The 288,358-nt window shown below is 40.0% G+C and overlaps 1 protein-coding gene across 1 annotated transcript; it reads right to left on the bottom strand.

The window, feature by feature from the left end:
* Window positions 1–73,703: 73,703 nt before the first annotated feature.
* SI (sucrase-isomaltase) lies at window positions 73,704–218,338 on the bottom strand. Its single transcript, XM_038417278.2, has 71 exons — window positions 218,202–218,338; window positions 215,586–215,703; window positions 211,349–211,422; window positions 206,990–207,110; window positions 205,568–205,677; window positions 203,065–203,216; window positions 195,421–195,592; window positions 191,091–191,190; window positions 190,240–190,352; window positions 188,075–188,200; window positions 186,847–186,978; window positions 185,229–185,348; window positions 183,323–183,436; window positions 179,023–179,107; window positions 177,374–177,491; window positions 176,209–176,380; window positions 174,481–174,597; window positions 173,780–173,934; window positions 173,215–173,299; window positions 171,765–171,821; window positions 170,914–171,038; window positions 169,752–169,840; window positions 163,938–163,987; window positions 160,890–161,060; window positions 159,754–159,903; window positions 157,843–158,049; window positions 156,680–156,834; window positions 152,468–152,636; window positions 150,536–150,632; window positions 150,303–150,415; window positions 150,076–150,201; window positions 148,605–148,733; window positions 148,372–148,479; window positions 146,195–146,257; window positions 144,552–144,686; window positions 142,510–142,594; window positions 141,280–141,418; window positions 127,282–127,415; window positions 126,688–126,722; window positions 126,484–126,600; window positions 123,210–123,358; window positions 120,264–120,345; window positions 120,108–120,164; window positions 118,737–118,861; window positions 118,345–118,433; window positions 115,372–115,421; window positions 112,478–112,648; window positions 111,055–111,213; window positions 108,894–109,100; window positions 105,964–106,115; window positions 101,165–101,333; window positions 99,152–99,248; window positions 98,932–99,044; window positions 98,698–98,823; window positions 96,912–97,040; window positions 96,665–96,775; window positions 96,165–96,227; window positions 93,052–93,186; window positions 91,051–91,135; window positions 90,213–90,351; window positions 89,050–89,183; window positions 87,826–87,860; window positions 87,609–87,725; window positions 86,929–87,077; window positions 86,382–86,466; window positions 86,215–86,271; window positions 84,849–84,973; window positions 84,013–84,101; window positions 83,088–83,137; window positions 80,393–80,566; window positions 73,704–74,358 (listed from the first exon to the last, which is right to left on the bottom strand). The coding sequence occupies exons 2-71, from the start codon at window positions 215,701–215,703 to the stop codon at window positions 74,281–74,283; spliced, it is 8,139 nt and encodes a 2,712-aa protein (XP_038273206.1). The 5' UTR covers window positions 218,202–218,338; the 3' UTR covers window positions 73,704–74,280.
* Window positions 218,339–288,358: the final 70,020 nt, after the last annotated feature.

Genomic DNA, 288,358 nt, shown 5'->3' with positions numbered 1-288,358 from the left:
GGGGGACCTGGGTTGAGAATGGGTCACTGGGGAGCAGGGAGTGGATGGAGGACATCAGACTGATCTTGATCATTCTATTGACAAAGATGGATAACTAGAGCACAGTACAGTTGGCTCTTTGCCAGATTTGAGATATTCATCTTTATGCAATAGGTCATCTGCCTTCACTTTTCTAGTCCCTGAGTAATACGTTACCACAAATTTGAAGCAAGAGAAGAGTGTCCAATGGATCTGGCATTTGTTAAGGCCTCTGGCAGTCAATAGGTTCTCCAGGTTTTTGTGGTTCTTTAGGACTTGGATCAACAATCAAACTCCTAGGAGATGGCATCACTCCTCAAAAGCCACCTTGACAGACAGTAACTCCTTGTCCCAAAAATATAGTTTTATTCTGACATGGTTAGCTTCTGAGAGTGAGGTGGAGTTGGTTGCAGAGGGCTCACATATTGAGATAAATATGCACCAATGGCAAAATTTGAGGCATCAGCTTCAATCATAAGTGGTTTGGTGGAGTCTGGGTGAGTCAGGATCAGTGCTGAGGTGAATGCCTCCGTCATTTGTTCAAAGGCCACTGAGCCTCCATGATCAAGGCAAACCAGTGCCCCTTTTGCAGGAGCACTGATATGTTTTCAACCAGGCTAGAGAATCCTTTAATAAATCACCTGTAGAAGCTGGTGGACCCTGGGAATCACTGCACTGTATATGACATTGGATGTGGCCCAACTGACTATTGCCATCACCTTACATGGGTCCTTGGTGAGTCCCTTGGGTGAGATGATCTATCCTAGGAAATCCACTGTGTCCTTATCAAACTCACATTTCTTGAGCTTTGAGAAGAGGGGGGGTTTTGGTGGAGGCGATGCTGATGATGGAAGTCATGAATTTAGGAGAAAATTAGGATGTTATCCAGGTAAATGACAACAAATTGATCCAGCAAGTCCCTAACAATGTCACTTATGAAATGCTGGAGGCATTATGGAACCCAAACAGCATGACTACATACTTGTACTTAGTACAAAAGGCAGACTTCCATTCGTCATCTCACAGATCCTCACCAGGTTATAAGCTCCGCAGAGGTCCAACTTTGTGAAGATCTTGGCAGAGTGGAATCTTTCAAACAGCTTGTTAATAAGCGGTTTCAGATTGTAATCTTTTTCAGAGTTCCGTAATTCAAACAAAGGCCAACAGGAGCCATCTTTCTCCATCATGAAGAAGATTGGGGCCCCTTCTCAGGATGTAGAGAAGTAAATGAACCCCTTCTGCAGGTTTTCCTTGAGAAGGCTCTGGAATACTTGTAGTTCAGGTTTGGAAATGGAGTAAATGCACCCAAAAGGAAACCTCTGCTGGAGGTCAGTGGAGTAGTAGGGTGTTGGCTTTCTTTTTATTAAATACATCAGCATAGTGTTTATATTTAATAAGAATCCCTGGAGCCACTGGGAATGTTGTAGGGATTGTCAGGGTAACCTTTTGATCCTCCCTCCATGTCTCTGAATTGTTTGGAGGAGCAAACAAGTCTCATAAGGTTGCTGATCACAGATCAGTTCTTGGGAAACAGGAGTGTCTACAAAACAGGAGTCAAAGCTTACTGTTCCTGACCACTAGCGGATGCATGGGTTGTGCATGATGAGCCTGGGGATGCCAATGAATGCAATACATGGAATTTGCCCAAACTGGAAGATTTCTCGGTAACCTCATTGGGTAGTTACCTCTAAAGGAGCCGCCCCTGCAAGGTGGCAAACTGGACTCCCAAGATCTATAGGTTTCCCACTATCTCCATCAGAGAGACTGGAATAGGCTGCTTAAACTGTCAGAGACTGGGACATGGGCGGTTGTGACAAGTGGTTAGAGCAGGAGTCATGATGAGTGGGTTGGAGCAGGAGTCAGTGGCCAGGAATAGGAGCCAAGGGTCAGAGCCAAAGTCAGAGACAAGGATCAGAGTCTGGTTAACAGAGATGAGGCAAAGCTGGCTGTAAGGCAGGAGCAGGGCTGGAACAAGGCTGGGAACGAGCAGGCAGAGGAGCTATTACAGCCATAAGCGAATGCTTTGAGCAGCAGCTGCTGCTGGGCTTAAGAACTGGTGCTCACTCTTTTATATTTCAGACACATCGCATTAATGTAGTGCACTAGTCTAATGTAATATGAATGGCTATTTAAATAACTAATATCTTACATTTATAGAGTGTGATTCTTAATAACGGCTCTAATCTTCCTCAGGCAGGGAATTCCCAGTAATTTTAACTAGTTTCTCTAAATCAGAAATGCCACATTGGGCCTATAATTTTGTAAAATATTTCAGGATTCCATAAATTTCAGCTCAACCCAACCCAAGCAATTCTGTACTATTTAACAAAATTATGGGAACTATCTTGTATTTCATAATCAGACAAATCAGACACCATTGTCAGTGGGAAGTTTGCTTGAATGAGAATTGGGATATTATCAGGAATCCCTGCACTATATAATTGCAGTGTGCTGGTGCCTGTTTTCTCTCATGCATTCATTCAGAAAGTGGAGTAGAGTCTGTTTATTTAATGGTGTTGCTCATTGGAATGCAACTCTTTGCCAGTATTCGGAAATGCTTCACACACAAGAGAAATACAGCCATGCACTACCAGGGTGAAATGTGGTAAGTGCCTTCCAGCAATGGATTAGGACAGGAAGTTCCAAATACTGTGCCAAATGAGAACTGCATAGGGAATGTAGATAGGCAGAATGTAATTATCCAGATTTGTAACTGGACTAAAATCTCTCTACTTGCAAAATCAAGACTGTCACTATATTTTGAAGACCACAAGTGTGTAAGACCTTGGTTTTGTCTCCTCCAAAATCCAACAGCACACTGAAGCATTAATTGACATTAATTTAAATGGAAGAGTAGTACCTACTGAGTGACCTTCCTGTAGCATTCTGAGTCTTTCCTACTGAACTTCCTTTGAAGTAGCTAACATCTGTATAGTGCTTTGAAGATCTAAGCACTATATAAGTGCTAAGTACTGCAAAAGTAGGCCGAATTATGCTTAACTAGTGAAATTTGATAAGATGAAGCCCAATTCGGGACCTGTAAAAATGGTAACTGATGACCTACATTATGTGTGCTAAGAAAAGCAAAAATCACAAAAGCAGTAAGGCTTTTAAAAGATAACTACTTTCAAATTTCAATTTCTGTGTATGTCAATGGCAATTAAACTACCAGTAGGTCAAGAGTTTTCTCTTCATGCAACTGCTTATGGATAGTCAATAAATATCACTGCAGTTTGGGAACGAGCAACAGGGAGGTACAATTTTGCTTTACAAAGAGATAATACTAACTATGTTTATGTTTAAGTTTTCTAAAACTATAATAAAGAAACAATCTGGCAATCTAGCAGTTCAACTTTTTTTACTACACAGTGTTTTGTAAAAAATTTACAATACATATAGTGCGGGATTTGTTGTATGGCCAAAACATCACTAAGTGCCTATGAACTAGACAAATGTACAAAAGTCAGTGAAGTTTCCTTTTCTGTTCTCTCTCTCTCTCTCTCTCTCTGTCTCCCCATCTTCCTGATCCCCGCAAATATATCTTACTCATATAGGAAAAAAAGAAACTGTTTACGCTGGTTTGGTTTCTTATTTTTGGTTTTGTGTGTGTGTGTTACCGAGGTTGATATTTGCTTTGGGTAAAAACTGTGCACTTTGTCAGTTTTGGGAAAAAAATCCCAGCATGGTGTTGTCTAACTTTTATTTCAAAATACGGATATGTTTTTTTTAAAATAGCTATTCTTAGTTATAACACAGTTTCAATACTACTTAACCAATCTATCAAAAGTAAAACATTTTATTATGCTGTTGAGATTACACTTTTTTAATTTTACAATATTGGAAGTAGATTTGCCTATTAAGGAAAAAACAAAAACCTAACTTTCCCTATGACAATCCCATCCTATTCTTTTATGCTCTACTCTGTTTTGCCAGTAATGACCTACATAGGGTATAGCTGTGTAATGACAAATAATGGGGTAAACTTGGCAAGCGGCTTCAAAAACAATATTCCACCCTCAGTTACACTGTGAAATCCAGGTAGTAGAGTTCATCCTCTCCTTTTTTAAAATCTTCTAACATTAAAGCATAAATATGCTTATGAAATATTTAGTACATAGATCATTATTCTGAACAATACATTTTAAGTGAAGTTTCTTACCTTAAAGAGCTGCCTGTCTGTGCTCTCATCTAGAGTTGAATGCATTTTGGTGGAGCCACACTTTCTCTTCTCTCTCATGGTCAGCACAGGAAAGAAGATGCAACCAAGCATTAAAAATGAAAAGAAAAGTCAAGTTGGGAGAAGAGGGGATTAAAAAATGGAGCTATGTGGATAATTCCTTTCTTCTTGACCCACTGATTGAACAGCACCTGTGGAGTTCTAAAGATGCTGATGGTGTTAGGAGAAAGTGTTCAGGCGTAAGGGGCTCATGACATCTTTGAAGTGATAGCTGGGTAGATCATTTGATGGAGGAGAGAATCAGAGGAGGAACAGAGGTGCAGACGCTTTTTATTCTGAGATTCAGAACCTGAGATCTTGGTATCCTCTACCAAGTTGACCAAATCAACTGTACCCAGAAGAGGAGGCATTCTGAATGAGTGAAGGTGACAAAACAAGTCAGCGTATCTGGGGAATGCTTTGAAAGATTAAGGTCATCCTCAGCTTTGCCCTTTCCTGACCTTTGAGTGCTGAAACATACAACCGTAATGTTCTCTAAACCTCAGCTTCTTATAGAACTTGTGTGTGTATATACACACACACACAATTGTAGGCAGGGATGCTAGAACAATTTTTATAGTAGGGGTGCTGAGAGCATCCCCACTATCCCTAGTTCCAGCACCTATGATTGTAGGAGATTTGGGGAAGAATGTCTATGTCTTTACAGGCAGCACATATATTGCTGAAATGATTAAGATCATGTTTTATATTGGGGAACAAGTCAAGTGTTCTTGTCACCGAATATTCAATAATGTAACATTGCTATAAATGTGTGATAAGAGTGAATCAGTCAAGCAAGTTATGTTAATAGCATACATTTCTTTTAAATGATGTAATTATATCCTTTAGGACATTTCACAGGTCTTTGTATGGGTTCATGGCAATAAAGAGAGGGTGTACAAGGAGCCTCCTTTCCCCTTGGATAGCCCACAAAGAAGTCTGTAACAACTGGCATCCTTCTGGTTGCTGTCCTCCCTGAACTGGCATTAAAAGCAGCTGGCTGGCCTGAAGCAGATTGCAGTATCCTAAAGAGCAATGTCTGCCTACGTAGCTGGCCAGTCAAGGAACAACTATACCTCCCTGAGGAATTGTATGTCCCCAAGTTCTCCATGAGGCAGTGCAAATCTGTTTTTTTCTGAAACAAAATGGAACCTTGGATCTGCAAATACGCTACAGAACTTTTAAATGATATTACACTAGCAATGTTAGTATTTATTGTTGAATAGTTTTTTTAAAAGGTGTACATTACTCATTTATTTCCATGAAAAGGAAAACTCTGCCTCAGAATTAGTTCTATTTTACATTCTCTCCTATAGGCAGAGTGAATCAAAGCTGCTTTGCAAAGTTGTTTGCATCACAAACTGAAGACTGTGTGAAAGGTTTCAGAGTAGCAGCCGTGTTAGTCTGTATTCGCAAAAAGAAAAGGAGTACTGGTGGCACCTTAGAGACTAACAAATTTATTAGAGCATAAGCTTTCGTGAGCTACAGCTCACTTCATCGGATGCATCCGATGAAGTGAGCTGTAGCTCACGAAAGCTTATGCTCTAATAAATTTGTTAGTCTCTAAGGTGCCACCAGTACTCCTTTTCTTTTTGACTGTGTGAAAGTAACAGTTTACAAGTATTTACATTTTAAAAATCATTTTAATTAATATTTGCAAATCTGAATGTAGGGGGAAATGTCACCTTTGCAGTGAACCTGGTGCTTTTGCAATGGATAATAGCAAAACTTAAAATATTTGTGATTTAGGCCTGGAAATAGATTTTCATAACAAAATTCAGAGGAAAGTAGAAGCCCAGTAAGAGTCTATTAGGGGATAACTTGCCCTTGTGTGAAGCTTATTCCTAACCTGGCCAGTTAGTGGCTATCTTATGTTTTGAGAAATCACTTACTATTTGTATCCTATCAAGTATAACTCTGGATATTCTGAGTATTCCTTAAATTCTACTAAAATCTTGGCCTCAGTGATATTTTACATAGGTTACTGATTATTGGGTGTGTGGGGTATATGTGTAGTCCTTTCATGAATTTTAAATTTGGTACTTCCTGTTGATTTTAATTTGCTCTTTAAAGTAGCAGCAAAAGACCAAGAATTTGAGGCTACAGACAAAGGCATGGACAGTATATTACCTGGAAATCATCCCTTGAGATCTGCGTTGAAGCATACTGTCAAGACTATGTGGGGAAGTGTACATTAATATTGCCTTATGCTGTAACTTTCCTTTGAGACAACTAGAGAATTTTGGTCTCTAGTTCTATTGAAACTGAAGTAGAAGTCAGTCAATAAAATGAGACAACAGAATTTCTTTGTGTGGGTCAAAACATGAAGAAAAATTATTTTTCCCTAGTTTGAGCAGTATTAAAAATTTCTTCTTGCAATCCTAGAAGATGCTGTAATTTAGTAAGGAGTCAAATCTTATTGTACGAAGGGTGATTATATCTGGCCTGTAAGGAGAGGTTATTTTTTTTCTTATGGGTGCAAATTAAGAATATATCTGACTGGCTAAATTGCACCTTTCAAAGTTAAAATTTAATGGTAACAGTCTTATGTTAAGCAGTAGTTTTGATTTAACAAGAAAGCAGACATGTAATTTCACTTAGTAATTATTAAAATAGATGATAAAAAGTTTTAAAAAAACATGTATGGGGCCTTGAAAAGTTTTTCTTTATTTTTTACTTGAATTATTTTTATGTGATCTCCAAATGCTTTTGATTGTAATGTATTATCACATTTTTATTTGTGTGTGTGTGTGTGTGTGTGTGTGTGTGTGTGATTTTTAACAGACTTCAGCAAAAAACAGTTGTAGCCACTAAGGTAATCAACATTTGTCAGCTTGCAATACTTCCAGATGCAAAAATATTACTCCTACTCCTAGGGGAATTCTGTGCCAAAAATTTAAAATTCTGCACACAATATTTTTAAATTCTGCAAAATTCTGCATATTTTGTCAGAATAACGTAATGCAATCACTCTGGTTTCAATTATTTTCGTAATCTATTTAAATTACAATACAATGGATGGAAGATAAGAGTGGGGAGCATTGGAGAAAATCCCTAGACCCTCTTGTCTAATAGTAATGTAGCTAGGTTTGATGCTTAATTTCTAGTTATTAGTTAACAAATATATGCATTTATATGCTCAATGTTACAACACAGGCAACTGAAGAGCAAGGGAGGGGCTGGGGAATCAAACTCACAATTTATATTGGCTGCTGACCATTTCCAGAAAGATGGGCATATAAGTACTCTTGCAGCTTCCCTTCCCAGTCAGAAGTCATTTTTCTGCAAGGAAGCAAAGAAATCGGTGGGAGTGTGAATTCTGCACATGCGCAGTGACACAGAATGCCCCCAGGAGTAAGTTGCTGTGTGATTTAGAGGGAGTAGACTACTTTTTTAAATAAAAAGTATTTGCTGTGTTGTGACAGCTTTCTAGTGTAACACTTATTTTGCATATTTGCTTTAGAAAGCTTCTGAAAAGGGAAAATGATAGCACACATTTTCACTCTCTCATGTTATATAATTAGCACTGAGGAAAAAATGACAGTTCCCAGTTCAAATTTGCATGTCAAAACTGATAAGTCAATACCTATCCTCTACCTGAGTTCACCAATGTTTTACTTCATAAATCTGGTTGGGATTGCAAGAATATATTCTAAATTAGTTAGGTGTTGCAAAACTGAGCAGAGCAGCACCTAAATATCTTTAAAAATCTGGGTTTTAATCTCTCAGTATCTCAGTTCCCAATCCATTTAAAAGAGCAGGTAACATAAGAACGGCCATACTGAGTCAGACCAAAAGTCCATCTAGCCCAGTATCTTGTCTTCCGACAGTGGCCAATGCCAGATGCCCCAGGGTGAATGAGCAGAAGAGGTAATCATCAAGTAATCCAACCCCTGTCGCCCATTCCCAGATTGTGGCAAACAGAGCTAGGGACACCATCCCTGCCCATCCTGGCTAATGGCCATTGATGGACCTACCTTCCATGAATTTCTCTAGTTCTTTTTTGAACACTGTTATACTCATGGCCTTCCCGACATCCTCTAGCAAAAGTTCCACAAGTAGACTGTGCGCTGTGTGAAGAAATACTTCCTTTGGTTGTTTTAAACCTGCTGCCTATTAATTTCATTTGGTGACCCCTAGCTCATGTGTTATGAGAAGGAGTAAATAAAACTTCCTTATTTACTTTCTCCACACCAGTCATGATTTTATAGATTTCTATCATTTCCCCATTAGTCATCTCTTCTCCAAGCTGAAAAGTCCCAATCTTATTAAAATTCCAATATATCTCTTTTGAGATGGGGCAACCACATCTGCAAAGAGTATTCAAGATGTGGGCATACCATGGATTTATACTGAGACAATATGATATTTTCTGTCTTACTATCTATCCCTTTCCTAATGATTCCCAACATTCTGTTAGCTTTTCGGATTGCACATTGAGTAGATTTTTTCAGAGAACTATCCACAATGACGCCAAGATGTTTTTGAGTGGTAGCAGCTAATTTAGACCCCATCATTTTATATCTATAATTGGAATTATGTTTTCCAATGTGCACTACTTTGCATTTATCAACATTGAATTTCATCTGCATTTAATTGCCCAGGCAGCCAGTTTTGTGAGATCCCTTTGTAACTCTTCACAGTCTGCTTTGGACTTGACTATCTTGAGTAGTTTTGTATCATCTGCAAATTTTGCCACCTCACTGTTTACCCCTTTTTTCAGATCATTTATGAATATGTTGAATAGGGCTAGTCCCAGTACAGACTCATAAGGGGACCAAGCTATTAACCTTTCTCCATTCTGAAAACTGGCCATTTATTCCCACCCTTTGTTTCCTATCTTTTAACCGGTTACCAATCCATGAGAGGACCTCTTATCCCATGACAGCTTGCTTTGCTTAAGAGCCTTTGGTGGGGGACCTTGTCAAAGATTTTCTGAAAATCTATACATTATATCCATTGGCTCACGCTTGTTTATCCCCTCAAAGATTTCTAGTCTATTGGTGAGGTATGATTTCCCTTTACAAAAACTATCCAGACTCTTCCCCAACAAATCGTGTTCATCTGTGTGTCTGATAATTCTGTTCTTTGCTGTAGTTTTAACCAGTTTGCCAGGTTCTGAAGTTAGGCTTACCAGCCTGTAATTGCCAGGATCGCCTCTGGAGCCTTTCTTAAAAATTGGTGTCACATTACATATTCTCTTGTCATCTGGTGCAGAAGCTGATTTAAATCATAGTTTACATACCATAGTTAATATTTCTGCAATATCACATTTCAGTTCCTTCAGAACCCTTGGGTGAATACCAGTTGGTCCTGGTGGTTTATTAGTGTTTAATTTAACAATTTGTTCCAAAAACACCTTTAATGACACCTCAATCTGGGACAGTTCCTCAGATTTATCACCTAAAAAGAATGGCTTTAAAGTTTGGGAATCTTCCTCACATCCTCAGCCATGAAGACCAATGCAAAGAATTCATTTAATTTCTACACAATGACCTTATCTTCCTTGAGTGCTCCTTTAGTATCTCGATCGTCCAGTGGCTCCACTGGTTGTTTAGCAGGCTTCTTGCTTCTGATGTACTTAATTATTTATCTATTTTTGCTGTTACTTTTTGAGTCTTTGGCTAGCTGTTCTTCAAATTCTTTTTTGTCTTTCCTAATTATATTTTATACTTCACTTGCCAGAGTTTTATGTTGCTTTCTATTTTACTCAATAGGATTTAACTTCTACTTTTTAAAGGATGCCTTTTTGCCTCCAACTGCTTCTTTTAGTTTGTTGTTTAGCCACAGTGGCACTTGTTTGGTTCTTTTACTATGTTTTTTGATTTGGGGTATACATTTAAATTGAGCCTCTGTTATGGTGTCTTTAAAAGTTCCCAAGCAACTTGCAAGTCCCAGTAAATGGATTATGTACAGAGAAGGTTGAATGGGGTCACAGGATGTACAATCTTTTGCCAGGTCAGTGAGTAGCAGGGCTGTATTTAATCACAGCTATCTCTCTCATCCTTTCACATGTGGATGTCTGGTTGGTGGCTATGCAGTGCTCCAACCTTTTCCTCTACCCTTTTCCAAAGCACCCCTCCACTCTAGGTCATTATGGTGGCCCCCCATGGATCTGTTATCTGCAGCACATGGAGGTGCAATCTCTTGTGCAGGCTCCCTGCATCTTAGCTCCCAAGCCCTATGAAACTATTGCAAGTCCACTGTATTCAGGGCTTTCCAGGGCTGTGGAAGTTCAGGATTTTGCTTTTATTTTTTCCCAGTGTAATATGTCATTAGTAATTATGTCTGTTCTCACTGACTCTGGAACACCCCGGGACATATGCTTTAATGGTAAATTACTGGTTGGTGTTGTTTGAATTTGTGGGTGCTCACCATGATACCAAACATGTCTCTTAATCTTCCTGATAGGGTTTTTTTTAAAAGCCATTACGCGGGAAAAGAAACCCCATCAGAAATATCCGCTAGATGCTAGTTTTTGCTTTTGTAAAGTAAACCATTAAAAGTTCTGTCATGCCAGTGTTGATAACAATTAGTGCAATTAATATGAACCAAAGTCTTGATAATTTGAACTTCCTCCTGCAGCCTTCTGGTCCACAGATGTCAGAAGTTTGTAATAAACAATGAAATTTACAGAATTTCTAAAGCAGCCTTAGGTAAATGTATGACTTGGACTGCATATTAAATGTTTGGTTCTCCTTTGTACAAAAAGAATAACTTAGAAAGGTTGTGCTGATAAGGTAGATGTTTTCTTTGTGTCCATTGGTTTTCAACCATTTGTAAGACTTGTGATGGAGGTCTCCTAAAGGGCCTTCTTTTCCCATCACTGATATTAAATTTTCTTGATAGTATCAAGATGAGAGTGAAGATTTTTATGTATAACATTTATTTCACTGTTATTCCATCCTTGCTTTTGTCTGTGTCATCTACTTGTTGTGGCTTGTCATAATACTAGAAATATGAGTTCTCTGGGTAAGGGACTGTCCTTTTATTAATACTTGTTTATATAGTACCTTGCACACAGGGGCCTTGATCCTTAATTGGCACCTCTAGGTACTACTACAGTACAAATAATAGTGGTAATTGCTATCCTGTCACTATTCTAACAAGCAGTGTTGAGAATAGCTTTGCACCTGAAACATATTATAAGACAAAGAGAAAAAAAAACCCTTCTTTTGATATAGTCTCTAAAAATGTTTCAAGTAGAGATAGGTTGAATCTGGAGATTTTTCTCTGGATTTAGAATTGATATCCAGTATTAAACGAGGGATTTTGCCACAATCCACTCCCAGAAATCTATTGCAAATATTTTGAACATACATTGGGTATGTAGATAGTCTGTGGATACTCACCATTAATAAGAAACAAATGGGGAGCCATATTCTTTCCATAGTGATATATCATTGCTACATAATAACTGTTTGGGTATAACTGTAATTTACAACTTTTTTTGTTTTTTTAATAAAAAAAATGTTATTTCATTCCCAGTGTCATACTGACCAATACCTTACAATTGTGTTCTGGGGTCTAACATAACACTAAAAGCAGTTTAAATTCCCAGAAATGGTTTCTGGAAGATGTGGTCTGGTGCTGAGTTCCTAATAAAATGACGGACAGCAAACATTGCTCAGCAGCATTTAAGAATTATTTTCCTTGTTGAAGACCTTTTCTAAATTGGGCTGTAATCTCAGTTTAAAAAACTCCAAGTGAAAGCTCAGGGCTACTGTCAGCCAGGAAATTATACACTCTTTAGTTTAAATTAATTAAATAGTTATGTGGAAAAGGGAGTAAGCCATCTGTAATAAGCTAAAATTGTTCACACAGTACTCATAATAAGTTCTTTCCCAGAGGTTTTTATTGCTCTAATATAAAAAATCATTGATTTATGAAGTTCAAAGAAACTTTCAAAATCTTTTTTGTTATATTTTTGAGAGCTGTAACAGGAGAACATGAAGATATTGCTCATAATACTTAGAGCAATGAAACCATGGGAAAATATGCCTAGGGAATAGGCACAATGCTTTTAAAAGGAGGGATTTACTTAAAACCTGAGTCAAAGTGGTCTTTGAGAATGGAAACCACCATAATGAGGTGTCTAGGCTTTCTAGTAAATCACAGGAAAATAAAAATACTAGTATAAACATGGGTACTAAAGTGCTAGATTTTCAGCCCGTATACACACTGTTACACACTTACACACATAAGCAGTTCCAAGGAGAAAACAGGACTGACTTTACCTATGCCAGTAATATGAATATGGGTTATGGTCTAGCTGACGTTTGTTAATCCCTGTTCGTAATGGACTGTGAACACTTCATCTTCCAATATGGGAACTGGATTTTAATAAACAAACTGTTTTTTCCTTACATATGAGACTGGAAGGTTTTCAGAGATTGGACTACAAAGTCTACAGTGCTGGCAGCGATTTTGTAGAAGAGGGCAATGGAAAGAGTGGAACTTGAAGGTTTATTTCAGCACATCCAATTTCAGGACAGAAGATGCCATTTAAATTATAGGGAGAGTTGTGGCTTTTCCATAGCTAGCTCTGTGTAATATTTATGAAAGAGGAAAAGAATCCCAAATGTATTGTTTTGTAAACTAATAGAGAATCTAAATGGGATATCTGGCCTTTCTAGTCAGATTTTCTATTTGGATAACTACTGAAACCAAGCATGCAAGAGGCCTCCTAGGTACAAGGGAGGTGGAATTAGGCAATCCCTAGTGAGATGCTCTGCACTAGCATAAAAAGTGATTTTCGCTTCTTGGCCTCCCTGGTTTCAATATCAATGGTGGAAGTGCACCTGTGCAAAAAGACCCAGTGTTGACAAGCATATGCCTTTGCTGCTTCACTGAGGGAGAGCACATTCCATCTACATAGTCTTTATGCCAAGAGCCTGAAAGGAAAGGGTGGGTTCTCTGATAGCTTTCCTTCAAGGATGAAATACTTTGGGCTTGACTCAATAAATAGGCCTTCTTATTGGACGAGTGAAAAACCCAGCTTCGCTTTCACATTCCAGATTCAGTTTGCAGGTCAGGTAGCCACAAAAACATTCTAAACACATTTGATACAGGAGTCATGGCGAGGCAATTGTGGAATCTCAGGATGCCATTTTATACTAACTTTTCAGAGTTAAACTCCATTTTAAGTGAATCCATGAGACTTCTTTAACATTAAGTCCTTGACCTCCACTTCCAGGTAAAACTTCATGTGTTTAAACTGTCAAAGACCTGAATATTGTCTCTGTTTCCATGTGCTTCTTTGTCTGTTTATGGTGTCAACCTGTTGTTTATAGTCTTATACAGTACTTAGATTGTAAGTTCTTTAGAACAGGGACCATTGTTGTTTCTAAAGTTTCCCAGAATGGGGCCCTGGCCATTAAGCACTACTGCAATGCAAATAACAAAACATAACAGTAACCTTAGCATTTGCAGGCCTTTGTATTCACAAAGGAATATCTTGGAAGGGAGTGGAAATTTGCACCCAATAATCAAGACAAATGTTCTGCTCTGGCCATTCTTGTTTGCTAGAAGGGCTTCCATTTTGCACAGTGGCCTGTGCTTTATTTATTTGCTTGCACTTGCTAGAGATAAAGTGACTGAAACCTATAAGTACCATAAATCTCTTGAACTTTGATTTTATAAAAATTCTCACTGCTCATATCCGTTCTCTCACTATGCTCTGCAGCACAGAAGATCATGGCAACTTCAGCTGGGGAAATAAGCCTTTTTCATAACCTCTGCTTTCCTTTCTCCCTGGGACTCTGTGCTTTTTGCTACATTAAACTCCCTGCCACAAATATTACAAATATTTGATCTCCTTAGTTCTTATTATCCCCTGATCCCAAGCGTTGATTGCCTTAAATTCCAGTCAGTACCTTTTAAGCTCTTAACCATACCTCTGTTAATGTTGTTCTTGGGCAAGAGTTATAATGAAACTAGAATTAGTGTGTTATAAAATGATCTATATAGTACACCTGACACCATGACCTCTATGATGCCTAATAATTCATTTGTATGTAAACAATAACTAAGACACAGATAATTTCCTAGGGATTAATTAATTTTGAGATTTATAAATTAAGTACCAGTATGAAGCAACAAAAGTCCATCTTTCATTTCCCTCTTCAGGGGAAAAAAAAATCCAACTTCCTCCATTTCACAAGCAAAAGCCTGAGTAAAAAGATGAACCTTGCTCAAAGCCTTGGAAGTCAACAAAAAATACTTGAATTCTACTGGACCAACAAAGCAATTCCAGTGGTTGTTACTGCTTGAACATTTTGTCTCTAGTTTTGGAAGTGCAGGCCTAGAAGCAGAAACACCCAGCAGGTAAGAAAGATGCAAACAATATAATTATACGAACATCAATACCTTGAGTTACATCCCAAAGGAATTAGAAGTCAGCGTATTCACAGAGAACAGGCAAAACATACTATTCATGGTTCACATCCCTAAGCAAGCATTCTGTATTAGTGGAAGGTCCTTTGCAGTCTTAAAGGGTGAGCCCATAAGAGCTCATTGGAGTCACAAAAATATCAGAGTAATATTTCTGAAGTGTCTAAAGTACAATTGTACAAATGTACTTGGGTGCCTAGCCCTCAGGCTTAAGTGCCTAAGTCCTGTTTTCAGGTGTGACTACAAACCACCACACCCCTGCTTAGCTTCCACCTAACCCTGCAGGCACCTAAACTCACTTGATGCCTGCGTTTTTGCAGTATAAGGTCCCTAGAAGCCTATGTTTCTGCCTCTTAGTATGTGCACTGCTGCCTCCCTCTAGGCATCCTGATGCCTATTTTCCACCTAATCCCCAGCACGATCCACTGGGCAATAGAGTGATTCTTGCTCTTTCTCTGGCCCCATTGGTGTTAAATTATTCACTTATTTAATTAAAGTGGAACAACTTTAATGGAGAGATTAAGAGAGCCCCACATCAGAATATCCATAGCCCAGTGGCATGCACTGGAGAGGTGGTAGATCCCCTTTCAAGTCCCTTGTCACCAGGCAGAGGAGGGACTTGAATTAGTGGTTTCCTATTTCCAGAGAGTGAGGTGTAACCACTGGACTAGAGGTTAAAAAGGAGTTGGAGGAATATCTCCCTCTTCCATGCTGCCCCACTCCCAGCTGTAGTGGGGGATTAAGTGGCCTGTGAGCACAGTACACCTGCTGCATTGGGCCCCAAACACAAGTTAGACAAAGGAATGTCCATCTTCCCCAGTTCATGGTTTGCAAGCGGAGCAATGTGCTTCCCTGCAGCCTGGATTTAGGTACCTATTTCCAAGAGAAGGCAGGGTTTAGGATGCAGCCCTCTTATTGGCATCTCCCATTGGCTATTTTAGGCAGAATGCTGCCTAGTGTGGGTTTGTGGATCATATTCTTAGGCATTGTATAGAGAGCCTAGCCATCTAACTCAGGTTTTGTGGATCACAGTGGTGTTCTTGTAATTTTTCTAGGTGTTTAAAAGTTAGGCATTGTGACACTCTGTGTCTCAACACTTAAGTCCTTTGTGGATCTAGGCCACAGACTCAAGACTCCATTAAATGAAAAAAGACCTAGATTTGAGTTATCAAAAGGTTGGAGATGATGGCCCAAGGCAGAGTAATACATTGAGAAAAGGTCCTAGAACCAGGTCACTGTTATAAATTGAAAACTAAAATTAAACCATAGTATTAGTTGCTAATTCATTTTCCTAAGCTCTTCTTAATTTTAAAACGTTACCTTTTTACTTGTGTCACATTTTCATCTGCTAGCTCATCATAGATCAGTTGATTTGGTATTTGCTTGTGTAATCCATTTGTAGAACATGCCTGTGCATCTTAATCACCTCCATCAATATTGCCTGTGTACTGATAAAACCAGCACACTCTAATACAGTATTATTGAAAAATTTGGCCCATATTTTCTAAACTTGGCATCTCTTTTCAAGCACCTGCAATATTTATGCACAAATTGTTGTATGAGCAATTTAGACTATTTAGACATCACAGTTCCTGACTGAACTTGCAATTCATGGTCAGATAACTACAGTCCATAATTATTTGTACTTGCAAAACTGAGGTGCAAAAGGTAGGCCTTGTTAAACCCTGGCTGAAAAATCAGGCCATCTCTCATGCCACTTTAACTTATTAGTGCCCGATGATGTGGCCCATGAACTCTTCTAGCGTTTTCATATGGTGCTAGTAAGGGAATGTCTTTGCCCCATGGACTCTATCATATAAGCACTATTATAGTGCAGAGTTTCTGTGTTGTACGTAGATGGTTATACTATAAGGCACTTTTTTTGTGTGTAAACACAATACTCTGGAGTTTTTTCATATGCAACTTTAACTTTTCCTGTTCTCACTGTTATGGTTTGTTCAAGTTTTTTACTACTTTCATTTTCTGAAAACAGACATACTACAATTTCCCCCATGCATTTAACTGGTCTGTTGCATAAAGTCTGGGAAATATTTGCCTGCATCACAGTTTTTAATCCTCCTATTTTGCCTTTAAGCAACCAGACAGCTTAATGTTGAAGAGTTTAAACTTTATAATTCCCATTGATTAGTTTCTTCAGTGCAACTAATAGCCATTCAGTCCCTGCTTCAGTCTTTGTGGTTATAGCTATATCGTTGTAGACAGGTGCCCCACAGGGGTTGTTGTACTCCTACCAGCACCGTACCACTTCCATCTCCTTCTGCTGATATTACAGCCAAGTTCATTCCCAGTGAAAATCAGATAACTTGCTATGTGCATGATATTATCATTCCCTTCTCCACTGCCTACTACAGTAGTTTTCTAATCCCTTGTAAACCTTAGAATATTTTCTTTAAATTACATTTTGGCCAGCTGTTGCATTACTATTTGCCCATTACTTAGTCCAAGAAAAAGAGAAGAACTATTTGTTGATAGCTGAAGGAAGGTGCTGGATTAACATGAATGCAGATGTTTGATTTTTTTAGTGGTGATGAGGTGTGAATTTTTTTCACTGCAGGCAGTAGTTTGAGGGCAAACTTTTTTTAACTTAAGGTTGACAGTGTGAAGAAAGTAATATTTTATTTTCAATACATTTCATATTCAACAACATAAGGAACTCTTGGAATTATTTTGTAGATAAGACGTTCTTGATGCAAAACTTGGGATGTCTGATGAAGAAGACAGCCAGTTTGATAATGGACACACATCAGTCTCGATACCACAAAGACTTTACGTACCATAAGGTGTCTCAGTAACTTCAATGGGACCCATCACAGTGCATGAATTTTTAACATGCGTGTAACTCTTTACAGGACTGGAGCCAAGGTTAGTACCAATGAGCCAGATCACATAGTCCTTATTCCTCCAAGTAGTCCCATTGAAGTCAATGGGTCTGCCCATATCAGTAAAGATTTGAACTACCAGTCCTTTAATATGTGGTTCCTATACATCTATCTAAAAACATCACATTAGTAAAAAAAAGCTCTTACTCTTTTCCTCTCACAATTCTGATTTTCAGGAAGAGACGGGTCCTATTTCTTTATGTGCTTTGTATCACTCAGGCCACAGCTCAGCAATGGTATTATTTATATGCTTAAAATTAGGCACCTGTTTCTTACTCAACTGGGGCCTCATGCTGTTCCTTTCTTGTATATGGAGCCGCCTTATTTTCCATCCCACTGACACATCCATAGTTGATGAGGTCTCCATAAGTAACTGAATCAATTTGAATCCCAATTGATGGGAATAAGCAGGATTGGTGGGGGTGGGGGGGAGGTACCCATAGGGACAATCTGCAAAACACTCTAGCTCTATGTTGCACTGTCAGGCAAGAGAGATTTAGAGGCATGACAAGCAAGGCACAGTAGTGAGGCTGGCAGTTCGAAGCCCACGAAGATCCATAAGACATTACCTCTCCAAGGCGGGGTGCACAGGAGCTCCAGGGATAGTCTTATAGCTGTAATAGTGGCCCATGGTGGGGCAATGTCACTCCATGGTCTGCAGAAAGGCAACCTCCTCCCAGCATGACTTCTTCCTCCCTCCCCCGCCATAGATATCCACAGTGCACGATGCCTGATTCTTTTAGACTGCAGATTGGGGCTAGGCTTTGGCCTGAGACAATGATCATACTTTTAAATATATATATTTTAATAAACTTTGCCCCATGTTCATTACTGTAGTCCCACCCCAGACCATTCCCTTTTCCTTAAGATATTCGCTACTAAATCATGAGCAAATGTGTATTTAGAAAAGTATTTCTGTGTTAAGAGAATGTCAGATACAGATAATTTTCCTTCATCACCCATCTTCTTTTTAAAAAATATTTCCTTATTACTATAATGAAAAACAATAAAATATCTCTGGCAATTTTGAATAACAGTCTATTGTTCAAGCAACTGCAAATGTTGCTATTTTATAGCCACATTTGATACATAACTTTATCAAAACATGTGTACCCCAAGATGAGTTAATTGGAATATTGAAATAGCTTAATTGTTTTGAAGCTTAGCCAACCAGTTACTTGTGATGTTTTCAAACAACCCATATTGCTGATTAGCCACATTTTGTGTTTTGGTTTACCTCTTGAAATCTGACATTGCTGCAGTCTTTCAATGGAAGATATCAGATCATTTGATGCCCGAAGAAAGGAACAAATAAAATAAAACACAGTATATTCTAAAAGCAGGGAAACTGGAGTTAGAGTTTTCAAGTGTCTTGTGTACCCCTTGTGGACATTTGCAGAAGATGAAATCTGATAAGCATAAGCTCATGATAAGGTGAATTCAAAAGGCACCAATGGCTTTTAACATGTAAAGGACATATAACTATATGGTTGTGAGTAGCACTGTGAGGTTTGGGGATGACTCCATTGTATCCTATTGCATAGACATCTCATCACCCCCCATACCCACATAGCTTTTTCTATGACATAGCTAAAAAAACTAATTTTTGAAATATGTATAGAGTTTTAAAAACTGTTAAGTACTGTTTTATGATCCTTTTGTCTGTTCAACCCAATTTTAATAATCAGATTCTCAACAAATAGTTGGAAAGTAAAATATATATTAACTTAATAGAGCTTGTTGAAAGATGACAAACATTTTTATAAACATCTTCAAATACTTTCAAGGAAAAAAATGTATATCCTGATATTGTGCTGTTGTAATTTCTGGGGGAAAGAACTTGGTAGGGTTGTTCTTTCTTTTTACAATGTCAGTTTCAAAATGTATAAATTTTCAAAGTCAAAAATAATGCTGGGGCAGAGATGGCTTGGTAGGAAGCATACAGATGAGATAGGATGTCCCAGTGGTTAAAGAGGATTGAGGTTCAATTCTTTACTTTGTCATAAAATTTCTGCATGACCATGGGCAAGTCACTTAGTGTCTCTGTGCCTCAGATTCTCTTCTGAAAATGGGGATAATAGCATGCTTACCTCCTGGGGTATTTTGTGAGGACAAATACATTAAGGGTTGTGCAGTGTTCAGATACCATAATAATGGTGACAATATAAAATATGTTATTAAAGGTGTAAATTTAAGTTTATTCCATAATTACACAAATAAAGGAGTGTATTCTTTGGTTCTCATGACCACATATGTGGTGCAAATAATATGTCTGGGACCCTGTTCTGACTTCAATTGACAGCAGTTCAACACCCGATATGGTCAAAATGTGTGTACCCACATAACTGTGGACAGAACTAGGCTCATGGGATGTTGGGGGGGGGGAACACGGAGTTCATAATCACATAATTTACTTGGTTTGAAATGACACAAAATTAAACAAAGGACCATCTGTGATGAATATTATAAATGACTTCATCTAAGTGAGGTTGAATCCTGGAAATATGCTCCTTAGCAAAGAGGTAAGCTGATCTTTAAAACAAAATTCTTTGGTTTAAAAGGTAGATCCTGTGTGTGTGTGTGTGTGTGTGTGTGTGTGTGTGTGTGTGTGTGTGTGTATTGAACCACAATTAGTGTTTGGATTGGTTTATCCCATTATTTCACAAGACTTCTGCCATCTGTTAGAACTACAGAACTGGTATATTCCCCCTCCATAGTCCCCTCCAGTCTATGATAATGCAGGAAAAGCAGTAGAAGCCTGGGACCTACAAATATCAGACCTCAATCCTCCGATCCTTTGTCAGACAAACACTGTCCATCTGATTTTTCTCTTGCTCCCCTCCAGTAATGGCAGCAACAAAGTAGCCATTCTGTCAGTGATTACCAAGCCATGACTACATCACTTTTAAGTGAGAGGGAATTTTAGGGCATACCTTGATTGTTAATATTGGGACCTCATTGGAGCAGGAGCCTATATTCTCCTTCACTTCCATCAGGGAAGTCTGCTGTCATAAAATTTTAACTACAGTTATAATTTGAACTGACATTTCTACCTGCTTCTTGAGATGATTGCTCCAGTCATGAAGTGTGACTAGGTAGAGACACAGGCATCTCAAAAACAAAGTCTCAGTGATAAGTAACTAAAATAAAATGTTTTTCTATCCTCTATGTGTGGGATATTTCGTTTTCTCTGAAGAAATGAATGATGTCCTTGACACAGTGTACCTGATTGTATGAAAATGCTAGTAACTTAAACTGAGCAACTGTCAAGCCTAATATAGAGAAGTATTATTAATAATATTGTTAGTTATATTTTGCATGGTGCTTTTCAAAACAGAGGAAAACTTTATCTTTATCTCTGAGCTAATGTTCTAAGGCACTGATCCTGCAAACACACACGTGAGTAACTTAATAAATGTGGGCAGTCCCATTGAATTAATTTTTTCATATGTCAGAGCATGATTGGGATCAAATTTAGGAAGATGGAAGAAAAGGTGTGAAGGTGCAAAGCTTGACATTTTTGTAAAGATGCACAATCTGTGTTTCTTGCAGATTGAATGAATATATCAAATTATCAAAATAACAGTGTAGTAGAGCTCTGAAAAGTGACTCTGTGAGAAAGCACCATGCCATTCCATGCTCATCATCTCTCAAAATTCCATATAAAAATAATTTTAGAATTAAAAAACACTATTTTCTAAATATCAACCCTGATAACTCAAGCTGGGATCAGAAAGTCAAGCTGAGTTCTTTCCTTCTGATTATAATCATCAGTAATAAAGATTCTGTAGGCCAAATTCTGCTCTTATTTACACTTCTGCAGCCTTCAGTGTGTGTTGCTTAGGTATAATTGATTCACTCTAAAATTGTTTTAACGATGCATAAGAAGGAACAGAATCCAGCTCATTCTGTTAATGGCATTGGCCCTGATAGATGACAGGAATGAAGGGTAGTTTTAAAACAAAACAAAAAAACTTATTTTTGTTCCTGAAATCTACAAATATAACTAAATATACAAAGGGAACAGTTCTGTTGAGCACGAAGGAGCCATTTTTTAGGCACACTTTTCACAATGTAACCTCTGTTTAAGGTTGATAAATGATGATAATCTTGAAAAACAGTTGATTATGCAATGTATGTTAGTTGTAATTACAAAGTAAGGTTATTTAACACCTGTGGTTATCAGCTGTTACTAGAAATATTAAAACTTTTTTAATGGATTGTGCATGCAATTAATTTAGGGATGATACTTTGGTATTAGGATTAGAGTGGTACATGGATGTTCCTGTGTTTGAATAGATTGATGTAACATTGACCATTGAAAAAAATTACTAGAAAGACAAATTTTGAGTCAGTTGATATTTTAAACATATATTTATCTAGGTAGACAGTTGACTTTATAGTTAACTTCATTGGACGTCTCAGAAGTTTGTATGACTCTAATATGATCCAGTTCTACAATGACATTTGAACCTAATTATTAACATCATAGTTATCTTTTCAGAATGGGATTAGGTAAGAGTCAAATTTTATTGTTAAAACAATTATTTTCACTAATTTTATAAAACTTTACTATAGTATGTGATCATTCCATTTTAAAAACAAAAATTGGGGGAAAGGGGAAGGTTTGAAATCTTATAACATCTTGCTTTTTAATTTTTCTGTCCCTTATCATTCTATTTTAATGTTTATTTAAGATACTAAAACTTATAAAATTAGACATATATTGATCTGTTTTAAATGTAAGCAACAGGATCCAATTAATTTAATAAAGTTATAATTATGAAATGCTAATAAAATAGAAACTATAATTCATAATAATTCTTAGCTTTATTCGTTATTGTTTCTACATATAGCACTTCATAAATCAGAGGGTGCATACAGCTATTCCCACCATACCAATATGGGATTACATAATATATTGCTTAAGCATAGCATTGTTACATTCTGTTTATTTTTTTGCTGCTTCAGCAAGTAACCTTTGCTTCCCAAGTTAGCTCATCGGCAGAGTTCTAATTCTGTCACAAGTTTAACTAAATGAGATTTATTAGAAAGAGAAAGTATAGATTTTAAAATAAGATTTAATTTCCCAGTGATAGTGTTCAGAAATGAGAGGTTATGCAACTTTATAGTTAACATCCTTTTACATTTCAAAATAAAGTGTGTGAGGACATCTTTGTACCTCTTGCCTGTGAAGCATCTGTTTTCCTCGTCTGTTATGTAAAGGTTTCAGAGTAGCAGCCGTGTTAGTCTGTATTCGCAAAAAGAAAAGGAGTACTTGTGGCACCTTAGAGACTAACAAATTTATTAGAGCATAAGCTTTCGTGAGCTACAGCTCACTTCATCGGATGCATTTGGTGGAAAAAACAGAGGAGAGATTTATATACACACACACAGAGAACATGAAACAATGGGTTTATCATACACACTGTAAGGAGAGTGATCACTTAAGATAAGTCATCACCAACAGCGGGGGGGCGGGGGGGGAAGGAGGAAAACCTTTCATGGTGACAAGCAGGTAGGCTAATTCCAGCAGTTAACAAGAATATCAGAGGAACAGTGGGGGGTGGGGTGGGAGGGAGAAATACCATGGGGAAATAGTTGTACTTTGTGTAATGACTCATCCATTCCCAGTCTCTATTCAAGCCTAAGTTAATTGTATCCAGTTTGGAAATTAATTCCAATTCAGCAGTCTCTCGTTGGAGTCTGTTTTTGAAGCTTTTTTGTTGAAGTATAGCCACTCTTAGGTCTGTGATCGAGCGACCAGAGAGATTGAAGTGTTCTCCAACTGGTTTTTGAATGTTATAATTCTTGACGTCTGATTTGTGTCCATTCATTCTTTTACGTAGAGACTGTCCAGTTTGGCCAATGTACATGGCAGAGGGGCATTGCTGGCACATGATGGCATATATCACATTGGTAGATGCACAGGTGAACGAGCCTCTGATAGTGTGGCTGATGTGATTAGGCCCTATGATGGTATCCCCTGAATAGATATGTGGACAGAGTTGGCAACGGGCTTTGTTGCAAGGATAGGTTCCTGGGTTAGTGGTTCTGTTGTGTGGTGTGTGGTTGCTGGTGAGTATTTGCTTCAGATTGGGGGGCTGTCTGTAAGCAAGGACTGGTCTGTCTCCCAAGATCTGAGAGAGCGATGGCTCGTCCTTCAGGATAGGTTGTAGATCCTTGATGATGCGTTGGAGGGGTTTTAGTTGGGGGCTGAAGGTGATGGCTAGTGGCGTTCTGTTGTTTTCTTTGTTGGGCCTGTCCTGTAGTAGGTGACTTCTGGGTACTCTTCTGGCTCTGTCAATCTGTTTCTTCACTTCAGCAGGTGGGTACTGTAGTTGTAGGAATGCATGATAGAGATCTTGTAGGTGTTTGTCTCTGTCTGAGGGGTTGGAGCAAATGCGGTTATATCGTAGCGCTTGGCTGTAGACAATGGATCGAGTGGTATGATCTGGATGAAAGCTAGAGGCATGTAGGTAGGAATAGCGGTCAGTAGGTTTCCGATATAGGGTGGTGTTTATGTGACCATCGCTTATTAGCACCGTAGTGTCCAGGAAGTGGATCTCTTGTGTGGACTGGTCCAGGCTGAGGTTGATGGTGGGATGGAAATTGTTGAAATCATGGTGGAATTCCTCAAGAGCTTCTTTTCCATGGGTCCAGATGATGAAGATGTCATCAATGTAGCGCAAGTAGAGTTATGTAAAGGTTTCATTTGACGATTCAGATTTTTCCAATACATTCATTTTCTTGGGAGGGAAAAATTCAAGTTCCAATCAAAATAAAGCTCTAGGCATCTTATCCCTCTCTCTCCACGTGGACTCAACTGCAGATGGTTGCACAATTATGTGGAAGTATAAAATGACATACTAGGTGACTCTTCAGTCGGAGACCTCTTTCATTTTAGGGTCAACTTGCACTGCAAAATCTGCACTGCAGTTGAATTGCTGGTATAAATTGTACATACAATTCAACTATAGCCATAGATCTGAGCAGTTGTATCTCTAAGCATCTGAATGTGAGCACAAATCAGACAAATAAAAGCTCAAATTCTTAGCTTTGCACCCATAAGTAACTCTTATGAGCACAAAATTTTAGGCACAAATTGTACCATCTGAAACCATTCCTACTCAAAGATAGAGAGTGTGTCCTGAAGATCAGTGAACTGTATCAGACCAACTGGGAAAGAGACTTTCAGAGTAAAGGGCCATTCATTGAAAATCCTTTGCCTCAGTCTCCTTCTAGTTAAACTGGGAACTATTAGCTTGAGTGTCTCTTCTGATTTCATCTTGGATGGTATTACTCAGAGAGATGTAGTCTACCAGGTAGTTAAGATTCCTGTAAACAGGGTCTAAATGAAATCTCCCCTGACATCTAATGATGAATCTGGGGGAAAAGATTATATTTGAATAGACATTCCGGCTCTGCCTAGGTGATCACTAGACAGTCCTGCTTTGTCAAAGTGATCATTTTTGGCTGTTTTGGGTTAAAATTCACTTCAGTATTGAATGTAGGGGTAATGAAATGTTGTTGTCCTTATTGTATGAGCAAATGGCAGCAGAACTGTCCTTAGCATGCCCTGATTGAGGGAGCCACCCTAACTTTAACCTCACTCGCTAAGTGGTAGGGATACCAAATCCAAATGAAAGTTGGAGAGGGTGGGAACAGGTGTTCCTAGAGGCAGTGTGATACCATTTGACCCTCCCCTTTCCAGTCTTTAAAGACACAGCTGATCAGACTCCATTGAGAGTCCTTGTTTTTGAAATCACTACGAGTAGGTCTAGGAGCTGAGCCTTACAGCTAGTGTGGGGACAATATTGCAATAAAAGACAATGCAGAGACTATAATTGCAGAGCGGTTTCCTAAGTCACTAAGAGCTGGCCTAAGTGGTGGAACCTCAGAACAATGCATGTCAAACGAATCAAGTGATGGCAACAGCAGGATGAGCAGTGGCAAATGGCAGCATAGATTGTTAGCGGCGAACACTGCAAAGGTGACAATGAGAGACAAGATGTAGCAGAGACAGTGGGCAGTGGCAACTGCAGAGCCATTGCTCAGCCTCCCTCCCCCACCAAGGGCTGGGATGCGAACCCACATGAACTCACTCCTGAATTTTGGGACTTTGCCAGCCTCTGATAGCTGTGAATATACAGCAGAGGGAGAGGCAAGTGCCTTTCTAAAAGGGCATTCGTGGGTCGGACTTTCACACTATAAGGTGGGAAACTGAGGCAAAGACCACTGCCTAACATACTATGGTTATGATTAGTTATGGTTTGTGCTTTTGAATCATTGTTGCAATGTTTTTTTCTGAAACTAAAGCTGAGTTCCCTCTTCCTTTTATTAAAACATTTATTTTGTTGTGCACAGACTCCGTGCTTGTGAGTGGGGAAGTTTTGCTTGTTGAGGCACCCAGGGATGATGTTTAGTTTTCCAAATTATTGGATGGGAACTTGAGTCAGTTCTGTTTTGCAATGTTAGGATGAACCCCTAGATACTGAACCAGGCCGTTGTTGCTGCTGACACCACATTACATGGTTACATTACAGGGTTACATTCCAAATCACTTAGGAATGTATCTGTAGAAAGCCAAAACCTGGTATTGTAACAAGAAACAAACTGGAAACCAGCACAGATCTTGGAACAGAATGGTAGCACAATCCCTGTGAGATGCAGTTGAGCAATCACCTTCTACATTCACTGATATTTGAGAATGGTCTTCAGGTGTAGTTACGTGCACAGCTAACCACAATCCATATGTGGAGTGACAGATGACTGTAGCATTGTGGGCTCTGTGAGGGTCACAATCTTATATCCAAGATTGGGGAAGGGGGGGGGAATGTGACCCTGATGACTAAACACCTCATGTTGTCACTTTAAAAAAAAAATCTGGATTCTTATTTCACCTAAGGTAGGCTCCCGTTTTTTTCAGATACCAAAGGGCTTTGTACAACTGAGGATTTTTTAGAGAAGGCTGCTTTTGTGTCCCTAGCTACTAAATATTTTCACATTCAGATAAACCTTTACAAAGTTTGTAGTACTAGTCATGTCAAATGAAATTCACCAAAACCTAGAGGTATGAGAATATAGACTAATGTTCTTGACTAAACTGTTATACCAGCTGACACAAATTCTATTAAAACCTGTAGGTTTGTGTCAGTTTTAAGATGAATGTATGTGTAATTCAGGAATATAATAAATCATATTTTAAATGTCATGTCACTTATTGCTCACCAGGTTGTAGAAACCTCAAGCTACTATAGTTCTAAAATCCTCAAAGTACTGTAATTCAAAAAAGTCAAGAAACAGAGTCAGGAAAAAGTCAAATAGCAAGGGCTGAAATGGATCTACACATTTTCTTGTAGTCAGGAAAAGAAATAGAATTTCTCTGCATATGTTTTTTTTCCTTTATAAAAATGATTCTCTGTTTTCCATGTTAGAAAAGTTGCTTCTAAATTTTGCCAATATATTTACGTAACACTGTATCTCTGTAGTGCCTTCTAAGATACCTTTTCATCTATGATTCTATGATCCTATCTATATTGTGTACAGAAAAGGAGAATCTTATAGTGAAGCCATAAGAATAAAATTATTATATTAGAATTATATACTTTACTATATGTGAAGCATGAGGACAGCAATGCTGCATTGCAGCAAGAGGAATACATGTATTCAAACTGTTCACATCTTACTTTTTACTGGTATAATTTGGGGAATGTTATTTTTGCATTGATAACTTTAGTGCAGAACAGATGATGAACATTATGTTTGAAGACATTAATTCATTATGTTGTGAGTGATTCCTCACTATAGGATTGCCATAATGTGTTTTTTGTTCTGCTGGAGAAAGTTCATTATAAGAGATTTCAATAAAAGAGGGTAATTTTAATCAAACTGATGTTTTTCTTCCATAGCACTATATTATTAATCCATGCTAGTGGATTCATAGTTAAGGCTGTAACTGTGTTTCTGGTACACAAAAGTGTTTGTGACTCTTATACCTCAAGGTCCTGGAGAGCAAGGTGCACAAAAACTGCTTTGTACCTGTAATTATTCGCTAGACGGGACAATTTCATTTTCTTAAAGTTTGAAGTTAACAAAAAAGGAGATTCAAATAAGTCTTTAAAACTGAGAGGCTTTCATGTTAAGAATAGTCCTTTCTTAAAATTTTTTATTTAGATCTCTATCTAAAATAGCTAGGTAAAGAATTCAAAATGTGTGTTATTCTGATGACCTCCATGGGAAATACTGTCTTTGAGAAGACTTATGAAAGTTGAAAGGTACATTTTAGAGAGATTTGCTACAATATGTGAACCTTATAAACTCTGCTAATGTAGTTTTAAAACGTTTTTAAATGACAGTGGTTAATCCTGTAAATGTCTGTGCAGATTTTTTTAAAGCGGTAAAAAAGTTTATAGCCTCCTTTTTAATATGGAAGATACTTTTGAAAAGGCTTGTACTAATACAGTGCTTTCCATTTGTAGATCTCAAAGTGTTTGGCCAATGGCAGCAAGCATGATTGTCCCCAAACTACACATTGGAAAAAGGAGGCACTGAGAGGGAAAGTGACTTGCCCAAGGACACATGGTGAGTCAGTGCCAGAGGAGGAACTAGAACCATTTATCCTAAATATCAACTCCTCACTAGAGTTTAAAGTTTTCAATGGAGATTTCCCTTAGAAATCAGTTATTCCCTTATTGTATTCTCACCAGGACCTATTCCTCAGATCTGTCAACATCTGTCATCTATAAGAGATCCTTTCTCAAAAATTCTAGTTTTGCTATCCTTACTCACTCACTTGTTATCAGCAGGTGGTGGTGGTGGGAGTATCACCCCAACATACTCCCCTCACATCCATGCTCTTTGATTCACTGACTACTCCAGGAGAATCATCACTATGAGAGAAAAGGAGTACTTGTGGCACCTTAGAGACTAACAAATTTATTTGAGCATAAGCTTTCATGAGCTACAGCTCACTTCATCGGATGCATTCCATGAAATCCATCTGATGAAGTGAGCTGTAGCTCACGAAAGCTTATGCTCAAATAAATATGTTAGTCTCTAAGGTGCCACAAGTACTCCTTTTCTTTTTGCGAATACAGACTAACACGGCTGCTACTCTGAAACCTGTCACTATGAGAGAGAATACAAGAGAATACTCATTCTTGTGCTGCCACTGCTTCCCTGTACTCCTTCCTGGGGCAATGGAATGAACGTTACTTGCATTACAACTAGGGCTGTCAATTAATCACAGTTAACTCTTGCCATTAACTCAAAAAAATTAATTGTTCAAATTAAATTAAACAATAGAATACCAACTGAAATTTATTAAATATTTCTACATTTTCAAATATATTGGTTTCTATTACAACACAGAATACAAAGTGTACAGTGGTCACTTTATATTATTATTTTTATTACAAATATTTGCACTGTAAAAACGATAAAGGAAATAGTATTTTTCAATTCATCTTATACAAGTGCAATCTCTTTATCATGAAATTGTAATTTACAAATGTAGATTTTTTGTTATGTAACTGCACTCAGAAAAACAACAAGAATGTACAATTTCAGAGCCTACAAGTCCACTCAGTCCTAATTCTTGTTCAGCCACTCGCTAAGACAAACAAGTTTGTTTACATTGACAGGAGATATTGCTGCCTGCTTCTTATTTACAATGTCCCCTGAAAGTGAGAACAGGCATTCGCATGACACTTTTGTAGCCAGTGTTGCAAGGTATTTACGTGCCATCTATGCTAAACATTTGTATGCCCCTTCATGCTTCGGCCACCATTCCAGAGAACATGCTTCCATGCTGATGATGCTCATTAAAAAAAATATGCGTTAATTAAATTTGTCACTGAAATCTTGGGGAAGAATTGTATGTCTCCTGTTCTGTTTTACACACATTCTGCCATATATTTCATGTTATAGCAGTCTTAGTTGATGACCCAGTACATATTTGTTTTAAAAACACTTTCACAGCAGATTTGACAAAATGCAAAGAAGGTACCAATGTGAGATTTCTAAAAATAGCTATAGCACTTGACCCAAGGTTTAAGAATCTGAAATGCCATCCAAAATATGAGAGAGATGAGGTGTGGAGCATGCTTTCAGAAATCTTAAAAGAGCAACATTCAGATGTGAAAACTACAGAACCCGAACCTCCAAAAAAGAAAATCAACCGTCTGTTTCTGAAGTGGGTTTTTTACCCACAAAAGCTTATGCCCAAATAAATCTGTTAGTCTTTAAGGTGCCACTGGATTCCTTGTTTTTTTGCCTAAAAGCTTTGTGACTTAGCCTGCTATATCATCTCCTGCCATTTCTCTGTGTTGTTCTAAATTATTAAATTGAATTTAGTGGGAAAGTTTATTCCACTCCCCCCCACACACACACAATAGATGGTCACTCTTGAGAACATGTATAGAATGGTTCACTTTGATCATTGAACTCAGTGTCCTTAGCTATAATAAACTATTATGAGGGTGGAGGGGGAAGTGAGGGAAACAGAACCATAGTCTTGCCCCAACATACTTCCTTTATGCCAGTGCAAAAGGTAATGTCCTCAGCAGGAGGTGGTGATAGCCATCTACAAAATAACTTTTGCTGATTTGTGATTGGCAAGGACTGCTCAAATTGAAGAAGTAAGGATGTCTTAGTCTCCTGCTATTGTAAGAACATAAGAATGGCCATACTGGGTCAGACCAAAGGTCCATCTAGCCCAGTATCCTGTCTTCCAACAATGGCCAATGCCAGGTGCCCTAGAGGGAATGAACAGAACTGGTAATCATCAAGTGCTGATGTAGTCACTCATATCATCTGGATATTAAGGGCCATATTCTGCCACTTGTATTCATCTTGAGTGGTTTCTTACTCCAGATATCTAGAATAGCCCCACTTAAACCTTAACAATAAATTTCGTAGAGAGGGAGTTGTGAGTATAAATATTGATTAAAATATATTTCTTTACCATACAGTCCCTCTAATTAAAATATAATAATGACCAGAGGGGGCAGCTATGATTAGAAATTTAAACAAGAATGATTATATGTATCATTGCAATTGTTGTGCTTCTCTGAGAAGTTCCAGAAAGGGCACTGGCAATGACTTCCCCGACCTATGTTAGTCTACTGACAATCACAAGCATTGTGAGACTAGATTCTTGAAAACAAGCAACATGAATGCATTGCTTTTTGATCAGCAAGGATGTGACTATGCTTGGATAGTTTAGAGAATTCCATAATTGTTTTGGGTGACTTGAAACAAAGTAACTGAGTGTGATAGTGAGATGTAAGTAGCCTGAGCATATCTTTTGTATGTATTCCTTGCAGAATTCAAGATATGAAACTAGTAGAACTGTGAGTTGGATATAAAAAATGCCACTAGCTTAAATGATTGAAAGCCTTATTTATACCTAACAAGAGTTAGAATTTTTATTTTAAAATTTGCTTTTCTGGATTGACAGTAAACTGTAATCACACAATAGAGCCACAGTGCAACCCTCCTCAGGTTAGTCTTTGTGAATAGTGTCTAAACAGACATGGACAGAACACATGTAAAGGGTGAGGGAGCCATGGCTATACAATAGTGGACATATTTTCTTTAAATAAGCCACTCCGACGAGGATGGATTAAGGCATGTGGTATCCTTTCCAAGCTAATAAATGTTATGGGGGCTAAAATTCTGAGATTAATGTGCATCAGCAGAATTAGGCAATAACAAGAGACCATATTGGTACATTTATCTAGCTTTTAGAAATTGGTGGTAAGAGCTTTTTGAAAGGTGTATGACAATACTTCCCTGAATCTTTGATAGGTACTAGATAATAGAGGGGCTATTTAGAGTGACAATGTTGGTATAAAGGTGTACAGGGATAATATCTTAGAACTGAGCCTTATTAGAGTTCATGTCCTTAATAGTATCAATCATTTAGTGGGGGCTTCTAGAATGTAAAATTAACCTACTGGAAGATGTCTTTATTGAAACAATTTTCTTGAGTTGAAGAGTCTCTTCAGTATATGCTTTCAATAGAACATTAAATATATGTTCTTTATATTTTTATTATCACACCAAAAAAAAACCTTGTTCAGCAGTTGTATAGTGCATGGAATTATGAGATTTCACTTGTTTTAATTTGAAGGCTGATAGTTTCTCATCTTTCTCCTACTTCCCAAAATGGCCTCTGTGATCTGAACAGAAAGGCATTTTGTAGTTCACATAATACCTGTTTTAAAAACATGTTCCTGAATAAATTAGCATCTTTATTGTTCACTTACTAGAGAATTATTTACATTTTAATCCAGTAAAGCTATTGGACCAGATTCTGTTTCCATTTCAATTACACAGAGTAACTCTGCTGACTTTAATGTGGTTGGATTACATAGGTATAATTGGGAGCAGAGTTTGGTCTACTTTACTATAATTTATATTGATCCCATGATAGTACATGTAGCCTATAAAGGTTCTATACATTTGAATCTAACCAGTACTGAAACTAATGTGATCATCACCATAAATACAGATGAACTTATCTGAAAAGGAGACTTTTCCCTACTTTTTTTTTCTTTCTTTCATGAGTTTTGAGCAGATTTGAACTCATGTCAGTCAAGAAATGCAGAGGTGGAACTTTAACCGACTATTCTTGAAAGCAGTTGATTGAAAAGAGTTTCTGCATGATTCATGAGTCACAAGTAGTTGTAATGGGTTCAGCTAAATTTATGCAAAGGATATGTCCCACAGAGATGTGAAGGCTGCAGAGCTTCTAATTCCCCGAGCCTGGATTTATTCTAAGGTCTCTACCCTGAGGGTTAGAGAGCTGGAAGACAGAGTATGCCTTCCCACGCACTCACTCATCATGTGGAATTCTGCTCTCACATACTAAAAGTTCTCTAGCACACTCTGATATACTCCCATATCAAAGAACAGTAAGTCAGCATGCACTATGGAACTTCTTAATAGTAAGTTAGGAACCATTAGGAAAGGGATAGAAAATAAGACTTAAAATGTCATAATGCTACTGTATAAAACCATGATGCAATCCCTCCCCCAGCCTTTGAATACTGTGTCCAGTTCTGGTCACCCTGTCTCAAAAAGGATATAGTGAAACTGGATAAGGTTTAGAGAAGGGCAACAAAGATGATTAAAGGTATGGAAAGTCTTCCACATGAGGAGAGACTAAAAAGATTAGGGCTATTTAGCTTAGAAAGGAGATGACTAAGGTGGGATATGATAGAGATCTACAAAATTATGAATGATGTGGAAACAAGAATCATCTTGTTTATTCTTTCACACAATACAAAACTCAAGGGACATCCCATGAAGCTAATATGCAACAAGAGGAAGTACTTTTTCACACAATGCACATTTACCTGTGGAACTCCTTGCCATGGGATGTTGTGATGGCCAAAGTATATCTGGTTCAAAAAAGAACTGGATAAGTTCATGGAGGATAGATCTATCAATGGCTATTATCAAGATGGTCAGGGATGCAGCCCCGTGCTTAGGGTGACCCTAAATCTTTGACTACTAGAAGCCAGCAGTGGAAGTCAGGGGTGGATCACTCCATAATTGCCCTATTCTGTATGTTCCCTCTGAAGCTCTGTTATGAGCCACTGTTGGAGACACGATATTGGGCAAGATATTCTGACCAAGTATGACAGCTCCTATGTTCTTTTAGAGATCACACTGGAACACAGACCTAAGGGGCAGAAATAAGACTGGATAGAAAATGGTTATTTCCATCAGTGACCCAATCCTGCTACTGCTACATTGGAAGTTTTGTTATTTGTTCTTGGTTTCAACAAGAGGAAGAGCAGGCCTTTGATCTATTCTTGCTGGATGAACAAGAATGCCAGTTCCTGAATTTTCAGGATCTGATTACTGAGGATGAGTGTCTTAGTTTTATTACGCTAACTTCCATCTTTCTCTGTAACAAAATTTTCCAATAGCATGAGCATATCTTTTAGATTGCTCAGTAGTGCAGTTTGTGCAAATTCATATTCTGCATATGTTTCCTGTGCTTTCTGATGTGCAGCCTTTTAAGCAATATTAAGTAATTACATTCTCTTCAGTTGCATTATATATGACAGCATCGTCCTACTCATCTTTGAGAAGCATGTTGCCCTGTGGAGAAACAGTCCAGACCGCTCTTGAGAGTGCATAAAATAGGCAAGTTTGACTCTCAGACCCCAGCACTTAGACATATTTTCCATGCCAAACTAAGGAAGCATCAATGCATAAGAGCTAGGAATTATTATTTATTATTACTGAAGTGCAACCTTGGATGTCCCTTAAGGCTGTGTCATTTGTGTGAGCACTGAACTAACCTGATATTGTCGTAGTATGAGTACTGAAACTACCTTAAAGAAAGCAACAAGTGGCCTTAAGGTTGCTAGTCTTATGAGCATGATATCGTCATAAGCAGAAATAGTGAAGAATTGTAAAGGGAAGGGAAAATTGGGTCAGGAAGCCAAAACCAAGATTTTTCTTTTTATCTGATGCTGTCAACATTCTGCTTCATGATTTGCTCTCAAAACCAACCATCACTGTCAGAGATGTCATGTTCTTAAGATGTGGTAGAGCTGTTATGGAGTTCAAAATATCTTGTATCTGTTTGTTCATGATGATCTCAGCTTAACTTTGCTATCAAAGGACAACTTTGCTATCAAACGACAGCTTGATGTTTTCTTAAGTGAAAAATGTATTCTAATCTATTTGACCATTTTCAGTAACTTTGCTACTGATTTTTTTAAAAAATGTGTGGACCTTCAGCCCTTCTTCTGATACTTTTTTCCCTGTCGAGCTGACTCTCTTTGGCTCGAGAACTTTGAAGAATGCCATCTCATTTCCACAAAGCCTAGTCTTCTGGAAATGCTTCCAGTTTCATTGTTGTTAGAACTCTTTTTCTACATTAACATTATACAATTTAAGAACATAGGTCTACTCATAGTCAAATCAATTTCTGAGTATCTGGCGGGGGGTGGGGAGGAGATGCTGGAGCATTCACAAATTTTAAAAGTACATTTAAATTATTTATAGGGTTGCATTACTTTCTGAATAATGTGGCACTGTAGATGGATGATTCAAAGCAGTGCAAAGTCTTTAGTAGTCATTTAAGGCGCATTATATGAATCTATCACTCTCTGTATCCACCCACAGACGCTTCTCAAACAGCTGAGGCCAAAATCATTATCATGTAGATAAGAGTGAGCCTCACAAAACAAGTACAACCGTTTTAATTAGTCTAATGTATTTAAATTCTCAGAAGATTTTTTTTAAATGCACTTCCAGCTGTTTTGAGCATAACTGCGTAAAACCCAGAGTGAGGCAGTGGACTGTATTCATCCCAGGGTGAATGGTAAAATACATCCAGACGCACCACCCCAGTGGCCAAAGTCATCACAATTCTCTCTCTATGAAGGGACCCTTAATAAGCCAGCATTACCTAAAACAGTGCTGGCAGGGAAAGGACATGCTTAGGATAGCAAAGGTATGTGCTGATTCAGCAGTCCCTTTTGGCATAAATCCTACATGGCCATAGTTTAAAGGTGGAAAACCCCTAAAACGTGTGGAAAGAGACAAACACTGAGAATATCAGGAGGTGCAGAAAACCAGGCTAGCATAAAGGGAAGTAATTTACAGCTTTTCATAAGCCATCTTTGGTAAATCTTCACCCAACTGGTAGTAAAGACTTGTGAGGATAAAGGTAATTTCACCATGCATTATTGTTTTTTTCCCTTTTATTTTCCATTTGCATTTAGAGATGGGAGAGTATAACCAGGGGAAAATGTGTGTGCATCCAGGAAGGTTAAAAGGTAACTATGAATGGAAATGAAAGTATTTTGTTTCATAAGAAATAAACTAATGTAGATGGCTTCAATTTCATCTCCAAGGATAGGATTAGAGAGGTGAAGTAGTTCAAGTAAAATAAGACCTCAAGCTGTGAGAAAAGGAAGAATTGTTTTCAGTAAAATGTAATGTGAATATTTTTGTAGCATCTTTCTGGGCTATTTCTTGACTCAGAAATTTTGCTTTTTATTAAATTTCTATGCTATCATCATATTTCACATTGAAAATTCAAAAAATGTGGATTTTTGATGCAAGCTGACCTTTAATTGTCTAAAAAAATTATATTTCAAATTTTAAAAATGTTTTTTTAAAATTGTATTTGTTCACTAATAAAAAAAGAAGTCTACAGTCCTAGTCGTTCTATCTCTGATCATAAAAATAGTTTTGGAAAACTAAATCGTATTTGAGAACTTGTTGGCTATCAGCCTGTGTCTGATTCTCTGGGGCTAGGTTCCACATCTATATACAGAATCTTATTTGGCCTTCCAAGCATCTGGTCACCTCATAATCTTAAATGTATTTTTCCTCACAATGTCTCTGTGAGGTAAGGATGTGCTGTTACCCCCATTTTACAGATAGGCAACTGAGGCATAAAGAGACTAAGCCTTAACTAATTTATGATCCTAAGTCTCACTGACTGTTAGTAAGACTTAAGCTTGAAAGTCTATTCAGTATTGGAGCACTGAGAGGAGTACACATACCTTTTAAAACTCTGGCCCTAAAAGTGACTTGCCTAAAGTAATATAAGAAGTCTGTAGAAGAGCAAGGAATTGAATCTGGTTCCCTTAAGTCTAAGCCTAGCACCCTGACCAGTGGACCATCCTTTCTTTATTGAGCCTCAATTATTCCCTCAGTTTTTCTATTGACATCTAGTTCCACTATTCCTTCCTAGTCTTGTGCCATATCAACCTACTTCTCAACTTCAACCTCAGTTGCTCATTTGACGATTCACTGGGGGTAAGGAACTAGGTTTTCAGGAAGGTAACTTCTGACTCTTGAACTAAAGGAAGAAACATGTTTGTTTGCCTAAGGCCTTCTACAGCCATGAGTACAAATATTCCTGGCTGGGTCTGTATAGTGTGCACTTGACATCTCTACTCACACAGGATGAAACCAGACTCGTTAGTTCCACTCACAGAGTGCAAGCAAAAAAGAAAAGGAGTACTTGTGGCACCTTAGAGACTAACAAATTTATTTGAGCATAAGCTTTCGTGAGCTACAGCTCACTTCATCGGATGCATTCAGCAGTACTGCTTAGCTTAGCACATAGGAATCCTGACCCGAAAAAGGCATCATCCTCCAATGTAAAAGTGACTGAAATTATATATTTATCTATGCCACATTCAGTGGTGACATAAACAATTGTGCAACTTAGGATATCATTGGCCAGCTTCGTCCCTGTGCTAGCACAGGGATAGATGGGAATCCACTTCCTGCCCTTGACATGACCATAGCCCTCATCTCCAAAAATCCTCCTTCACTGAGGTTTTCCATGAATGGGGGATATTCCTGTGGCCTTTTTACTTGCTGTAAGTGGCATAGAGGGTCTATAGAGCAGGGATTAATTCCTCCTGGTTACAAAATGATGTAAATGGTAGTGGAGTTTACAGAAATGTGGGAGTGGGGGTAGACCAAATGACTGAATTTACATACTCAGCCAGAAACCTCCTTGAGAACTGCATCTGTTCCTCTAGGCTAAATGTGCCCCTATATATTTATAGGTTTCAGAGTAGCAGCCGTGTTAGTCTGTATTCGCAAAAAGAAAAGGAGTACTTGTGGCACCTTAGAGACTAACAAATTTATTAGAGCATAAGCTTTCGTGAGCTACAGCTCACTTCAACATCCAACATAATCATCAGACAGTAGATGATAGTTAATAGATTGGGTGAAGATTTGTTTTTGAGGATACTGCAAGAATAGATTAAACGATTCAAATAAGTGCACTATTGATCAGTAGTGTAGGAAAGCTAATAATTGTCTGGTGTTTAAAAATAAGATTGGTCTTGCCCATTTCCTTATATACAGGTCCTCACACATTACAGAAACCATCACTAATTTTTCATTCCTTCAGCAATTTTTTCAGTCAAAAGGCTGAGAATGGGGGTAAGGGAGCTTTCACAGAGGCTGCCTCTGCTGTCTATATTGAGACTAAATAGAGGACTTCAGTCTCCTGGGGTATTTCAGCAGGAACATTCAGGTTTTTTTTTTAATTGTTTAAATAGAAAACAAAAATGTGTCCATTACTGAAACGGTATATGACCTTTGAAGGAACCAGATGATGATGGGGGAGGGATAGCTCAGTGGTTTGAGCAATGGCTTGCTAAACCCAGGGTTGTGAGTTCAATCCTTGAGGGGGCCATCTAGGGATCTGGGGCAAAAATTGGGGATTGGTCCTGCTTTGAGCAGGGGGTTGGACTAGATGATCTCCTGAGGTCCCTTCCAACCCTGATATTCTATGATTCTATGATTTTATTTTTAACCAGGGAACTTAAGTATGTAGAATTCTTTCATCTTTATTCATAATTTTGAATTTTTTTGGTCTCATTACTCATACTTGTTACAATATTTGGATGCCATTTTTACAACCCAAATGGGCAACAGGCCACATCCATGGCAATAGGCACCTGAAGTAATGCCATGTGGGTGTTGATTCAGCACTATTGTTTTCTTAATGGAGAGATGACAGACAAATCAATTCATCAGATGAATTTCTTGCAGTGTAGAATGTGCCAAAGTAAATTAAAATTACTACATGGTCCAGATTAGGAGGCACAGTTTGCTACATAGAAGGGCCTTTAAAGAGGACCAGAATATTCTCATTGTAATGTTTGCTTTGAGTGCAGATTACATTCTCCTTCTCCATTCTCATTAAATCTCTATCAAAAGAAGCAGTTTCTGCATTGTAATGTGTTTGTATTTCTTGTAAATCACAGTGCTTAAGCTTTAAGAATCTGACCTTTCCAGAATTCTGTGATTTGACTGGTTGATTATTTCTTCATCTCATCACCAACCATTCTTTCAATGCTGCAAAGAGAAGTAATTAAAAAAGATTTAAATGTCTATCAGTTTTTCAATTATGTAAGTTGGTCTACTGTTTGACTAAAGAAAAATACAGTACTAATCACTGCAGGTGAAATTAAAAGCTCTGTCCCTTTTCGGGACTTTTTTCTACCAGGTGCTCTAAACTAAAACAAAATATGCTAGCATATTATGTACTCATACTGTTCATAAAGGGAGATGTACACCCCAGTCCAGAAAACTAGCACCAGGTCTGTGCACTGTTTGTGGCCATATAATGGACTGCATACACCGGCAACGGAGAGTATCTCCTTACTGAATATTCCATCAAATAAATCAAATGTTTTCCTTCAGTATTTTCAAAACGAGTTTCTGATGGTATAAAAGCTGCTACTTGTCAACATGCAACTTACTCCCCGCTCCAACTTACATATACATCACCTCTAAATTTTGCCCACTGAAACTAAGGGAATTTCAGTTGGTTTAATTCAAGTGATGGGGTCTAAAAGAGACTTCTAGCAGGAAAAGCATCTAACAGAAAAGTGAAAGGTTGTGAAAGTTAAAGTATCTTTACCTTATAGAAAATTGACTGTGGCTTCATGGGTTTTTTTTCACATGCCTCATAGCATTATAGAGACACAGGTTAAATAAATATAAAATTTAGGAATTGTATGAACATTAAGTCATCACAACTTGTGTCTAGTGTCCACTGTGGCTAAAAGGCTATCAACTAGAAAATTAGAGACATTCAATTTCACTGGTGGACTCCAGGTCTATGGGGAAAAGTTCTTGCAAACTGGGGTCCCTCTTTTGGTAACTTCTGTCCCCTTCACAAAGGGAAAAGTGAGAGGATCCAGGAGAGCACACTGAATCGTTGGGGTGAGCTGTGCAAACTCTGCCCTGAGTTATGGACTCTATGAAGAATGCCTTGTGAACCCTGTGCTGGACCTATCTACATTCCTGGGGTGGGGACATGGGCAGCTAGTGTCCCTTTCTGATGTTAAATTTTAATAAAGTTGCAGCCTGTTCCTTAAAATCTATCCTTGCATCTGTCCTCATTCACTTGTGAGTCCTGATCAAGGATGCCGAAGAAAAATAAGAGAATAGCAACAGTGATCAACTGATTGTGTAGCTAGTGATCTTAGAAGTAAAATCACTGTATACTATGTTGTGAATGTTGTAATCTTGCTGAGCCATGACCTAGTCAAACCATTTAAAACCCATTAGCAGATAGCAACCAATATTTCACAGGCATGATTTGTGTAGTGATAACCTTTTCATACTGTCCCTAAAGTTTGGTGCTGCTTCTTTCTCTTGAATTGCACTGATAAACACATACTTGCAATTAACCTTCTGGAAAGTAAGCAAAATTAAACCACTAAGTAACAGTTTATTTGCCTCTGTTTTTGCTTGGACAGACTCCCAATGAAGTCCTTATGGGGCAGATTCCATTACCCTTCCTCACATTAAGTTGAGCCTTCCTCTGGAGTAATACTGCCTATTCAAGAAGTAACACTCATGATGAATAAGAACATAAGACCAAAGGGCCATCTAGCCCAGTATCCTGTCTTCTGACAGTGGCCAATGTCAGAGGGGATGAACAGAACAGATAATCATCAAGTGATCCGTTCCATATTGCCCATTCCCAGCTTCTGGCAAACAGAGCCTAGGGACACCATCCCTGTCCATTCTGGCTAATAGCCATTGATGGACCTATCTTCCATGAATTTCTCTAGTTCTTTTTTGAACCCTGTTATAGTCTTGGCCTTCACAACATCCTCTGACAAAAATTCCAAAGGTTGACTGTGCATTGTGTGAAGAAATACTTCCTTCTGTTTGTGTTAAACCTTCTGTCTATTAATTTCATTTGGGTGACCCCTAACTCGTGTGTTATGAGAAGGAGTAAATAAAACTTCTTTATTTACTTTCTCCACACCAGTCATGATTTTATAGACCTCTATCATATCCTCCCTTAGTTGTCTCTTTTCCATGCTGAAAAGTCCCAATCTTATTAATCTCTCCACATACGGAAGCTGTTCTATACCACTAATAAATATTATTGCCCTTTTCTGAACTTTTTCCATTTCCAATATATCTTTTTGAGATGGGGCAACCACATCTGCACACAGTATTCAAGATGTGGGCAATACCATGGATTTATATAGAGGCAATCTGATATTTTCAGTCTTATTATCTATCCCTTTCTTAATGATTCCCAGCATTCTGTTCACCTTTTTGACTGCTGCTGCACATTGAGTAGATGTTTTCAGCAAACTGTCCACAATGACTCCAAGATCTCTTTCTTGAGTGATAGCAGCTAATTTAGACCCCATCATTTTATCTGTATAGTTGGGATTATATTTTACAATGTGCATTATTTTGCATTTATCAACACTGAATTTCATTTGCCATTTTTTTGACAGTCACCCAGTTTTGAGAGATCTTTTTGTAGCTCTTCACAGTCTGCCTGGGACTTAACTATCTTGAGTAGTTTTGTATCATCTGCAGATATTGCCACCTCACTGTTTACCCCTTTTTCCAGATCATTTATGAATATGTTGAATAGGACTAGTCCCAGTACCGAGTCATGGGGGATACCATTATTAACCTCTCTCTATTCTGAAAACTGGCCATTTATTCCTACCCTTTGTTTCCTATCTTTTAACCAGTTACAAATCCATGAGAGGACTTTCCCTCATATCCCATGACAGCTTAGTTTGCTTAAGAGCCTTTGGTGAGGGACCTTGTCAAAGGCTTTCTGAAAATGTAAGTATACTATATCTACTGGATACCCCTGTTCACGTGCTTGTTGCCCCCCCCCAAAGAATTCTAGTAGATTGATGAGGTATGATTTCCCTTTACAGAAACTATGTTGACTATTCCCCAACAAATTATGTTCATCTATATGTTTGACAATTTTGTCCTTACTATAGTTTCAATCAGTTTGCCCAGAACTAAAGTCAGACTTACTGGCCTGTAATTGCCGGGATCACCTGTGGAGCCCTTTTAAAAATTGGCATTACATTAGCTATCCTCCAGTCCTTTGGTACAGAAGCTGATTTAAATGATAGGTTACAAACTACAGATAGTAGTTCTACAATTTCACATTTGAGTTCCTTCAGAACTCTTGGGTGAATACCATCTTGTCCTGGTGGAATCAGGTCCTGTATCGGTTAGATATCGTTTTTAATTTTCAACTTGAGAACTCAAACACCTGAAAGATGGGATTTTATTCTATCTATGAAGAGAAAAACTCACCTAGGAACAAAGCAAGCGTGGAATATTTCCTCGAAAAGGTGTACGTTTTGGAAGATGGGGTTATGAATCCTTGTGAAAATAGGGTTATATTCTAAATTGTTTTGCAGCAGCTACAATAGGGGCTATTAAGCTCCTGCCTCAATATGACTGATAGCTTCCTGAGATATAGGTTTTATTTTCCTCTTTCATTTACTTGCATGTTTTAAGCAATTTGCTGTTTAACAGGCAACAAAATACCATGTCTCCCCTTGTTGATATAATTTCACTAAATTGTCCATTGTTTTTAAAGGTTCATGTTTTTTACATTTTTCTTTAAATTTAGTTTACAAGGTTACATTTGAAACCTGCCTATGAAATTACCTCTGTACTAAAGTCATTTTCTCAGGAACCAGCAATCTTTGTTTCTTCTTGTCACCTGTAGCCATAGCAAGGAACTCTTCCCATTTAAATGAATAAGAGAAGTCGTCATAAAAGATTTATTTCTGCTGCGCCATTTTTTCTTATTTATTCCTAACATTCTGCCCATTTACCATGAACTTTTTCACATTTCACAAGCCACTAGTCGTCTTTGAAAACAAATTGTGCTATTTACTTCTCTCCTCAGAGGAAACTAATGGTTTACTGGGTGAAATGTCCAGAACAATAAGGAAAAGTGGAGCTGTGTAATCCCCATAGAAGTACACATCTTCTGTAAATAACTCCCTGTTGAAATTATGGGATGTTATAGAATTAGACACAGATTTTTATTCTTGTTATATTTCAGCAGTATCAGAGCCTATCCATGAAAATAATAATTTAACCTGACCATTGCTATATAAATATTTTGTTCTCCTTATGGCAAAAAAGTGCATATTTGCAAATGTATTTTTATTTCATAAAGTATTGCATGTATTTTCCCATCTCATTAACTTGTCTTTGAAGGGACACCATCTCAGTTCTGAACCCCTGGAGCAAGCTGTAACTTCAAAGGAGGGGGCGAAAGAATTGACTGAAACAAAGGCATTCTTAATTCCGCTATGCAAACATGCTTATTTAGCTATTACAAATGGAAAAGAGAATAACAAAAAGGCTAACAGTAGCATACCTTCTATACGTGTGTGTGATAATCCTAGCCCAATAAATGTATGTACTGTCCATGTAACCATTACAGACTGACCATCTAGGGATTTTCAAGGTCCTTTACTCTTGATCCCCAGTTAATTGAAGTGAAAGGGAATCTTCTTAAATGCCTTCTTTAACACCATTGACTACAGTGGAGTTACACATCAATGAATTTGGTTCACACAATCTTATGTTGATCCATTTTATACTTTCAAAAGGATTTTTCAGAGTTGAAAATTGAATATAGGGTCACATTTTAAAAAGGTGTTAAGGCACCTAAAAATGCAGCTAGGTACTTAATCTGATTCAAATTGATGGGAGTTAATTGATCTGATTAAGCACTTTTAAAAATGCCATTAAATACCTAACTGCATCTTTATTCCTTTGAAATTCAGGCCCATAGTGTACATTATGAATACTTAGCATGACTAGTAAGGATTCCTGAATGACATTTTCTTTAATTTAATTTACATTTCTCTATTACGTTTGGCAAATTGTTGACATTCACTGGTATTTTCTTACATTGAGTCTAGCAGCAAGTGAAATGTGGTTACAAATGTTTTGTTTCTTCTACAATGGAACTTCATGGCTTCACTTGCGAACATGATATACTATGGCTCTGATACACAAACTAAGGAGTCCGATCATGCAAACGGTTCCCCCTGGAGAATTGTCAGGATTTTTGGACAATCTGGGCAAAATTCATTTTCTAACTACAAATAGATGTTCTGTGCAGCATAAGATGATATTATGTACTTTTGAGTGAATACAGTTTAAAAGTTGAGATGCCTGAGTTTTGCAGAAAGGCAGCTAGACCAGCTGGATTTTGTGGATGGGATCCTTACAAAAGGGGTATCAGGAATATATTGCAAAAAAAGGATAACCTACTTGGGGGTGGAGTGAGAAATTTCTATCCATTGCAGAGTGCTCTAATAGAGGAGTGGGATGAGGAAAGGGAGATTGGAATGGGGGCATGTGCTAACTGCATGGCCCTGCCAAAGCCTTCCTAAAATGATTATTAAGTAATCTAGACCTTCACAAACAGTTTCTTAATTAACTTTCACTGTGTCTTACCTATATCTATTTGCCATTACTTAGTCCTGTAATATAATGTTAAAAAAAAAGTAAGGGACAAATATCTAGCAAAGTTAAGTATGTTTATGAAATCACTAGTACTCCATGTCTGCAGTTTTCTACACAGCATTATGTCAGATGCTGTATTTGGACAGTTGCTGGTATTTAACAGGGAGTCATGATTTTGGATAGTCGTGAACACGGAGTCTTTTTTCTTAAGTTGTGAACAAATCAATTATTCTAGTTCCTGAAACACTTGAAAAACAGTGAGTGTAGAAAAATATCAGCTTAGATATGCAGGTGTACTGACTTCTAATGTGACATACTTGAAAAGCTGTGGATGCCAGAAAAGCTTCAGTGAGACTACTCACTTCAGTAGGAGTTATAGGATCAGCTCCCTGTTTATTGGTTTTGCAGAGTATATTTGACTCTTAAAATCTTCCAATATACTGTTAGAGACTTGGGATCTTTAACATTTTGTCCTCTGTTCACCTGAATTTAGGATTTACTAACAGCTCCCAGAAATCAGTGTGTGTATGTATGTATATTTACTCTGACATTTAGAAATAACCAGATCCTATCTATCTATCTTTCTATCTGTAGGATCTGGTTATTTCTAAATGTCAGAGTAAATATGCTTCATTCCCCTGTTGTGTTGCCATGTCATCCCATTATTGAATCTATTGCCCACCTGGGCTTTCTAGTGCATATGTCCTACTTATTACATCTAGGAAGTCTTTACCTAACAAACAATCCCTGAAAAATAATTTCCCTTATATTTTCTGCCATTTTATTTCCCTTTCTTTGCTAGTAATGTATTTCTTGTGAGCCACTCTATAGCTTTGGTTGTAATCATTATTCAGATTAATGTGCATTAAAATGTGAATGTTCTAGAGAGATGTCCACTAACGACTTAAACTCTGGTAACCAATTCCTTGTGGGCTTGCATGGAAAAGCTTGCAGTCTCACTGCTGTGTTAGCCATTGTTTGTTAGATTGCAAATGAAAACCACCCTGAAAGCTGCCAGTAGCTGTATCAAATTTATTTTTGTCGAGTTGGTTGTCTTACTTGAAAGGATGAGTCAAGGAGCAGGAAAGATCACTAATGTAAGGTCGAAACAAACACACCATATTTCTGTGCTTATTTGTTTGCTAAAAGTTGTCCATACAAAAAGATTACCCTTTAAGTAGGTTTCTCTCATATTAGAATTCACTAGAAAAAGATGTAGTGTAGGTGTAGCTAACATGACATATCCCAATCTTGTACCAGCCCCTTTGTGTTATCTCAGCATCTGGTTCTATCATATCCCCTCAGAGAGTCAAGGCAGTTGTCAAGGGAAAGGGCCTGGCTGAAGCACTGCTGCTTTTTGCCAGTTCCTTTATGGGGTTGGTACTTGATGTTGCTGGTGCAGACCTGAGGCTGTTCTCAGACAAGGGTTCAAATTGAACCACACAGCTCTATCAGTCAGAAGTGTAGAAAATATAAAACTACCCTGCTCAGGTCCTGCACTGTGCCAAACAGTTTAAAAGGTGGTTATTTATTGTTATAGGTATATCGTCAGGTAACAACACCAGTAAATATACTTATAAAAATATGTATATTTGTTTTAGGTGTGGTATATAGGTACTTGGTGCAGCATTGTTTATCACAAATGTGTTTTTGCTAACAATATTTGAAAATACACTGTTGTAGAGTGATGAGCGGGTATATTATCGTTGCATACAGGTGTATGGTTCAACATGATTATACACGTGTATGCTGAAATACATCAACAGTGTCTTGGTGGTTGGTTGACTGTTTTGGGCATACATGCAAAGTGGATGATTTCATATGATACTGTGAAAAGAAAAGGAGTACTCGTGGCACCTTAGAGACTAACAAATTTATTTGAGCATAAGCTTTCGTGAGCTACAGCTCATTTCATCGGATAAACATCTGCATGTAGCTCACGAAAGCTTACGCTCAAATAAATTTGTTAGTCTCTAAGATGCCACAAGTACTCCTTTTCTTTTTGCGAATACAGACTAACACGGCTGCTACTCTGAAACCTATTATACTGTGATTATCGGAAGTTTAGGCTGTGAAAATGGAACCCCATATCTCAATGGGTACTTGATTTCCACCACCCTGGAAACACACACATTCTTGATTTAATATAAAACAAGTGTCTGGAAGAGAATAATTTCACGGAAAAAGACAGACATTTGCACTTTTGGATACCTGATCTAAGTAAATAGAAAAAATATACAGAAAATCAAGGGTTTTGTTGTATTCCTATTCTCATGCTATTTTATCAGCTTCAACTTCCTCATCTGTTGTGAAGTCAAAACATCATGACATTTTGACAACTGACAGGGATTTTATGATTAAGAAAGACAAAAATTCACATTCAGATGCATCTTTTATTCGCAGCACATTAACTGCACTCAGTATTTCTAGTCAGTCATTGTTTACATCAGAAAATTGTGAATTGCCATCCTGTTTTTTCCCTTTCATGCAGCGTGATTAACATATATCTCTAACTAGCTCTGTGTGTGTGTGTGTGTGTGTGTGTGTATGTGTGTGTGAAAACATCCACATACATCACACACTGCTGCACAGTAAGATCTTGATTTAAACTGACAAAAGACAAGGGATCCCAAGTTAAATCTTTTAGAACAGACCTTTTGTAGCACATATGGTTTTTGAAGACAACTCCCTGTTCTGAGCTCACAATACCTATGTTAAACTAGATGAACTTAAGATGGCGCACCAATTTTACCATGGAATTTCCATGAATTTGTTGATTTAAATCAAACTTTTAACTTTATGGTACCCTATATTTAATTTCTTTATCGATTATATTTTATCAAGTCTTCTCCTGATAAATAATAATAATTCTCCCAGTTTGTTTATAGTTTAATTAATTTTGTCCTTGGCAAAAACAAACAAAAATGTGGGAAAATATAAAATACTATTCTTTCAAATCTTTTTCAATGAAGTAAGGGTTGCTGGCAGTCATTGATGTCTTACAAGGTTCCATTAATACCTATTCCACTTTTCTATCCTTTTTCTTGACTTGCAAACCAAAATGAATTTTAAATAAATTTTAGTTGATTGCAGGCAAAATTGGCATGGACTCTCCAGTGTAAAACCTTATGAAATAAAACTAGAGAGAAAATAGAATAAAACTGTTACTCCAAAGACTTCTCTACTTTGTGCTTCTTACCTACAACTATGAGTGGAACTCATGGGGAGCTATTGGCAGGGACATCTCTGTGGCAGGTTCATGGATCTGCAATATGTTGTCACTGGAAATCCACTGCAGCCCAAACCTGACCACTTTTAGAACATAATGCAAGAAAGTGCAACAAATACTGTGAATAAGATTAACAGAATTTGTTCTAACTTTTAAGTCTTTGTTCAAAATTTTATACTATCTGTAGCAATTCTAGTTCTGCAGCTTCTAGATAAGTTGGTTTGATCATCGCAGAAAGATGTGCAGTATATAACTTTATATTTTCTTGATCTATATAGGTAAACAGTGGCTAAACATTAGTGACCCGTTGCTTATAAATAAAATCAACCGATCATTATTAGAGATCAAAAAGTCCCACATGATGTCCATCCCACTACTAATATAGAATTGTTTTCTATATAATGTTTAGACACATTTGCATAATTTTAGTGATGTCTGGAGCTGGATAGGAAATTTTCTTCAAAATAGTTTTCCATTGGAAAACTCTGTTTCAACAAAACAGAATATTGTTCACAAAATCATATTTTTATAGCTTTGTTTTGGGGAAAAAATTGGATAAATGTTTTGAAAATGTTAGCATCTCATTTTGCCTTTTTCTGATTGAAATGTTTGGTTGGTTGGTTGGTTTGGTTTTTTGGTTGAGGACTATTTTACTAATTGAAATACTGCCTTGACTTCAATCAGCTGAAGGTCATATAGCAGTGCTCCTGGTGTGAGTAAGAGAAACAGCATTTGGTCCCCTGTTAGTTAATTATTAGTGTAATAAATAATACCAGCAGTTATTTATGTACTGCTAAGTAAATTAAATAGAACATATTACACTATTATTCACTATTTAAGATGCCAGGTAAACCATTACAATTGTTTTTTTTTTCTCTTTAAAACTTTAATTGTTGCATTTATCAGTTAGCAAGAGTGTCAGTGTATTATACCATATCCTTATAGGTGAAGAATTCCTTACTTTCTCCTCTTCTTATTATTATTCCTGCTGCTGCACAAATGCCTGACAATGCCCTCACCAACTAAAGATTCAAGTGTCTGTTTAGAGATAAAAACTGTGCTTTTAGTACAGCAAAGGCTGTGTCACTTTCTTCTATTGACAGCCCCTGTTTTTAGGCAGTTCAGAAGAAAAATGCAGGTATGTTTGCCAGAAATTGGAGCTGTATCGATTTCAGAAATGAAGGGTGTTTGGATCAATTTTCTTTTTAATTTGAGGCATTCTAAAGGTAAGAGCCCAGGAAGATCTGGGTTCAGATTTTGCAAAGTTTCCCCAAAGTTTGAGGTGTTGAGATCTGGTGGTTCAGTTCATGCCCATCTGTGCTACAAAGGTAATATCTTTTTTATACTTCATGTGATCCCCTTCTTACCACTGTGCATGGTGTGTGATGTGAAAACAAACTGATACATTGTCAGAAGAAGAACACAAATTTTTAATACAGCAAAAGATCTCAACATGCATAGGTAATTCATTTGTCTTCTTTTTGGAACAGAAGACTTGTCCACATTTGTGCCTACCCTAAACTAGTCCAAACCTATTTGAGTGTATGTGGAAAGCATTTAAAAACAATGCCTAGCTGAAGTTAGTTGGAAAGCTTTCATTATTTTTAACTGCCACCCACATAAATTCAGGTAGATTTTGCATGGTTTATGATAGGCTCTGTAGGATATGAAACACTCTGTTGTGAAAAGATGATGGACAAATTAAGACATTGAAAGCCCTAATATTTCATCATCAGTCCCTTGAATGTGAGAAAAATAATACTTTAACATATAAAACAATTCATAATTGTTTCCTTTCAAATTAGCCTGTTGATGGGAAACATTCAGACTTTTACCATATTATGACTGTGGATAAGGAATAGGTAGTAATATTTTGTGATTATTCCTGCAGGAAACTAAACAGAAGTTCTCAGCAAAAGAAATGAAGTGCATAACAGATGGGCCTGCACAGAGAATTACAAATTGTAATCCCTAATTCTTCCACAGTTTGTATAAATCTATAAAATGTTTAATGCATATCACATATATTGTATGTAATAAAGCAAATTGTTCCTCATATGTTTCTCTTCCAGATGTACAATGGATGCTGAATTGTGTACTCAAAGGCTAAGGTGGAGAGGAAAAAAAAGCCGGAACTGCTTATAGTGAGATGATGTTATATGAGAAATATATCAGAAGAATCTAGAACTAAGTCTTATTCAGGTCTTATTGACTTCAATGAGAGTTGAATTAAGTTATTATGGTGACTAGAGAACATAATATATACAATAGAGATTGAGGAAAACACTCTGTAAACTTTATATCCTTCATCTATGAATAAAATATGCCTTCAACTCAGGAATTCTTTCCTATACACACATGAACTTTTTTATTTCAATCCCCATCTAACTCCTTAGACAAAAACATCAAATCCACTAGGGAGATTTATAATCCATAGATAACACAGGCTGAAAAGAATGTCAGCATTTCAAATAGCAACTTATATTTTGTATGGTTTATAACATAGCAATAAAAATGTATCCGAGCCTTAAATGTTGCATTAAAGGTTTCCACTGAAGTTTGGTGATTGTTTGTTTGTTTAGGATGATAAACCACTGGGACATTTTTGAGTAATAAAATTACAAAAAAATGTAGGGATGCAGATTTTTAAGACTTTTTTAGTGCATGTAGAACACAAAGATGTTTCAAAGTTAAATACAATTTTCTGAGCCTACATCATTGAAAGTTTGAGGAAAGAAAACTTTGGTTGATGGTGTCAAAGAACACTGTCTGACACACAAGGACTCATTTCCCAGTTCTGAGGAAGAGCTCTGTATAAGCTGAAAGCTTGTCTCTCTCTCTCACTAATAGAAGCTGGTGCAATAAAAGATATATTCCCTTGCCCTGCTTATCACACAAAAGGATTCAGTCAGAAATAACTCCTACAAACATATCCCACTGCTATGATAGTAGTGAAAAGAACTTAACTCTTTTGCCATAGATGTGGTAATGTTATGCCTTGCAGAAATTTTCTGCACTGTAAATTACTTTGTATACACAGATTGACGCCACTCAGTTTCAGAAACACTACATAATTAACTGTGAGGAATGATCTCACTCGCTTCTGGGATTGTCTCAACAGCTGCTAAAAACAAGTCAACAGGAGGACCATAAGAATGGCCATACTGGGTCAATCAAAGGGCCATCTAGCTCAGTATCCTGTCTTCCGACAGTGGGCAATGTCGGTGTCCCAGAGGGAATTTACAGAACAGGTAATCATCAAGGAATCCATTCCCTGTTGCCCATTCCCAGCTTTTGGCAAACAGAGGCTAGGGACACCATCCCTGCCCATCCTGGCTAATAGCCATTGATGGACCTATCCTCCATGAATTTATCTAGTTCTTTTTTGAATCCTGTTATAGTCTTGGCCTTCACAACATCCTCTGGCAAAGATTTCCAAAGGTTGACTGTGTGTTGTGTGAAGAAATACTTCCTTTTGTTTGTTTTAAACCTGAAGCCTATTAATTTCATTTGGTGACCCATAGCTCGTGTGTTATGAGGAGTAAAAAACACTTCCTTATTTACTTTCTCCACACCAGTCATGATTATAGACCTCAATCATATCACCCCTTAGCCATCTCTTTTCCAAGCTGAAAAGTCCCAATTTTATTAATCTCTCCTCATACGAAAGCCGTTCCGTACCACTAATAAATTTTGTTGCCCTTTTCTGAACCTTTTCCAATTCCAATATCTTTTTTGAGATAGGGCGACCATATTTGCACACAGTATTCAAGATGTGAGCATATCATGGATTTATATAGAGAGGCACTCTGATATTTTCTGTCTTATTATCTATCCCTTGTTTAATGATTCCCAATATTCTGTTCACTTTTTCAACTACCGCTGCACATTGAGTGGATGTTTTTAGAGAACTATCCACAGTGACTCCAAGATCTCTTTCTTGAGTGGTAACAGCTAATTTAGACCCCATCATTTTATATATATAGTTGGAATTATGTTTTTCAATGTGCACTACTTTGCATTTATCAACATTGAATTTCATCTGCCATTTTGTTGCCCAGTCACCTAGTTTTGAGAGAGCCTTTTGTAGCTCTTTGCAGTCTGCCTGGGACTTAACTATCTTGAGTCATTTTGTATCATCTGCAAATATTGCCACCTCACTGTTTACCCCTTTTTCCAGATCATTTATGAATACGTTGAATAGGGCTAGTCCCAGTACAGTCTCATGAGGGGACAAAGCTATTAATCTTTCTCCATTCTGAAAACTGGCCATTTATTCCTACGCTTTGTTTCCTATCTTTTAACCAGTTACACATCCATGAGAGGACCTCTTATCCCATGACAGTTTGCTTTGATGAAGAGCCTTTCATGGGGGACCTTGTCAAAGACTTTCTGAAAATCTAAATACACTATATCCACTGGATACCCCTTGTCCCCATGGTTGTTGACCCCCTCAAAGAATTCTAGTAGATTGGTGAGGCATGATTTCCCTTTACAGAAACCATGTTGACTATTCCCCAAAAAGTTATGTTCATCTATATGTCTGACAATTTTCTTCTTACTATAGTTTCAACCAGCTTGCCCAGAACTGAAGTCATGCTTACTGACCTGTAATTGCCGGGATCACCTGTGGAGCCCTTTTTAAAAAATTGGCATCACATTAACTATCCTCCAGTCCTTTGGTACAGAAGCTGATTTAAATGTTAGGTTACAAACTACAGATAGTAGTTCTGCAATTTCACATTTGAGTTCCTTCAGAACTTTGGGGTGTATACCATCTGGTCCTGGTGACTTATTACTGTTTAGTTTATCAATTAATCCAAAACCTCCTCTAATGACACCTCAGTCTGGGACAGTTCCTCAGCTTTGTCACAGGTTTGGAAAAATCACTCACATCCTTAATCCTGAATACCTGTGCAAGGAATTCATTTAGTTTCTCCGCAATGGCCTGATCATTCTTGAGTGCTCCTTTAGCATCTCAATTGTCCAGTGGCCCCACTGGTTGTTTAGCAGGCTTCCTGCTTCTGATGTAGTTAAAAGAAAAGTTTTGCTAATACTTTTTGAGTCTTTGGTTAGCTGTTCTTCATATTCTTTTTTGGCCTTTTTAATTATATTTTTACATTTCATTTGCCAGAGTTTATGCTCCTTTCTATTTTCCTCACTAGGATTTAACTTCCACTTTTTAAAGGATGCCTTTTTGCCTCTCACAGCTTCTTTTACTTTGTTATTTAGACACAGTGGCTTTTTTCTCTTCAGTACTCTTCCTATGTTTTTTTAATTTGGGTTATACATTCAAGTTAAGCCTCTATTATGGTGTCTTTAAAAAGTTTCCATGCAGCTTGCAGTGATTTCACTTTTGGCACTGTACCTTTTAATTTCTCCTCCTCATTTTTGTGTAGTTCCCCTTTCTGAAATTTAATGCTACAGTGTTAGGCTGCTGTGGTGTTTTCCCCACCACAAGGGATGTTAAATTTAATTATATTATGGTCACTATTACCAGGTGGTCCAGCTATATTCACCTCTCGGACCTGATCCTGTGCTCCACACAGGACTAACTTAAGAATTGCCCCTCCTCTTGTGGGTTCCAGGACTAGCTGCTCCAAGAAGCAGTCATTTAAGGTGTCAAGAAACTTTATCTCTGCATCCCATCCTGAGGTGACATGTACCCAATCAATATGGGGATAGCTGAAATCTCCCATTATTATTAAGATTTTTTTTTATTTTAATAGCCTCTCTAACCTCCCTGAGCATTTCACAGTCACTATCACCATCATGGTCAGGTGGTCAGTAATATATCCCTACTGCTATATTCTTATTATTCAAGCATGGAATTACTATCCATAGTGATTCTATTGTACAGTTTGGTTCATTTAAGATTTTTGATTCTATACTTTATTTTACATATAGTGCCACTTCCCCACCAGCACAACCTGTTCTGTATTTTTGTACCCTAGTATTACTGTCCCATTGATTATCCTCATTCCACCAAGTTTCTGTGATGCCTATTATATCAATATCCTCAATTAATGTGAGACACTCTAATTCACCCATCTTATTATTTAGATGTCTAGCATTGGTACATAAGCATTTTAAAAACTTGTCACTTTTCATCTGTCTCCCATGATGTAATTGAATGAGACTTTTTTTCCATTTGACTGTTTCTCATCAGATCCTACCTGTATTTTATCTTCCATCTTCTCCTCCTTACTAGGACATAGAGAATCTCCATTAGTAGATCCTCCCCTAAGGGATGTCTCTGTCTGAACCACGTGCACCCGTCGGCTTTCCCCCGCCCTTAATTTAAAAACAGCTCTATGACCTTTCTAATTTTAGGTGCCAGCAATTTGGTTCTATTTTCGTTTAGGTGGAGCCCATCCTTCTTGTATAGGCTCCCCATTTCCCAAAAGTTTCCCCAGTTCCTAATAAATCTAACACCTCTTCCCTACACCATCGTCTCATTAAGACCCTGCAGTTCTGCCAGTCTAACTGGCCCTGCACATGGAAACACAATGCTTTCCTTCCTAGAATTCTGCTGGAGCAACATGTGGAAACTTGAATGGGCATTGTATCTATAGGGTTGATAAACTTTTTATTTACTTTAAAAGAAACCTGTGAGCCATTCTCATCTCTGGAATTCCCAGGATGTCTTATCTTTTCTATGTTTATCTTTATAGCATATCTGGCTTTATTTCTATAGTCTGCATATTATTTACCTCTGATTTGCAATCCATGCTTTCTTTTTCCCCAATTGAATGTCTTCATGAAACCCAGGTGTATTTTATTATTGCAAAGAGGGGGCTATTTTTGATGATTCCACGATGGATTTGTAGATTTTCCATATTTTTAGATGTTCTCATTCCTTTATGATGATTACTTTAAGCAAATATGATAGTAAAACAATTATTTTTCATTTTATAGTCAGCATATAGAATAGTAGTGATTCACAAAAGAGAAAGAGGGGGAAACACTTTACAATAGCTAGTAATAAGAGAGTTGGATTTATTTCTGTTGAAAACTGACTTATCATATTAAGCCCACATAGATCTGTGGATAGCATAATCTAATATTTCTGTAAGTAAATACAAGTCTCAAAGGCTTGTATCTCTTATTGAAATCGTTCTTAAAATCACTGGATATATATTTCAGTTGACGTTGCTGTACAATTGAAGTTTAAGTTTCTAGTTCTAATTTGTTCACCTCTTGGAACTTATTTCTGTCAGGCTTCTATTCATTGCAGATGTGCTATTATCTCTATATCTAAGTCCTAGTTCTGTCACAGAAAATGTCTGAGTCATGTAGGGCACTGTTTTTGATTAGTTCTAACTCATAAGGGTTCATTTTCCCTTTGAGAAAACACAGTCTTTATGGATGTGAGCTCTCCATAATATCAATAAGGATCACCTTCAATTAGAAGATAAGTACCAGTTGCTTTGATGATAGGTATTCCAGGTGCATCACATTCAGTGTTCCATTTCCCCCCTCTCACTTTGAATCTTTTTATTATGGCTTTATGTGCAGTTGAATGTCATTCTGTATATCCAGTATAACAGTATGGAGAAAATGCTCAAAATGACATGGAGGAGAGACTTTAAGCCCACATAGATCTGTGGATCTTTAAACCGTAGAACACTGAGGAAATTAGTAAACTGGTTTAATTACACTTAGGGTGTGTGTGTGTATATATATACACACACACATATACACACACACACACACATATATATATATAAAATCCATCCTTCTGGGATGTGAAAGCTTTAAATGGCCAACCTGAGTTTCTATCTAATCAACCCACCTGTTCAAAAGACAAGTAAACCCACTGCAAGGAGAGAAGAGTACATCACAGTTCTTCCCTCTGCAGAATTATAGTGCTGTTCAAGAAGGTAGGGGGCTGAGGTAAATGGACAAATAATCCTTGAAGGTAATGAGCATGGTATAAAGCAGGCAAACCAAGAACTAGACCTGCTGCTTCTATCTGCCAAATACCTCAAATTTGCATGGATTCTGAAAAAAAACACTGGAGGTTTTCACTCTGGCTTCCTGACCTCTGTGTTCCTGAATAACCATGCTTTCTGGAACTGCACAGATGGGACTATGGAAAAGGTCATTAAGCCTGGAGATGCACTAGCTTTCCCAAGGTGTGGCCATTCTCAGTGCCACTGCTCTGCCCACAGCGGAAGTTCTGCTGACTCTGACATGGGGACAGTACTGCAGAGGAGGCTTATCCCTATTTCTCTTGGAAGGATTCAGATCTGGACATGGATATTCTTGTTCATGTGAAGATCTGTGGTGAATGATCACCTCTGGGATGCCAGCTTTGATTAGGAGAAGGGGAGTGAGGCTTAAAGATGACTTGTTTCTCTTACAAGTCATATCTACAGATAGCCCCTTTATATACTGAATTTGCTCAAAAATCATAGAATCATAGAATCATAGAATATCAGGGTTGGAAGGGACCCCAGAAGGTCATCTAGTCCAACCCCCTGCTCAAAGCAGGACCAAGTCCCAGTTAAATCATCCTAGCCAGGGCTTTGTCAAGCCTGACCTTAAAAACCTCTAAGGAAGGAGATTCTACCACCTCCCTAGGTAACGCATTCCAGTGTTTCACCACCCTCTTAGTGAAAAAGTTTTTCCTAATATCCAATCTAAACCTCCCCCATTGCAACTTGAGACCATTACTCCTCGTTCTGTCATCTGCTACCATTGAGAACAGTCTAGAGCCATCCTCTTTGAAACCCCCTTTCAGGTAGTTGAAAGCAGCTATCAAATCCCCCCTCATTCTTCTCTTCTGCAGACTAAACAATCCCAGCTCCCTCAGCCTCTCCTCATAAGTCATGTGCTCTAGACCCCTAATCATTTTTGTTGCCCTTCGCTGTACTCTTTCCAATTTATCCACATCCTTCTTGTAGTGTGGGGCCCAAAACTGGACACAGTACTCCAGATGAGGCCTCACCAGTGTCGAATAGAGGGGAACGATCACGTCCCTCGATCTGCTCGCTATGCCCCTACTTATACATCCCAAAATGCCATTGGCCTTCTTGGCAACAAGGGCACACTGCTGACTCATATCCAGCTTCTCGTCCACTGTCACCCCTAGGTCCTTTTCCGCAGAACTGCTGCCAAGCCATTCGGTCCCTAGTCTGTAGCGGTGCATTGGATTCTTCCATCCTAAGTGCAGGACCCTGCACTTATCCTTATTGAACCTCATTAGATTTCTTTTGGCCCAATCCTCCAATTTGTCTAGGTCCTTCTGTATCCTATCCCTCCCCTCCAGCGTATCTACCACTCCTCCCAGTTTAGTATCATCCGCAAATTTGCTGAGAGTGCAATCCACACCATCCTCCAGATCATTTATGAAGATATTGAACAAAACGGGCCCCAGGACCGACCCCTGGGGCACTCCACTTGACACCGGCTGCCAACTAGACATGGAGCCATTGATCACTACCCGTTGAGCCCGACAATCTAGCCAGCTTTCTACCCACCTTATAGTGCATTCATCCGGCCCATACTTCCTTAACTTGCTGACAAGAATGCTGTGGGAGACCGTGTCAAAAGCTTTGCTAAAGTCAAGAAACAATACATCCACTGCTTTCCCTTCATCCACAGAACCAGTAATCTCATCATAAAAGGCGATTAGATTAGTCAGGCATGACCTTCCCTTGGTGAATCCATGCTGACTGTTCCTGATCACTTTCCTCTCCTCTAAGTGCTTCAGGATTGATTCTTTGAGGACCTGCTCCATGATTTTTCCAGGGACTGAGGTGAGGCTGACTGGCCTGTAGTTCCCAGGATCCTCCTTCTTCCCTTTTTTAAAGATGGGCACTACATTAGCCTTTTTCCAGTCATCCGGGACTTCCCCCGTTCGCCACGAGTTTTCAAAGATAATGGCCAAGGGCTCTGCAATCACAGCCGCCAATTCTTTCAGCACTCTCGGATGCAATTCGTCCGGCCCCATGGACTTGTGCACGTCCAGCTTTTCTAAATAGTCCCTAACCACCTCTATCTCTACAAATGCTTTTGTTGGTGTTGTTCCTCCATAAATAAGAATTTTCAAAGTTCTAATTCCTGCTGACCTCACTGCCACTGCCTCTATTTTCAAACACTCCTGTTGTGAGCCTGTACTTGTCTCCCACAGGGTTGGATCATAGGGGTGTCATGAGTCTGCTGCACTTTTTGAGAAATGGCACTGAGTTACAATCACTGAAAAGTTCACAGTTCAGTCCTGCAGGGAATCTCTATTGCAAAGCATTGTCCTACCCTGCAGGAAATCTGTATGCCCTGCAGGAATGGACTTTGAAATGGTAATTGCTATGTAATTTTCACTGCATTATTTCAGGTCTTTTAACTCAAAATTTTTTTCAGGAAATAATTGTTCAATCAGCCTCATATAGTGTCGGTGGGTAGCTGGAGAGGCACATGGGTTATTTGTTAGTATTTTTCTTTTTTTTTTTCAGATGGGACCTTATAATCAATGGATCAGTCAAAGTATGTTGTGTATTGTGTATATTGTTACTTAGGGGTGAAATTAACTGCCCACCACTTAAAGCCCAGGTATTCAAACTCTGAGCTAGAGAGCTTGGGGAGGTGAAATTCACCCCTCAATCCATGGCAAGAATGTGGGGCTATTGTATTCGTGCAAATTGGAATCTTTTTGTACCCATCACCAGCCAGCCCAAAAATGCCTTCCATGCCAGCTCTCCATAGGCTTGCACATAACTATTATGTAATAGACAACGGGAATGTGCTCAGTTTTCTGACTCCCTATGCAGTGCTAAAGGGTCACACAGGGTTGGCACAAGATCCTCAGCACCACAGCTGAACTGCTACCACTTATACATTTACACTTCCACTATTTCACATATTTCAAATTCACTAGTATGCTCTGTTATGGGCTGCTCCACCTCTGCAAAGCACACAGAGTGTACTGGTGAATCTGGCCCAACGTACTCAATGCTAATAACCATTTTTATATGGGATGGATTTGGAGCTGTTTTGTAAATACTGCATGAATACTGTATGTTGGCTTGGGTTTTGGGGTGTTTATTATATCAGTATATTGCATTAGAGAGCTGTCCTGAAAAACAGGCAGGAAGGAAAAGAATGGCTCAAAATAGCCACCTCTCATCTCACTTAAGAATTGTTAATGGACAATGCCAGAACCTATTCTCCCTTGCAGTTTTGCCTCCTCTCCAGCTAACGTACAAAACTGATTTGAAAACAGGGCAGGAATAGGCCTGTGAACACGGAAGGATGACATAACTTGGCCAGGATAAAAAGGAACCCTGTATTCACATGTACATGCAAATAGGTAATGCAGAGTTATATGGAAACAATGCACATCTGCACATAGATTCATAGATTCATAGATACTAAGGTCAGAAGGGACCATTCTGATCATCTAGTCTGACCTCCCGCACAGTGCAGGCCACAGAATCTCACCCACCCACTCCTACGAAAAACCTCACCTATGTCTGAGCTATTGAAGTCCTCAAATCGTGGTTTAAAGACTTCAAGGAGCAGAGAAGCCTCCCTCAAGAGACCCGTGCCCCATGCTACAGAGGAAGGCGAAAAACCTCCAGGGCCTATCCAATCTGCCCTGGAGGAAAATTCCTTCCCGACCCCAAATATGGCGATCAGCTAAACCCTGAGCATATGGGCAAGATTCACCAGCCAGATACTACAGAAAATTCTTTCCTGGGTAACTCAGATCCCATCCATCTAATATCCCATCTCAGGAGATTAGTACTATTTACCCTGAATATTTAAAGATCAATTACTTACCAAAATCACATTATCCCATCATACCATCTCCTCCATAAACTTATCGAGGAGAATCTTAAAACCAGATAGATCTTTTGCCCCCCTGCTTCCCTTGGAAGGCTATTCCAAAACTTCACTCCTCTGATGGTTAGAAACCTTCGTCTAATTTCAAATCTAAACTTCCTGGTGGCCAGTTTATACCCATTTTGCATAACACTTTTGTTACAGGTTGCTTAGGCAATTTGCCCCATAGGTGCAAATATTATTATAATTTGTAAAAAGTTAAAAATATTTAACTCAGTAAAATCCTTCTCTTCCCCCTGCTCCTGTTCTGAGAGGTGGGAGCTGTTTGGGGAAACAAGACATAGACGGGGCTTGCCTGCCTAGGTCCCTCTTAAGGATGGTAGGACTTTAGATAAAATAGACATGTGTGTAGAGACTGTTGTTTTAAATTCCTTATTCTATAAAAGCTTTGTTCCTACTGCTAAAATAGAAAATACTTTTTTTTGTATGAAAGCTAATTTGTCATTATATACCACTGGTCACAGATTACAGAAGAGAAGAATTGCAAGTGCCTGAACTAGATCAGACCTCAGGTTAAAACTGTTGATACACAGGGCCTGGTCTAGGAGTGGGAGAAATTTGAAATTCTACCCCAGGTAGGTAAAGTACGAAGCCTGATACCTGTGGTTGTGTACTCAGAGATACCACAAAAGTACAGAGATGCATACAGGCCTGGAAGCATGTCATATTCCACATATTCAGAGAGTAAACATCCTGATACCTCAGCTAACATACAGTATTTAGACATTATTGCAGAACAGCTCCAAATCCATCACAGTATTAGTTTGGATTCGTTATGATGTATGTACCCTGAGTTGAAACCCTTTTTATACAATAGTTCTTATACCTGCCTAATTGCTTCTCTGTAAACCACAGTATCTCACCAATATTTTAAATACCAAAAGAACCAGAATTTTTAGATTCAGACAATAAGGGAGTCATATAAAATCCCTGCAAACCCTCATCCTCTGTGTATAAACTACTTTGCACATGCAGATAACTAATGTGTGGAAGCAATGCTTGTCGGCACATTTTGTGTAACACCCATTACAGGTTGCTTAGGCAATTTGTTATTCTAATTTGTAAAAAGTTAGATGTTTTTAACTCAGTAAAAGCCTTCTCTTCTCGCTGCTCATGTTTTGTTTAAAGGTTGTCAACCTATTTTGTCTTTAACCTTGTAAACAAAAAAAAATCTACTTGTAAAAACTTGGCATGTTAAATTTTCATCATAGGCAGATTACTGTTTGTTTTTATGGCCATGTTACAAATATTCCTGAAAAGAGTGCTTCGTTAGGAGAAAAACAACTGTCCATTAACTAGTCAGTTAACAAACTATCAGTTCCTCTCCCACTCTTATGCAGTATTGTCATCTCTAAGCATTTCAAAAAAAAAATCATGAGTCAAGCTCCAAAATATCATGAGATTCACATAAAATCATGAGATTTTTAGAAATAATAGATGTTGGGTGTTTTTATTATACTAGGTTTTTCAGCCTTTAGGGAGTCACATTTTTATACTTTTTTTCTGCATCCACTTTTCTTTTAAAGAAAGTGAGACGCTTACATATCACTTAATTCCACAGGATGGGGCTTCTAGTAAAAATATTAATATCAAGAGTTTTGAGATTAAACACTGAGTTGGCAATACCTGGGAAGTTTGCAGCTGGCTGTTCACCCAAGTCTGCCTTTTAACATTTTTGCTCTAATAAGTGAAGACAGTGTTCCCTTGGTTACAAACACATACCAAATGTCAATGATGCAGATGACGACATTAATGAAAACAATATATAATTTAAACACTTTTCACTACTTAGATTTATAACACATCTACATTTTATATTAGTCTTCATCCTTCTCCCTCTGAATTTACTGAGAGTTTTGTCAGGATCATGACCCTTTGAAAATATTTTGTCAATGAATTATAGCTAAATTACATGCCAAAAATGAAAAGGAGTACTTGTGGCACCTTAGAGACTAACAAATTTGTTAGTCTCTAAGGTGCCACAAGTACTCCTTTTCTTTTTGCGAATACAGACTAACACGGCTGCTACTCTGATGCCAAAAATGGTACATTAAAACGCAAGAGTCAGGAAACAAGGTTTAATGTGCAAACATCCCTCTGTACTGAGAACTTTGTGCGCTACAAAACATAATGATGTTAGAATGCGAGCTCCCAACACCTGTTATAGCCGGGGTAGGGTTGGGGATGAGCTCCCAACACCAGTGAAAGGCTGGCATCTATGATAACCTCTGACAGCCAAACTCCCCATTACTTACCTTCCCATGGCAGAGGCATTTTTATTAAAAGTGGGGGGGTTAAAGGTGGATAGCTGGTACTTTTAAATTACCAAATAGCTCCGTGCATTTAGAGCCTGTTAGTCTGGGAGGGCAGCCTATCTAGGAAAAGGAAAACTGTGATCACAACCCCCCACCCACGGGTTCAATGAAGCCTGGTGTTACGCAGCGACAGGTCTACGTCAACAAGGCGGGAAGAGATTGGGCATGTACTTAATCTAACTGGGGAAGGCCCTCTCACTGAGATGCCAACTAATGCACTATAGCTGTGGTTCTCAACCAGGGGTCCGGGGCCCCCGGGAGGCCATGAGCAGGTTTTTCGGGGGGGGTAGGGGCTGCCAAGCAGGGCCAGCGTTAGACTGTCTGAGGCCCAGGATAGAAAGCCGAAGCTCCACTGTATGGGGCTGAAGCCTGGGCCCCTGAGCCCTGCCACCCAGGGCTGAAGCTGAAGCCCAAGCAATGTAGCTTCATGGGGGGGGGTCCAGACAATTGCCTGCTCGCTACCCCCTAACGCCAGCCCTGATTTTTATATTCAGAAGATCAGTTGTTGTGGCACAGGTAGGCCATGGAGTTTTTATAACATGTTGGGGGGGGGGGGGCTCAGAAAGAAAAAGCTTGAGAACCCCTGCACTATAGATCTTATAGGTGCAAGGTGACTACGTCGGTGAAAGCAGTTTTCTTCTTTTTGTGGCATGTTACCAGTAGTGGATACTGAGTATAAGAAGGGGCGAGACTGTCCTGTATGCTTCTTCACCAGGAGCTACCACTTTCAACTCTCCTGCGCAGCAGCCACCTGCACAGGAAAAAGCCCCTCCCTTGCAAATTTTTGAATCTCCATTTCCTGTTTGGTCAGCATGCAGAGCTCACCTGCACATGTCAGCTCCACATTCCAAATCCTGAAGTACACAGGAGGTAGTGGATCTCCTGGATCAGTGGGGAGAAGATGCTGTCCAGGCACAGCTGTAGAAATGTGGACATCTACAAGCAGATTTCTCGGGCATGGTGGAGAAGTGTTACCAGAAGAACATGCAGCAAGGAGCTGTGAAAGCCAAGAAGCTGCATCAGGCATGCCAGAAGGCAAAGGAGGCAAGCAGTTGCTCTGGTGCAGTGCCTCTGACATGGCACTTTAACAAGGAGCTGCGTGGTATACTCTGCAGAGATCCCAACCATGACCCCGAAGAGCGGGATGAATACCTCGGACAAGTTGGAGTCACGGGCCACCTCAGGCAAAACTGAGGTGTTGAACTAGGAAGAAGAGAATAGGAGACAGACAAATGGGGGATTCTTTGTCCTGGATAGCAAGTCACAACACACCAGCCTGGACGAGTGTGATACCAGGGAAGGAACTCGGGTAAATATGCAGTTTGCATTCATATCATGGGGGCACATATTCTCAATTGCTATTTTTTTATTGAAATAACCAATGCAGGTACAGTAGTTAATAGCTTCTCATTGCCTGGCACAGCTAGGCAGAGGGGGACCTGCAAAACAGATTGTTTATGTGCACCGGGATGTCCCGTGAATCCTCCACAGGGATTTCAAGGAAACTTTCCTGGAGGTAGTCTGCAATCCATTGCAGAAGATTTCTGGGGAGGGCTGCCTTATTTCTTCCACTGTGGAAAGACACTTTCCCACACCACTTCTGTATTAATTCGGCAGGCATCATTGTAGCACACAGCATACAAACTCAGTCCGTAGCCGGACACATGCAGCAGATGTTCCCTTTCTGCCTCTGTTACCCTCAGGGAGTGAGATGTCAGCTAAAATCACCTATGGGAAACAGTGCCATTATTCAGTTTAATTGCCCGAACCGCAAACATTAGTGCCTGTGTGCGCCCCCTCCCTCCCACACACACACATACAACTTGTGCCAGCTCACCTCTTCCCTGCCCCCAGGCCGTACTCACTATGGCTGGGACAGCCAACCGGTTCAATGACTCCCTGGCAGAAATGAAAACGTACTGCTTTATCCTTGCATAGGTTCAGGGGAGTGATTTCAGTATAGCAAGTCTGCACTATAGCCTCTGTGCGTTGTATGTTTTGCTGCTGAAAATGTGGCCTTCAGCTCTCCCTCCAGATCAGTGGAGAGTCTGAGCCAAACAAGGAGAAGAAAGAGAATGCACAATGACATGTTTGTAAAAATCATGCCTCTGGAACAGTGGTCGCTGAGCAGAGGGCGTGGAGGATTGCTGTCTTCGAAAAAATGGACATGAACAGCAGGAGAAAAGCTCAGGAGAATGAGCATGACACACAGCAGGAGATGGTGATTCTGAAGGACCAAACAGACATGCAGAGGTGTCTGGTTGACTTTCTGATGAAACGCCCGTCCAGAGCTGCATTCCAGCACCACTCTATCCCCTCCTGCCCCTCCACCACATACATTCCACATAGTGTCAGGGGCCGGTGCCCTATCGCTACCATGCCATCCTGCAGGATGGCGCATACAGTCAGAGCCGCAAATGTAGGAAATTGCTATGTTCCACACAATGGCTCCTCTCATGGCTCTGGAAATACTTCAGGATAAGGCACATGGTGTTTGCAACACTCCCCATGGTAGTGCAGAGCTGTGTAAAATCCATGCTTCTCTAGAAATGGTGGTGGTGTGAGCTTGCTAGGCTTTTGAAAACAGCTTTGAAATATTATGGGATGCAGATGAAATCAGTGCAGGGAGAAGACTGCATCATGGGACGTTCCGGCCATGTTCCCGGGCACTCTGTGAGACTGTTTTGCTCCCAGGAGACATTGCAAACCCTTCCCAAAACACCCTGCAATGAGTTGCACTGTGGGGTAGCTACCCATAGTGCACTGCTCTCTGCACTGATGAAAGCGCTGCAAGTGAGGACTCATTCCACTGACACAAGAAGCATAGTGTGGACATGCGCAGCCAACATAATTACTGTGGTGGCTGTATGTTAACTTAAGTCAACTAAAGTTTATAGTGTAGACGTTTCCATAATCCTTTTGCCTGTAATATATGCTGTTTAAACTGTTAAATATGGAAGCTGCCATGCTCTAAAAATATTTAAATTGCTGTCTTTTTAGATCCTATCCCTGCTCTCTAAAGGTCCTTCAAAAGGGTGTTCATTGTTTCTGTAAGCACTTCTTGCTGCTGGGATTTAAAGCTATATTCCATTTTCTTCTCAAATGTGTGCCCATATGATGCTGAAGATTAAAATGAATGTTTATTTCTAACTAATAAACAGTCTGCATTTTCTGACAGACTATATTCACAAGAGCAATATCATAACATACTTCCTTTGATGTGTATGTTTCCCATGTTGACAATTAGCTGAAGAGAAACTGTCACTCTTTCCAGCATCTTTATTTCCATGACCAGATCTTGTCTGATACATCATTTGTCAAAATGTCAGCTATGTAATTTTTTGTGTGTGTCTGAAAATATTCTGAAAAGCTGTTCTTTCATTATCTAGTATACATTTAAAGCCAATGCCTTAGTATTGCTTTAGAAAACTTCTAAAGTTGACACTGAAAAAAGACTGTTGAGTAGATGAAATTATTTTGTTATAATGGGGAATACTTTTTCTTTTTAAAAATAGTTAAAAATTTATTTGCTGTCCTCCTGCCCTCCAGCTTTGTTTTATGCAAAATTCTCTTTTTCTGGGTAACAGAAATCAAAATATATTAGAGATTTTTATTTTACTCTGGGATGGCACTAAAAACTTTAATTGTGTTTGAAAGTTAAACTAAATATCCTCTGTCTCCCCTCCAATGTGACTGTAGCAATTCTTGTCAGTTGTTCTGTGCGGGATATGAAAGATAAGAGTTGGAGAACTCAGAAGGTAGGGAGCTTTTTTATATTATTCCCTTTCCTGAGTAGTTTTGGAACTTCTGGGTGCAGAGCTGTGTTTCCTTCTAACATTTTGCCATTGACAATTAGTCTGACTATAGTCTTGGGACTTCTGTGCCTGTGAGGATAACAAATTTTTCTCTAGCTAGAGTCCACTCTGTTGAGAAAGAGGAACAAAATAATGTAGCCAAGCTATTCTCAATTAAAATTAGCGTGGTAAATTACTGCAAAGCAGCTTCTGACTTTGAAGGTCAGAGGGTTATTGGAATTTGGAGGAGGAGGAGAGACAGGAAAAGATTTTGGAGAAAATAACAGCAACTTTAAAAAAATACTTGCGATCCTCAGAAGGCTTTTGAAAATACTTTTTAATTTTTACATTTTATATATTTTTGTAATCTTTTCCTGAGAACAGTTGGAACTCACTCAAAAGTTTTAAGGGTATGCTATTTTGAGCCTTTACTCTGCAAATACACAGATTGTTAACTTTGGTAGTTTACCCAAAAAAAGTTCAGTTATCCCTGAAAATATATTTTTTGTAAACTCAGACTGATGCTTGGGAAGATGTGAATGTGAATATGAATATATAGTATTTTTGTATATATACCTTTCTCTGTAAATATAGATACCCACAGTCTTCAACAAGCTAAACAGCCATATTCTTTCACCATAAGCACACAAATGTTTGTAACCAGATTGATTTTTTTTCCTCTTTCTAGTTGCTGGAGTAAAGATTATATATAGATCATTTGTATATATGGATCAAAAGGGAAGTGAGATCTTCCCTTCAGTAATGAGAATGGGGAAAAAGGTAGATATAAACACTTTCATGCTGTGATGGAAGTGTATGGATGATTTAGCCCTTTACATACATATGTATGACCCATGAAGGCCACATTTATGGTTTATAAATATACAGCAGAAGAAAACTATTTCCTTTGCTGAGTATGTCCATCATAACTGTTTTAAATACACAGATAGAATGATATGAATCCACCCACAATCCAAGCAGTCAAAGAGCTTTCTGTAAAGTTGGTTGAAATATATTGTCTGCAAAGGGTAATTCCTCCATACACTTTCACCACAGTAGAAAAATGGTTACATCTCTTCTTTTTCTTCCTGGTTACAGAAGGAAAGAATTTACATATATGGGGCACATATATATATATATATATACACATACACACACACAAAATGCCTCCCTTTTGGTTGATATAATTTTTGTGTATTTATAGTTTAATCAGTAGATGTGCTCATGCCAATTCTTGGCCAAAGTTAAGATACTTCTCAGCAAGGAAGGAACTAGGCAGCCCGAGTTTTTTTTATGATGGTTTTACATCAGTGTAATTTTATTGACTTCAGTAGCGTAATTCCTGGTTTATTCTGAGATAAGAAAATCAGCCACTAAAAATTAATACAAAATTTTCCTCTATGAAAATACTCACAGATTTTTATTAAACCTATGAAAATCAGATGTATTTCTACAGCTTAAAATTAGAGCCACGAAAATTGATAAATTTTCTCTGCTGGGGTTTCTGTCAATATTTCTAATCAGTGTGTGTTTGCTTCTTTATTAACTTTCTTAAATGTTATCTCAAGTTTTAGTTTCAATGAAATCAATATTTCAAATTGAAAACAATTCAAAACTACCACATTTCCTTTGGGTGGGTACTGAAGCCATGTGTCAATGTGATTTACACATGATTTCTACTGAGAAACTACTTCCTGATTTTGCTAGCTGCAGAGACTAGCACAGTTCTTCTCCAGTGTGCAATCTGCAGATAAAGCAGCGGTGCAGATTCAAAGTGCGTGACGAAGCAAAGGGCAGTATTGTTAGTGAAAAAGATCTGGAAAGCAGAGAGATATCAGATTGAGTAACTGAGTACTCAGTATCAGAGGGGTAGCCGTGTTAGTGTTTAAGGTGCCACTGGACTCCTCATTGTTTTTGTGGATACAGACTAACAGATTTATTTGGGCATAAGCTTTCATGGGTAAAAACCCCACTTCTTCAGATGCATGGAGTGAAAACAGGTGAATATGGAGCCTCACTGCTGGCTAGAATCATACAATCATAGGGTTGGGAGTGGCCAAAAGATTCATCGAGTCTAATACCCTGCCAAGAGATTTGTTGTTTCTAAACCATCCAAGAAAAATGACTATCCAGCCTCCTTTTGAAAATCTCCAGTGAAGGCGCTACCACAACCTCCCAAGGCAGTCTGTTCCGTTGTCCTACTGTTCTTACCGTTAGAAAGTTTTTCCTGAGATTTAATCTAAATTTGCTGTGCTGTAGTTTGAAACCATTGCCTTTTTTCCTGCCCTCTTCGGCGAGAGAGAACAATTTTTTCCATTTTTTTATGGCAGTCTTTCAAGTATTTGAAAACGGCTATCGTGTACCCCCTTAATCGCCTCTTTTCCATACTAAACATACCCATCCTTCAGCCTTTGTTCCTTTGGTTTTCATTCCATCCCTTTGATCATCTTTGCCACTTACTTCTGAATCCTTTCCAGTTATTCTCCAGCCTTTCTGTACATTGGTGACCAAAATAAGACACACTACTACTCGAGCAGAAGCCTAACCAGCACCAAGTAGAACAGTACTAGCACCTCCCGTGATTTGCCTCCTATGCTTCTGTTAATGCAACCTAAAATTGCATTTGATTTTTTGCACCAGCATCACACTATTGACTCCTGTTGAGGCAGTGATCAACCACAACTCCCAGATCCTTCTCAGCAGTGTTGCTGCCAAGCCAGTTATCTCCCATTCTATATCTGTGCATTTGATTTTTCTCCCGTAAGTGCAGCACCTGACTTTGTCTTTGTTGAGTTTCATTTTGTTGGTGATAGCCAGGTTCTCCAAGTTCAACTTTGAATTTTAGCTGTGTCTGTCAAAATGTTGTCAACTCGCCCTAGCTTTGTGTCATTTGCAAATTTGATCACTGTGTTCTCTATTCCCACATCCAGGGCATTAATAAAGATATTAATAACCCAGACCTGTGGCACCCCACTTGAGACCTCCCTCCAAGCTGACATCATTCCATTAATGGTTACTGTGTTTGCAGTTGTTTAACCAATTATGTAGCCATTTAATTGTAGTTTGGCCAGTCCCTCATTTCTCCCGCTTACTTAGCAGAATGTCATGTGGGACTACATCAAAAGCCTTGCTAAAATCCAGATTTATTATGTCCAGCACATTCTCCTATCCACCAGATCAGTAACCCAGTCAAAGAAGAAATTAATGAATTTGATTTCAAAGAACATGGCAGAGATCGTCTGACTAATTTGAAAGAATTCAAAGATATTGATGCATGACCCCTACTGCCTTCAGCCTTGCTTGCCATGACCCCATGTGATCCCACTGACAATCTGCAGCCTTTATCCCTGTGAGAGACCCAGTGCCCTAAGACTGACCCTTACTGACCTCACTTTCTCCAGACATTCCCTAAATGACCCCTCTGTGATCCTGACAGCCTCCAAACTTATCAGTGACCCCCCCCCGCATGACCACCTCCAGTCATACTACATATGACCCCACTACTTGCTACTGGCCCTCACTAACTCCCTTGAGCTCTATGACCCGATGTGACCCTACTGTCTTGCTAGTCAGCCTCTTTGACTCCTGCATGATGTTGCTTCCTCCAGCAATTCCTTAACTGACTCCTGTGACCCTGACAGCCTCCAAACTTATCATCACTGACCCCCTGTGTGATCCCTCGCTCACTGCTGTTGCTCTCCGCGACCTCATTTGCGCACCCGCCCCTTGATACTGAAGCCCATTGACCAATGAATGATTGCGCGCACACCCGCTGTCTTCAGCCTTGCACTCCATGATGCTGTGTGACTGCGTTGACCCGATACTCAGTCTCTTTGACATATCCCAACATAACCTCCTTTCGCTAAAAACTCCCTTATTGACCCCACTGTGACCCCGGCAGCCTACAAACATCTCAGCAGTGACCCTGCCAATGTCCTGAATACCACAAGTGTTGCTTCCTGTGACCCTCCCCAGCCCCTCCCCACTTCCTGGTCCTCACTGACCCGGTGCATGACACCCACTACCATCAATCAACCTTGCTCACCATGACCCTACTGACATATTCAGCGTCAGTGACCCTGTTCACCCCGTCCCTCCCCCGCACACTTTGGGCATTCTCCTACTGACCCCCTGACTGCCTCTAAAAGTAGCATCATTGATCCCCCTGCCTGACCCTCACTGCCACCTTATGGACCACACTGCCTTGATACTCAGCCTTATTGACAACCCCCGCCACTACATTTGGCCTTGATCTCTAATGCCCCGTGTGCCCTCCCTGTCCCCACCAACTTGATACTTAGCCTCGTTGTCCCTTGAATGACCCCACTTTCTCCAGCCATTCCCTAAATGACCCCTCTGTGACCATGATTGCTTCCAAATGGATCAGTGACACCCCACCTCACATGAACCCCCCACTACTTCCCAGCCTTGCTATCCATGACCTTGTCTGAGTCCATACTTGCTACTGGCCCTCATTAACTCTCCCCTGTTCCCCCACCCCCCAGCCTTGAGTGCCAGGATCTGATGTAACCTCCCTGTGTGAGCCTCAAACTGTTGCTCTCCATGACTGCGTTTGACCCTAATGGCTTGCTTGTCAGCCACATTGACTTCTGCATCAATGCGTTTCCTCCAGCTACTCCATTACTAACCCCCCATGACACCATTGGCCTCCAAATATATTATCAGTGACCACTGTCTGATCTTCACTGTCACAAGTGTTACCCCGCGTGATCACACTGCCTTGACATGCAGGCCCATTAACTCCCCCCCAACGCATGACCCTCAGCTGTGCTCTCCATGATCTTTGTGACCCCCCACTGACATGATAGCATCACTGTCTCTTGCATGACCCTACTTTTACCAGCCATTTCCTAAATGACCCCACTCCCCCATGATGCTGACTGCTACCAAACTTATAATCAGTGACTCCTGTGTGATCCTCATTATCACAACTGTTGATCACTATGCCTTCGTTTGACTTCCCCTCCCCGCCCTTGCTACTCAGGCCCACTTAACCCTACATGACCCCCTTTCTCCAGAGACACCCTAATTGACTACCTCTGGGACCCTGCCAGCAGCCATACTTATCATCTTTGACTCCTGCATGACCCCCCCCCACTCTCCCCAGACTTGCATACCATGGCCCCAGAGCTTTAATACTCACTCTCACTGAACCCTTCATGACACACAAGTCTCTTCAGTCTTACGCTCCTTGACCCCACTATCCTTTACTCTGTTGACCATAGATTTCTCCTTGTGTCCCATTGCTTCCCATATCAATTTGCTACAATTTCTAGCTTCAGCTTTATAAGTGCTACTATCAGCTTTACCGCTCTTTCATTTTTTAGGTGCCTAAGTCTTCCTTCACATTGTACAGGGAGCTTGGGTACCTAACGTGGGGTTGTGAATTCCACTCGCCCACCAAAGTAAGACCCTTGTGAAGCCATGCTGAATAAGCATGGTTTGATCAATCCCTATATTTACTGCCTAAAGCTAGATAACTGTCAGAGATTAGTGTCATATTACCATTGTACCAACTATGGTGTCTGTTAAAACTATCAGCAAGTGGATAGCTGTATTTATATCTGGCTCCTTTGTGTTGCAACACTACATCAGCTGTTCGTGAGTAGGACAATCATATTTTGAATCTGTAGATAAAAGTTGATGAACCTCAAATGGATTTGATTGGCATTTTTCTTCCCCCTACGTTACCACAAGGGAGTTTGCGGTACCAGTAGGAGTTGAAGAGAAAAAGGCACTTGAAATGCCCAGAGTGAAAATGTCAATTAAGCAGTCACCATGCAAGCTTTTTATGTTTGTTTCGCTTTTATTTTGAGGTGTCTGATTCCTAGCAGGAAAGAAAAGCCTCCTTAATGTGTCTTTACTTGGGAGCAATAGCATAGAATCATACAAGTCAGGTGGTCATATAGTTCATCTATCAATGGACGCCGTTTCTTTCTTGTGTATTTTCTAGTGTTTTTTGGGGGTTAGTTTTAAATTTCCCATGGGCCAGAGCATTACCACGTTTCTTGGGCAACTTTTCCGCAGTCTAGCAGATATTACTGTTAGGAAGCTTTTCTTGATGTTTAGCCCAAATATTCCTTTTCTCCCTGACAGGCAGGCAAAAAGACAAGATGCAAGGAAAGTGGTTTAAAGAGGTCACAACTTTATTACCTTCACTTATTGCAGAACTTTTAGGCAATACCGTATAAGGCAGTACAGTGCAAGTCACCCCTCCACAACTGGTCCAATCCTATTGCTGGGACCTCCTACCTCACCCCTCCTTTTGCCTGATAATTAAAGGGGTGTGAAAGATGGGATTGTCACTTCACTATACCAGACATTAGGATCTCACACCCGATTCTCCACTTCCTTTTAGAAAATGCCTTCCCCAATGTCCACATCTGAGCCTGAGGTTTATCAGGGAACTGACCCCCTCTTCCCCCCAAGAACCTGCAGTGGACACTCACTTGGGCTTGGGGGAAGGGAGGGGGAGGGTGAAGGCTCAGGCTGGAAGGATGTGGTTTATATGTCTTCCTCCAGATGAAGAGGGGCCAATGGCTTACCTCAGTGCCACTTGCCCACCCATTTGCCACGTGGAAGCCCTCACAAAGGAGAGCACTTTATTTCCCCTCCTTAATTCCCCTGCTAACCAAGACAGAGTCTCCCAGAGAGCAGAGGAAGGGGCAAGGGCCATTTATTTAAATCTTTATGGAGCTTTTGTGCTAGTCCAGGTGCCACTGAACCAAGCTTGTACAAATAGAAACCATGAGTTAGGTCAACGGTTCACCTGAAAGATAGGCCACCCACATTCAAATATCTGCTCCAGATCTGGCAGAGTGGGGAATTCAACAGGTGTTCTGACACCATGTGCTAAAGCATAGATTGGCAACCTTTGTCACATGGCCCACGAGGGTAAGACCTCTGGCAGGCCGGGATGGTTTGTTTCCTGCCATCTCTGCAGTTTTGACCGATCGCAGCTCTCACTGGCCGTGGTTCGCCTCTCCAGGCCAATGGGGGCTGGGGAAAGTAGCGGCCAACACATCCCTTGGTCCATGCCACTTCCCACAGCCCCCATTGGCCTGGAGCAGTGAGCCAGTGGGAACTGCGATCAGCCGAACCTGCAGACGCGGCAGGTAAATAAACCAGCCCGGCCTGCCAGGGTGCTTACCCTGGCAGGCTGCATGTCAACAGTTGCCCGTCCCTGTGGTAAAGGTTATAAGGGAAGCAGCTGCTGCTATTTTCTCCCCCTACCCTGGCTGCTGTCTGCAGTGATGCCTTTAGCAACTAACTCTAGGAGTCTGTGGAGCCCACAAGGCAATAAGCACCTAATGCCCTGAGGGATGGGCTCACACCCCTTTTTCCTATGGTCGGGCTTAGGCTGGATTTTGTGAATCTTCCCGTGCATTATATAGGGAGCTTGCACAGCTGACTCAGGGTTATGAATTCCAGTAGCTGGCAAGGCCTCTAAAAGTTAGGCATTGCAATGATTACGTCTCTTGTGTGAATTTAGCCTTCAAAAAGACTCTTTCTCTCTTTTCTTCAGTGTTACAGTGCACTGTCTCTGCTATTAATAATCATCTTTTTGTAAAAGGTCTTTAATAATCAATGATTGCCTGTTCCTCTTTCATATTTATGCCTCACATTGATGAAATCTTATAAAAAGGTGCTCTCTCTTTCCAGTCCCCTCCACCACTGCCACAAACACTTTTTGTCCCCCTTTCTTCTTGGCTCCTCATTGGGAGGGAGAACAGAAGAAAAAAAGATAGAGGTGCTCTTCTAAGCTCTGCACAAACTAAGCTCCACCAATCTGAGTTGCCAAAATGCTCTGAGCTCTTTTGGATTTCTTGTGCAGCTTTGAATGTGCCCATGGGCTCTGCTAATTTCCTTTGACTTGGCTCCTTCCTGAGTTGGGAGGAACAATGAAGCAATGGAGCTCAGCCAAATGCCATCTATGTATAGCATCAAAATGAAGTGTCGCTCATAGACAGCCAAATTTATTACAGCATAAGCTTTCATGGGCTACAGCCTACTTCATCGGATGCATAGAATAGAACATATAGTAAGATTATATACACACATATATACACATAAATATATATATATATTTATACATATATACGTGCGTGCACACACACACACACACACACACACACAGAGATATGTTGGAAGTTACCATACAAACTGTGAGAATCTAATTAGTTAAGATGAGCTATTATCACCAGGAGAAAAAAACGTTTGTAATGATAATCAAGATGGCCCATTTAGACAGTTGACAAGAAGTTGTGAGGATATTTTAACTTAAGGAAATAGATTCAAATAAATTTGTTAGTCTCTAAGGTTCCATAAGTACTCCTGCTCTTTTTTCGGATACAGACTAACATGGCTGCTACTCTGAAACCTGTCATAGACAGCCATGCAGCTCTGAAACCCTCCCTCTCCTTTTTTATGTGCGGAATGAAACCATTTAAAGTTATCAGCAAGTGGCTTAGCTGAATGTAGCAGTTCCCGCCTTTCAGAACTATTATTCCAGGATCTCTGCTGACTCACTGCATCAAGTTGAAAACTACAGCATTGTCTCCATTAGGATTTTACAGCAGGACAGCTAGCTTGAGATAGCCAGTTCAGTGTAAAAGCTTTTTTTGCAGTGATGAATTAGCCACTTGGTTCACATTTCTGAGGTTTTTCTTTAATGGCTGCAGACTTGGTTTTTTCATTTGTTTTAAAGTGTTTGGGCACTTTGTTTGGGCACTTACATGTCTCCTCCCGTGGTATCTCCTGAGCAGAAATACCATGGGAACTGTGGTTCTTCTGGTACTTCAAAATGTTCAACACCAGTGATAGAAGCAGCTTTGATGTGGGGTTTGTTTGAACCACATTATTAATATGGGGAAGGTGCTTTGCTTGCCTGTCCAAATCAAGGCAATGCTTTAGTTAAAGGGGACACCTCAATAACCTACGAAAATTAAGCTGTCTTTATTACTCAGCAAAAGATCTCAGCGAAATCTTAACATATGTTTTCATTAATATGATATGTATGTTCCAAAATCAGCTCTTATCCATGTGAGCAAGCTGAGTGAACATATGTACTAATCATGTCAGAATTAAGTGGCACACGCAAAATTATGTCTTAGTGCAGTATTATGCACAATAGACTTTGTTTATTTCTTTGTTTTTTCGCTATTAGTATAGCTGAACAAAATACAACAGCTGATGAAAATATGCCTCTGGAGATGCTTTAAAACTGTCTCTTGCCCACCGATGGTTAATTGCTTGTTGTCCATGTAAGTTGTGTAAATTTTTCAATGCTGAATATTTTCTCAGTAAAATCAATTTGTAGCACCTGAAAGTAGAGAAGAGGTCAAAGGAAGAAAACGGGTATAAGTATATAATAACAAATCACAATTGAGGGGAGCTCAGCCCAGTCATTCTTAGGGACTTGGGGCTAGATCCACAAAGGGATTTAAGTGACCAAACTGTCACTTTAGGCACCAAAATCTAAATTGTAGTTCTTCAAAAAACCCCTTCAGCTGCCACTTAAGTCTGAAGTCCCCATGCACATAGATTTCCACTGGTAAACTCCCCTCAGTGCCTACTTTTTCAATAGTAAAGTATCTTAAGTATTTAAAAATCTGTCAGTGAACATATGCACAGATGCCTCAGTCTAGATGCCTGGCTCCCAGCTCATGTGTAAGTACCAACAAGATTCTTAAACTAAGCATTTTCCTGCCTAGCTCACTTGCACCTTGGTCTCCCAAGTTTCACCTGAGTGCCTCATTCTCACACTTTCTCTGGCCCAGTGACTCTATTACACACAGTGGAATAACTTCAACAGGAGAGATTGGGAGAAACCCATCCCAGAACACCCCATGGGCCAATGGTTGTGGCACTCACCTGGCAAGGGGTGGAGACCCAAAATTCAATTCCTTTCTCTATATAAAGCAGACGACAGAATTGAACCTGAGTCTCCCTCATCCTAGGTGAGTGCCCAACCACTGGCTAAAAGTACAGGGGGCATTCACCATTTCCTCCTCCTTTTTGGTGAGAAATGGCTAAGGCAGCTAATTCCAGGAGAGAGTTCGGAGCTGAGAATCCAAAGCAGAGGGCGGCACATCCCTCCAACCTGGATTTTAATACCTAGCTCCCTTTTTGTGGGGAGAGCGAGCCTAATTGCTCACCCTTCTCCTCAGCATTTCCTATGGGCTAGCTTAGGTGGCTCTACATTCAGTTTGCTGGCTTTTGTAGATCCTTATTTGTAGAGCACCTAACTTTTCCCATGCATTGTATAGGGAGCATGAGTACCTAATCTGGGACTATAGATTCCACAACACTGCAGGGTGCCTAAATGTCAGGCATTGCAACATTGAGTCTAAGTCCCTTTTATTTGAGCATAAGCTCAAATAAGTGCTCAAAATGTCCACTATGGGGTCCTCCTGCTCAACCCTCTCCTCGGCTTGCAACCCCAAGTTCTGGGCGACCCGAGCAGCAATTCCTGGTGGGCTCTATGGTCTATTGGTGGAGGGCCGGACACCACTGTACCCGCCACCGCCTCATCCGTGGAAGACAAGGAGGTTAGCTGCTGCTCAACCCCCTTCGGTTGGTCCTCCTGCTCCCCTTCTCCTGTGGGAGGGGCCTCGGGCTCAGGCTGGGGCGGGAGTCCATGGGAAAGCACCGGACTTGGTCCCAGTCTCTCCCATTTATCCTGGGGGGATGCTGGAGGCCTGGATACTGTAGCCTCCGGCACCATCTGGCATTGGTGGGCGGACCGGGATCGTTGTACCGAGTAACTTGCCCTGGACGGGGCCCCTTGGCACTCCTGATAGGCCAAGGGGGTCCAGAGGAGCCAATGGCCTGGCGGCCCCCATTGGAGTTGCCAGCCCACCTGAGGGTCCCTGCTGTCCGGGGTCCGGTGCTGGTAGCTATAGTGGCCAGAGTCGGTGCCGGACTGTGGCAACGGCAATCATGAAGGCCATGGCGGTGCCATTGATCTGTGTCGGCAGGAGAATGAGTGGCTCCTGGTTGAGCAGGAGTGGGAGCGGTACCGGTATCCCCAGACCAGGATTGGGACCGGTGTTCCCTGGACCAGGACCATCTGGCGAGGGCTGTCTCCACTCCTCCCGGTGCCAGTCTCTGGGTGGTGCCAGAGAGTGGCGTGCCCTTTCCAGTGCTTCCTTGTGCTGACACACTGCCATGCTGCAACCTCCTTCTGGGCCGCTGGCAACTGTGAGTCTGCAGAGTCGAAGCTTGACCGGGACCAACTCCAGGAGCGGTGCCGGGACGGTGTCTTCGAGCGGCACACCATTCCCAGCTTACCCCTCGATGGCACCCCAGGCATGGATGCTGGAGGGTTCTCCCCATATGGGAGGAGGCTCGCCGCCGACAGCTCGATGAGGTCCTTTGCAGCCTCAAAGGTGCCAGATGTAGAAGGCTGATCCATTATGCCCTCGAGCCCATCGTCTGCACTGAGCTCACTTAGGTCTGGGCTCGGTGGGGCTTGTGCTGCCAGGACCGCCAGTGTCAGCGCCGATACCACGGCCTTCCCGCTCTTATTGGTGCTGGGGGCCTTGGGAGGCGCCAGCCTCCTGTGTGGGGAATGACTGCGCCTTCCTTTTGGCTGCGCTGGGGGCCCAGCCTGGCGCTCTGGGGCTGACAGTTTACAATGCTTAGCCACTGTCAGGTCTCTCGACGGCTCTGGGCCACTATGCACTGAGGAAGCCTGAGCCAGCGTCGGGCGCTCTGGGCCTGGCGGCTGCAATGCAGCCTCAATCAACAGCTGCTTTAGATGAAAGTCTCTCTCTTTCCTTGTTCTTGGCTTAAATGCCTTGCAAATCCTACACCGTTCAGTTTGATGTCCGTCCCCCAGGCAACGTAGACACGAGTCCTGGGGATCACAAACCGGCATAGGTTTGTGGCACGTGGCGCAAGCCTTGAAGCCCTGTGGCCCAGGACTGGTGCTGGAAGCCTCCAAGCACCTAATGGACTTAAGTGTCCACAATAGGTATGTTAATGAACTGATAACAGCTAGAGAGATTTTTCCAACTCTGCCACGGAAGGTAACAAGGAACTGGAGGGGGTCAGACCGGCCTGATGGGAGCCGCTAACGAAAAAAGTTTCCAGTGCTTGTGCACGTGGTGTGCGCACACCTAATGTGGAATGGACATGAACAAGCACTCGAAGAAGAATATTTTTTACTGAAGCAACCTCTATGAGTGAAAGAAACAAGCTTTCAGGTTATACAGAGCTCTTCTCTTGACCTGAAGAAGAGCTCTTTGTTGCTTGAAAGCTTGTCTTTTTCACGAATGGAAATTGTTCCATTAAAAGATATTACCTCACCCACCTTCTCTCTCTTTAATATCCTGGAACCAACTCAGCTACGACAACATTGCAAACAGTATTAGTTATGGCTTAATATTAATTTTAGATAGAAAACTAGGTATGCAATAGCAGTCTAATTGTAATAAGCAGTTTGGAAGATCAGAGTTAGGTTCAGAAGTTGTATCTCTTTCTCCTGAAGGTATTTTAATTACAAAATTTATACATTTAGTGCACCAGGGTATTCCAGGCTCCTGTACCACTGGCTATATTTAATAACACAGCAAGTAAAAACAGCCCTGTTTGAAAAAGGTTGCCCTACCTGTGTGGAATTCTATACGGTTAACGTTATGCAAGAGTGACAGCAGAAATGGGACAAGGAAAGGATAGTCATCCAAGTTCAAAGGTAGGTAGATGATCAAAGATTAAATACAAGAAAAGGAATGAATCTATTCAAGTTGAAAATAGGACACTGTAACCTAAATAAATGCTTAGCTTTAATTAAAACTCTTGGAAACTGCCTCTGCACTGTGGGTAAGTTCTCAAAGTCATAAGAACTTTATTTATTGCTTGAAATGTTATATGCGAAGAGAGTGAGAGAGATTAGGTTATCCCTAAAGGATAGGATATCTCAATTTTCATTTGAAAATGTCTCTAGTTATAAAAAAAGTGGAGGGCAGGAAAGATTAGATCCGTTTTAAATTACAGTGTATAGAGATGGCATGAAAATGTTTCGTTTTCTAAAGGTAGTTCAAGAGATGGAAAGGGTAGAACCCTTAAAAGCATTTTCTCATGACTGATAACAGCATAGGATGAACAGAAGGCAGCAAAGGCTGTCAGTGAAAATGAGAAAAGAAGGAGCTGAAAGAGAGCTTAGCTCAGTTGTGAGAGGTATTAGATTAAAGGAATCAAATGAAAACTTGTAGAAGAAGCAAGAGCAGCTTGGTATAAGTAAACAACAAAGCATGCTGCCTAACAGTCACTGCACAGAAAATGGATTGGTGAATACTAGATCTAGACAAATTAATCTAAGGGTAATGAATCTACAATGCCTGGAATTCTACTTTCTTTTTATTAATTTCTAATAAGAGGAAAAGTATTTTTTATAAAGGAAAAACAAATAGCTTTGATTTATTTAGTCCCTACTTAAGGAAAACACTAATGCAGGCGTTAAAAATTAAAAACATGCTTACAAAAAATTAAAGTGCTTTCCTGAATCAGGGCCTTAAATCAAGGATGTCATTTGAACACAAATAAATCCAAAAGAGGGGTAGTTACCAACCCTGAATGTGTGTTTTAATATTTGATCCTCTGTAGGAGCTGGGGGGGAAGAAGGGGGTGGATAGGACCAGAGCGGCAGGAGCCAGAAAGGAGGGGAGACAGACTGAGGAGAGAGGCAGAAACAGTAGGTGGGGATGCAGGGAATCGGGAACCAGGATGGGGAAGTCGATAGGAGATGGAGATAGAGTCCACGGTTGGGGTGAATAGAAGTAGAGAGACTATGTGTACAGAGGCAGCAGACTTTATAACCACTAAAACACACTCCCCTACAGAACCTGGATTTGAACCCAGGATTCTTGAGTCTCTACATTTCTTTGCTATCAGCTATCTGTGAAATCCACTGGCAAAGCGTATGTATCACCCCCTCCTTAGTGACTCATTGACAAAAGAGGACAAGAGCCTATTACTGCTACAAATACTCCATGAGCTCAAATAATCTGTTGATCAAAATGTCCTAGCCCCGCTGATGATCCAAATTATAGGCCATATAGTTCTACATAATGGATTTTCTGTTTTTCCAATTTGTTTGTTTGCTTGCTTGAAATTAGTAAATTATATCCAAAGAACCATATTACCCCAAAACCTTCAGGTTGCAAAGTCCAGCACTAAAAAGTTAGGGAATGCCAGAATTAAGACTGCTTTAATTCAACCACTTGTACACAAGCATTATGATATAGTCTGAGTATATGATCACACATTTTTCCCCACACAGGACTCTGCCTCATTCAGTGCACAAGATATACAGTACTATTGGAATTAATCAGGGTTATATGTGAATGAGGCTGTGGTCTGTAGACTTTCTGCATCATTTGTTGCAGAATTGCAGAAGTTTGAAGGTGTTTAGGCAGGAGACTGCAGGAAGGGAAAGGATGGTTCCATGGTTAAAGTAGCTGCATGTCATCCTGGAAAACTCAATTCCATCCCTGTCTCGCATGCTGAATTCCTGTGTGATACTGAATTCCTGTGTGATACTGGTCTTCACCTAAACAAACATTTTCAGTGAGCCATTAAATTCCTCCATTTTTTGGATGTCCAGCGTGAGATACCTGGGGCCAGATTTGGAGACGTGTTGGGAACTCACCACTGCAACTCCCTCCCTGAAGAACTGGAGTCTAACCCTCTCTACCACAAAATGTATGTGTGATGCTGGGCCCACAAATGGTGACAGTACCACAGAAATGCCATGAGGAAATAGATAATCTTGCATTCAGTGCAGAGTTTGGGTGGTGTGCATTAAATAGGCCTGAGGGTTCACACTGAATATGAAGGATTAAAGAGAAACATTGAATAACTAACCATCCAGTGAATGAGGCAGGGGTCCTGGAGAAAACCAGTATGTGATTCTGTAATTAAAGGCTGTATCATAATGGAAATAAAAAGAGGGTTGAATTAAGGTTGTGGGATCAGCCTTAATTCCAGCATTTCTTTACTTTCTTTTAATGTAGGTTTTTTGAGATGTAATTCATTATGTAAGCTTTGACACTATGCTTAGGAGTGTCCAAAATGAAACTGACACTCCCTGCCTGGAAGAGCTTATTTGCACTGCCTAGGCATAACAGGGAGATTTAACAATGCAGTTTCAATCTAAAATGAATTATCTTTTTGTCTTGGGTTTATATCCAGCACTTTACATTATTGGAACATACATTAAAATGCATACATTGAGAATACGCAGAGAATTATAGACTAAAAAGAAAGGGTTTTTTATAAAAGTACTTGAGAACAAGCAGATTAATAGACTTTAGAATATTTATTGTAACCAAACCTTTACATTTTTCACCTACCTGATTTCCTTGGCTACTGGTGAAATTAGTAATCACATGTGTCTGCCCATCATAAGTGACAGTAATATTTGTAATCTGTTGGCTTCCTATTCCCCAGATGTTCATATAGCCAAATTTCAATGGATTTGTGTTAGTTAGGAAGTTGTTGTGCACCACACTCGTATTAACAGTACTCTGAAAAAATTGACAAAAATTCAGGAGAAAAATCAAATGTAGTGATATCAAAACAGTAACACATATCTTCCAAATTGAGTAATGTACAGCAATTTAAACCAAGCATCCAGGGACCATGGGACAAATTCACACCTACTGCAATTTCATTGCTAATAGAATAGGATCTTCTAATTTCACTTCTGATTTGGCCCTCGTGTACTCTGTAGCACAAACTCTTATTTAAGCTGCAGAAACAGAAGCTGACAGATGTTTATTTCTCCTTATTTTCTTGGCTAATGGCAGAATTCAAAAAGGAATTGAGTATCTCAGCCATGAGAGTCATCTCCATTCCACCCTCTTCTCACTTTTCTTTCCTTACCATCTGGATAATTTTTCACCAGGTTCTTTAATAAAGTAGATGGTTGCCTTCCAGTCTTCCTTTATTCACTGGTTTTATGAAGTGAGTTTATTGCATGTAAAACATTTTGTGTGCCTGGGTGATAAAAATACCTTATAGGAGAGGCAGCCTTTTTAGTTCATTGTTCCAGGCATACAACAAGTATAGTTTCTGCTACAGTTTACAAAAACTTCACATTCACCGTCTTACCGATGTTTTTTTCATTATCCCAAGAAGTATAAGACAGGAGACAAGCATGATATTATCCTTGGCAATTCTCTTTTTCCTTTACCCGACTTTGATAGCTTTATTCTTCAGTTGTTGAATTTCAAGACCAGGAGCTACTGTGCAAGTTTCTCATTGGGATCACTCCCAGTCTCATAAGACTACTCCAGCGGAAGCCTGATTGGGCGTTAGGGAACATTTATCTTATCACACCTAGGCTTCATCATGTTTGAACAAATGGAACATAAAATATTTGTTTCCTAACAGGACAGTTCCTCCCAGGACTGAGCTGCTCTTTCTGAATGTTCTAATCCAAACTTCCCAGCACAGATCACAAGACAATTGATGTATTCAAGTCACCAAGGCCCAACAAAATTCACAGCAGGGTACTTAAGAAACTAACTGAAGCAATCTTGGAACCCTTAGCAAATATCTTTGAGAGCTCATGTAAGATGGGTGCAGTCCCAGAGCACAGAAGAAGGAAAAAAGTAGTATCTATCTTTTAAAAAGGGAACAAGGAGCACATGGAGAGTTATAGACTAGTCAGCCTAACTTCAATACCTGTCAAGAACAAATCATACCAAACCAACCCAATTTCATTTTTGATGGAATTGCTGGCCTTGTGGATGGAGACAAGCAGCAGAAGTAATATAGCTTGATTTTAATAAGGCTTTTGACACAGTCCCCCATGACAGTCTCTTAAGCAAGGGAAATACGGTCTACCTGAAACACTAATGTGGGTGCAAAACTTGTTGAAAGACCATATTCAAAGAGTAGTCATCAATGGTTTGCTGTTGAACTGGGAGAATGTATCTAGTGGGTTCCCGCACAGGACCAGTGCTATTCACCATTTTCATTAATGACATGGATAAGTGGCGAGTATGCTTATGAAATTTGCAGATGACACCAGTCTTGTAGGGGTTGAAAGTATTTTTGATGACAGGATTAGGATTCAAGGCAACCTTGACAAATTGAATAGTTGGTCTGAATTCAACAGGATAAAACTCAATGAAGACAATTGCAAAGTACTATACTTAGGAAGGGGGGAAAAACAATCATTCAAATATAAAATGGGGAATAACTAGCTAGGCAGTAGTACTGCTGAAAACAATCAGGGGGTAACAGTGGATCACAAAGTTGAGTATGAACCAACAATATGATGTAGTTACAAAAAGCCTAAATCATTCTGTGACGTGTTATTTGTAAAACCCATAAGGTGATTGTACCGCTCCACTTAGCACTGGTGAGGCCTCAGCTGTGTACGTTTTCTGGGTGCCATATTTTAAGAAGTGGACAAATTGGAGGGTGTCCAGAGGAGAGCAGCAAAAATGATAAAAGGTTTAGAAAACCTGACCTGTGAAGAAAGGTTAAAAAAACCTTGCTTATTTAATCTTGAGAAAAAGTGGTAGAGGGGGAGCCTGATACAGTCTTCAAATATGTTAAAGACTCTTATAAAGAGGACAGTGATCAATTGTTCTCCATGTCCACTGAAAGTAGGACAAGAAGTAATGAGCTTAATCTGCAGCAAGAGAGAGGTTAGGTAGATATTAGGAAAATAATTCTAATATAAGTACTGGAATAGGCTTCCTAAGGAGGTTGTGGAATCCCCATTTGTGGAAATTTTTAAGAACAGGTTAGACAAACACCTGTCAGGGATGGTTTAGGTATATTTGGTCCTGCCTCATCATGGGAGGCTAGACTGGATGACCTCTCGAAGTCCCTTCCAGCCCTACATTTCTATGATATAATTAACATGCAGGAATGTTGCAATGAATGGTATGGATACAATGGGAAACAGTTGAATGGGGAAAAAAGAATGATTGTAGATATAATTTTAAATAAAACTATTGAGTCTTGAAAAATTTTCATTGGGAGGTAAAAAAAGAACTTAAAAATGACAAAATATATATAAATACATACCTGGTTTGCGGCAAATGTTGCAAAGAAATAATTACCATTTTCATATGTGTCTATAAAAGAAGAAAAAAATCAGTAGAATAAAATCTATTCTACTACCAAAAAAGGTAAAACAACATTAATGCAGCTAAACTTTTACAAAACCAATACCTTTCCCAAATTTTTGTTTCTCGTTTTCAGTTTAAACATTACAATCAAATGATCACATAACACCTGTCACTGTTCTCATATTTCTATAAATAACACAGTTAAATTAGTGTACAAATTTGTTCCAAGTTTGAACTATAGTATTTCAGCGGACAGACCTAGAATTCTGCACAAATTTTCAAAATAAACTTGTTTGTAGATTTTTAAATAAGGAAATAATTACATCTAACTGCCCTTAGGGATTTTTGGCAATTAATTATTTCAAATTAAATTAAAGAACCCTCATGGTAATGTACAAATCTAGGAAATAACTCAGAGGTGGGTGAATAGCTCCTTGCACTCACCTGCCTTAGGCATCTCTGCAGGGCTGGGTACAAACTAGCCATAGGTTTATATACCAAATCTAAGCAACATACTCCTGGCCCTGCACCCCCATCCATGAATAGTTGGTACTCTGGGTAATGCAAAGAGTAGAAAGGAAATGTGTCTGGAGCACACTGTTCTCTGACCATTTGGGGCCAGCAAATAGCCTGGAGGCTGTTCCAACTGGTGAACGTTAGGAACATCCACAAATCAGCCTCTGGAAGGAAGGAGCAGAAAGCCACCTATACTCCCATCTTCCGACACCTCTGAGGAGATGGCCCCTAATATGTCAAACATCTTAGTTTAAAAAATTTTAACTGTTTAAATCAGTTTGCTCCTGATCCTGTTTCACCTGTATGCTGTCACTTGCAGGAGTGGAGCCCATCTTTGATATTATACCAAAAGTGATCACACTTACCAATGCTTACTCCATCATCCCAGTAAAGCTGACCTTGAGCGACCTTGTTATCATCCAAAGCAACAGTAAGTCCCATAAAGTTTTGTCGGCTACAAAATAAAAAGGAAGCCAGAAAGCACATTAATTTTCCTCCTTTCATTGGAGTCACAGCTATACATATTGTAACAACTGGAAGTTGACTTCTGGATTCCCTGACACACACTCACAAATATATGCACGTGATTCTCAGTATTAATATACTTTTCCATTACATCATCGGACTGAGCATGGATTGTGTACTTAAAAAGAAATAGCAATATTATTCTTATTTAGGACTAATTCTTGTCAATTCCTGCTCATCTGAGTCATCTTATACATGTGAGTAAAGTCAATGGGCTACTCATGAATATCAGCATTATTCACTCAAGGGATGTGGGATCATGGCCATAATTTCCAAGCTCAGAATTATGGGGAAAGACAATAAAGAACAAACTGGAAGCTCATGCAGCCTTTGTTCTGTATGCACAACTCCCTGAAACATGGTTGGAAGCAGGGGAGTGCCAAGTGTGTCCTTTAAAAAGAAAAACATACTGTAAAATAAAGAAACACACAAATATGTTTTTCTTACTGTATTATTGCTAATAAGGGTCCTACCAGAGGATAAAAACCTCATCCATTTCACTGAGGTCTCAAAAGCTGAGTAAATAAACATCACTCACTTTCCAAGCTACAAATTAACAGATCAGTTCTAATTCCCATGTAGACAATTCTTAAATATTGGGTAAAATATTAGCATTGTTTTTCAAAAATTACTGTAAAATTGTTTTAAAGGAAACATTCCAATTTACTTCATTTACCTTTGATTGGTATTAAGACCAGGTTCTTGCCAGGGGATGATGTAACCACCCCGGATATGAAGATTGATATGCTCAAGAGGTGCTGGCAATGTCTGAAATTGTCCCCTTACTCCAAGATATTTTCCCTGTAAAGGAAGATTTTTTTGAGCAGGAAGGCATACACATTGTGTTGAATGCTTACAAATGTACAATACATCTTTCCTCTCCCTGGGAAGTCAAGTAGTGATGCACATACACAAAATTTGTTAGTCTCTAAGGTGACACAAGTACTCCTTTTCTTTTTGCGAATACAGACTAACACGGCTGCTACTCTGAAACATACACATCATTTTACACAATTAACTCACAGAAACATTAACTGAAATCCACGAATATGGCCATTTCCAAATCCATCTGTGATGCAATGTTAATAAACTGTGCTATAGCTTTAAGTAAAGGTTTGATTCATGTGCTACATCATAAGGAGCACTATACTTTGGCTTTTGCTTTTTGTTTTTTTTATTTTTTTTAAAACTTTTCTCGTGCTTTAACTGCAAAATATTGACACTTCAGAGGTGAGGTTCCTCAGCCACAGGACAAAGAGGAGGTATCTTTGCGTCTGATTATACCAGGTGCATGAGCTAGCTGTTATCACGCAATGTGCATACATGCACACATATCGCATTGTACCAATGCTAGTTAATTAGGCAAAGTAATGAAGAAACTCAAAATAAAATGATGTGTTATCCAAGGGGAACCAGACAGTCACTCTGAAACATAATGACAGGTTTCAGAGTAGCAGCCGTTAGTCTGTATTCGCAAAAAGAAAAGGAGTACTTGTGGCACCTTAGAGACTAACAAATTTATTTGAGCATAAGCTTTCGTGAGCTACAGCTCACTTCATTGGATGCATTCGATGAAGTGAGCTGTAGCTCACAAAAGCTTATGCTCAAATAAATTTGTTAGTCTCTAAGGTGCCACAAGTACTCCTTTTCTTTTTATTTTGAAACACCTTCGCTTTTCTGTATACTGGCATTTCCATTTTAAAATGGTGACAGCAGAACTGTCAAAACAAAATATTATTTGATGAATCAAAGTTTTCTATTAAAAATGGCAACTATTGCCAAATAATATTTGACCAGTTCTAGTTGGTCACAATTATTTGACCCTTTCCTAAGTTTTGGGTGCTCAATTAGAGTTTAGTATCTTTTAAAATAACTGGAATATATTAGGGCCTGACCATGCAAGTTGCTGAGTGCATTCTGAGAGGCACTGATGTCAATGGGAATTAAAGGTGCACAGTACCTCTAAAGATGTGCTGAGCACTTTCTAGGATCCAATTCTTTAAAAAGGTCTATTGTACAAAGAACACTCTTAAGTTGCTTACCGTGTAATAATCATACCAGCGTGCATTGGGTATATAAGCATTCACTTCTGTAGCTCCCTGAAATGTGAAAGCATACTTATAATAAGAATTAAAACTTAAATCAATGTTTATATAAACTCCCTTTTAAATGTTCATTCCATAAAAAACATAAATATTGAAATGCTTACTTGATCCAATACAGGGCTAATCAGCAGTGCTGGGCCCCACAAAAACTGTTTGTATATCTCCCATGTTTTTTTGTCTTCCACAAACCTAAAAGAATGGAAACATTGCCAATCACGGCTTAATCTTTTCAGTCTTATTTTTAATTCTAGGCACACAGTCAGGTTAATACCGCCAATCAATTCTAGTTGCCAGGAGGCCCCCATGCAGAAGTGAAACACTATTTTTCTATGTGGTTAAAGTTACTGATGTGCCATTGAAAGAGCATCATTAGCTGGATAAGCTCTCTTTTTTCAGCTCATGCCATCTAGATTGCACTTCCCAGGAAGGGACAGATTGTCTGCTACTGTATCCCCAATTAGTCAGAGGTGGGGAAGGGCTAGTCAGAACAAAGAAGGACAAAGGGCTATGGAAAGGAGTGTACTCATAGTGTCATACAGGTCATAGGGAAAAAACATGTATGAGGTTTATGACTGGGCAAAGACTGAACTCCTGCTTCATAACGATTCAGTTATTCTGTATCAGCGTTGCTTTCAAACGCTTAATACTTACTCGTGGAGCACAGGACGAGCTACAGTGCTACCAAGAACATGGGATTCATGCATTAAAGTGTAGAGATAAGGTAACAGCGTGTATCTTGTATTGAGTATGTCCCTGGAAATATTTTGAAATTTTTCATCAAAGGAAACAGGATCTTGCCTCTAAAAATAAAGATGAAACAAGGTTACTCTTTGTATTGTAAAATCTCTCTTGTACCCACCTTCCTGTCAAAGAGAAATGCATGTGGGCATCCAATAGCAGAATTTGGCTTTATTGACTAACGTTAAAACAAAAAGTTTTAGACAGTTAGAAACCAGCACATTTAGAGAACTCCAATAAACTGAAACTAAAGCATGCATCTTTGTGGGTCCAAATCAAATCCAAATAAAGCTGTTTATAGCGGAAGTCTGCTCTGCTGGCTTCCTGGGAAATGAAGTCAGCTCCCTTCCAGACAGCCAAATGGCAGGCATGATACTGTGGTAATGGATACTGAGAGGTAGGTTCTGATCCAAGCCCCAATGAAGTCAATGGGATTGTTTCCATTGATTTCCATGGATGCTCAATCAGGAACTAGTTTAGGGTGAATAATCCTTCGTTATTACAGAGCACTCCCTTGGAATGGAACCGTAGTTAATGGTATTTGAATTGACTAATCTCAGTGGCATATAATTTACAGAGAACCATCAACTCACCTTAGTTCCTATCACATTATGATTTCTAGAATAGGTGTAAAATGATCCAAGTTGCATCCAGCGGGCACACATTTCATACGTTGTATCATTGAAGAAGCCACAGATATCTGCTCCAATCTAAAAGCATTTAAAAGGTAATTAGATCTTAATACTATAGATGACTAGAATGGTATTAAATTCCTATTCTAAAATGTTTTTAAGTAATAGCTTAACTTACATAGGAAATTCCAAAGAGGCCAAACTCCATTATACCTGCCAAGAAATCCAAAAATAAATAAGACAAACTCTTCAGTTGCATCTTTCTCTGTCAGGCCAAATAAGGAGGGATTCTTAGAAGGGGAGGAGGGGCCAGATGGTATTCCCTACAGACAAGGATACTCTCTTGGTTCCACTTCCCCATGATACAAAACTGTAAAATGACACAATTCCATTTTCTTGCTGTGATATCATCCAAATTTACATTATAACTGAAAAGTTGCTTTTCTTGGTAGTTTACACGACAACACAACATACACCTCAGGCTAAGCCCTTATAGCTTGAATGTTTCTAGGGTTTTTCTTATGGGTCTGATCCCTCTTTGCTTCTAAATCCATATATCTGAGAAAGCTCCATAGATTGGAGCTTACACCCCTACACTGAATGTAATTAGACACTTGATACAACTTTACAGTGATTCAGCAAAAATACCATTGCCTCTTATGCATGGTTCAATCACCTGCTGTCTGGATGACTTAATGAAAAAAGAGTTCTGCATCCTATTCAAGCTCCAAGGATTTGTCCCTCTCTTACTGAAACCCTCTCATCTCCCAGTACAAAACCACCTAGCAGTATTCCCATATTAGTTAGCATCTGGAGACTAGCCAGTGTCCCACTGGTTACATAGTGGTTTTCCAAATGTTGATTTTGTACTATATGGCATAGAACCGTGTGCTGTATGTCACAGGAAATGTGATTTCCTGTAGTTATGTGGTAAGCTCATGCAATTATTCTTAATTAATCACCTCTCTGAGTGCCCTATGATCTTTTGGTCACGCTAATTTGGAGATGCTTGATATTTCAGCTCCTTACGTTGTACCTTCATTAGTGTATTTTTAAATATATGTAGCATCAACTGAACAGCCAGTCTTAGCTGTCTTAGTCTATCTGACAAAGAGATGTTTAATTTTGTTTAAAACAATAGCTCAGGTTGGATACAATTTAACATGTTTAAAGGTTGCTCAGATGTTACTTATTCATCAATAAGGCGAGATGTTCTACACTGGGCAATCCTAAGAAGTTCATTCAGGCTTCAGGGCTACTCCCTATATTGAAAATAGTGATAACATAAGAAATAGCTCTAAAAACAAAATTAACTCTAAGTGCAGCAATTGTGCTTTAGCAGACATTTTCCTCTGTGATGATTTGAAGCTTGAGGGCCATTAAAATAAGTAACTCCGCATACCAATAATAGATTTTTCAAGTTGGTCCCATCTTGCATAGTTATCTCCAAGCCAGTGACCTGCCCATTGTCCACTAGAGGGATATGTTGATCGGGTGATAACAATTCCACGTTCCCCTGTGGCATTGCGTACAGCACTAATTTCAAAAATACAAACATAAGCACATTAGATGCGGCAATCATAGAAAAAAATCCCTTCTATAAAATACCTAATTAGGAGACATCAAATGGAGAGACCACATTTCTACGGAAAATGTAGTTCTTAGCTTCTGAGGCCTTGATCCTATAACCATATATGCACATGTTTATATTTACTGTGAGTAGTTATATAGAGTTAAGAAGAATTAGTCACAAAAGAATAGTTACTTATGTGCATAAATGTTTACAGGATGAGTACCTAGATCAGAACTACTTGCCAGTGGAGAAAGAGTTGGGGCTGCTGCCTTTGCAGTCAGAATCAGTGTTCTCCAGAAAAAAACTGTGAAGTGCTCAGCCCCTCTTAGGATGAAGCACTGGGAGCACAAGGATACAGATTGTCCTGGGACTGAGTGGGAGAAGGGGCATAATTTCTTGCACACCTACATGTGGGCACACTCTGACCCTTAATATTTTTCACACTAGACTAACATTTTATAAGTGCTGTATTGTTGTTATATTACATACTACATAGTGAAATAACAGTGCTAATCGCTTGCACTTCTGTAGTATTTTTTATTTGAAGTTCTCAAAGAGCTTTGCAAGTTAGAGTTATACAAACTTCAAAAGTTTCATATTTTGGTATGGATTACCATTCTCTCCTCCAAGCACATAAACAGGAGAGGCAATTTAATATTACAGACCTACTATATCACTGGTGTGCCAAAACTCAATGGTCACCTTTTACCCATGTAAATAAAGCTGTATTTGCTGGGCCACATTTCAGATGTCCACGGTAGCGGTATTAGAAAATGGCAACCAGCTTTTTGGACCTGATCCAAAGCCCATGGAAGTCAACAAACTATTAATGATGGAATTGCAGATCATCAAGGGTGAGGCTCAAATATTCCACTGAAGCTACTTCCACTGATATCAATGGAAATACTCAGGGTTTACACCTCAGTAATTGAGACCATAATCTGGCTGCAAAGACACTAGCTTTTGAGAATAAAAAAGTGAAAATGACTTACTAGTAGGTAGGTTGTGCCTGTGACCATCCATATAGACTATGTACATCATAGTGCCTGACAGGGGTCCCATCTGGCAGGAACTGTTGACTTTCCATACACAAGGTCTCAAGATCCAGCCCTTTTTCCTTTTCTGCCAAAGCTAACAAGGAGGAGATTAAAAGTCAAACCATTAAACATAGTGCCAACAAGAAACCAGTTAAGTCACTCACTCTTTAAACCTCTATTTTTCCTTTACTACTGCCCTCTTTCAACTACTTGTGTCCTGATATATTTTGGCAAGAACATTTAGGGCCATGTCTTCCCAGCAATTTTGCAACAGTAGTTCCTCAAGTAGAATGATGGCAGGATGTATCCCTTGATGGTGTCACTCCAATTTTTTGAGAATTTGTCTCCAAATACTATCTATGCCCAACACTCTTGTGTACTAATTCATGGCCACAATATTATTACAATCTGGATATGAGCATGTACCGACTATCATTGTCCTCACTACAAAAGTACCATTTTAGTATGTGGAATCAGGACCTTAGTTTGCATGTTCTCCTTAGATTTTTAACTACAGCCCCAAAATATATCATAGGAAGTAATCTTAAATAAAATATTATTATTGATGCTTACAATCCTTTCCTTGCAGCATGGATTTTAATATGAAAAAATAAATTAATGATTAATATTTTATGCAAGGTTGGACCAAATAAACTCTCTTCTTTTGGCCCACAGAGAATCATTAATAATACAGGATCCAGTTTACAAATCTTTTCTGCTGGGTGACACAGGATATGATTTAATAACAATGTATGTGATAATAAGAGTGCAAATTACAGACAAGATTCTTTACCTGGCATATAAGGGGGGTTGTTTAGAAGTGGTTCTCTGCAGCCATCAACTGCTCCATTAATAAAGCTTGCTGGTTCATTCATGTCCTAATATATATATTTTTTTAAAGAAAAGAACACAAATATTCAGTAACTTTGTCCTGAACCAATGTCAACTCAGATATTCAATGAACTAAATTTTCCTAAATGTGCCAGTTTGAATTCTAAGGGAAAAATATGCCTACTTACAAACAAGGAAGCAAATATGCACACAAATTGAATACAAATGGAAAATTCATCAGAACCTTTCTGCTGACAAATGCTGTGCTGCTACAAATGTTATTTCTTTTTCCCACTAGCTGTTGGCCTCCCGAAGCTCTGACTGAATTAATTAGGGTGCTCCCCCAAACTTGCATTTTATTTCCATACACTAAAGGCCCCTACTTCTCAGGCTCCTGACTGAGAAGCTATGGACATGGCTGTATAACTCCCTGTGGAGTACATCTGCGACATTTCTGAATCAGCATGGGGAAGAGAGAAGATCACTACACAGGGCAGAGGGGTGCACTCTTTAAGCCTAGAAGCTGCATGTGTTTCATGTTTCCCACACAGTTCCAATTCTATTATCCATATGCATGCTGAGTAGCACCATATGCCCATTACACTGTCCCCACAGATCACTGCAATCTGAACTCTGTGCTTGTATTCACCAGTCAAGCATTTTACTATTCAACAGGCTCCACTTTGCACATTTTACTCGATCCATCCAAAATGCTACCCCGTAATTCATTTTATATGAGCTAAGAGACAGACATTTGTGCTGGATTCAGAAACACAGAATAGAACAGAAATAGATTTTTTTCACCGCTTGTCAAAGTACAGTATAATGATATTGATGGTGTTTATCCTAATTGGCATATCATTATTGTACTGTATTAATAAGCTCAGATATCTCTGTGTTGACATATTTCTTTAGGAGATGGATACAGAGTAACATTTTCTATAAATGAAAGCCAGGCATATTGTAATCTCTTGAAGTTGTGATTTTCAAAGGAGTCTAGGGAATTTAGACATATCTTCCAATAAAACTAATGTGAGTCATAATCCCCTAGACAGCTTTGAAACTCAACCCCAAAATTTTGTATACCAGCCATTTACATAAAACATACTGCAGGAACACAGATTTTCTTAACAGCAGGTTTTCCCTCATGGTAATAATACATTAACCCAGTTATTTTACATTGGATGGCTACAATTATTTAGAAAGCAAGGTGATCTTTTGCAGTGATTTTGGGAGGAGTTATTAAGAGAACATTATTTGTCAAAACAATGCTGACTGATATGACCCGTTTAGTGTATATGGATATACATTGTACACTCATCACATCTAAAGATATTACGTGAATTGTTTATGTGGCCTACATTGTTGCATTCTGGGCAATTTCATAACCTGAAATTTAACTTTTCCACAGGGACGGATGTGCATTGATAGTGATAGGAGGAAGCTTACACAGTGCCCAACTAAACAATATCTCGATGAAGTCAATTTGTTTTAACCCCAACTGTTTTGAGCACTAAATTGACTCACAAAGATTACATAACTGGGAAATATCCTTGCAAGCGCAGGCGTTAGATTACTTTGCTGGAACTTTAGTGCTCTGATTTACCTTCCTGCTGACTTGCATTTCTTCCACAGTTGTTTATACTGGCTCACCACAAAGTCAGACCTGATCCTTTAACTCCCATAGAAAGCATTATGAAATGTGGCCGTCAGGCACAGATCCCCCAAAACAAACAGCATTAAACAGATACATAGTGTTTGAACTTATTGGTGAGGCTAACACTCAGATTTCTTCATTGTGGGCTCAGCCATTGAGATGAAGGAGCAGTCAACATGGTATTAAAGATAATGAAAGTTACTGAAGCCTTCTTAGAATAGTAAGAATTTCGTGAAACCAGTAACAAATGTCCCACATGGTGTATTACTAAAGAAAGAAACAAAACAAGACAAGGCATGCACTTACAGTCCACAGGCCATCAAATTTTACACTCTCCCCTGGATTAGCTGGATTAGTGTGGAATTCTACTATTTCTTTTTGCCACCACTGTGCTGTAGAATTGCGGAAGAAATCTGGGAAAGCTGCATAAGCTCTGTACAGCTAAAATAGTAACATACAATATATGAAAAGAGACACAGGTGTTGGATATCAATGTATTCAACTGATTTAACAACCTTAAACCACTGACTAAGATTGCAGTTAAACTACAGAAATCTATTGTTAATATGCACCTACAGCGGTATGAAACTCAATCCTAAAACTTGTATTCTTTGTTAACTGTTCAAGTAAACATGTCTCAGACTAAAGGAAATAGTCTCAGGTAAACAGAGTATCAGACTAAATGCATAATCCAAATAAAAAAGAGAGAGTAAGAGCACCAAAAGAATGCCACCATGGCTAAACAGCAGAGAAAGGGAGTCCATTAGAGTCAAAAAGGCATCCTTTAACATTTGAAAGTCAAATTCAAGAGGAAAAAAGAAAGGAGAACAAACTCTGGCAAGTTTATTGTGAGAGTATCATAAGGCAAACCAAGAAAGAATTTGAGAAGCAACTTGTTCAAGATGTAAAAATTACTGTTAATTTTTTTAAGTACATGAGAAGCAGGAACCCTGCCAAAGATGTTAAGGGATCACTCAAGGAAGATAAGGCCATTGCAGAGAAATTAAATGAACTATTTGCATCAGTTTTCACTGCAGAGGAGGTGGGGGAGATACCCACAATAAAGCTATTCTTTTGGGGGCAACAAATCTGGATAAAGATAATTTTTGGGGGAAGAGTCTTTTGTAAAAGTAAGCCATGCCTCACCGTTCCATTAGAATTCTTAAAGGGGTTCAACAAACATGTGGATAACAGTGATCCAGTCAATATAGTGTACTTGGATTTTCAAAAAGCCTTTGACGAGGTCCCTCACCAAAGGCTTATAAGCAAACTAAATAGTCATCGGATAAGAGAGAAGGTCGTCTCATGGACCAAAAACTGTGAAATGGCAAACTTTGCAGACAATATAAAGTTATTCAAGATAGTTAAGTCCAAAGGAGACTGGGGAGTTAAAAATGGATCTCACAAAATTGGGTGACTGGACAACAAAATGGCAGATGAAACTCAACTTTGGAAAGTAATGCACACTGAAAAATAATCCCAACTATACATATACAATGCCACTAAATAAATCTATGGTACACTGAATACTGTGTCCAATTCTGGTCGCCTCATCAGAGAAAATAAAAAGATATAGTGGAACTGGAAAAGGATCAGAGAAGGGCAACAAAGATGACCAAGGGTAGGAATGGCTTCCATAGAAGGAGAGAGAGAAAAAAGACTGAGATTATTCATCTTAAAAGAGACAAGACAAAGGGAAATATGATAGCGGGATATACAGACATAAATAGTGTAGAAAAAGTGAAGTATTATTTACACTTTCGTACAATGCAAACACCAAGGGTCACCAAAGGAAATTAATAGGCAACAGTTTTAATAAAAACAAGAGGAAGTACTTTTTTGCTCTGTTCTGTATACTCCCCCTGAAGTTCTGCTGTCAGTCTGACCCAGTATGCCAGCTCCTATGTTCTTAAGTCATGCCAACATTATTCTTCTTAAGAAGAGGATGAACCATTCACTTCTCAGAGGCCTCAATTCTTAATATAGTACTGACTTGTAAACCAGTACTACTCATAACCTATCACAAAAAAAGGCAGATGTAGAAGGCCCTAGACAGCTTTAGGGTCTGATTCCATATATTGGCTTCAGGGGGAATTGAGGCTGCTCAAGACTCCATGTAAAGGATGTCTTATGTTTCTTGCTGGTGCCTGGCCACACTCATAGGCCAGGTTTGAACAGCTTGTATCTGTGGGATGTCCCTATAAGATAATAGGGACAGAAGCTGAAATGCTGTCTCGATGGCTGTGTGTTCTTTGGAGTAGAAGGTACAATTTCCAGCTTGGGTAGACAGAACAACAGTAGCTCTGATTGAGTTAGTTAAAAGTTAGTTAGTTGAGTTAAAAATAGAAGCAGAGCTACCATGCTGAAAGCTTCAGAAGAACCTAGCAGATCAGAATATGATCCCATCTGATACCTAGGGATGTACATAGGCTGCTACCTCCTCCCAGTGCTTGTGCTGATGTGGCTATACTTCTATTTTTAGTCTATGTGTACTTAATAAGGGGGGGGGGGAAATAGCTCAGTGGTTTGAGCATTGGCCTGCTAAACCGAGGGTTGTGAATTCAATCCTTGAGGGGGCCATTTAGGGATCTGGGGCAAAAAATTGGGGATTGGTTCTGCTTTGAGCAGGGAGTTGGACCAGATGATCTCCTAAGGTCCCTTCCAACCCTGATATTCTAAATGATTCTATGAATCTGGAAATTACATCTCCTAGCTCTACTGCAGACATAGCCTAAGCCACTGATTTCAGTGGAGCCAGGATTTTACCCTATGTTTCCATAGGATTCTATCCAGCACCGTACAATTAGGGGGAACCAAAATCTAAATGAATGGAGTGTGAGGAACACTAGGGATTACATCATATCAATGGCTGGGGCATTTAATAGTCAACAGTGTGTGTGATTAGCAATAGTGCTCATTAACAATCCTACGGCTGTTCAATGCTCCCAATTTTGTAAGATTTCATTATCCAACTCTTTTATTATACAAAGTGTAGGTGTAGGATGACTAGTATATCAAGTACATTTAATAATAACTATTATTTATTATTTACAGTTTGTTTTACAGCCTTACAGACCAACTGGGAACATGGTCTCATCAGTACTATACCGAGTGCTAGACAGTCCCTGCCCTGAAAATCTTACAGTTTAAGTCCATAAGACAAAGGGTGGAAGGAAGGATATAACACCAAGCAGAGGGACTTTTTGAAATGTCATATTAGTTCCATGGCTTTTTCCCCCTATTTAAAGAAAATCTGTGGTGTGGGGGTTTGCTAGGAGTGATTAGCGAATTGGAAAGAAAGAGAGATCATTCACAGAAAGGAAGGAGAGAAGAAAGGAAGGAAAGTAGAGCAGGTTGAGGTAGAGAGACTGAGAGAGGGGGCTGAAGGGAACATTGGTGGAAGTGTTAAGCGTACATACCTGGATCTGTGTTTCTAAATCTGCAGAATCATTAACTACTATATTAGGATAATCTGGCCAAACCTAAAGAGAAAGGAGGGAAGAAAATAAATAAAGCTACACTGAATTGATTTTTATGTAGTTTCTGAGACATACTACAGCATTTAAAATGTACTCTTTGCAGGTCAGAATGCACACACAACTGCAAAGAAAATATTACATGTTTTGCAGTGTACATACAAAATAAATTCCTTCTATCAACATGCACACCCCACCCTAAGAAAAAAAGGGATACAGTTGAATATCATTGTTATAGTGATAGCACTACAGTCTAAATCATCCCACTATTACCTCTCCCAGAGGTATCACAGGCACACTTAACAAGAGGGGTGGCAGGCAAAACTCGAGGACTCCACATAAAATAATCCTCAATTAAAAAAAAAATGCAATTTACTCAGAACAGTCATTTTTGCCTTTGAAATACACTCCTCATTTTTAAACTGTAGTTCTTAGAACAGTACCTTTGCCCAGACAATCTCAGTACTGTTAGGCCATTTGATGAAGACATCATCCTGCACACCTCTTGTGAATGCTAGATAATCATTTGTTTCATTGCCTGAGATGGGTGGGTCCTAAAATACAGAGAGAATCCAGTTTTACAGTTATTTTAAGGAACAAATATGTACATTATTTAATTCATTAAGTGAATTATGGTATTTCACTATCTATAAGTATACTAAGTAAAGAAAAAAGTACCAAACTACTGACCAGAATAGCGATGAATCTCATTCCTTCATCTTTTATTCGATTAATCAGAGCAGGAAGTCCTGCAAAGTTTGGGCTGAGAGTAAAGTCTAACTTCCGGTTCATGTAATCAATGTCTGTATATTGTACATCCTGCAATAAGACACAAAAAAGGTTAGAAATTATTTTAGAAGTCAAAGGTGTAATGAACTTTAGAAAGATTGGATTAACTTCAGAATGTTCAAATGGTAACATCTGGGGTTCTTATTTTTTTCTGAATTAATTTGCCTAACTAATATTTAAAACACAGCAATCAAAGTAAAAGAAGTGCTGCCTTTAACAAAAGTAAAATGGCAAAATGCTGTATTTTAAAGCAAAGATATTGGGCTAGATTCATCGGTATTTTCTGTATATTCACCCATATTGTAAATGTAGTGGATTTGCACCAGGAAGATGTTGGCTCAAAATATTTATATAAAGGCACAATTTAAGATTTGAAGGAAGCACCATTTTCTATGTACATGTTTTTACAATGTTCTTATACAGCACCTAATAAAGTTAAGTAAAGAGATATATAAATCGGTGCTTTATATCATGCAGGGAGAATGCCATGAAAACAAAATGGTACAGTGCAACAGTAGTGCCAGAATTGTCATTTTAGACATGGTGGAAAAATTTTATGGTCCTTTAACTTAAGCAGTAGTTTATGCTGTTAGCTCCTGAGGTCAAGAATTCAATCCTGTAAATAAACTGACTGGGGTTATTGTTACGAGTGGGGGCTATATATAAATGGAGATGAATTGCTGTAGCCCTCTGACATTTGGGATAAACTTCCCTGCCCAGAAGAAGTGTATAACCCATGCTAACATCAGTAGCTATTTATCTGACTATAGGCCTTGTCTTCTCTTGGACAATATGATGTGTTCTTAACTCAGGTTAACTAATTCAAGTTAACTAATACTAGATAAACTCATAGTGAAGACAATAACAAGATCCACCACCAGATTTCTACCCCAGCTGCAGGAAGCTCTGCAGTTTGTAGTTTCCACACATTAGGTGGAAGTAAACTACTGGCCACCAACAGAGTGTAAATTGAGTTAAGAACACACAATGGCTTTTTTAAAAAAGGTGCATCCCCTAGTGACCACATATAGAGGTTTATGAGTTTGCTACTTTCTCTAAGACAATGTGCTTGGTCCTTTAATTCAAAAAGTAGAGGCTCATGCTTTTAGATCCAGAGACACGGGTTCCATCCTTGCAGACTACTTGAAAAGGGTATCATTACAAATGGGGGCCCGTAATGGGATATGACCTACTGTGGACTTCATCCAACTTCTGCTCTTACACGAAACCTTAACAGTGATCTCAGCAATGTTAAGGAAGAATAATTTTCCAAATGAATGTATTCTGACAGCCAGATGCATGGATACAGGAAATATGAGGCTACTATTAAGGTTCTGCATGAGGACACAATATGGATAAAGTTAGAGAATGTGTTGCTCTTCAGAATCTGTAGGAGATGGAAGCAAACGCCTTATGGTATGTTGGATAATCTTATCAACACTGTTGTAGGTGACGTGAAGGTGACAAGGAATGATACATACTTTCCCCATAACGTCTTACTTTCATTCTTTCCAGGTTGAACAGCAAGAGTTGGTCCTGATAGGATTAAATTTAGTTTTTCTTTGGTGTAATGATAATGATATCTGTGAACAGGGCATAATTATTTCTCATTTCTTTTCCCCTAGAGAACAAATCTGTGATTAGAGAATTCAGATAACATCATTAATTATAACTGCAATCAACATACATAAGGTATCCGAGCTGCCTTCATTGCCTCGTACAGGTCAGAGACTTCTGTGTCATTTTTGTATCCATAACGGCACAGCTGGAATCCCAAAGCCCAGTATGGTGGCATGACCGGTCGTCCAATCAGCTAACAACAGTAAAATAGGGGGGAAGAAAACATTATTTAATCATGGTAATAGGGAAAACAGGACAAAAATACAATTTATTATATAACTTTTAACATAGTCAATCCTACTGCAGTGTATTCCTGAACAACCAATTCCGGCGTTGGGCCCAACACCATGTAAAAGTCCAGAATTCCTCCGATAGTGCGATATGTCAGAGCAGGAGTCGGCTGGAATGTGACATCTGAAAATGTAGAGCATACATTCAGAAACCAAGTAGTTGAATAAACCGTTTTTATGAGAAAGTGCACAATATAGGAAACTATTTCTGAAAGTAACTATTTTTTTTACCCATTGCATTACTGTTAAGCAAGAGGACTCCATGAGCATTTCCATTATTTTCCAGGCCCATGTAAAAGGGATGTAAACCATAGGAATTCAATTTGTACTGCAAAAACAAGAAAAAGAAGTTATGGTTTCACTTTGGAGGTGAACATATTTGTGAACATTCTACTGGCAAGTAAACGGTCTAATATTCCTAAATGACTACTGATAAATCCACTCTCATAAAATACCTTTCCCACATATTAATTTTTTAAAAACTTTTGTTGTAGTGTATGGATACATTCAAATGGCCTTTTGACATTTTTGTTTTATACAAAAAGTTCTAAAGGAGTAATTGTAAAGGTCAGGAGAGTACAGCTATGTAGGTAGAAGACAACAAGATATATCATGATTAGACTGATGAAGAAGCATATAAAGGAAAGAAACATGTAGCAGTCTATAACATGACCCACCCATGTATTTTCCTATCACACATTTTTAACAATGACAGCTCAGCAGTTTACAACTAGAAAACCAATGAAGTGGTAAGAGTGGGGGCCATGTAATAACTTCAAAAGTTATTTCTCCTCCCTTGGTATCCTGCTGTTAATTGATTTATCTCGTTAGACTGACCTAACACTTGGTAAAGCAAACCACATCCTTTCATGTATTTATACCTGCTCCTATATCTTTTACTTCATACATCTGATGAAGTGGGTTCTAGCCCATGAAAGTTTATGCCCAAATAAATGTGTTAGTCTCTAAAGACAGATATACATATGTGTATAGAAATTACTATTTACATTTGAGGCCCCAGACAGACCCACTTCTCTTTCTGTTTACAGGCAGAAGCCCTACTCAGGCATACTTCTATATCATCTCAGGGAGTGGGACCAGCTTGGGCAGAAGCCCCAGACTACGAACTTGGAAGAGTGGACATTTTTGTACCCCCTTAACCCAGAAAAGATCACCCAGGATTATATCCAAGTCCTCTAGCATTTAGTCACATTTACAGGAGCAACCTTAAAGTGATATGATGCTGGTTCCATCTGAGCTAATGCCTGCTCTGCTCACAGGGAGATCTGACAATTGCATTCTCCTTGCTCCCTGCTTCTTGCTGCTGACACCTTGGTGTCTCAGGGTGGCCCATGTAGTAGGGGGCTGTTGAGATTGCAGGACCTGGTATTAACCCGTCTCACTCTTGGAGGTGGAACCATTGTGCTTATGTTCCTTGCCATTTCTGCCCCAATCTCACTTGCTTTCAGAATTGCTGGGCACCATCCTGCAATTCCCATTAAAGCCAATGAGAGCTCTGAGCATCCAGCATCGCAGGAAACCTGGCCAATATTTATATTTTAACTATGCGTGTGACAGTGATTGTCTATGGGTTGCTCTCCCTCTTCTTGTCCTCTCTACACAAGCCAGATTTCCAAAGTGGATAAAATGGCTGCCAAGACATGTCTATATGAAATATTAAAACCACAATATTTCAGGCTAGAAGTGTATTTCACGAAGTGGCCTTCAACAAAATAATCAAACCTTGACAAGTTAATAAAAGTTAAATTTCCAGAACTTGGGAAGGATGAGAGAAAATTGGCAAAAAGTACTGCCAAAAATAGTTCTCCAGTTCTGCTCAGCTCTTTAGAAACCAACATACACCACAGAAACATAGGAATTGACATCACATAGATAAGATCAGTGGCCCATATAGTCTTCTATCCCATCTCCAGATGTGGTAAACATTAGATGCTTCAGAGAAAAGTGAAATTAATCCAAAATGGAATAACCTGTTATAAGAGAATTTTTTTCCAAACCCCAAGTTACCTGATAGGAATTTAACTGTTACTAAAAACTTAGTTTTGCTTTGTTGTAATGATAATGGTATCTGTGAACAGGGCATATCATACACCAATGTTACTGCCTGCATTGTTATAAAACAAAATATACTACAGTCACCCTGGAAAAAACTCAAAGTAATGTGTACCAAGAACATAATTGATGCTTAGGAAAGAATCTAATTCAAACTTCATCTCTACTTACACCAGGGGACTGGTCCTTCGTAAACATTCCCCAGGTGTTCCAGTTCATATCACGCCGAAATGTAGTGTGTTCAGTTTCACCAAATCCGTAGACATACTCTGATGGAAGACGGGTAGAAATCTGAATGAACATGTCGCTAAAGGTGAAGCCAGGTACCTGAGAATCCCAACTGAAAGAGAAGAATTACCCAACTTTCATCAGTAAAGAGCTGGAAAGATACACAAATAGTAGTGGCTGAGAATTTTGAAAGTTACAGAGAATATTTGGTGTATTAGCCATGTATTTGCTTTTATTAATGAAGTGCAGGATGACTGTTTAATCTGCTAGAAGACTATCTGTGTCAAAGTGTAAGGAAGTTGGGTATTATTGCATACACTCTGGAATTTAGTTAAAATGAACACTAAATATGTATTAAGAAGTTTCTTAGAACTGAAGGAAACTCTAATTAATCTATATATTAATTTCAATTTTAATGATGTTTTTAAACCCAGTGTATTGTATGCTTAGTAATGATGGGACTTGGGGAAGCAAAAGAGATGTTAGAGAGACTGATGATGAGGGTTGAATCGATTTGTGAAGTCAAGGCTGAAGACAGTTTTGTTGGCTTGGATAAGCACCTGAACTTACAAACCAAAAAATCAAATTGTGAAAATTTGGGTCTCTTGTGTAATTTCTGCTACTACTCAGGAGAAAAAGTTGTCAGATTCAGAAGATTCCAAAGCCAGAAAAAGACATTGTGATAATCTAGTCTGACCTCCTGTATAATACAGACCATAGAATTTGCCCAAAATAATGCCTAGAACATATGTTTTAGAGAACCATGCCTAAACCTTGGTTTAAAAATTGTCAGTGATGGAGAATCCACCACGACCATTGGTAAATTGTTCCAATGGTTAATTACCCTCACTGTCAAAAATGTATGCCTTACTTCCCAGTCTGAATTTGTCTAGCTTCAGCTGTCAGCCTTTATTTGTGTTATACCTTTCTCTGCTAGATTGAACAGCCCATTATGATCTATTTGTTCCCCCATGTAGATATGTATAGCCTCCTCTTTGTTAAGCTAAACAGATTGAGCTCTTTGAGTCTATCACTATACTGTATGTTCTCTAATCGTTTAAATCATTCATGTGGCTCTTCTCTGAATCCTCATGAGTGGAGCCAAGGGCTTTAAAGGAGCTTGACCACTGCCTCCCTCTCTGTTCCTTCATACCACTGTCCAATTAATCCACTAAGTAGTGGGGAAGGGTCTGGAACATATATGTGCACAACACAACTGGAAGAAGAATAGTTACTGTATAGGTAAGTAACCATTTTTTCTTCTTCAAGTGATGTTCACAAATGCATTCCACTGCAGGTGACTCACAAGCAGCTGCTTTACAGATGGTGGGACTTCAGATCACTTGAAAAGAGACTGCTGCAATGACTTGCCAATACTGGCATCGTCTCAGAAAGCTTGAGTGATAGTCCAGTGACTGGAAGAGATATATACTAGTGAACACATTGCTGCCTTGCATCTATCCACTATTGGTATGTTACTCAAGAAGACTGAGGAAGTGGAATGAGCCTTTGTGTAATGGGCCATTATCCTCAGAAGGAGAGCAATCATAGACTCAGACTATCAGGGTTGGAAGGGACCTCAGGATGTCATCTAGTCCAGTGGTTCTCAAAGCCGGTGCGCCGCTTGTTCAGGGAAAGTCCCTGGCGGGCCGGAGCAGTTTGTTTTCTTGCCACGTCCGCAGGTTTGGCTGATCACAGATCCCACTGGCCGCAGTTCACCACTCCAGACCAATGGAGGCTGCGGGAAGGGCGGCCAGCACGTCCCTTGCCCCGCGCCACTTCCCGCAGGCCCCATTGGCCTGAAGCGGCGAACCGTAGCCAGTGGAAGCTGCGATCGGCCGAACCTGTGGACACGGCAGGTAAACAAACCACCAGGGGCTTTCCCTGAACAAGCGGCGGACCGGCTTTGAGAACCACTGATCTAGTCCAACCCCTTGCTCAAAGGAATCTTTGCTAGATAATAGCAGGGTTTGATGCAGTCAGAAATCCAGTGACATATAAACAGCTCTCTAACCAACTGCCCTGTTCTCCTACAAACTGTATAGGAGATAATCTAAAATAATGTCCAAAGTATGAAGCCTCTCTTTGGCTTTACCAGAGTGAGCCTTTGGAAAAAAACACCGGAAGATGAATGATCTGATTGAGGTGGAACTTCAAACATAAACAAGGTGTGGCCTAAAAGAAACTTTGTCTTGTGAAATGTCTTAAAAGGGGGCTTGGCTAACGGTGCCTGAAGTTCAGACACCCTTTCGGCATATTGTACCTGACTGCTACCAGAACAGTATTTTCATTGATAGCAACAATTATAAGGATGTTGTTGCTAAAAGATCAAAGGGGGGACCATCAAACAGGACAAAACTAAATTCATGTAGTGGATCAGAGACAGGAGGGCAAATGCGAATGAGCACTTTTAAGAACTGATTTCAGAGTAGCAGCCATGTTAGTATGTATCTGCAAAAAGAAAAGGAGGACTTGTGGCATCTTAGAGACTAACAAATTTATTTGAGCATAACCAGTCAGAGAACACTTCAATCTCTTTGGTCACTCAATTAGAGACCTAAAAAATGGCAATTCTTCAACAAAAAAAAACTTCAAAAACAGAATCCAATGAGAGACTGCTGAATTGGAATTAATTTGCAAACTGGACACAATTAACTTAGGCTTGAATAAAGACTGGGAGTGGATGGGTCATTACACAAAGTAAAACTATTTCCCCATGTTTATTCCTCCTCCCCTCCCCCCGCTGTTCCTCAGAGGTTCTTGTCAACTGCTGGAAATGGCCCACCTTGATTATCACTACAAAAAGTTTTTTCCCCCCACTCTTCTGCTGGTAATAGCTCACCTTACCTGATCACTCTCGTTACAGTGTGTATGGTAACACCCATTGTTTCATGTTCTCTGTCTATATAAATCTCCCCACTGTATTTTCCACTGAATGCATCTGATGAAGTGAGCTGTAGCTCACAAAAGCTTATGCACAAATTAATGTGTTAGTCTCTAAGGTGCCACAAGTCCTCCTTTTCTTTTTAAGAACTGAGGCATCAAGATATGTGAAAACCCCATCTACCAGTGGATCTATCACAGAGATGGAGGCTAAGTGCACTCTTAGAAAACTGATGAGAAAACCATAAGATTTCAAATATAGCAGGTAATCTAATATATGCATAATGTCTGGATTACTTGGTGACAACCAGTGAGACTCAGTTCTGACTGAGAACCTTTTCCATTTCATTGATAAGTAGCTCTGGTTGTGCCTTTCCTGCTGCACACCAACATGGCTTGGACATCCTGAGAGCAAATTCTTTCCTCACCGCCAGTCATCCAATTAAGGAAATATCTGAATGCCTAAATGTTGACGATTAGCTGCCACTACTGCCATACATTTGGTAAACACCCTCAGGACATATGTTAGGCTGACAGGCATATTACCTACCACGAATTAAAGATACTTTCTGTGGCTAGGGTGTATTGCCACATGAAAGGATGTATCCTGCAGCCGGAGGGCAACATACTAATCCCCCATCTTCAAGGAAGGATAACAGATGATAGGGGAACCATTCTATTCTTTGTTTTCTTGTTTAATCTGTTAAACTTTCTTAGATCTTAAATCTAGAAATCTACATTTCTCATCCAAAACAGGCTTTGGAGCCATGGCACCCAGAGAGGCACTCCTTGTGGAGGAATGCTCTGCTCTCATGGTCAGAGTCAGGCTCTTAAGAGGGACATGTTGCCTTTTCAGGAAGACTAACTTTAAGACAGGAATTCCTTTGTTTCTTCATCCTTGTGGGGAAAGAGGAACAGATAGGACATTTGTTCCCCACTTGTCCTTCTCCTTAACATTTGAAACACTCCATGACAACCGTGCATGTGAGGAACACAGATGTTTTGGCTTTTTTTGCCATGCAAAAATCCCCTGGATTTAAACCATCAGCTAACTAACTAAACTGTAACTATACAAAGTGAACTGTAAGTATGCACAAATCAGAAAATCTTTTTTACAGATGGCTAACTGAGGCTCAAGAGTGAGAGGGAACTCTCCAGCTCTCATCACAGATGGTACAAAGGAACTGAGAGGGAGGTGGCAGTTATGTCCCTTTTATGCCCACAGGTCCATGCATGAGAAGGGCAGGGGCACAATAATGGTACTGCTGGCAGAAGTCTCATACTCAAGTACGTTGGGTGCACATACACCTATAGTGAAATGTACACTCAAAGGAGAATGTTTAGCTATCTTCATTTTGTTTAAGCCACAGCTCCAACATCAATGGGATAGCCTCTCTTTTAAGCTAGGTATCAGCTCAGAATTAGCATCTGTAAACCACATTCTTTTTGTTCTGAATTTGATTAGAGAATGAGTTTGATATGGTTGCAATAGATTTAGTTCTAAGTGAGAATTAATTGCTCTGGAGCTCTTGAGGATGTTATCACTGATGTAATAATGTTCCCTATAAGGATATGTCTACACTGGAGCTTCAGGTGTGATTTCCGGCTCAGACAGACATACCTGTGCTAGTTCTCATCAAGCTAGCATGATAAAACTACAAGTGTAGCCGCAGTGATGCCAGAACAGGACAGGTTAGCCGCCCGAGTACGTACCTAGTGTTTCAAATGGGATTGTACTCAAGGCAGCTAAGCTATTCCACCTTTATAGGTGCCACAGCTAAGCCAGTACTTAGGGATTTCCACCAAACATACAAGTTAAAATAAAAATGTTGTCTATAGCAAACAAAGTTTTCACTTACATAATTGTTCCAGTGCTTTTGCGCCTAATTTGAATACCAAATGGATTGTTCTTAATGGTCACTTCATAGAGTCGACCTGCTTCTGTACTTGGAGTACTAGGGAGAAATAGCGGTACTGGAACTTCATATCTTTTATTGTTGGCATCATAAATCTATGAAAAGAAAGGCAGTAGTCTTGAAGGTGTAATACATAAGACATGCTTCTTGCAACTGTTGTTTTAAATAAAAGTTCTCCTTAGTCAAAGAGGAATAAAAAATTATTTGTGTGTGTGGTCATGTTCAAGAATGTAAGTAACAGCAAACATAGTTGTGATCCCTGTACTCTACAATAAAAAGGATCTAAATTCAGGGGCTTTTTTTTCCCTGGATTTTGTGGCAACAGTGTGGCTGCTTCATTTACATATGAAAAACACAATCAACCAGCACAGTAGCCTTTGTCTTGTTTATTTTGATGTTAAATTCAGTTTATTTATGCTGCCTCTACATTTTTAGTTTTCAATATGCCAGAAAATTTCTGCACTGGCCTTCAATAACTGCATTGTAGATGATGTCAGGGGCCAATCTGGAGGTTTTGGCTGCTAAGTAGTGGATAGTTGGAGGCTGGGGGAAGTGGGAGGTAGCTTGTGATTGTGGGATAAAGCACATTAGCAGGACTTTCTGCTAAAATAATCAATGACAGTTAATTGTCACCTTAAGATTTCAGGCTTAACTCACTAAGAGTATTCGGGCAGTGTAAGAGCTAGACCTCTATAAAGATTAGAATACCTTTATTAATAATAATTAATTCTTATAATATTGGTTTATTACAATTTGCCTGCTCTGTTAACTGAATATTAAAGGTACTTACAATTATTGTTATTTCCATCATGCTTGGAAAATGCAATACCACCGTCTTATATTTTGGTTACATGTGTTATAAAGTGAAATGTAAGGCTAATTCCAGGAGGCTTCTGCTTCCTGTCAACTAGTGACAGGCTCCCAAAATGTCAAAAATGATACCACTCTTGGCCATAAAACATCCAAACATCTTTTATACAAGCTCTGACATATAGCTTTTATAACTTATATATTGCTTAACTATTTATAATATTTTCTTTTATGCTATATTTTCAATTTGTATTTGTATATAACTGGTAGTTATTGTAAGTGTTTACATAGAATATTTGATGAGAGACTAATTGCAAATGTACTGAACATGGGCCGTTGTAAATCCAGGATACACAGGGTCCAAAAGAAACAGCCACACATGCTTGTTTCAGAGAACAAGACACCAGCATAACACAATGATAAGACAATCTCAAGAGAACAAACTTTGTAAGATATGTTTTAGAAAGCGGCCTGACTTAAAAAGAATGTAAGGATATTCCTGTTCAGGAGCAAAACTTAAGGATCCTTATTAGGAGCCATAAAATTATAAAAGCGGGTTTTTCTTTATGCCTATTTGCAAGTAAAAACCTCCAGATTAATTCTACTGAAAAGGTGCTAAAGAATTTTCTCACTGAAAGTAATTTATTTTATTATCACTCTAAAGCCCTCCACGTTTAAGAAAAACATGAATGGTTGGAAAATATTTTGTAGAAGACCTTTCTTACCTATAAATTCATGTTTTGGGTTAAAAGTGAAAACCTTGGTTTTGACTTAAAGACTGAGATGACAAGCATTTAGAGATATGTATTTGCAAATATGTTATAAAAATACAAAGCTTCCAATATAATAACCTCCTAATACTATTGCTACATACATGGTAAGATGGTATATATATTAACATGGAGTTGAACGACCTTTCTACAACTGGTTACTAATACAAGAAAACATTTGAGTATTAATTGGGGCATTAATTAATGAGTATTCTAATGAAACTTGGCTTTCATTAAGACTGAATTCAGATCTTTATCATATCCTACAAAGACACACTACATTTTGCACAGGGATTTTCAGTACTTGGTTAATTCTGTTGAGCAGTGTCTCACTCCTTGAGTACTCTCACGGATTTCAACTAGATGACCTGGAGAGTGAGACACTGACACGGTGAGCTGTCTGAAAAGAGCTTACTGAGAAAAAACCCCAAAGAGGTAAGAATAAGCACTGTAGAACCTTACACCACTTCTAATATTCAACATGTCCACATTACATGTGCAATAGGTCAAATGGATTAGTAATCAGTAGGTCATGCTACTGCAACAGTACGAAACAATGCAGTGTTATCCACTTATTTGCACAGCAAGCCATCATTAGCAGTTTAGAGAAAACGTGATCACTCTCTAAGAAAAAATAAATGAAACAGTCTCTAGAATAGTGGTTCTCAACCAGGGTAAGCGTATCCCTGGAGGTACGCAGGCGAGACATCAACTCTTCTAGATATCTGCCTAGTTTTACAACAGGTTACATAAAAAGTACTAACCAAGTCAATTAAAATTAAAATTTCATACTGACAATGACATGTTTATACTGCTCTATATACTGTACATGGAAATGTAAGTGTAATATTTATATTCCAACTGATTTATGTTATAATTATACACTAAAATGAGAAAGTAATCAATTTTTCAATAATAGTGTGCTGTGACACTTTTGTGTTTGTATGTCTGATTTTGAAAGCAAGTAGATTTTAAGTGAACTGGAACGTGGGAGTAGACAGGACAAATCAGACTTCTGAAAGGGGTGCAGTAGTTTGGAAAGGTTGAGAGCCACTTCTCTAGAAGAAGGCAGATGTGTAGTTGCTCCCAGAAAGATGCATCTGATGGGGAGCACCAGGGCTTCAAATGTGGCAGCCTTTACATAAGCCATTCAAAAGATGGGTCTATTCTTATTCTCTCCTACTCTCCTCTGTAGCCATGTACGGTCTAGTCACATTTTAGCTCAGTAAAAATGAAAAAGTATCACCATCACCAATCTCATAGATTGTTTTAACAGATTCAGACTGAAATTACCTTGAACTGCAACATGTTGTTGTTATGATATTTCACTTCCAAGCGAAGTGTATTGATAGGGGGAGAACGATCCCTATAGCGGTCAGGGATACTAAGATTTCTGGAGAGGTCAGCTGTAAGACCTGAAGTGGTGTTTTGAATGTTACTGACAGAATAGCCATAATTACTTGGGTAGTAACATGATGGCACAAGGGAGTTAGAAGTAACCTGAAAAATATATTGCAGATTAGAAAACAGTATATGAGATCATTCATTTTAATAACAGTAAAAGACAATTCCAGAAAAATCCCATTTTTAACAGGTAACTCATTACATGAACAACTGCTTGGAAAGGTTACTGCAACAATGCTGAACAGTGTGAAAACGAACCCTAACAAAGAACACAATGATTTATGCAATTAAGATCAGAGAAAACTTTCCATCATTACAGTGGTATTTGTTGGAGGAGGACATCCCATTACAATTACACAGACGTATAGCATTTGAGTTGACAATTTCAATGCAGAGAATTTAAGTAAGTATAGAAATATGAAGAAAAGAACTTCCTGGGATTTATTTATGATTCATCACAACTTATTTACATTTAAAAAACATCAGAGCTTGATAACTTTATCTTCCCTTTTCTTAAGTGTATTTTTAATAGAAGCATCTCTCACTTGTTTATAAAATGATATTATATTAACAGTTTTCAGAGTAGCAGCCGTGTTAGTCTGTATTCTCAAAAAGAAAAGGAGTACTTGTGGCACCTTAGAGACTAACAAATTTATTAGAGCATAAGCTTTCGTGAGCTACAGCTCACTTCATCGGATGCATTTGGTGGAAAAAACAGAGTAGAGATTTATATACACACACACAGAGAACATGAAACAATGGGTTTATCATACACACTGTAAGGAGAGTGATCACTTAAGATAAGCCATCAAAGTGATCACTCTCCTTACAGTGTGTATGATAAACCCATTGTTTCATGTTCTCTGTGTGTGTGTATATAAATCTCTACTCTGTTTTTTCCACCAAATGCATCCGATGAAGTGAGCTGTAGCTCACGAAAGCTTATGCTCTAATAAATTTGTTAGTCTCTAAGGTGCCACAAGTACTCCTTTTCTTTTATATTAACAGTGACAAGGAACGCTCCATTTAATGCAGGTGCTTAGCAGTCACTATTCTAAATCCACCTGCCAAATTCCTTGTGTTTTTCTGATATTTTTATTTTCAGAGTGAGATTTTTTTCTTGCTTTGTGTATGCCCAGAGAGTTTTTCTCTGTCTGAAAGCTTGAGGATAAGCAAGCCCACCTTTTATTGAATACATGGACAGTGGGAAAATACACTTTTTCTCACCATTAAAAAGAAAAATTATGACAACAACAAAAACTCTTGCAACTTCCTCTGAACAGGTGTACAATCAAACATTGTTTGAGAGGTGAAATCAAGCATGCATCAAGTAGCACTAAATGACAAGAAGTGCCTTTTGTTGTTCAGGAGGAAATGGCTGAGAATTTGCCTATTTCCTTACTAATTTCATTGACTGAGTATACCTACAAGATCTTTTCACTGGGGACTCAATCTTACTTCCATTAGAATCAAGTGAAATCTTTGCCTGGCACACAGATTACCATTGTCCTCCTTATCCTAACCAAGCTTGGAATCAAACAGCTAAAAAAGAAGGATGGGAAAGAGAGAAAAATAGAATAGGGATGAAGTGACACTTGAGAAGGTACTAAGTGTAGAAACCTCAAGTTCACATCTTAGGAGTTACTCCAGACACAGCTCTGGGGGTGCTGATGTCAGCCGATTTCCTATTTTTGTTTGGTCTTTTCAGATGAGGAAAAAGAGAGACCCATGGCAAAATGTCAAATTCCTGAGTCCCAGCAGTGGTGGTGATGGTTAAAGTGGTAAGGATGATTAATTCTGCCTGCCACGCATAAGCAAGCTGCCAAGTGATCCCCTTAGAGGCAATGTCCCAAAATAGGTGGCAACCTTGATCCATATAGTCATGCTTATTTTCATCTCTCAAACATTTTGTTGTGTTGCTAAAACAATTCTGCAAGTTCATCAAATACTTAAAAACCCTAGTCAGCAACTCTTTTAGTTTAGATAAATTAAGTTAGTGTCATTAAAGCAGTGTCCTTATTCTTGCTTCACACAAATCATTTCTGCTTACCTGCCAGATACAGCCACGAGCAGTACAATTTTCTTGTGATGCACCTGAGTCAGGATAACAGTTAAATTTTTCATGATCTTCAACCAATGACTCCTGCGAAGACCAGTCCACTGAGTAGGGTTTCCCCAATTCAAGCTGAAGCCCAGTAATATGCAGGAGCTTTGAACGGAAACAAAAAACAACAAATCTACCCTGAGGCCATTGCATTTTTCAGCTCTCACACTATCTGTGACTTATTTTAACATGGCACTGATTTTGAATTCCAATCTATGGGCTTCCCAGGGACCCTATAAAGATCAGGATCCTGCTCTTTCTTTTTAAAAGCTTGGAGTCCATTCTGATTTCACCTGTGCACAGGAATTTCTGCTTTCCCATCCAAGGAATGATAGCACAGCTAAATACGATAGATTTTTTTTTTGGTATGTTTCAGGCACAAGGCAGAAAGGCAAGAGACTTAATAAAGGATACAGTTTTATAGAAAGCCTTGGGAAGAGGCTGGGAGTGAGGATAACCTTGCATTTTTCCATCAGAAGAGTGGCAACCCTAAGAGCAGCTACAGGAGTTATGTTTATATTTGAAAGGCAGTACAGAGGAACGTGTCTTGAAGGCCACCATGATAATCAGGATTTCTTTCAATTGCATTTAGGAGTGCTTGACTCAATTATTATTTATAGTTAATACTGACTTTCCCCCCATAATTATACATATGACAGAGTCACAGGGTATATTTGTTAGTCCTGGGAAATCTTTTTATTATTTTATGAGACAATAAGAAACCTGTTGGATATTTCACAAAAACATGCAGGGTCAAATCATGGTGCATTGGGAGTTTTGCCAATGGCTTCATTGGAGCAAAGATTTAACCCATAGAGGTAGGGTCTTTGCCCTGAACTGCATATAGCCTATATTTGACAAAACACAACAAAAAAGGTTTACAGTTATACAGGGGCAGGGGAAGGGAGGAGGAAGGAAATGGGTGGCAAGAACAGAATCATCTAGCTTCTCAGTAAGTACTTGTTGGAGATGCTATATTCTCTCTCAATTCTCTTAGGGCTTAAATAAGCTTTTAGGAGGGTTGAAAAAAATCAAGTACTCAGAGTTAGGAATTTCCAAAGATTACAGTTTTTACTGCAGCAATAATTTAGCCATATTGCACATATGCTCTGTCATATTTTCTTTTCTTGTTTACCCTGTGAAATTGAAACCTTTTTTGATTACACTTTGCGTTATTTACTAAACATCATACCACAATTCCAGGTTCTTTGATTTCTCAATGCAAATATGTCATTAGTGGTACATTTTTGTATTTATTAAAAAATATAGGACTTAATATTGCAACTGAGATCTGATTCAATGCCAAGTTTAAGGAAGAAAGGTTATATTATTCGGCAGATGACTTAATACCCTTGAATTAACTGCTTACCTGTTTTGTAGCATTATAGTTAACATTATGGAGAGATGGAACTCTCACACCATTTTGTTTTACTGTAACAGCTGAAGGTCTTCTGACAACTCCCAAGATTTTAATTTCATCAAATTTTACATTGTTTGGGTCACTGTATCCACTGTTCGAAACCTTAATCTCTAAAACACTCTGAAAAGACAACAAAATATATTATAGATTCATATTGTCTCAACTTGCCATCGCATTGACTATGACATCTAAATGTGTCTTGTAGTATGATCATTTATCCCTGATTATCAGACTAAAAATCATGCAGTTCCTTCTTTCCAGACCCACTTATGTGTTTCTTATGTTAGATGGCTATGCAACAGGTACCTGTATGTAACACACATATGCATCAAAATGTAGCTTCTCCAGGTAGGACTGCATATTAAGGGGAAAAGCAAAAGGAGCATTTTCCTCTTCCCTTCTGTACATGCACAGAGGTCAGCCACAACCGCGGTCCTCCCTTAAGTGTACACTGCTCCTTGCTAGGGATCCCTATTGAAAAACCAACCCCAAAGAAGCATGGAAACAGCAGGGCCTTGGGCTCTCCTTTCCTCCTCACCCACCAGATGGAGAATGAAACACTTGGTACACCCTTGTGAGAAGTGGAGCAGTAAACGCATTCTCTGCTGCACATGCAGAGCACCAGGAGGCATTGCACAATGCAGCCTGCTGCTCCAGCTGGGTCAGATTGCACGCACGCCACTAAGGAGACTATCGGAGAGCTAGGTTTCAGAGTAGCAGCCGTGTTAGTCTGTATTCACATAAAGAAAAGGAGTACTTGTGGCACCTTAGTATCGGAGAGCTAGAGGTTTAATTTCTAGCGTGGGTAGACGTATCCACCCTGCCTCTGATTGAGCTAGTGTGTTAAAAGTAGCAGCATAGTTGCTGCTGCTACTGCATGGGCAGCAGGACAGGTTAGCTATCCCAAGTACAGTCCTGTATGAAACGTAGGTACATACTCAGGGCAGCTAGCCCTTCCCACAGTCTGTGCAGCTGCAGCTAATACAGCTATTTAGAGTGTATTAACATGATCAGAGCTAGCACAGGGGTGTCTACCCGATCTGGAAATTACTCCTCCAGCTCCAGTATACACATGCGTTTAGTACAGTCTGTAATAACAGGTAAAATCCAGACCCAAAGGTGTGGGAAGGCATGGAAGGTCAGTTACCTCAAGTTCTTGATTAATTTCAGTGTAATTGTAGATCTATTTGCTTTCCTTTTGTTTTCTTCCAAGAAGGAAGAATGACCCAGTTAGTGTACTAGCCTGGGATCTGAGAAATCTAGGTTCATTCCCTGCTCTGCCACAGACATCTGTATGTAAATAGCTCATTCACTTTTCATGCAATCATTAATCAGGCAAAATTCTTGTTGAAATCAGTGGGCCAAATCCTGGGCTCCTCTGTGCAATTACAGCCTTCCACAAGGTGACAAAGAACTCCCTTGTCTCAGAGGGAGTGTGTACAGATCACTATCCCTGCTCCAGAGCTGTTCAGCCCTGCAAACCAGCGTGGAGGGGGTCTGAGCCATGTAACTACACGTCCCCTCCCCACCACATATGAGTTGAATTGTGCCTCAGATAATGCTAGAAAGGAGCCATCTCTGTACTCTGGAAGTGCAAGGCTAGCAATTTTGTCTGGTCCTTCAGGTTATGTGAGGGAAGATTCAATAAGTCATTTCCCCCTCGCTTTATGAACTATCACTACAATAGCAGCAAACAACAAAAACTGGCATATAAATGTAGGGGCAGGCATATTACCTGAAAGCACCTAGAACTTTTTTTTAAATGTGACTATATTTCAAGTTGGATGAGTTCCTTTATATACATGTTGCTTTTCTCTATACCACAGGGAATTTGTAGATGTGTGTGTTTAACGGCATGTTGCTTTTAAAAATATGCATGAGATGATGAGCTATAATGTACTCATTTAAATAGATTGGTAAAATGACAGCGAAAGTGCAGCTGACAAAATGGTACTATTATTCTCATGTTACTTTGATTTCTGCATATGTAAATGTTTAAGTTTTGCAAATAAATTTTATGAAATAAAGTTTCACTATCAAACAGAGTATTTAAAATATCTTCACAAAACTTCTTAAATATGCATTTATTACAATTTATTCATATAAAATATAGCATGTTAAATGCAATTACAGACAATCTCAATACAACAGCTTATCTCACTCCCATTTCTACACCACCGCCCCCAGAAACTACAAGTGTTCAGAACTGGGATGTTGATATAGCTCACTTTAGAGTGAGACCATCTGTGAAATTAGGAACCATGATCTGGGTTTGGATTGTGAACCAAACTTTCTCTTTGAAAGTCTGAGTGTAATCACATTTGCAATTCTAGTTTGAGCCCACCACTATATATAAGGTAAAAGATATAAAGATCTCTGTTATAACACCCAAAGTTAAGGAAATTACCCCATGTTTACATTTGAGTTTGCTGAACACTAATTTATGAACACCAATCCTAATCTGAGGAATAATTAGGAAAAGGATAGATAATGAAACAATAAATATCATAATACCATTGTGTAAATCCATGGAACACCCATCCACACCTTGAACACTGCATGGTGATCTGGTTACCCAGTCTCAAAAAAGATGTATTAGAATTGGAAAAGGAACAGAGATGGGCAACAAAAATGATTAAGGGTGTGGAACAACTTGCATAAAAGGAGAGATTAAAAAGATCAGGGCTGTTCACTTTGGAAAAGAGATGACTAAAGGTATGTGGCGGTGGGGAGGGAGGGGAATATGACAGGTCTATAAAATCATGAACAGTGTGGAGAAAATCTAAGGAAGTGTTAGTAACCCCTACACATAACACAAGAACAAGATGTCACCTGATACCCACCTGACTTGCATTAAATGTTTCTAACAGATAAGCACCCTGTTCATATGTATCTGTAACGAGAAAGCAGTAGAGTAAAATGTATCCCACTATAATTTTATTTTGGTGAATATTCATGACCATTTAAAACAAAAATTATTCTAAATACAATTCTGGTGTTAATGTGTAAAGCATGCCACTGTTTCCATAATAAACACACTTAGAACCCTCAATGGAAACATATGTTGTTTAAGTCAGAGAAAAAGCTCTAAAAGTTTTGTTTGTAAAGTCAACATTCAAAATCTTAACAAAAAAAAGGTAGTACAAATGTTCAAAACCTAGTTTGACTATTTTTAAGTATCAACTGTGCCAAATGAAATTCAAATTATTTGGTTTATTCTGTCCCAGGTTACATATGGGCACATCACTAAAATAAGACTGCCATTTAGTTATGGAGGTCGCGGAAGTCATAGAATACATGACTTCCAGCAGCCTCCATGACTTCAGATTATGGTGGTCGGGAGCTGCAGGGTCCCCCGCCACCCCTGTTGCCCCCTCCCTGCCGCCACGGGTGGCAGGGGAACCCCCCCCAGCTCCCTGCTGCCAGGAGGCAGCGGGGGAACCCTTTCAGCTCCTGGCAGGTAACCCCCGAGCTCCCGGCTGCTGTAGCTGCAGGAGGTGGAGGGCAGCTCCGGGCTGCTACAGAGGAACCCAAACTCCTGGCCCCCATGAGTGGCGGGGAACCCCAAGCTCCCAGCCCCCACAGGAGATGCCTGGAGCTGCAGGCAGCAGGGGTACCCTGCAACCCCAGCTGCTACAGGCAGCTCTTAGTCCCTACAGCTGCCCCACTTGAAGTACTGTGGGGATCCGCAGATCCCCATTTTGTCAGGGATATTTTAATAAAAGTTAGGGACAGGTCACTGCTTCCATTACTTTTCCTGTTTTGCCTTTGACCTGTCCGTTACTTTTACTAAAAATATCTGTGACAAAATCATAGCCTTAATTATTAGCAATAAGGGCAAGGGAAGACTGAGGCTGGATTAAGTACCTGGGTAGTTCCACTGACTTCAATGGGACTACTCAGATAGTTATAGTGACATACATGCTTCTTGTACTTTCCTGGATTAAGGCCTGAAGAGGATTCTTGGATCCGTTGGATCTGGGCCTGGTGATTGGAGGGGATCACACAGAACTGTGACTCAGTGAGAAACAAAGCAAGTTCTGGGAAAAAGGCTATCGGGGCCAGGGGAAGAGTCTGTCTGAAGGATGGGCACTGAAAGGAAGAATCCATTTGAGGGCCAGCAATAAGAATTAAAAAAAAGTTGTGGGGAAGACTATTTATTCCATGTTTGGGTGGGGCAAAGCTATGTAATGAAAGTTCCAAATTTCTATCCACCCCATTTGACAGAGGGAAAGTAGTTTAGTACACACAGGGTCAGGGTCAGTAAATTCATATTTGACTGAGTTTCAATCAGCTTCTTATTTCTCCCTATATTTCTTAAAAAGACTATTGCATATCAGCATTAATGTTCCCTTTAATAAGTCTCATGCTGTGGAGTTGGAGACCTCAAATCACAGGTAATGCTAACAACTCTCTTAGAATCAGTACATGGGCTCCTGTGTCTCAGTCATCTCCCAAATGTCAAGGGAGGACTGCTCCTAATGCTTCAGACAGAGATTTATGGATTTGTGAGCCTCCTACGAGGCATGTCAGCAATTCCCCACCTCCTACTTTATTCACTATCCATTTATACGTTACCATGATGGATAGGAATGTCTCTTTTGAAAACATCAGTGTCTATTTTCTCTATAAGCCTCAGCTTGGGGATCTAAACTACCACATGGTAATGCTGATAACCAGAGTCAGCGCAGTTTCATGATTTATGAAAAATAGATCACAGAGATGGTTGAAGTGCACCTTGCAAGCTAGTTTAATTTAATTAAGCTATGGTTAACTCTATGAACATAGGTTTCAGAGTAGCAGCTGTGTTAGTCTGTATTCGTAAAAAGAAAAGGAGTACTTGTGGCACCTTAGAGACTAACAAATTTATTTGAGCATAAGCTTTCGTGAGCTACAGCTCACTTCATCAGATGCATCAACATGGTAAATAGTTCCAAATCTGAGTCACTCAAAGCTTGGCATACTTCAGTGCACCTCACTGCACGCTGACAGCACCCTGTGCACTTCTACTGAGATTGTTAAGGATGCCAAAGGAGCAATTGAAAGCTCAGAGGAGACTTATTGTGGATAGTGTGTGGTACACACCTGATATGATGGATATATTTTTAAAATTTACTAACACTAGGAAAATCAATTCAGACTTCTCACTTCATTCTTAACTCACATGGTTATATTTACCACAGATTTTGCAAAATTCTGAGGAAATAGCATGATCTCTCTTATTACACATACTAAACTAAGTAATGGCATAAGTTAAGGTGTAAAAAATTTGAATTCTGAAAGCAATAATGTTATAGGACTTTATTGAGACAAATCAATATTATTGTACTGTATTACGGGTTTAACTTGACTTTTTGTTTTTCAAACACTGTTCTTTAGAGCTTTCCAGCTGTGGGCCCTGACCCTGAAATGAATAGCATACATACGGGAGAGACCCCCGTGCTCATATGGAGTTCCCTAACTTCAGTGGGGCTCTGAGCAGGTTCAGGTATCCACACATGCATGGTAAATAGGACAGCATAATCAGGATCTTAGTTATGCTAAGATCCTGCAGACACATATATAGATACATATATTCACATGTATAGTCCCACTGAATACAACAGTACTATGCACATGTGTAACTGTTTGCAAATTTGTTGTATATGCTGAAATACACGTATCTACAAGTGTTTGCACATCAAATACTTTATAAAAATGACATTTTATACATTCAAAACTAAAAACTGTAGAAGGAAAAAAACTTTATGCAATTTAGGAAACTTTACTCTTGATGTAAGTAAATCTTCTCACTTCAATTTATTATTAAAACTTACCAATGCTGTTCCCATCATCCCAGTAAAGCTGACCTTGAGCGAACCCATTATCATCTAAAGCAACAGTAAGTCCCATTGAATTTTGTCGGCTACCCAAAAAAAAAAAAAAAATTGTCAGCAAACACATTACTGTTTGTCTGTTTCCTCAGAGTCATAACTATTTAAGCTATATAGGAACATCCTTGGACTAGATTGGCTCTCTCTCTCCCTCTGTTTCTCTCATTTTCATCAACCATATGATCAATCGAATTCATCTTATAGCTCACCTGCAATCTGTCCTCTAGGCCATTTTAACTGGGTCTTTAATGTTCCAAACCACGAAGCAGCTTTCAAAGAGCTCCCATTAAAATAAAATAAACCAGTTTTAACTTTTCCAGTTAATTTCATAGTACCTGTAAAAGGTATTATTAGCAGGGTCCTGCCATGGGATGATGTAACCTCCGCGAATATGAAGGTTGATATGTTCAAGAGGAGCTGATAAGTTATAGGACTGTCCCTTTAAACCAATATATTCCTCCTATAAATAAAAATAATTGATTTCAACTGAGTTACTTCTAATTCATACTAATGTAAATGAACAAGGAAGGAGATCCTAAATATGTTAATTACTTTTTGCCACAAAAATATTGATTTAAATGTATAAATAGGGCTGTCATTTCCATGTTCTTCAAAATACGGAATAAAAATTTGAGAATAGTGGACTTTCAAGTGCAACAAAGTGGGGCACAGATCAAGGAACTAAACCACAAAGTAATTGCAATTTTGGTGCCTTTTTTACTGCCTATTTGTCTCTCCAGCTTCTTTCTTCCCAGTCTTTTCCTATCTCTGCAGAAAGTAGATGCAGCTAAAGCTGCCCCACTTTTGCTCTCTTGCCAAAGACCTCAGATAGAATATTTCAGGAATTAAAAACCAACAGAAGTATTTTGGGGCAAAAGGTGTTTGAGAATGTAACATGTTTGTGACTTTCAAACACCTGACCTTTTAGCTCACTCATAAGTAGGCGTTGGGTGAAAATTTTGTAACAAAGTTAAATTACACTATGCTAATACACCATATTAGTGTGAACTTTTTGACCAGGTTTGCAAACCTGGGTGAATAGTTTGGAACAATAGGAGATAAAATTCAGGTCAGACCAGAGCCTTCCTAACTCTGCACACAAGTTCTTTTATCTCTCTATGGGGGAACCTGGTGGCTTGTAATCCCCACTCCTATCTTGACATCTTCAGGGGCAGCTTGACAGTGACAAGTACCTTCAATTCCTATTGATGCTCAGTGGCTTACTGGATCCAAGGTCTAGAGCTTCATTTCCAAAATGATGTCTTTTCCAACAAAACCTTGGTTTTAAAAGCCTCCATATCCTATCTCAACCACCTTGTCAACATCTATTTTCCTTTCTGCTCCTCTTCAGCTATCAGTGGCCTCCCCTCTATCATTCCACACCATCTCACAACTATGTGCTACTATAATTCTGCTGCTGATGTTAAGGTCTATATCTCTTGCCAATTTTCACAACCTTTGTACTCCTTTCTTTGTCATTGGCGAGATGTTTTTCTTCCATTTAATTCTCTCACCTTCTTGTACCTCTTAAGTCTATAAAAAACACTTGGGGATGTAGTTTGCATGAAAAATATAAACAAAGTATAGTGTAAAGTTGTATTTAAACACACAAAGTGAGGAATTCCAACACCACCTTTGGCAGATTATTCTGCTAATAGTTCTTACTATTAGTTAGAATGTCAAAAGAAAACATTTATGTTACTTACTGTGTAATAATCATACCAGCGTGCATTTGGTATATAAGCCAACACTGATGTAGCATTCTGGAATTGAAACACATACATGTTATCTTCTTTAAAGCAAAAAAAAAAAAAGTATATCTGAAAGTACTCTCATATATAATTAAATATCTAAATTCTTACCTCCAGTACAGGGCTAATGAGCAGTGCAGGTCCCCACAGAAATTGTTTGTATACATCCCATGTTTTTTTGTCTTCCACAAACCTTAAAGCAGTAAAATAATTACCACATATATGATATCAATCTTTTCAAAAGCGTTTCCTTCTTAAAGCACAATGATTAAAAATTTCATCTATCCCCACAACACAAATCCCAACCTTATTTATGTTACTTCTTTTAATAACTCAGATTATTAAAAATTGACCAATTTAAACATCTAATTTACTTTTCCTCATTCATGTGATCAATTCATGTATGCCAAGGGCTTACAGAGATCCTCAGATGAAAGACAGTATAGAAGTGTAAGGTACCACTATTCATATATGTTGTAGTTTAGATCATGAAACTAAAAAGGTTGGTTTCTAGTCACTTTCATTTTTGGGTCCTTCTACATTAACACAATAATAGTAATATTATCTAAGGGCCAGACTGAGAATCTCTTCCTCACTTTGTTGTACAGCTGCTTACATAAATTGCCCCACTGCAGTCAATGAGTTACTTAAGTGAGTTATAGTCATCAAAGGGAATAACGTGGTCACAGTCTAGCCCTAATATTTTTAAACCTTTACAAAGTTGGGATGCAGTTTGATTTTGACAATAAGATTTAGATCAATTCTTATTGTATTCAGTCCAGTTTACCATCTCTAAAGGACACCAATGAAAACATTCATTTATCTTGAGGTCAAAGAAACGGTAAGTACCAAGTATCTACAAATTCTGAAGCAAACCAGCTAAATCTATTGCTAAACTTGGAAATGATTCCTATAATACATTTTTTTTTAATGCTGGGATTGGAAGGTTTGTAACAGGAGAAACAGTGAGTCAATTTCCTCATTGTGATTATTCCCCACAGAACTATAATAAAGTGTTTGACAGAAATTAATGCTGAAGCAAGAGAATGGATAACTTCACTAATCTATTCTGATAGATGCTGAAAATCCAGTGTTAAGGAGAGATTTCAGGGAAGCAGCCATGTTAGTCTGTATTCGCAAAAAGAAAAGGAGTACTTGTGGCACCTTAGAGACTAAAATTTATTTGAGCATAAGTTTTCATGAGCTACAGCTGACTTTATCGGAGAGAGTATATTACTGTCAGTTAAGGCTGAAAGCTACAAAATGATCAATCTCCTTATTTTTCCCCACCCTCTAAAAATCAAAATGTACTCATATCTGAAAACTCAAGGGAAGTCCTATACTTTAAACATAATTATACTGCAATAATTACATAATTCATGTCTCTCATTCCATAATTGCTAAGTTTCTGAATCCAGAAAAAATATTTTGCGATATTTTGAGCTGGATTGCAACTTTTAGAGCAGAGCAGCACCATCCCCAGTGAAATGTCCAGAAGATACAGTGCCTCAGGAAGGAAATCCTGGAGCTGAATAGTTAAGTCAATCACCATTTACTTTAATGTAAAGAGTTTTTGGTCACACAATTCATATCGATTATGGTTAATAAAGGGTTAAAAATGATTAATAAATCCTTTAATAAATGGTAAATCAATTGTTATAGATATATACAGAGTCCAACAGGTCAATAGATTGTTTATAATCATCTATAACACCTTCTATTGATGTGCATATAACAAATAAGATATATAACTCATATCTGTATCATATTATAAATCTATTAACCCTTTATAAACCATTGATAATTTACAATACAATGTGATCTTTATTTTGTTTTTAATTTTTCTCTATTCTGTTTTCAGAACAAATGCAACAAGAACAATAGTAGTATCAGAGGTGGTTGGGGGGGAAAAGAACAATCAACCAGCTTCTGGTACAATCTTCCTGCCATTGGTCAATTTGATGATCATTTTTAATAATCATGGCCATGATTTTCAGGAGAATACAGTCACTTGACTGCACACATTTTAACCTAAATCAGTTTTTAAAAGAATTTAGAATTTAAAAGAATCAGGCAAATCTCTGTGTGGTCACACTTATGTCAGTTTGAAACTCATATTGAGTTAGCCTGCACCTGTAAACTTAAAAGATGAATGTTACAGATTTTAATCAGTTTAAGATTATCCACACAGACAGTTGCACCAGATAAGCAAAATCAGTTTAAAAATCACATCTTTTGTTAAACTGGTGTAACTTTGGTTGTAGACACCAGACCTCAGTGTTCAGATATCTAACTTGAGACACCTTAAACAACCTGATTTTCAGAAAGGGCTGAGCGCACACTCTTTGAAAACTTAAGGTTTCTCAAGCTGAGCATCCAAAACTGAGGCATCCAATATCACTAACCATTTTGAGACATTTTGGACTACCTGTGTCCACCCTCTAAAGCAGACAGAACTCCCATCTACTCAGTAAAGACTGACCCCTAAAACTGGGACACACATTACACTGAGACATAAATATAGAGTTTTGCATAGAGCCAAATGATGGGTTCTTGCCTGACTCACGGAGCTAGGATTTGAATTAAGACAGAGTCCATGAGAAGGAAAGGAACAGGAAAACTATTAAAAGTGGTAGGAGATCTGTAGAAGAGGACTCCGCCAGTAGTAGAACTATAGTAGCACCTAATTGTGAGATGGTATGAAGAGAGAGAGAGAGGGAAATCACTATAGATGACAAGGAGTAGGAAGAGGAACAGATAGCGGTCAATGAGATACACTAGAGTCCAGGGAGGGTTGTAAAAACAAGAAATGGACCCAAGCCTATGAGTTGCTGACATCTTCAATAGGAACTGAGAGGGAATTTAGTACCTTCAAGCTACCCCTGAAGATGTGGGATTACATGCCACCAGGCTGCCCTCTCGAAAAAAAAATGGGAACCAAATATCCCTACATACAAGAATAAACATTCTTTAAAAAAAAAAAAACGCTGAAGAGTACTGTTTGAGCTAATTTCAGGAAAACTCATAAGTTAAAAAACAAATTGTTGTCATACTTACTCATGGAGAACAGGACGTACCACCGTACTACCATGAACGTGGGCTTCATACATTAAAGTGTACAGATAGGGTAACAGTGTGTATCTTATATTGAGTACATCTCTGGAAATATTTTCAAATTGTTCATCAAAGGCCACAGGATCTTGCCTCTAAAAATGGAAAGAAACTGTTACTCAACTGCAGAATCTCTCTCATGACCCTTTTCGCCTTTCTTCCTTGTTTTTAATTATTCATTTATGTAATTTTAGAAGCACATTATGGACCTGATCCTCCATGGTACGTTAGCATTTCCTGAAAATCCTAAATAATGCATGCTTGCCAACCTGATTTGTACACGTAAGTTCCTTTTTACATATATATATGCATTTGGGGGACATACACTGTTTAGCTGCTAGCTGGAAAGTTTGGCCCCAGATGATGGAAGTGATTGCAGTGACCTTCACAAGGGAGTGAGAGAAACTGATTCTTCATGGAATTTATTACATTTAAATTATAATTATTATAACCTCTGGTTATATCTATATTGATTCAAATCCAGATTTTGTACCAAAACCACAATTATGAATAAAAGCATCTATTTCACAGCCACTTACAATGATATTGGTAGTATTTTATTGTTTTATAACCTAAGAGAATGGCTATATTTTTGATTCCGTGAACATTTCCATTGGCAACTCTTTTTTCTGGAGGGAGCTCTAAATTAGCTATTAATAACTTGCCACCAACTTGACATTTGGTTGAAAAGTTCTCTGCCAAAGAGTAATATTAAATGATTTTTCACAGCCTTACCTTTTGCAGCTATTTCCCTGACTTAAGCCTAGCATTTTTTAAATGGTTGAGATAATTGGTAATATTTACATATGGACAAATATGCATGTTTTCTATCTTTTTATATTATACTTTTACTGTAAATTCCTATGAGCTGTGTGGTAGTAGCATCAATAATTGAACATATGAATCAAAGTCCACATAATGAACTATTCCTAGCTGAAAAGATTTTTCTGGGACTATGTAATGGAAACTCTTTCTCCCTAAAATGCAGTGTTTCTCTCTCCTAAGGACAAAGTGACATTAAATAACAGTAGGTGTCACTGTGGACCCTAACTAGAGGAGCTTAGAAGAAAAGCTTGAAAACCCTAGTGAGGGCATGGGGACAGGGGAGGGGAGGGGAGGGGAGGGGCGGGGAGTTTAATACAAACTCCCCTGAATGTATGACACATTGTGTTATACATAATTTATTATCCTTCTTTCCTCCAGGGCAGCACTCAGGACTTTCAAAAAGTAAAAATAGCACTAATGAGTGATGTCAGGGAGCACTTTCAATCTTTACTAAATGTACTGAACAATACCTTGGCAAATACCTTGGGTAAGAATGGAAGCAACATGATAATCCTGAAACTGCATTTTTAAAGGTTTTAAAAGGCCTATTGAAAGGTGTGCTGCTGCAAGATAAAGCACACTGTTTTTAAAAAGGAGACTTTAATCCATTAGATATATGCCATATAAATAGCTCAACTCTGCTAGACCTGAAGCTCTAACTATGACATAAGTACTGTTTCTATTTTTTGTTTTCCCGCTTATCTTGTTTTACAGCTTTTCACAGTACATTCCTTAGCTAAAACAGTCTTACAGTTACACAATTTTTTTTTTTATTCTTTAACAACAGTAGCAGATGGAGGCAGAATATGCAAAGTAGAATAAATTTGCACTCTCCCTCTACAATCTTATTAAACTATTCCATGTTCTGATTTGTCCTCTAATTGTGAATTATTAGGGGAGGAGAACACAAAGGTCATTCTTACTGCATTAAGTATACTTTAGAGAGGAAAAAAACAAAAAACCTTACTTGAGCATTGTAGGTGCAGATTTTGTTTTAAAGGCATGCAAGTAAAAATATGTATGAGCTTGCTTCAGTCCTAGAATATGCTGGTTTCGTTGTCATAAATCAGGATGCAGGCCCTTTAATGGTATAAAACCTGCATGGAATGGGCAGTGATGCCATGCACACAGGACTCCCACATATGCAGCAAGTTAGAACATGTCTAGGGAGCCAGGATGGGCACATCCACTGTGCAGCTCTGCCAAGGCAGCACCCAAGGGACCCAGCGACAGTTCTTGGCAAATGCCCCATGAAAGGTGACAGTGTAAACACAATATACCAGCCCTGGGGATCAATCACTATGAGCTCAGTAGCCCCAGCTGGCAAATGAGAGTACCATTCACATTCGCTCTATATCAGTCACAGTGAAACAAGTTTCATGTGAAATTAGGGTGACCAGATGTCCTGATTTTATAGGGACAGTCCCAATATTTGGGGCTTTGTTTTATATAGGCGCCTATTACTCCCCACCCCATCCCAATTTTTCATACTTGCTATCTGTTCACTCTAGGTATAATTAAGAGTCTGTATCCTCACAGCAATGTCTCAGTACAGCTAACATTAAATACCAATGTACTGGTTGCCTGAGTCACTAGGTTTTGATGGGTCAACACTGGGAGGGAGAAAAAGAGAACTAAATTAACTAAGTCACAAAATCTTCCAAAATCAGTTGAAAGCTAGGTCCACAAATATTGTGTGTCAGAACCAGTCTGCAAAACATGAATTTCCAGAAGGTTTGTGTTCAAATAGGTGAATTAACTTAACTTTTCCTAGGTGAATCTTGATGCAAACCACACCCAAAATATGGGTTTAACAGCTTCATGAATGGTCACAGGAGTTCACAGGAACCAAAAGTGGGTCAAGAGGCCATATCAAGAATACCATGGAATCTGCGAGGCCAAAAGGGACTACTGTAGTCTGCCATCCTGTATAACTCAGACATTAGGACTTCCTCATATTAATTCCTCTGAACTAGAACATATCTTTCGGGGGGGGAGGAATCTAATCTTGGTTTAAAAATTGCCTGTGATAAAGAATCCATCACACCACTTGGTAAGTTGTTCCAATGGTTAATTACATTCATTGTTTAAAAAGTGCGCCTTATTTCCATTTGAATTTGTCTAGCTTCAACTTCCCAGATAACACATTTTGAAAATGAAATGCACCGGCGCACAGAATGTAAATACTAGCATTAGCTAGAATTACTTCTCCTCTTGTAAGTGAGTTAATAATGACGACATTTAAAAACAAGCATTCTTGTCACAGTGTGCCCTCTTTACTTTGTATCTGTTTTCTTTAGATTGTGAACTCTTCAAGTTTGGGGCTGTTCATATCTTATGTAGCCCAAGCACATTACTAATGTACAGTAAATAATAAAAATAATCTAGGACTCACCTTTGTGCCTATGGTATTATGATTTCTGGAAAATGGGTAAAATGCTCCCAGCTGCATCCAACGGACACACATGTAATACTCTGCATCATTGAAGAAGCCACAAATGTCTGCTCCAGTCTTGATTTAAAAGAATAAATGTTAATGCTGTAGATTATTGCACTTAGGTAACGATGTTTTAAATGTGTAATAACAACACTAACTTACATAAGATATTCCAAAAAGGCTGAATTCCATCATACCTGCAAGAAAAATAAGGTGACTTTATTGACTGCTATTTTTTTTGGTATTCTAATAGCCACCTGCAGCAGCATTCATTTACCAGAAAGGAATGAAAATAAATATATTTCTGTAGTTTCTCTGACATATTGTTCTTCTTCCCCCTGCAGGATATGTTGGCAGCTGGCTCAGGAGGAGCAGATAAAGGCAGGTGGGCAGGGAGCGGGAGAGAGAGAAAGAATCACTAGGGCCTGTGGTCAACAGGGAAAGGCTAAAAGTAATGGGTGGGCATTTTGTGGCGGAAAGGGAAGTTGACTTCAGTGGGAGTGGATAGCATTCAACAACCTCCAATGTCTATTTTGTATGCACATCAATTCTAAAGTTGCTTAGCACCCATTAAGAGAAGGTTAAAAAACAAGCAATTAAAACACGAATGCTGATTGCTAAACTGAGCAGCTTGTATTGCCTACAATTAAATTTCTTCTGATCTAAGCCTAGTAAAAGCAAGCAAAAGACAAACATGTCCAGAAGTAAGTTACTGCATAGGATCAATTGACTGTAAATTTTATTGCTTCCACATACCAATTATAGATTTATAAAGTTGATCCCAAGCTGCGGTGTTATCGCCAAGCCAGTGTCCAGCCCATTTTCCACTAGAGGGATAAGTTGAACGGGTGACAACAATTCCACGTTCATTAGTGGTGCTCTGTAAAGCACTAACATTGAAAATACAAAGAATAGTAAATTAGATATGGAAGAAAGTATTCTAATAAAAAAAATATTACATAAGGTTTCCTTTGAAAATAAAAGTATTTTCTTATATTTTGATATCTAAGTTAAAACCATGTAGTTACTGGTATTATGAGTAAATATAAGAACCAGATTAAAATAATGTTTTCAGAAGTTATAAGGATTCACATTTGCACTGGAATATATTATGGTTCAGACTGATGTACTTGTATACATTTAAAAACTGAAAATCAAGTTCAAATAAAGCTGAAATATAGTCAGAAACATAAATGCCAAAAGAGAGGATGCTAGAATATGGAATTTCACATTTAAACCAGCTAGAATTCAGGAGAATTGGAGGGAAGAAAATCTTCTGAATATCTGTAAAATTGAATGCATGAGGTGATGCATGGTCACTGCAGAAATACATACCAGTGACCTAGTATTAGGTGAACTGGAAACAATTAAAGACAACTTTGAAAACATTCACAGACAAACATGACATCAGAACAAGAACTGGGTGAAACATTGTTATGGACTGAGTTAAAACCTTGTTCAAACTAATGAGTTCACTGTACACAGACCCTTTATTTAAGACAGTTCCAAGTGTCAGTTAAGCTGTCACACCTAAAACAAAGCCTACTAGCCTCTACCTAGAAACTAGCACCATGGGCAGCGGCTCCACTGAGTGCTGATCCATGGGGGGGGCGGGGGATGGTATGTGGGTGAGAGAAAACACAAACTAACAACAGACAAGAACAGAAAGAAAGAGAGGCAAAATGCAAGAAAGCCAAGAAGTAGCCTGTGAGCACGTCACCCTGAAAAAGCTAGAGATAGCTTTTGGGTTTGTTGGCTAAAGAGTCTTGGAGCTGTGAGCTAAGAAACTGCTCTTTTCTCCTGTGTTTGGAGAAGCAGAACTTCATACATACTTTTAAAATAAACAAGATTGCATCAAAGAGAATACCAGACTCCATCAATTTCCACTTCCAACTGGAATATACCCAGGGCCCTGAAATTTGACTAGCCACTCAGGCTGAAAAGGGGCTACACTTCTGTCAAAGAAAGTCTTGTGCCTCTGCAATCTACTCCACTAAAATTCTTTGGGGGGGGGGGGGGGTTAAAAATGGATAAAAGACAATTGGTAAGTATAAAATATTTAGATTTTCAATAAGATTTTGACAAAAATCACTCATTAAGGAAACTGAAAGACAAATCCCCTCATTCAGATGGGTAAGGAGGGCTGCTAGCCCCAGGATCCAGTTTTTCCAGTCTTGCCTGCCTCCTTTTCAGCTGGGAGAGGTGGGCTGAGGTGACGCTGCCCAGCCTGGGCTGTTAAGAGGGTGCCTGCATCTTGTCCAGCAGAGGCAGCCTGTCCAATCCTGCCTCCTTCCTCTCAACGCATTAAAACCTATGATCATTACCACAGGATATCTCAGAGCCCAAGCAGCTGCAATGTTAAACACAGATGCATTAGGGCAAACCAATTACTAGCTGACAAGGTTAGGAAGACATTTCCTCAACGGGTTGATTATTGCATAACTGTCCATTTTGAATATTCCTCTGAAGTCTCAGATATTGGCCTCTGTTCTGATAGAGTAGTTGGGACACTGGTCTGACCTCCTTGAACAATTCCTATGATCCTACGTAACAATGTGAACAAACACATACTGTGAATCATTATACAAAAATAATAAACTACTAGTTTTAAAGCTACTCTGATGAAATCACACTGCTTTTTAATGCTATCTGCACAATAATAGCCTGAACAGCTGCTTCAATAAGGCACTGTTTTTTTCTTCTGCAGAATTTACAGCTTTAGTGACATTATAATTACAGTAAAAACACACAAGTCACTTAAATTACCATAGTAATTAAACTAGACTAATGCATTGTAATTATTTCTTCCAAGATAAACAGTAAGTTTTCTAGTATCTTCTACTTCTTTGTCATGTATTATCAAACACTTTCATACTCTGCTTATTAGAGTGACTTGGAAATTGCATGTAGTGCTGTAAACATAAAGAAAGTATATGTCAAGAAAATGTCTTTATGGGACTACTAATGTGTAAAGTTAAGTGTGTGCTTAATTGCTTTGCTGGATTAGGTTGAGAATCCTCAGAACCTTGCAAGATTGACACTGATACACACCTGAACATCAGTTATATGTGATTTAACAAAAATCTAAATTAACCTGAAAAGTCTATGACTGGCTACTACATTTTACTTTTACAGACTTTGTTTTTTAAGGGCAGGTTTCAGAGTAGCAGCCGTGTTAGTCTGTATCTGCAAAAAGAAAAGAAGTACTTGTGGCACATTAGAAACTAACAAATTTATTTGCAAAAAGAAACGGAGTACTTGTGGCACCTTAGAGACTAACAAATAAGTACTCCTTTTCTTTTTGCGAATACAGACTAACACGGCTGCTACTCTGAAACAAATTTGAGCATAAGCTTTTGTGAGCTACAGCTCACTTCATCAGATGCATGCAGTGGAAAATACAGTGGGGAGATTTTATATACACAGAGAACATGAAACAATGGGTGTTACCAAACACACTGTGAGAGTGATCCGGTAAGGTGAGCTATTACCAGCAGGAGGAGGGGAGGAAACCTTTTGTAATGATAATCAAGGTGGGCCATTTCCATCAGTTGACAAGAACTGTCTGAGGAACAGTGGGGGTGGCGGGGGGGAGGAATAAACATGGGGAAATAGTTTTACTTTGTGTAATGATACATCCACTCCCAGTCTTTATTCAAGTCTAATGTAATGGTGTCCAGTTTGCAAATTAATTCCAATTCAGCAGTCATTCATTAGAGTCTGTTTTTGAAGTTTTTTTGTTGAAGAATTGCCACTTTTAGGTCTGTAAATCAAGTGACCAGAGAGACTGAAGTGTTCTACAACTGGTTTTTGAATGTTATAATTCTTGATGTCTGATTTGTGTCCATTTATTCTTTTACGTAGAGACAGCTGAGACAGAGACAAACACCTACAAGATCTCTATCAAGCATTCTTACAATTACAATACCCACCTGCTGAAGTGAAGAAATAGATTGACAGAGCCAGAAGAGTACCCAGAATTTACCTACTACAGGACGGGCCCAACAAAAAAAAATAACAGAATTCCACTAGCCATCACCTTCAGCCCCCAGCTAAAACCTCTCCAACCATCATCAAAGATCTACAACCTATCCTGAAGGATGACCCATCACTCTCACAGATCTTGGGAGACAGGCCAGTCCTTGCTTACAGACAGCCCCCAAACCTGAAGCAAATACTCACCAGCAACCACACACCACACAACAATGACTCGTTCACCTACACATTACCAATGTGATATATGCCATCATGTGCCAGCAATACCCCTCTGCCATGTACATTGGTCAAACTGGACAGTCTCTACGTAAAAGAATAAATGGACCCAAATCAGACATCAAGAATTATAACATTCAAAAACCTGTCGGAGTATACTTCAATCTCTCTGGTCTCTCGATTTACAGATCTAAAAGTGGCAATTCCTCAACAAAAAAAACTTCAAAAACAGACTCCAAGGAGAGAATGCTGAATTGGAATTAATTTGCAAACTGGACACCATTAACTTAGGCTTGAATAAAGACTGGGAGTGGATGTGTCATTACACAAAGTAAAACTATTTCCCATGTTAATTTTCCCCCTCTACTGTTCCTCACACATTCTTGTCAACTGCTGGAAATGGCCCACCTTGATTATCACTACAAAATGTTTTTTTTTCCCTCTCTCCTGTTGGTAATAGCTCACCTTACTTGATCACTCATTACAGTGTGTATGGCAACACCCATTGTTTCATGTTCTCTGTTTATATAAAATCTCCCCACTGTATTTTCCACTGCACGCATCTGATGGAAGTGAGCTGTAGCTCACAAAAGCTTATGTTCAAATAAATTAGTTAGTCTCTAAGATGCCACAATTACTCTTTTTCTTTTTCTTTTTTAAGTCTGTCTGAAAGTCTAGTTAGTAGAGGACTTCAGTAAATGAACATGGAAGCAATAAAGGGCAGCCAAGAGGCTACCACACTATCTAACATTCTCAAAACAGGTGAGGGAGGGCAAATAACGTAAAAAGCTGGTATTTATGTTGAAATTATCTGACTATATGGCTGTTGTGATTTCTGAATTTGCTCCTGGCTGATTTAGTTAATGGTAGGTTCGGTACAAGTGATGATGACTTGATCACATTTATCATGTGCAAGCAGAATAAAGTCCAGACTACTAATATATCTGCTTGGTGCTTTAATGTGCCAATTTCAGAAAGCTGAGGGGAAAAAATTATGAGTCGAATCAGCTGGGGGGAGAAGAACTTCGTCAGAAAAATGTGAATGATTATTGGGAATCACTTAAGAACACCTTACCAGATGCTTAAAAATCCACAATCCCACAACTGAGGAATAAGGCTGTGCTAGTTTTAAAAAATGGTTTAGAGGTGAAGTGAAAGCTGCTGTAAAAAAAACAAAAACAAAAAACAGTAATTCATAAAAAATGGAAGAAAGGCGAAGCCACTGTTTATGCATCAGCCACTGAATGCATCCGATGAAGTGAGCTGTAGCTCACGAAAGCTTTATGCTCAAATAAATTTGTTAGTCTCTAAGGTGCCACAAGTACTCCTTTTCTTTTTGCCTTACAGTGATAGTCAAGGAACCTAATCAATTTAGCTTAACAAAGAGAAGGGGTAACTTCACTATAATCTATAAGTACCTAAATGGGGAACATATGTATAATAATAGGCTATTCAATCTAACAGAGAAAGGTGTAACATGATCCAATGGCTAGAAGTTGAAGCTTAACAAATTCAGTTGGGAAATAACGCACAAATTTGTAATGGTGAGAATAATTAACCATTGATATAATTTACTAAGGGTTGTGGTGGCCTTTCCATCACTGACAATATTTAAATCAAGACTGGATGTTTTTTCTAAAACATCTGCTCCAGGAATTATGTTGGAGAAGCTCTATGTCCTGCGATATACTGTAGGTCAGACTAGATGATGACAATAGTTCCTTCTGGCCTTAGAATCTATGAACTACATAAAACAAAAGTTGCAATCGGAGCACTACAAAATCGTAAATGGAAACTCTGTTTTGGAAGCCACTGCCTAGAGAGTCCTGCTGAATGGAGGTTAAGGTCTCTTGTTTACCCACAGAATAGTTACAGCTTGGACAGAGGCAATGGTAAAGTGGAGGACAGGCATACTTGTCCTCAGTTTTTTTCAAGAGTTAGAACCTTTTTTGGTGATGATTTAGGGGGTCTAAGACTCAGGTTTGAAATACCTGAACTTTCTAGAAGGGCCAGCTCAGCCCTTTATCCGTGAGAGAGAAACGGAGTTCCATGAAATTTACAGTTTATGCAGGACTTTTAAATGTGAGTTTAAAGAGAGAGATCTTGACTGCTTTTTGCAGACATTGATAAGCCCATGTCACTTTCATCAGGGTAAGCCCTTTGTCTCTGTTGCCCCCCAAGTTTTGTATACTGCTCTGTATACCAATTAATCTTACATCTTTCCATACCAAATGTGGATGAATTTCATTGGTGTAGTGCTTTGGGTTTTTCAGAATAAAAAGATGATATACATATATGTATAATACTATTATTTTTCTAATCCCTGAATAATGATGTGCCAGCAGATTCTTCCATGAACCAGTAACATATCAGGAATTATTGCTTAGTGAGTTAAAATGCCCAACTCAGGTATCCAGAGAATATGATTTTATAGCCCCAGCTTTCTCATCTTTTGATAAAAATGAACTTCAATATTGCTGCTCCAGTCAATAAGTATTTGTACCACAGTTGCCAACTCTTGTGATTTTACTGTGATATTTGATATTTTATTTAAAGACCCAAATCTGACAAGCAAGTGCTTATGTGAAAATCTCTGCTTTTGTTAAAAAAACAAAGTAAATTTTTAGCCCTTGTGGTTGCAGAGAAAAGCTTTAAAAAATGTGACCCAAGTGAACCACAGAGGTTTAAAAACCAGAAAATAAATTTAAAAAAAACATTTTTAAGACAGTATCTTTAAGATGGGGGGCTGTGATTGTCAGTACTTTTGTTCTCACATTTTAGGAAAGTACTATTGCAAAAGTACTGCCAGGCAGTACGCGAGTGTAAATAATTACTGATTGCCTATATGTTTTAGAGGTTCATTTTGCTGAAATGCTTTTGTTATCCTGAAGTTTCTTACAGTGTATTCTGTTTAATCTTCTTTCCCCAGTTTTGTATAGAGAATAGAGACTATAACCTTCTTGAGGTACTAGACTACTTTTTTTTCCACAGTACAGTGGGCAATACACATTTTGGCTAATCCTTTTCACAATACAGAAGGCAATACATTTTGATGCTGCCATATGGAGTATGAAAGGCACCAAGATCATCTCTGCTTTACCTTGCCATCTTGTATCATGAAAGACCTAGTAAGAATGCTGCAGCTAGCATTTCCTTAGCATTAGGGGTAGAGTAGAGACAACTAGACTATCTAAGGGTCATGGCTATCCAGGGCCCTGATCCATCTATGCACCTGATGGGGTCAAGTAGATGGTCCTTGGGGAGGAAATGCTCTCAATTTCTGAAACAGCAATAAGCATCCTCTCCCTGAGTCCTCCTGCCTGTGTCTGATCTGTTCTGGCAAAATGCTCAGGAAATAGCTCCAGTCCCCTGTCCCATTTTCCCTGAGAAAATGTCAGAATTTTTCCCCTGGATTGTGCAGGTGCTGTATGATATAGTCTAACTTGAAGCCATTCCAGAATGATGGCCAGAAAACATCATTCATTAGGTTCATATATGTAAGCTATATTGAACCTCCTGATAAGAAAATTGTACTTTGCATCATTATTTCTTGACTCTGATTGCTCCCATGTGTACTACTATGGCACTTCTTCAATTATGGTATTACACCATCTTAATGCTGGCGTAGAAAATAAATTTGGAACATTTAAGATTTTTAAATAGATGTTTTGACAATATTTGCAAGTATAAGAAGTGTTTGAATAAACTGTATCATTTATCTTTGTCATTTCTGCTGTTCAGGTGAACCTTTTAAAAACAGAAAAAAAATCACTAGATTTAATTTTATCCTTAATACTCAGAAGCAATGATAATATTCCCATCACTGTTAAGTTATCGTCTACAGCAGTGGTTCCCAAACTTATTCCGCCGTTTGTACAGGGAAAGCCCCTGGCGGGCCGGGCTGGTTTGTTTACCTGCCGTGTCCGCAGGTTCGGCCGATCACGGCTTCCACTGGCCGTGGTTCGCTGCTTCAGGCCAATGGGAGCTGCAGAAAGCAGCATAGGCTGAGGGACATACTGGCCGCCGCTTGCAGCAGCTCCCATTGGCCTGGAGCAGCGAACCGTGGCCAGTGGGAGCTGCGATCGGCCTGAACCTGGGGACGCGGCAGGTAAACAAACTGGCCCGGCCTCCAGGGGCTTTCCCTGCACAAGCAGCGGAACAAGTTTGGGAACCACTGGTCTACAGACAATTTCCAAATTGTACTTTGGTTTGGCTGACAGTATAAGAATCAGAAATTCCTTACTGTCCTGTCAGCAATTCTGTGAGTGCCTAGATTGACAGTGATGCACTGGCATACTTCCAAATATAACATCCACTCAGTCAAAAATTCAAGTGGCCTTGATATTTTCTTTCTTTATGGTAATATCAAAGTTACCAAGGGCTTTAAGGTCATTAAGACCCATAGAAAAATGCTGTTCTTTGCTTGCTCATTGAATTGGAAATGAAACAACCTAGATATATTATCATTAGGTCAGACATTATCTAAAATAGGATAGGCTATTACTCAGTAAGGAATTAACATATAATAAAGTTTGCCTTGGAACTGAGAAAATAAATTATTAATGAGAAAGGCTTATGCATATCATTTACATAAAAAGTTCACTAATTTCCGTTTAATATTATTTCTTTTTTTGGTGAAGGATCTTAATTCAAGAATGCATACACAGTGCCCTGCATTTAAAATAACAAATTCACATACTGTAGCTTGATATATACCATAAGACCAAAACAATATCAGTGCTATAATTAAGCAGTCCATCACAGCTATACCTGGAAGCAAAAGGTATTTCATATTTTAATTACTTTAATTACTTAGGTTATTGTTGGGTAATTACTTCTCTTAACAGCTGATCAAAATGCTGAGGATAGTTCTGTCTTGTAAATGAGCAGCAGAGTGAGCACTTTTATGATTGATTGATCTTGTTTACAATGCAGAGCACTGTCTCAAGATGGCCTTGGTAGCTGTCTCATAATAGATATCTCAGTTGAAAATGCAGCATGTTGAGTCTGAATGTGTTGGGACAAGAAAACCTTTGATGGCATCTAAAATTAAACTATATTAGGAATAGCAATGTGACCATCTTCTCTGATAAAGCCAGGCAGCAATTAAGGTTGCACAATATAAACATTATATGGATGAAGTCATTAGAATCTGTGTACAACTAATTTCTGCCAGGTAAATGAGAAAATAATCTTCTGTAATATCAGACTTGGATAAACTTTTTTTTTTAAACTTGACTTGAAAATCGCATCTGCTCTGAAAGGGTGATTGTGAAACGGCTGGACTCAAACCAAGACACTGAGTTTCTTTAGAAGAATTAAATTCAGCAATTGAAAAAAAATTCTGAAGGACACAGAACAATTTTGCTGCTTCAGATTCCAATTATCGAAGAATCCTCTTCGATAAGACACACTCATGTGCACCCTATCTCAAATTAAGTGGTTGGTGCAAGCAAAAGAAAAGGACAGTCAGTATTATCTATCTGGTGCAATCATCAAAGTAACTGAGCAATAAAATAGGAGTGAATAAAAGCAATCAAGAGTCCAACAAGTAGAATATATCAGTGGTTCTCAAACTTTTTACCATAAGGCCTCACTTTTGTCAGTCCAAATGAGTTTAGTTCCCATCTTCACTTGTGCTGGAGATAATATTGATATATCTCAGCTATTAGTAAAATACTGGCACACTAAAAGTACATATACTCATAACAGCCTCACATTCAGTGAGAGAGATTTGTTTGTTTCTGTGAATACAACGTACCGAAGTGTGGAAGGATTGACACAAATTGAAAAAGAAAGTAATCTGCAAACCTCTCCAAAAGGATCACAGGCTCCTGCCACATACAGTCTCCCATTCTGCCACTGTCCCCTCCTCAGTTTGTCCCCAACTATTTCCTCCTATAGCTCCTGACCTCTTTAATTTCCTCTTAGCAAATATGACAACTGCCTTCTTGGTCAATATCAGAGACTGAATCAGGGATCTCCTGAAATAAAAATCAGAAGTCTCTACAGCTTTAGATAAAGAGCCAAGCTCACTAGCAGAAGGTTCTAACAGACCCATAGCCTCTGTAGATTAGGCACAGAGGAGATCACCACATACACCAGTTATGTCCACACTGCATAAAAAAAACCCACAGCAGAGAGTCTCAGAGTCTGGGTCACACTATGGGGCTGAAAATAGCAAGTGTAGACATTCCTATTTGGGCTGGAACCCAGGCTTTGCAACTCACTCCCACGGGACTGGGAAAGGGAATGTTGCAGTGTAGACATACCCACTGACTATGAGTTACACAAGGCCCTGTGGCAGCCATCTTGTCGCCCCCTTGTCCTTACTGTTCTCTACTCCTCCAGCTGCTGCAAGCTGGCTAGGCAAGAGCTGGACATTTTTCTAGGTATTATTATTGTCACACAATCCCTGGTTGGAGAAACTGTGCTGGACGTGAGAGAGAGAAAGAGAGTGAGTAGTTAGATCTAGAACACACACACACACACACACACACAGAAAATCTTGCTACCATCTTCCGCTTAGTTGTTCTGTCAAGGCTAAACTAAAGCTAGACTTAAAAACAATATTTTGTAAAGACGTAATAATTATTTTAAAATCCCAATATCTACAAAAAATAATAAATTTGATCTTTTGCCTTTTTTTAGTCTTAATGATTTCATATGTTCTCTGCAACCATAAGAGCTATATACTTATTTATTTGTTTTTAAATGAATGCTGAGATTCTCAAGTAACCATATCATTGCATGCCTGAAGCCTCTGTAGCCTAGCATAGCAATATGGGGGACTGATTCTCCTTTTCCACTAAAAAACCTCTCTGTTGCAGGGAAGGGTATCTATGGACCTCTGTGAGTGGGTGGCAGAGTACCATCCATCTATATAGGTATTCATATGACCTTCATCATGGTAGTAGCTGAATGCCTCATAATCTTTAATGTATTTATTCTCACAACATACCTGTGAGGTAAAGAAGTGCTGTTGTCCCCATTTTACAGATGAGAGGTGTCTATCAGTAGGTAAGGAAGTTGTAGAGTTGGTGGAGGGGAAGGCAAGTCCTAGGAGTTTCAGGAGTGAGTGAATAAGAGGGAGAACGCTAGGGGTGCAGTTGGTTCCCTCCATAGCTAAGAGCAGAGGCAATGCCCTGGTTGCCATCCTTTCCCTCAGATAGAGAAAGTACCACTTCTTTCAGTACTCTTCCTGATGACCTTTCAGAGGTCTCCTGACAGGAGAGAAAACTTTTCAAGCAAGTCAGAGCGTCTCAGGTATGGTCACTGCATAGAAAAGAAAGAATAGCACCATTCCCACCTTGCTATAGAGAGGTGGAGAGGGCTGGTGAGTCATCAACCTTGCTGTGAGAGGCTGACTAAGAAAGGGAGATATGGATTTTTTATCTCCCAGAGAGATTTTTGAGTAGGTCTTCGTTTCTGCTGGAAGACCTCCAGTTATTTCAGAGAAGGTCTGTCATGGACTGGACAGAATTAGAAAGAGAACACAAAGGCAATAGAGAGGTTTGTCCAAGGAAATGGTATGACTGGATGCTTTTTAAAAAGGCTCTAGGAAAGAAGTCAACCTGTCAAGTGGCCAGGAGAAAAAAAGAGACCTAAAGTTGTTGGTCACTGACTCGAGTGATCTGGATGTGGTTTGGGAATACAGGTAATTTTTTTAGTATAGACCAGAGCATAGACACTGTAAACCTTGTGTACGTACCTATTTTTATTAATGTGTACGTACCTATTTTATTAATTAATAATCTATCTTTTGTTTTCAACTTCCTGTTATGCATATTGAAATACAAAGCTATTTTACTGTGCTCCTAATCTCTCAGGTACGTTTTCCAGGAATAAACAGCTTTCACTTAGTATCTACACACACACACACACACACACACACACACACACACACACACACACACTTGTAAGACTGTTTCCCATTAATGTAACACTCAGCAATAGAAAAGTACAGTATGCAGGAAAGGACTATATTTTGTTTAAAGGCACAGACGATCACAGAAGCATAAGATACTGAAAGCGGTTTGTTTTGGTTTTCTGTTTAAATACCTGCTTTGGCTGAACACTAGTTTCTTCCAATAGACAGTGCAAATCAGCAACAACAGTGTCACTTGAAATTCTGCTCATAAGAAAGAGATCCCAGCTTCTTGAAAGCCTACAGCTTTTCCCTCTTTTCTCATCTACTAGCATTAGGCAAACACGGTCATGAGACAAGAACATAAACCTAGTCCATTTGTCCTTAACATGTATGGTACTTGCATGAAAAATGTGTTACATTTTTAGCTTCTGACTCCAATTAACTGTGCGCTTACAAGCTGTTTCTGTATCCTTTCGGTCTCCCTTTGCGTAAACCTCATGTTATATGAAAAGCATACTGCCAAGCAAGAAGGTTCAGAAGTGTGATGTGTGAAACAGAAAGATATGAGAAAAACTATAAAGGAAACTATGAAGAGGAAAAAAGAGAAATACAAAACAAAGCACGCTTCATTACACGTAAAACTGTGTTTCTTTTTGTGGTGAGAGAATCAGCCATATGAATGTGAATTCTTCATCCTCAGCACATGCATGGGGTTGACTTGAAAATTGATGCAGAATATAAGCAGTGATTTGTTAGGTATTTCTCCTCACTCTTCCCTTATAGAACTACCTTCAACTGCTAATATACCCACGGATACGAAAGTCAGCCCAGTGTGGGAGTAAGGAATGCAAACATGGCTTTAACTCACATTTACAATACCCTGATCCTACACCCCTTCAAACACTATGCTGGTCCCAACTTTAAAATTAAAACAGGAATGATCTAACTTACACCGCCTGTCAACAGCCCCCAAAAAGGCTGTTACAGAAGCTGGGGAAAGCCAGTCTTATGGGCACCCTGTTTATCTTTGACACGGTCGCCACACTGAAGATGCCCTTATAAAGAGGCACCAGCTGCGTCAAATTTACGGTTGCTTTGCACAACTGAAGCTTCTCCTGGCAAAGCTGCCATAGTAGCTTTATGCCAGCCCCTTCTGTGGGACAGTCCCTCCTGGACACAAAAGAAAACATGCAAGTTATGTGTCATGGCAGAGTTGAGGTGGGAAGAGAGCATTTCAGTGTGGCAACAGCTATATTAAAGAGAGGGCTGAAGCATTGTCTAGGAAACTCTTCCAGCCAGAGGAAGTCAGAACACTGCTGTGGCTCTGAAGACTGAGCTCATAATATATTATGCTGGTAACACAGCTAAAGCCAGAGAAGTCTCCAGGTTACCGCTAAACTCAACACCACCAATCAATCATGCTCCTTATATATTTGAAACAATTCATCTTTCAAATGAGGAACAAAGAACAGACAAAAAAGAGAGAGTAGCAATTAAATATAATAACGTGGGTCAGAGATATAAATAGCTGGACACAAAACATTAATTCGAAGCATATTTTGTCTAAGTCAAAGTAAAAAATAACAGGGTCACATGCTTCATAGTGTCTGTAGGCTGAGCTCATTGCACACATTAGGGGCTCCTTGCTTCCCTCCATTAGGGGCTCCTTGCTTCCATTCATGTTCCACAAGCTCCCTATGTACCTTCCTCCCATCCCTCTCTATTGAAGAGAGTCCCTGCAACTCCCTCTGCTCCCTCCCTCATGCCTGGTGCTCTGAGTCCCTCATTCCCTCCCTCTACGGCAGAGGCTCTGTGTTCCCTCACTACCCCTCTCCATCAGAGTACCCCAGAGCCTGCAGCTCTGCATGTGCCCCTATTCTCCCTTTCTCCCCATACCAAGGTTGTCACTACCCCATGTCTAGAGCTCTGTATGCCCCTATTCTCCCATTATCCTCTGCCACATGGCATGGGTTCTGTATGAACCCACCATTCCCTCCTTCCCCCAGTTTTCCCTCCACACGGACACCAGGGCCTCCTATTCTCCCCCTCCAGGCCATGTGTACACACCTGCACTTCACCCCCCACAAAACCCCTTCCCCTCACACAATTATTTGTCTTCATTCTGTCTGGGAGATAACTCTTTCAGAGTGTCAACATGTTAATCTCTACTGGGAGGATAGACAGAGATGAGATAGGGGTATTGTTATGCTGGAAGGCATTAATGGGTATCATCAACCCGTTCTTTGGTCTACAGACTCTTGCAGAGGTGCTTGAAGCTGTAGCTCTGATAAACAGAGGAAAGGGGCTCCATGTGCCCTGCATTTTCACTCTTTTGGTTTTTCAATTTCCTCAGAATTGATAGGTATTTCTCACTGATGCCTAGAATGTTCCTTGAAATTTTGGAATTGATTGGATGTGGCTTTCAAAAGTTGTTGAGTACATATAGACAGACAGGCAGAGAAAAGCTATCGGACTGAGCGTATGCCCTTGAAAACTTGGCTAATAAGTTTGTAAACTTTACAGAAATGGTGTTTATACTTTGTTGTATTTTTTTAAAAATTTCCAGTTCTTAACTGTTTCAAACTATTACTGTCAGTAAAGAGGTGCCTGAATTATTGTGGAACAACAAAGAGTGTAGCTTCTCAAGAGGAGAGGGGAATAAAACAACTTACTCATAGGTAGGTTTTGTATGTGACCATCCATAGAGATTATGCACATCATAGTGTCTAACAGGGGTTCCATCTGGCAGGAACTGCTCGCTTTCCATGCATAAGGTTTTGTGATTCAACCCACGTGACCATGATTCCAACCCTAATGAGAAGGAAGTTTAAATATCTGTATCTTTAAATCATACCAAATTGTTTACCATATTTTACTGCCTGTGCAGTGGGGTTTTGTTTTGCTTTGTTTTCTGTAAGAATACCATTCTAAATTTTCTGACAATTTAGATTTTGAATACTAGCTGTTCCCAATAATCCTGTATATGAATTTGGAGCTACAAAATTACTATAATAATCTCATGGGGATGCTGTTCTCAGCCTTTATGAACAGGATCTCTTAACTCAGAGGATGCTGCAGATCTTTAGAAGCATCTCTCCACATCATCCATATAACCTGAATAACAGAAGTATTAAGCTAGGGACAACTACACAAATTAATATTGAGACACTGTGTATGGAAGCAGTGAAGGAAGAAGTAAACATGATAGTAGTCTTACATAAGTAGAACATTAGGAGAACAAATTTTCAACAGCACAAAGAACTTTCAAAGAGACCTAATTACATTTTTGTGCCTTTGAAAATATCCTCCTGGATAACTACTTGTTAAGGTATTCTCTGCTAAAGTCCAATATTTTATAATGGCTCTAGCACAAACTGAGTCAATAGTGTACAAACTATGACCCTGAAGTCCCTAAACTGTGGAATGAAGAAAATTTTTATTTTATTATGAATTCTGTGTTTTCTCCAAGCCACGCTCTGTGATTTTTAAATTGAATTGTTTAAATCAAGTCTATTGCTAAAGGTAGGAGGTACGGAAAATATTTTCTAAATACTTGAAACTGAACTGCATTGTTCATGTGAAAAACAAAGTAATCTACAGACAGTTTGATCGAAATGCTTGGAGTCATTTTTTCCAAACATGCCTAGACTTAGGCCTCTAAATCTATGTTATGTAGGCACCTAACTAAAAGTGGCTTTATTTTCAGAAATCCTGAGCAAGCACAGCTCCTCACTTGAAACAGGAGTTGTGTATGCACAGAATCTCTGAAAAAATTAAGCCTCTTTTATTTAGCTACTAAATAAGGGATCAGAGTTTGACAATTTTGGCCCCAGATGAAGTCTAAGTGAATGATGCAATAAATAGAGTTGCTTATGGAAGTACAAGATAGTTACTATACTTACTGGGCATATAGGGAGGATTGTTTAGCTCTTGGTTTCTACAACCTTCAACTGCTCCATGAACAAAGCTTGCTGGTTCATTCATGTCCTAAAAATGTAAAGAAAAAAATGAATATTTTAAAATTAATTTTGTTTGTTTCAATTATATGACATATTAAATGCTATTTTGCAAAGAGATGCATAATAAAACTCCTTCAAGAGCATTTACAGTTGCATTTTTTAACATTAGTATTTCAGCCAATTTACCTTTTCTTGACATGATAGTGATCAAAATTTATATTTGTAAAAAAAGAAACGGAAAGGAAAAACAATGCACCTGACTGAGATCTAATATGCAAGGCTCTAGCTTGCATCAGTTTGTTTATGCTCAATTTATAACACCCTGAACATGCAAAGTTACAGTGGATCTACTGACAAACTAAGCTACCAAGATACTAACAGAATAGTTTCCTCCATGGCAGATCTCTGAACTCACAGAGACCTTTGGGAAGCTCCTTCTTAGTCACTGGAACAGGGATTTGAACTGGGATCTCCCAGATTCTAGATCAGTGATTTAACCAATGGCCTGTCTATAGAATGAGAATGATTCTCTCTCTGGCCCAATGCCTATTTTATTATTTATATACTGTGGAACAGTTTCAACAGGAAAGCCTGAGCAAACCTAACCCACAGTGCAGTGGTTAGGGCACCTCTCCTAAGAAATGGGAGATGGGGTTCAAATCCCTGTTCCACATCAGACACAGAGGTGATCTGCCACATCTGAGGTGAGTGCCTTAACCACTCAGCTATTGTGAGAAAGGGCTTACATTCAAATATGTATTTAAGTGCTTTCCAGAACTGATGCCATAGTTTGTCACTGGTACTACCCAGGAGTGCTGCCTGCAGAGGTTGATGATCTGATGCAGTGGATCAATGCATCCTCTGAACACAGATACCTCTCTTCTTATCAAGTAATGCATACTTTTCGGTATGTGTTCCCCCTTCTGCATGACTCTTAGCAAACTGTTTGGGAGACTTCAAGTGTTTACAAGAAAAATCATCCTAAAAGCATATTTTAAACATAGGGGGGTGGAGGAGGAGGGAATCAAGATAATGTTAATTAGGTAATGAAATTAAATATATCAATAATAAAAGAATTAGGACTTGCTCTTCAGCAGATAATGTTGTATTAACAAAACAGCTAATTTTTGACCATCAGTAACATATTCCTAATAAATTCAACTGAACTTCTTCATACTTACTTTCTGAGAGGAATGGGTGTGAAAAGGAGTTAGGCATAATTGGATTTATAAAGGAATTCTTTGAATCACAAGGTATTATGGGAAAAGTCAGTCAGATAAACTCTCAAATTTTTCATTTCTTATGCTAAGGGAGAGTGTAGCCTTCATAATTGTGTGAGGTGATCATTCTACTGCATATCAGAGCACAATATTCCGCATGCAACAACCACACCTGACCTTGGCATGAGAGAACATTGTAATGGAGCTGGGAGAGGCAGGTGCAGATCCATCACAAACTGAATAAGTCTCTCCAACCCACTGTCCTTAACACACAGCAGCAAGTAAGCAAATCCACTGAATTTGCAGGTGGGATTAACATACAGGTTTCCCTGGTAATTTGGGCTCTGCCACTGAGGTTATAGAGCTAATCTGCTACAGCTATATCAAGACAATATGTTATTTTTCAATGGGTCCAAACTAAAACCCTGGACGTGAGCCCCACCAAATTGGAGGGAGTGTAGACCTGCAGTATAAACATTCTGCTTGGCCCCTATCTCTATAATGCACAAACCCTAAACCCTGAATCTGGATAGCCAAACTTCAGGGAAGTTTTGATCCAGAACTGGCTCTGAACTTTGAGAGTCGGGCACATCTCCACATTCTTCAAGATTTAGAACCAACCCATAGAAACACTAAAAAAGAGTTTCAGTAATTTAAAATACTTTTTTACTTCAGCAAGATTTTCCTATAATTATTAAAACCAAAGGTAAACAAAAACAAACAAACAAAAAACCTAGCTATAAAACAGAAAATATATACACTTACAATCCACAAGCCATCAAACTTCACACTTTTCTCTGATTGATTTGGGTTAGTGTGGAATTCTCTTATTTCTCTTTGCCACCACTGAGCTGTGGCGTTGCGGAAGAAATCTGGGAAAGCTGCATAAGCTCTATATAGCTGTAAAAGTAACAGACAACATAGAGAGAAAGATATGTATTATTGAGATGGAATTACTGGATTTCCAACCATGCAAATTTTGCATAATTTCTGATTTTCTAGGTAATGGTTTGAACACTTCTAACTATAAACACCATTTTCTGTGATTCTTAACATGCTGATGGACTAAAAGATTTTACTTTTATATGAGTTGTAACACTTGGAGAAATAGTGTGGTTACTTTTGAGCTATAATAGGAACATAAAAAATAAGCGTTATATGTCAATATGCATTTTAGGTTTTTCTTTAAAAATAAATGTGGATCAGTATTCCATTGTATAGTTTAACCACTTCTGGAATTTCCAAATGTGTAAGCTGAGACACAGAAAGTCAAGAGTGAATTGTGACGAACACCACTCCAAATCAGTGCAGAGCCCGGAAACTAACCTCACAGTTCTGACTCTTAAGAGTCTGATTTGCATTTACATGAAGACTTCTTTACAATACTCTAGCTGTAACAAGGGGCCTTAGATCAGAAATGTATGCTCACTTTAAGCCCTTTACGTTGCCAGAGCATAAATGAGCACCAATGGCTCAGATATTATGGTGATGGGCAGTAGTATAAACCCCCTGAAATAGAATGGCATAACTAGACTTAATGTAAATGAAAATCAGGTTCTTACCCTCTGCTCTAATCCCTAGGTAACACACACCTTTTTATCAGTTTGTGTCTGATCATACTTGTTACTTAGGGCTCAGAAAGATAATTTGCCTAGAGAGGCAAAACTTAAACTCAGTGAGACTATTCTTGAATAAGGAAAAATATGATGTTCTCAATGAATGTGAGGACATCAGAAGATTATAATCTACGCACATACATAGGAGATTTCATAGCTAATAGTTGGTCTGAGCTTTGAAATTATATGATTTATCATATTAATTTTAATATTTTGACTAGTTCACCATTTTACTCTTAATTGAGTGTAGATCTTAATTTTGCATGGGTTCAAATCCTACAAGGAGTAGTTTGTCCTGAACTCCTAATGAAGTCAACTAAGGGTGTTGTCGCAGGGTAGAGAGCCTTAAGCACATGATCGGGTAGGATAAGCTTTATAAAATATTTAAATGAAATAAACATCACATCAGGGCACTGAATTTTATGAATTGCATGAAGATTTGCAAGGCAAAGACTTATTTTTTCCAATGAAGTATAAAGAAACAAGAAATAAAGTGACACAACACGAATCCCTTTTACAATGCATCACAAAGATTCTCATTAGAACAAGAAGCATTGCTAACTTTAAAATGTTGGAGGGCTTGTAAAAGACTCCAGATGGTCTTATGTTTTTTCTTAGATGCTATAGTAGATTTGGCTACCCATTTTCTATGTCTCTATCTCACCTGTTAAAATAGATTACCTTTGATAACTGCTTTGCTACTTTCCTTGAATAACTTCATACCCTCTCTTTTTGCCAATAGATGTCATTAAGCAATCAAAATACATCATTATAGCAATGCAATACACTTACCTTCACTTGAGTATCCCAGTCTAGTGATTCATTCACAACTACGTTGGGAAAATCTGGCCAAACCTAATGAGAGAAAGGATATTTAAAAAAAAACAATCCTTCTAAATTACACAGGCTGATACAAAATTTATGACACACACTATGTTTTAGGCACTATGATGGAATTCTAAAAACCAAAGCAGATGTTTCTCAAAAGAAATACCCTGATCACTCTCTGCAAGATTTCCTGATCCTCCCTTCATCTCTAATTGCTTTCATGGACACCATGTCCCACCACACATGACCCTTTCCATGCAGACCATCCCTAAAGCTGATAGATAACCAGATTCACTTTCATTGTTCTGCTGCAAATGATGCACCATTTTTCATCAGAAAAATATGAACCTCATTTGAACCAAACTCAAACATAGTATGGTATATAATTAACAGGAATTGTGTTCTGTGCTCTGTTTCCACCACTGAAGATTTTGACTTCCTTAGAACATGCAACTATTTCTGTTTTGTTTATTAGAGACGAGCCCTTAGGCTCTATAATGTATAAATGGCACTGCATGGCATAGGCTTAATTGTTGTAATACATAAAAAAACCAGCATTCAAGGCAAACTGAGTGCCATGATGTCTCCTACAGAGGAAATCTCAGAGAATGTAGGAAAGTACTTTGCTCCCTTTCAGAACTAAAGACTCAGCCCCAAAACACACCCAAGCCCACAGATCCCACCAGATCCATGCAGATCCCAGGGAAATCACCAGAGGTCATGGCCATCATTGTGAAACAATATAGTTCCAGACTGCTTCCAAGCTTTCCTATTCTGCCTCTCCAGTTCCCTGACAGGATCAAGGGCTTCTCAATAAGCCAATGGCACTGGAAAATTACTGTCAATAGGATAATTCCACTTAGGTGAAAAGTGCCTACGTTGATGTTGTGGCAGTCAGCTATAAGTAGGAAAGAAATTGCTGTGGCTATAGAGTGGGACATATTCACAGAACGCTGTCCATCACCCAGCCATTTCCTCCTATGCTTGGCCTACCCCTTCAGCAGCCAGCTATGCTGACCCCCCATTATTACCTATATCTTGCATGTTTCCCTCCAGAGAGATCTGCTGCTGTGCTCTCTATCCACAGAACTGGAGGGAATAGTTTGGGTCACAGATACATGGGTGTGACATTTGCACGCTTCTTGAGTGCAGCTGTACCAGATGATGATTAACCCTGTAAGAGGGCAAGTAATAGTGCCACTGACCTCCCTAAAAGGAGGGCAACTTTAAATAGCAGCCCTAACGCTACCGATTGAATCAATGCATCTCAGGTGTCCTAGCCCCAATCTCCCACTGGATGGTCCTATCCACTTTCTGGTTACATGGGCCCTCCAACTGCTTTGGAGGTGCTGACACCTTGTTCCAGTGCAATTCTGCTACACATGGGCATACTGCTGCTGGAAGCCCACAGCTGGTTCCACCAGCTGAATCCAGTCAGTGAACTTAGCTAATATTTGTAGATATTTTCCCAAGAGGACTTTACTTTTGCAGCTATGCTGTGGGGTGAACATGCACAAGACATACAAATGGCTATTGTAGGAGAATTCCCATTTAATTTGCTACCGGAATTTAGTTTTAAAAGGAATACTTTTTTTAAAAGAAAACTCTGGCAACCAATGAAAATAAGATCTCTCGCCTACTTATGGAATAGCTTACTGTTCTCTTTGCTTTGTTACTTCCAAGGTCAGATTCATAGAGTTTTAAGGCCAAAATGGACCATTATGATCATCTATTCTGACTTTGTGCATAACACAGGCTGAAGAATCTCACCCAATAATTTCTGCATCAAGACCATAACTTCTGTGTCTGCTATAGCATATCTTTTACAAAGATATCCGGTCTGAAATTCAGGACTTCAAGTGAGAATCCACCATGTCTCACGGTAAGTTGTTCCATTGGTAAATTACCCTCACTGTTGAAAATGTGCATCTCACTTCTAGTCTGAATTTGTCCAGCTTCAAGTTCCAGTTACTGCATCGTTTTATGCTTTTTTCTAGATGATTAAAGAGCTGCTTACTATCAGAAATCTCTTCCCCAGTAGGTACTTGTAAACCATGATCATATCACCTCTTAACCATGCTAATATGATTCATATTTGGAAATAACATCTCTGGTTTTATCAAGTAATCTAAAAACAGTACCTTTCCCCATACAATTTCACTGCTATTGGGCCATTTAATAAAAACATCTTCCTGGACACCTCTTGTGTAGGTTAGATAATTGGTTTCATTGCCTGAAATGGCTGGATCCTAAAAATAAAGAGAATACAATTTTACATTTGTATGGAGAACAATTTAATACACATCAAGAGTATTAGGTGAAGTATGTAGCTTGGTGATTTATGGCAAGGGAAAAAGGAGATCTCAACACTGACCAGGATAATGATGAATCTCATTCCTTCCTTTTTCATTCTGTCAACCAGAGCTGGTAGTCCAGTGAAGTTTAGGCTGAGGGTAAAATCCAATTGCCGATCCATGTAATCAATATCCGTGTATTGTACATCCTGCAGTGCACAAAAAGAATGGATGTAAAGTGATCATCATTTTTGCTAATTATGTATTTATAACAATGCAGTCAAATTAAGAGAGCTGCTGCTTTTCTGTAAGTAAAATTGGAAGCTGCAGTATCTTAAAACAAAGGATGTCACATGAACATACTTACACACTCCAAAAATCAAGATCACTATGAAATTAGACCTTTTATCAGCTAAACTCATTCTGAAGTTTGCTATATACTAGAAAAAATTGCTATACACTAGAGAAGAATAATTTCCCATTTTTATTGTGGGTGGGTGGGTAGGTAGGTGTCAATGCCATGAAATAGTGAGGAAAATGGACATGCACATCAGTGGGTCACATATTGAGAGGCTTCCATGTCATGCATTGATCTGCATCATAAAGTGAAGAAACACCTTTAGCTTGATGGATCATTATGGTGGGGCCTTTTGAAGATTCCCTTGTATGAGTGCCCAGCCATGGTCCTTCAATGATACTTCAGGATAGAAAAATGTAACACAGACTATATTTTGCATTTTCCCTCCTCCATCTCTTGATCCTTCCCACTTGTTTCTATAACATTATACCATTGCGCCTAGGCACAACAAGAGGCCCCATTTCTGACTGGGGCCTGCAGTTGTTACTGTAATACAAATGATAATTATATGAGAAAATGCAAGGGCATTGGGGTATAAGTTATGTGCCAAAGTTGTTTGTCTCACAGCATTTTGAAAAAATGTTACAAGCCATGTCTGTGTGAGAGGCACAAAATAATTTCCACAATGGCATCAAAAGTCACAATCTGTGGAGCCCAAGGAAGTTAACAAAAATACCTAACAGGGACTCCAGCTGCACCACTCCCCATCCCAAGACGATCCTGCCTTCAAAAGGTTAAATCTAGCCAGTGCCCCAATTTGTCTGCACCATGAACCCAGTCCTGTATTCCTTGCACCTCCATTACTCCCACTAACTCAATAAAACTTTTAAGAGCACAGGGAATGTAGGACTGATCCCAAAGCGGGTGCAATGTGTATCCATATTCCAGGAATATACAGACGTTTGAATTATATCAGCTTCCTAATTGCAACCATGCCTTATATAAGCTAATAAGATTTTAAAATATGAAATACAATAGTACAAAATAGCTCCAACTAATAAGGTCTAGCTAATAAAAAGCAAAAAGAGCACTATTGTTATTTCACTCAGAGTAAACAAAGAAGTTTAATTACAGTTTAGTGCATACACTAGTTTCTATTCTACAGTGGTTGGTTTTATTCTCCTTTTTATCAGGGGACTGTCTGAAAAACTGTATGCTACTGTTTGAACTCTAATTTAATTAGAACAACATACATAAGGTATCCGAGCTGCTTTCATTGCCTCGTACAGGTCAGAGACTTCTATGTCATTTTTATATCCATAACGGCATAACTGGAATCCCAAAGCCCAGTACGGTGGCATGACCGGTCGTCCAATCAGCTAACAACAACAAAATGGGGGGAAATATAGTATTGAAATATGATGATAAAAGATATCAAGGCCAAAAAATGTAATTAATTGTGACATCATATCAATCCTACTGCAGTGTATTCCTGAACAACAAGCTCTGGCGTTGGGCCCAACACCATGTAAAAGTCCAGAATTCCTCCGATAGTGCGATATGTCAGAGCAGGAGTTGGCTGGAATGTGACATCTGAAAACCCAGAAAGTGAAAGCAGAAGGAGAATGTTTAGATAATCCACTCTTAAAGAAAAGGACACAATATATGAAAACACTTCAGGAATAAAAAAAAATTGTGATTTTTTTTTTTTACCCATTGCGTTGCTGTTAAGCAAGAGGACTCCATGAGCATTTCCATCATTTTCTAAACCCATGTAAAAAGGATGGACACCATAAGAGTTCAGTTTGTACTGCAAAAAAAATAAAAATAATTGAATTTTCTACTATAGAAATACCCAAAATATTCACTATTTTCCATTTATTTATAGTGATCATAATAAATGATTGGACAAATAACATCAAGAGAATTATCAGAGAATCTCTTCCTCTGCCTACACACACTTCTAAAACAGGTAAATATTTACATTTCCTACAGAAAGATTATTTTCAACAGTTTGACACTTGTGAACTCAATATGTTTGAGAGCAATCGAGTACAAAAAAAATAATTGTACTACTGTAGATCCCTGAATAACTATTGATAACATGAAGCATCTTTCCCAGTACAAAGCATTCCTGTTTTCAAGCAGTTTTTTTCTGTAATCAGTATTCACATTGGTGACTCTCTTATTTGAAAGGCATTAGGGCTGAAACTGTAATGATCAGGGGACTATAATTGTGGTGACTGGAGTTGTAGAGAAGCAGCATATACAGGAAAGAAATGGTTCAGAGCAGTTGAAGCTAGATTAAAATTTTTGGCTGATGTGGGGGGGGGGGGAAGGCAAAAATGCAGATTCAGCAAACCAAAAAGATTCATGTCAGTTTCACTGAATTGTTTTAATTTTAAAAAACTGAAATGTGTTTGAAAATTTTGAAACAAAACCTTTTGATTTTTCAGTCTACAACACTTTTGTTTTATAACTTTCTTTCACTTTATTTTTAAAAAATGTAAAAGAAAATCTTCAGCAAACTGAAGTTTTGTTTCAGCTCAACAAAACATTTAGTTTGACCCAAAGTAAAAAAAAAAAAACAACCCACAATTTTAGACTTGCTGAAATTTTTAAAAAATGTTGTTAAGTTCTACCTGAAACAATTTTTTTCTGATTTTTTCAGAACTGCAAGGGAACCAAAATATCCGTTGTGTGGGCAGCTCTGAGAGAAATATGCCACCACTTTCATTGTTCACTTTATAGGGGTTGGAAATCACGCATCACCATACAGAAAATAAACATATGCATACACAAGTATCCATTAACAATGATTTATCTGTTACCAGATACTAGTGTGCTCACACAGGTAAAGGATTTTGCATGCAGAACAGGTATGTGAGCATTACTGTGGGTGCAACCTTTATGTTGTTTGGAAATTTGACTATCCTATAATATGCAAATTGGCATCACACTTGTTAACAATTTTACACAACTAAACAATTTGCTGAAAAGCATGAAAAGCAGCAATGTACTATTGCATATGATGCATTTGCCACTGTTCAGGTCTGCATCAAGACTTGAATTCCAATCAGGGTCTTTGATCATACCTAAAAAGACAGGATTAGAGACGGCCATAACCTATTCCCTGAAACACATTTTTCCACATCATAAACTACAGTACTTCCTGGGCCTGATCTAGTGTCCAACGGGACTTTTACATTGACTTCAATGACCTTTGGATGAGCACTAATACCGGTCTCTCAACTCAAAGGCCTATGACTGAGATATGAAGTTTACAAATCAGGACTGACAGGGCTTTGTGGGATTTCAATGCTGGGCCTGCCTGCAAATTTAGTCACACTTTTTATCTTTCCCCGCCAAGCCAGGGGAATGCAAATGTAATGTGATGCCACCTTTGCCCCCTCCTCAGTTTCTGTACCAAGCATAGCCCATTCACATCTGTGGATCTGTCCAACAAGTCATAGCCAAAATGAGCCCGCCACCCCCAGACAGAATTCAGTGGATTGTACATTAAATTCTCAAAAAGTGTCTGTCTTGATTCAGTTTAAGTGAATAGCACGCTACAAAGACCCAGAGGCATATAAAGCAAAGAAAGCATAGCTACTTAGAGAAAAAACAAAATCTGTTTCTACTTACACCAGGGGGCTGGTCTTTGGCGAACATTCCCCAGGTGGTCCAGTTCATATCACGCCGAAAAGTAGTGTGTTCATTTTCACCAAGTCCATAGATATACTCTGATGGCAGACGGGTAGAAATCTGAATGAACATGTCGCTAAAGATGAAGCCAGGTACCTGAGAATCCCAACTGAAAAAGAATGAGAATTATACCATTATCATCAGTAAAGGGTGGAAAGAATAAAGAGAATATTGCGGAATAGAGGTTTTCAGTGCTATGCAGGGCTCAGAAACAGCTAGTGCATGCCCATATACTGCACTAGCACTGTACTGAAGTTTCCATCTTGTCCTCCAGTAACACACTTTTCATTTACAAAAAAAAAGAAGGATGTCTCTTATTGTTACAGTTGCAAAGAACACATTACAAATGTGAACCAAATGTAACTGATGCAGAGAGGTGTACAAAAGTTTGCAAAAAGCCTGAAACAACAGCTCTGAGAGGCCATCGATTTCAGTGAGGTGTTTCAATTTATTGTAAGTGTCCTCTCATTTTGTCAACATGTATGGCAGAGCTTATTTTGGTGGAGCTGTTTGAAACAATATGATCACCTTCCCCATCTGTCCCCTCTACAGTCTCAACCCCTGGTGCCACATGTGATTTAGTCAACAAGGAGATGTCATTATTGTTTATAGCAGATTTTTTTGCCCGGTGCTGAAAATCTAATTTTGAATCTCATTCATTGCAAATGAAGTGCAATTCAATTCATTCTTTGTTGTTAATCTGATTATGATCTGATAATAGATCTTCTGAATAATTATGCAGTTCCAGGAGAGCGAATGGTTATGGAATGGTATTAATGGGTTTTTTTCTGGTTGGCCAAGCATTCACTACAATTCAATTTTAAGTACCTTAAAAGAACAAATTGTATTACAAAATACATTAGCCATTTTCACAACTGCATCAAATTGTTGAATCACATTCAATTTGTGGCCCGCCATAACCCCAGATTTTTTCTTCAGTACTACTGCCTAGCCAGTTATCCCCATTTAAGAGTTGGGCATTTGATTTTATCCTTCCTAAATGAAGTACTTTGCACCTATCTTTATTGAATTTTGTCTTGTTGATTTCAGACCAGTTCTTCATTTTGTCAAGGTTGTTTTGAATTTTAGTCCTGTCCTCCAAAGTGCTTGCAACCCCTCCCAGCTTCGTGTCATCTGCAAATTTTATGAGTACATGCTCCACTCCATTATACAAGTCATTAATAGAAATATTGACCACCACCAGATCCAGGACTGACCCCTGTGGGACCCCACTGGATATGGCCTCCCAGTTTGACAGCAAACAATTGGTAACTACTCTTTGAATATGGTCTTTCAACTGGTTGTGCACCCCACTTGATAATAATTTCATCTAGACTGCATTTTCCTAGTTTGCTCATTAGAATGTTGTGGGACTGTCAAAAACCCTACTAAAAGTCAAGATATGCAATGTCTACTGATTCCCCTATATCCACTAGGCCATTTTTCCAGTAAAAGAAGGAAATTAGCTTGGTTTAGCATGATTTGTTCTTGAAAAATCCTTGCTGGTTATTCCTTACAACCCTTTTATCCTCTAGGTGCTTACAAACTGATTGTTTAATAAATTTGTCCCAGTATGTTTCCAGCATTGAAGTTAGGCTGACTTGGTTATAATTCCCAGGGTCCTCTTTGTTCCCCTTTTTAAGAATATTTCACCCCTGTAGCAACAATGGAAATTTTTTACATGAAAATCGTATATTTATGTATTTTCCTCTGTCTTTAATATAGTGCAACAGCTAGGAACAAGGAGGAGAGTCTCTGTCTGATATGAACTGTACCCTCTTCCCAGAACCCTGCCAGAGTCTGAACTACAGTCTCAAACAGCAAACCCGAAGACATTCTTCAGTGTTAAGGAGGGGATCAGAAACCCACTTCTTCATTTTGGAATGCCAGCTTCAGACCATGAACAGAGGCAGCTGTTTGCAGTTGCTTTCCACAATCCCTGGCGCTTTCCTGAGACATTTTCCTCCCTTTGACCTCTAAAGGTAAACCCCTGTCCCCCAGGTATGACCCTCGGGGGGAAAAACTGTTGAATGGGGTAGTGGACAAGGGGGTTACCCTCCCCTGCCATAAAGTTCCAGTGTACCACATTACACTTATACAGCATTAGACTAAGTCCTTAGTTATCGCATTTATGCGCATCTTCCAGAAAACAGCTCTAGAAGCAACATTGCATAGAAATTGCATCTCCGCTCTGTCTTCTCAGTGCTTACACTTCTAGGTCTGTCTCAGTCTCAGGTGTAAGGTCTCTCCATTTGAGTGTGTATCAGCTTTGAATAGCTGCATCAGCATCCGTAATCCAAAAGATTTAACGTTTCAGAGTAGTAGCCGTGTTAGTCTGTATCCGCAAAAAGAACAGGAGGACTTGTGGCACCTTAGAGACTAACAAATTTATTTGAGCATAAGCTTTCGTGGGCTACAGCCCACTTCATCAGATGCATAGAATGGAACATATAGTAAGAAGATATATATATACACACACACACATACAGAGAACGTGAAAAGGTGGAGTAAGAGGCTAATTAATTAAGATGAGCTATTATCAGCAGGAGAAAAAAAACTAGATACCATTAACTTGGGTTTGAATAGAGACTGGGAGTGGCTGGGTCATTATACACATTGAATCTATTTCCCCATGTTAAGTATCCTAACACCTTCTTGTCAACCGTCTAAACAGGCCATCTTGATTATCACTACAAAAGTTTTTTTCTCCTGCTAATAAACAGTTCATCTTAATTAGCCTCTTATGTTGTGTTTTAAACATAAAAAGCAACATATAACAAACAAACAAAATTTTCACCAGAAGATGTGGTACTTTAGAATAAGGCAATTTACTCAGATATAAGCCAACATTTTCGGTATTTCCACCTAGCACATATGATGAAAGAGCACACACTCCAATGATTACACTGACTGGCTAGATATTGGAATAGCATCAGGTCAACATGTACAGGACAAGTAATAACTCCTAACCCTAGGGCAGGAAGTCCTGCTGTTGTAAAAAGTGGGACTGCTCAGATGGTCTCAAAAGGCTACTTCAACTTTCTTTCACATCTGGGAAATTTAGGCAAATTCTATGTTCTGTCTGAAGACCTTGCAAGTAACAAGGCCCACAAAACAACCACACCTACTGATCAGGGCTACCTGCATCAGTCACCATCCCCTTCTCATTTGGAAAGATGGGGTCTGGTCTTTCCACTGTCCAATCCCTATCAGTTCTGGCCTATGTTTAGGTAGATGCCTTTTTTCTGGACAGACATCTTCCCATTTCCCAACTGCTGCAGGTGCTGAGAGACCACACCCAATTCCCTGGGAGAAGTTAAAATACCCTATTGACTGGTATTAACATGCAGACAAACAGATAGAAAGGCAGAAAATGCACTCATTGGAAGAGGCAATTGTGACCACTGCTGTCAGGGCCACTTGCCCTTTGTTCTGAAAGTTTCAATCTTGGAGGAAAGAGGATGCGGGGGGACACCTACTGAAGAACCATATTGCTTAAAACCCAAACAAACAAAACCCCTAGCACATACAAAAAGTAAGCAAAAGGGTGTCCATTTACAAAAAGAAACAGAACAAACAAAAATCAATCAATCATAACTCATACCAAGAGATGAAAGTAAAAATATCTTACAATCACAACCTTGATGCTAAGGGGAAAAGTAAATCAGCACCAGACAAGCAATAAGATTTGCCGAACATCTTTTGTCATAACCAACAATTACCCATGCCAAAGACAAAAGCAAACTGCTAATTATTCTATTCAATTGAAACATGGGATTGCAGAGGGAAATAAAATACTGTCATTAGAGTCACTCTGCCATGAGATCTAAAACTTACAATAGCCAATTATGTGAGGTGATAAGGGAAACTTCTTGGCCATTTGGTGAGGAAGAGATGTTCCTCAATGCTATTAGCCCTATGGAAGTTCAGTCCATTAACAATCAGTCTATTAGGCTATTAACTGAGGCACGTGGTCAATGGTTAGGCATATCCCAAAAGGAGGGGCTGTCATTATCTGACTGCTGCCACTGGGGGAAGAAAACAAGAGGTAATACACCTAGCACAATACAGTGGAAGCTAACATGGTTTGACGCAACCTAAAATAAAAAATATGTTACCTAGAGCAAAAAAAAAAAGGAAGAATTTACTTACATAACTGTCCCTGTGCTTTTGCGTCGAATCTGGATGCCAAATGGATTGTTCTGAATCGCTACTTCATAGAGTCTATTCTCATATGTACTTGTAGGACTGCTAGGGATATTTAGTGGTACTGGAACCTCATATCTTTTATTGTTGTAATCATAAATCTATGAAGCAGAAATCAGTTCACTTGAGTGCATATAAAATATTCAAAAGATCTATACTTTGATGGCACTTAAAAGTTCAATCGCTTTTTAGAAGTATTACAAGTTCAATCACTATTCCCCATATTAATTACAGGCTACACCTCTCAGACTGGTAGAACCTTAAACAGAGGAAGATTTCTCACAAACTTTTTCAAATGCAACCACTATAGTTAAAAGTCTTGAACAAACATTTAGCTAAAACAGATAAATAATTGTAGTGTGAGTGTGTTGGGTAAGGCATTCTCTTTCAATATCAGTTTTCTTAGTTATATCATTATAATTAAAATAATAGATATATGGACTGGTATATAAGAAGCAATGAAGGTTGAAGAATCTTGTTTTGTTCAAGAGATTACTGTTAGTGAATGTGGCCCCGAATTTATTTTTATACATAGTAAAGAGGATTTTCACTTTTTCACACTTTTAAGCCACCTTTATAAGTTTTTTGTTAATGCTTTATGTTTTTTGCTATGCTTACATAGCAAGTCTATGTTCCCTTTATTCTATAGTTTGTCTTAATAGGTGAATTCAATATATGCAATATGATCACTTTAATAATTGATTAAAGTTATTTTTATAATGTAATTTTTATAATGTAGTTTTATAAGTGTTATTAGCTCAAAAGTTATAACTACAGTAATACTTCCTGTTAATGCATAATACTTACATCCTAATGATAAAGTTCCTCAAGATTCTCCAAATTCTGATTCGTTGTTTGGGTGCTTATACACTATTACATATGATAAGTTATAAGAACTAGGACATAAGCTCTTGTGAGGAGAGGATTTGGCCTAAACCCAAATAACAGCTATTTAGCTAAATGAAGAAATCTACCCCAGGTGGAAAGGTCAGAGTAGTCAACCAATGTACAAAAAGCAGACAACTGATTTTAAAAAAAGATAATTTATATAAGAAAAAAAATTTAACCAATGGAAATCTCAGTTCACAACAATTTCAGAATGAATTTACCTTAAATTGCAGCATATTGTTGTCATGATATTTCACATCCAAGCGAAGTATATTGATAGGAGTAGTAGACTTCTTAGCAGAGTTAGAGTAATTACTATTTCTGCTGAGGTTCACTGATAAACCTGAAGAGGTGTATGTAATTTGACTGACAGAATAACCATAGTCAGAAGGGTAGTAACAGGATGGACCATTACCAGTGGAGACAGGCTGAAAATTCAAATATATTGTAGATCAGTAAACAGTATTTGGGAACCTGAATTTTAAACCTTAAGAGAGAATTCCACAAGACTCCTATTTTTAACATGAAACTATTTCATGTCGAGCTCCTTGAAAAGGTTAATGTTACTAGAGGGTTCAGCAAAGAGGAAGCGATCAATCCTTTCAACTTTATAGCATATTGCATCTATTAAAAATGCATTTATGGTGTTCAGGCAAAGTTGTATGAACAATTTAGATAGAAACCCAAATTCATTCAAAATTAAGAGAGGATGGTTCTACCTCACCCTTTCAATTTCAGCCTAATTGCACAAAGATAGGCAGTCTTGGGCAGCTGCTGTTCATACAATTGACACACCATTCCTCCACATGGTGCTGAGATCTCTATCCTTTCTATTGGATGTCTTCAAGAGGACATCTTCAAGTGTCCCCGCCATCCTCTTTCGGTCTTCAGAGGCATATCAGGGTGGCTGCGCCCTGAAGGCCTCTAATAATTAATTAATTAATTAATTAATTAATGGATTAATTATTATTATTATTATTCTCTAGAATAATGTTTAAAATTGCCATCAAGGGTTATAAGCCCTGTTTGTCTGAGAACTGACAGCAAATGACTTCCAGGTTCCTGCTCTAACTGAAAATGAACATCCAAAAACAATCAGTCTGTGGTTGCATCTGTTGATGTGGCTTAATGCAGTAAACTTTCACCTCTGGATACATAGCTTCAAACTCTGTCTAGCTGTTCTCAAGTGAAAATAAGTTTGCTGGGCACATCCCAATTCCCAGTGGAGGTTTATTCAACTGCACAATGCACAATTTGATAAGATTAAGAGTCTCATTTTTTTAAAAAAGTACCAGCTCAGACCAGGAATAAAATTTCATTTTACACAGAGACAGACAGGCCTTTTCAAATATTCATCATGCCAAAGCATTTCACATAGTGATGCTGTACTACAAGTATCCAGTGTGAGTGGAGGTAAACACATCAGCCATCATGACTGTTATGTTCTCAGGAGTGGCTTGCATAGAATCTTAGATTTCAGAGCTAGAGATGCATCCAAGTTTTAAAATATAGATTTAGATCCAGAAAAGAAAGTCACCCAAGTTTGAAGAACTTCATATCAGCTGTTCCTGTTTGGATCCATTTTACAAAGAGAGATCCAAGTCATTAAATTGAAAACTGGATGAAAACTTCCTTAAAGTTCAAGGGTTTCTTCAGATCTCATGTTCCAGTAGAGCTAATTTTTAATTAGAACCTGTTTTACTGAGAGTATGGAATGCTGACGAAGGCAGATTGACCTGCAAAAGGCACTCTGAGCTGAAGTGCAGGGGAAGAGTTGTATGTGGAAGCTTTTATAAAGTCCTATCTATTCTGCATAATTATAAGTATTATTTGTCCCTGTCTTTTAAGAATACCACATCTTCTTCTATTTTTAATACATGTTGGTCAAATCCTCAGCTGTTCCAAACTGTCCTGGTTCCATTGAAGTCAACAGTGCTATGATATCATGCACCAGCTGACAATGTGGCCCCTTGTTTTAAAGAAGTCTTGTAAAAGGAGAAAATTGTCAGACTAATTCCCTTCTGAAATTGCCTTGATCCATCTTTTTCATCACAGCAAACCATAAGGAAAAAGATAAAAATTTCTTAAATTTTTTACTCTTGTTCCCTGTTAGAGAAATCATTTTTCCTCACCATCCAGATACAGTTCAAGGCTTCACAATTCTGTTGTGTTGCGTTGGGGCTAGGGTGACAATTAAATTTTTCAGTGTTACTTAACTCTTGATTCCATTCCAGTAAGTATGATTTTCCTAATTCAAGTTTAAGGCCAGTTACATGGGTAACCTGTCAAAAATTAAACAAAGAACAATTATTCAAACTGACCTTAAGCTATGTTGTCTTCAAACCCCCAACTCAGATCCTCACTGAGTATAAATTGTCATAGCTCTATTGACATTAACAGAACTATGACAACATACTCCAGCTGAGGATCTACCCCATGAATACTTAGTTTATTAATATTTTTAAAATGAGTGAAAGCTAAAATTTTCAGACTTGAATTCTATAACAAGCACCTAAGTTAATACTTAAGCAAGTAAATAAAAGTGGCTCAGTACTCACAGCTTCCACTGAAGTTTATAACGAATAAAAATAAGACCACTGTTAATTAGGTGCCTAAATATGGATTTAAGTGCCTAATCTTAGACACAATTACTCTAATCAATTTTGGGGCTATTTGTCTTATTTCTATCATTTTAATTTAGCACAATCACCTGTAATAGTTAAAAGATGGTGCAGAAACCAGATACACAGCAGTGGCAGGATCCTCAAGTTCCTTCATGAGATTTGTCATGAATGGCAGCTTAATGGGGTTTTAAACTGACTACTTCTTCAGTACATACACCTGCCATGTGGGCGCCACTCAGAATTCATCCTGATGTGGAGTGCTCGTGGCACTGATGCCTGAGAAGCTTTAAGAGCCATGCACATTTTAGTTTTTAAAAGGACTCTTTGAGCATGGATGTTAATGTCAAATACTGTTTACCTTGTGCAAATATGACTCTATTCTTTAAGTCAAATCCAGCCATCTGAGGTTCATGCACAACTTCTACTGGCAACTGAGAGTTGCAAGTGTGTGTCTGAGAGCAAAACTAACATGCACTTTTTATACACTTAAGCATAACACAATTATATCTTTAAGTGCCTTTATTCTGCAACAAAATAGATTTACTATACATGATTACATCTAGGATCTCATTCTATTAAGCACCTGAAAGAAAGTTTATAAAATTCTTAAGATGGTTCTGTCCCGGAATTCAAATATTATTTACCTTATTTGAAGGATTATAGCTGATATTATGAAGAGAATTCTGCACCACACCATTTAAAGACACAGTAAGAATTGTAGGTTGATGGAGCAATCCAAAGATTTTGATTTCCTCAAACACTAAGTTGTTTGGATCGATGTAGTTCATGTGCAAAACATTCATTTTTAAATTATTCTGAAAGACAAGGTATTCAGATTATATTGTCACACACAGTCTGTACGGTTTACTGGAAAGAGTCATGTTTTGTTTTTCGAAACAATTCATTACAATACAATTTATAAAATGACACACACACTTTTTTTTCTTCCCCTTAGTATCTTCTTTAACTGTATATTTCTTAAAGACCATGGTCTATAAAATAATATATGTTTAACATAAATAAAGAATAAATTATGAACACTATGTTTCATTCTTGTAATTCGTACAATGTACTTATCTTATCTTTTACTTTTTTAAAATTTATTTTCTTAGAAATAAGGAAAGAGCAAATGAGGGACATGAGTCATTGAAGTGTTGAGGTGGCACTCTTGATTTATATCCTATTTACTTAGATACACAAGATTGAACCCTATTCAGTCACAGCAGGTACCCAATTCAGAGATGTCAGTATCTTCTGTCAGGTGCCGAGTGCTTTCAGCGACCACTGACTGAATCACTGAATTGAAAACAAACACTAGATCTAGTGGCTTAATCATCATCTAGGTGGCTGTGGAACAACTACCAGGATAGCACTTTGACTGTCATTGCAACCATAAAATCATAAATACACTCAGAAAAATCATTCTTGTGCAGGTTGAAATGCAGCATCTCCAACCTCACCATGATTTGTCCATCTTTGGCTATAATACCCATCTCTCTCAGCTTCAATCCTAACCCACATATCAGATCCAGATTACAGCCAGCTTTCTGAGTTCAGAAGGGAGGGAAAAGCTATCAATAAAACAGAGGTTCTCTATTCTTTGTTTATTTTAAAAAAATGATTAAACCTTAAAGGACCAGATTCCCACATAGCTCCATTTACTTCAAGCTCTACGCTCGCTTTGGGAAAGCATACGGTGGAGAGGAGGAGAGCATTTCTGATTCAGATGTGTTTAACCTGCCTATATAGGGAAAACCCTGGTCTCACTGGATTTCACCCCTAGTTTATGGTCTGCAGCACAAATGTACTAGGCAAATGAAGATAGCTGATGCATTCTTGAACAGGGTACTATATTTTCTTAGCGATTTACCTGTTTAATAAAATGTCAGTTATTTGTTTGTTAAAACTAGATGTTTTCCATTATTGATTGAATTGATACACGTCAGCTTTATGCAATGAATTAACCTCTCTTTATTGACTTTCAATCAGAGCAGGAAATATGCCCTTGATTACAATGTCTTTGTAAGCACAAACCGTAAATGATTATTAAATACATTATATTAATTACTAATAAACTTTTGATTACTTATGCAAAAACTGCAATGTTTGTGTGTGGATTGAGGGCTATGGAAGACAGATAGCCCTGAACATAAGCCTGTGGTTATGCAGCGATTCCCAGAACAGGTGCATCACAAGTAACAGAGACATTTTCCCCACAGTATCCAACAAGTGCATCTCAGCTATGACCTGAAGGAACCAATTACATAATTTATTCTCTGAACACATCAGGTCCTTGGCCTCTCCGCTAAGAATGCAAACAAGGCTACCACTTAGTGCACTAGGCGTGATTTTTTATGGTGTGAACTTTCTCCACTCATGTCATGGACCAACATTAAGACATTTACACTATCACATTCCCATCAGTCAGTAGCTTTCAGTCACAATGGAGCTGTGCTAGTATCAAACAGATGACACGCTCATAAAAGGCTCTATGTCTTATTACCTGTGCCCTGAACCACTCAGTCACCAGGAAAGGATACTGTTAAATTCTATACATGTCAGTGTCATGGTAGCTGTAATAATAATACAGACTTATTATGTGAGACAATTAGGATTTTTTTAACATTATTCACTCTTTTTGAGTGAATTGAATGCAACCATTAAATAGCTGCTAAAAATTCTTGTTTAAATCTAGAAAAGACAAGAGACTATCAACTATCTACATACTGACAGCCTAATTAAACTGCTGACATTCACTCCTTATAATAAAAATTAAAAATTGACACCTCTAAAATGCCAGCTCATTGACTTCACTATACACCACTGACGTAGGGAAAATACTTTAGATTAAGAATAAGGAAAAGAAAAATGATAATCAGATCTATGAAGGTATTCACGATTCCACTCCTATTTTTCCTGTGAATTTCCCCTCCAGCAGCTGTTCCCCTGGGTGAATTTCAGCACAGCAGAGAAAGGAACACCACCTGAATTCATTCTTACCCAATCAGAATTATCTAGGTTTGGAATCCCCATGGATTGAAGGGGACAATGCTGTATATAGTAGTTCTGATCCCGGCCCCACCACTCCCTTAAAAGTCCAATGGAGAAAGCATGAAGGGGCTTCTGTGGGATCAAAGGAAGGAGTGAATGATGCAGTAGATGCAACATTCCTTCCCTACCCTAGTTCTTCATCCCCATAGAATGGACACATTCAGCCTTACGTGCAGACTTTATGACTCTTTTTAATGTGTAAGAAATGATAGACTTGCTGTCCTAATAACAGTATTATTTGTTAGCAAATACATGTGGGATAGTTTCATTTATTTCTACTGATAGAATATCCGTCTAGAATCTAAACCCCTCCACAAAAAATTATGCAGAAATAAATTAAAATACATTTTATAGAGCCCACGACTACATTTTTAATAGAACTGCATCTCCTCCCTTACTCAGGCAAAACTCCCATTAGTATGTTGAGAGCTGAAGGCAATCATCATTTTGTAGTTCTACTACTTGATAAATAGTTGAATGTCAATTTTATTATCTAACAGGAAATATGGGTGCTTTTATGATATCTAAAAGTTAGTAAAACAATGAATGAACAAACAACGGAACATGATGCTCTGATTAACTGAAAACATTACAGTTTAAAATGCACACAATGAAAATAACATTATGAAAAAATTACTTACATTGGTAACTGAAAACTGGTAATGAACGTAGGATTTAGTTTTCACTATATCTAAAATATTGAGAGAGAAATGAACATTTTCTAAGCACAGTGCAGAAATTACCCAGCATTACTGACAAGTTGAGCATAGGATTCTGTCACAATTAGAAACCAATAGACTGCTAAATTATTATTATAGTAACACCCAGAGGCCTGAATCAAGATAGGGACATAATTGTGCTAGGTGCTGTGCAAACTGATATAAAGACATAATTCCTAGCTTCCAATGAGGGACAAATGAAGATTTACTAAACTCTTTTGCACACCCTGATGTTCATGTAACTCATCCTACATTATGGGGATATTTACCTGGTTTTTAAACGCATGCTCTTTTTCTATTCCTTTTAAAGAGCAGAATGTTAAAGAATGATTACAATAAAAGCTGTTGTAAAGGCAAACCTGTGGAAACACACTACAAAGTCCTTATGCTCTACAGCAAAGCATGCTTAAAGACAATGTTTAATTGTAAGCGGTTAAGTGCTTCCCCAAATCTGGATATAAACAAGGCAGGGATCCTGTGGGGAAAAAGCAGCATGTAACTGTGCCTGTGCAGTGTGTAGCACGTGTGTGTGTGTACTCGCAATCTCAGTGCTATTTCCTAACTTTTGAGTGTTTGACTTTGCAAAAGTAATAACATTATTTGAACATTGTTCTTTGCCATGCAATTGGCATAAAGACAGCCTAAACTTGATATCCATCTGCATTGTAAGTAAAATGCTACTTGCCAGAAAGATTATATACACTTTCTTTTAACCTTGTATACATATTTCAAAGCTAACTCTTTGAAATATTTTGAACAATTATCTATTATGCAAAGAGTTTATCTATTATACTTATACTCTACATAATGTAGTTATGAAACAGAGAATAAAATACCTCTTTGGCAGCAAATGTAAGAGTTGACTACTAAACACTTCAGTGTTGGATTTTTTTTTTTTTTTTTTTAAAAGACAGACATGAAGAAGGTTGTGGTTGCTAGTAAATTGTGAACAATTTCTAAGGAAGATTGCTACTCATAAGCTTTTAGGAAGACTTGTTTTAGAAAATGATCAAAAATCATGACAGTTCATATAATTTTGTTTCTCAATATTAGTACAATAAAATCTGAGTTATTTTAGATCTTGAAAATGAACATGTTCCCTCTGTAGAAATATCAGCAACTGCCCGGGGCATCCAATATTTATTGCAGCAATTATCAGCCAAATCACAATGCTTTTTCTTTAAGGCAGCCCAGAGTTTCATGAGACTGAAGAGAGCATGGACAGTTTGAAAGGTTTTGCATGACTCAGGATTAGTAGAGTCAAAACAATAAGAGCTGGATTCTATAAGTAGGATACGTATCTATTATTGCATAGATCTTTAAAAAACACTTTCAACAATATAAAGCAAAATCATCATACAATGATCCTTCTGAGCACAAGCAACCCCACTTTTTGGCATCCAGCTAGCGTGGTGCCCTCCTACCTGAGATAGTGAAATAACTTCCCCTTACTATCCCAGTTCTTCAATATCAGGACACAGAGACTCAATATTCTGAGTTAATATTTACAGAGTACAATGTGATAGTCAGGAATTGTAGACTGGGCACTTTATACTTGAAAGGGACAGCAGTGAAACCCAGAAGAGAATCCGAGTCCTTCACAGCTCAAGTATATGAATGAAGGCAGACCTCCTAGGACGATGGCTGCACTTTTGAATTGGGGCTGAGAGATAAGTTAGGCTGATGTAGCCAGCCAAGTGTCCCAAAACGGGCGAATCAGATGGGCAGCACCTTCTGGTCTTTCCTCACAATTAGGTCTGCCACTCAGTGAGAAGTTTATGGTTAGTGTGGACCATTTGGGGACCTCTCCCATCTCCCTCTCAATTAAAAACTGATGTGTGAACAGGTAAGTTAGTGGCAGGGGAACAGTAGCAGAATCCCAGAATCTTTTTGAAGATGGTTATTAGGGAGACTACATTTAAATTTTCTGTGAGTTCTCAAACTTGAGCACATTTATAGAGGCCAAGGATGATCTATTCAACAGTTTTACAGATCAAAAGATATACACTATCTGAACATAGAGGTTAGAATGAATTTCAGTAATAGACAGTACCTGACAGAATCATAGACAGAAATCAGAATAGTTAACACAAGTAATCCTATATAACCTTCCCACCACCTTTAGATCTTAGCCCTGAAAACATTTATGTACAAGAGAAGTTCCATTTCACTCAGTGAGAATTGTATATAAAAACACTCAAATGCAAAAGTGTTTGCAGGATCAGGGACATATTTTGCAGGACTAGAGATGAAACATAAGTGGAATGACATAGTGTAATCTATTCTTGACCACCGTGGTGGTGCCTTGACCATCTCCATTACGCATAAATCCTTATTGTTGAGACATTTCTCGTAAAATTCCTTCTTTAACTTATCCAGCATGGCTAAATCATGCTCAAATTCTTTTGCTATTCCTTTCTCTCTATGGATAGCACGAGGCAGTTGGATTAAAAATGTGAGGTCAGAACTTCCTGAAAACCAGGTATTCTTCAAATACATTAGTTTTAATGGGCATATGCCATAAACCACAACCTTAGCTATATATATATATATATATATATATATATATATATATATATATATATATATATATATATATAGTGCAACAACAGGTTACAAACAAACAATAAAAACTATCACTTACAGGTCCTTAAATCTTTTTTTAATAAAAGCCTAAGTGAGTAATAAAAGGTCTTCAGGAAGTTTTTGGAATAAATGTTTAAACTGCTTCCTGGTTTGTCTAACAAAAGTATAATAAAAAGGACAAAGGCTGGAATTGTCAAAGAAAGGATTTACGTGCCCAGATCCCATTAAATTTCAATGGAATTTGAGTGCATAACTCCTTAGGCACCTCTGAAAATCACAAACAGTTATTTTATAATTCAAAGTCCAAACTCCTTTTATTTTCCAAATTAGCTTTATTCTCAACATCATCATGTTTCAGAGTAGCAGCCGTGTTAGTCTGTATTCGCAAAAACAAAAGGAGTACTTGTGGCACCTTAGAGACTAACAAATTTATTTGAGCATAAGCTACAGCTCACTTCATCGGATGCATATGGTGGAAAATACAGTGGGGAGATTTATATACACACACAGAGAACATGAAACAATGGGTTTTATCATACACACTGTAAGGAGAGTGATCATTTAAGATGAGCCATCACCAGCAGCAGGGGAGGGCAAGGAGGAAAACCTTTCATGGTGACAAGCAAGGTAGGCTATTTCCAGCAGTTAACAAAAACATCTGAGGGACAGTGGGGGGTGGGGTGGGGAGAAGAAATAACATGGGGAAATAGTTTTACTTTGTGTAATGACTCATCCATTCCCAGTCTCTATTCAAGCCTAAGTTAATTGTATCCAGTTTGCAAATTAATTCCAATGCAGCAGTCTCTCGGAGTCTGTTTTTGAAGTTTTTTTGTTGAAGGATAGCCACCCTCAGGTCTGTAATCGAGTGACCGGAGAGATTGAAGTGTTCTCCGACTGGTTTTTGAATGTTATAATTCTTGACGTCTGATTTGTGTCCATTTATTCTTTACGCAGAGACTGTCCAGTTTGACCAATGTACATGGCAGAGGGGCATTGCTGGCACATGATGGCATATATCACATTGGTAGATGCACAGATGAACAAGCCTCTGATAATGTGGCTGATGTGATTAGGCCCTATGATGGTGTCTCCTGAATAGATATGTGGACAGAGTTGGCAACGGGCTTTGTTGCAAGGATAGGTTCCTGGGTTAGTGGTTCTGTTGTGTGGTGTGTGGTTGCTGGTGAGTATTTGCTTCAGGTTGGGGGGCTGTCTGTAAGCAAGGACTGGCCTGTCTCCCAAGATCTGTGAGAGTGATGGACAGGTTGTAGATCCTTGATGATGCATTGGAGAGGTTTTAGTTGGGGGCTGAAGGTGATGGCAGTGGCGTTCTGTTATTTTCTTTGTTGGGCCTGTCCTGTAGTAGGTGACTTCTGGGTACTCTTCTGGCTCTGTCAATCTGTTTCTTCACTTCAGCGGGTGGGTATGCAACAAAGCCCATTGCCAACTCTGTCCACATATCTATTCAGGGTACACCATCAGAGGGCCTAATCACATCAGCCACACTATCAGAGGCTCCTTCACCTGTGCATCTACCAATGTGATATATGCCATCATGTGCCAGCAATGCCCCTCTGCCATGTACATTGGCCAAACTGGACAGTCTCTATGTAAAAGAATGAATGGACACAAATCAGACATCAAGAATTATAACATTCAAAAACCAGTCGGAGAACACTTCAGTCTCTCCGGTCACTCAATTACAGACCTGAGGGTGGCTATCCTTCAACAAAAAATCTTCAAAAACAGACTCCAACGAGAGACTGCTGAATTGGAATTAATTTGCAAACTGGATACAATTAACGTAGGCTTGAATAGAGACTGGGAATGGATGAGTCATTACACAAAGTAAAACTATTTCCCCATGTTATTTCTTCCCCCACCCCACCCCCCACTGTCCCTCAGATGTTCTTGTTAACTGCTGGAAATAGCCTACCTTGCTTGTCACCATGAAAGGTTTTCCTCCTTTCCCCCCCTCTGCTGCTGGTGATGGCTCATCTTAAGTGATCACTCTCCTTACAGTGTGTATGATAAAACCCATTGTTTCATGTTCTCTGTGTGTGTATATAAATCTCCCCACTGTATTTTCCACCAAATGCATCCGATGAAGTGAGCTGTAGCTCACGAAAGCTTATGCTCAAATAAATTTGTTAGTCTCTAAGGTGCCACAAGTACTCCTTTTGTTTTTGTGAACATTATCATGACTCATTATGGTATTTTAAAGGGAGAAAACTCAGATATTTTATTTGGCTGAGTTGGACATTTGATAGAAATGAAAATATTTATAAATTATTATTTTGATTCAACTTATTCAACAAAATCCTGTTACTTAGGTACACTTAAATCCTCCTACTTTTTGTTGTGTGCGTTTACAGTATCCAGAGCAGCTGGACCCTCAGCTCTGATTAGTGGCTACAAGTGCTACAACAACAATACAGCAACAACCGTAGAAGGTTTATTAACATTATCAGTGATGAAATATTTGTTTGTTTATGACAGCAAAAGCATAAAGTTCAGTATATAGGGCAAAATATCGGCTTCACTGGGTGCTCAGTACATCTGAAAATGAGGCTATTTTCAATTAAAGATGGATTTAGATGCCTCACTTTTAGCACTCAACTTTATCACTTTCTGTATTTAGCCCCATATCCAAGGGTATGTTCACAGTGATTCAGATGCAAGACTGCAGCATGTGTAGACATACCCGAGCTAGCTTTGCATCCACTGGAGTTAATCTGGATTTACAACAGCTAATTTGAAAGTAGAATTTACCTCTTAGTGTATTAAAAATATCTCAGCAATGTGGTATACAACTTTGGATTTTTTAAAGATTAATATAAACCTTTTTTAATATTAACAAACAAACAAACAATTCTAACAAGCCTTTCAGCACCTTCATTGTGAATAGAACATTACATTTCCTCCACTTGAGGTTGCATATCGAAACCCTCACTAATGTCCCACTGAACTATTCAGATGAGTAAGAATTTGCAGGACTGGGCGCCCTGATTGTAACGTTTATTATTTGCAAGTTATACCACTAATTTGCTTAATATAAAATACTTGATCCATGAAACCAATGAAAAGTTTAAGATCATTATTTTCAAATATACTAATACTTCAAATGTTATGGGTATCTAATGTGCCTACCTCTAGATTCTCCATCATCCCAGAATAATTCTCCAGCTGCTTGTTTTTTGTCATCTAATGCAATTATGAGTCCCAATGGATTCTTGCGGCTGTAAAATGAAAGACTTTCTCTGAAGAGTATAAAAGATATCTAGACATTGTTTATGCTGATACATCTTGAAAAAATATTGATGCTACCAATTTTCATTTCCAAAAGCTTCATGTTAAAAACTGAGGTTTTGTGTTTACAAAATTTTACAGATTTCCTTTCACCATTTTTTGGCTGAGAGATTTTAATAATTTCACAACAGAACAGATTTTCTCTAAACTACTTTTCCCCTGGATAAATTGCCTTTCATTTTCATGGAAATGGATGAAAATGTGTGGCAGGACTAAAAATCATTACACAAAATTAACATGTGATTAACCAGTAATCATATTATTTCATTAATCATGAAAGTATGTCAATGTTTTCAGCTATTACCAATCTCAAAGTTTAAATACTAACCTCAATAGGACAGGCCATTTTTTCCTCTTAATTATGTGGGTATCAATCAGTTCTTCCACATATCCACTGAGAAAGGAATTTAGTCTAACATCCGCACTTTGTCCCACAGGCAATAATCAATCTGAGCAACTCATCCTTCATATTCACACAGGGCAACAAGGGATCATCCCTTTCATCAGTAGCAGAGATGGACGACAGTGTTCTCTACAGTGCTGCTAATCACACATTTGGGCTAGCAGGGAGTGGGACAAATTGATTAAGACTACTTACCCCCACTTCTCTGGAGCAAAGGGGGACCGAGAGACCAGATTGAGAGTCTCTGTCTTAGTCTGGTTTCTAGTCTGTTCTTCGGGCAGCTCAACTATATGTTGACACTTACTCATGACTTGTGACAAAGCTACAATTTAACCCTGTGTGTGCAAACTGTCAAGCAAACTGGGCCATATGTTTGACTGTAGAGCTTCAGGACCTGATCCAAATATCACTGAAGTATTTCACTGATCCTGTACCCCTGGCTACAGTGGGACTTTAGCTTGACTAAAGAGCGTAGGATGCAATGGACTTCAGACATTCCCATATGATACACCCAATGGTTTGAAATCTGACAATTCTGAGCCCACTCCTGAAATCACATTACAGAGCAGTGTGATCACAGAGCTCAGCCATAAAATGTACCTGTACAATGTTGTATTAGCTGGCTGCTGAATAGGAAAAATGTAGCCTCCTCTCAGATGAAGTCCTAGTTTGTCTGCTGGGAGATACATCTGTGCTTGTTGTTTTCTCCATACTACTCTTCCACCCTAATTTATGGGAATGGAAGAGAAAATGGGTATTTTACGTTACTCACTACAGAGAACGATTTCTCACATCCTGAGCTTCCATTCCAGTTCCTCCCGATTCCTCCAGTTATAATACACAAATGTCTATTCAGACACTGTCTGCCTACTACCACAGAAAATCATCTTAGATTATAACACCAAACAAAAAAAGTTTACTTTTTGATTCCAGCATGATCAACACACCAAAAAAGGCCAATTCATCCTGGAAGGCTGAAAGTAGACACTGTCCTGTGTCAGGCACAGGGTAGAACCTTATCTTCTTCCTCCAGCCAACAGGCAAAAGAATTGGCACAGAAGTAGTTAACTTAATTTCTTTAGAAATAAGGATAACATGCCACTGTTTGAATGCCCAGAAGAGACTGCAATTATTATTATTATATTTTACTACTTATTTACTGATGGTGGTGTTCAGAGCACTGTATAGAATCTAGAAGAAAAATAAACCTTGCTTAATATTTGTTATGAGCTCTTCTCCTTTTTATCTATCTATTCCTCCTCCTTCCCTTAATTATCTCTCTTCCATCTTCTCCTCCATTCCTCCCTTCTCTCTCTCTCTCAACTTTCTGCTTCCTTCATGTTTATCTCCTCTACCACATCTAACAATCACAACCCAATCCGTAGAGGACAATGTTGAGAAGAATACACAGACATGGACTCAGCCCAGCATTATTATATGCATTTACTTACTGTTTCATAGTCATACCATACTGCATCAGGAATATATGCAGTCACTGTTTCCACACCCTGAAATGAGAATAAAGAAACATCTTTCATATTTGAAGACAAATAAATCAAATAGCAACTAAAGCAGCATTTCCAAAGTGACAATTTCAAGCTGACAAGAGAATTTCAATGATATTTGTTCTGATTTTTGTTTACGAAGAAGGACCTTTCTCTCTAATTGTCTGATCAACGTATAAGACTTTTTTTTCCACAAGTTAGAATAGAAAAAAAAATGTCCTTGTTCATCCATGTGCAATGAAGATTTATGCCCTAAAGTAGGCTTATTACTGATCTATCTGGTCTCATTTTAAATGTGCCATGCAATGAGGCTTCTGTCACGTTCCTTGTAGATTATCCCACAATCCAGTAGATGTCACTATCAGGAATTTTTCCTGATATTTAGCCTCAATTCTTCCTTTTTTTTATCCCACTTCTCCTAGTCATATCTCCTTTTACCAAACTAAATAATTTTTCTGGGGTACCTACACTGTCAGATGTTTGTAGACTATTATCATAGTTCCTTTTAAATGTTGTTTAGCCAAGCTATGCACAGTTCCTGCTTTTCACTTTTCTTCATAAATCAGTCATTCTAGCTCCTAATCAATGTTGCTTTTCTCTGAATCCCACCAACTTGTTAAAATGTGAGTAGAATGGAAGTACCGATAAATGCATACAATAATCCTAGCAAAGTCACATCAGAACCATAAAGGGACTGTTACATCACTGCTCCATGACAGGATACCTCTGTGGGGTATGCAGCCCAAAAATCACACTGGCTCATTTTGATATCATATCATGTTGCAAACTCATGTCTTATTTGATATTCACAGTTACCCCAAAGTCTCCTTTTGTGTTACTTTGTACCAGACATTTCTTTTCAGATATGCCTTGTTTTGTACATTTAACAAATGTATTAGGATACAGCTTGAAAAATGTGATTGCCTATGTGAGATTGAGGGCCAAAAGGGAAATTTTGAATTAATGAGGGTCATCACTGTAACAGGAATAATCCATGATCTTTGTGTTCTCCAGTGAAATTACAAAGAGATGAAGAGAAGCTGCTTGTGAATTTTAGAAACATGGCTTAACAAATAATTGTATGATGTCCTGCTCCCTCTTATCTACCTGCTTGTGAATGCTCACATTCATAAGTGTTTCTGCATTAGTTTAGCTATAACTTACGTTCGCTCCACTAAGTCATGGTTCACTGGTTACTTGATGAAACTATCTGGTCAACATGTGTACTACTAATGGTCTAATGTAAAGACAATAGGGTGCCCTCCATTATATTAGCTGTTACAAATATTGGAGATACACAGGGACGTTTAGGGGCAAAATTGAGTCCTAAATAATATGAATGTCAATGCTCAACAAAGGGTTAATAAGATAGATTTTAATATATAATCAAACATACTGGGTCCAGTACAGGAGTGATCAGAAGACCAGGGCCCCACAAGAACTGTCGATCAATAGCCCATGTTGCTTCATCTGAATAGAACCTAAATGATGGAGAAAGTAGCAGTATATTGCCTAGAATCAGCACAGAAGAATGGCAACACTGATAACTGGAAATTTATAACACTATAGCTTGTTTTTATCTCCATATGAAGAAAATCCGAAAATGCCAGAAATACATTCCCATGTTTCCTTATTTAGTTTATAATCATATTTTTCATATATTTCCTGTTTAGAAATAGTTGGTTAAAGAATTTAAGAGCTAGGAAATGGAACTTCTAGAATGTGCAGCCAAAAAGTCATTTCCTTATTTACCACTGACATGTCATTACTGTTCATAGGAGGTGTTAGAGCATGATAATAGTATAGGAAGCTAGAGGTGATTTATGATTGATCTTTCTTAAAAGCTATTGCATTATAAGTGTATAAATATGATGTATACAGTAGCATCAAACTCTGCCCCACTGAATTCCCTCTTCTCAACAAAAAATACTGTTTATACATATTATGATCAGTGAACTTACTCATGAAGAAGTGGTCTCACTACTGTGTCTCCTTGTGTATGAGCTTTGTAAAAAAGGGTATAAAGATAGGGCAGTAAAGTGTATCGAATGTTCAAGTAGTTCTTTGATGATCTCACCAAAACAGAATCTGCCCCAAATGCAGCCGGATCCTGAGGCTGAAAATAAAGGTTGGATTGTTATTGTTGTCATGAAGAAGGAAACATGTTTTGGAGAACACTGTAGGCCAAATCCACTGTAAGCAGCTGCAACTCCATTGGAGTCCACATGAACAGTGACACAATGAAGTTGCAGCTGCTGCTGCCAGTGGTGAAATTAGCACAGTACAATTATTTCCAATGGAGGTGAATCTTTTAGAGTTAGAATTTCATTAAGACAGCCTACGAATGTAAAATTTAAACTACAATCCAGTGAACTATATGGCTCACTTAGACTAGAAAACCTAATTGAACAGAGTATTAGAATGCAGGAGACAGAATGCCTACACTATGCTAGTAGGACAGCAGTTGTTTCAATGACTGAGTAAATATTAACTAAGGACAATCGAAACAATTACATTACAGTGGATTTGTTCCAGTTCTGTTATACTAGTGGAGATACGGAATGTTCGTAGTCTACTTGTAAGTTCATTGATACAACAGTAGTAGGAAATTGGTAATGTAATGATAGCTTTAAGGAATTTTGTAAGAGTATTAGTAACCTACCGCATAATTTTCAGCATTGTGATTTCTGCAAAACGGATAAAATGCTCCAACTTGCATCCATCGTCTGCAAAGTTCTTCTGTGACATTATCAAAGAAACCACAAATATCTGCACCAATCTAAAAAATTATAAACAAATAGTGTATGTGTCAAAATGCTGTATATACCCTATATGTATTATACAGCATACCACATCTCTACACATATGCTTGTATATATATTTTAATTGGCATACTACCAATCTTACAAAGATGAGATGCAAAGTGAAAGGAATAATTTCCAGTGAATAATCAACATATCCTTAATTGTCAGAATAGCCAACCTGAGAGAGGTGTTCACCATATTTCTGCCTGACACCTTTCTTCTTTCAGATCTGATCTCACTCAGACCCAAAGCTGTCAAGTGGCTTCTGTTCTGAAGAACACACAGCCATTATCAAAGATTATTATTTGAAGGTGGGATGTCAGGTATCTCCTTTTAAAAAAAATGCTGTAATATTTTTCAAAGTTTCTTTTAAACTTGTTTTAATTTTATACCCCAAATGTTATAATGTAATAAAGAACCTCAAGTCCCATTTCAAACAGGACCATGTTAACACAAACTAGGTACTTTTTAGTTCTCGCAGAGTCTACACGGGGCACTGACAGCGAAACATTTTAGTGTGCACTGCCGTTCACACCCCCAGTAATCCACACTGCAGGGCCATGTAGACGAACCCTTACATTCTTTTGCACATTGGTAGCAATAATACAAGGTATTTTTCCAAGTAGTTCTGATGGAGCCCAACTAAGTGTAAAGGGCTCTACCCTGCACATCACCTATGAAATTAGTCCACCATCTTAAAAAAAACACCTTCCTTTTCCTATTTCAGTGTGAAAGATGCATCAGAAGAGACTAGCGGGAAGTTAAAAGGGAAGAGAGTGGCATGATGGGGAAAGGAGTGGCTTGGTGTTAAATACATTAATTGGAGTACTTTTGTCCCTGCACATATAGGGCTTTACTGTGCAACCTGTAGTCACATCGGTCAGTTTACAGTGAATGAAGTTGACTTGTATCTAAATTGGCTATTATGATTCCCCTTCTCCCTAACCTCCATCTTGTTGTCGTTAGATCACAAGCTCCTTGGAGCACCACTCATGAATGTTTGGAAAACATTAATACACAGTGGGTGCTACCATAAATACATGATTAAGAAATAAATAAATAATATTAAGCAGTCTACAAAATGGCAGCACATTACAATCACAGAAATGCAAATCCTGAAGATGGAATTGGCTCATTTATAAATGAGCAATCCTATCCCACTGCCAATGCAGTGGCAAAACACTGTGTAATGTCAGCTCATAGAGCTGATCACTGAAGATAAAATAATAAAGGGTGACAGATAGCTTGAAAAGCTTGAAACATAGGGAATAGTATACTAGATCACACCATAAGTCCATCTAGTCAAAAACCCAGCTATGGGAGTGGCCTATACCTGATACTTCAGAGGAGGGCAAAAATCAGTAGCAACAGCCCCATAATTAATCCAGCTAATTGTGAAAAGTTGTACATGGCGGATGAGGGTTGTTTGTTTATTTTGGACTTCTGCAGATGACTATTTATGTTTTAAAGAACAAGGTCATTATTTAATTGGTTTTGATTAGATAACAAGCAACTATATGAAAAGATTGCATTGTTAATTCTTAATCTGTTGCTTTAAAGGGTTTTCGCAAATAACTATGTCATACATAAGGTATCCCAAAGAGGTTAAATTCCAGCATTCCTGTTATCGCCCATCTCAGATCATTCCATGTAGCAGCATTATCCCCTAGCCAATGTCCTGTGTATTTTCCTGATCCCGCAAAAGTAGACCTAGAAATAGTAAGGCTTCTTTTTCCAGGGAAAACAGCTTGTATAGCTCTGAAAATTAAATGAAACTGTAATTAATACCATATGGTAAGTGTACTTGAACTCTGATAGATTATCTCTTTTCCACATTGCTAACTAAAATTCATTAATTCATAAAAATAATAAGGCCCAGGGATGTTGTCTCACTTCCAGTTAGCCAGATATATTTTAGCTGAGCTTCTGTTATTAACTCCAAATAAGCTATCTTTCTGAAACTGTTTAGCCCACTAAACTTTGGGCCAGATACTCAACTGGAATATACTGGCTTTACTTCAGTGGAGCTGCACCAATTTAGATCAGTTGAGGGTCCAACACATTAACTAGTTACCGGTTTGAGTGTAGGAATTTCAAGGGAGAAAGGAAATGTTGAAAACTATGATTTTTTTAAACCACACTGGCTAGAGAATCAGAGAACAAAGCACAGAGAGAGAGCTCCTGTATTCTAACACTCCACAATTCAAAATCTGTCATGCAGGACATGTGTGTCTTACTGGAAACTTTAGATGCAAAATGGGATGAGGTGAAGACAGTTATCTACCAGGATAATGGTCCATTAGGCTGTGTTAGTCAGGACTAGAACCATGGCTTTATTTGGTCTTCAAACTGAAATAAACTTGATTGAAATACTCTTGAAATTACACCAACTTTGAAAATTGGCAGTTCACTAGCACTTTTAAAGACAACACAAATTTTAAGACTTATTTTGAGTTGAACTTTAAATAGTAATGCAGGGTCTTCCTTTCATTAACCAATTCTATAAGCAAACTGGCCAAGTCTTCCTAAATTTTATAACAGGGTAGTGATTTTTGGTGCTTCAGTGTTGGATTCCCAGCTTCAGAAACCATAGAAGGACCTGATTTCCAGAGGGCAGATGCTCAACAATCTCTAAAAATCAGACTCCTTTAAAGAGTTTCAAGGTGGGTACCTAAAAATCACTAATCACTTTTGCAACTTTAGGCCACCTAGTGTACCTTTACATAACAATTATTAGAAAGCAGTTCTTACTTATCAGTAGATAGGGTCATGGAATAACCATATAGACTGTGAACATCATAGTGTTTTCCCCAGGATTGCACTGCATCCATGCAAAGTGTCTTTGAATACATGAGTCCATCGAGAATACCTTTAGAAAATAATATGACAACACTGGAGTAGGCCTTTATTTTGAATATTTCCAATCTTTTATGTTAATACATAACAAAATGCAGGGGCCCTTTTTGTTTAGTATTTACATTCACCACAGTGCTTCAAGAATGAAACTGTGGGTGCTTGTCAATATCACATCATATGACAGTAGGTTAAGCTAGATTAAGGTACACTGGCTTTACTCATCGGTGTTTAAACTGGGGTACTTTCCTGCTTTGGAGCTCCCTATACCTCATGGCACTCAATATGCGAACCCTGAACAATTCACCCGTTTACCTCTAACGCTTCTATAAATGCAGCTTTTATATCAGAGTGGAGTTTAGTGAATTGATATATAATATGATGCAGTTTGTTCAGGACATAAAATTATTAAATCTTTTATCATATTTCTATAGGCAATATTAAATAGTAGCCACCAGCTCTCTTCAATGCCATTGCCTTCCAGCACTTAGAACTGTAGCTCAGTATGGGCTTAACTGTCACCTTGATTCCATGCCTTTGTCATGGAGTAAGGAGGCATAAGAAGCTTCCATATTTCCCTGCATGGGTTACTTGCTTTCCTAAATCCTGCTAAGAGAGGAAGAGCCACTGCTGCGCTGCTACTCTTTCTCCAGCACACGTGCATGGTCTCCTCAGTAGGGAGGGAGAAGCAAGTTCTCAGAGATGCAGTCTGGGTCCTGTCTTGCTCACAGAGCAGCACAGCCATGCACTGCCCCTTGCTTCTGCTAGAGTGCAAAGTGCCAATCAGCTCTGAACAGACATTCCCTGCTCTTTGTTTCTTTCCCATTTTCCCACCTCCTAAATACTGCACTGGAAAAATGCCCACACAGGTTACAACTGTATCTCTGACAGACTGAAATCTTTCCACTCTTTTCATTAGAGCTGTGTGTGATCAGAAAAAAAAAGCTATTTTTTATTGTCAGAGGAATCAAATTTTGCACTAAGTACTAGATGGTGCAGCCCTTCATCGCCTTGCTGACCACTTCTTTGCACAAGCAAATGCACTGAGGCCAATGGGACTACTCCTGTGAGCAACCGCTCACAAGCATGTGGAAAGATTGCACAACTTCACCCTAAATTATTGAACTATTGGATCTGGCAAGATACTGCGACAGGGTTACAAAAGTTATTGCTTGATAAAACATTAGAATTCTAGTTTAGTTATGCTTACAGGCCTAAAGCTATTAATGATAAAGGAAAATCAATACTATTGCTAGACTTAATTAAAGCAATGGCAACATTTACTTTAGCAAATGCAGCTAATAATTTGAAGAATGATGAAACATTTTACTGGAAAAAACCATTCGCCTTCAGGAGTTCTGGAAACAGTACCTAAGCCACTGAGAATAACATACTATCTACTCATCTTCTCTGTCATTAGGAATGTTTAGAACTTAAAACATAAAAAAATAAAAAAAGTAAAAGTTTCCCTCATCTCATTATAATTGTTTACTTGTATCTCACACACACTTGGATTTTTGCCATATGATTAAAGACTATAGACTTACTGGGAGTGAAAGGAGGATAGTTTAAGTTGTTTTGAGGACAGCCAAGTATTGAACCTTTTATAAAGCTGGATATTTCATTCATGTCCTGGAAAAAAAAAAAAGATGTAGACTATGATAGGATTTGCTTAAATATCTTTCCCTAATGAAATCCTTATATTTTATTCACTGGATCATTTAGGAAAGGAAAAAAAAAAGTTTAACTAAAGTCTCACCACCTAAGGTATATATAGTATAGGTAGAATATTATACCCATTTATCCACATAATAATATAGATCCTGATGCTGCGGAGACTTATGCATGTGAGCCCTCCCATAGTATCTTGGGCAAATTTACTCAGCTGTTTATTTGCAAGACTGCACCCATGATCTGTATAAAACAGTAGGGAATCCAGTGGCACCTTAAAGATTTATTTGAGCATAAGCTTTCGTGGAAAAAAACCTGACTTTGTGAGTAAAAACCTCACTTCTTCAGATATGAAGAAATGAGTTTTTTACCCACGAAAGCTTATGCTCAAATAAATCTGTTAGTCTTTAAGCTGCCACCAGACTCCTTGTTGTTTTTGTGGATACAGACTAAAACGGCTACCCCCGATACTTGAATATAAAACAGTGGGTTTCAACCTTTTTTTACTCACGGACATTTAAAACACTGGGCATGAACTTACCCAAGAGATATGAACTAAAGGTATTCATAAAGAATTTTTTGAATCAAAGCACATAAATCTTTTTTATAAACCCCACTGTTCTGCAACATACAAAAGATAGTGGGCCTGTCTATGATATCACGTATCCTGGTATAAATACAAAGCAACTAATCTAAAGTCAAAAAAGTAACCCCAGTGTGAAATGAGTGCCTGTGAGGTCAAAATCAGGCCATGTATAATCTTATCTTATTCTATGACATTAATTGGAGTTACTCACGTTGTAGTCAAATCAAATATTAACATGTTGCTGTATATTAAGGAAAGGTTTCTGTGACTCATTAAATAGCAGCATGTATAGGTTAATTGCCTTTACATTTGTACTTTCTCTTGAAAAAGGAATAAGTCAATTTTGTGAGGTTTTATCAATTGAATACATCCAAGAGGTGAGAAAATAATAAATAGAAGAAAGGTGGGCTCAACGAAAAGGGCTCAATTTTGCCAACATATAAGGTCTGATTCACATCACCACTCTCTGGAAATGTAAAGGAATCTTAAAGTGAGACTTTAAATACCTTAAAAGCATATTATCAAAAAGTGTCTTGGTTTTCATAAATTGCTCAAAAGCAACATCTCTTTGTTTCAAGGGACTGCAGAATACACAGATGTTATAGACACTGAACCATTGGGAACTGGTTCCACAACACTAAAGGATCATAAAGCATTATAGATCAATTTATATTGGGAACAATTTGCCATCATATTAACCTTTTACTAAATATTAGTATTTAGCGTATTAACGTTTACTAAAAATGAATTATGGTGGTAGTCACCAGAAGATGGTGCTGTTACAGATAATCTAAAAAGTGTTTTGTTTATTTTTTGTTTTGGTTTTTGTTTGTTCGTTCTGGGGGGAGTGATTTGTTTTGCTTTGTTTTGACCTTATGTGCCAAGTATCTAGTGTTCAGTCTTTGAAGAAATGCTGTGAAGTTGTAAGTATTTGTGATGTCATTTCTTGGGGGTGGGGTGGGAAGCAGTTGCTACAAACACAAGCCAGTTTGGTCTCTGACTTAATTTCTGTAGAGTTAATTCTTGTGGCAGAGTTGCTTCCTCAGAACCAGGAATTGAAGTTTGGGCTAAAAGAGGCAGCATTTGTGTGCCCTTTCTGGCCATTTTTGTGCAAGGACTGGTGGGTATATGATGTTAAAGAAACCACTTACTCAAAGAAAATAGCAACTCACAGATTTCCTTTCCATCAGAGGACTGATCTGCAATGTCACAACAACTACTAACACTTAGCAGAGAGACTATAATATAATGCTAGATAATAAGAATCAGATCCTCTACACACACACACACACACACACAGGACCCTCTGTAAAATGTTTGGTTTGCCCTCTTTTAAGCACTCCTCCTGTACGATTAGAAAATGTTTTTGCTGATTTTTAATATAGTATCAGACAGTAATAAGCTTATGCAGAAGTGTACGCATACCTCACTGGGTGATAGCTCAAACAGGGCAAAAATCAAAATTCAACTGATTCTTTCCAATTTTGAATAGAACTTTGACTCTGCCAGCTTTTGTACTGGGACTGCTTAGTGCATAAGAGAAACACTCTACTTGCAGTACTGAAGGCTGGGAACCCATGGCTTTATTTGGCTACCTAACAGAGCAGAGAGGGGAAAGCAGTATACCCACTAACTAAGGAAATAAGAGAGGGGTGGAGCATGGGTGCGACCCATAATACTGGAAAAAATCCTGGTAAACCCTTGATAACCACTTCACTATCTCAATAGTTCTATTTAAATCAATGGAGCTACATGCATAAAGCTAAGGCAGAGCCTTGCACTGACGAGCAGAATGGAGTCTCACTACTCCAGGAGGTCTACTAGGGGCAGATCACAGTTTGCCCCCTTGGTATGCTGAGTGGATCATGAACTGCTATCCCCTGTGAAGGTACAGCATTCTTCCCCCACCCATGTGGCTAGTCAGCTCCACAAGCCAGTACATGGGAGCAGAGACATGGCTCCAGTAGTTTCCTTCCCCACCCATCTGTGGATGCATTGCAAGGTGCCTGCCTTGGAGGAACATCCCAGAATCAGCCCTGTGCTTACTGATGTGCAAGGGGCATAATTTTAGCTGGCCCTATTTCAGTGTTGACAGGCAGCTCCTTGCCTCCTCTCTTCACTCTGTGCCTGCATAAAGAGCAACCAGAATCTAGCCAAGAGAACTACATCAGGCAAATAAAGGTGGCACAATTGAACCCTGAGATAGGAACATGAAAGAATAACCGAAGTCTAAGGATAACCTTTTCCTTCCATATCTAAATCTTCATGGTACCTTCAGCACAAGTGTTGGCTGCATGCCATGCAGTTTGAGAGAGACAAAGTGTCAGGAGGGGTATTTTGTAGATTGTCTGTCAAATTCTGCAGTGTAGCTAGAGATTGTTAAAGATGTCCTCTATAATATTTCCTGTAGCCTGCGTGACATGATTTTTAGTTGACATCACAGCACTGTGGCTTTGTATGTCCCCTAAATTCACTATGCAAAAGGTATGCATTGAAGAACACAGCAAATTTATAAACTTGGCAGTGTGATTTTCCTCTTAAACAGTGGATTGACTAGCATTGTTATTCTATATACACCCACTGACCCATTAACGGCCTGATTGCTTTTCGCTTCCAGATTTTATTTTTTGCCCCTTCATTGGGTCATGCATGATCCAATGACCCTCTAAGTACCTAGTATAATTTTGGATGCTGCAATATAACTAGTAGTAACTTCTGTTTGCACTCCTGCCCAGAAAACAGGATGCAGAAATGTGAAATAATGAAAGAAAGAACAAACAAATATTATTTCTGAATGTTCAAATGAAGTAAGGGTTTATTTTGGGGCCAAAGTTTGGAATTTGGGGTCCCTATTCAAGCAAAACACTTCAGTTGGAGTATTCACAAACTTGAAGTTAAGCACATGCTGAAGTGCTTTGCTGGGTCAGGGTGTGTGTGTTAGAAAGAGAATTTTACTGTAGCTAAACTGGTGCCTAATAATCCAAAGCCCATTAAAGTCAATGGAAAGATTCCCATTTACTTCAGTAAACCTTGGTTTGCGCATTCCTAGACTGAGAGTATAAAACAACAAGTTTGGTCAATTAAAAGTTGTTTTTCACCAGCCTACTACATTTTTCACTAGAGGTGAAAATATCGTTTGCATTGTAACACTCGTATCACCGGTTTGAAAGAGTTATTAAAAAGAGCACGAAATCTCATTCGCTCTCCCTCCTTTATTATTTTAATACTTTTTGGCAGGGTAGGGTTTTTTGTCATTGTTGTTGTTTTTTTGCAGACATTGAAGCTTCTTCTCCCACAATTATGTCACAGTTATGTCACAGTTATGACAAAGTCAAGTTACTTTAGATGCACCGCAACAACATCCATAAATATAAATACACTAAATACATTGGATGAAGTCCAATGGCATCAGTGGGGCCAGGATTTCACCCAATGTGTTTTGTTCTCCAGTTAAAAGATTAGGAAATAAGTAGTATTTTTATTTTAGTTTTTAATAAGAAACATCCCTATGGTACAAAGAGATGAGATTGAAAAGATCTTTCATCCTAAACTATCACTAGCTTCATATGAAAAAAGGGTGAATGACTTACAATCCAAATCCCATCATACTTCACTTGATCGTAAAAGAGCTTACATTCTTCCACCCACCAGTTGGTACATTCTGGATTGGTGTAGTCAGGGAACACAGTCAGTCCTGGCCACACCTACAGTGTAAGAAAGTAAAGAGTAATTAGTTAAACTGGCTATTCCATTATGAAACATTTAGCTTTATAATTTATTTCAAACATTTCCATTAGTTTCTAATAATTCTCTCCAGGACATAATTTGAACCATGTTTGGACCTAGTCCTGTAAGAACCTCAGAAAACTCAATGGAATATTTTGTTCTCCAAATGAGGCAGGGGGAAATTACACGGCAATCTTCAAAACTGTTTCAAGCTCTACATTCAATGATTAGTAGTTTGTATTTTTTTTTTCAGTTCTTATTTCAAAGAAGCTATAACGGATGCCAGAACTGAAGCCAAGAGTAAATGTCCTGTGTGCTCATACATTTTTTCAGCCTCATTTGCCTGGCAGTCCACTTCCATTTGAAGTGCACTTCTAAATAATAGTGCAAAAACACTTGAAGCGGCTTTGTGCCAGTTTCTGGGAGCAGCTTCCTAAAATACAAACATGAAGAATTAAGTTGGTGAAGGAGAACATTAGCATCTAAGAATATCCATGTTCTTGCATCAATTTAGATGTGGAAATTGAGCTAATTGTTTTTCCTCACTATAATAAGCCATACTCTACGTTTACTCTGTGTGTGTGGAACTACATTGACCTCAAAGAATAAGAAAGAATAAGGATAACATACATTCCAAGCACTTTGGGCCAGATCTGCAAAGGTATCTGTCTAAAGGTGCAGAGAGTCACCTAGTGGTATTTTCAAAAGTGCCTAAGCAAGTTAGGCATCTGACTTTCATCGATTTCAATGGGAGTTAGGCACCAGTCTGATTAGCCAATTTTATACCTTGGGAGTCATTTTAATTTCCTTTGATTTTTTTCAGTGATATTTGTCTTTTCTTCAAGTAATGAACATGTTTCATAGAAATATATGAGACTTGTCACATCATGGCTGTTATGGGCTCATGTAAATGCTTAATTAGGTGTTTTAAATGTGATTCATCAGCCCAACTTCTTCAAACAGCTCTCAGAATTACTAGGGTCTGCAATATAAATACCTATTCAGGGAGTTTTTAAAACCAGATTATCGACTTGATAGAATGTCCATATTTCAAGTAAACAGTTATGCAGGCAATTTAAAAATGCATATTATTTTTGTGATAGAGGCTAACAACTGTGAAAGTTTGTTGTTATTTCTTTAGATTATTTAAAATACGTTGACATGCCTGATATATAGTTGATTTAGTTGCTTACCATTGACTTAAAGCAAAAAATGTAATGAGTTGGAAACATCAATTTGTGCACACAATTGGCTCAATCTTCAGTTGCCCTAAGCATGAGCTTGAGACAAATTGGAGGAAGAGGCAAAGGTGGTTCTAAGTGATTTTTCCGCATTCCATGATCCAGGAGATTTTCAAAGGCACAGAATGGAAGTCAGGTGTCCGAATATCACTGAAAAAATCAATAGCTGCTGGCTGCCAAACTGTCCTTTGTGCCTCAGAAAAATCGCCCCTGTATCCCATTTTTTCCCTTTTAACACCTAACGGTGTAAATAAAAGTCTTTAAAAAAAAATCAACAAAAACGAATACACCTTTTACATTCCTAGATACAGCTTTATAAAACAATTTCTGTGAACAGCTAATTTTACTGAAAATTTTAAAAATGGAGTTTATAACAAATGCAGTGACCCAACCTTATCTGCTATGACAACACATAGTACAGATGGGGTTGCAATTTCCATAAGTATCTACAAAAAGAAAAGGAGTACTTGTGGCACCTTAGAGACTAACACGGCTGCTACTCTGAAACCTGTCTTAAGTATCTAGTTACCTCTCCAATGAGTTTTGTTTTTCCATCTGATTCATTTACCCACACTGTCTTGTTCATTCCTCGTTCATAGGTAAGATATGAAGTCTTATTAAGGAGAGGGGAGATGGCAATGGCAGGGTCCTAATAAAAAGAAACACAAGAGAGAGTTGGTAAACTCTTCCATTTTTCTGAAGCATGGCAGAATTAGGCAATAGATATATACAGTACATACAATCTACACAAATTATAATAATAAACAATTATTGTATGCAGTGGAGTCTCATCTTACGCGGAGATTAGGTTCTAAAGGCAGTGCGTAAGGTGAAAATCGTGTATGGTCAAAGAGAGAGACGGAAGAATGAAAGGATAAAAAAGGGAGAAAGTTGACTTCAACATCGTTATGCGCAAACCGGAGTGCCTCAGAATGGCCAGAAGCATTGTCTATGATCAGCCACACTTTAAAGTCAAGTCTTTTCTCTTCAAGGTACCGCTTGACCTCTGGAATGAAACACTTGTGGAACCAATCCAGAAATAATGCTGCTGTCACCCAAGCCTCTTTATTTGATTGCGAGAACACAGGCAGGAGATTTTTGTTCTTGCCTTTTAGGGCATGGGGATTTGCAGCCCTGTAGAGCAAGCCCGGCTTTATTAAATGCCCAGCCACATTGCCACAAAACAACACAGTCACACAGTCTTTAGCTGCTTCGAAGTGTAAGTGCGGTTGGGCATTTTTTTCCAGAAGAGCCCAGTCTCGTCAGCATTAAAAACTTGTTCCAGAAGATAGCCCTAATTGTTTGGGGTAGGCTTTTGCTGTCTCTTCATTGGCAGATGCAGCTTCACCAGTAGTCTGCACATTTTTAAGGTTGAAGCGGTTCCTAAAACTGTTAAGCCAATCTTGGCTGTCTTTGAATTCCTTCTCATCAGAAGGCTATCCCTCTTTGGCGGGAGGTTTCAACTAAGACCCTTTTCTTGCAACGTGTTGCCATCGATAGGCATACATTTACAGTTCATGTCTTCCAGCCATAAGTTTAATGCCTTTTCAGTCTTCACTAAATTAATGCCTTTTCAGTCTTATCATGGCTTGTCATCTTAGCAGTTATTGGAGCACTTGATGCCACGGCTTGATAAATTTCTCTGTCGAATTCTTGATGGCACGGATGCTAGATTTGTTGCGGCCATATTTACTTGCCATGCTGGACACCGACATACTGTATCTCTAAGTCCAACACAGCCAGTTTTTCCTCCAGCATTGGAACAGATCGCTGTTTCTTCGGTTGAGCACCAGATGAAGTAGTTGGCTTGCGTTTAGGGCCATGTTGTACAAAAAATATGTAATTTTAAATACTAGAATCACCCTCAGCGTGGCAAGATGCTCACTGGATCTGCAGGCAGCGATCGATACAGCAGGGGTCGACTTATCGCGCCTAGTCTAGATGCTATAAATCAACCCCTGAACACTCTCTCATCGACTCCTGTACTGTACTCCATCGCGAGTTATTGTTATTTTTTTTTTTTTGCCAAGCACATATAGTTGAATTCGCGTAAGTTAAATGCACGTATGATGCGACTCCATTGTACAAATAATTCTAATAGCAATGTTGTTTCAGTGGTAAAGTGAAATAGTTAATTAGTTCATTACCAGTATAATAATGTATTTTTGTCCATGGTTATGTAGGTCCATAGCAAATTTAGGAAGGTCCTTAAATTTCTCTTGGTCATAAGTAAAGTCTTTCTTCTCCTCCATATAGTCAATATCAGTGTATTGAATTTCCTGAAAGATAGTGTAGTTTATTTTGTACATTAGAAACAATAGCCTGGGGCCCTGAGTATTTTCATATGATTATGTTCTGTTTACTCTGGAGTAAACTTATTTTTGTTATTTTATTATGGATGGGCAGTAAGAATTTTGGATAATTTTCATACTAACTGTGAAACAGCACAGAGATTATGTAAGAAATGAAATTTATGGGGGAGATTTTCAAAGGCACAAATGGCAGTTTTGTACCCAACTACCATAGAAACTCAGTGGAAGTTAGGTGCCTAACTGCCATCTCTGCCATTTAGGATCTCTCTTTACAATAGTATCCCTCAACAAAAGTAGGCAGCTGTAAAGACTGTACGTCTCTGACACTGCAGGGTAGGACAGCTCTGGGTGGTGACGGGGAATGTGCTGTGGAACACACTTCAGTGACGCTCTACAAAGGAGCAGCAAGTATGCTAGGCACTAGCTCTGGGTGTACTACAGCATGTAAGCATGTATCTCACTTTCCCATCTGCAAAATGGGGATAACAGTGTGTCCTTTGTCTATCTCTTGCATTGAGATTGTAAACTCGAGGCACTAACTGTCTCTTAGTATGTGTTAAAATAGCACAAACGGGTACTGATTTCAACTGGGGCCTTTAAGGGTATGTCTACACAGCTGAGCCTCTCAGGCCAGGTCCACATAGGGGGTTCATGTCACTGCACTGTTTAGACAGCGCTCTGAAGTTCTGACTCAGGCTCTGAAGTCCACCCCCATTCCTAGCTTTAAAGCTCAAGCCGAAATGTCAACACAGCTATTTTTAACACAAGCCGGAGTCTATTGCCCCAGTCTGGGAGGTGGTTTAGACATACCTTTTGAGCTACTGTAATACAAAGAACAACAACTGTAACCTCCCCAATTTTGACTCTCAATCTAACATTAAAAGTCCTCAAAGATACTGAAGTCTCTATAAGGTTTATTAATAGCAGTTTCTATATGTTAACCAGAACTGACTTGTAATAAACTACTCCAGGACTGTAAAAGTAGATCCTAATCTATGGATTTATTTCTGACTGCTTCAGCATCCCCAGTCGATCCCCACACCCCAAAAAAAATTTTACTTACATAGGGTATCCCAATTGCTCTGTTTCTTTCTACAACAACTTTCAGCTCATCAAGAGACGTATAATTCCAGCGACTAAGTTGGAATCCAAGACTCCAGTATGAAGGCATTGCAGGCATTCCTATCAGCTGAAAGTTAAGAAATGAAAATTAAGTAAAAAAAGGGGCCTTGCATTTGCAATTTGTATATGTCATTTGTCAGTGCAGTATTCCCTAAGTATTCCCTAAGTTCTTTACTTCTCTGAAAGTGCTTATAAATTATTCTGAGTCATGTCTAGCACTTGGAACCATAATGGATATTATGCAGTTACAACTGTAAAGTTTCTCCATATTTACTTTTAAAAACTACAAACTTAAATTATTCGGATCAATGAAGTTGTGCATATTGCTAGTACTATGGGACCACATAATCCTTATAGCTATTACTCATCTTCCCTCTCCCTCTAGCCCTTATTCAATTTTACAGTCACTTCTTGTTTCCAATCTTAAACTAGACTGTAAGCTCTACAGGGTAGAGATTGTCTTTTATTATGGGTTATACAGCACCTAATACGTGGGAGCGTTGATCCTGAATTATGCCTTTGGGCACTATCACAGTACAAATTATAACAATAATAATTATGATTGGAGATGCAACCAATTAATTATTGAAGAGGGATATCAGATTTTAAGTCATAAAGACAAACTATAGAGGAAGAAATATCACTATGGAAAGGACAGCAAGTGTACATTAAAATACTGGAGCATATGAGAAGTCAGGATTTTAGGACTGTACTACCGTGGATAAGTAATATTAATAGAACTTGGGCCCAGAGCTGTAAAAGGACTTAGGCATTGCAACACCAACCAGGAGGGGGGTCCAGCTGCCCAGGAGCTGTGAAATTGATAAGACAGCCAACAGCCCATGCAAGTAACACAATATCTACACTGACACTGTCGCCGTAACTACACCGACATAAACCTTACGCCTCTCGTGGAAGTGGAATTATGTCGGTGTAGTAGGGCACTTACTTCAGTGGGGGGAAGGCTGTAGTGTAGACACTGACGTAATTAGGTTAACATAAGCTGCCTTACATCGACCTAACTGTGTAGTGTAGACTAGCCCTTTGTTAGGCGCCTAGATGCCTTAGAATGTGATCCACAAAGCCAGCACAGTAGGTGCTGCCTAAGGTAACCACTGGAAGATGCCACAGGGGAGGTGTATCTTAAACCCCAACCCTCTCACAAAGATGATTGCCTAAATCCAGGCTGCAGGGAGGTGCCTATATCCACTAGCAATCCATGAACCAGGGGAAGATAGGTGGTCCTTAGCCAACTTGCATCTAGGACCCAATCCCATAGTATGCCCACATAACTCAACACAAAACAGAGAGCTGGGGAGAAGGAGGCAGCCCTTCCTTATATCCTTTATTCCACACACCGGGGATATGGAAGACCATGGGTTCAAGTCCCCCCTCTGTCTGATGAGAAGAAGAAATTTGAATGGGGATCTGCCACCTCTCAGGTGAGTGCTGTAACCACTGGGCTATGGAATATTCTGATGCGAGTCTCCCTCCATCTCTCCAACTGAAGTTGTTCTACCTTAATTAATAATTGAAATAACTGAACTAAATATTACTTGGGCCACAGAAACAGGGAGACTGATTCTATAGTCCAGTGCTTTGCCCGAGGTCACCCTGCACTCTTGCATCCCAGTTCCAGAGCTCTGTGCACTAGGCTATACTGCCTCAGTAAGTTTTCAAAAAGGACAAGGTGATACTATCTCGCCCACCTTGTCCCTGAGAAAACTATCCTAAGTTTTCAAAAGGCATTTTATGTTATATGAGAGCATTCCTTGAAAATGATGTTGATCTGAACAAAGGGAAACCACATAAAAATAATGGCTAATGTAGTTTGACCAAAAAATACATTAGCATTACGGAAGGTTTAGAGAAGCATTGGCAGTTTGTCATTGCTAATGGAATCTCTACACTATGGGAAAAAGGCCAGGGAACAAAGGGCAGCACTCTCTTTACAGACTGTTACATGCCTTTAAGCATCCATTGAAACATTTCATTGCAATATAATCACAACAAATACAAAATGACTAAATATATTGTGATCATGCTAGAGAATATCTATCAGCACCTACATTATTTATAGTACTGCCTCATCAGATATAAACATACCTTTACATACTCTTGAACAACTTGCTCTGGAGTGTCTCCTAAGAAGACATAAAAATCTAGAATTCCACCAGTCGTTCTGTAAGTTGCTGCTGGGGCAGGCTGGAGAACAAATTCTGTCAGAAGAGGAATTATAGAGGAAAGTTTAAACATTAGCTAAACAGTCAATGTATCCATTCAATGTTCACATGAAGGATAAGTAAATGAGTTCCGAAAAAAACAAGGACATCCTAAATCATCCCTTGAAGTCAAATGGAGGTGGTGAAATATTCAGATTTTATTTTCTTTGACATGCCTTTGCAAAGAAAAGGGAATCTCTAGAAAGCCAGTGAGGAAGCCATTTCTCATGAGATTTTCAATGCATCTTCTCAAAAGGCTTAAGACAGTTCTGATAAGCAGGGACAGTTGTGTATGTTGATCTAATGAAAAGCAACACTATGATCCTTTCATGTCCTGTCCATTACCGTTGAGACCTTGATCCTGCAATGCATTGCACATGGGCAGATACCTGCACAGAGCACTATACTCTTCAAAAGGGCTCCAGCCACGGACAAATACGTTGTGGAAGTAGGGCCTTATATGTAATCCTAAAGCTAGTTGTAGAGTAGCCATTGTTCACCTTAAGTATATTTAACATTGCTATCTTTATTATATATATAGCTGCTGCTTGATATTTTTAAAGACACAGTTTCCTGTCAAGTTTTACGTGAGTAGCTGTGCTAAAAACGCATGCCTGATTCTGACCTTTAAATCAACTGACTTTTGGCTCACTGTGTAGCAATCCAGCAGATTTTTTTTTTTTTTTAGTGTTAAGCTGTAGCAGTTAGAAATAGTTATAGAGAAGTCTTTCTTACCCATGGCATTACTGTTCATTAAGAACACACCAAAAGAGGCTCCACTGTTATTTTCCAAGCACAAGAAGAACGTGTGAGCTCCATACAAGTTATGAGTGCCCTTAAAATAAAAGAAGGAAAAGAAGAAAATTAAAACCCAATAGGCACACAGATTGATAAATTTTAAAAATTTCCTGTAGAGATACAAATTGAAACTGCTGATCATACCTGCTAAAGAAACAAACAAAACCCCTGAATTTTTCTTATATTTTTATTTCTTATTTTCTTGTATTTTTCTCCTTTACGGGGATGTTTTCTATTCACCAATAAATGGAAAATCAGTACACAGACAGTTGCTTAAAACATGCAGATAAAATAGGTAGAAAGACATGACAGACCTTTTGATGAGTATGCATGCATCCCAATAATGTTTTTGTGAGCTATATGTGCACATCAAGTAGACAATATACTTCACATGCCATTCAGGGCATACATATATCCATATGTATTCAATGTAAATAAGAGAGCTTTGTTTCTTTTTAATTACATTACTATCAATATTTGTTTCTTCTATCATTAGCAACAAAAAAAAGCTTGTGAACTGATAACAGACTTTGTCACAGTCCTCCTCCTTTCCTGAAAAAGAATGATCAGCACAAACAACACTGTGGATAAGATCCTCAGGAAAAGGAAATCAGTGTAATTGCATTGATTTCAATTGAGCTATGCTGATTAACACAAGTAAAGATCTGGCCCCACAGCTCCACCACCAAGAATCAAAGTGAAGCAAATAGCAGGCTGTAGAATTAGTAGAGATTAACCAAAACCAGAATCATTTATCCAACTGCCACTGAAATGTGTAAAGGGGCAGAGACATGCCATACCCTTGATTTTGGTTTTGCAAAACAAAATCAAGACTTGTGGTTTTGCTGAGTCACAGTGGTTTTGCTGAGTGGGTTTACAAAGAGAATGAGTCTGTAGTAATTAGCTCCTCCTACCTAATTCCCGCAAGGCTGACCAACTTCCAAAGGAAACACATTAATGGAAAAAGTAAGGCAGCAGAAAGGTAGAGTGAGGGCAGGAAGTCCTGTGACACATATCTTTACCAATACATAATTAGTCTGTCATAAATCCCCTTTTCTCCCTTCCTATAAAGGATAATTCAGACCACCACCCAAATCCCTTGGGAAATTAAACCACCATACTAGAGGAACAGGCATGCCTCAGAGCTGGTCTTAGATAATACTTAGAAAAAGCAGTTGCTACATTTGTTCCACCGATGTAGTCTACACTCCCTACAGAACAGTGGGAGAGGGGCCATGGACATACCTCCAGACCCTCTCTATGGCCTGGTTGCTGCAGTCAGTACTGGCTGGCCTTCACTTGCCTCTGCTTGAGAATTAGGACCAGATTTTTTTAATGGTGGTTGGGTGCTTAGTGATATTTTCAAAAGTACCTAGGCCCCTAACTTCCACTGGTACTTTTGAAAAAACTTCTAAGGACCTATATGCATCTTTAGGTGCCTCAACACCTTTTGAAATCTGGCCCTTATGCCCAGATCCACAAAGGGATTTAGGAGCCTAAGGCCGAAATTTAGGTACTATTCTGATCTACAAAACCTCTGCTCATCTGCCACCTAACCCTTTGGGTGCCTAAACTCACCAGGCACTTACATTTACATTTCCACTGTAGAAATCACCTAGGTACCTAAGTTTCTGCCTGTGGACAGATGCACTACTACCTCAGGTGGGCTTCCAGATGCCTCTCTCATGCCCTTATTGTGATTCACAAACAAGGTCGAGATAGGCATTGCACTGCCAGTCTTGCCTGTGGGGCCCAATTCAGTAGATGTGCTCAAAGCACATCTAACCACACACACACAAAAGCTGGGGGGATGTGGGGAAGAGAAGAAAGAGACAACCTCATTTATAACCTTAAGCCCAGTGGGTAGGGCATTGAGCTGGGATGTAGGAGACCCTGGTTCAATTCCCTCACTCTGCCAGGAGTTTCTTACCTCTCAGATGAGTGCCCTAACCCCCAGGACAGTGCGATATTCTGAGGTGGGCCTATCTCAATCTTCCATTGTTTCATTTTGTATTAAATAACTATTAAAATATTTATTGGGCCAGAGAAAAAGCGAGTGTGACTCTATAGTCCCTTGGCACAGTGGAAAATTGAACTGGGGCTCCCATATCTTGGATGAGTACCCTAACCACTAAATTAAAAGTTATAGGGAGACCACTATTTCCCTCCTCCTCCTTTTCCTCATAAACACCCACATACACACATTATTTTGTGAGGCGCTAGGCAGGAACTGAGGCTGTTTTTAGAGCAAAAGCCATTCTCACAAGAGTGCCTAACTCCAGTAGAGAGATTCCCAGCAGTTGACTGCAAGGAAACATAGGCAGCAAACTTTGAGAGGGGTGGAGCTTACGACACACCCTTCTCATCAGCATCTCTCATTGGATAGCTTAGGCGCCTCCCCACATAGCGTGCTAGCTTTTGTGGATCCTCTTCTCAGCCATCTCTCTCTCCATAGGCAATGTATAGGTGCTTAAAAAGCTCAGCATTGCAACACCTAAGTCCCTTTATGGATCGAGGCCTAAGTGACCAAATAATGGCTGCCACCTGTACCGTGCAATAAGGGGGAAAGGATTCTATGCACTGACTCCTCCTTTAGTATACACATGCAGGACAGCCATAATTTAGCTGTATAGCAACCCAATCTTGCACTCCTTGCTCAGACAAAACTCCCACTGAAGTCAACTGGGAGCTCTGCCTGAATTACAACTGCTGGATCAAGACCACAGATTTCAAAATCTGAATTAATTGCAAACAGGTAAGGTTTTCCTTAAAGGCTGGTAGTCAAAGAGATGGGTTGAATACTCGATAGAGGCCCTGATTCAGCAAAGCACGAGCTTAAAATTAAGCACCTTCCTCAGAGCTTTGCTGAATTGGGCAAGAATGATGAATGGTCTTCATTAAAAGTTACATTGATTAGTTATAAATAACCTAGTTTATGGTCCATAAGGCTATGTCTACACTATGCATCTTTTAGCAACACAGCTGTGCTGCTACAGCCGTGGCACTAAAAGGTGTGCAGTGTAGCCACTCTTTGTCGGCGGGAGAGATCTCTCCCACTGACAAAAAACCTGCACCCCCAACAAGTGGCAGCAGCTTTGTCAGCAGGAGAACTCTCCCACCAACAAAGTGCTGTTTTACCGACGAAAGTCCAGTGTAGACAAAGCCTAAAAAATTTTATATATGGCAAGAGATATGTTTGTTATTAGTAAGCAGCCCTTCATTAATAAGTTATTTTTCTGTTGATCCATAATGTTTAAAATCTGTCTACATACCAACACCTATCTGATCCTTATCTGCTTATTTGCAACTAGTTCACTAGAGTGCTTACAAACTTTTGCAGCCATTTCCCCCTGTTCTAAGGTTTATGGTAATGAGAACACATACCAACAAACTCCACCATCACCACCACCGTGAGATATGATTGTCTACACCCCCAGAAGAGCAGATGAGGTTGAGTGTGGGAACATATGTCAGAAAAAATGACAATCAGAAAATGAATATCATTTTTTTTTAAATCAGCTCCTTATTATTTGGCACAACTGACTTTACACCACTCATACTCAGTAGTCTTTTAGTTAATAAGGCATTGTGGGTCAGGAATCTGAAAGTGCAGTACAGCTCGTCTTTTGTGTGTCAGTGTCAATAAAGCTTGGAACAAAGCCTAGAGGGTTTCAAAGCTGCTAGCAAGAATCTTCTAAATCTATATGTATTAGAAAATGGGTGTCCAGGAAACTAAGATTCAGGGCAGACAGTAATAAGGACTGGAAACAAATAGCTGTTGACATCCATGACTTACCTTGCAAAGATTCAGCCTCTAAATGAAACTTTACTATTATATGCTTAACTCTGTTGTCATTAAACTGAGAATGCATGTGTCATCTTTATTTGCACGGAGCACCTCTTTGAACGTATTGTTATCTGTTTAGTTTAGTAGTTGAAACTAAAGACTCATTAATGTTCCTCAACCTACCCACTGATTCTCAACATTTCAAATAAACATACAAATCAAAATATTTCTAACTTTTTTGTGAGGCTTTTTTTCCCCAATCAGTAACATCTAGCATTTAGCAACCGAATTGTGTGGCTGACAAGTCTTTAAAGAAAAGCTCAACTAGACCATGCTAATGACTGGCTTTTAAGAAATATCCAATCCATCGTGGATACCAAAAACTAACTAACATTTTAAAATGTGTTTAATGCATAATTACTCTTAATTCTCAGAAACCACTTGCTAAGACCAAAGCATAATAAATTAATCATTCCTTACTCCATTGGGGAAAGCATCTCTGGTAAAGATGGGCCACGTTCTCCAGTTAACATCATGCCGGTATCGTGTGTGGACGTGTTCTCCGATTCCATAAATGTTTGTAGTGGGTAGTTTGAGTGAGAGCTGTAAATACTGGTCAGCATACTGAAGTGGTCCTATGCTAGTACTGAACCTGATTAAACAGTGTAAAAAACAAAACAAAAAACCCCACATTATCTTACAGATGCATGGAATGACTGCTATGGTAAAGCTACATGCTATGTCTCCATAATACACATGTATTATCTGCCAGTTTTATGATTTTTTTCCTCTAGGGCTCTTTTTTTTTTTTAGTACAATTGACATATGTAAACAAACAAACAAAAACTATATTTAACAAAGAGTACAGACCACAGTCTTAAATAAGCTATCACTAGGGGCTTTGCCACAAGCCCCAGGAACAGACTAACTCGCTGAGGTTCAGATAACCTATTCCCCTCTATGGACTATGTACCTAGGAGGTCCAAGTACAGAACAGGGACAGCAACCTGTATGGGCTGCTATTCTCCTTCTTGCACAGGTGAGCATGGAGTAAGCAGCCAGGGGTCTGAATTGGGCATAGCTGTGGTTCTGCCCCCGTATGCTGGCCAGCGCAGCCATGCTGTCATGGAGGGGGAAATGATTCACTACTGGTACAAATCTGAAGCAGGTCAGGGTCAGATTTATGGCTCTGAGAGTCATAATTCCCTCCCTGGTGTGCTCCTTACGCAGGGTAGATTTTGAAATGGAATTTTGCTCCTTGATATTTAAATGCTCCAAATCTGGTGTGCTCCTTACGCAGGGCAGATTATGAAATGGAATTTTGCTCCTTGATATTTAAATGCTCCAAATCCATTATACTGTTCCCATAATCCCTTCACGATTTTTGGACAAAGCAGCGGCTAAGCTATTCAATTTGCATCCTTATTTCTAAAACATTAAAAATATTGGGGAGCTATTGAGACATAGCTGGCTAAATGAGAGACCTCTGGGAGAAGGAGAGATGCCGGCTTACCCCACTTTGAATATTTAACACCATTTAAAATTTGTCTTACTGCATGGCACAGAAACTAGGAGACCTGAGTTTTCATAAACAGCTGCCTTAGACAAATCCTTAGTATCAGAGGCCAAAAATCCCTCACAAAGAAAGATGGCTCGGAAATACATTGAGGAAAGGCCTGACTAACTTAACAAGGCAGGCATTGGATGAGTACCCCCAGGGCAAGAGGTGATGAGGTAGACCAAGCATAACATGGAAATGCACAACAGAAGCAGAACTGACAGCTATCAAAATGACATGGGAAGAAGGTAAGACTGCATCAAGAGACTGTCCAAGGCCAGATCTACACTACACATTTACTTCAGTAGAACTACATCGTTCAGGGTGTGAAAATCTACACCCCTGAGCAACAGAGTTATACCGACATTAACTGCCCAGGTAGACAGCACTACGTCAGTGGGAGAGTTTTTCCCGCTGACATAGCAATTGCCTCTCGCAGAGGTGGAGTCACTAAGTCAATGGGAGAGTTTTCATCAAAGCACTACAACAGCACAGCAGGGCAGCTGTGCTGATTCAGCGTCTGTAGTGTAGACTTGCCTGAAGAGAGAGGCAGTGGTGAAAGCCCTATATTCTGCGTGGAATAAAAAGAGGCACAAGTCAAGTAATTCATACCAGTATAAGTGCTTACACACTAGGTGATGGTAGTTCTTTAATTATACTGGTATAGTTAAAGCAGTACTTTGTATACTTCATTTGGCATAGCTTTAATGATTTCAGTAAGGATCTGGTCCATATATTCACAGATTTTTATAAATATTAATTATTCCATGGGAGTACTTTGTATACTTCAAATATTAGAATATTAAGTTTTGTATTAGAAATTAAGAATAAATGATGCATAAGTAAGTCAGTACAATGGACAGAGTTTGGGCTCTTTTCAATTTTGATCCTTTTATTTTTTCCTCTACCCTATTTTGTCAGTAATATATAACATAACAATACTGTGCAGTAATATAGGGCATTGTGGACTAGATCCTTAGCTGGGGGAATTTGGCATAGCTTTAATGATTTCAGTAAGGATCTGGTCCACATATTCAGAGATTTTTATAAATATTAATTATTCCATGGGAACAAAATATGTACTCTTAATGAACTAGCCCATGCACTAATTGTGCATTTTGTCTTGGACAATAGTGGTAGTTATTGGCCTATGAAGTTTCAATTATTAATTGGTGGGACTTATTACGGTAATGAAAGATGATGGAAGTTATTATGTTACTAGCTCTAATGATTTTTATTTTAAAAGTAAATTACAAATCACAAGTATTGGTCCCTCCTTATCCTCCTTTCCCCAAGGAAGAAGATTTTTATATTTAATTATTGAGTCAGGTCCTCATCTGGTGTAGCTCAACTGAGCTCCAGGAATTTCAATGGATTTACACCAGCTGACACCAGGTGAGGAGCTGCCCCTTTTTAAACAATGGTTTGTGATTAGATAATCATGTACATAATTCAGCTGTAACTGAATCTTCTGCCTTTTGTGGGTATTTATGGTAAATGCAACAAAACAGTGAAAGAAAATTTATGCAGTCTTTCAGCAGTGTTTAATTCATGTGATTTTTCCATACTCGTCCCCTTGAACTAGATTTAGAGTCCCCCGTCATGCTCCCATTCAAGCAGTCATCAAGCATTCATCGAATATTAAATCGGCCTATTGTGCATTTAATAGGGGTGAATTGATTAGGGAGGATTTTAACCTCAATTGGGTAAACAATACTAATAATAGTTTAAGATTAATAGCCAATGAATTAAATTTGAAGAGTTGATAACCACCCCAACTCATAACTGATAACAACCCCAGCTTTTGACAGGTAATCATTCTTTGATTCATTTAATAAGCACATTAGCCATGACACTTACTACTACTGGATTTCAGAGTTAGGCAGTAAATTTCATTTTCAGAAAATAAGGGGGATCAAAGTATTTAATGTGTTTATAGGCTTAGGAACTTTTAAACACATTTTATCTACATTTTTATATCACCTAGTCAATGTTGACTGGCACCAGCTTTTCCTAGACATCAGATGCCCAGCAGCAATATAATTTGGTAATTCAGAACTTCAAACTATTTGTAACAAGCACATTCCATAATATGCAGTTACCAGGGTTCACATGTGATTTTATTGAGCACTGGGCTGGCTCCTGGCCCCTGCTGTTGCCCTCTCTCACTGGTGGCACAAATGGGCTGGAAAGCTCCCCTAAATGGGCAGATGAAGGTTCCCTGTATGGGAGAATCCCCCGTTGGCATAGGCAGGGGCGCTGGAACAATATTTATAGTGGGAGCTATAACCATTGAACCAAACTGTAAACCCTGTATATAATGGAAACCACTTCAAGCTAGGGGCTGTAGCAGCATCCGCAGCACTCCTAGTTCCAGCACCTATGGACATAGGGCTGGTTTAGCCAGCTATATATCACCCCACCCCACCCCGACCCCCAGCAGAGAGGTTATGTTGTGGGAGAGGAGACATGGCTAGATTCCTTTGGGAACAATTAGGTGGCATAGGTTAGAGAAGCCCTGAACTCCTGAGGCTACACAGCTGGAGGCTGGAAGCCAGACAAGGTGGACCAGTGCTCCGGGGTGATACTGTGAATCCTCTTTCTTAAGGTACATCTACACTGCCCGCTTCTTTTGGCGGCATGTAGAGGATGTACATAAGTAGCCCCCCTAGTCTGGATATAAATAGCAATGTAGACAGTTATTGACTGCTTAGGCTAGTAGAATGAAGACATGTCGTACATATCCTACATGACTCTCAACTCACCCAAATCATGCCTCTCCATCTACACTGCTATTTTTAGCAGTGTAGCGTCCTACTGCTTCCCCTCTGCTAGAACCGTTCCCTGCCACAGGAAGAGACTCAGGCAGTGGGGAAAGGCTAATCTTTCCCCATTGCCTGCCCCCATGATATCACTAACACATATATCTACATGCTGCAGTGTGACACAGCTTGCTTTTTACTGCAGCATGTAGCCATGCATACTTTACATGCCACTGCCACTGGCGTGTAGTGTAGATATAGCCTAAGATGCTTGGTTGGTATGTCTTGCTCACATGCTCAGGGTCAATCTGATCACTGGATTTGGCGTCAGGAAGGAATTTTCCCCCAGGACAGATTGGCAGGAACCTTGGACATTTTTTAACTTACTTCTGCAGTCTAGAGCATCAATCACCTGGGCATACCTTACCTAGTTCAGTCCCTGCAATTGCAGGAGCCTCAGGCATTGGTGGTAGCTCGGTCTCTCCTGTTCTTTGCCTGTGGCACACAACAGCTTCATTTAACTCAAATTATTGGGCTCAAGATAGGGATATCAGGGTGAAATTTAATGGCCTGTGACATACAGGAGATCAGACTAGGTCAGAGGTGGGCAAACTACAGGCCGCGGGCCACATCCGGTCTGCGAGACGGTCCTCCCTGGCCCTTGAGCTCCTGGCCGGGGAGGCTAGCCCCCAGCCACTCCCCTGTTGTTCCCCCTCCCCTGTAGCCACGCCATCGCGTGGGCAGCGCAGCTGGCTCCAGCAGGACGGCGGGGCTGCAAACTCCTGCTGCTCTGAGTTACATGGAAGGGAGTGGAGGGGGAAGGGGCGGGGGTTGGATAAGGGGCAGGAGGTCCCAGGGGGGCAGTTAGGGGACAGGGAGCAGGGGGCAGTTAGATAGGCATGGGAGTTCCAGGGGGCCTGTCAGTGGATAGGAGGCAGGGGGAGCAGTCAGGGGACAGGGAAGGGGAAGTAGGGTAGGGGGTGGGGCCCGGGGGTGGCAGTTTGGGGCGTGGGGTCCCAGGAGGGGGCAGTCAGGGGACAAGGAGCAGGGGGGGTTGGATGGGTCGGGGGTGCTGAGGGGGGGCAGTCAGGGGCGGGAAGTGGGAGGGGGTGGATGGGGTGGGGGCAAGGCTGTCTGGGGAGGCACAGCTTTTCCTACTTGACCCTCCATACAGTTTTGCAACCTGATGTGGCCCTCGGGCCAAAAAATTTGCCCACCCCTGGGGACTAGGTGATCTAATGGTCCCTTCTGGCCTTTAACTCTATGAAATTTACACCGGGGCCAATCCACTGCCAGGACCATGAGTTCAAAAGCAGTTTACGGCCGTCTTTTCATGCCCATTGCTTGTGTTCTGCACCAAGCGCAGCTTTGCTGAACCCAAGAATATTAGTGGCTCTGTTCAGATCTTCTGTGAAATATTTTAACATAAAAAAGTAAATTAATACATGAGAACTAAAATAAACTAATGTGGATGTAAAACAGGGGTTTATGAGACCACCCCTTTACAGAAACAAAATTCCTTTCCTGACTGGAAGTTTTGCCTGTGGAAGTTTGCACGATTCAGGGCCTGAACCTTTGACATATTGGACAAAATATTACTCTGAGCAAATGAGTAATATTGTTGATCCAGAAAACTCTAGAAAGAGTTTATAAATTGAATGAGCCTCTCAAAGCGTAAACCAATCCCTTTAGTTCCTTCTGATGATATAACTGTGGAATTTCCTGCTTTTGCTGGTTGCACAATTCCAGTTCCTGCACTCACAGCTTCCTCTGAAATATCCAGGCTGTGTTGCATCACTACTTAGAATTCTACATCTTCCATCTCCCCCTCCCACCCCTTAATTTGCCTTTACCCAACTCAAAATTGTTAAAGATTAACTGAATATCAGCTAACACAAAAGGAAGTGAAGATGTGTCATCCTATGTTTGACACTTTGAAGATGACCTGAAAAGGAAACAAAATTGTGTTTCTGCCCTTTTTTTTTGCTTCATTATGACAGATAGTGAAGGCCGGATTTTTTCTCTCTTTTTTTTTTTTTAAAATCCCTCTCCCCTGGCTTTGTGTTCAAAAGAAATTCTCACTCCACTGCGGAAGCCTGCTCTGTAGGTTGATGTGGCATGTCGCAGGGCCCTCTACACTTCCTTGTCTCCTTCAGGTCCGACCAGGCCCCGGGTCCAGCAAAGCACTTCAGCATGTGCTTAAAATTAAGCATGAATAGTCTCTGCTGAAGCCAGATGAATAACTCACATACTTAAACCAAACCACATGCCTTAGTGATTGGGGCTCAAGCAAGTAGTTAGTATATGTAATCCCCTGAGGACAGAGACCACAATGGTTACAGATGCATGCAAACAGACATAAGAGACTTTAACAGTCTGGCCAATAAACTTAAAACTATTTTTAAAGAGATTTGAGGAATCCTTACTCTTTATAGATACAGCCCTCATCACTATGATATCCAAGCTAGGACTCTTGTCTAGCCAGAAAAAGTCGTCATGTCTGCTAGCTTTTGCAATACTAAGAAAACACCCTGTAATAAGGGGATGCTTACTTAAACCAGCATTACGCGCTTACCCAGTCCTAACCCTGCCCCTATGACTCCATCCATTCAGATTACAACCCTATGTCCTGAAGTGGCAGGAAGCTTCTTCACTGCCTGGCTTAATGTCATCCAGGAGAGAAATTTTAAATGGATCTCAGGCCTAGTCTACACTAGGAACTAGGTCAATATAACTACATCGCTCTGGGGTGTGAAAATTCCACATCCCAAACGACACAGTTAAATTGACCTAACCTTCGCTGTACACAGCACTAGGTCAGAATTCTCCCATTGATTTACCTTCCACCTCTCAGGGAGGTGGATTACCTACGCCAACAGGAGAAGCCCTCCCATTAGCCTAGGTAGCATCTTCATTGAGGTGCTAGAGCGGCACCACTGCAGCATGTTAAGTGTAGATAAGCCCTCAGGATATCTCCCAGGCTGATCTCTGTAACAGAAAATTATTTGATCGGTCAGTTAACAAAAACTGGTGCTTTGCCCCAAGAACTAATATATTTCATTACCGGTCCTGCAAACTCTGGCATTTGTAGGCAAGAGTCTTCCAGCCATCTCCCTTTGAACAACAGGGATAAGAGATGCACCTGTCCCCTTCCCCTTCTAAAGGCCTCCCATCAGACAGGTATGATTTCCTTGTACTGCTGAATCTGTTCTTAATTATCTCTGGCAAGAGCTCAAGGGTGTTGCTCCAAAAGTGAGACAACAATGTCCGGCCACATAATATAGTCCAGAAAGTTATGCTAGCTGCAACTTGGGAAGTAGATTTAATTGTTCCTATATTTCCTGGTTCAAGCTTGTAGTCAAATCTGAAAATTCTTCAGCTGGATTAAAAAAAAACATAAAAAAGGTAAATGTGGAAAATATAGCTACATATCTCAAAGAAAGGCTTGAAATCACTATGCAAAAGTACGTGATTACATTTGCCCATGCAAATCACTAGACTGAGTACACAGATTGTGTGTATAATTGAATGTAATTATGCCCAAAAATGTCAGCAATGTGCAGTTATGTGGGTATTTTTGACCAAAGACCTCACACCTCCTTATCTGCACATTGGATATTAGCTAAACTGGACAAAGTAGTACTACAAACAAGGAACAAACCTACAGTGGCAGAGAAACAGACTAGATGGCCTAATTGGAGTCTTCATTCCATCTCTAACAGGTATTATTTAATTACATGATTTGAGCATTCAGGGTGAATACCTATTGTAGTGTTATCTATAAAAAGCACAAAAATTACTTACAGCATTGTACCGCTGTTCATTCTCATCACAGTTATACTAAAAGGGTTATCAGTGATATAGACTTTATACTTTAAATTGGAGGCTGCAGGTCCATCAAAGGCTTTTACATTCTCATGAGGAACTTCAAATCTTTTTTTATTAGGATCAGTGATCTGCACAGATTAAACAGTTACATTTAAATTATTAGAGGTCCAAAAATTAACTTCTACTTATCTACTAGAACATTTTCCTGAATCACAATATGTATTGAATTAACTATATCAACTGATCAAGTCAGCAAGAGCAAACGGGACAAATGCCTCCTTTTGAAAAAAAAGTCGGGACGGCCGGGACAGTCCCTTTAAAAAGGGACTGCCCAGGCCCAAATAGGATGTATGGTCACCCTACCCTACCGCTAGCCCTCTATATGCCTGTGCCACAGCCCCACATCAATTAATTATGTACCTCTAGTACCTTAACATCAATCATGTGCCTTCCAGCTCCATATTAATTATTTCTGGCCCCATCAGCCCCAAATCAGTTATTTTTGTGCCCCCAACCCCAAACCAATTAGGTTTGTGCTCCCTAGCCCCAGCCCTATATCAACGCTGCTCCACTCCAGTCCCACATATTACCTCCTAGCACATATGTTTCCCTGAAGCCCCCCAGGGGATCTTAAGCCCCCTCTTCAACCTGCGAGGGAAACATAACCTGAGGGGCTCTTCATCTTCCTCTTAGGCCCAAATGGGAAGCAGGAGGGTGGCACAGCACCGAGCGCTCTTCACCCTTTTTCTAGGCCTGGAGTTGCAGTGAAGAGGAGAGGGGAGACAGGAGCAGAAGGGAGCCACGCCATTTTTCACAGGAAGGGAGGAGTGGAGGGAACAGAGATGCCCTAAGCTGCTGAGCTCTTTCTGTTCCAGTTCCCATCTTGTAAAAATGGTATCAGCAGCTCTCTCTCCTCTGCAACCCCCAAACCTCTCACAGCTCCTGTGGGGATGAGGGAGAGCTCTAACTGCCACCTCTAATTGCTTCCCCAAGAGGTGGGAGGAGTGGGAAAAGCAGCCAGTCAGAGTCAGTTTTCCACAAAGGCTGATGGATTTTCCCTGCAGACCTCTAGAATGGTCTGGAAACCCTAGTGTTGGTGGAGGTCTGCAATTGTTAGGACCAAAAAATTAAAAATGACTTGTATTTGATTGAAACTACAAAGGGAACTTTACCAGAAATTTGTCTAAGACTACATGGCTAATGTTCCTTAGTATTTGAAAGGTGCCATGGGATCTTTAATGACTACAAGTAGTAAAGAATTGGATTCAATATCTCATCCAAAAGATGGCACTCATTGGCTGGTTGAGGAATTGGTTCAGTACTGACTTTCAGAATAAGGGGCTAAGCACTGAATAAGCAACAATGCTTACTATAGTTCCCCAATTTTTCTTTGGAGGTCTCCCCTCTAAATACTAACCAGACTTGACCCTCTACAGCCGAAGATGATGCAGTTGTTAACATGTTTATATTTACTCTTAGATTGTATTTAATCTCAACACTACTAGAATTTTTATTTAGGAATAATGGGGGGTTTATAGCGGTATTTCTCAGACATTTGTTTTTGAGACACTGCCCAGTTCTTCATTTCAAATCAGATGGAAAAACAAAGCAGCAGAGGACTTTTGATGACTATAGATCCCGTGCTTTTTTGGGAGGGGAATGGGGGGCATAGGCACTGACTCTGTGGGTGCTCTGGGGCTGGAGCACCCATGGGGAAAAATATAGTGGGTGCTCAGCACCCACTGTTGGCCCCACGGATCAGCTCCTACCCTGCCTCCCAGCGCTTCCCAGCGGCGTGGGGGAGAAGACTAAGTGAGGACGGGGTGCACTTGAGAAAGGGGGCATTACAGGGCAGGAAGAGGGGGCAGGGATGAGTGGGAGCAGGAGGAGGCAGGGCTGGGGTGGGGCCTTGGGGGAAGGGTGTAGTGGCAGCTGGGCCTGGGGTAGGGCAGGGGTCGAGCACCCCAGGGGAAATGAGGAAGCTGGTGCCTCTGGGGAGAGTGGGGGTTGCTCAAATAGAAGAGTGTCAATTTCCGTGTCCTGGTCAAAAAGACTTGGATAATAATCCTAACTATTCAGATTCCAATTGGATATGGTATTGTTCTTTACTACCTCTCCCACATTGCTGTAGTGTTGTGGTGTGCTATAAAACAGCTAGAGCACCCACCCTGATTCTGGAAAGCAGTTTGACAGTCTTCAGGATGCATTAGAACAAGCTGAGACTAGAGAGAAAAGAAAAGGAGTACTTGTGGCACCTTAGAGACTAACAAATTTATTTGAGCATAAGCTTTCGTGAGTGCCACAAGTACTCCTTTTCTTTTTTGCGAATACAGACTAACACGGCTGCTACTCTGAAACCTGTTAGAGAGAAAAGGAAACTCTCCATGGTCCCACTACCAATCTCCTCTGCCATTCGCTTCTCCAGTGTTATGAGGCAGTGTAAAACACTAATCTTAAACAGCATAAGAAACAATTTAACCTTGAACCGGAAGCGATTTGTTGTCTGATATTCTCCTTTGAACTGGACAGTGGTAATATCATTTCCAAATAGGGAAGGTGAAGGCAGCCTCTTTAAATTAGCCATAAAACCTTAACAAGAAAAAGAGATAATATTATATTGTTGCTTTATTGCACCATGGAATCACAGAAATGTAAATCTAGAACTGTCCTGAAGCAGGGCCAAGGATACTGAGACCCTCACTCTCCAGTGCTTTGCTAGACTGTTCTTCAAAACCTCCAGTGATGGGGATTCCACAACCTCCTTTGGAAGCTTATTCCAGTGCTTAACTATCCTTACAGTTAGAAAGATTTTTCCCCAATATTTAACCTACATCTCTCTTGCTGAAGATTAAACCCAATACTTCTCCTACCTTCAGTGGACATGGAGAATGACTGATCACAGTCTTATTTTATAACAGGCCTTAATGTATTTGAAGACTTACCAGGTCCCTCCCACCTCCATCCAATCTTCTTTTCTCAAGACTAAACATGCCTGGTTTGTTGTTGTTGTTGTTTTTGTTTTAAACTTTTCTTGGGTCAGGATTTCTAAACCTTTTATCATAAACGAGATCTACATATCACAGTTGCTATAGAATCCTTAAGGATTAATGCATTTGGTGTGCATCCTTGGAAAAGTCTTACTATAAAAATCATTACATACTATAAAGATCTACATGATAGGTTCATATATAAAAATATTTATATAGACCTCAAAAGGGTGCAGGGGACTTTACAGCACAAATGAAAAGAGATGGCCCCTAGATGGCCCCTCTTCTAGGGAGCTTTCTATTTAACTTTACCCATGATGCAACAAGTGAAAGTAACAAGTGAAGGGGATTGGGCAAGAAAGGACCAGGGTTTCCACCATGTCATGCAATGACTCAGGGCTAAATTATGGCTTTGCCACAAACCCTGGGCAAGGGGCTATGTGTCATTGCAGTGCCCCAGGAACAGGACACAATCTGCTTCACATTTCCCCCTGCTCTGGGTAGATGGCAAGTATCCTTCGCCAGCTTGATTCTGCTTTGGTAGGTACTTCTAACCTCTGCATGATGCAGGTAACTGATGCAGACAAGCATAATGGGCTACATGAACACCTTGATGGTGCCATTACATTTGTTATTTATAAATAAATACACATTCTAATGTTTTACACATCCCTTATTTTTTGGAACCGAACCTCCAAGGTGGATAGGAATCAGAGTGACACAATTCAAGATAGATCAAAGAGCAGGCAGAGATCAGCCCCAGCCACTGCAACAAAAATACTAGATTTTTTGGAAATGTATCACATCAGTGGGGGAAAACTTTATATAAAGAGAATATTGTTAAAGAGTATACATTGACAGTAACATAGACACCAAGGATGTACTTTACTGCCTGAGCACAGCTTGCTGCTTACCTGTATCTGTTTGCTTCACACCTCCCTCTACTTTATACCCATGACTCTTAGAGAAGAAGCACCAGGGTATGTGTGTTTCATTTTGTGGACTCCAGCAACAGCCACGCTGTGTACATAAGCTCTGTTTCAAGGGCAAGGATAACTTGATTATATTAACAGCACCGATTAGCACCAAATAACCATCTAGATGAAAATCATGCATGATGTGTATTTCAAATACCAGCAAATTTAGTTATACCATTCACAAGCACTCCTCTTTGGGGAAATCAATAGTTGTTTGACTGTATAAGAAGCAAAGAATGGCTTTTCTAGATCCAAGGTAAACTAGGAAGTCTGACTCTTCACCCATTCTGAGAACCACATTGCAAGGGAGACTTTAAGGTTCTGAAATGTTTGGATACTATTTTCTTTTTTATGATTTTTTAAATTTATTTCCAAATTTCAGCTGGGACCAGAAGTGAACATACTGAAATACGTCAAGAAAGCTTTTTTTAAAATCAGATTTCTAGCCCATTTAGGAAGATCTAATAGTTTCACTCTTGGTTCAGATAAATATCAAAACATCTGCATGTACTTCTGGACCAAAACTAAACTCCAAATCTTCTTGACCTTTCTCCGCTGATAGTTTAATATGGAAGACTTGTACTTTTTAAATGGAGAGTTCACATAAACATAACACTTTCTGTTGTTAAATTTGTGCTAAATAATACAGTGATATCAGCATAAATGAGGAAATACTCATTCCACAGTATTTCACTGTTCATCTGCCTTCTATTAATGTAGTGTTTTTTTCCAAAATTTAAAAAAAATGTACAAATAATTCTGGCAACTGACAAATTTTCTCATCTGTTCATGGACCAATCACACACAAACTCTCGGCAAGAAACAGAACAGACTTATTAGTTCCTAATTTACTATAAGATGTGGGTGGATAGAAATCAGCCCACATCATATAGTAAATTGTGAACTAATAAGTCTGTAACTCTGTTTCTTTGATCTGAATCATGAGTAGAGTTATATGAATAACCAATTTTTCAATTTGGTAGTTGAATTAAAAAAAAATGTTTCAGGTTAACCCAAAACCCTCAGTGAAATAATATTTTCATTTGACTAAAAATAAAATGCAGTGGCATAAACATATACTCGAGCTCTGTGTGCATATACTCTAGCTCTGTGTGCATGTTAGCCTGAATATTATAGCTTTTCTGTTAGAAATTAATTTTTTTACAGATTGTCTGCCAAGCACTATACATTTGTAAGTAAAAGCAGTTTTGGGTAACTTTATATTGTTTCTGATGTCTACATATTTTTTCTCAGTATGGATGTAACTGACCACTTGGGTCATAGTGCACTAGTGATATTTTAAACTAATATCAGTGGAAATTAGTAGCAGAATTAGACAGCCCATCTACCCTATCAGATCCTAGAGCTGGTGAAAAAATGTTGACAAAAATGAAATTTCAATTGAATAAAATGGAAACCATTTTATGAAAGTGGTTTTCTGTTTTCCAGCCAGATCTAACAAATCCCGTTAGAATACTTTTCAACTGTCACTGCACAGCTCAGCAACGTTATGATAGATAGACCTGATTCCATATAACAGAGTTTATATCACCAAGTGCTCCATTGCTTTTGCTGGCTTCCCATTCATCTCTGAATCTAAATTGCTCTGTTGGTTTTCAACCTCTCCCTGAGCTTGCTTCACTTAAATGCAGTTACTGACTAAGGGCTTGTCCCCTGGAGTGCTTAGTGAAGACGCTATCTATGCCGATGGGAGAGCTTCTCTCATCAGCATAGGTACTTCCACCTCCCTGAGAGTTGTAACTGTGTCGACAGAAGAAGCTCTCCCATCAACATAGCACTGTCTGCACAGTCGCTCAAGGGTGTGGACTGAATTTTTTTTAATCCACATACCTTCTTTTAAGGCCACTTTCCTTATAAAACATTTCTCATACAAAAAATGTGGATCAACACTATTGCTGATACTTCATTTTAGGGTACTATAGAAAAATAAATGAATTGTTCTGATATTGTTATTATTACCAGTTTTAGAAATATTTAAAAGGATATTAGATCAAAAATTGCTGTACCTTAGAGAAGCCTACGGATCACATATACAACATAATCATCCAAATCTTTGGTTCTCACCTTTCAAATTCTTTCTATTTAGTTTTCAAACAGAAATCACATTGGGGAAAAAATACAACCCTAATCACCTTGGGGAAAAAATACAACCCTAGACTTACCATGGGACTCTCAGTAAACAAAGTGTTGCTTGCATGCATGCACTCATCTCCTACTGAAGGATGAGTGCACCATTTAACATGGGAAGATTAGATCAAAGGTACCACTTAAAGATTCAAGTAATCTGCATGACTGCACCTATATTGTGCCATACTTCTTGAGCAAGATAGGAAACCAATTTGTTCCCAGTGAAAGAACAGGGGAGTACAATATGTTTACCTGCAGGATATTGTTGAACCATATAACATAATACAAACTATCAAATGACAAGAGCATTAGCAACTGTGAACTTTGGAACTCATCAGGGAATTCTCTCATGTTAGTGATTTTTTATTATTTTTTTAAATGGCTGGAATTAACCATCACATACAAAAAAAATCCCACTGGATGGGGCAGGGGAAAGGAAAATACAAATCACCAGCTTCTATCAGAAAAGAACATGTCATTTAAAAAAAGAGGAATAAAAGTGAAAGTCATGAGTTTAAGGGCAAGGATAGAAAAACTGAAATGACAATATTTCCATTGGATAAGAAAAGTATCTAAGTAGGTTCTTAACCAGGAAGGTCTCTGTGCTCATCTGAAAAGAGAGAGAGAGCGATCGAGAATAAAAACTTGATATGGAAGCAAAGCACTTGATATGTGTATTCTGTGGCACACAAGATGCAGATCTGATGCATCTTGAGAAGATTAATAGTTAATCAGATGTTAATATTCTGCCCTAGGGACTGCACCTTGACACAGTAGGAAGACTGGTATGTTCCAATGACTGAGCTAGGGGGTAGGTCAAAGGGTAGGTAGTAGATGAAAAGCAGTCCATTGATCCTCCAGGTTGGGGGTTCAGTGACAGGCAAACAACCTATTCTTGTAAAGAAGCTAGGTTATAGGAAAAACAAGGTAACCATTCTGGCAAGCAGCATAATAAACAGGGAGGAAAAGCCTTATTCATGCTCTGAGTGATATCTGATGACATGGGAAGGATTCAGATTCAGAAATCTCATATGTAGCTTGCGGAGCACTGGAAAATATTTGCATTATCTTTGATAAATTTCACATGCCCCTCAGTGTATCTGTGTGATCCTACCCTGCTTGAATGCACAGCAGATCAAAGGGGGTGGTAAAGAGATAGGCAGGAAGGGTAAAACAATAGCCTAGCTAGGAATCACATTAGCCCGGTTTATAGCCCTGAAATATCAATCTGAATTCCTCAGTTCCAATCAGGTGACAGTGAGAAGAAGGAGATCAAAAGACCCTGATCTATGAAAAGATCTGCCTTACAGAGGAGGTGGGGGAAGTTGTCAGCTGCTAGAAAAGCTGACTCAGATTGACTGAGCGCTAGGGTCTGCAGCAACCAGACTATAACTTGGCCCCCGAGAGAATAGGAGATACCAAGGCTAAATCAAATCTAGCTGGGGGCTGGAGAGGAATGTCAAGAGTAGGTAAGACAGTATGCACGTAGATCTGTGTTATCTTAATACCCTTTGTGTGAGCACTGGCAAAATAAATCATGCTTTGTTTTGGAGAAGCTGTTTCTGTACCACAGCATCTTGCTACTGATTACAGGCTCCTGAAGGGGATCTCTTGCTGGTGCCAAGTCCAATGGGCTTTCTAGGTATCACAGTTGGCAAACAGGGGGTGTAAACTGGACACCCTGTTGGAGAGTGGTGTGATTGTGGGATCCCATCTCAAAGAGAAGTGGAGGCACAAGCCTGCCACTTGAAAGGGTTGCACTCATTGGGAGGGGAACTGGAAGAGGGTTTCAGGTGGGGCAGCCTATCCAGGAACTGTGCCATTATAAATGTTAATATGTGAATTTCAGATAATGAAGGAAGGAATGGTTTCAGCAGAGCAAGGTTGTATTATATATTACGGGTGAGATTTTCCAAAGCACCCAGTGTGGATCTACCTTTGCCCTCACTGATATCAGTAGCAAAACTCCCAGATTTCAAAGGGAGCAGAGGTAAGCCAGCACTGAGAGCTTTGGAAAATCCCATCCTACAGCTCCCAGATTACAGGCTTGAGTTTTCCTTGTGTCCACAAGGTTGTTTTTATAGTCAAATCTCATGTTTCATTGTATATGGCCCATTTTCTAATTAACCTCATGTATGTGTTTCAGACCTTTGTTGCCACTCGATCTGGAATGCAGTCAATTCTCTCTGAGACGTTTACTGCTGGACAGTCTGGAGAAAAGTCTGTTAAAAAATTAATGGATTATTATTAATAGTGCTGAATTATAGAAATAGCTTAATTACATTTTTAAATAATTTAAATCTAAAGGCCTAATTCCCCAGTACCGTCAAACTTGTGCAGACATGTACCTCTAAGCAAAGTAGGTATAAAACACTGCCATTCTGATGTAATCATTTTGGGACCCACTTCTCTCAGGTGTATATAACTACACGAGGTGCAAGACAGCATAGAATTCTTCCTAGGTATGCCCAACTTTTTTAAATATTATGGCTGAAAATAAAGATGCAGAATGTGATAACATTTCAAAGAACTCCTGTAGCTCTTATCACACATCGCTTCATTTAAAATCACCAGGTATTAAAAATGGAGAGACTTTTGCTCCATGTTCATGATATTGTTCTGCTGCTCTTATATGTGCTTCCTACCCTGTATATGCCTTCTTCCACAGCATCCAGGGTTTGGGCATCCTCAGAGACACAAATATCCCAGGGATATGAAGATGTTCCATTAATATTTTTAGAATTAAATTTGTGAGGCTTTAGTCACTAGTGAACTTGAGAAGTCCAAGAGCCTCCATTGCCAGATGTCAGAGTAGCAGCCATGTTAAGTCCATCTTTGTGTGGAATGTTGGTGTAGAGGGCTTCTACATCCCTACTGGCTAGGATGGTGTTTTTAGGAAGATCACCAATGGATTGCGTCATCATGAATAGGTCGGAATATGAACAAGAGGCTACTAGGCAGCTCTCCAACACCACTTTCTACAAGCCATTACCCTCTGATCTCACTGAGAGTTACCAAAAGAAACTACAGCATTTGCTCAAGAAACTCCCTGAAAAAGCACAAGAACAAATCCGCACAGACACACCCTAGAACCCCGATCTGGGGTATTCTATCTGCTACCCAAGATCCATAAACCTGGAAATCCTGGACGTCCCATCATCTCAGGCATTGGCATCCTGACAGCAGGATTGTCTGGCTATGTAGACTCCCTCCTCAGGCCCTACATTACCAGCACTCCCAGCTATCTTCGAGACACCACTGACTTCCTGAGGAAACTACAATTCATTGGTGATCTTCCTAAAAAGTACATCTTCTACTATGGATGTAGAAGCCCTCTACACCAACATTCCAAACAAAGATGGACTACAAGCCATCAGGAACAGTATTCCCGATAACGTCACGGCAAACCTGATGGCTGAACTTTGTGACTTTGCCCTCATCCATAACTATTTCACATTTGGGGACAATGTATACCTTCAAATCAGCGGCAGTGCGATGGGTACCCGCATGGCCCCACAGTATGCCAACATTTTTATGGCTGACTTAGAACAACGCTTCCTCAGCTCTCATCCCCTAATGCCCCTACTCTACTTGCGCTACATTGATGACATCTTCATCTCTGGACCCATGGAAAAGAAGCCCTTCAGGAATTCCACCACGATTTCAACAATTTCCATCCCACCATCAACCTCAGCCTGGACCAGTCCACACAAGAGATCCACTTCCTGGACACTACGGTGCTGATGGTCACATAAACACCACCCTATATCGGAAACCTACTGACCGCTATTCCTACCTACATGCCTCTAGCTTTCATCCAGATCATACCACATGATCCATTGTCTACAGCCAAGCTCTACGATATAACCGCATTTGCTCCAACCCCTCAGACAAACACCTACAAGATCTCTATCATGTATTCTCACAACTACAGTATCCACCTGCTGAAGTGAAGAAACAGACAGACAGAGCCAGAAGAGTACCCAGAAGTCACCTACTACAGGACAGGCCCAACAAAGAAAATAACAGAACGCCACTAGCCATCACCTTCAGCCCCCAGCTAAAACCTCTCCAACGCATCATCAAGGATCTACAACCTATCCTAAAGGATGACCCATCTCTCTCACAGATCTTGGGAGACAGGCCAGTCCTTGCTTACAGACAGCCCCTCAACCTGAAGCAAATACTCACCAGTAACCACACATCACACAAAAGAACCACTAACCCAGGAACCTATCCTTGCAACAAAGCCCGTTGCCAACTCTGTCCACATATCTATTCAGGGGACATCATAGGGCCTAATCACATCAGCCACACTATCAGAGGCTCATTCACCTGCGCATCTATCAATGTGATATATGCCATCATGTGCCAGCAATGCCCCTCTGCCATGTACATTGGTCAAACTGGACAGTCTCTACGTAAAAGAATAAATGGACACAAATCAGATGTCAAGAATTATAACATTCAAAAACCAGTAGGAGAACACTTCAGTCTCTCCGGTCACTCAATTACAGACCTGAGAGTGGCTATCCTTCAACAAAAAAACTTCAAAAACAGACTCCAACAAGAGACTGCTGAATTGGAATTAATTTGCAAACTCGATACAATTAACTTAGGCTTGAATAGAGACTGGGAATGGATGAGTCATAACACAAAGTAAAACTATTTCCCCATGTTATTTCTCCCCCCTCACCCCACCCCCCACTGTTCCTCAGAGGTTCTTGTTAACTGCTGGAAATGGCCTACCTTGCTTGTCACCATGAAAGGTTTTCCTCCTTTCCCCTTCCTCCTGCTGGTGATGGCTCATCTTAAGTGATCACCCTCCTTACAGTAAAGGAGTACTTGTGGCACCTTAGAGACTAACAAATTTATTTGAGCATAAGCTTTCGTGAGCTACAGCTCATTCTCACGAAAGCTTATGCTCAAATAAATTTGTTAGTCTCTAAGTTGCCACAAGTACTCCTTTTCTCATTGCTAGATGGTATCATAAGGGATGTTGCATGTACCCATTGGAAGTTGTAGCCTTTTTTCAGTTTATTTAGTTAGTTAATTAGGTTCCAAACTGAGTGCTACAAATATTACTCCAACTTGAGCCTTATACAGTGGGGGTTTGTTTATTTTTTTAACTGCTAGGTCAGGTTGATATGTTCAGGTCCAAAAGCTGATACAAATAAATGCAAGTATCTGCCTCCGCGAGCAGCTGTACTCCCAATACCTGAGCACATTCACTTTGTGTTAGAATTTATCACTTCCTTTTATATACACTGCCATTTGCATGCACAAACTGTGGGCTTGATTAACCAGTCTTCACATGCAACTGAGGATCCATGCAAAATGTGGCCATGTCAAAACAGAGGCTCCTTGCACATTTGGCTCTGTATGCTAGTCTACCTCTAAACCAAATTTTCTTCTAATTTATTGATTCATTAAAAGAAAACTCTTGCCTTTTATGGTATTTTTCTTCCACACAACAGAATCTCACTGAAAAAATAAATCAGTTTGGATTTAGTTACAAATTAGGGTTTACAAGCCATTCTAAATGGTATAACTAATTAATTAAAAGTATAAAACATGGAGAGACTTACATCAAAGGACCTAACTATATTTAATCATCTGATAAGATATTAATGCATCTTATCAATACAGTTATCGAATGGGTCAAAATCTTTGAAGTCTTTCATTCCTACACAGTACATATATATATATATATATATATATATATATATATATATATATACACACACACATACATAATATATCAGCTGGAGCAATTCCATGGAGTTGTTCGCTGACATAACATATGAAGAGCTCTTAAATTTCTCTCTTTTGGACAGCTATTGGTTGTTAATCAAAATATTGAAATTCCACTTTCCTCATTAAAAAAGTAACTTAAAGAAATACACAGTGCAGGTGTTGGGAGGAGAGGAGTTGCATTTACTTTTAACTGCTTTAAATTTAATCTATCTAGTTTTTTTACTCATTATAAATATTAACATTATCTATAAAAAGGGAGAAACCACTGTGCTTCGTCAGCATCAGGGCCCCATTGTGCTAGACACTACCAATACACAGGGAGATGCAATCTATATCTCAAACAGTTTACAATCTATACACAAAAGAATTTATTTTGTGAAGGACACCATATAAACACATGGAGCGTTACATGCTCTCATGCTTGAATTTTGTCTATAAGCCTGATCCATCGTCCTCTGGAAAGACTCCTATCAACTTCAGTGGGCATTGATTAGACTAAGAGTTAATGCCATGGTTCATTTTGTTAATCAAATCTAATACATTCCCTCTTCGAGCAATTCAAATTCAGGGACTATTCCTCGCTTGACCTTTGAGTTCTACAGTAATCATGATAAATAGCAGCTGTTACCTTGGAGTCCAGGTTGCCCTGTTGCTAAAAGTGCCACCAGAATGCAGGCTACAATCACCATCAAACAAAATAGGACAATCAGGGAGATCTCTAATCCGCTGAACTTCTTCTTCCCCATCTAGTCACAGATAAACACCATTGTAAAAAATAAATACATAAAAAAAATTTCAGGAAAATATCTAGCAAATATTTGCTTTAAGAATGTAGTCCTTTGCCCAAAGAAGTTAAAATACAACCACACCTCACAAAGTGTAATATTCTGATGTTCAGATCCGATTAAACAGAGTAAGTTACTAAAGCTGGTTGGTTTCAGAGTAGCAGCCGTGTCAGTCTGTATTCGCAAAAAGAAAAGGAGTACTTGTGGCACCTTAGAGACTAACAAATTTATTTGAGCGTAAGCTTTTGTGAGCTACAGCTCACTTCATCGGATAAAGCTGGTTGGGAAGCGTATTTAAATTGTCTGTGACAAATTTCTAGGAAACAAAAAAAAATTTTATTCAAATTTTTCCATGACACTTTTCAGCTTTTCCTTGAACTTTCCAGGAACTTTTTTTTGGTTAAAGTTTTCAGCAAACAAAATGCCCCAAATTTTGGTTTTCAGTTTTGGGGGTGGGAGAAGGGATAAAGACCACCCAATATTTCCACAAAATTTGAAGTTTTCTTTTAAAAGTTGTCAGGGTGTATTTTGCCAAAAAAATTGACAAAAAATGTTGAAGAGCTCTATTATATACTTCCATGTATAGTGGAAATAATAACTATACTATGGATCAATGGTGACATAAATGGTGGTGTAAGTTAGAGATCAGTAAGTCAGGGGAAGCTGTTGCGAATTAAGCTGGTATAATTACTTAAGTGGGGTAATTCTGAGAAGGCAGAAGTGACTACTGTTATTTTAAATTGGTGTAGCACACTGAGAAGGACATAAGAGATGAGCTTGTAATATCGAAAGCAGATAATGTGGGTGGGGTTATAGGCAAAATTGCTGTAAAAAATTCATGCATTCCTTGTGTGACTCAGTTTCTACGTTCAAATTTTGCTTTACTACAGTCCACACTAGCAGAGCAAGGAATGCCCTATTCACACAGATGTATGCAATATTCAAAATGATTATCTGTAGAATTTGTATTAATATTTTGATATGCATAGCTGATCTTTTAGCATGTGATTTGCAAGGGTGAATGTACCAGTTGATCTGACAAGATATCCAGAGCAACAGCCCACTTGGTAAAGTTAGGAAAAGTACTATAATTGACAAATGGTTAGGGCAAGTCAATACTACAAAATTAATGTACAGTCACCACAGTAGTTAAACTGCTTTTGCATGTCCACACTATGCTGCTTGTATTGGTGGTGCGCATCCCCACCAGAAGCACTTGCAACAATTTACCTGTCAGTGTGGGGCATTGAGGGATGGCTTCTGAAAAGCAGCAACAGTTGATGTAAGGTCTACACTGACACTGAGTCTACTAACTACATTGACTTAAGCACTCCATCTCTCATGGAGATGCAGTTATTAAGTCAGTGTAGTGAGTGAGTTACATCAGTGGGAGCTGCATTTTAGTATAGACACTTACATTATCTAACTTTGTAAGCTGCCTTACTTCAACCTAACTCTATAGTGTAGACCAGGGCTTACTGTTGAAATATTCAGGCTGCACAGCCAACTGCTCAATCTCATGTGAATAACAACATGGTACCATGTTTAACTGTATGCCAGCAATAAAACTCATTAAAACATCTGCAACCTCCAGATCAATATACCAGCAACAGTAACTGCATTTTTCATTTGCTTAAAAGCATTTTACCTGACAAAATTGGCTTAAATACAGAGAAATAACTTTCTTTTATTTAGTTAAAATAAGAACAAAATGCAGTTTTGCCAGTGGAAATAGTGTAGTACTGCTCATTGCACTGATTTTTTAAACATTTATACAGGTGTTCCAATAATTAGCAGTACTGGGGGAAAAGCTTTTTGAGATCAGAACAGTTTGAACTTGATGCTCTTCCCCTGCAGCCTCCATGTAACTTGCACTGCCCTTCTCCCGCTCACTCAATAACCCCACAGTCATAGGAAGGAAGAAGTAATTTATTAACTCATTTACAAAGACCAGTCTCAAAACAAGGCAGCAGTCTTCAAGGGAAAGTGAAAGCTACGATAAAATTAAAATATAATCAAACAAAGATACTTTTATAAACTGCACAATACATTCATATTTACATATTTATACAAGGTTTCCCAGACATTTTCTATACCATAACATTGTTGGCTTCCCAGGGAATATTGTATTTTCAGCCTGCAATTGTTTTATTATATTGAAAATCATATTGTTCAATGCAATAAAGAAATTATAATCCAACTGTTCCTGACTGAAGTTCTCAATTAACCCTTTGCACAAATATGTCAATCAGGAACATTGCAAGGCAACATTCAGCATTTTGAGATCTACAGTATGGTTAAAGGTTTTGTCAAAGAACATAGAATGAAACATGATATTACAGCTCTGCACTTCTCAGGGACCCAGAAGTTGAAAATGAGGATTTACAGTACAAATCCTACTGTGTGATATATACGCTTGAATTTCTTGAAACTTGAAAACCAGGAATAAAAGCACATACCTCAAAATCTCTTTGTTTCACCGTCTGTGCATTGCTCTTGTTCCACTCCTCTGGCACTGAAATTCAACTTGAAAACTCCAGCTTTATATTGAGCCCCTATCAGTTTATTGCATTATTTGTTAACTAGTCTATCAGTCGAAGGTACATACATACTCTCAGGCAGATTGCAAAATCTCTTTGCACTGAAAACGGTTGCCATGGATATTGCATGTATATTGCAGCCAGAGAATGGCTAGTTAATTTACAATCATTTTCTCTGAGATATTACTCATGTCACTGTACACAGCAGAAGAGTAGCAACAACCTGATGACAACACCTATTGTCAGGTGACATGCCTGCAGTTTTTTGCTGCACCATTCAATTCATTTTCATCTAAACTTCATTTTTCTTATCTGTTATTTCTGCCTTCATCACATTATAAATCACTTAGTGTTCCATAATTGGAAAAAGCTATTTAAAAATCACACTGTAAAAGAGGGTGAGGTCATACCTTTTATTGGACCAACTTGGTGAGAGAGACAAGCTTTCCAGTTACATGGAGCTCTTCTTCATGTCTGGGGATGGTACTCAGACTCACAGCTAAATGCAAAATCAAACAGATAGTTTAGCATAAGTAGTTAGCACATATTCTAAGGAACCATTCAAGAGGAAGTGGCATGTTAACATCCTGATAGTCATAGGACCAAAAAAAAAAAAAGGGGGGGGGGGAGAGAGGCTAGTGGGTTACAGATTGTGTCTTTATTAAAAAGAAAAGGAGTACTTGTGGCACCTTAGAGACTAACAAATTTATTAGAGCATAAGCTTTCGTGAGCTACAGCTCACTTCATCGGATGCATTTGGTGGAAAAACAATAAATTTGTTAGTCTCTAAGGTGCCACAAGTACTCCTTTTCTTTTTGCGAATACAGACTAACACGGCTGCTACTCTGAAACCTGTCTTTATTAAGACCATGATTGTTAGTGTCAAGCAAAATTATTAATTTAAGTTCCCAGACTTATCTTTTGAAAGTGTTGTGCGGGTTAGCCTGCAGGCTAACCTATTTATGCGAACCTATCTGTTTAATCTTGTATTTAGCTTTATCACTCCGAGTACCTTTCCTAAGCCTGAGGAAGAGCTTTGTGTAACTCCAAAGCTTGTCTCTCACATCAACAGAAACTGGTGTAATAAAAGATAAAACCTCACCTACCTTGTCTCTCTGATAGCCTGTGGTGAACATGTCTACAACAACACTGCCATGGATATTGCATGTATATTGCAGCTAGATAAGACTAGTTAATTAATAATAATTTTCTCTGAGATATCACTCACAACACCGGTTTCAGAGTAGCAGCCGGTTTCAGAGTAGCAGCCGTGTTAGTCTGTATTCACAAAAAGAAAAAGGAGTACTTGTGGCACCTTAGAGACTAACAAATTTATTTGAGCATAAGCTTTCATGAACTACAGCTCACTTCATCGTATGCATTCAGTGGAAAATAAAGTGGGGAGATTTATATACACAGAGAACATGAAACAATGGGTGTTACCATACACACTGTAATGAAAGTGATCACTTAAGGTGAGCTATTACCAGCAGGAGAAGGGAGGGGAGGGGGAGAACCTTTTGCAGTGATAATCAAGGTGGGCTGTTTCCAGCAGTTGACAAGAATGTCTGAGGAACAGTGGGGGGTGGGGGGATAAACATGGGGAAATAGTTTTACTTTGAGTAATGACCCATCCACTCCCAGTCTCTATTCAAGCTTAAGTTAATTGTATCCAGTTTGCAAATTAATTCCAATTCAGCAGTCTCTCCTTGGAGTCTCTTTTTGAAGTTTTTTTGTTGAAGTATTGCCACTTTTAGGTCTGTAATCGAGTGACCGGAGAGACTGAAGTGTTCTCCAACTAAACCAGTTGGAGAACACTTCAATCTCTCTGGTCACTCGATTACAGACCTAAAAGTGGCAATACTTCAACAAAAAAACTTCAAAAACAGACTCCAAGGAGAGACTGCTGAATTGGAATTAATTTGCAAACTGGATACAATTAACTTGAATAGAGACTGGGAGTGGATGGGTCATTACACAAAGTAAAACTATTTCCCCATGTTTATCCCCCCACCCTCACCCCCCACTGTTCCTCAGACGTTCTTGTCAACTGCTGGAAACAGCCCACCTTGATTATCACTGCAAAAGGTTCTCCCCCCTACTCCCCCCCCCCCCCGCTCTCCTGCTGGTAATAGCTCACCTTAAGTGATCACTCTGGTTACAGTGTGTATGGTAACACACATTGTTTCATGTTCTCTCTCTATATAAATCTCCCCACTGTATTTTCCACTGAATGCATCCGATAAAGTGAGCTGTAGCTCACAAAAGCTTGTGCTCAAATAAATGTGTTAGTCTCTAAGGTGACACTAATACTCCTTTTCTTTTTACTCACATTACTGTACACAAGTAGAAGAGTAGCAACAACCTGATGACAACACCTATTGTCAGGTGACATGCCTGCAGTTTTTTGCTGCACCATTCAATTCATTTTCATCTAAACTTCATTTTTCTTATCTGTTATTTCTGCCTTCATCACATTATACATCACTTAGTGTTCTATAATTGGAAAAAGCTATTTAAAAATAACACTGTATAAGTGGGTGAGGTCATACCTTTTATTGGACCAACTTAGTGAGAGAGACAAGCTTTCCAGTTACACAAAGCTCTTCCTCATGTCTGGGAATGGTACTCAGACTCACAGCTAAATGCAAAATCAAACAAACATTTGGTTAACATAAGTAGGATTCAGAGTGGTAGCCATGTTAGTCTATATCAGCAAAAACAATGAGGAGTCCTTGTGACACCTTAGAGACTAACACATTTATTTGGGCATAAGCTTTCATAGGCTAGAACCCACTTCATCAGATGCCATGGACTGGAAAATACAGGAGCAGGTATAAATACATGAAAAGATGTGAGTTGCCTTACCAAGCGGGCGGTCAGTCTAATGAGACAATTCAATTAACAGCAGGATACCAAGGGAGGAAAAATAACTTTTGAAGTAATGAGAGTGGCCCATTTCAGACAGTTGACAAGAAAGTGTGAGTAACAGTAGGGGGAAATTAGTATTGGGGAAATTAGGGTTAGGTTTTGTAATGACCCAACCACTCCCAGTCTTTATTCAGGCCTAATCTCATGGTGTCCAGTTTGCAAATTAATTCTAGTTCTGCAGTTTCACATTGGAGTCTGTTTTTGAAGTTTTTTTGTTAAAGAATTGCCACTTTTAGGTCAGTTATTGAGTGACCAGGAAGATTGAAGTGTTCTCCTACTGGTTTTTGAATGTTATGATTCTTGATGTCAGATTTGTGTCCATTTATTCTTCTTTTGTGTCCGGTTTGGCCAATGTACATGGCAGAGGGGCATTGCTAGCACATGATGGCATATATCACATTGGTAGATGTGCAGGTGAATGAGCCCCTGATGGTGTGGCTGATGTGGTTAGGTCCTATGATGGTGTCCCTTGAATAGATATGTGGACAGAGTTGGCACCGAGATTTGTTGCAGGGTTTGGTTCCTTGGTTGATGTTTTTGTTGTGTGTATTTGCTTGTATTTTTGCTTATTATTTGTATGTATTTGCTTCAGGTTGGGGGGCTGTCTGTAAGCGACAATTGGCTTGCCCCCAGGGTCTGTGAGAGTGAGGGATCATCCTTCAGGATAGGTTGTAGATCCTTGATGATGCACTGGAGAGGTTTTAGTTGGGGACTGAAGGTGATGGCTAGTGGCGTTCTGTTACTTTCTTTGTTGGGCCTGTCTTGTAGTAGGTGATTTCTGGGTACCCTTCTGGTTCTGTAAATCTGTTTCTTCACTTCCCCAGGTGGGTATTGTAGTTTTAAGAAAGCTTGATAGAGATCCTGTAGGTGTTTGTCTCTGTCTGAAGTATCTGAGCAAATGCGGTTGAATCTTAGAGCTTGGCTATAGACAATGGTTCGTGTGATGAGATCTGGATGAAAGTGGGAGGCATGTAAGTAAGTATAGCGATCAGTAGGTTTCTGGTATAGGGTGGTGTTTATGTGACCATCGCTTATTAGCACTGTAGTGTCTAGGAAGTGGACCTCTTGTGTGGAGTGGTCCACGCTGAGGTTGATGGTGGGGTGGAAATTGTTGAAATCTTGGTGGAATTCTTCAAAGGCCTCCTTCCCATGGGTCCAGATGATGATGTCATCAATGTAGCACAAGTAGAGTAGGGGCATAAGGGGACGAGAGCTGAGGAAGCGTTGTTCTAAGTCAGCCATAAAAATGTTGGCATGGTGTGGGGCCATGCATGAACCCATAGCAGTCCCGCTGACTTGAAGGTATAAATTGTCTCCAAATCTGTAACAGTTGTGGGTGAGGACAAAGTCACAAAGTTCAGCCACCAGGTTTGCCCTGATGGTATTGGGGATGCTATTCCTGATGCCTTGTAGTCCATCTTTGTGTGGAATGTTCGTGTAGAGGGTTTCTACATCCATTGTGGTTAGGATGCTGTTTTCTGGAAGATCACCAAAGGATTGTAGTTTCCTCAGGAAGTCATTGGTGTCATAAGTAATTAGCACATATTCTAAGGAACCATGCAAGAGGAAGTGCCATGTTAACACCCTAATAGTCATAGGACAAAAAAGTGGGGGGAGGTTAGTGGGTTACAGATTGTGTCTTTATTAAGACCATGACTTTTAATGTCAAGCAAAATTATGAATTTAAGTTCCCAGGCTCATCTTTTGAAAGTGTTGTGTGGGTTAGCCTGCAGGCTCACCTATTTATGCAAATTTATCCATTTGATCTTGTATTTAGCTGTATCATTCTGACATAAGCACCAACTCCGTGGGTGCTTCGGGGCTGGAGCACCCACAGGGAAAAATTGGTGGGTGCTCTGCACCCAACGGCAGCTCCCCACCCCGCCTCCCCAGCTCAGCTCTGCCTCCTCCCCTGAGCACGCCTTCCCTGCTTCTCTCAGCACTTGCTGCTGTGAAACAGCTGTGGTAGGGAGGGGAGAGGAGCGGGAATGTGGCGCACTCAGGGGAGGAGGTGGGGAAGAGGCAGGGCTGGGGTGGGAATTTGGGGAAGGAGTCCAAGAGGGGCAGGGAGGGGACGGAGTTGGGATGGGGACTTTGAGGAAGGGGTTGGAAATGGAGGCAGGGCAGGGGCAGGGCCGGGGGTGGGGGAAACAAGCACCCATGGACGCCAGGAGAAGTTGGCGACTATGCACTCTGAGTACCTTTCCCAGGCCTGAGGAAGAGCTTTGTGTAAATCCAAAGCTTGTCTCTCACACCAACAGAAGCTGGTGTAATAAAAGATAGGACCTCACCTACCTTGTCTCTCTGATAGTCTGCAGTCAACATGGCTACAATAACACTGCATACAACACTGTAAAGCTAATAAGATTTTGACCATTAAAACTTTTTCAGGAATCATCTGTAAATTAATTATTGACATTACTATTAATATTATAGCAGAAATAAGACACAATATATATCCGAAGAGTGAGAAAAAGATGAAAGCTTACAGGGGGGAAATGCACTAAAATGTTTGTAGGGGATGCAGTTTTACCTGTTTTTCTTACTGAGAAGACATGTGAAGGGTTTTTGTTTCCCCCCCTCTACAGAAGCCTCACTTTGAAATCAAATTTAAATTATAGAACAGGAGTTTGTCTATTCTGTTAAATATTTTACAGTGCATACTGAATGCAGCGCACATTGCAAATTAAAAGCTGTTATTTAATGAGTCTATTTAACATTCCACCTCCTAGTGGCAACCACTGAAAAGTGAAGCATTCCCACAGAGCCCGAATGGAACGTTTCTCTTTTTCACTAGTCAGCACTTAAAGAGAAAAGAATCAATCATACAGGTACAGCATTGTGGTCCTCCAGTAGCCATCCATCTCAATCTAAAAGTGTCAGCACTCACATGGATTCACTGCTTTTGAAATGCAGCCTTTTTTTAATCCGTTCAACTGTCTTGCCTTCTTTCTCTCTGTGTGTACTATTGTAACACACTTCCTGTGTATTAGTTGTATAAGCTCAGTGAAGGTGGTTCTAATATGCGCCTATCAACCTATCAGAAGATGGACTTTTCAAAGTAGTTTTGTTTGGGTTAGTAAAAATGTAACCTTTTGCTCTGCTTTAAGGCATAACAGTTTCTCTATATCTCTTTGGGTGGATAACAATTTTAGCTGAACGTGGGTTGATCCTGCAAGATTCTGAGAACTCTTCTGCCAAAGCACAGAAGCATGTTCTTAACTTTAAGCATGTCAGTGGCCCCACTGCAGTCAATTTAAGCCTATGACTAAGTGCTTTCCTGACTTGGAACAGAGTGCTAGTACCTTGCAGGGATCAATTTCCTGGAGAACATTTTCCAAGCCATTTGAGGGCATGAGCAACACAGCAGGAACTGAAAAAGAGGACATGAAATAGGGCTAACCAATCAGAATCCCCAGCAGAGTATTTTTCCATAAAGCTACTGAGGATAACAGCAGCCAGCATTTCAGGTTGAGATGCACTGTTGAACTGCAGGAATGGAAAGATTACAGATAGAGATAGACTGAGACAGTAAAAAACCCTGAAAAAAGAACGAGGAGTACTTGTGGCACCTTAGAGGCTAACAAATTTATTTGAGCATAAGCTTTCATGAGCTACAGCTCACTTCACCGGATGCATGCATGCATGAAAGCTTATGCTCAAATAAATTTGTTAGTCTCTAAGGTGCCACAAGTACTCCTTTTCTTTTTGCGGATACAGACTAACACGGCTGCTACTCTGAAACCTCAAAAACCCTAAGAAATCAATGAAGCTGAGAACTGGAACTCTGCTGTGCCCTAATTTGGTTTTAGGGAATTAAGAGTTGATCATTCAGTGACTGGAACTGTTGGAACTTTGTGAGTATATCTAGAGTAGGAAAATAGGCTGTGTTTTAAAATGTATTAGCTAGCGTGCTTTAACTAATACATTTTTAAAAACTAGTGTAGACAGCTTTAACACCTTTAAAAACCTGTCAGCTGGCTACAGTCCACCCTAGAGCTGCAGGATTCAGAGTAGCAGCCGTGTTAGTCTGTATTCGCAAAAAGAAAAGGAGTACTTGTGGCATCTTAGAGACTAACATTCAAGTACCTCCAACAGTGACTTATTGGTGTGGCAAAACTTTTGGATGAAGATGAATGGCTACAGGAGTGCCACTTTGATCAATAATGTGGTACATATGACTGATACTCTTTAATGTACATTGTGCCTGCAGCCTGCCAACTAGGGCCAACTTACGCACTGTAACAATGGCTGTAAAACACTGAAACAAACATTGGGAGCTTGGTTCAGCAGATAGAGACTTAATGTGCTGTCATGGCTCATGAGAAAGGAAGATGACTAACCACTTTTCTACCATCACTTTTTCAATCTCCCCTTTGTTTTTTCCACCAAATGCACTAAGGTGCCACAAGTATTCCTTTTCACTTTTCTACAGTCAGTCCTGAAGAATCCCATGATCAGTCACCCCAATCCCAGGAGCACTGGCAAGAGGAGAAAGCTTTGTCCGGATTCTGCATATGTGAGGATTAACTCTGTTGTCAACTGCAGAATCTAGTCCTCACCCACCTTCTGCATCACCAGTCAGGTCCTCTGTGTCATTTCAAAATTAGTAGAAGATTTTTCTTTGTCTAGTTACCCATTTTATCCTCTGAGGCAATGATTACTTGTGTTTGGAGCAAGGGACAGGGAGTTGGGACACCTGGGTTCTAGTCCGAGCTCTGCCATTAACTAGTGATGTAACTTAAGCTGAAACACCTTCCCGCTCTGTGCCACAATTTTCCTATATGGAGACATATAGGGCACTGATATACACATTCTCTCTCTCTCTCTCTCTCTCTCTCTCTCTCTCTCTCTCTCTCTCTCTCTCACACACACACACACACACACACACACACACAGAGAGAGAGAGAGAAATATTCCATGCCTGGTGTCTGTCAAGAAGTGATTTAAAAAAAAATAACACTAAATGTAGAAAAATTTTGCAAAATAATTTCAGGCAATTTTGAGCTGTTATTACTATTATTCATAGTGGTAGACGAAGAGCTAGTTGAATTTTTATTTATTTAGGCTTTTTTTTTGATTAAACAAAACCATTCCTGAATTTAGGCCAGTTTTGGCATATAGTTTCAGCCAAATAAAAGTGGGGGTGGGGGGCAAAATAGTTCATTGAAACGTTTTCTAACTTAAACGTTTTGACTTTTCATTTTGAGATGTTTCATTTAGAAATGTAGCTAGATTTCTTTAAAAATAAAATTAAAAAGGGTAAAAACCCACCAGACAACATAACAAACTTTTTAAAAAAAGCAAACAAAAAACCAAACTTTGGTACAAAACAGAATGGTTTATCATTTCAGCTTGAACCAAAAAAGTCAATTATTGGCTGAGCTAATTATTATACAGTAGCACCCAAAGCCCATAATCAAGTTTAAAAGCCTATCCTGCACTATAGACGTAGACACAATCCAAGGCCTCAATCTTGCAAACAATTGTGCATGTTAACTTTAAGCACAAACAAGCGCTTTGGTGATAATGGGGGTCGTGCCCCCCTCCCCATCTGGCAGACGAGCTGTCCTTTGTGTGAATGGAGGACATGTTGAACTCAGCCAAAGTGAAGTACAGCACAGCAACCACATTTCCCCTGCCCTCTCTGGAACTCCAGAAAGCTCTGCAACTTCCTTGGTGCAGTGTCTGTAGGAGCTCCTTTATTCCTTAGCCTTGAAGGCCCGGGGAACCCCAATGGCATTCTTTAATAAATGACTCTACGTGACATAAAATAGATATGCTAAATGTACCAGGTGGATAACTGAGTCTAATTAACAGTACTGTTGGAACCTCAATGTGTAGCTTATATGAATTAATATATTATTGGCAATGGACAAGATTTATCCCTGGTGTAACTCCACTGCCTTCAAGATGACTTATATTGAGCATGGATTTGGCCCAAAGAGTTTAATGACAAGTTCCACTGAATGCATCCGATGAAGTGAGCTGTAGCTCATGAAAGCTTATGCTCAAATAAATTTGTTAGTCTCTAAGGTGCCACAAGTACTCCTGTTCTTTTTGCGAATACAAACTAACACGACTGCTACTCTGAAACCTGGAAAATTAATGAGGAAGATGCACAAAAACTGGTTCAGGACTCCTGGGAGCCTCTTGATAAAATTCCACAATCAAATTGAAGGGAAGGTGATGTTGCTGTTTCTGATGGAGTCCTCTGTCTCTCTCTCTTGACACTACTCAATCATCCCTGTCAGAGAGGATTTATTCCTATGGTTCATTAAAAACAAATTTCTGAAAGTCCAAATTCATAGATTCCAAGGCCAAAAGGGACCATTGTGATCATCTGACTTCCTGTATAACACAGGCCATAGAACTTCCCCAAAAGAGTTAATATGACCCTTTCATACAGAGTAGATTACACCAAAGAAGTGGTATTTTCAAAATATATCCCCCACACTCTCATACTGTACACTCAGGAGAGCATTCCTAAAGGAATATCAAGGATCAAAGTGCAGCTTGACTTCTTTGCCCAGAAAGGGAGTGCTGCTATCCTCTTTGGTTGTGGTTATGAGAGTTTGTTTGCAGGGGGCTAAGGGATAGATTCCCCATTGATCACACACCCCTTGCTGTGAGTACATGCCTCTGGACGTGAGGTCTACCATAGCCTAAAGGAAAATGTTTCTTTGTGGGATCCCCTTGTTAGCACATTGGCAGCACATCAGAGACGTTTAAATGTGCAGCTTGTACTGTACCTTATTTGGTGAGCTGTAATTAGGTGCCCTCTTGCTTTAAGCCAACAGAAGCAACAATGACAGGTTTCAGAGTAGCAGCCATGTTAGTCTGTATTCGCAAAAAGAAAAGAAGTACTTGTGGCACCTTAGAGACTAACAAATTTATTTGAGCATAAGCTTTCGTGAGCTACAGCTCACTTCATCGGATGCCTTGAAGCTCACGAAAGCTTATGCTCAAATAAATTTGTTAGTCTCTAAGAAGCAACAATGTGTCACTGGAGAACTGAAAACCATTAGGTCAGGAACCATTAGGTCGGGAATGCATCCGATGAAGTGAGCTGTAGCTCACAAAAGCTTATGCTCAAATAAATTTGTTAGTCTCTAAGGTGCCACAAGTACTCCTTTTCTTTTTTGCAAATACAGACTAACACGGCTGCTACTCTGAAACCCATTAGGTCAGAAACACTCTGATTGCAACGTATCACTTTCATTCCCTCTAGATGCCCAAACTTTTGTTTTGTTTTAGCAAAACAGGGTGTGGATTCCTGAGGGGAGACGGGAAGAAGGCAGGAGAAAGGAGGAATAATAGAAAGAGCGAGAAGAAGAGGAGGCAGAGCAGGAAATAAAATGCGTGAACTCTGAGACAGAGAAAGATTGAGAGGATACAATGACAAAGACAGACAAGGGGTTATGGTAAAGGAAAGCCATCACTTGGCTTTGCAACACTTACAGTTGCTCCTGATGCCTGGTAAAGAGCCCACTGAATTTCAGCATGGACCAAAAAAGGCTTTAAGGCTTTGTCTACAGTAGTGCTTTTGTTAGCAAAACTTTTGTCGGTCAGGGCTGTGAAAAAAACACACACACCCCGAATGACAAAAGCTACGGTGTGGACAGTGCTATGTCGGCGGGAGACACTCTTAAACTTGGTAGAGGTGGTTTAATTATGCCGGCAGCAGAGCTCTCTCCCGTCGGCATATAGCAGCTACATGGGAAATCTTAGTACAGCTGTGCTGCTGAAAGGTCCGTTGTGCAGATATAGCCTAAGAAAGAGATTGAGGACTTGTCTATATGGGAAGTTATACCGGTATAAGGTAAGATATGGATTCATACCACTATAGTTACACTGGTTTAATTCCCCCTGTGGACACTGTCATGTGGAATTAGAGCAGCCTTTGGTCAGTTTAATTAATTAACTTCCAAAGTAAATTAAACTAAACCAAACAAAAGGCCACTTTTGTTCCAAATGACAGTGTCCACAGGAGGAATTATAATATTAAGAAAAACCCTAAGGGACAAGAAGAAAACAATGAGTACTTACCCAAGTAGAGTGAAGATTTAGTAGATACTAGCAACTATGTAACAGAGGGGTAGTATCCACAAAACCAATCTGTATCCACAAAAACAAAGATGCATCTGAAGAAGTGGGTTTTAACTGACGAAAGCTTATGCCCAAATAAATCTGTTAGTCTTTAAAGTTGCCACTAGCAACTATTAGAGATCTCAGCCATCCTAAAAATGTACTAGGATGAGGGAATTTTAAAGTCATGAAAACTGCAGAGGACCAAGAGGAAGAGACCAGGACATGGAACTACATTGGATGAAAGTGTAAGAATGATAGAGACACAGGGCTAGAGCCTCAGCTATAGCTGAGATACAATCAGTAGGGTAGGAGAAGTGGGGCAAAATAGACCAAACCAACCATGTGCTCCTCCAATCCTAGGGGCTTGAAAATCAGCATAAATCAGAACAGACATCTATGTTTTATGAGAACCACCTAACCAGATTATCTTGTCCTGCCCCTCTGCCAGCCCTGTATGCAAATCCCACCCCCCCACACACACACCTTGTGCAAAATAACTAGTACAGACCTTTGATTAAATAATTAGCACTGATCTGTGTTCTTATTGGGGGCAACCCTCAGTGGAGGAATATGGGTTACAAGGCTATGGGTTATTTTGCCCTGTCCTTCCTGGTCAGGTGGCTGAGCTAAAAGATAAGACACAAAGAGCTCAGTAGTGATTCAAAATGACATGGTGCTCAAACTCCTGTAAAAGGCAAAATAATTAGTAAAGATCTTTGTTCATTTGAACGACTACACAACCTGAACCTGTAGGTTACATAATACCTTCATTTTAGTTAAAGCTGCTGGGCTGATGATAGCACTTATTAGGAATACAGATGGTTATGTTGTGAATTGTAGATACATAAATACTATTTGGCCTGAGTAGTTAGTCAAAAATTAATTTGGGGTCTTGAAGATCGCTTCTGTTAGGAGGAGCAATTGATGCTGGAGTCAGGTATTTCTCTAATTCAATCCTGTTAATTTACGAAGAACGTACAAAGTCCTCTTTCCCAGAACACCAAAGAAATCAATCAGGAAACAGTTTCTTTGCCTACTGTCTGAAGCCCCTTTCCAGACAGCACTCTACCCAAAAGCTCCCTCTCAGGGTCATACAATAAGTGCTTCTCTGGGGTTCCTTGCTATGTTCATGGCACACACAGTGAGAAATTAGATAAAACATATAATACTTCTGGTGGAAGGTTGCAATGTGTGCTATTTCTTAGAATTCAACAACACACATTAACCCTAAAACAGAGAGACAAAGCAGGCTGTTCCCTAAACAGAGAGGTACAACTCAATTTACCTATTCTAGGCTGACTCTCCACAGTCTGACTCTGATCACACACTTCCTGATAAAGCCCCCTAGCCTGCAAGCAGGTCCAGGAAAACCTTCACAAGTTTAAGTGAGAGCTTTTAATTTTAACACCATTTTCGATACTACACACTTTTTTGGTGTTTTATCTGCTTCTCTCTCACACAGAGCTTCATCCAACACTATCTAGTTCCTGTGTTTGCATTCAGCCCCAAGTCAAATCCTTCTGCCCACAGCTCAGATTCCTCAACAGCCTTGCATGTAGCCTAGGTTTTGGCTGGCACCTATTGTTTCAGCTATCTATTCCACAAAGAAGCTTAATTGCTTCTTACATTTACCCTGAATGAAAGCCAGCTGTCACACTCACCAGCTTCAATAAGGTTTCACCCAACCCCCAGAATAACAAAATGCCCAACATTAATAAATTGTGAATCAGGCCCCCAAAAACTGAGATTGGCTTAAAAATCATGCTGTATCTGGGGGCGGGGAATGGTTTTAAGCACATAGGATGTACTTGGGTCAACATTTTTAACCTTTTCTCCCCAACCAGGAGGGTTAGATACTTAATTATTCTTTTACAATAAAAGCTAAGAGTCTTGCCTCACCAGATGCATCCAGAAGATGTGACTTCAAGAAAAGCAACAAATTTTGTAAGATAAAATTCACAAAAGTTGGCAACTCTTAACAGGACTTGCTTTGATTTAACAAAAACTGGTGCTTAAATAGCGCTTGATACATGTCTTATTAAATCTTAATTTCAGGGATCTTTGTGAATCATAATTACTCAAGCTACTGTTTTTTTTTCTGGTAAGTATTGCCCCAAACCTGAAATAACCAGGCCCTCCCCAGTTTTTGGAGTGAGGGAAAGACATTTCTCACTAAATCCTTTTGGTGAAATCACAGCTCTGACCCTTTGCATTGTTTCCTCAAAGCTCCCTAGCTTACTTTTTTCTCTGACAGGTTTCCGAGTAGCAGCTGTGTTAGTCTGTATTTGCAAAATGAAAAGGAGTACTTGTGGCACCTTAGAGACTAACAAATTTATTTGAGCATAAGCTTTCATGAGCTACAGCTCACTTCATCGGATGCATTTGTCAAAAAGAAAAGGAGTACTTGTGGCACCTTAGAGATGCTCTAATAAATTTGTTAGTCTCTAAGGTGCCACAAGTACTCCTTTTCTTTTTGCGAATACAGACTAACATGGCTGCTACTCTGAAAACTGTAAGGAGAGTTTCAGAGTAGCAGCCGTGTTAGTCTGTATTCGCAAAAAGAAAAGGAGTACTTGTGGCACCTTAGAGACTAACAAATTTATTAGAGCGTGAGCTACAGCTCACTTCATCGGATGCATTTGGTGGAAAAAACAGAGGAGAGATTTATATACACACACACACACAGAGAACATGAAACAATGGGTTTATCATACACACTGTAAGGAGAGACAGACCAGTCCTTGCTTACAGACAGCCCCCCAATCTGAAGCAAATACTCACCAGCAACCACACACCACACAACAGAACCACTAACCCAGGAACCTATCCTTGCAACAAAGCCCGTTGCCAACTCTGTCCACATATCTATTCAGGGGATACCATCATAGGGCCTAATCACATCAGCCACACTATCAGAGGCTCGTTCACTTGCGCATCTACCAATGTGATATATGCCATCATGTGCCAGCAATGCCCCTCTGCCATGTACATTGGCCAAACTGGACAGTCTCTACGTAAAAGAATGAATGGACACAAATCAGACGTCAAGAATTATAACATTCAAAAACCAGTTGGAGAACACTTCAATCTCTCTGGTCACTCGATCACAGACCTAAGAGTGGCTATACTTCAACAAAAAAGCTTCAAAAACAGACTCCAAGGAGAGACTGCTGAATTGGAATTAATTTGCAAACTGGATACAATTAACTTAGGCTTGAATAGAGACTGGGAATGGATGAGTCATTACACAAAGTAAAACTATTTCCCCATGGTATTTCTCCCTCCCACCCCACCCCCCACTGTTCCTCAGATATTCTTGTTAACTGCTGGAATTAGCCTACCTGCTTGTCACCATGAAAGGTTTTCCTCCTTCCCCCCCCCTGCTGTTGGTGATGGCTTATCTTAAGTGATCACTCTCCTTACAGTCTGTATGATAAACTCATTGTTTCATGTTCTCTGTGTGTGTGTGTGTGTGTATATAAATCTCTCCTCTGTTTTTTCCACCAAATGCATCCGATGAAGTGAGCTGTAGCTCACGAAAGCTTATGCTCTAATAAATTTGTTAGTCTCTAAGGTGCCACAAGTACTCCTTTTCTATTTCCCCATGGTATTTCTCCCCCCCACCCCACCCCCCACTGTTCCTCTGATATTCTTGTTAACTGCTGGAATTAGCCTACCTGCTTGTCACCATGGAAGGTTTTCCTCCTTTCCCCCCCTGCTGTGGGTGATGGCTTATCTTAAGTGATCACTCTCCTTACAGTGTGTATGATAAACCCATTGTTTCATGTTCTCTGTGTGTGTGTGTATATAAATCTCTCCTCTGTTTTTTCCACCAAATGCATCTGATGAAGTAAGCTGTAGCTCACGAAAGCTTATGCTCTAATAAATTTGTTAGTCTCTAAGGTGCCACAAGTACACCTTTTCTTTTTGTGGGTTAATATGTTGGTCAGAGGTGTGTTGGAAATATTCCTTGAGTCTGAGATGTCGAAAATAGGATTCTAGGTCACCACAGAACTGTATCATGTTCGTGGGGGTGGAGGGGCAAAAGGAGAGGCCCCGAGATAGGACAGATTCTTCTGCTGGGCTAAGAGTATAGTTGGATAGATTAACAATATTGCTGGGTGGGTTACGGGAACCATTGTTGTGGCCCCTTGTGGCATATAGTAGTTTAGATAGCTTAGTGTCCTTTTTCTTTTGTAGAGAAGCAAAGTGTGTTTTGTAAATGGCTTGTCTAGTTTTTGTAAAGTCCAGCAACGAGGAAGTTTGTGTGGAAGGTTGGTTCTTTATGAGAGTATCCAGTTTTGAGAGCTCATTCTTAATCTTTCCCTGTTTGCTGTAGAGGATGTTGATCAGGTGGTTCCGCAGTTTCTTTGAGAGTGTGTGGCACAAGCTGTCAGCATAGTCTGTGTGGTATGTAGATTGTAATGGATTTTTTACCTTCAGTCCTTTCGGTATGATGTCCATCTGTTTGCATTTGGAGAGGAAGATGATGTCTGTCTGTATCTGTGCGAGTTTTTTCATGAAGTTTACAGATTTCCACTCTATATGGCTAAATTCAGTGCCTTGCATAATCACAGGTTTCAGAGTAGCAGCCGTGTTAGTCTGTATTCGCAAAAAGAAAAGGAGTACTTGTGGCACCTTAGAGACTAACAAATTTATTAGAGCATAAGCTTTCGTGAGCTACAGCTCACTTCATCGGATGCATTTGGTGGAAAAAACAGAGGAGAGATTTATATACACACACACAGAGAACATGAAACAATGGGTTTATCATACACACTGTAAGGAGAGTGATTACTTAAGATGAGCCATCACCGGCAGCGGGGGGGGGAGGGGGGATGGAGGAAAACCTTTCATGGTGACAAGCAAGGTAGGCCATTTCCAGCATTAACAAGAATATCTGAGGAACAGTGGAGGGTGGGGTGGGGGGGGAGAAATAACATGGGGAAATAGTTTTACTTTGTGTAATGACTCATCCATTCCCAGTCTCTATTCAAGCCTAAGTTAATTGTATCCAGTTTGCAAATTAATTCCAATGCAGCAGTCTCTCGTTGGAGTCTGTTTTTGAAGTTTTTTTGTTGAAAGATAGCCACCCTCAGGTCTGTAATCGAGTGACCGGAGAGACTGAAGTGTTCTCCGACTGGTTTTTGAATGTTATAATTCCTGATGTCTGATTTGTGACCATTTATTGTTTTACGTAGAGACTGTCGAACACATCATCAAGGATCTACAACCTATCCTGAAGGACATCTCTCTCACAGATCTTGGGAGACAGGCCAGTCCTTGCATACAGACAGCCTCCCAACCTGAAGCAAATACTCACCAGCAACCACACACCACACAACAGAACCACTAACCACTAACCCAGGAACCTATCCTTGCAACAAAGCCCGTTGCCAACTCTGTCCACATATCTATTCAGGGGACACCATCAGAGGACCTAATCACATTAGCCACACTATCAGAGGCTCGTTCACCTGCGCATCTACCAATGTGATATATGCCATCATGTGCCAGCAATGCCCCTCTGCCATGTACATTGGTCAAACTGGATAGTCTCTACGTAAAAGAATAAATGGACACAAATCAGATGTCAAGAATTATAACATTCAAAAACCAGTTGGAGAACACTTCAATCTCTCTGGTCACTCGATTACAGACCTGAGAGTGGCTATCCTTCAACAAAAAAACTTCAAAAACAGATTCTAAGGAGCGACTGCTGAATTGGAATTAATTTGCAAACTGGATACAATTAACTTAGACTTGAATAGAGACTGGGAGTGGATGGGTCATTACATAAAGTAAAACTATTTCCCCATGTTATTTCTTCCCCCACTCCACCTCCCACTGTTCCTCAGATGTTCTTGTTAACTGCTAGAAATGGCCTACCTTGCTTGTCACCATGAAAGGTTTTTCTCCTTCCCCCCCTCCACTGCTGGTGATGGCTCATCTTAAGTGATCACTCTCCTTACAGTGTGTATGATAAAACCCATTGTTTCATGTTCTCTGTGTGTGTATATAAATCTCCCCACTGTATTTTCCACCGAATGCATCCGATGAAGTGAGCTGTAGCTCACGAAAGCTTATGCTCAAATAAATGTGTTGGTCTCTAAGGTGCCACAAGTCCTCCTTTTCTTTTTTCTCTGACTTTCCTCATTCTTGCTGCAGATGGTCCTCCAGAAGTGCCTGTGCTTCTTTCTGATACTGAGCTGGAAACAAAGCGGATCCAAAGCCCTTATTAACTGGTTCTCAGCCATTTTTATTAGTAGTAGCATTAATAATAATTTTAATTACTTTAAAATTCTTCAGGAGTGACAAATATTTAATGAAAAATAATTAAGAATGGAACAATGGTATTTTTAATACACCACAGCTGAAAGATATTAATCATCAGTGCCATGACTTGGTGTTTTTTCCTGTCTCTATAATATTTAGTAAGCACCCAGCAGGCAGCACGGTCAGGAGAAAAGGCACAGCAAAGATTTTAATTGCATGAGCAGTCAGGTCACACTTAGGCTTGGTCTACATTAGTAATTTATGTTGGTATCATTACGTTACTCAGGGGCATGGAAAATCCGTACCTGAGCAACGTAGTGATACCGACCTACCCCCTGGTGTAGACAGTGTTATGTCAATGGGAGAGCATCTCCCATCTACATAGCTACTGCTCTCGGGGAGGTGGGTTACCTATGCCAACAGGAGAAGCCGCCCCATCGGCATAGGTAATGTCTTCACTGAAGTGATACAGCAGTGCTGCTGCAGCCCTTTAAGTGTAGACAGGCCCAGACTGATCAAGCTGCTGGAAACTTCTGGTTCAGTGGTTCTCAACCAGGGGTCCAGGGTCCCCTGGGGAGGACTGCAAGCAAGTTTCAGGGGGACTGCCATGCAGGGCAGAAAGCCAAAGCCCCACCACATGGGCTGAAGCCCAGGCCCTCGAGCCCTGCCACCCAGTCTGAAACTGAAGCCTGAGCAACACAGCTCCATGGGGGCCCCTGTGGTGTGAGGCCCCAAGCAATTGCCCTGCTTGCTACCCTGTAACACCGGTCCTGGGTTTTATACACAGAAAACCAGTTTTTGTGGCACTGGTGGGCCGTGGAGTTTTTATAGCATGGGGAGGCAGGGAGAACGGGGGAGGCTCAGAAAGAAAGAAAAAGGTTAAGAACCTCTGCTCTAGTTCAGACTGGACACGTTCAAAGGCTCACCACCTATATTAGTATAGTCACTCTCATAGTGACAGTCTAATTGACATAGTCACCACTATACTTATGAAAGCTATCGCAGCACTTGCCTCTCCCGAGGTTGCTCTCTTTAGCATAGACTGTACACATGAATTATTGCCCATCCCACATGTTCGAAAATCATGAAATTGGCTGAAAAATCTTCAGATATTAAAATAATCAAGGTGGGTGCTTGTATTTGCCTTCTGTTTTTTGATCCTTTAAAGTACTATTCAGGTTACATTTTCAAGGTTGCCTCTGCAAGCATGAGGGCTAGAGGACGTGGCTTAGAATGTTCTCAGCACACTTATATACACACTAGGAAACTGTACCGACTTCTGAACTGTCCTGGATTTGAATCAATGTTTGCTTTCTACAGAGTCATAGTTACAGGGCTAGCTGCACCCCTTAGCTCATCCCCACTTATTCCTTTACCTCCTTAGGGTAGAATCCTTATCCTGTGATTCTCCTACTCTTAGACCAAGTCCTGGCCTACAGTACCTTGTGGATCACCATGCTTACCCCCAACAGGTCCAGCTGGGTTTTGGCACTTGCTGTTCTTCAGAAGCTTGTGGCCAGCAGTGAAATCAGTGACCTACAACATCCTTCTCAAACCAAATTTAGGAACCAAACATAAGAGAAAAAGTTATTAAAACAATAAAAGATCTACACACATCTACCTTACCTACAGTCCTAAATCGGCCTATCTTATCTCAGATCTCCATCCTCTGAGGGTCTGGGTCTCTGTCTGAACCACTTAATTCCCTTTTATGTCTCTCCCCTATCCTTCAGGAAATACCTCTCAATCCAGTCAAAGTCCTTGGTTCTCCTGTACTTTCTGAGACAGGGTTAAACCAGTTCAGACAGCTCAGAAGGACTCAGAAGTGACATTCAAATCATGAGTCCTGGGTGTTTGCTGAGAGGCAGGGCTATTGTCCTCCTTTCTGCCTGAGTGCTTCTCCTGATGATCCTACAATAGAATTAACTCCATATATGCACACAGCCAACATTACAATAACCCAGTCAAGATACAGTATTAATAAATTATTACAGGATAATCCAAAATTCTTCTAAACCTGAAACCAGTAACAAATTGTTACTCCTTCCGTAGAAAACTCTTATATCTTGTGGCTCTTTCCCTATTCCTTTGTTGCTATTGAGGGCAATTCAGATTTTCATTGCTCTTTAACAAAGCTTGCTTTTAACCCCTGTAGCCTTTTATTTTGTTTGAAGTGAATTTAATGATATTGTATTATACAACTGGTTGCTACAGTTTAAAGCTCAACAGAGTGAAAATCACCTCTGGGTTCTTGTCTCCAAGTTGGACTCTAGGAACACAAAGACCAAGGACAGTGACTACAAAACACACTTACAAATACAAAGTGTTATTTGTTGTAAAGTTACAATTACCCATCCATATATAAATTCTACAAAAAATCATGCAAGAGGTATAACTGTAGTCATACTCACATCCTCAAAGATATTCTAGAGTCTGATGGATCCTTCACCAGATGATCATCAGTAGAGGGATGATTTCTGTTGGGGTTTCCAGTGGATCTTTCCACTTTGTACCCAACTAGGGAACTCTCTTTATATATTTTTAATCTCCCCACTATATTTTCCACTGCATGCATCCAATGAAGTGAGCTGTAGCTCACGAAAGCTTATGCTCTAATAAATGTGTTAGTCTCTAAGGTGCCACAAGTACGCCTTTTCTTTTTGCGGGTACAGACTAACACGGCTGCTACTCTGAAAACTCTCTTTATATTGTTATTCTGACTATACCTAATACCTTATGTATATGCATGAAGGTATCAACCTTCTTTTCCTTACCTGTACTCCCACACCCCTTGAATATTGACATCCCCTTTTCTCATATTCCAGGTTTCAGAGTAGCAGCCGTTAGTCTGTATTCGCAAAAAGAAAAGGAGTACTTGTGGCACCTTAGAGACTAACAAATTTATTTGAGCATAAGCTTTCGTGAGATACAGCTCACTTCGTTGGATACATTTTCTCATAGTTTATGGTCCTCTTATTCTCATTAGCATCTACGCACATGTAACCTGTGGTCAGGACAGACATTCAAAGGTGATACAATCAGCATCTCTTGGTCTTGGACAATATATGACAGTCTATTGTGATCCACTTTTCTGTAACCTGATGACATTATTCCTAAGTCACCCACTCGTGTGCAGCATTCTTAAGCCTATGGCTTAGTATGGCTACACTAAAATCTTACAGGTTTTCAGCCTGTGTGTAGGCCTTGTGTTTCAGCCATATTCAGTTTACTTATATAACTAAGTGTGACAAAGTTCCTCCTCTGCCTTGGTGGGTCCTGCACTTATTGGCAGATTTTCTCGCCTCAGAGGTTCATGGCAGTACCTCAGTTTGGCCACTTTCATGAATCTGCCATTCACTCAGTTAGCCTCATCACTGGCCAGCATGGGGAAAGGAAGAAGAACAATCCCCACAGCCTCTGCTGATCCACTTAGTGGATCGGGGAACAGGCCAGAGACCTTCCCCTCTGGTGGAACCCACAGTCCAGTTCAACTCCTCCGGTATCAAGTAGGGAGTTGGGGGGATGGAGGGATGGGGGAACCCTGGCCTGCCCTCTACTCCAGGTTCCCACCCAGGGCCCTGTGGATTGTAGCTGTCTACAGTGGCTCTTGGAACAGCTGCATGACAGCTACAACTCCCTGGGCTACTTCCCCAGGGCCTCCTCCCAGCACCTTCTTTATTCTCACCACAGGACCTCCCTCCTGATGTCTGATAATGCTTGTGCTTCTCAGTCTTCCAGCAGCATGCCTTTGCCCTCTCCCTCTCAGCTTCTTGCACCTCTTGCTCCTAGCTCCTCGCATGCACCCCACAAACCAAAGTGAGCTCCTTTTTTAAACCCAGGTGTCCTGATTAGCCTGCCTTAATTGATTCTAGCAGCTTCTTGATTGGCTGCAGGTGTTCTAATTTGCCTGTCTGCCTTAATTGTTTCCAGAAAGTTCCTGATTGTTCTGGAACCTTCCCTATTACCTTACCCAGGGAAAAGGACCTCCTTAACCTGGGGCTAATATATCTACCTTCTATCACTCTCCTGTAGCCATCTAGCCTGACCCTGTCACATAAGATAAATGAATAATAAAATAAACTAATTGGCTGTACCCCCTTCTTAAACACTGGCTTATTCATTCTTGAGCAGTTGAAGCGTTACACTTTCCATACAATGTGCAAAGTGCAACTATATTCTTATACGAATTATTTGTTAGAGGAGATGTCAGCCCACTTTCTCATTTTAAGACCCTCCATCACAATCCCCTCTCCCTCATACAGAGCTGCTGTACTTTGGATTCAAACTACAGCAACTCTCTTTAACATTAAATGCCCCAGACACTCACAGTAGCCACTATAATGAGCAAATTGGGGAGGGGAAAATGTTCTATTGACTGACATTCTAGGACAATAAGCTATAGCTACCAGCCAACAATATTCTCTTCATCAAATGCTTGCTGGGTGACTGAGGCTCTGAACCCAGCATGCCAGCTAAATGGTCTTGCAACTTATTTGGCTTCATGCTCCTGCTGAGTCTCTGATCAGAGTGTCACAAGCTATGGAGAGCTGGAGCAGTGGGCCAGAAACAGAAAGCGGAAAAATCCAGATAACACACAGATGGATAAAGAATGAAAAGGGAAATAAACTCAGACCAGAAAATCAGACTAATGAAAGTTCAAACTAGAAACTGAGCCTGAAAATGCCATGTAAGCATACAGACGGAGACTAAAACATAGGTCGAATGATATAGATCTCAGAAATGGATGCAAGGGGTGCTGAAGAAAAAAAATGGGTTTTATAGTCATGTCACAGGGTATTCAGAATGAAACCTAGTAAATATCTCTTTTGGAGGGAGAGGGGGTATCTAAAAGTGCTCATCAGTCAAATCTGTCTTCTTCTTTCATTTTTTTCCTTCACATTTTTCAACCTTGTCCTAATATTTTTCTTTCCTCAAAAAGAGGAGTTTATGATACATTAAATGGAGGGGAAAGGTGTCTTTAAAAAGCCAGCTTGGTTTCATATATCTCCAGAAAAAGGTGTTTGCTGTGCTTGACACCAAATTGCAAAACAAAAACATAGACCAGCAAAAATAAAGTTATTGCTTTTAGCTGTAGAATTTACTTGACATAAAAAACACAACAAATTCTGTTAACAGTTTATTTGCACTTTTCTGAAGCAACGTCCACACCCCTCTTATGTACACTATTGCTAGCTTCATTTATCTGGGGTAATCCCAGGGAAGAACAATCAATAATTGTTCCTTTGTGTGTGTGTGTGTGTTTGTGTAAGGGTTATCAAGAGAAAAGGAGTACTTGTGGCACCTTAGAGACTAACAAATTTATTTGAGCATAAGCTTTCGTGAGCTACAGCTCACTTCATGCATCCGATGAAGTGAGCTGTAGCTCATGAAAGCTTATGCTCAAATAAATTTGTTAGTCTCTAAGTGCCACAAGTACTCCTTTTCTTTTTTGCGAATACAGACTAACACTAACTAACAGTATCTAGGGAGCACTTTGTTCATATGGTGGGTTGATGCTGGATTCTCTTACCTAACATACAGGAAATAAGGAGCTGAAGTGGAGCTCTCTTAAGAAGAACCAGAGGTTCCTCAATTATAAAAAAGTCATCCTACAAAACAGGAGTGTTTAGGTTCCCAGAGAGAATGGGAAAGGCTAACCCAGACCTAAGGCAATGTGGCAAATACTTTTGTTGTCACCTGTATACAAGTGGCAACCCTGTTTTGGGGGAAGTTCCCATATACCTTAAATTAGCATGATACTGACTACAGTAACTGGTCCCTAGGTACCTAGTAAATTGGGAAGTATTTATTTTGAGAGTTTGTATTGTTTCGTTAAGAACATTTACTGAATGAAGTGATTTGATCTATTATTAACCCTATAGAGTGGACAGTGTGGCGTCAGTGGCTTCAGAAATCCTTGCTCTGAACAAGGGGTGATAGCCCACCTGTGAAAAATTACCCCTTAACTTCAGTTTAAAGGATTTCTGTTCCACATCTTTTATAAACATAATGAGGAATGCTGGAGTGGTGGTCCTTACGCCAAGCATCTATCCTAAAGTGACTCCAGGAACACATGGATATCCTCTGGACGAAACAACAGTTTTATTGGTAAATAAACCCACAAAACACTCTCACTATGTTGGTACTGGATCTATTATGGGTGGGGATCAGAATAAACCTGGAACCCGGCAGGCTTCAAATGTCAAAGTCGGTTCATTCCTACAATCTTTCATGTGTAATGTAACCAAGATTCCTCTTCTCCATTACAGAAATAGCCAGGAGGTTTGGCCTTTGGAAAGATTTTTCCACAAACTCATGGTTATCCAGTTGATCTGGCTGAACCTGCCTCCTCTATTGTAGAAAAGTCTGGCTTGGTCTGGCTCTCACTTTCAAGGAAGTGATGATCTTCTGATCTAAACCAGTCCAGCTCCTCAACATACAGTCCCTGTTGTAATGGTGGCCAGCTATTGTTGCTACATGTTAGATATAGCCAATGCACTAGATCTTACATCAAAGACTTGATTTGTGTTTCCCCCTTGCAAAACTCTACCTTCTTGCCATCCTCCACAAGTTAGGGTCACAATATGGGTCATAACCTACCATATGTCCACATATATAACCCAGGTCAGACCAACAAAATTGATGAGCTTACAACATTTGTAATTAAAAAAACTCCACACAAATTCAGATAGTCACCAAAGAGGACCTCTTTGGGTGTCTTGCACATGGAAAATGCCCAACAGATCACTCTTCTTCTCTTCTAGGTATACCAGCAATGCAACTTTCAGAAAGGAGCCCTGTACTCTTACATAAAGCTAAGAGTATATTTGATTAGTCTATTTATAACAAATAAAAACGTCTGTCTGTCTTGAGGCAGGGAGACTAAGGGCATGTCTACACATACAACGCTGCTGCAGTGCATCTCGTGAAGTCTGCCTATGCCGATGGGAGAGAGTTGTCCCATCGGCACAATAAAACCACCTCAGTATGTGGCAGTAGCAGTTCTCTCACTGACACAGTGCTGTCCACACTGGCACTTATGTCAGTACAACACTAAAGGGGGTGGTTTATTCACACCTCTGAGCGACATAAGTTATACCAACATAAGCACCAGTGTAGACATAGCCTAAGGCACAGGCCAAAAAAAGAAAAGTATTTTTCCTCTAAATCACTGATTTTAATCTAAACCAAACCAGATGTAAGAGCAATATGATATTATCATGGCAGTTAGCAGAAGTTATAATTAAGCAATACTAATTATGAATTAATAATGATGTGTATATTTTGAAATTTTACTGCTTTGCTAACAAAATTTATCCAGCCCCTTATGAAAGTTTAGATTTATTTATTTATCTTTTAAATTTTATTTAATACAAAGGAAAATAAAGAAAACAAGGGGGAAAGGTTATGATAGTAATAAATAAGTTAGCATAATTTCCTGGTTTATCAGCAAGGAACTATGAAGTCTAATGAATTACCGGTAAGTATGCAAAGGCTTACCAGAAAGTGGTAATTTTCTCTCATTCTGCAAAGGTGATTTTGTAACAGCTACTGGAACTTTGAATAATTTAATACAGGGCCTTGCTAACTGACAATTTAACCAGAATTAGCTCTAAAGTTAGAAATGTGATTTGAACTTTTCTGTTAAATTTCTTAAACATAAATAAAAACTCTCCTTCCTGGGGATAATTATGATAGTTGACCTTTTTCTCGTTCGGACACTTAAATGATATATCATAACATCAACCCCAAGTATCTGTGGTCAATGCTTTTACTTTTAAAAATCATCTGCTTGACAACAGATAAATTGTTTAGTAACTTTAATCTTTTATTTTACCATGCTCGTGGTGCTACAGCATTTTTGCTCAATTGTAAGGGGACAAATAGAACAGTCAAAGGAACAGACAGGACACAGTCTAACAGAAAAAAGTTAACTGCTGACAAATAATAGTCAGGTTTGTCTACCAATTCAAAACCCTAACTCCCAGAAAACAATCCATGTTGTTCACCAATAGTTAGCAGAACAAGCTACGGCACAGCAGTTTAACTGAAACATAGAAACATTGATTCCAGAAAATTAGACTTGATTCCAGAATTTTGTAATTGAAAATATGAAAAAAATATGACCAAAATGTGGGGGGGAGTTTGTAAAAATTTTCATTTTGGTCAAAAAGGAATTTTTCATTAAAAAAGTCTGGTCAGACAATTTTTTATCAGTTCTAATAATTTTCTGAACCACGTATTTGCAAAAGAAGGAGAAAGAAAGAAAAGACAAGAAAAAGGAGCAGAAACAGTAAGAAATTGGGACACATAACTGGAAGATAGAAATTTAACAAATTGACACCAAAGAAAAAAAGGTGCCATAATGAGCCACTACCATTTGAATGTTGCTTGATTTATAAATAAAGATATTATTTTAAAAATGCATAAAAAGCTAGGTAATTAAGTCAATATTTTTATGAGACTGCCCCAGGGCAAATATTTTAGAGAACATTTTCCCCAGTCTGATGAGGAAAGAAAGTAGTAGAATGTGATCCCTCTGAATACATTCTGGTGTATGTTAATAAGGTTGTTATCCTGGCTGATAAAAGCAAGGAATTTCAAGGTTAACAACCAAGGCTGACAACATATCCAGAACTAATGTGGTTCTTCTGAAGTTTAATATGTCACAGTGCAACATATCTGAGGCCTGACACAACACAAATTTATCTCTGCGGCTGTTGCTTCTGAGACGCATTAGGAGTTTCCTGGTTTTCGCAGCTATAGAACAGTGGTTTTCAAAGTTTGGATCACAACCCAATACTGGGTTGCGGAATTCAAGGCACTGGGTCGCCTTGCTCAGCACCCAGGGACCCTAGCAGTTGGCCAGTAAAAACAACTGGTAGTAAAACTAGTAGTCCTTACTCGGAAGCGGCCAGCAGCATGTCCGGCTCGTAGGCAGCGGGGCCATGGGGCTCCGCACGCTGCCTCTACCCCGAAGACAGGCTCCACACTCCCATTGGTCAGGGTGGTGGTGTCAGCATGGTCCGCGGTGCCAGGACAGGAGGGAAGCCTGCTTCTGCACCCTGGCTGCGCCTCTGACCGCGAGCCCCCAGAGGTAAGCCCGTGCCCCAATACCCTGCCCTGAACCCCCTCCAAACCCATAGCCCCTTCCTACACTCCAACCCCCTCATCCCTGGCCCCACCCCAAAGCCCGCACCCAGAGCTCTGAACGCCTCCTACATCCAGCCCCCTGCCCCAGCCCTGAGCCTCCCCCCAACCAAGAGCCCCCACCTGCACCCCAAACCCCTCATTCCTGGCCCCACCCCAGAGCCTACACCACCAAGCCAGAGCTCTGACCCCCTCTGGCACCCCTAGCCCAGTCCAGAGCCCCCTCCCAGAACCTGAAACCCTCATTCCTGGCCCCACTCCGCAGCCCTCATCCCCACACTCTAACCCTCTGCCAGAGCCCTGAGCCCCCTTCCATACCCCAAACTCCTCATCTCCAGCTCCGTTGGGTAGCGGGCATCAACAATTTTCTTCAACTGAGTCACCAGGAAAAAAAAGTTTGAAAACCACTGCTACAGAGTCATCTTCTGGTCCTGAGAGGGTAGTTCCTTTTTAACCAATAGAGGTCCCCTAGTAGCCTACAAAGGGCTCCCTTTTCACAGGGGACTTGGGCTCGTGAGAGTGATATTAAGGAATAAGATCTCCTGACATCTTCATGTGATGTTATTAGGGAGGAGAAATGCTTAACCTTTCTTCTCCACAAAGAACACTACCAGGTGTCTTCTGTGGCTACATCTCCTCCCTCTGCACCTGAAGCCCAAAGTCTGTTGACTCTTCCTTCTCAACATGCCAAATGTTAGTCTGGTTTTCTTTCCCTACAATTAAGATAGCTGTCCCGGTCCTGGTCACTCACCAACCACATAATTATCCTCTGAGTCTTCCCTGATCCCTGCTTTGCTCCCTTCCAAATCATTACCATCCAAATCATTATGGTCAAATGACTGCACCCACTAATCCATCTCCACAATGTTCCAGCATAAAAATACTATTTTAAAACATAGGTTGTAAGTGTGCCCATCCTTTAGCCCTATCAGTGTGATTTTGCCTAAAACTGGGAATGTGGCAATTGAGATATTGCTATATCAGCCAACATCATGTCAAAGGCATTAGTAAACTCCTGTGTAAGACCTTGCTGGAGATAGAAGAGGAAGGTATCCTGACATATAATCCTCTCAGCAATTTAAAGTTGATGCAGAGGCTCACCCATCACATTCCAGCATAGAGGGGAGAAAGGGGCTATGGTAGAGGACGTGGTTAGTACACCATTAGACCATGGGGATCCTGATTCCAACCCCTTGAGGCCATTAGTGGCCTGAGTTATTTAGAGCAGCCAGCAAATTATTGTAATGCACAGTGGGAGAGATGGCATTTATAAAGCAGCAGCATGATGAGGACAAGGCAGAGGACTTTTGCACACTTTTTCTGATTAGAAATATCCCTCCCCTTCACCCCACCAGATCATTATTGCATGATAATTGTGAAGAAAATGTTTTCCAAAATTTTTGAACAAGTAGAAGGATTTGGGGATAGTTATATAAAATTGTTTTTGCACAAAATCTATCACAGAGTTCCCAGTGAAATAAAACACAAGAATCTGAGAAGATACACTTCTGCAGATGGATACTAGAATGCTTCCTAAATTCCTTGAGGGCAGTATTTCAGGAAACATGTGGCTATATATTCATATTCTCTTTGAACTGCTCTCAGTTTATGACAGAATGTCAAGAAATATCTTTGCATCCCTTCAGGTTAAAATGATTATAAAAAGTAAACATTAAAAAATAAAAATCATTGCAAGTGAACATGGGCAAATCACTATGTAAATTAGACTGTTCATAGCTTTATCAAAAACAAACATTGCCAAAATGCTTCTCTGTTCAATTCACAAACTTTTAACAGTGACAGCCCATCCAGTATTTCATCTGCCTTTGGAAGTTCATCTGCAGAGTATGTAATTTCCATAGTTATATTAAATTAATTCATTCAAATTAGGCATATTTATTTGGAAAAAATAAACCAGAGTCAAAATATGTCCTTTGCTTTAAAACAGTTAATGGGTGTATGATGCTGTATGGAATCTGTGGGACACTAGGATATTATGAAAAAAAGAAAAGGAGTACTTGTGGCACCTTAGAGACTAACAAATTTATTTGAGCATAAGCTTTCGTGAGCTACAGCTCACTTCATCGGATGCATTCGGTGGAAAATACAGTGGGCAGATTTATATACACACACAGAGAACATGAAACAATGGGTTTTATCATACACACTGTAAGGAGAGTGATCACTTAAGATGAGATATTACCAGCAGGAAGGAGGGGGGAAGGAGGAAAACCTTTTGTGGTGATAATCAAGGTGAGCCATTTCTAGCAGTTAACAAGAACATCTGAGGAACAGTGGGGGGTGGCTCCTCAGGTTCCTCAGGCCCTATGCTACCAGCACTCCCAGCTATCTTTGAGACACCACTGACTTCCTGAGGAAACTACAATCCATCGGTGATCTTCCTAAAAACACCATCCTCGCCACTATGGATGTAGAAGCCCTCTACACCAACATTCCACACAAAGATGGACTACAAGCCATCAGGAACAATATTCCCGATAACATCACGGCAAACCTGATGGCTGAACTTTGTGACTTTGCCCTCATCCATAACTATTTCACATTTGGGGACAATGTATACCTTCAAATCAGCGGCAGTGCGATGGGTACCTGCATGGCCCCACTGTATGCCAACATTTTTATGGCTGATTTAGAACAATGCTTCCTCAGCTCTCGTCCCCTAATGCCCCTACTCTACTTGCGCTACATTGATGACATCTTCATCATCTGGACCCATGGAAAAGAAGCCCTTGAGGAATTCCACCATAATTTCAACAATTTCCATCCCACCATCAACCTCAGCCTGGACAAGTCCACACAAGAGATCCACTTCCTGGACATTACGGTGCTAATAAGCGATGGTCACATAAACACTACCCTATATCGGAAACCTACTGACCGCTATTCCTACCTACATGCCTCTAGCTTTCATCCAGATCACACCACACGATCCATTGTCTACAGCCAAGCTCTACAATATAACCGCATTTGCTCCAACCCCTCAGACAGAGACAAACACCTACAAGATCTCTATCATGCATTCTTACAACTACAGTACCCACCTGCTGAAGTGAAGAAACAGACTGACAGAGCCAGAAGAGTACCCAGAAGTCACCTACTACAGGACAGGCCCAACAAAGAAAAAAACAGAACGCCACTAGCCATCACCTTGAGCCCCCAACTAAAACCTCTCCAACGCATCATCAAGGATCTACAACCTATCCTGAAGGACAACCCATCACTCTCACAGATCTTGGGAAACAGGCCAGTCTTTGCTTACAGACAGCCCCTCAACCTGAAGCAAATACTCACCAGCAACCACACACCACACAACAGAACCACTAACCCAGGAACCTATCCTTGCAACAAAGCCCGTTGCCAATTCTGTCCACATATCTATTCAGGGGACACCATCAGAGGGCCTAATCACATCAGCCACACTATCAGAGGCTCCTTCACCTGCGCATCTACCAATGTGATATATGCCATCATGTGCCAGCAATGCCCCTCTGCCATGTACATTGGTCAAACTGGACAGTCTCTATGTAAAAGAATAAATGGACACAAATCAGATGTCAAGAATTATAACATTCAAAAACCAGTTGGAGAACACTTCAATCTCTCTGATCACTCGATTACAGACCTAAAAGTGGCTATCCTTCAAGAAAAAAACTTCAAAAACAGACTCCAATGAGAGACTGCTGAATTGGAATTAATTTGCAAACTGGATACAATTAACTTAGGCTTGAATAGAGACTGGGAGTAGATGGGTCATTACATAAAGTAAAACTATTTCCCCATGTTATTTCTTCCTCCACCCCACCCCCCACTGTTCCTCAGACGTTCTTGTTAACTGCTGGAAATGGCTCATCTTGATTATCACCACAAAAGGTTTACCTCCTTCCCCCCCTCCTTCCTGCTGGTAATAGCTCATCTTAAGTGATCATTCTCCTTACAGTGTGTATGATAAAACCCATTGTTTCATGTTCTCTGTGTGTGTATATAAATCTCCCCGCTGTATTTTCCACCGAATGCATCCGATGAAGTGAGCTGTAGCTCACGAAAGCTTATGCTCAAATAAATTTGTTAGTCTCTAAGGTGCCACAAGTACTCCTTTTCTTTTTTTCGAGTACAGACTAACACGGCTGCTACTCTGAAACCTGTTAGGATATTATGAATACCAATACTGTAAAATTGCAATGAGTTATGCCAGATATACCATGTAAAATAATCTGCAAAAATGTTATAATTTGCCAAATATGATAAACTCATTTATGTGTTAGTATCACCTTTGTAGTTTGGTTATAGATATATACGAATGTCTGTATTACAACACTTGTGCTATGCTTCTGGGTGACACTCCCAGACAGTTGGCATCAGCACTGCCTAGCCTGCTTGATGCCCATTAAGGACCATCACCTCTCTCAATGAGTCAATTGTATAAAGCAAGGGATACACCTTATGACTAAGGCTACATTTTAGTCATGGGCAGTTTTAGTATAAGTCACAGACAGGTCATGGGCAGTAAACAAAAATTCATAGCAGTGACCTGTCCTTAACTTTTACTAAAAATACCAGTGAATAAAACTGAGGGGCCCTGTGGCTGATGGGGGAGGGTGGCTTGGCTGCTTTGGGGGGGCAATCAGGGCACGCAGTCCAGGACCCCAGCTGGTGCTGGGGCAGGGGGTTTTGTGGGTCAGGCAGGCTCCCTACCCCTCCACCTAGCAGCTGAACATTGGGGTTATCCCCACTTCTGGGGAGCCTCCCAGATAAGTTCCACCCAGAGCCTGGCTCCACCTCGTCCCTTACCCCAACCTCCTGCCCCATCCCATACCCAAACTCTGCTGCTGGGGCCTGAGACTGCCCCAGCAGCAGCCGATGCGCTTGACCCAGGACCTGCCTGAGCTGCCCCTCAGCCAGGTGCACCGCCACTGCAGAAGTAACGGAGGTCACGGAAAGTCACAGAATCCGTAATCTCCATGACAAACTCGCAGCCTTACCTATGACTCGGCAAGTCATGCAGGGGCATGCCTATGGACAGAACTCTAAGGCTTCAAGCCATGTGCTGGGCAGCTTGTGTTTGGGACAAAGGAAGCACAAGCCATATCATGGCAAAAGACTATAAAAGGCAGCTGCATCGTCTCCATTTTGTCTTCTTTCCTGTTTCTTGCCTCTGGAGTAAACTTTCTATAAACAAAGCTCTGAACAAAGGTTCTGAATGACCCATCCAAGCTGTGAATGTGTTCTAGAGGGACTTTCAAGCCAGCAAACTCACCAATACTGCTAGGAACCTCATGGACTTTGAATCTGTATGTGACTGCTTTACCATTTAACATCTCTTCTTGTTTTTTTATAATAAGTTTTAGTTTTAGACACTAAAGGATTTGGTTGGCAGCATGGTATTTTGGGTAAGATCCAAACCTATACTGACCTGGTAACTCGGCTGACACTTTGGGGTCAGAATAATATTTTGTATAGTGAGCAGAGTATTTTTAAATACTTCTCACTGTACAGGATCTATGTGCCAATTGGGAGCCAGAGAACTGGAATGCAATAAACGGGGCTGTGTGCTTTCTTTTTTGCTTCTTGATAACCAGTGTGGGGGATCAGAAGCACAGTTTGTGACCGGTTGGGGAGTTAACTTCAGTGTCACCCACTAGTCTTAGGAGTATCTGCTCTCTCTCTTTTGCAGCCTGCCCTGATCTAGGCATTTCCAGTGAGGGCTGCCCCAGGCACACCGGGTCCCAGGGTGTTCATTATGGGTTCCAGAAGCAAGAACTGGAAATAAATGAAAAGTTAGCTGCTAAGAATTAGGAACAAAAATATTGACTGCAATTATGACAGTCGGAAGGATTAAACCGTGGCCCTATAGTAAGACAAACTAAGCATGTATCTTGAATTATAAGTAATTCCCTGTAGTAATGTAAAAGACAGAAACATTTTTTCCACTATGGTTGGGGAGGAGAGGAGGGATGAACCTATTGTTTACTATGTTGCTTCACAGGTTTCAGAGTAGCAGCCGTGTTAGTCTGTATTCGCAAAAAGAAAAGGAGTACTTGTGGCACCTTAGAGACTAACAAATTTATTAGAGCATAAGCTTTTGTGAGCTACAGCTCACTTCATCGGATGCATTTGGTGGAAAAAACAGAGGAGAGATTTATATACACACACACAGAGAACATGAAACAATGGGTTTATCATACACACTGTAAGGAGATTTCAGAGTAGCAGCCGTGTTAGTTTGTATTCGCAAAAAGAAAAGGAGTACTTGTGGCACCTTAGAGACTAACAAATTTATTAGAGCATAAGTTATGCTCTAATAAATTTGTTAGTCTCTAAGGTGCCACAAGTACTCCTTTCGATGAAGTGAGCTGTAGCTCACGAAAACTTACGCTCTAATAAATTTGTTAGTCTCTAAGGTGCCACAAGTACTCCTTTTCTTTTTACTGTAAGGAGAGTGATCACTTAAGATAAGCCATCACCAACAGCAGGGGGGGAAAGGAGGAAAACCTTTCATGGTGACAAGCAGGTAGGCTAATTCCAGCAGTTAACAAGAATATCAGAGGAACAGTGGGGGGTGGGGTGGGAGGGAGAAATACCATGGGGAAATAGTTTTACTTTGTGTAATGACTCATCCATTCCCAGTCTCTATTCAAGCCTAAGTTAATTGTATCCAGTTTGCAAATTAATTCCAATTCAGCAGTCTCTCGTTGGAGTCTGTTTTTGAAGCTTTTTTGTTGAAGTATAGCCACTCTTAGGTCTGTGATCGAGTGACCAGAGAGATTGAAGTGTTCTCCAACTGGTTTTTGAATGTTATAATTCTTGACGTCTGATTTGTGTCCATTCATTCTTTTACGTAGAGACTGTCCAGTTTGGCCAATGTACATGGCAGAGGGGCATTGCTGGCACATGATGGCATATATCACATTGGTAGATGCGCAGGTGAACGAGCCTCTGATAGTGTGGCTGATGTGATTAGGCCCTATGATGGTATCCCCTGAATAGATATGTGGACAGAGTTGGCAACGGGCTTTGTTGCAAGGATAGGTTCCTGGGTTAGTGGTTCTGTTGTGTGGTGTGTGGTTGCTGGTGAGTATTTGCTTCAGATTGGGGGGCTGTCTGTAAGCAAGGACTGGTCTGTCTCCCAAGATCTGAGAGAGCGATGGCTCGTCCTTCAGGATAGGTTGTAGATCCTTGATGATGCGTTGGAGAGGTTTTAGTTGGGGGCTGAAGGTGATGTGAAGTGGCGTTCTGTTGTTTTCTTTGTTGGGCCTGTCCTGTAGTAGGTGACTTCTGGGTACTCTTCTGGCTCTGTCAATCTGTTTCTTCACTTCAGCAGGTGGGTATTGTAGTTGTAGGAATGCATGATAGAGATCTTGTAGGTGTTTGTCTCTGTCTGAGGGGTTGGAGCAAATGCGGTTATATCGTAGCGCTTGGCTGTAGACAATGGATCGAGTGGTATGATCTGGATGAAAGCTAGAGGCATGTAGGTAGGAATAGCGGTCAGTAGGTTTCCGATATAGGGTGGTGTTTATGTGACCATCGCTTATTAGCACCGTAGTGTCCAGGAAGTGGATCTCTTGTGTGGACTGGTCCAGGCTGAGGTTGATGGTGGGATGGAAATTGTTGAAATCATGGTGGAATTCCTCAAGAGCTTCTTTTCCATGGGTCCAGATGATGAAGATGTCATCAATGTAGCGCAAGTAGAGTAGGGGCATTAGGGGACGAGAGCTGAGGAAGCGTTGTTCTAAGTCAGCCATAAAAATGTTGGCATACTGTGGGGCCATGCGGGTACCCATCGCAGTGCTGCTGATTTGAAGGTATACATTGTCACCAAATGTGAAATAGTTATGGGTCAGGACAAAGTCACAAAGTTCTGCCACCAGGTTAGCTGTGACAGTATCGGGGATACTGTTCCTGACGGCTTGTAGTCCATCTTTGTGTGGAATGTTGGTGTAGAGGGCTTCTACATCCATAGTGGCTAGGATGGTGGTTTTAGGAAGATCACCAATGGACTGTAGTTTCCTCAGGAAATCGGTGGTGTCTCGAAGATAGCTGGGAGTGCTGGTAACGAAGGGCCTGAGGAGGGAGTCTACATAGCCAGACAATCCTGCTGTCAGGGTGCCAATGCCTGAGATGATGGGGCGTCCAGGATTTCCAGGTTTATGGATCTTGGGTAGCAGATAGAATTCCCCAGGTCGGGGCTCCAGGGGTGTGTCTGTGCGGATTTGTTCTTGTGCTTTTTCAGGGAGTTTCTTGAGCAAATGCTGTAGTTTCTTTTGGTAACTCTCAGTGGGATCAGAGGGTAATGGCTTGTAGAAAGTGGTGTTGGAGAGCTGCCTAGTAGCCTCTTGTTCATACTCCGACCTATTCATGATGACGACAGCACCTCCTTTGTCAGCCTTTTTGATTATGATGTCAGAGTTGTTTCTCAAAAAGAAAAGGAGTACCGGTGGCACCTTAGAGACTAACAAATTTATTAGAGCATAAGCTTTCGTGAGCTACAGCTCACTTCATCGGATGCATTTCCGATGAAGTGAGCTGTAGCTCACGAAAGCTTATGCTCTAATAAATTTGTTAGTCTCTAAGGTGCCACTGGTACTCCTTTTCTTTTTGCGAATACAGACTAACACGGCTGCTACTCTGAGAGTTGTTTCTGAGGCTGTGGATGGCACTGTGTTCTGCATGGCTGAGGTTATGGGGTAAGCGATGCTGCTTTTCCACAATTTCAGCTCGTGTTAACTGCTGGAATTAGCCTACCTGCTTGTCACCATGAAAGGTTTTCCTCCTTTCCCCCCCCCTGCTGTTGGTGATGGCTTATCTTAAGTGATCACTCTCCTTACAGTGTGTATGATAAACCCATTGTTTCATGTTCTCTGTGTGTGTGTATATAAATCTCTCCTCTGTTTTTTTCCACCAAATGCATCCGATGAAGTGAGCTGTAGCTCACGAAAGCTTATGCTCTAATAAATTTGTTAGTCTCTAAGGTGCCACAAGTACTCCTTTTCTTTTTATGTTGCTTCAGAGCAAGATTCCCTGGCAAGGATAAGAGACTCATCATGTGACATTTATGATCACTTTTCTCCACATGCACCTGGACCGTAGATGAAAACAGTGTTCTGAAAATGCAGTTTTGTTAGTGTAAAAAATAAGGAGTTAAACTTAATCATCTGGGTCCTGATCCTCCTCCCATTTTGGTCAATGGTAGTTTTGCCACTCACTTCCAGTAAAAATAGGCACATCGGGGGGTGGGGGAGAAGGGTTGGATCAGGTCCTTAATGCAGCATGTCAATTGTTCAATTTCAAAACTTTAAATTAAAAACCATGAAAGGAATTAGAGCAGACATTATGGGGAGAGAAAATGGGCTCCAGATAACATCAGTGTCACACTCATTTTGAAAGGATAGCAACTGATATGGAAAAGCTATAAGAAAAGATTCCTCTATTTTGTTTCAGTCGTGGACAGACTTGCAGGTGTTTCACATATGGGATATGAAAGAACTAAACCTTCATATAATCAGTGCACTAGCTCTCACTGATACATCATCAGGCTTACATTGATGACATCAGCCCTTTCAAATATGCTTCACTGAAAAGACATTTATTTCCTTTTTGTACCTCTGTGCTGCTTTTGTACATTCACATCTACTAACTACTTTTATCTTCATGGTTTGAATCCACAACATCACTCTCGTTGCCTTTCATCCTCTTTCCTACTGGTGCCTCCTCTGGGTCAAATCCTGCTTGCCTTATTCATCCAAGCAGTCTTGTTGATTCCAATGGAACTACTCGCCTAAGTAAGGAGAGCATGATTTGGCTCAATAGGAGTATACTCAGACCATTCTGGTTGCAATTACCGGTGATTCTCATTGCTTTATTCCACATGATCTACACTGACCAAAAATGACCCAGTAAACAATTGAGTTTTTTTGCTTTAAAAAGGGAATGATTCTCTACCTACATCATGCTATTAGGAGAAGTAGAGGGTAAAAAGCAGCTTCCGTAGCCCACTGAATGAAAATTCTGCTACAGCAACTCATCCTATTTTTCTCTAGCAGCATGTGCGGCCTTAACCACATCACTCAGTATAGCCAGCTCATTTCCTCTTTTTTAGCAACAGCAGTAGATGCATTAACAATTTCTTCCCCTCTGGTATTAGCCCTGTCTTCAGGAAGCTAAATTAAACCAAACGCAATCTCCACTTCTATTTCCCTTCTGATCACCTCTGAACAATCCTTTTGCAATAAAGATCATCTAATTTGAAAGTGGTTTACTTCCTGTAAGTTTCAGAGTAGCAGCCATTAGTCCTTTTCCTGTAAGTTTGCAAAAGTTTGCCCTTGCAGTTTGCCCTTTTCTGCACCACAGCAGTAAGCATTCTGAAGATGAGACTGTTTTTGAACCTGGATCACACAGTCATTACACTTAGTACATTTCAGCACATTCATTAAACTGCAAAAAACAAAAAGTCCTCAGAATAAGCTGTCAAAAATCACTTAGAGTGTGTGTAAAGGACAGATTTTACAGAGAAAATAAAAAGTGCCATAGGGAAAGAAAGTTGTGCATTAATCACTGAGGAAGTGCAAGACATCTGTAAAAAAAAATTAGAAAATAATTTACACAATCCTCTTAGATTGAAGAATGTAATAAGGGACTTTTAGGTATTTATAATACAAATGTAGGATAGTTATACTGAAAGAAAAGGGACCACTCTATAGCCAAATTAGAAATGCATAGCTGCAGTGCACGATGTAGACCAGGATTCAAATTCTAATTTGTGTCATACGTGAAAATAAAGTTTCAACCTAGTCTCAATCTGTATTTCAATCTGTGTTTTAATAGTCTTAATCTGTGAAGTCAGTTCAGGGAAAATGTCCATTGAAGTCAGTGAGAACCTTTCAATTATTTCAGTGGGCTTTAGACCAAGCCCTACATGAGGTGGCAACCTTTGGATTAACCAATAGGCCAAAGATTCTCAGATCTATAACAAAAAGAAAAGGAGTACTTGTGGCACCTTAGAGACTAACAAATTTATTTGAGCATAAGCTTTCGTGAGCTACAGCTCACTTCATCGGATGCAAAACGGCTGCTACTCTGAGATCTATAACAATGTCACATCCAATCATTGTAACTCCACCTGTGTATTCTTCAGTTGTCCAACTGAGATTTCAGAGCAGATGTGTGATGTAACTTATACAAGGCACACTGACTGAGGAATTTTCTCATAGTATCACCCTGCAGCACTGCATTGGAGCCCCCAACATTGATAGTTCTTAGTGTCTCCAATGTCCACGTAGTTGATGATCGTTCTACATAAGCTCAGAATTCCATGTTTGCCATGACAACCTTAGTCTGTCCCAAGATCCGGAGCATGCCCAGCGGTAAGAGTCAAACTCCACTCTGATAGCTGGGCACACTCTGGCTCTGGTATTTGAGTTGGGAGTGGATGCTGGAGAGATGGATTCATCATTCTCTCTTTCAGCTTGAGATTCAACCACACCTATCCTGATAGTCCGTGATGAGGGACACTGTGGCAGCATGCCATCCCAAGGAGACACTGGGAAGTTTCTCTGAAGATCTCATAAGTACTGTGAGTAAAGAAGGGAATGAATAATTTATTACACTCCTACAAATGGTGCAACATACTTCCTCTGTGCAGCCAGCCAGGTATACAGGATGGGGCCTGGTGAGACAAGGGAGAGCTATGGCTCTGCCTACTCTCTGCCAATCTCCACCTATTAGCTGTTCCTAAGGATAAGCATCCAGGGAGGAGAGGTTGATACACTGGAGGGTAGGGATAGGATACAGAGGGACCTAGACAAATTAGAGGATTGGGCCAAAAGAAATCTGATGAGGTTCAATAAGGACAAGTGCAGAGTCCTGCACTTAGGACAGAAGAATCCCATGCACCGCTACAGACTAGGGACCGAATGGCTAGGCACCAGTTCTGCAGAAAAGGACCTAGGGGTTACAATGGACAAAAAGCTGGATATGAGTCAACAGTGTGCCCTTGTTGCCAAGAAGGTCAATGGCATTTTGGGGTGTATAAGTAGGGGCATTGCCAGCAGATCGAGGGACGTGATCGTTCCCCTCTATTTGACATTGGTGAGGCCTCATCTGGAGTACTGTGTCCAGTTTTGGGCCCCACACTACAAGAAGGATGTGGAAAAATTGGAAAACATCCAGCAGAGGGCAACAAAAATGATTAGGGGACTGGAACACATGACTTATGAGGAGTGGAAGAGGGAACTGGGATTGTTTAGTCTGCGGAAGAGAAGAATGAGGCAGGATTTGATAGCTGCTTTCAACTACCTGAAAGGGGGTTCCAAAGAGGATGGATCTAGACTGTTCTCAGTGGTAGCAGATGACAGAAAGAGGAGTAATGGTCTCACGTTGCAGTGTGGGAGGTTTAGGTTGGATATTAGGAAAAACTTTTTCACTAGGACGGTGGTGAAACACTGCAATGCGTTATCTAGGGAGGTGGTGGAATCTCATTCTTTAGAAGTTTTTAAGGTCAGGCTTGACAAAGCCTTGGCTTGGATGATTTAGTGGGGGATTGGTCTTGCTTTAGCAGGGGGTTGGACTAGATGACCTCCTGAGGTCCCTTCCAACTCTGATATTCTATGATTCTATGATGCAGCCTTGCACTCCCATAAGCACTGTGGCTGGCTCTTCCCTGAGTCTTGTACAGAGGGGTGGAAGTCTTTATCACCTCCAGTGCCCCATACAGCTCCATACAGCTCCAGTGCCCCATACAGCTATATGAGGGCAGAGCACAATCTACCCCATGATATTTATGGTGGATTTGATTCTGAAACTCTTATTTACCTTACTCATACACCTAAATTATCTTTGGAGCCAAAGGTATCAGCACAAAGAATTGCACTCACAAAGCTGCACATACATAAACAATGGTGATTTTCAGACAAATCAGCCTTAAATGGTCACCTGCCCTCCTGGAATGGAGTGTCTTTTCAACAGAAAGTGGAATGCACTTGCCCTTACAGGGCTGGAGAAGCCTTGTAAGTTGCCTTCATTTTCAAACAAGTAAAAAGGACAAAAAACAAACCAAAAAAAGAAGACTGAAGTTACTTTTCATGATTAATGTATATGACAGTATATGAAGTAAAGTGTTTAATCAACTGTAAAGCATAAAATTTGTCCAAAAAATTTAGAGCTTCAGTTTGGGAGGGGGGGAAATAATGTTTCATGCAAAACTATATTTACTTTTCTGTGAAGAGTTTTTTGTTTGTTGGTTAAAGTTTGAAATAATTCCCTGAGAGAAAATTCACTTCACTGAAAATTGAAAATCTTGAGTATTAAAGCTTCTAGGAAAACTGTGTCCAGGGTAAAAGTGTCCAGTGTAATAGGATAATACAAATTTTCAATATAATTACAAAAAAAATGTGTTTCACATTCACTCTAAACATTGCACTGCTTTAATAAAGGGGAAGATACTTCAGTTTGCTACCTATAATTATTCCTAATGCTCCCTAAAAGGTGAAAGCATAAAGGCAAAAAGACAGCTACCTTTTCCATAACTGATGTTCTTCAGGATGTGTTCCACAATAGGTTCCATTCCACAATAGGTGTGTGTGCTCGCCACGTGCACCGGTGTCAGAAGTTTTTCCCCTAGCAGTACCCATTGGGGAGAGCTCCTAGCGATCCCTGGAATAGCACCGTTATGGCGTGGTATAAGGGGCACTGCGCGATCCCCCCACCCTCAGTTTCTTCTTGCCAGACAACTCCGACAGAGGGGAAGGAGGGCAGGATGTGGAACGGACATAAGCAACACATCTCAAAGAACACCAGTTACAGAAAAGGTAACTGTCTTTTCTTCTTCCAGTGATTGCTCTTGTGCATTCCACAATAGGTGATTCCAAGCTATATCTGCTGGAGGTGGGTAGGAGTTCGCAGACACTTGGGACGGAGTACAGCCCAGTTGAGCCCAGCGTCCTCCTTGGTTTGGGAGACGATTGCATAATGCTAGGTGAATGTGTGAACCGAAGACCATGCAGCAGCCCTACAAATGTCCTGGATGGGGACATAGGCCAAAAATGCAGCCGACGAGGCTTGCACCCTAGTTGAGTGTGCCCTCACAATCGGCAGCGTGGGGACTCCCGCCAGGTCATAACAGGTGTGAATACACAGGGTGATCTAGCTGAAGAGCCGCTGAGTGGAGATCAGCTGACCTCCCATGCATTCGGCCGAGGCAATGAACAGCTGCAAGGACTTCCTAAATGGCTTTGTACATTTCAGGTAAACAGCCAGAGCCCATCTCACATCCAGCATGTGGAGGCAGCACTCCTCACTGGATGCATGGGGCTTGGGACAGAGGACAGGCACGAAAATGTCCTGACTCATATGGTAGGCAGAGACCACCTTGGGGAGAAATGAAGGATGTGGTCAGAGCTGGACCTTATCCTTATGGAACCCAGTGTATGGGAGTTGAAAGGTCAGGGCCCGGAGCTCTGAAACCCATCTATCAGATGTGATCACCACCAGGAAGGCTACCTTCCACGAGAGGTGCGACAAGTAGCATTTAGCTAGTGGTACAAATGGGGAACCCATCAACCTGGTCAGCACCAAGTTCAGGTCCCACTGTGGGACTGGGGACCTAATATATGGGAAGAGACAATCCAAACCCTTAAAGAATCGGCCAGTCATGGCATGGTAGAACACCGTGTGGCCCTGCACTAGCAGGTGGAAGGCTGATATCGCCACCAAGCACACCTTGACAGATGAGGGTGCTAAGCCTTGGGCTCTAAGGTGAAGGAGGTAGACTAAAATGAGCTGAATCAGAGCAGCCACAGACGAAATGCCTCGATCAGCTGCCCCCCAGGAAAACTGAGACCACTTTGCCTGGTAGACCCGACATGTGGTGGGCTGTCTGCTTTCCAGGAGGACACGCTGAACCCCTTCCGATCAAGTCCTCTCCTCCCGGCCTAACCATTGAGCAGCCACGCCGTGAGGTGGAGTGCCACTAGATTGGGGTGGAGGAGGCGGCCCTGGTCCTGGGATAGCAGGTCCAGTTCGGATGGCAACGGCCATGGCAGGGTGAATGCCGGGCTCATGAGAGTCCCGTACCAATATTGCCTGGGCTATGCTGCAGCGATCAGGAGTACCTGGGCCCTGTCCGTTTTTATCTTTTCCAAGACCTTGTCGATCAGCGGGATCGGGGGAAAGGCATAGAAAATCTGGCCCGACCAGGACAGGAAGAAGGCATCGGAGATGACAACCACGCCCAACCCCCCCCCCCGAGCAGAAGCGGGGGCACCAGCGGTTCTGCCATGTCATAACTATGAACTAACAGAGTCCAAGAGGGAAGCTGCAGCAAAGATGGAGCAGAGCAGTTCCAACACACCTTCACTGGCGGCAAGAAGAAACTGAGGGTGGGGTGGAGCATGCAGCGCCCCTTATGCCACGCCTGAGCGGTGCCACTCCAGGTGTCACTAGGGGTGCTCCCCTATGGGTACTGCTAGGGAAGAAACTTCTGACACTGGTGCACATGGTGAGCACGCACACCTATTTTGGAATGCACATGAGCAATCACTCAAAGAACTACTACTGATGAGTCAGAGTCCATTCTGCTAACACTGATACCATATAACCTGGAATATTCTTCCTGACAGATTATTTCTTTATTATTGCTTCTATATGTATTACATAAATAAGAGACTGTGGTTAGAGTCCAATTGCCATATTAAAAAAAAAATTGCAGAGTAATCACACAGTGATCCTGTCACGATCCAGAGATGATCACATGGCCCTCCAATATGAAATATCTTTGGTGACCTTCACTCATACCCAGGTGACAGAAATTGGCTCCTAAATGGGACAATTTTTCCTAGTTAACGAAAGGAAGCTATATGAAAGCAATTAAATCATGTGAAGAGGCTATGGACCAAAATGTTATAATAAACATATGGTGGTAAGAGATTCAGCTTTCCTTTCTGGTGTCAGTCTCAAGAGTCACGTCAGGGCCACATGGCAGGCCTCAAAATCCACTGACTACTATGGCTACTGTTAAAGACCAGTTATTAATGTATTTCTCCTTCATTCCCACAAATGGTAATTGTATGTCCCTTCTTCATATGTTAAAGAAATGTTGCTTCTGATACCACACAATTACATATATATTTTTATTAGAAGGATTTTTGTAATTATGATTTTTAACTTAAAAAATGGTTATGCACAGATAACTTGTTATCCAAAGCTCATGAGTGGTTTTGACCTGATAACCCTGCATGATGAAATTCAACATTTAAACAGAGAACAGGTACAGTGCAAGCTTCCCCATCATGCCTCAGCCCTGACTTGTACAGAATGCTTTGAAAAATGAGATAGTAGTTCAGGCTCCATGTTGATTCCATGTTTAGCCTGTGCTGAAACTTCCAAACAGATACCAATTATAAGGTATAAATGCACAATTATATAGGTGGGTTTGTGACATAGACACCTGTACAGGAGGAACTGCACAGAGACCCATAACTTTTTTCCCCATAGGTCATGAAACAGTCTCCTTTAGAATATTAATTTTGTGTCAGGCTTGAACTTCAAGGTGTGTTACAAGGTCTAATTAGCAAAAACAATGAGGAGACTAACAAATTTATTTGGCCATAAGCTTTCATATTTGGTCTAAAACCCACTTCATCAGATGCAAGGAATGGAAAATACAGTCGGCAGGTATATATATATATACAGTACATGAAAAGATGGGAGTTGCTTTACCAAGTGGGGGGGTCAGTGCTAATGAGACAATTCAGTTAAAGTGGAAGTGGGCTATTCTCAACAGTAGAATACCAAGGGAGGAAAAATCGCTTTTGTAGTGGTAATGTGGCTGATATAATGAGGGTGGCCCTTTTCAAACAGTTGACAAGAAGGTGTGAGTAACAGTAGGGGGAAATTAGTTTTTGTAGTAACCCACCCACTCCCCCAGTCTTTATTCAGGCTGAATTTGACCGTGTCCAGTTTTCAAATGAATTCCAGTTCTGCAGCTTCTCATTGGAGTCTGTCATTAATGACTCTACCCTACATATACCTCCATCTGAAGCTGAAGTGTAGCTGTAGTGTAGAGCAGGAAAAGTGACTCCTGGCCTTCCTCACATCAAATGGTATCCATCAACCAATGGCAATCTTCTTTTGATCGGGGCCAGGGGGGGAGGGACAGCCCAGCTGTTGGCTCCTGCCCTCACAATTAGTCTTTCCTAAGGTCAGCTGTGCTGGGGATTCTCCTCTTTCCCTTACAACTGTTTCAATCTCTGTGTAGCAGGCATACTGCTTGGATCTATCTGCTGCTTGAAGCCATTGCCACCCTGACTCTCTCCTTGGTCCACTCTAAAGGCCCAAAGCTCTGGTTCTTTACTTCTCCTCCCACCCCCTATGCTCCAGGAGGGTAAAGTTGCTTCTGTTCCTTCAACCTGCTTGAAAGGAACAGAACTACCACATCATAGTCTTGTGAAACTATATATACTTCCCAGTCTCTTGACACTCCAGCACAAACAGCTCCCACCTCTCTGGAGCTTTCATTCCTTTCTGACCCAGGGGACTGTCCTTTGGGATTCCTTTGGAAAGTTTTGGCCTTCCACATGTGTACTTGATTCATACTCATTCCAGATCTAGGTGGCAACAGCGGTGGCTTTGGCTGGTCTATCTAATTAGTGAGTTCAAGCTATGAACTGGGCCAATGAACTTTGGATCACCTCAGTTTTTAAGTATGTCCCCATGGTTTTTCTACCTCCAACCCCCTCTCCTTCCCACACACAAATATGAACACAAACCCCAACAGCTTTGAATGACAAGCTTCCTACTCCTTTCCCACATCTACCCCCTAGTTTCTATAATTTATTGTTTCTTTCATAGGTCTTGTCAGTCTGAATACAAACAGTAGATATCCTACTAATCGATGTCTGTATCCTTGGACTCAGCATTATTCACTGGGCTCTCACGGATCTCATCTTGGCTTTCCCTGTGACTTGGAGATGACATTACATGCACTTGACCAGAGACACTCACAAACACAGCCCGAAAAGAACTGAACAATAGAGTAGATGCTGTTCTCACCCACTTTAAGAACATTGACCTGGTCATTCAATCCAGTGAGTGCTTGTTAAAATATGTAAAAGCAGACTGAGGCTATGTCTACACTACAGCAGCTACAGCGGCATGGTTGCAGTTGTGCTGCTGTAGTGCTTCTGGTGAAGAGTTCTCCTATTGGCTTAATAACTCCTGCCTCTCTGAGAGATGGTATCTATGCTCTCCTGCCAATATAGGGCTGTACAACACCGGTGGTTAGGTAAGTATATCTTATATCTAGGGTTCTACCAAATTCATGGTCCATTTTGGTCAATTTCACGGTCATAGGATTTTTAAAATAGTAAATTTCATGATTTCAGCTATTTAAATGTGGAATTTTACAGCATTGTAATTGTAGGGGTCCTGACCCAAAAAAGAGTTGGGGGGTCAAATTATTATTGTAAGGGGGGTTGCAGTCCTGCTACCCTTACCCCTGCACTGCTGCAGGCGGCAGCGCTGCCTTTGGAGCTGGGCAGCTGGAAAGCGGTGGCTGCTGGCCGGGAGCCCAGCTCTGAAGGCAGCAGCAGCAGCAGTGCAGAAGTAAGGATGGCAAGGTATGGTATTGTCACCCTTACTTCTGTGCTGAAGCCTGCAGAGCTGGGACCCTGGCCAACAGCGGCCACTCTCCGGCCGCCCCACTCTGAAGGCAGTGCAGAAGTAAGGGTGGCAATACCACCCCCCCAATAACCTTGTGACACCCCCCCACAACTCCCTTTTGAGTCGGGACCCCCAATTTGAGAAACTGGTCTCCCCTGTAAAATTGTGATAGTATAGGGTAAAAGCACACAAAAGACTAGATTTCACGGGGTGAGGCCAGATTTCATGGTCTGTGATATGTTTTTCATGGCTGTGAATTTGGTAGGGCCTTACTTATGTCACTCAGGGACATGGATTATTCACATTCCTGAGCAACGTAAGTTATATTGAATGAATCTGTAGTGTAGACACAGCCTAAAAATCATTTATCTGTTTCCAGCTCAGTCTTCCACCTTGATCAAAAATATTGCTGTGGCCCCTGCAGTGGTCAAAACCAAGAGAGGGGTCAGCCATGAGGAGATTTCATTTCCTCCATGAGGTGTCTGATCATTAACCACAGGTCTCTGACTTCCCTGAATTTGTTTAACTCTCATGCTGTCTGACTCTCAGGGTGTTTATCTACAGTGTGGCAACATCCTGTGTAGATACTGCTACAGTGTATTAAAAATTACTTAGTGCGCTCTGACATACTGCGGTTTAAAATGGAAGTACATCAAAGTACACTATGGAACTTTTGGTGTGCTGTAGCAGTGTCCACATGGGCTGTTACTGTTAGTATCAAGCTACTATGGCAAGCTATTATGCTGCAGATTCACACCCTGGCTTGCCACACTAATATCCCATGTAGACAAGCTCTCGGGAATCTTTAAACTAGATGTCTGGTCCTGAATGGATGGATGGTTGGTAGGTAGGAAGATAAAAGGATAGAGAATGCCAGACAATCTGACGACTGGCAGCATCTTGTGGAAGTAGGCTGGCAAAAGGGGATCAACAGCTTATAGATCTACCAGATCTCCCAGCACTGCAACAGTTGCTAGACAGGGACACATTTCCTCACACAGAATAACAGTTCCTCATATTGGCTGATGAGGGTTTGTTTTCAGGATGATCCCATCTCTTCCAATTAGGGAGAAGGGCGGTTGGCACCAATTGCTGTGGGCAGTAGCAAAGGACTCCTTATAGACATTGGGGCATGAATAATCAGTGGATCAGTTGGGAAGTCTTGCAGGATGTTTCGTATGGGTGTACCTGTGTGAAAGAAAGGGAGAAGCACCAAATAATTGAGGGCTCCTGACTTTTTCAGCTGCCAGGACTTCCTGCCAAAGGGTTTAGAGTCAATTGTGTGGCTATAACAAAGTTGATGCTTGGTCAGCCATTTCTATAGCTCATGAGTCAGTTTCATTGTTCAGGTGTGCCCTTAATATACATAAAAACATATTGAGTGCAGTCAACAATGCTGTTAGTGATGTATTTTTTAATTGTAAGAGTGACATGACATTTAACAGGAGGGGGTCCAGCCACAATAAATACATGGGTCAATACAGATTTCATACAGTTGTGTATATTATGTGCCCAGTGAGAAAGTAGTGGCTAGTGACTATAGCAAGAGAATGGGATCTTTCTTCTCTTTATCAACCTTTGTTTATTTTGTTTTGCAAGAGGCTCACTTAGAAATATTTCATTGTTTTGTACTGCAGTTTGTGATACAGCATTTTAACTGATCTCCTAAAAGCTGTCTCCAGCCAAAATATTGTGGTGTTCCAGGCAATAAGACCCCAAGGTAGCCACTTGTTCTGCCTCAGCAGCTGTATTCCTGGTCTCTTGGCCTGTCAGGGATATCAGTCGGCTGCTCCTTGGTGGGACTGTGAGCATGGGTGTGTACTTGGTGCAGTTCACCCCCATCCCTGACTCTTGCCCCTTTTGCGGTGTAAAGGAAACCCTGGCACACATTTACATCAAGTGCGCCAGGTTGCAGCCCCTTTTCCGGCTCTTCTAGAGCCTTCTCCTGAGGTTCTGACAGCGCTTCCTCCCACGCCTCCTGATATTTGCATACTCTATCAGTGGCCCCATGAAGAGAGCTCCTCTTCAACCTTCTCCTAGCACTGGCCCAGGTGACCATCCACCATACCAGGAGGAAGATGATAGACGAGGAGGTGCTCTGCAACTGTGGGGCCTATTTCCGCTCCTCCCTTTGCTCATGTATTTGGGCAGAGTTTCTCTGTGCTGCATCCACTGGCTCCCCAGATGCTTTCAAGGAGCCAGGGGCGCTGTCTGGGGCTGGTGTCTCCATCTGACTCCCTACTTATGACCCTGTGACCCTCACTCCTGTCCCTGTTTGATATTAGTTGTCCCCCATATTTACTTGAAATCTGGGTCCAGTAGTTCCTCCCCTTAGGCTCTGGGGAGGGACCTTCAGATGAGGACAGTCTTGCGTCTGCCCACCCACGGATTCTCAGTAGGTGGCCAGCTTCCAGGGTGGAATGTGAACATGTCACACAACGCCAAATAAGCCTTTTAGTGGAGCAGCTTGGGATGTGGCAGTGTACACAGATGCAAGAGCTTTTCCTAAGTATTCCCTCCCTCTTGTGCACTGCAGTTTCCTATACAGAATCAGATCCTCTTCCTGCTGCCAAGGCCATGTAAAACCACTGGGAGTGCTCAGACATGATATGCTCTTCTGTCTTTTTATGACCTCCAAGAAGTCATGAATCCAATTAACAACAAAATCACTAAGAGACCTGCATCAATCCACATGCACCTTCACACATCCCATGGACTCTCACTGAGGTTATAGTAAATGAAGCATTTCATATGCACTCCCCAAAATTGAAACTTCCACTCAGTTTCAATTTTTGGAGAGTGTATATGACCAAAATGTACATATTGTCACTGCTTTATACTCAAAACTGGTTGATCATCCTTGAGCAGACAACAGACTTGAATAATTGCAACTCAGAAGATGAAAGTTTGAAAATGACCCTTTAGCACTGAGATTATTACAACTAGAGCATGTGACAATCATAATTAATTTATTTGTGTCTGTTGCCAGAACTGTGGGTGGAAAATTGCACAGCCGCTACCTTAATCTTTGACTTACGGCAAAGTTACTGGACATCGACCAGAACCCCCCCTCCTCCCCAATTTATTTAATGCTATATTGATTCTCCACTGTAAAAAGAAAAAGCCAGAGCTACAGTAAAATGTCTGACTACCCTTAGCCATTAATGGTGTATCTGCATTGGGAAGATTGGGATTCATAATTCACTAGTACAGCTCCAATGGTGGTAGCAATGGTGAAAGCTGTAGTGTAAATGAGCCTAAGGTACTTTTACCCTGGTGTCTCTAATTTCCTGGCAATGTAGCTCCACGTGGTCAGGATTAAAGTTTGTTTCAGAGCTTTAAGTGCCACATTTTCAGGAGTGGTTCTAGATAGCCTTTATTTGTGGCAAACAGCTTTGAACACATAGTCAACATGCAAGACCAAATTTTAAAATCTGTATGTATGATCATTTGTGTCCTGAACATTCCACATGCAAAGGGCAAGTTTATAAGTGGACACTATGTTTTGGAAAATTTGGTCCTGAAAAGCCAATGCTTTGCAGCAAAGGAGTGGGCTTTTTTTTTACGTTAAAATCACTTTATTCAATATAAAACTGTTTGCTTATCGCAGAAAGTTCCAATGCCCAGTATTATAAATGGAGACAACTAAGCAATAAGAATGACCGTGAGACTGGAGCTATATTGACTATATTACAGTATCAGTGTAAAATGTGTAATCTAATGTAAAGACTGTGATTTGAGAGGAAAAAAGTTCCAACAATATTCTTGGCTTAGCACATTTTATGTGTGAGACTCGAGGCCAAAGCAGGACCCATGCAGCAGCTGTGGATTTCACTCAAGGTGAGATAGAACTGTTCCCATGCTTCAGAGTAGCAGCCGTGTTAGTCTGTATTCGCAAAAAGAAAAGGAGTACTCGTGGCACCTTAAAGACTAACAAATTTATTTGAGCATAAGCTTTCGTGAGCTACAGCTCACTTCATTGGATGCATCCGATGAAGTGAGCTGTAGCTCACGAAAGCTTATGCTCAAATAAATTTGTTAGTCTCTAAGGTGCCACAAGTACTCCTTTTCTTTTTGCTTCATCACGCAGTTTCTGTCCATTCTCTGGGTCTCTGACTGCCCCTAAACTCCTTGACTAAGGTAGGTTAGACCCTTAGATTTCCCCCTTCGGCCATAAAATACCAGCATACCCTGTAACAAGGTTAAACATTCATCCTTACCCTTTATATAGAGTTTCACATCTGCTGATCTCCAAGTGCTTTACAAAGGATGTATCATTATACATGTTATAGATGGTGAAACTGAGGCACAGAGAGGTGAAGCCCACGGTCACCTGGAAACCCAGAGGCAGAGCCAGGAACAGAACTCAGGTCTCCTGAATTTCAGTCCTATGCCCTTTTGAGTCATGCTATTTTCTTAATATATTCCTTCTTACAACGAAATGTTTCTATTCCTATTTGCAGAGTAAAGCAAAGTGGTGTGCTGTTATCTAGAAGAAGTACAGCTCCTGAGATAGTAAATAAAAGCTCTATTATTCCGCTCTGGCTACCACATCAGAAACTAAAGATGACATGTCTCTCATTACTCTGCATCATTTCCTTTGTAATTCATGAATCTATATTGCATGTATTTTGAGTTGTAAATGGTATCTACATCTGTACGTAATAAAAGGCATATAAAGGATGGTTCACAATAATGTTGCTAGAGTTCTAGCCTTTTATTATCAGTTACAGTAAGTGACTCTTAATATGAAGTGTCTCATGCTACAATAAGTAGAAAAGTGAATTCAGGTTATATACATTTGTGTATATTGAGAATATTCCCAGTGAGGTTGTATTGAATAGTGGTTAGATCAGGGGACTGGGAGTCAGGACTCCTGAGCTCTTTTCAGTTATTCAGTCTTCACCTATTACGCATCTGTTCTGCAAAGACATATTGCCAGTAATACACTGTAATAAATAGAAAATTATTCTGATACTCCTGTTAAACTAGATCTTAAGGAATTTATTCACCCAAAATAATATGTAGCCTACTGTGATGCATGGCTAGAAAGGGTTAAACATCCTGCAAATAAATAACCCACAGAAGAGGTGGGGAGATAATGTTTGTGTTTTTGTGTATTTACATATGTATGAGTAGGTGGACAATGTGATCAACAGTCCCTGTCTATGCTTTATTCTGATAATTCAGAGGTCCAAAGAACATCCTATCATGTAAATGAATTGTAAACATGGGATATCTCAGTATTCATCTCTCTTTGAAATGTACTGTGAATGATGGAGGAACAAGCAAATGGCCTTATGTCAATTTGTATAGCTAAGTACTAAGGATGGACCTCTTTCAAAGTCATCCTAATTACCTTTTGTTCACCGAGGAATTCCAACTTGTGAAAAGACATTAAATTGTATAAAGGATCCTTGGGTCCTGATTCTGTCATCTCAGATCTGCTTAGGGCTAGTCTACACTGGCAATGCTAAAGTGCTGCCATGGCAGCTCTTTAACATGCCTTGTGTGGTCACGGTGCAGCTCTCCCAGCACTCTAAAAAACCCACCTCAATGAGGTGTGCGGCTCCCAACGCTGGAGCACTGCTTACACTTGCGCTTTACAGCGTTGCAACTTGCTGCGTTGAGGGGTGTGTTTTTTCACACCCCTGAGCGAGAAAGTTGCAGCGCTGTTAATTGCCAGAGTAGACAAGCCCTTAGATTTCATCGGGGAAGTTTGAGTTGCAAGACTGAGGTCCCAATTATGCTGGTACACCCTGAATACGAGATTTGGACATTGGACTATGACTTATGAACTGAATTCTAAAGGAACTCTTTGCAACTACAAAGCTCACGATCGCTGCTGCAAAGCTGAACCTCAATGAATTGAACTCATGTCTGTATGTATACTGATCTTAACCATACTCTCTCTCTTTTGTTTTTTAATAAATTTTAGTTCAGTTAATAAGAATTGGCTGTAGTGTGTATTTGGGTAAGATCTGAAATATTCATTAACCTGGGAGGTAATGTGTCCAATCCTTTGGGATTGGTAGAACGTTTTCTTTTATATGATGAAATAAGATTTACAGAAATGTTCATCATATTTGACGTGGGTACCTGGATGGAGGCCTGAGGCTGGATCACTTTTAGGGAACTGTGTTGTTTGGATTTCTGAGTAACCAGTAAGGTAATAAAGAAGCTGTTATATGCTGGCTTGGTGAATCTAAGTATTGGACTATCCACCAGCTTTACGGGAATTGTCTGCCCCATTCTTTGCAGTTCACCCTAATTGAGTGACCACAGCTGGCTCCCCACTATGAGGCCGGTCACACCTACCATACCATGTAGGTCCCAGGCCGAAAGTGCAAACCAACCAATCTAGGAGAAAGGTTGACGTGCTATGTAAAGCTGATAAATATGAACCGTATATTCCATGCTGGGAAGTTATAGAGCTGCCTGGATTGTAGAATAGGGCTACAGAGAAGATGGGGAATGTGGTTGAGAGGTCTCTGGCTCTCAAGCAATGCAATTCCCTATCCCGGGCTACATCCTCTCCCTGTTGCTGACAATGCATGAGCCAGTTACTATCCTAAAACAAAACATGCCCTTGTCTGTCCCCACCCGCTATGCAGCTCCAAGAACAGAGGAAAAACAGGTTCAGACAGCAAAAAAACATTGTTCTGTGAAGTGGCTTCCGCTTCCAGCCTTGGGAAATTGGTGGAGGTCAGATTCCAAGACCCAGTCTCTGGACAGGGGTGGGAGCCCTCCCACAGCATTGTATGGCCCACATCTGATTGTCAGAGTGAGGAGGATCTTTCCACCACAATTGTTGATGGGGTGTAACCTGTTATCCATTTACACCTACCCTCCAACAATCTCTGTTTTCTGAAGATTCACAGTGGGGACCTTCACCTCAGGGAGACTTTACCATTCTCTTTTCTCTGACAGAGCTTCTTATCACAGCTCATATGAGGGTTGTTAAGTTGGGGCCCATAGTTTTCTTTGCTTTCTGGGTGGGATCCCATGTTATGGCACTTCGGATGGATGATTCACAGGAAATGGAAAGATAAGCTTGAACAGTCACATCATGGACTTTACAAAAACTAGACAAGCCATTTACAAAACACACTTTGATTCTCTACAAAAGAAAAAGGACACTAAGCTATCTAAACTACTATATGCCACAAGGGGCCACAACAATGGTTCCCGTAACCCACCAAGCAATATTGTTAATCTATCCAACTATACTCTTAGCCCAGCGGAAGAATCTGTCCTATCTCGGGGCCTCTCCTTTTGCCCCTCCACCCCCACGAACATGATACAGTTCTGTGGTGACCTAGAATCCTATTTTCGACGTCTCAGACTCAAGGAATATTTCCAACACACCTCTGACCAACATATTAACCCACAGAGACCTTCCTGCCAACACTACAAAAAGAAGGATTCTAGGTGGACTCCTCCTGAAGGTCGAAACAGCAGCCTGGATTTCTACATAGACTGCTTCCGCCGACGTGCACGAGCTGAAATTGTGGAAAAGCAGCATCGCTTACCCCATAACCTCAGCCATGCAGAACACAGTGCCATCCACAGCCTCAGAAACAACTCTGACATCATAATCAAAAAGGCTGACAAAGGAGGTGCTGTCGTCATCATGAATAGGTCAGAGTATGAACAAGAGGCTACTAGGCAGCTCTCCAACACCACTTTCTACAAGCCATTACCCTCTGATCCCACTGAGAGTTACCAAAAGAAACTACAGCATTTGCTCAAGAAACTCCCTGAAAAAGCACAAGAACAAATCCGCACAGACACACCCCTGGAGCCAGGACCTGGGGTATTCTATCTGCTACCCAAGATCCATAAACCTGGAAATCCTGGACGCCCCATCATCTCAGGCATTGGCACCCTGACAGCAGGATTGTCTGGCTATGTAGACTCCCTCCTCAGGCCCTTCGTTACCAGCACTCCCAGCTATCTTCGAGACACCACCGATTTCCTGAGGAAACTACAGTCCATTGGTGATCTTCCTAAAAACACCATCCTAGCCACTATGGATGTAGAAGCCCTCTACACCAACATTCCACACAAAGATGGACTACAAGCCGTCAGGAACAGTATCCCCGATACTGTCACGGCTAACCTGGTGGCAGAACTTTGTGACTTTGTCCTGACCCATAACTATTTCACATTTGGTGACAATGTATACCTTCAAATCAGCGGCACTGCGATGGGTACCCGCATGGCCCCACAGTATGCCAACATTTTTATGGCTGATTTAGAACAACGCTTCCTCAGCTCTCGTTCCCTAATGCCCCTACTCTACTTGCGCTACATTGATGACATCTTCATCATCTGGACCCATGGAAAAGAAGCTCTTGAGGAATTCCACCATGATTTCAACAATTTCCATCCCACCATCAACCTCAGCCTGGACCAGTCCACACAAGAGATCCACTTCCTGGACACTACGGTGCTAATAAGCGATGGTCACATAAACACCACCCTATATCGGAAACCTACTGACCGCTATTCCTACCTACATGCCTCTAGCTTTCATCCAGATCATACCACTCGATCCATTGTCTACAGCCAAGCGCTACGATATAACCGCATTTGCTCCAACCCCTCAGACAGAGACAAACACCTACAAGATCTCTATCATGCATTCCTACAACTACAGTACCCACCTGCTGAAGTGAAGAAACAGATTGACAGAGCCAGAAGAGTACCCAGAAGTCACCTACTACAGGACAGGCCCAACAAAGAAAACAACAGAACGCCACTAGCCATCACCTTCAGCCCCCAACTAAAACCCCTCCAACGCATCATCAAGGATCTACAACCTATCCTGAAGGACGAGCCATCGCTCTCTCAGATCTTGGGAGACAGACCAGTCCTTGCTTACAGACAGCCCCCCAATCTGAAGCAAATACTCACCAGCAACCACACACCACACAACAGAACCACTAACCCAGGAACCTATCCTTGCAACAAAGCCCGTTGCCAACTCTGTCCACATATCTATTCAGGGGATACCATCATAGGGCCTAATCACATCAGCCACACTATCAGAGGCTCGTTCACCTGCGCATCTACCAATGTGATATATGCCATCATGTGCCAGCAATGCCCCTCTGCCATGTACATTGGCCAAACTGGACAGTCTCTACGTAAAAGAATGAATGGACACAAATCAGACGTCAAGAATTATAACATTCAAAAACCAGTTGGAGAACACTTCAATCTCTCTGGTCACTCGATCACAGACCTAAGAGTGGCTATACTTCAACAAAAAAGCTTCAAAAACAGACTCCAACGAGAGACTGCTGAATTGGAATTAATTTGCAAACTGGATACAATTAACTTAGGCTTGAATAGAGACTGGGAATGGATGAGTCATTACACAAAGTAAAACTATTTCCCCATGGTATTTCTCCCTCCCACCCCACCCCCCACTGTTCCTCTGATATTCTTGTTAACTGCTGGAATTAGCCTACCTGCTTGTCACCATGAAAGGTTTTCCTCCTTCCCCCCCCTGCTGTTGGTGATGGCTTATTTTAAGTGATCACTCTCCTTACAGTGTGTATGATAAACCCATTGTTTCATGTTCTCTGTGTGTGTGTATATAAATCTCTCCTCTGTTTTTTCCACCAAATGCATCCGATGAAGTGAGCTGTAGCTCACGAAAGCTTATGCTCTAATAAATTTGTTAGTCTCTAAGGTGCCACAAGTACTCCTTTTCTTTTTGGGAATACAGACTAACACGGCTGCTACTCTGAAATCATGGATGTGCTCTCTCTCCTGGTAGAGTGTAACCTGCATGGCTATACAGCAGGGAGTACCACAGGGCTTCTGAGGAGCAGCAGCCACAGGTGCCATTTTTTACTAGTTCAAATCCTAAATGATTACAAATCCTTTTAATATATGAAAAGCACTGGAGCTAAATTCTGCTCTAGGTTATAGCCGGGTACATTGAAAGTATCTCAGGGCCAGATCCTGCGAGGTGCTGGACGTCCTTTATTCCCATTGGAATCCTTACTTGGAAGGATCAGGCCCTGTGAGTTGAATTTAGCCCTCCCTCAATGTCTAAAAATGGGAACATTTATTTCCTTTGATAAACAGTATGCTTTTAAAAGATCAGTGCACACCAAAACTTCCTGTGTGTGATTCCTCTTTCAGTGTTGCTCACAATACTCATCAGGTCAGGTCCAGATCTTCCCTGATGCTAACCTTCTGGTGAACCTAATAAAAGTTTAGAACTTTGTGTGTGATTTGGAGTTTCTTTGTGACTATTTTGCACAGTGCTATATATAATATTCCACATACATTTCAAGGCAGGATCACTGTACATTTCTACCACCGCTTTGTGGTAGGGAGATAAGCATTTTACAGATTGGTAAACAGGGAGACAAGATTAAGGGATTTGCCAAAAGCCACACAACAAATCAGTATCAGAGCCTAGATGAGAATTCGAGAGATTCCTGGCTCCCAGTCTCTAACACACCCCACCAGCTCAGTAATGATTACTGATTTACGCTATCGTACACAATTACTACCTAATCCTTTCCCATTTTTTTAAAGTTTCTTCAGCCTTTGTATTCTGCAGATAACTCTATAAAAACCATAGGCAACAACCCTTCTGAACACCTCAGCCTTGCTCCCCAGTATCTTATTTGCTGAAAAAGACAGGAAGAGTTCCACAGGCTGCTTCTACATCGGATTTATAGTTTGAAGGTAGCTTGACTCTCTAATCAAGATTTTCAAAAGTGACTGCTGATTTGGGATCTGATTTTGCAATGCTGGAATACTCAGCACTTGTCTCAAGTTGGACATGCAAAAAGTAGTCACTCTAAAGCACCAGTCGCTTTAGAAAATCTAGGTCTCTGTTCTAATTTTTCTACCTTAGATTCCTTACCTTATGCTTCTTTAGGAAGAACTGCTTGAGTCACCTAGCTGCCCATAAACCCAATCTGTGCATATAATTGTGAATGTTTTCAGTGTTCTGCTGCAGAGTTTAATGCCCAAACTTCATCATCAGCCATGCTAGCTATCTTGGAAATGATACAACCTCCTTTAAGTTCGGTACTATACAAGGTGAATAAAAGTGAAATAATGCAGCTCTTTTCAGCACGTCTTGCTATCACCACAATAGTTTCCTTTTATTGACCCTTCCTCTTTCATCTTCCTAGGACTATATTCAGTCTATGTAACTGTTTCTCTCTAACACTGCATTCTTCCCTTGAAAATCAATCTGTTTATCAAATATTTTTTGAGTCCACATTCAAAGCCGGTGTTGCCATTTTTGGATGACCGTTGATCCGCAGACATAATAATAGATTATTTTTCTCTATTACTGCACCTTTATGTACAATGCTCGTCTACTGATTTTTGTAGCGGGTTATCAGAAATATATTGAAACACACAACAAATATAACTGTGTCAATTTACATTGTTTGTATATGGAGGGGAGGGGACAATCTTTAAGTCTCTCCACAGCCTTCTAATGTAGAAGTCTAGCACAAACACTTGTTCCTTTCAACCACATGGATTTATGTTTTCAAGTGTATTAACACAAATTAAAAGGGATCAAACGTTTGGACCATTTTTTTCAAAAGCAGTCACTGATTTGGGGTGCCCAACTTGAGACCCTTAGGACCTCATCTTCAGAGGCACCAAGAACCTGCATTTTCTTCAGAGCCAGGTTTTTAATTAGTTGGGAATGAAACAAAACTGACAACCAATTTCACATAGGTCAGCAAAGAGCTTTCAGATGGTACTGACTTTCAGTCAGTAACCAACCTAGACACAATTTAAGTCATCTATAAGTGAAAGACTCAGCATCTCATTAGCTTCTCCTTGAGCCATCCAGGCTCCTGACAAACATACATGTAACTTTTTTACCCTCTAATGACTCTAATCTATGTCTGATTAGCAAAAATGTCCCATTATAGCCATGCTAACTCTTTTACGTTTCTATTACACTATTTTAATGTTTTCCAGTCAAGTCACTGTGTTAATGTGTCAAGTGACCTTGACTGAGTCATATTGTTGCTTTATTCCCTGGAACATCTCCAACCTCCATTTGTAATGACTCCACATTTTCCCAGTGTAACCCACACACCTCCTGAGTGTGGTGTTCTGTCCCTTCTAGTGGCACTGAGACCATTTAGAGACTAATGAGTCTGCTCTACAGCCTTAGTTAAGATCCAGTTGGCTTTTAACTCATACAGTACAAGCTCATGCACTAAGCTCCAGAGGTCCCAGGTTCGATCCCGCCCGCCGACAACCAGGGCTCTGTTGGTGTTATACCAGTATCTCCCTAAAACTTTCTTCCAGGATCTAACAAATCAGCAGCCACCATAGGATTGTACCTTAACTTCTGCCCGTCCTTCCAAATCATTTGCAGTATATCTCCTTATCATTGATTGTCATCTTCCAGCCAAGTTTAGGCTCATAATATCAAACCTTTGTATATGCCTCAGTCACTTTTATTTTAGACACTAGATTTAGCAGTTTTTTGCAGTGGTATTTATATTGTAATAAACCACTATACTAGAACCTGTAAACACCTAAATGAGTCTTGTATTTAGCTTTCTGGGAGGAATCTCTCCATTGACCTTAAAAGACTCTGGATCAGGCCCTGGATATGCATAGTTCCCTATCTGATTTATCGACAAAATTGTCACTTCACTACTATAGGTTGCAGCCAAATGTCAGAATTTTCATTTCAGGATAACTGGTGAACTTACACCTCATCAAATGCATTCTCCAGGAAAAATAGTTTGTCTATATAGCACAGCTGTCATACACTAATATCTCTGTGTCTTTCCTGATGGTCCATTTTAGGAAATTTAACAAAAAGCTACCACTGTTGCTAAGATTTCTTAAATATCTTGCAAGTTAATTTCCGCCCAACACCCGGAAATACAACTTTAATTTAGAAGTAACATTCCCTTCATTTTTTATTTGTTCCAGTCCTTTCAAAGGGAGAGGCAGATTGACAGTCAACAAGAACCTGATTCGAAGCCCAGTGAAGTCAAAGGAAGGGATCCCGCTGACTTCAATGGGCTTTGGATCTTACCCCATAACAGCAGAGTAATTTGGCTCATACCAAGCAAATACCAGTTTTATTCAGAAAAACCAAACAAACACATCCAGCCTCCATCGGAACAAATATACTCTAGGCCCCAATCTCCAAAGCTAACAATGTCAAAGAGAGTGTTGGAAAACTTAAAACATCAGAGAAAGCCAAAAGTATCTTTATCCTTTATTAAAAAATAAACACAAAGACATAATTTTATTCTCTTCATGCTAGACACATATTAGTGGCTTTCCAAAATCTCAGAGAATGACTTCAGCAAATGTATTTGGAGCCTGATACAAAGCCCACTAAAGTTAATGGGACTTTCAATAGACTTAAATAAGTTAGTTCCACACTGAGTGAGCATTGCTTTTAGCACCCACCCATCAATTACTATGTTAGTCCATGTCCACAGCTCACATGTATCTACTTTTCGATTTTCTCATACCTAAGACTGCAATTAGTTTTCATAGGTTTATAGGGTTACAATAAGAAATAAAATAACTATTTTTATATGAGATGAGAATAATGTGGATTTAATAACTGTCAGGCAAGATGATCCTTTTGGATAACAGTTGAGATTGTTTAGAAAAACAATGTAGCAAAAATTTACTTTATTTAAGGCTGTCTATTACAGTAGCTCTCAACCTTTGCAGACTACTGTACCCCTTGCAGGAGCCTGATTTGTCTTGCATACCCCCACGTTTCATCTCACTTAAAGTCTACTTGCTTACAAAATCAGACATAAAAATACAAAAGTGTCACATCACTTCCTTTCCCGTTTTTATCATATAATTACAAAATAAATTAATTGGAATGTAAATAGTGTACTTACAATTCAGTGTATAGTATATAGAGCAGTATAAAAGTCATTGTCTGTATGAAATTTGTTTTTACTGATTTTGCTCATGCTTATTACGAAGCCTGTTGTAAAACTAGGCAAATATCTAGATGAGCTGATATACCCCCTGGAAGACCTCTGCGTACACCCAGGGGTACGTGTACCTCCAGTTCAGAACCACTGGTCTATTCCATTCCTTGCCTTTGAATGAAAATATTTTGGTTTTGAATATTAAACTTCCCATAGCCAAATTCATGCATTATTAATAAATAAATAATAAATCATAGAAAACAGAACTAATTATGTCTCAGAAGAATAATATTATTTAAATAGTAATATTTGCTGTGCTAATACATTACCTGAGATATTCAAAAGTTAATCATCATAAGCATTCATTTGTCTGGCAAGCTTCTTTCTAAATTAACAGGGACCAAAGCTGCAAAATACTAGATCTGGATTTTACAGACACCAGGATTTGAGGGTGTTTAAATCTGAGGGTTTGGTTCAGCTTATTATAAAGATCTGAAAAATTAGGGATTGGGAGTGGAAACAGGTCTGAATTTAAAATCAAAATCGGGAAGTGTTAGGATCTGAGGCTGTCATTCAGACAACTCTCTATTCCAAAAGGTACACTCCCCCTCTCTTTGTTAGCTTCATTCATTCTTGTATTGAGCTACAAACTTGGGAAGCCACTTTGAAAGGTTTTTTTTTTAAAAAAAGACATTAAACCTTTATTCCCTCCTGTCCCAACTTGTTATCTCTAGATTCCTTTTCTACAGTGGCCCATGATTCCAGTACTTCCCTGCAACTTGATTCAGCTATTAAAAGTGATTGGCAAATGTAAAGACTATAACAGTCAAAGTAATGTGCTGAATGCCAGCCAAAACAATTAAGGTATGAGGGTAATTCAATACATTAACAGCTTAACATTTGTCTTTCTTTTAAATTTCAGCTCTGCAAAGTCAAAGCATGATACAGATTACTGATTCATGCTTAATGTGCTAATAAAAGAGAATACACCTCTGAGGACATAACACCCACTAAAGAATCCCACAGCATGCTGGAGCTGGCCTACATTGATAATGTCAGTTTGAATTTTCTCCAGTGTCATGGCCCCAATTTTCAAAGGTAATTGGCCAACTCTGTACATTTGCTGTGATTAATTTGTGCATGGAAATACCATGATTTTACATGTAAATGGTTATTTTCATGTGCATATGACCATGACAAACCTAACGTATCTATGTGCAAATACCAGATTTGTCTGCTGTCATATCCATACAGCTAAGGGTAGCCTAGAATTCCTCACCAGTAAGGGGTTAAGAAGCTCAAATAACCTGGTTGGCATCTGACCAAAAGGACCAATGGGGAAAGAAGATACTTTCAAATCTGTGAGGGGGAGGCTTTGTTGGTGTGTTCTCTGGGGAAAGCAGAGAAGCATCAGGTCAAATAACTACTTCTCCTATAAACCATTCTGTACAAGTCTCTGATATTATAAAAAGAGTAAGTGAAGTTTCCCTTTGCTAGAGGGAGGTTTATCCCTTTTTTTTTTTTTTTTTGGTAACTTTAAAGTTTTACCTAGAGGGGAATTCTCTGTGTTTTGAATCTGATTACTCTGTAAAGTATTTACCATCCTAATTTTTCAGAGGTGATTCCTTTACCTGTTCTTTAAATAAAATTCTTCTTTTAAGAACCTGATTGATTTTTCATTGTTCTTAAGATCCAAGGGTTTGGGTCTGTATTCACCTGTACCAATTGATGAGGATATTATTCTCAAGCCTTCCCCCAGAAAGGGGGTGTAGGCCTTGGGGGAATATTTTGGGGGAATAGGACTCAAAGTGGTCCTTTTCCTGGTTCTTTGTCTAAATCACATGGTGGTGGCAGCATACTGTTCAAGGACAAGGCGGAATTTGTGCCTTGGGAAAGTTTTTAACCTAAACTGGTAAAAATAAGCTTAGGGGGTCTTTCATGCGGGTCCCCACATCTGTACCCTAGAGTTCAGAGTGGGGAAGGAACCTGACATATGCTGAATCATTTGCATGCACAAATGAAGGGCCAAACACATCTTTGAAAATCTTGACCTACGTGGTTTTGCAAAGATTTTAATATTATTAGAGAAGCACAGAAGTTAGAGATGGAAAAAGACTTACTAGGCAATCTAGTCCATCTCCTTGCCATTGCAGGATAGATTCTTACTGTGTAAAATAATAATATTTTAAAAGAACTTGCAAAACCATGATACACTGAAGAAAATTCAGACTTACCTTGCTCCTCTAGGCCAGCTCAAGTCTGCAGTGGGATGCTATTATACAGAGTGAAAAGACAGTTACCTTTTCTGTAACTGGTGTTCTTCAAGACGTGTTGCTCATGTCCTTTCCACAATGGGTGTGCATGCTCGCCACATGCATTGGAGCCGGAAGTTTTTCCCCTAGCAGTACCCATAGGGGAGCGCCCCTAGCAACTCCTGGAGTGACACCGCAATGGCGCGGTATAAGCTGCGTGCTTCCCCCCATGCTCAGTTCCTTCTTGCCAGACAACTCCGACAGGGGAAGGAGGATGCGATGTGGAATGGACATGAGCAATACATCTCGAAGAACACCAGTTACAGAAAAGGTAACTGTCTTTTCTTCTTCCAGTGATTGCTCATGTGCATTCCACAATAGGTGATTCCAAGCTAAATCCATTGGAGGGAGAGAGGAGTTCACACTCGGGATGGAGCACTGCTGAACTCAGCGTCCTCCCTAGTCTGGGAGACAATCGCATAGTGCGAGGTGAATGTGTGGACTGATGACCATGTGGCAGCCGTACAAATGTCCTGAATAGGGACGTGAGACAGAAAGGCAGCTGACAAGGCTTGCACCCTTGTCGAGTGCACCCTCACAATTGGTGGCAGGAGAACACCCCCTGGGTCATAACAAGTAAGGATACAGGAAGTGATCCAGTTGGAGAGCCACTGAGTGGAGATCAGCTGACGTTTCATGCTTTTGGCTATGGCGATGAACAGCTGCAAAGACTTCCTGAATGGTTTTGTCTGTTCCAGGTGAAAAGTCAGAGCCCATCTCACAACTAGTATGTAAAGGCGGCGCTCCTCACTATATGTGTGGGGCTTGGGAAAGAAAGAGGATCCTGGGAACTACAGGCCGGTCAGCCTCACCTCAGTCCCTGGAAAAATCATGGAGCAGGTCCTCAAAGAATCAATCCTGAAGCACTTAGAGGAGAGGAAAGTGATCAGGAACAGTCAGCATGGATTCACCAAGGGAAGGTCATGTCTGACTAATCTAATCGCCTTTTATGATGAGATTACTGGTTCTGTGGATGAAGGGAAAGCAGTGGATGTATTGTTCCTTGACTTTAGCAAAGCTTTTGACACGGTCTCCCACAGCATTCTTGTCAGCAAGTTAAGGAAGTATGGGCTGGATGAATGCACTATAAGGTGGGTAGAAAGCTGGCTAGATTGTCGGGCTCAACGGGTAGTGATCAATGGCTCCATGTCTAGTTGGCAGCCGGTGTCAAGTGGAGTGCCCCAGGGGTCGGTCCTGGGGCCCGTTTTGTTCAATATCTTCATAAATGATCTGGAGGATGGTGTGGATTGCACTCTCAGCAAATTTGCGGATGATACTAAACTGGGAGGAGTGGTAGATACGCTGGAGGGGAGGGATAGGATACAGAAGGACCTAGACAAATTGGAGGATTGGGCCAAAAGAAATCTAATGAGGTTCAATAAGGATAAATGCAGGGTCCTGCACTTAGGATGGAAGAATCCAATGCATCGCTACAGACTAGGGACCGAATGGCTCGGCAGCAGTTCTGCGGAAAAGGACCTAGGGGTGACAGTGGACGAGAAGCTGGATATGAGTCAGCAGTGTGCCCTTGTTGCCAAGAAGGCCAATGGCATTTTGGGATGTATAAGTAGGGGCATAGCGAGCAGATCGAGGGACGTGATCGTTCCCCTCTATTCGACACTGGTGAGGCCTCATCTGGAGTACTGTGTCCAGTTTTGGGCCCCACACTACAGGAAGGATGTGGATAAATTGGAAAGAGTACAGCGAAGGGCAACAAAAATGATTAGGGGTCTAGAGCACATGACTTATGAGGAGAGGCTGAGGGAGCTGGGATTGTTTAGTCTGCAGAAGAGAAGAATGAGGGGGGATTTGATAGCTGCTTTCAACTACCTGAAAGGGGGTTTCAAAGAGGATGGCTCTAGACTGTTCTCAATGGTAGCAGATGACAGAACGAGGAGTAATGGTCTCAAGTTGCAATGGGGGAGGTTTAGATTGGATATTAGGAAAAACTTTTTCACTAAGAGGGTGGTGAAACACTGGAATGCGTTACCTAGGGAGGTGGTAGAATCTCCTTCCTTAGAGGTTTTTAAGGTCAGGCTTGACAAAGCCCTGGCTGGGATGATTTAACTGGGACTTGGTCCTGCTTTGAGCAGGGGGTTGGACTAGATGACCTTCTGGGGTCCCTTCCAACCCTGATATTCTATGATTCTATGATTCTATGAAGATGTCCTGGCCCATATGATAGGCGGAGACCACCTCAGGGAGGAACGAAGGGTGTGGGCAGATCTGGGCCTTATCTTTAGGGAATACCGTGTACGGGGGTTCAGAGGTCAGGGCCCGGAGCTCTGAGACCCTTCTACCATATGTGATCGACACAAGAAAGGCTACTTTCCATGAGAGGTGGGACCAGGAGCATGTAGTAAGTGGCTCAAATGGAGGTCCTGTTAGCCTGGCCAGAACCAAGTTCAGGTCCAACTGAGAGACCGGGGGGTCTAACATAAGGAAAGAGGCGGTCCAAGCCCTTAAGGAATCGACCGGTCATGGCATGAGAGAATATTGTGTAGCCCTGTACCAGGAAGTGGAAGGCCGATATGGCTGCCAGATGCACTTTGACAGACGAGGGCATTGGGCTCTGAGATGAAGGAGGTAATCCAGAATAAACTGGATCAGGGCAGCCACTGGCGAGATGCCCTAATCATCAGCCCTGCGGGAAAACTGAGACCATTTTGCCAGGTAGGCTTGATGCGTGGAGGGCCTCCTGCTCTCCAGGAGGACATGCTGGACTCCCTCTGAGCATGTCTTCTCCTCCTGGCCTAATCATTGAGCAACCACGCTGTGAGGTGGAGGGCTGCTAGGTTGGGTTTAAGAAGACAACGTTGGCCCTGAGAGAGAAGGTCCAAGCGGGCTGGCAATGGCCATGGGGGGAGGGGGTGATTGCAGGCTCGTGAGAATCCCGTACCAGTGCTGTCTGGGCCATACCAGGGCGATCAAAAGGATACAAGCCCCGTCCGTTTTGATCTTTTCCAGCACCTTGCCAATCAGCAGAATCAGGGAAAAGGCATACAAAAACTGACCTGACCAGGACAGAAGGAAGGCATCAGAAATCGCACCCGTGCCAACGACCCCCTTGGAGCAGAAACGAGGACATCGGCAGTTCTGTCTGATCGCCAGGAGGTCCAATAGGGGAGTGCCCCATGTTTGGAAAATCCTGTGCACGAGCTCTGGGTGCAGCAACCATTTGTGCTGAGAGGAGAAGGCCCGATTCAGTCGATCCGCCTGAGAGTTTCGGACACCCGGTAAGTGGTGGGCTTCCAAGTTGATATCGTGGGCTATACAGAAGTCCCACAGCTTGAGGGCTTCCTGGCAGAGGGCTGAGGAGCGGACCTTGCCTTGCCTGTTGATGTAGAACATCGAGGGCATGTTGTCCATAAGAACTCTGACTACCCTGCCTGCCAGACACGAGCGAAAGGACATCCAGGCTATACGGACCACCCTGAGCTCTTCGACATGCGCGGACCACAGACCTTCAGTCTGGAGGTTTCCCACATGGGCTCCCCACCCCAAGTCTGATGCATCGGACACCAACTCTACAGTTGGGGGCTGGCCCCTGAACGGGACCCCTTGGAGCATGTTCCCCAGGGTAGGCCACCAGCGGAGGGAGGCTAGCACGGGTTCAGGCACAGTGAGGACTTTGTCCAGCCTGTCTCTGGACTGGGAGAATGTCGAGGCCAACCAGAGCTGAAGGGGCTGCATCCTGAGTCTGGCATGATGAACCATGTACGTGCACGCCGACATATGACCCAGGAGTTGGAGGTCCGCCCTGTTAGTCGTCATGGGAAACCTTGTGACCACCCCGATGAGCTCCCTCAAGGTGTCGAACCTGTCCAGTGGGAGGGAGGTTCTCACCGATGTTGCATCGAGAATCACGCCAATTAATTATATTCGTGGCATCGGCACCAATGTGGATTTGGTACTGTTTTACCAGCAGCCACAGTGCAGTGGACAGGAAGAGTGCTACGTGGTCCTGTACCTGTGATCTGGAGCTGCCTTTGACAAGCCAGCTGCCGAGGTAGGGAAAAAACTGGACCCCAAGATGCCTGAGGTAAGTCGCTACCACAGACATACACTTTGTCAAGACTCTGGGTGCCGTTGAAAGGCCAAACGGGAGGACGGTGAACTGGTAGTGTTACTGTCCTACCATGAAGCAGAGGAAACCCCTATGGCCCTCAAATATGTGAATGTCTAAGTATGCATCCTGTAGATTGAAGGCGGCGTACCAGTCTCCAGGATCCAGGGAGGGGGATGATGGAGGCCAGAGAGACCATGCGAAACTTGAGCTTTACTATGTACTGGTTCAGGCCTCGCAGGTCCAGGATGGGCCTGAGCCCCCCTTTTGCCTTCGGGATAAGGAAATAGCAGGAGTAGTACCCCTTGTATCTGAATTCTGCCGGCACCACCTCCACTTCCCCTAAGAGAAGGAGCCGCCTCAACTCTTGCTCGGGTAAGTTCTTGTGAGAGGGGTCCCTGAAGAAGGACGGGGAGGGAAGGCGGGTGGGTGGGGTAGAGAGAAACTGGAGGGTATAGCCCCAGTAGATGGTGTTGAAGACCCATCGGTCCGAGGTCAGCAGGACCACTCCTGGAGAAAAGTACATAGATGGCTGGAGAAGGGCAGGTCGGGTGGATCCCTGGTACAAACTGGTAAGTCATCCCCAGGCATCCCATCAAAACTGATGGGCTTGGTGATTCGCCACCCTCAGTTGGAAGCTCAAGGAAGAAGAAATCTTTCTAACGAACAAGTCTAGTCTCCTCGAGTCCTTATTGTTAGGGGTAAGAGCAGGTTGGCCATGACACTCCTTATGGTTGACTGCTTCGACCATTAGGGAATTGGGAGCGGGGTGGGTAGATAGATATTCATGCCCCTTAGTGGGCATGAAATACTTTCATTCTATCTCTTAGAGATGGGGGGCAAAGAAGCCGGGGTCTGCCACAGGGCATTTGAGATCTTTCCCACCCCTTCGTGGAGAGGGAGAGCCATTGGCCAGCACTGTAGCTGAGAGGACATTGAAGAGGGAGTGAGAGGGCTCCTCCACCTCCCCAGCTGGTAGGTTGAGGCTTGAGGCCATCGCTTTCAAAAGTTCTTAGTGGGCTTTCGGGTCCTCCTGAGAGACAGGAGGAGGAGATGCCGTGAGGATGGGGGTGTGGTACTCTGCGTCCCCACCGGTGCTGCAGGTCTCAACACTTGGCCCTCTTTTGAGCGCGGAACTGGAGAAGAGCACTCCACTGACCGCTTCCTGGGGGGCTGAGAGAGGGAGGCCGATGGTCTTTCTGAGGTTCCAGCCACCGAGCAAGCCAGCACCTGGGGCTGCGTCAGGGTCCACGGGGCCCACAGGTAACAGGGTGCTGGCCAGGGAGCCTGGTGTCACTGCACTTGCTGTGGCACCATTGGAGCAAGCTGCCCCACCTGACTCGTCTGGCTCACCAACTGTCAACTCCAAATGGAGGCCAGGTTGGCATACAATTGACTGCTATCCCAGGATCGGGATGAGTGATGTCGTTGCGAGCAGTGCTGAGCTCAAGACCGTGATCCCAGCATGGAGGAGCAGGAGTACTGTCTGTAATGCCTCCGACGGGTGGATCTGCGATGGCCGGTTGCCGGTGATCTACGCCTGGGGCTGCGGGCGTGGTGCCGTGTCGGGGACCTCGACTGGGACGAAGAGCGTGAGCAGCGTTGAAGTCAGTACCACAAGGGGCTACGATAACTTCTCACAGACAGCAACCTCCGGTGCCATCTGTACCAGTCCTGGTGGAGCAAGCTCTGATCCTGAGGTCCATGCTCCCTCGAGGAGGAGTGGTGCCTGGATTCCCTACTGCTTGGCACTCAGCCAGACAACCTGGTGGGGGTTGACGGGGACTGGTGTGGGCTGCAGGTGGTACGGTCACTGCGTGGAGAACAGCGTTGGGAACCTTCCCTCGACCATGAGTGGTACCATCTGGGCGGTGACTGTGGCGGTCCCAGCGGCAGCTTGCCTCTGGACTGGGGCACTGCTGGTGTCGGTGCAACCACTATCGGTAGAGACATTACATCTCAAGCTGCCTGCAGGGCCTCCGACGTAGGGGGCACCCGTATGTCTGGGGAGGTTGTCTCGACTTTAATCAGAGGCCACAAGGTTGATGGGGATGGAGAGCTGCACAATGTGGGTCTAGTCTCACCCCCAGGCTTGCTGTAGTGTCTTGACGGAGAAGACCTCTTCTTCATCTTTTTAAAGACGGGAAGTGGTGCTGGCTAGTGGAAGGCACTGCTGGGTCGCCGCACATCAATTCCCCAGTGCTCGGTGCCGACTCGGAATGGCGTAGCGGTGTCGGGGTAAGGGCCGACTCCATCAACATGGCTCAGAGCCGTATGTCCCGCTCCTTCTTGGTCCGAGGCTTAAAAGATCTGCAAATTTTGCAGCGGTCACTGAGGTGGGTTTCCAGACAGTGTAACCAGTCAGTGTGCGGATCAGTTACGGGCATAGGCCTTTTGCAAGTGTTGCACAACTTAAAGCCCGGGGCATACCCTGACCCGGGCACACTTATCTATTCTAACTATACTACCGTTTTAAAAAAACCAAAAACTACAGGTACTAACTAACTGTGAACTAAGCAAAGTCCAAACAGGTAAAGCTTCAACAGAGAGCTGGAGCAGAGCAGTTCCAAAGCACCTTCACTGACGGCAAGAAGGAACTGAGGGTGGGGGAGTGCGCAGTGCACCTTATACCGTGCCATAGCAGAGCTACTCCAGGGGTCACTAGGGGGGCTCCCCTATGGGTACTACTAGGGGAAAAACTTCCAGCACCGGTGTACGTGGCAAGCACGCACACCTATTGTGGAATGCACATGAGCAATCACTCGAAGAAGAACGCCGGTACATCAATAACAATAAAAACCTGCAATCTCTGGTAGATCTGGACTTTGCAGATGTAAGAAAAAGAGTTTGTGTTTTAAAGTTATTCATCTGCTCAATCCCTTCTCCCCTGCCACAGTTATATGGATCACTCAGCACAGACTAATAATGTTATTAGTCTTCTGGTTTTATAGTTTATTATCACTTGAAAAGGTTGTTCATAAACCAGTGTTGTTGCCATTTTCCTCCAGCTTGTCACATACTTAAATTTTCTTATGTGTATTATTATTTTTAATAGGGACAAGATGGAATATAAGGAAGATGAGTTCAAATTATAGTTTACCTTGATAATAATCCAGTGTAGTAAGGGACAAAGTCCATGAAGGTGCTGACATCTATCCAGTTGAAGTGTGCACTCATAAACCACCCATTGACTATATCTATATTCATTGTCACTGGAAGTTAGATTTTTGCATCTCCAAGCCCTTTGCCAACTATGGATTTGACAGGTGCCATAAAGCACAAAAGGACTAAAGTTTTCCATCCCTCACCCTGGTAATAGCTGACTTGTAATGTTGATCATAGCTCTACAAAAAAATTCTATGGGGGTTAGTACAAAATTTTCTGATTAAACTTTTTTCTTTTTTTTTCCTTTATTTCTTTCTTTCCTTCTTTTTTTTTTTTTTTTTTTTAAATAAAAAGGGTTTTCAAAAAGATGAAAAAAAGACCAAGATTTTGCTTTTCTCAAAAATATTCAATTTCTGTTGGAAAACCAAAAGTCTCAAAAATTTCAGTTTTGGGGTTTTCAGTTTTTTTGATAAAAACTGGAAATTTTCCACTGAAAATATTAATGAAAACATATATTTCAGCTTCATCAATATTTTCCATAAGAATAAAAACATTTTCCAACATGCTCTATATTCTATTCAGGTTCATACTGTGGCCATCACCATGTTATTGAAATGTCTAAGCTTTTTCCCATTCAGTCTCAATATTATATTTCTTCAGCATATTTTTAGAGCAATATGAATCCTTTCATATATTTTACATAGCCCAAAATGCATCTTTATACACACACAATTTTACACAGTTAGGACTCATACAATATACAATTTGTGTAGAAGCTACACACCACTTAAAATCTCCTGTTAAAGCAGGAAACAAATGGCAGATTTTTTTTTTTTTCACTTTTTCTATCTATGGTACTTAAATGGTTCCATCGCCACAGTATTTGAGCTCCTCACAGTTTTTAATGTATTTATCCTCACAACACCCCTGTCAGGTAGGGAAATGGTATTATTCCCATTTTACAAATGGGGAACTGAGGTACACAGAGTAAGTGGCTTGCTCAAGGTCACATAGGAAATCAGTAGCAGAGCATGGAACTGGAACTGGTTTCCTAAGACCCAGGTCAGCACCCCAACCACAGGACTATCTTTCTTCTTATTTTCTAAGAAATGTTACATACCACTTTTATTATACTGACAGTCTGATGGCTTGTTTTACACCTCAACATATGTCACTTTGCTTTAATTGGTATTATATTTTTGTTTTATTTGGTGCTATATTGGTGAATCAGTGCCTGAGAAACTGCATTATTAAATATTTTGTACCATAATGGCTTGTGACCATAACATTAGCCTCAAGATCTGAGACTGAAAAATCTGGGGAAGGTGGTTAATGGTGGTTCTTCTGGGCCCTAATAGGGACAAAGGGAAAAAATAAGCATTGCATTCAGATACAGACGATGGCAACGTTCATATACAGAATATCATTCAGTTCTGTACTAGCCCCACAATATTCTCTTTACTTCCCAAAAGATTTCAGTCTTTGCTCATTAGCTACCTTTATAACCATTAAAACTGCAGTCTTTCGAGTTCAGCTCCTGTG

The sequence above is a fragment of the Dermochelys coriacea genome, chromosome 9, assembly GCF_009764565.3.
Source record: "Dermochelys coriacea isolate rDerCor1 chromosome 9, rDerCor1.pri.v4, whole genome shotgun sequence".
Classification (NCBI taxonomy): Eukaryota; Metazoa; Chordata; order Testudines; family Dermochelyidae; genus Dermochelys; species Dermochelys coriacea.
This window is presented reverse-complemented; position numbering and strand designations above follow the sequence as displayed.

Coding starts and splice junctions, on each gene's coding strand:
- SI (XM_038417278.2), bottom strand. CDS start 215,703: ATGGGGAAGAAGAAGTTCAGCGGATTAGAGATCTCCCTGATTGTCCTA. Junction 179,108..183,322: donor AGTATGATGGGATTTGGATT/GTAAGTCATTCA, acceptor TTTTTTTTCCAG/GACATGAATGAAATATCCAG. Junction 177,492..179,022: donor CTATCCTCCTTTCACTCCCA/GTAAGTCTATAG, acceptor TATTTTCTAAAG/GTATTCTCGATGGACTCATG.